The sequence below is a fragment of the Eumetopias jubatus genome, unplaced genomic scaffold, assembly GCF_037043125.1.
Source record: "Eumetopias jubatus isolate StellerSeaLion01/CBP00866 unplaced genomic scaffold, mEumJub1_p1.0 scaffold_5, whole genome shotgun sequence".
Classification (NCBI taxonomy): domain Eukaryota; kingdom Metazoa; phylum Chordata; class Mammalia; order Carnivora; family Otariidae; genus Eumetopias; species Eumetopias jubatus.
In genome coordinates, this window is record NW_028274811.1 from 89,868,984 (window position 1) to 90,157,341 (window position 288,358).

Here is a 288,358-nt window from a genome sequence, read left to right on the forward strand (position 1 = left end):
GGGAGAGGGAAAAGTAGACTCCCCGCCGAGCATGGAGCCTGACATGGGACTCTATCCCAGAACGCTGAGACCATGACCCGAGCCAAAGGAAGTCACCTAACCAACTGAGCCACCCAGGTGTTCTTTTTTCTTTTCTTTTTTTTTCAAGTAGGCTCCATGCCCAGCATGAAGCCCAATGTGGGGCTTGAATTCACGATGATGAAATCAAGACCTGAACTGAGATCAAGAGTTGGACATTCAGCCAACTGGGCCACCCAGGTGCCCCAAGAATCTTTTTACAAAAGTAAATCAGATCCTATCATTTCCCGACTCAAAACCCCTATTGGCTTCCCATTGTCCTTGGAATGGAATCAAGCTCCTTAATGTGGCCTACAAGGCCCTATGTGATCTGGCCCCTAGTGGTTCTCTGACCTCATTACTGGGAACTCATTACTTTCAAACTTCCACCTCTTATTCTCATTTATACCTCAGGGATTTTGCATTTGCAGGGCCCACTGCCTGGAACAGTCTCCTTGAGTCCTCACATGGCTGGCTCCTTTTGACATTCAGATCTCAGCACATGTGTGCTGTATCCCCAATGAAGACCTAAATATATTATGTTTTCTCCAAAGCACTTATCACTAGATGCTATTATCTTGTTTACCTGTTTATTTTTTATTTCCCAGCTCTGCATTCCATGAGGATAACAGAGGCCAAGTTGGCTTGAGCCACCACTGCGTCCTTAGTGCTGAGAACTGCACTGGGTATGGAGTACAAGGTCTGTAAATATTTGGCACAGGCTAGATCCTTAGAGCAGGGCCTCATGGATGTGATGGGGGGGTGCTTATGGGAGTAAAGCCATGGGGACTAAATGGGAAAATTAAGTGACTGTCTGTGAGATATAGCGGGATGGTCTTTAATTAGAGCATCTCAAATCAAAAGATAAAAGAAGGACCACATCAATTTTGGGTGATGGGGGAAAAGAGTGCTGATAACCGGTGACCTTTAAAACAGAGATATATTATTGCCCTTTTTAAACCCCCATGCCCATAAAAAAATTACATGATTTGCGAACTGTGAACAAGTTCAAACAACACTTCAGTTGGCAGAATGGAAAAGGGAAGAAAAGCGGGAGACCTATTTACAGATGGTTTAAATAACCCAGATGCATTTAAATTGTCCCCACAATCTTAGGCTCTGTCTGATTCAGAAAGGAGGATCATGTTTCTCAGGGGACAGAGTGTGAGTTCCACCGAACTGGGCGCTACGATTACCATTTGGACACCTCGGGGTCCTTATGCCTGTGAACTTGGAGACATTGGAGCTACCATACTGGCCAGCGAATGCCCCTGATGACAATGAGGGGCCAGTGTTCCTGGTACACACAATGGAATCAGGAGGAATATGTCTGGAGTCCAAGGGATTCACTGGAACATCTCTGGGTACTCCCATACCCAGTGATAACAGAAAATAAACAATTGTAACAACTATGATTTGACAAGGGAAAGGCAACTAAAGGCTCAGACCCTTCAGAAATGAAAGTCTGGGTTAATACACTGGAAAGCAATCAGGCCAACTGAAGTACTAAGACAAGAGTGAGGGAATCTAGAATGAGTAATGGAGGAAAGAGATGCTATGATTGTCACTTACAGCCTTGGAACCAGCTGTAGCTTCAGAGAACTGTAGTTTATTTCCCTAACTCACCTGCCTTATGTCTTTACAGAGACTGCGGCTGGTTACTACATTAAAGGGACTCTGTAAGTGATTGGACTTGCATAGTCCCTCTTGGAAGGAATGAAGGCATTTTGTCCCCACAGTGGCAGAGAATCTATATTGTAGTATGGGACTGGACATAATGAGGGGAAGGAGCAGCACTGAGCAGTACAAGGAGGGTGACTGTATCTAACACCTCTTAAATGTGACCTCAGATCTTTGCACTCTCAACTGTCTCCAAGGCTCTTGGCCACTTGCTTCACCTCAGCCACTTCTATGGTGACCAACTCTACGTAGATTCTGTCTGGCCACCACCCTGGTGACCAACTTACCCAGACACAATCCAACAGCACCTCACCTCACGCGTGTACCACAAGCCTCCTGCCTCCTATGGCCTGCCTATTTTTACTGAAGCACAAGACATTACAGACCAGCACAATGCCCATACATGCATAACTCAGAAGCACAGGGGAATTAATGTCCCCAGGGAGGAAGACCCTGACAAATAAGAAATGGGATCCACCAAATAAAAGCCCATTTCCCGCCCCATGATGAGCTCTCTTGAGATGCAATCATTCAGATGGTCTCTCTGGGGTGGAGCAATACACTTGCTACGAAGCAGTAGTCAGCCCCTTGTATGTGCGCATCGTCTTTCCCTGCCCTACTCCCCACTTCTGTCATGCCTGATTCCCTGGGATTGCACTCCCCAGGAAAGTTTAAACAAGTAAGCTTTTTATTCAGGCTATGTTATCCACGGGACCCGGGTTGTGACACCGTATATTAAGTTAGTGGCTCGACTACAGAGAAAAATAACAATTTCAGGTGAATTTAAAACACATAATTTGCCTATATATTCGCTATAGGTTGTATTCTTTTTATTTATTTATTTATTTATTTATTTATTTATTTATTTATTTATCTATCTGAGAGAGAGAGAATGAGAGATAGAGAGCATGAGAGGGAAGAGGGTCAGAGGGAGAAGCAGACTCCCTGCTGAGCAGGGAGCCCGATGTGGGACTCGATCCCGGGACTCCAGGATCATGATCTGAGCTGAAGGCAGTCGCCCAACCAACTGAGCCACCCAGGCACCCCTATAGGTTGTATTCTAAGAACAGAAAGAACAGTGAAGAAATCTTAAATGATACTCAGTAATCTAGTGTCAGTAATAATGATATTGTTATTTTAAAACTATATATACATGTAAATATATTTTAAAAGAGTATGTTATGCATTAGAACCAAGATTTTTCAGTGAAAGGGAAAATACATCTAAAAACAAAGAGATTAAGTGTGCCTGGGTGGCTCAGTCAGTTAAGCATCTGTCTGCCTTTGGCTCAGGTCATGATCCCAGGGTCCTGGGATCGAGTCCCATGTCAGGCTTCCTGTTCAGCAGGGAGTCTGCTTCTCTGCCCCTCCCCTGGCTTGTGTGCATTCTCTCTCTCTCTCTCTCACTCTCTTCCTCTCTCAAATAAATAAATAAGAAAAAAATAAAATCAAAGAGATTAAGTGAAAACATTGAAATATTAAATTTGAATTAGAAATATTAGTTGGGGCACCTAGCTGGTTTAGTTGGTAGAACATGCAACTCTTGATCTCAGGGTTGGGGGTTTGAGCCCATTGTTGTGTATAGAGATTACTTAAAACTACAATCTTTTTTTTTTTAAAGAAATAGTAAGAACACAATGCATTTTTCTCTTTCAAAAAAAAAAAATGTATTTCCTAGTTCTGTTGACCAAAGAGGCCTATAAGAAATACTTAACTACTGAGGGGCCCTGACAATAGTTTCCAAATATCATTTCCCACTAAAAGGTTGTAGAACTTTTTGAAGAAATGACTGATTCAGGTCTGCGACAGGAAATGTACAGGATGAGCCAGGAACACCTTGAGTACCAAAAATCAAAAAAGCTATCAGATTGTTACAAGGGGCCAAAGATGGGAAAATTTAAGCATCAAAAAGTCAAGGTATTGGATATGTTTATTATCTTTATTGTGGTGAGGGTTTCCTAAGTCACACATATATCAAAAGTTATCAAATTGGAAACTTTACATATGTGAAGTTTATTGCATGTCAATTATACCTAAATAAAGGTACTTAAAAAGTATAATGCCTACAAAGAATTGAAACACATCAAATATGTACAGGAGTTCATTATAATATCAAAACAAACAAACAAAAAACCAACAACAACCCAAAAACAAACAGCTCATTAATCACTTTTGAAGATTGTCAACATATTAATTCATTTTTCTCTGAAGGCTGGCAAATTAAGAGAAGTAATCAAGCATTTATTCATCCTCTATGAACTCTACCTCTGGGTAACCAAATTGATAATGAGTGAAAGTTCTTCAAAATGTTCTAGCTAATGTCAATGATATATCATCTCACATCTGTCAGAATGAATAAAATAAAATACACAAGAAACAACAAGTGTTGGCAAGGATGTGGAGAAAAAAGAATCGTCTTCCACTGTTGGTGGGAATGCAACCTGGTACAGCCACCATGGAAAACAGTATGCAGTTTCCTAAAAAAGTTAAAAATGCAACTACCCTACAATCCAGTAATTACACTACTGGGTATCTACCCAAAAAATACAAAAACACAGGGGGCCTAGGTAGCACAGTTTGTTGGGCAACCGACTCTTGGTTTCAGCTTAGGTTGTGATCTCAGAGTCTTGGGATTGAGCCCCACGTGGGGCTCCACACTCAGCGCAGAGTGGGCTTGGAGTTTCTCTCTTCCTCTCCCTCTGTCACTCACCACTACATTTTCTCTCCCTCCCTCCCTCTCAAATAAATAAATCAATAAATCTTTACTTTTTAAAAGATTATTTATTTATTTATTTGAGAGAGAGAGAGAGAGAGAGAGAGAGAGAACACGAGCAGGGGGAGGGGCAGAGGGAGAAGCAGGCTTCCCGCGGAGCAGGGAGCCCGATGCAGGGCTCGATCCCAGACCTGGGATCGTGCGCTGAGCCAAAGGCAGCCATTTAACCAACTGAGCCACCCAGGTGTCCCAATAAATAAATCTTAAAAAAAAATACAAAAACACTAATTCAAATGGATACATGCACCCCTACGTTTATAGCAGCATTATTTACAATACCCAAATTATGGGAGCAGTCCAAGTGTCCATTGACAGATGAATGGATAAAGAAGATGTGGTACATATATATATATAATGGAATATTACTCAGCCATAAAAAATGAAATATTGCCATTTGCAATGACATAGATGGAGCTAGAGAGTAAAATGCTAAGCAAAACAAGTCAGTCAGAGACAGAAAATACCACATGATTTCACTCATGTGGAATTTAAGAAACAAAACAAATGAGCAAAGGAAAAAGAAAAGAGAGAGAGAAACCAAGAAATAGACTCTTAATTATAGAGAATAAACTGATGGTTACCAGAGGGGAGGCAGGTAGCGGGATGGGTGAAATAGGTGATGGGGATTAAGGAGTGCACTTGTTACAATGAGCACCAGGTGATGTATGGAATTATTGAATCACTCTATTGTATGCCTGAAACTAATATAACTCTGTATGTGCACTACCCTGGAATTAAAACTGAAACTTAATAAAAAAATTTCTAGCTAAAACAGAGATACTGACAAAAACAGGATCACTCCAATTTTTAAACCTCAAATAAAGTAATTGATTTATTATTTATTTATTTTTTAATTTAATTTAATTTTTTTTATTTTTTAATTTTTAGATTTTATTTATTTATTTGACAGAGAGAGAGAGAGAGACAGTGAGAGGGAACACAAGCAGGGGGAGTGGGAGAGGGAGAAGCAGGCTTCCCACGGAGGAGGGAACCTGATGCGGGGCTTGATCCCAGGACCCTGGGATCATGACCTGAGCTGAAGGCAGACACTTAATGACTGAGCCACCCAGGCGCCCCTATTTTTTTATTTTAAAGATTTATTTAGTTGACAGAGAGAGACACAGCGAGAGAGGGAACACAAGCAGGGGGCAGTGGGAGAGGGAGAAGCAGGCTTCCCGCCAAGCAGGGAGCCCAATGCGGGGCTCGATCCCAGGACCCTGGGATCATGACCTGAGCCGAAGGCAGACACTTAACGACTGAGCCACCCAGGCGCCCCAAAGTAATTGATTTAGATGAAGATCACAAAGGCTGCTAAAACCTGAGGTGAAAAGCTGATCTGGAACTTTATTATTGATGGATCAGGCTGACAGCACCTAAATCTGCTGATCAATCTTAATGTCACTATGAGATAATTAGACAGGACATGATGCAGTTGGATTTCCCAACACTACATATGAAATAGTCTTGCAAAAAAAAAAAAAATCATGTGGAGTCCAGTCAAGTTTCTAAATCAGGGTTTCAACTTGGGTATTACTGACATTTTAAGTTGGGTAATTCTTTTTTTGTGTGAGGGGCTGTTCCATGCAGTGTAAGGTGTCTGGCAGCACCCATGGCCTCTACTCACGAAGTCAGTGGCACTTTGCAAGTTCTGACAATACGGTAAGTCTCTAGATATTGCCATATCATCCCTGGGAGGTGGGGAGAGGTCGGGGGAGAAAGAAGAAATCAAACTCGCTTTAAGTGGGGGGACTATATTTTGGGGCAGTAAAGAAGCTGAAAGTTGGGAGAACAAGAAAGACAGTTGCAGATCTTAGAGAAGAAAATGTCAGGGCGCCTGGGTGGCTCAGTCCTTTAAACATCTGCCTTCAAGAGCTCAGGTCATGATCCCAGGACCCTGGGATCGAGCCCTACATCGGGCTCCCTGCTCAGTGGGGAGCCTGCTTCTCCCTCTCCCTCTGATCCCCTGCTCCTGCTCTCTTTCTCAAATAAGTAAATAAATAATTTTTAAAAAGAAAAGAAAATGTCAACTTAGTGCTCAGGCATAAGGAGAGAGTCCCAGCACAGGCAGATCCTTTAGCTGGATGTCCCGGCAGCCTTCATGTGGCCTGTGAGGGCCTGAATTTCCTGGGCAGAAACAGTTCAGAAACAAAGAAGGATGTCACAGGAAAATTGTGAAATTCCAAGATCAACAACTATGGTGGAGGAATCCTCCTTCCCTGCCCCCCTGGGATCCCGTGCCCCATCCAGAACCAGACAGAATGCACCCAAAATGCCAGGACTTCAGAATGCTGTCTCCTCCATTTTGGGGGATGTGTGCTTCATTGTCAACCAGAAAGTTCTCCTCCAACTCCTTGGAGAAGAAAATTTTGTTCAAAAAAATGTCTCTGTCTAGTTTCAGCAACTCCATTAACTCTCACACATCCTCTAAGGAGAATTAACTCTGCTTTTCATAAGCAATGATGTTAATCCTTTACAGACACATTTTTTTTCAGACTTAAGAGGAGATACCTACTTTTCTACACTGACCATGAAGGAATAACAGGGTTCAAAATACCCTCCCACTGTAAACAACTGAAAAACTGGACAAAGTATGTGCTAGAACTGTTTTTAAGATATTGACAAGAGATAGCACAGAACTGTGATCCCTGCAAGAAGAGAAACAAACAAGATGAGCCCTGTGATTTTTTCAGGCTTTCTCCCTGAAGGAATTTCTAAGCTGTTGAGTAAGAAAGGGGAACTCAAAGAGAGCCCAGTGGTCTCAAGAGTCATGGAGATAAAGATAAGAGCTTGGGAAGGTTGAAGTACCTAGGGTTTACAGGGCAGGGTACTGGAAAGAGGGAGCTAGGCAGAGCAAGTATTCAGGAATATGCATGGAAGGTCCCCATGAATCTTTGGCTAAATAACAATCTGCTTGTGATGATGTGATCTTATATGTAGAAAACCCTAAAGATCACACACACACACACGCACACACACGCACACACACACACTGTTACAACTAATAAATGAATTCAAAAGGTAGAGGGATACAAAGTCAACACACTAGTTTCATTTGTATTTCTTTATACTAACCATGAACAATCTGAAAAAGAAATTAAGAAAACAGTTCCATTTATATTAACATCAAAGAGAATAAAAGGGGTACCTGGGTGGCTCAGTCAGTTAAACATCTGACTCTTGATTTCAGCTCAGGTCGTGATCTCAGAGTTGTGAGATTGAGCCCTGTGTTGGGCTCTGCACTGGGCATGGAGCCTGTTTAAGATTCTCTCTCCCTCTGCCTCTTCTCCCCCTGCCAAAAAAAAAAAAAAAAGAGAGAGAGAGAATAAAATACTTGGGAATTAACTTAACCAAGGAAGAGAAAGACTTGTACGATGAAAAATACAAAACACTGATGGAAGAAATTAAAGAAGTGCTACAGAAATGGAAAGACATCCAGTGTTCACAGATTGGAAACTTAATAGTGTTAAGATGTCAATACCACCGAAAGTGATCTACAGGTTCAAGGTAAATTCAGTACATATCAAAATCCTGATGGTATTTTTGGCACAGATAAAAAAGAACCATGGCAAGAAAAAAATTTCCAAAATTGATATGGACTTTCAAGGGATCTAATATAGCCAAGAGAATCTTAAAAAACTGGAGGACTCACACCTCCTGATTTCAAAACTCACAGCAAAATTACAATAATTAAAATAGAGTGATACCAGCATAAAGACAGACATATAGACAAATGGAATAGAATAGATAACCCAGAAATAAAACTTCTGCATATAGATTCAAATGATTTTTGACAAGGGTGCCAAAGACCATTCCATAGGGAAAAAACAGTCTTTTGACAAATGGTCCTGGGAAAACTGGACATTCCCATGCAAAAGAATAAAGTGTGACCCTTACCTAATACCATATGCAAAAAATTAACTCAAAATGGACCCAATTTAAGACCTAAACAATAAAACTCTTAGAGGAAAATATAGCATAAAAGCTTCCTGACATTGAATTTGGCAATGGTTTCTTGGATATGACACCAAAGGCACAAGCAACAACAAAAAAGGCAGACAAATTGGACTTCATGAAAATTTAAAAAATTTGTGCATCAAAAGACACTGTTGACAGAGTAAAAAGGCAACCCACAGAATGGGAGAAAATATTTGCAAATCATATATCTGATTAATATCCAGAATACAGAAAGAACTCCTAAAATGCAACAACAAAAATAAAAAAACCCAATTCAAAAATGATCAAAGAACTTGAATAGACATTTCTCCAAAGAAGATATACAAATAGCTAATAAGCACATAAGACACTAAACATTAGAGAAATGCAAATCAAGGCAGAATGAGATACCCCTTCACACCCATTATGATGGCTACTATAAAAACAAAACAAAACACACTGTCAAGGACATGAAGAAATTGGAACCCTTGTACAGTGTTGATGAGAATGTAAAATGGTATAGCTGCTGTGGAACTGCATGCTGAGGAACTGCAGATGTTACGGCAATTCCACTTCTGGGTATATACTCAAAAGAATTGAAAGCAGAGTCTTGAAGAGATATTTGCACACCCATATGCATAGCAACATTATTCACAATAGCCAAGAAGTGGAAACAACTCAAGTGCCTATCAACAGATAAATGGATAAACAAAATGTGGTATATACATACAATGGAATACTATTCAGCTTTAAAAAGGGAGGAAATTCCAACATATATACAATATGGATGAATCTTTAGGGCACTATGCTAAATGAAATAAGCCAGTCATAAGAAGATACTTTATGATTCCACTTACACAAAATACTTACAGTATTCAAAATCATGCAGACAGTAGAATGGGGGTTGCCAAGACTTGGGGGAAGGGGAAAATGGGGAATTATTGTTTAATGAGTATAGAGTTTCAATTTTATAAAATGAAAAGAGTTCTAGAGATGAATTGTGGTGATGGTTGCACAACAATATGAGTGTGCTTAATGCCCTGAGACACACACTCAAAAATGGTTAAGATGCTAAATTTTGTTATGTGTATTTAACATAACAAAAAATTAGAGGGGCGCCTGGGTGGTTCAGTCGTTAAGCATCTGCCTTCTGCTTAGGTCATGATCCCAGAGTCCTGGGATCGAGCCCCGCATCAGGCTCCCTGCTCGGTGGAGAGCCTGCTTCTCCCTCTCCCACTCCCCCTGCTTGTGTTCCCTCTCTTGCTGTCTCTCTCTCTGTCAATAAATAAAATCTTTTAAAAAAATTTGAAAAAAGATAAGCTATTTAAATAAAAATGTCAATAATATATTGTATGGTTTAAACTATATGTAGAGTTAAAATGTAGAATAACAATTGCACAAAAAATGGGAGGGAAGAAATGAAACTACACTTCCATTTGTTGTCAAGTTTTTATAAATGAAATATATTACATTATTTAAAGATAAATTCTGATAAGCTAAACATCTGTATCATAAAACCTAGAGCAATCATAGACAAACAAATGAGCAAGCAACAACAGCAACAAAAAATACACAAAGAAGCATAGTTAATAAGCCAATAGTGAAGGTAAAATTGAACCCTAAAAAATAGTCAGGCAATATAAAGGAAACAAAGAACAAAGAGCAAGAGGAAAGAGAGAAAACCAATAGCAAGGGGGTAGATTTAAACCTAGTCAGATTAATAGTTATATGAAATGTAAATGTTTAAATACTTCAATTAAAAGGCAGAGAATATCAGACTTGATAAATAAAGCAAGACTCAACTACAGGCTTTCAAGAAGAAAATAACTTTATTTTATATTTAAAAAATTTTCCAGTTTAGGGGCGCCTGGTTGGCTCAGATGGTTGGGCATCTTGCCTTCTGCTCAGGTCATGATCTCTGGGTCCTGGGATTGAGTCCCACATCGGGCTCCCAGCTCGGTGGGGAGCCTGCTTCTCCCTCTCCCTCTGCTTCTCCCCCTGCTTGTGCTCTCTCTCTCTCTCTCAAATGAGTAAATAAAATCTTTAAAAAATTTTTTTTCCAGTTTATGGGTTTGGCTTTTTTTGGGTGGGGGATTGATTTTTGAGCCTTATTAATGTTGACTGACAATTTTTTAAAAAAAGATTTTATTTTATTTTTATTTATTTCTTTTTTAAAGATTTTATATATTTATTTGACAGAGGGAGAGAACACAAGCAGGGGGAGTGGGTGAGGGAGAAGCAGGCTTCCCACTGAATGGAGAGCCCAATGTGTGGCTCGATCCCAGGATCCTGGGATCATGACCTGAGCCTAAGGCAGATGCTTAATGACTGAACTACCCAGGCTCCCCAAAAAGATTTTATTTTTAAGTAATCTCGGGCTTGAACTCACAACCCCGAGATCAAGAGTCACATGTTCCACCAACAGAGCCAGCCAGCTGCCCCATCAGTGAAATTTTATATAAACGTTTCCTTTGTTTTATATAGAAGTCTAAATTTACAGAATAATAATGGGGGGAAAAACCCACATCAACACATTACCCACATTTGCCCATGTTCCTGCCATAATTTAAGAACTCTGCTTTTTTTCCATCTGGCAGCATGGGCCTAATTTACAGGGCACTAAGCATATAATTGGAAAAGAAAAGAATGAGGGTGCTCTATTTCAAAAGTTAATTCCAAGATCCAAGTCAGACGAAATCAACCCATATTTCTGCTAAGGGTTTATCCCACGAGGCAAACTACTATCTTGTAGCTTGCCAGCCAACTTGGCTGAGTGCCCCTGAGTACTGGACACAGCCTTTGTTTCCCGATTTAGGGTCAGGCTTACTTTCCAATTGTTAGGTATGCCTGTGTGCGTACGAGATTGTGGACTCCAAGGTGTGCCTTTGCCAGATAGCTAAGCCATTCAAACCAGTGCATCTACATTCACCTAATCCTTCCACCTCTGCCTCATCTCAGCAGATGCTCTGAGTTTGCACCAACTCACAGGTCTTGACCTTCCTCCTTTCCTCTCCAGGGTGCCCAGACAACTGCTAGTGGCCACTGCTTCCCAGGAGGGGTGAGGATAAAGTAGGAAAAACTGAACCAGATCTAGAGCAGAGCACCAAAACACACTTGGGAGAGGCTTTAGCACACCGGAGAGGAAAAATCACTCTAAATGCAAAGAAACATTTAATGCATGGGGAAAGATATCATGCAAATGCTAATCATAAAAAGGTGGCTGGAATGTCTATATTAATATTAGACCAAATAGATTTTGGAATAAGGAGTATTACCAAGGATAAAAAAGATCTTATCATCATGGTAAAGGATTAAACTCATCAGGAGATTTTACAGTCCAAAATGTGTATGTCCCTAATAACAGAGTCTCAAAATACTGAGAAGCAAAAACTGATAGAACTGAAAGAAGGAAAAGACAAATCCACAATTACAGGTGGAGATTTGAATACGTCTCTCTTGGGGGTGCCTGGCTGGTTCAGTCAGTCAGAGGAGCATGTGACTCTCGATCTCAGGGTCTTGAGTTCAAGCCCCATGTTGGGTTTAGTACAGATTACTTAAATAAATAAACTTAAAACAAAAACCATGAACACTTCAGTCTCAGTAATCAATAAAACAACTATAAGGCAGAGCAGTAGGTATATGGAAGACAAACAGCACGACCCACTACCTTGACTTAAGTAATATCAGATGCTGCACCCCAAAACTGCAGAATACATATTTTTTTCAAGAGCATATGATAGATTCTATGCTGGGTCATAAAACACGCCTCATAAAATTTCAAATTATTGAAATCATGTGAAATATATTCACTGTAAAACTCCCAAGTCTTTGTAAATTAAACAACACACTTCTAAATGACTAAGTCAAAGGAAAACTCATGCTGGAAATTAAAACTTATTTTCACTAAATTAAAATTAAAATACAATATATCAACATTTGTGAGATGCAGCTACAGTTTTATAGTTTTAGCTTTTATATTTGGGTCTATGATCCCTTTCAAGATAATTTATGTGTATGGTGTGAGATAAGGATTGAGATTCATTTTTTTTCTGTATGATGTCCACCTGTTCAAGCTTCATAACTCATAACCAATAAGAAAACAATCCAGTAATGTAAAAAGGTACAACCACTTTGGAAAACAGTTTGGCTGTTCTTCTTAAAGTCAAACATACCCTGGGCGCCTGGGTGGCTCAGTTGGTTAAGCGACTGCCTTCGGCTCCGGTCATGATCCTGGAGTCCCGGGATCGAGTCCCGCATCGGACTCCCTGCTCAGCGGGGAGTCAGCTTCTCCCTCTGACCCTCTTCCCTCTTGTGCTTTCTATCTCTCATTCTCTCTCTCAAATAAATAAATAAAATCTTTAAAAAAAAAAAGTCAAACATACTCTTTCACACAACTGGCAATTCCATCCCTAGATTTTTATGCAAGAGAATTGAAATTATGTCTACACAAAGATCGTATATGAACTTTCATAGCAGCTTTAAGCATCATAGTAAAAACTTGGAAATAATTCTGATGTCCATCAACAAGTGAAAAGATACACAATTTATGTCATAGTCATACTACAGAATTCCACACAGCAGTGAAATATTGACACATGCAATAACTTGGATGAACTAACAAAAAGTAATCTGTGGTAACAGAAAGTGGTAGTTGCCTGGGGCTAGGGGTTGTGTTTAGCAGGGGGAGTTGACTGAGACGGGGCACCAAAGAACTCCTTAGGGTAATGGATATGTTTCATATCTGGAGTGTGGAGGTAGTTACATCGGTATACATATCTGTCAAAACTCAAAGAATTTTACACTCAACATGGGTGCACTGTATCAATTATAAATTTTACCTCATAAAATGGATTTTTCAAACACACTCAAGAAGCATAAATAAATGCAATGTGGAGACACTGTTTGGATCCTAACAAGCCAACTGCAAAAACATTAATGACAATTATGAAAACTGACTGGTTTTTGCTGATACTGATATTGTTACCATTTTTTGATCAGTGATAATCATATTGTGGTTATATTGAAAAAGAGAAAAAGAAGTCCTTCTCTTTTAGAAAAGTACTCATAGATGAATTGATAGAACATGTGAGATATGCTTTAAAAGAATTAAAGCACAGGGCAGTGGAATGGGTGTGGATGAAATAAGTTTGGCCAAATATCGATAACTATTGAGGCTGGGGGATGGGCACGATGGCATTCATTATATTATGTTATTATAATTAAAATTTCATTATTGTACCAACTTTATTACCATCCCCACATTTGTACATAGTGCTATACCTGTTTGCAATGTGTTGACCTTGTTTGGGTCCTAAATAAGCAAATTCATAATAAAAAGATATTTAAGGGACAATTGGGGAAATTTGAATACCGGCTAGCAAGCAGCTGACATTGAGGAATTTGGGGGAGAAACTTTTTGATGTTATAGTAATTCTGTGGTGTAAAAAAGGAGGTAAAGATGAAGATGGGGGAGGAAGAGAAGAAATTGCAGCAATGATCACACCTGGCATCCAGATCCTGGTTTCTTCATTTTCCGCTCAGAGGTACCAGGAATCCTTGAAGAAATGGCTTATTCTTAAGCCTGGAACATTTTGTTGTGCCAGAAAGTAAGAAAGTGTTCAAAGATGATGAAGACATTAAAACAAACAAACAAACAAACAAAAGAAAAACAAAACCCAGGAGTCAGCTTGAAGGGGCTCCCTCCTGACCCGATCTTGGACAATTTAAACACTAAAAGAAATCATGATAGCAAAGTATTACGGCCCATGGAATAAAACAAGAGTCAGTGAACCCATGGAGACTGAAACAAACAAATGTTTTCCTTGTAGTAGAGAGCCAACTAATAAATGTATAAGGAATGACAGTGCTAGAAAATTACCATTTGGCAACTATCATTGTAATACCTGAATCATGCAAAAATCAAAGATGCGCTAATGAACGAATAGGTGAAAGTCTGAGGAGTGACATAAAATTTACACAGTCTTAATGTACCTCTTCACAGGATATTTGTTAATTATAAAAGGAAAAACAGTGATTTTGCCATGGAGAAACCTGACAGACACCACCTTAACCAAATGATCAATGTTAACATCACCAGTAACTGGACAAATTGACGTGATGTGCTTACCGATACAACACACTGAGAAGTCAGCATCACATCCGGGCTAATCCTGCCAAAAATATTTAAGCTGAATCTAACCACGAGGAAACATAAGACAACTCAAGCTGAGGGACAAAATAACTGGCTGGTAATCTTTGAGACAACAATGGTCATGAAAGACCAAGAGAGGACCTGCTCCAGACTAAAAGAGATCAAGCAGATAACAATGCAATGCGTAATCTGAAGATTTTCTCTTCCTCTATTGGGGCATTTGCTGAAATCTAAGTTATGTCGATTAGATAATGGTTTTGTATCAATATTAATATCTAGATTTTGATCATTGTATAGTGGTTATGTAAGTGAATGTCCTTATTTTTGAGGAAAACTGTGAAATATTTAGGGATAAAGGGGCATCATGTCTGCAAGTTACTCTCCAACAGTATGGGAAAAATAGAAAGAGAGAAGAAAAAAGGATAAAGCCAATGTGATGAAATGTTATCATTTGGGGAATTCGATGAGAGGCAGATGGGAATGCTTCGCAATTTTCTGTAAGTCTAAAATTACGTCAAATTAAAAAGTTGGGAAAAAAGTGAAAAACAAAAACAAAAAACAATAACCCACCAACCCTTGAAAGTAAAATCAACCAATCAAAAACAACACAAAAAGGAAGTTATTAATGGGAATGTAAAATGGTGCAGCCACTAGGGAAACCAGTATGGTAGTTCCTCAAAAAATTAAAATAGGGGTACCTGCCTGGCTCAGTTGGCAGAGCATGTGACTCTTGATCTTCTCTTATGTATGCTTGAAGATTCCCTTAAAAAAGTTTTAAAAACTTCACCACTTTAAACTTCATAAATTGAAATTCAGATTCTGTGAGTTTGCCCCATATGTTTTACTCAAATTTATTTATTGATGTCTTTTGACCATTACTGAGTTTCACAATTAAATGGAGAATTAGAAAACCAGGATTGTCTTTAGAGGTCTACAAAGATGGAGTTGTCAAGGTACTGGGAATCTCCAGCACATAGAAATGCTACATGGTCCAAAATATAACTTTAATAATGATTTTTAATATTAATGTAGAAAAGTGAGGGTAATGTACAATGTAAAGCACAGCTGCAGAATAATCTGGACCAGTCGCTTGTATAACTAAAGCATGGAGTACAATGCTGCTGTTGGCTAAATTAGCTGGGCTCTAGAAGGAAGGAGGAAGTGGGAAGAGGGTCTATGGCGGATTTGCGTGTGGATATGCTGTGTTGTGTTGCCTAAGCTATTGACTGAAATCTCCAAGAATCAGATAAGAACAACCTATGGAGGTCACAGTGGGCACAGAGTTCATAGTCCTTCTGTCTCCACAAAACCTGGAGTTGACACTTAAGGCTGGTTTGTTAAACTAGCAAACTTTCTAGTCTTTCCAGCCCCTGAGCCTGTGGTTGGGGGGAACAAGAGGTGTGTGATGACTGTGGAGTAGTGTGCTTGGACCAGGTTGTGCAGGGGCTTAAGTGTTTTTCTTTTTAAAGATTTTATTTATTTGACAGAGAGAGCCACAGCAAGAGAAGGAACACAAGCAGGGGGAGTGGGAGAGGGAGAAGCAGGCTTCGCGCGGAGCAGGGAGCCCAATGAAGGGCTCAATCCCAGGGCCCCGGGATCATGACCTGAGCTGAAGGCAGACGCTTAATGACTGAGCCACCCAGGCGCCCCAAGTATTTTTCTTTTTTACACTCCTTATAAACAACTATATTCTCATAAGATTAGACCGACATCGAAGTATTACTGAGCAAAAGGGAAATTCCCCTTCACCCCAACTCTGCTTCTACTCCCCACCCGTTAAGAAAACCACTACTCAGGGGCGCCTGGGTGGCTCAGATGGTTAAGCGTCTGCCTTCGGCTCGGGTCATGATCCCGGGGTCATGGGATCGGGCCCCACATTGGGCTCCTGGCTCAGTGAGGAGCCTGCTTCTCCCTCTGCCTCTCTCCCTGCTCATGCTTTCTCTCTCTGTATCTGTGTCTCAAATGAATAAATAAAATCTTTAAAAAAAAGAAAAGAAAAAGAAAACCACTACTCACAGTTTAGGGCGCATCTTTTCCTTCTCTCTTCCAGTTCATAGTTGACCTTCAAGTCTCAAAATCAGAAAGAGAAAAATCCCGACGTCCAAATCTGATGGTTCTCTGGGTCTCCCGGGGAGAGTTTTTTAATGTGTTTAAATGTTTAATGTTTAAATGTCGGAGCACCTCACCCACGATGCTGTGATGGTCCATTTACCATCTATGGGTCTCACAGACTGTAATCTCTCCTTGACCAAGCTAGCTTTACTACTACATTTTGTTGTCCTGGTTTTTGGTGGCGTGCTGGCAGGGAGGAGGCAGAGACTGTTTACTGAGGGTGGCTGGGTGGAGTGGCCGGCTGCCTAGATAAATTAGGTCTGCATTTCTCCAGCAGTTTCATACTTAAGGGATATTTAAGGGACCCAGCCTCTAAGGTAGAGGCCCAGTCAGGTCATCCGAACTCTGGCGGTCTGAGCTGAAGCCACCCTAAATGAAGAGAAATGTGTAAGAAATGTACTTTAGCCACAAGGCCTATTGGGCACAGCCCTGGACTTGCAGGAAGGAGGCAAGAGGCAGTGCGACATAGTGTCACCTCTCCAAGTGTAGTTCTCCTCCTCTTATAGAGGGGGAGGCTCACAATAATAAGATTCATAATATTTGCCCAGCTTAGGCAAGGAAACTTGTAGCATGACTCAGGAGCAAGGTCTGCGCTGCGACCACCCCCTTGATGCTCCACAGGCCAGGGCTGCCTGCCCGCAGTGGATAAATTAGGTCTTTCTCAGGCCACTTAATACTGAAGGGACATTTAAGGGGCCCAGCCTCTCAGTAGGGGCCCAGCCGGCTCATACAAACTCTGGCGGTCTGAACTGTTCGTGCCCCGGCCACTTCGCCCTGGTCCGCTTGCTTCCAGACCCGGCGGGCACTGTGCCTCGTCCTGGTGTCCTGGCAAAGAGCTGCCCCGGCCTCTGGGTCCCCAGGGCTGCGCCGCCGTCCTGCTGCCGCCCTCCTGTGGCCGCTCCGAGGCGACCTCCGGCCGCGCTGCGGGCCCCCTCCCTCCGCCGGTGACATCACCGCATTCCCGTCCCGGCTCCTCCCGCCTGCAGCTGCAGTGACAGGCGAGCCGGGCCCGGTGGCGGAGAGGAAGTGTGGGGCCGCAGCGCCGAGCCCGTCCCAGCCGAGGCCGGCTCCCCGGGCGGCTCGGGTGACAGTGTCGCGGCCGCCGGGCGCAGCACCGGGCACGCGCCGGGCAGAGCCGAGCGCCAGGCGGACGCTTCAGCAGAGACGCGGGGAAAATGGCTGATGACTTTGGCTTCTTCTCGTCGTCGGAGAGCGGGGCCCCCGAGGCGGTCGAGGAGGACCCGGCGGCTGCCTTCCTGGCCCAGCAGGAGAGTGAGATCGCGGGCATAGAGAATGACGAGGGCTTCGGGGCACCTGCCGGCAGCCATGGGGCCCTCGCGCAGCCGGGACCCGCGAGTGGGGGTGAGTCAGTGCAGGGGCCTGGGAACTGGGGGCCTGGGGCTCGCACCCGGGTACCTGGCGGCGCAGACCCGGCCTCGGGGCCCTGCAGGGGAGTGACCAAGGGCCTGGTATGGCGGGTCAGGTGCAGGCCTGGGGCTGTGTGTGTTTGAGAGGGACCTGGTGGAGACCGGGAGGAATCTTCTTGGAGAGCTTCATCTGAGGCCCTGCCCCGGGCTGTGAACCTGGCTCTGCCCACAGGAATTTGTCAGGACATTTCAACCCAGGGCCAGCTCCACCACTGCCTGGCCCTGAAATCCAACACAGTCCAGCCCTCAGAGTCTCTCCTGAGCCTCCCCCTTGCCTGGTCGTCCCAGGCCCCCAGCTAAGCCCTGCAGGCATGGGCAGAACACAGACCTCCCGGCCCCTCAGTCTTAGCTCTTCCGGCCCCTCAGTCTTAGCTCTTCCGGCCCCTCAGTCTTAGCTCTTCCCTACAGCTGGCAAAGCAGGGAACGCTGGGTGCTCCAAGAACTCACAAACCTTCCCTGGGGGACCGACCACCTGCATCCTGCAGCCACTGGACTAGGCACTTTACTTACATTTAGTCATTTCATACGCATTGTCAAACCTATTTCAAAGGTGGCAAAACTGAGACTCAAAAGGTACCCTTCTGAAACAACTAGTATAAGTGGCAGTGAGGATTTAACCCATTTCTGTCAGACTCGAAACTGTCTCCACCTAACCGCACTGTCTTCCATATGTCTGGCTCTGGGTTAGATACCAAGGTGGGGGCAAAGGCACAGAAGGCTTCAGTCAGATGTGGTCCTGCCCTCCTGGGGTTTCCAACTGTCTATTAATGGTTTTCTAAAGGTGGTTCAGGGCTACTGTGGTTAGCTTTAGATCTGGATTCAGGGCCTGGTCCCTGTGATAGCATGTTTATCAAGGATATTCCTGTTCTGGTTCTGGCTTGAAAGGACAGTTTCTTAAAATACTTAGTTAAAGAGTAGATACCTTCATGGGTGCATGCAGAACATGCCATGCTTCTTGTTAATGTTGTTGTGTTTTGGTGGGGGCTTATGGGCCTGTTGGAATAAGTGATAGCTTATATTTTTTAAAAAAAGTTTACAGGTTAGGTTCCTTATAGTCATATTTGTATTTATTCAACCTGTACTGAAGGTCTCCTGTGTGCCAGGACCACTGGGGATTCAGAAATGAATAAGACAATTTCTGTGGCTTGAGGAGCTTGAAGCATCTCTGTACCCCTTGATATAAGAAATGAGCAAGGCTTTTGTAACATCTAAGAAACTGGAGGTCCAGAGAGCCTGAGTGTCTTGCCCAAAGTCACACAGCCATGAGTGGCCGATCTGGGACTTGATCCTAGCTAGCCCTCCACACTCTTTCAAATGCTATAGCAGTCGCCCTAGGAGGTGATGGGCTGGAGGGCTGGCTTTTGCCACCCAAGCAAGCCAGTAGCGGAGGGCTTCTGAAGCAGCAGCTCCTGTCACCTCAGCATGGATCCTCACACATCCCAGGGAATTCGTAGGAAATGCCTCCCTCTATTCATTATTCACTAGTCCACACCGCCTCTGTGAAACCACCAGCTTTCTCAGTCTGGCTTGGCCTGGAGGAGGCCCCGCTGAGAAGAGCTGATGTCAGAACCCCTTGAGAGAGAAGGGCAGGTAGAGCTTAGGTTGAGGGCAGCCAGAGGCCCTGGGAGTTGAGCAGGTTGTGGCCTCTCCCAGGACAGTGGGGCTCCAGGGGCTCACAGCCGGGATGGGAGGTTCCCTCTGTGGCAGGAGTGGGGGCACAGATTGACCCCAGACTGGCGAAGGCAGGGGGAGAAGCAGAGACATGGCCCTCTGAAGGTCTTCCAGACTCATACCTGCTGAAGCTGCAAAAGTTCAGCTGCCCTCCTAAGTGGGGCCTGAGGATCAGGGAGGTATTATAGGATGGTGGCTCAGTAGGTGGCCAGACAGGATGGGATTGATCTGACCTTCCTAGGCCTAGGTGGTGCTGAGCAAGTAATCTTCCCTGACCACTGATGAATACCAGAAGCTCGGATAGGGTGGAGAAAAAGTGCCTTGGCCTGCTGGGAGCTGGGAGAAGCTGGCTTCCGGAGCTGCGGCCAATCAACACCTCTGAGTCTGTTCTCCTAGACGGCGCCCCTGTGCTGAGTGCCCCGTTGTGGGGCTCCCTGCTACCCCAGGGGAAAGAGGTGTCTGGTCTAGGCCTGAGCCGGAGCCCAGCCGCCTTGAGTCTCTCCTCTGGGGCGGGATCTGGGACCAGCCAGGGCAATGGACACTTTGTTTCCATTCATCAGCCTTGGGTAGGGCCTAGCAGGTTTACATTTTCACACCCAGATTTCTGAGCCCCAGCCTGGCTCTGTCCCTGACTTGCCCAGTCAGTTCCTGGCAAGCCTGTTTCCCCTGCTGGGCCTCAGTAAGCTCCCAGGAATGTTCTGGACCCTGTCTGCCCTTGTTCCAAAAGAGGTCAGGAATCTGAGGGAAGCAACGCCCACAGGGTTATCCGTGGGCCTCATATCTGCCGTGCTCCTGTTCTGCAGGCCTCTGACTGCGGACGTAAGATTGTAAATGTGCAATAATTAGAAAGCACTGTGGGAACAGATACTCAGTTCTATGTGTGGGTGGGTGTGGATTCTCCAAGAGGCTGAAATTTCAAATCCAGAGGAATGTTCATGGGACTGAGAAACTGAGGCAGAGAGACTTTCTGAAGACCAGGGTAGGCACCAGGACTGTGGACCAGGGGCCCAAGACTGGTCTGGTCAGAGTGGGATGGGGTGGTGCTCCTTCCACTCCAGAAAGGCCAAACATCCAGCCTGGCATCATCGTGAATGACACTGATAATGTTAGGCCCTGAGGAGGGGCCCCAGGAGAAGAAGCCCCTTTGCAGAAGATGCTGCCACTAAAACCCCATCGCCCCCTCCCCCCGACTTAGGGACCAGGCCACCCATGCAGGAGTAGCCCTAGGGAATGAGTAGGGATGACAGGAGACATAGTCGGTCAGAATCAATCACTGTTTGAAAATTTATATGAACCAGGGATTATTTCCATAAGATTAAGTATCCCTCTCTTCAGTCCCCAGGCTGAAATCAGTGTGGTCCCTGCTTGCAGCCCTATCTGGCTGGTAAAGGGGTACTCGTCCATCTGTGGGAAGTTCGTGTGGCTTCCTGTGGCTTTTTGCTGGGAGGCATCACAGTTTCCGAGAGGCCTTAGGCAGGCCTTGCAGGTCATGGTGGACCCCCAGAGAGCAGTTCATCTTGCATTTAGCCAGTACTCACTGCTCACCTGTTCTGGGCAGGAGCCCTTAAGAACTGAATAGGATACAGAGCCTGGCTTGACAGGGAGTGCATGGCCCTTGGGAGGTCACAGGTAATTGCATAAGAGAGTGGGGAATGCTATACAATATTGTGGGATATCCCAGAGGTGAAACCTTTCTTCAGTGCTTAGAGAAGTAGGGGAAGTAATGGAGGACTTCCCAGAAGAGGTGACTTGTGAACTGGGTCTTGGAGAATGACTGATTCCAAAAGAGTATTCTTTTGAGAGAAAAGGGAGGAAGAAAGGCATGGGTTGCAGACTGGTGTGTTTGAGGAAGGAGGAAACCAGAATAGTTTTTTTAAGGCTTATTTACTTATTAGAGAGAGAGAGAGAGAGAGAGAGAGCACACGCATAGCAGGGAGTGGCAGAGGGAGAGGGAGAGACAGACAGGCTCTGCGCTGAGCACAGAGCCTGATGTGGGTCTTTGTTTTTTTTAAGATATTATTTATTTATTTGAGAGAGAGAATGAGAGAGAGAGAGCGCGCACATGAAAGGGGGGAGGGTCAGAGGGAGAAGCAGACTCCCTGCTGAGCAGGGAGCCCGACGCGGGACTCGATCCTGGGACTCCAGGATCATGACCTGAGCCGAAGGCAGTTGCCTAACCGACTGAGCCACCTAGGCGCCCCTGATGTGGGTCTTGACGTGCTTGATCTCACGATCCCGAGATCACGACCCCAGCCAAAACTAAGAGTCGGATGCTCAATCGACTGCACCCCCCAGGTGTCCCCAGAATATCTGTGAGAGGGACTGGTGGGAAGTGAGGCAGGAAAGTGGGCAAGGCCAGAGTGTAGAGGTTCTCATGTGCTATGGTCTGAGGTTTGAGGTACTCATTCAACAGATATTTATTGAGCCCAATTATGTGCCAGGCACTGTTTTAGATGCTGGGCGCTGGCATTGGGCAAGACAAAGTCCCTGCCCTCACGAGGGGCCATTCAAGTGGGGAAGATAGATAATAAGGACCTACACAAATAAGCGTGTCAGGCTGTGGTAAGTACCATGGGGAAATACTGCAGGGGCAGGAGGGTGGGCTGTCAGAGCAGTAAGTGTCCCGGGGGTCAGGGAAGGCCGCTGCTAGGACAGCGTTTGAGCAGAGGCTGAAGGGAGGGAGGGAACAGCCCACTTGGTATGGGTAGGAAGGCCTTCCAGGCTGAGGGAAAGTCCCTGCCGGTCCCCAAGGCGGGAGCAGACCCTATAGGCCACCATGGTCCATGGGAGGCGGGTTTCTTTTTCGTTTGTTTTTATTATATTTGTAAGCAGAGGAGTGACATAGGTAAGTGTATGCCTTACAGAATGTGAGCCCTTGGCGTTTGGTTTGAAAGAGGGTTGGGAGAGGGTGAAGTCGGAGTCAGGTCAAAGGCCTGCGAGCGGACAAAAGCCATCCGTTCTTTTTCTGATGCTTTTTTTTTTTTTTAAGATTTTATTTATTTATTTATTTATTTATTTGACACAGAGAGAGAGGTAGCGAGAGGAGGAACACAAGCAGGGGACGTGGGAGAGGGAGAAGCAGGCTTCCCGCGGAGCAGGGGAGCCCGATGCGGGACTCGATTCCAGCACCCTGGGATCATGACCTGAGCCGAAGGCAGACGCTTAACGACTGAGCCACCCAGGCGCCCCTTTCTGATGCATTTATTGGTGTTTATCTGACACATAAGTTTCTGAGCTCTTACTAAGTGGCGGATACCGCGGGTACTGTGCACGCGTCTGGGGAAGACAGGGGTGAGGAACAAGGACTCAGGTAGGTCTTCTAGGTGTTTGTCACCAACAGGACCAACAGACTGGACAGGGGACAGAGAGCAGGGGACAACTTTGAGGGTCACCGTTGCAGCAAAAGCCACAGGAATTTGTGACTAATCAGCTGTCAGGGAAAGGGACCGGAAGGAGTCATTGTTGAGGGCAAAAGAAAATCCTTTAGGAGGAGCGGAAGGAGGAAAAATAGGCCAGGTGCTGCCTGGTGGGGGCTGCAGTTCCTGCTCTCCCAGGTGGAGCAGTTGCTCCAGGCACCGCGGGGACAGGCAGTGACGCGCTGGGCCCCTGTTCTTAGTGCTCGCAGACACCGCCCTGAGCCGACAGCGTCTCTGCCTGCTCACCAGGCGCAGGCTCCACACACAGTCAGTCCATTGCTAGCCATGGCCGAGTGTAAACTACATTCAGGTAGGTGAGAGGCTGTCACTGGCTGGGTGGCTGTTGGCAATCACATAGCCTTTCTGAGCCTTAGTTCCAGTATCTGTAAAATGGGTGGATAACTTCATCACAGAGTTGTGGTGAAAAGCACATGTGACAATGGCTGTGAGAAGGCTTTGTGAACAGTCACGGCTTGAGCCCAACTTATTTAGGTATCCAGTATGTCTCCATGGGGAGGGGGTTGTGTCTGGACACAGACAGAGGGTGGCTCAGGGCGCTAATGTAGGACCATCTGTGCTTGCTTTAAGCTGAGCAACGAATAATGCCATTTCTTTGTTCTCTTTCTAGCTGGTTCTGAGGACATGGGGACCACGGTCAATGGAGATGTGTTTCAGGTAAGCAAGATTCTGTCATAACAGCGGTAGGAACTGACAGCCTGGATCTCAATAACTTATGGCCCCATCATCGGTGGGATTAGGGCTCCAAGTTATTCTATTCATTATGTCTGATGCATTGGGATGGGAACATAGACAAGGGTTTTGACATGTTTTCTTCCTTCCTTCCTTCCTCCCTCCCTCCCTCCCTCCCTCCCTCCCTCCCTTCCTTCCTTCCTTCCTCCCTTCCTTCCTTCCTTCCTCTCTTTCTTTCTTTCTCTCTCTCTCTTTCTTTCTTTTCTGTCGTGTGGGGGAAGGGCAGGAAGAATAAGGACCACTATAGACAGGGATTGATGGTGTGCGGCCTCAGGTTGCCCATGGTGATGTCCAGCAAGGAGAGATAAAGTGGCCCACAGTGGCACAGTGCACACTGGGCCCTGCGCGCATCTGTGCCACTGGTGGAAAGCTGGACTGAGTGACTGTGTCCGAGCATTTCTTTTTAAGATTTTTTTAATTTTTAAAAAATATTTTATTTATTTATTCATGAGAGTCAGAGAGAGAGAGAGGCAGAGGCAGAGGGAGAAGCAGGCTCCCTGCCTAGCAGGGAGCCTGATGCGGGGCTCGATCCCAGGACCCCGGGATCATGACCTGAGCCGAAGGCAGACGCTTAACCATCTGAGCCACCCAGGTGCCCCCGTGTCCGAGCATTTTAAGTGCAGGTCTTTGATCCAGAGATTCCACTGCTTTGAATCTTCCCTAAGGAAAGAATTGGACAAGGCCTCCCAGATTTTTGCAGGATTATTTACAAAAGTAGACAAACTATGTGGTGAGCACAGCATAACATAGACGGAAGTTGAGTCACTATGTTGTACACCTACAATTAATGTAACATTGTATGTCAACTGTATTCAAACAGAAAGTTAAAAAAATAACAGACAAACTGAAACGACTTAAGTGTCCAGCATCAAGGGCCTGGATGGGTAAATTGGAAAATCATGCTGTTGTTCAAAAGAGCAGTCAGAGCTTTCTGTATTGACATGAAAAGATGCCCACAATATATCAAGTGGAAAAGCCCCTTGCAGAATAATATGCACAGTGTGATCCAGTTTTTTTTTTATTTTAGAAATATATTTGTGCAGAATATCTGAAAGGATGTGCACCAGCTGTTAACAACGGTTAAGAGTGGTTAGCCCCGAGGTATGGGGGTGAGATAAGAAAAAGAAAAGGCTTTCACTTTCACTGGATTGTTTTAAAATTCCTCATAATGGGGGCACCTGGGTGGCTCAGTAAGGTTAAGCATCTGCCTTCGGCTCAGGTCATGATCCCAGGGTCCTGGGATCGAGCCCCGCATCGGGCTCCCTGCTCTGCGGGAAGCCTGCTTCTCCCTCTCCCACTCCCCCTGCTTGTGTTCCCTCTCTCGCTGTGTCTCTGTCAAATAAATAAATAAAATCTTTAAAAAAATAAAATAAAATAAAATCCTCATAATGATCTTATACCCACCCCACCCCCCACAACACCAGTAAGGATATTTCTGGTTAGACTACTTCTTTCTGTACCCACCTCCTCCTTCCCCACATTTATACACAAATGGGTTTAAGAGTCCTTACACTGGGAGAACTTGGCCCACAGATGGCATCCCCAGGACCCTGCAGATGGAACAGTCCCCCCCACCCATACTTGGGTGGGATAGAGACCCTTGACCCCTGGGGCTGCAGCTTCAGGATCTCCTGAGCCCCACCCTATTGAGGCGCTGGCCTCCCAAGTCCTCAGTGGGGAATAAACAATACTTTCTTATGTAAGAAGGATAGGCTGGTACCTTACGTGGGGAACCTAGCCAAGTCCCGTTTTTGGAAAATTACTCAGCTATCAGCAAGCTAGAAAAGTCAGTCTTTAGGACTTTAGGAACTTTGTGTCTCCTTAGGTCTGAGAGCACCCAGTAAACAGCATTTACTCCTGTACAATTCGGTAGATCATGGAGACCCAGGCTATCCTGGGCCTGCCCCTATCCTGGGCACACTCAAAAGGACTTCACTTGACCCAAAAGGTCTATGTCCTAAAGTGGACCTGGAGCTGGAGATACACTTAGAACTGCAGAAATATCTAGAACACTATGAGCAAGATAATATTTCCCCTTTCTGTAGGTTAGGATCTTGAGGCTTCTCTGTCCTCAACCCCCCAGCCTTACTTTTTATTTGGTGGATATAGGAAATCCCAGGCTTCCTTCCCAGTCTTAGTGGGAACTCTTATTCTCACTGCTACTAATAACCCATGTATGTTTATTTGTAAATCATTTCACTCCATGCCATCCTAGAATCCTTACAGGCAGGGGAGGGGTCATGAGTGAGGTGAGTCGCTCGGGAACTTAGTGGCAAAACTCAGGTTCTCCTAGATCTCCTGCCCCTGATCTGGTGCCCTCTGTCCCATCCCTTGTGCTGGAACTGGCCTGCCACAGTGGCTGGATCTTAGGCAGAAAGCCCCTGTAGACTTTTTTAGGATTGCCCATAGACCAGGGTGTGGTTCATGCTGCAGGAGGAAGGTGGGGGGAAGCCTTGCTTGGACATGCCCAACACTTTCAAGGGTCCTGGCCAGAGCTCTCTGGCTACATTTCTTATTCTTTCCTGGCAACCTCTGGGCCACAAGGGTGTCCAGCTATAAACCTGGTCCTCAAGACGTAAGGATGAGTCTGCCCACACTTATTCCAGTCCCATCTGGCACTGCCAGGGACACGGATAGAAGGCCCCTGCAGACTTCCCCCCTCCTGCACAATCTCTCTCCCCCGCCACGCACTGCCACCATCCCCCTCTGAGCTACTTAGAGGGATCAGCAGCTCAGCTTAGCTCCGCTTTAGCTGGACAATCCCAAAGACGGATATGCCTCATCCTCCTGGCTGTCTCTGGAGTCACAGCGTATCCTTGGCCAGCCTGACCCGTGGAGGCTTTCATGGTCATGTCCAGCAGAGGGGTCCCTCAGCAAAGGGGTGCCAGGGAACTGGACCCAGATAAGCCTGTCCTGACTGTAGCCTTTCGGTCCTGGCCATTTCTGCCCCCTTCCCTGTTGAGCTTGGGTGGGGGGGTGGTGCTCAGAGCATTCCTGCAGCCACTGGGGAGCCCGCCTGGGCTGCCAGCCTGTAGCTGACCCCCAACCTCACTGCTCACTGGCAGGGGCCAGGCCAGGAAAATTAGTCCAGCAGGGCCAGAGAAGAGGAGCCAGCAAACTGCTTCTCAGGACTCAGCGTGCCGGCAACACCGCTGTGCGCTTCCTGGTTGGGCCGCAGCACAGGCCCGTGTCCGCGGGGTCTGCCGGGCTGATTGTGAACCACACAGCCCCGCCGGCCCTCACCTGTGCATATCCTCCACAGCTTACAGGGGGCCCCACTTCACACTCGGAGTGGAGTGGGATGTTGTCTCTCCCATTTAATAGGCGATGAGACCCAAGGAGCCCAGGGAAGGGACTTCTCAGAGGTCACACATCCAATGAGTGGCAGGAGGGGACTTTAAAGCCCAGGCCCTCTGATGCTGTGTGCCGTGGCTTTGCAGACGGCCACTCGTCCCTTCATTCCGCCAGCTCCCATGCCGTGAGTGCCGCGCACTGTGCCCGGGGCGGTGGATGTGACGGCAAATCCGCCACTGTTGTCCTCAAAGAGCTGGCTTCTGACAGAGGACAGAGACCTGGAAAGAAATGATGATAGCGCAGGATGGTAAGGGCTCAGATACACGGGTGGTGTCAGGCGCTAGGAGTCCGAGTTCTTAACAATGTGTCAGGCATCACCCAAGGGCTCTAAGCCTATTAGCTCGCTTCATCCTCCCAACACCCCCGTCATGTAGATTCTGTCTTTATCCCCATTTCACAGACCAAGAGGAAGATGCACAGGGAGCTTTAATAGCTCACTCTAGTTCCACAGCTGGGAAGGGCTGGGACTTGAACCAGGCTCCGGCGCCAGGTGCTGCACTCGTTCAAGGAGTGCGACAGGGAGGGGCTGCTGGAAGTGGGTTTCCAGGCTGCCCAGGGGCACGTGGCTCGTCTTGCCTGATAGGAAAGCATGTGCAAAGGTACAGAGCATAAGGCACTCTCTGTGGGCCTTGCCTGGAGCCTGGGGCCTGCTGCAGACAATGGTGTGCTGGGGGAGCCCAGAGACGCCAAAGCTACAGGGCTGGTGTGATGGGAGGGGAGCACCCCCTGCCCCCACCCCCGGGCACAGCTCCCAGCCAGAGCCTGCTAGTGGGCCGAGCTGTGGATGCACAGGTGGAGGAGGCATGTCTAGCTTGGCCGAACTTCACACCCTGGGCTTCGGGCATGGCCACCCCTGGGCACAGTGTACTTGGAACTACACTGAGCAGTGCTCCTGGATGTGTGGTGCCCTTGGATGTGTGGCGCGGCTGCTCCAGGGCCCATGAGAAGCACCCATGGGAGTCCAAGTGGCTCCTCGAGGCTGCTCCTGCTCCCAGGCTGGGGTGCTGTGATGGGCTGCGGCAGAGGAGTTTGGATGGAATCAGTAAGGCCTGGGCTTCCTTTGTGGCTCTTCCCAACCAGATGGGCTTGGGCTACTCTCTTGACTGCTCTGAGTTGATTTCTCACTTGTCAAAAGGGGATAAGAGTTCCTGCCCTGCTGTCCCACAGGGCTGTTGGGAAAAAGTGCTCTGCAGCCCAGGGAAGCTTCTTGTAAGTTCCTGGCCATGCTACTAAGTGAGCTGAGGGGTGGTAGTGTGTGGGTGTGAGAGATGGGGGATGGGGCAGGGGGCACTTGGAGGAGCGGGCACCGTCTCTGATCTTGGGGAAGTAGACTTAGGGAGACAGAGAGTAAGTGTGTCACAAATCACGTGACGCTGAAGTGACTTTTGTCCCTGCTGAGCTATGTGGCCAGCATGTTTCACACCCAGGAATTCAGCTGGAATCTCAGCTCTGCCAGTTCCCAGCCCGGTGACCTTGGGACTCTGGAGCTAGAGTTTCTCTACCTGTAAAACACAGATGATAAAACCCATCACGTAGGGTTCTAAAGATCAAAGAGATCAGTTTAATTGTGATTCCTCTGCAAGTTTTAAAGCACTAAAACCTGGGACTCTTAATTTTAGGGTAGGCTTTATGGGTATGGTGGGCCTGAAGGACACCAGTGTGACAAAACTCCTGCCTAAGAGACCCTTCTCCAGCCCATATCCCCCACCCCTTCTCCTCCCATGCCTGGAAACATCGCTGTACTCAAGTTTCCCAGAGGCACTGGCCCCACAGTGTCCTTACGCTTCCAGTTCTGGTCTAAAATGGCCTTTCCCTGTCTCTGCCCCCAGACTAGAATGACTGTGTCCGCCCTTGTCTCCGCTCTTTACCTGACTTGTGTTATAGTGCGTACCCCAGCCGTGGTCCTCATTTGTGAGAGATTCGCTCTGCCAAACTCCCAGGGGACAGGTCATCTTTTTCATCGCTATCCCTAAGCCTGAGCATATGCTCATTCATCCAAGAAGTGTTCTAGAGATCCTCCTCCAGCCAGGCCTTCCCTGTTCTAGATGCTATACAGAGACAGTGAGTCTCAGTCCTTATGGGGCTCACTTACTTGGGGCTGGGGGCGGGTGGAGACAGAGAGTAAACATGTAAACATGTCATTTCAGATAGCCGGAAGTGCCGTGAGGATAAGGAAACACAGCACCTTAATAAGCACGTATACACAGAAGTAACTGCAGTTGTCTGCACAGGGCACATCCTATGGGATTGGGTGGGGGAGGCCTGGTGGCCTGGCCTCAGGACAGGGTTGCTCCCGGAAGGGGGCAGGGTGGGGCACACTCAACATTAGTGATCAACTTCTGTTCTCCAGATTAGAGCCCTGGAAGGGCCCCTCGGGTGTGGTGAGAGGCTGTCTAAATTGAAGTGTAATCCTGTGCCAGAAAGAATAGGGCAGTGCTCCAACCGTCCCACCCAAGGGTGGGCCTGACCCCAGGGAGGTGCCAGGCTACACACCCTGCCCTGGGCCCGCCCTTCCCTCTCCCCCCCAGACAGGGGGAGACCGCATTCCTCATGTTCCCGCTGCGTGCTCCTTCACCCGGGCTGCCCACACCCCTTTGGGCAAACATTTACCCAGCACATCTGGCTCCGGGGATATGCATCCATGCAGCCACTGCTTACTGAGCACTGATGTGTGCCAAGGACAGTGGGGAGCACCCCTGGGCAGAGGGCGGCACCGGACATTGTCTTGTGGGGACAGGACATTAAACACCAGTGTTCCTGAGAGGTTTTTTTCCTTTTCTTTTCTTTTCTTTTTTAAGATTTTATTTATTTATTTATTTGAGAGAGAGAGAGAGCATGAGAGGGGGGGAGGGTCAGAGGGAGAAGCAGACTCCCTGCTGAGCAGGAGCCCGATGTGGGACTCGATCCTGGGACTCCAGGATCATGACCTGAGCCGAAGGCAGTCGCCTAACCAACTGAGCCACCCAGGCGCCCAAGTTTTTTTTTTAAGATTTTATTTATTCATTTGAGAGAGAACACAAGTTGGGGGGAGGGGGCAAAGAGAGAGGGAGAGGGAGAAGCAAACTCCCCGTTCAGTGGGGAGCCCGATGCGGGGATCGATCCAAGGACCCCAGGATCATGACCTGAGTCGAAGGCAGCCGCTTAGCTGAGTGAGCCAGCCAGGCGCCCCTGTTGCCGACAGATTTGATGAATGCTTGAAAGACAGGGAGTGATGAAAGGATGGGGCAGGGGTTCAGAGGCTCTACATAAGGTCCTGCTCCTGGTCCAGCAGGGAGACTCGTGCAGAAGGTGAAGGCTGTAACAGAGCACAGAGAAGAAGGGGTGTGAAATCTGCCGAGGGGGTGGCTACTCTAGAGGATGGAAGAAGATTTCATCAGCTGAAGAAGGGAGGAGAGGGCAACAACTGCAGCTAGCCCGGGGTGGAGACAGACGCTCGGGGCAGCAGGAGTGTGTACGGTGTGTGCTGCTGGGAATGTGTAGGTGCCGAGTGTCGGAGGGGGCGTGGCAGGAGATGGGGCTGGACTGGAAAGGGTCTTTGGCTTTGAGAGACCACAGGGGGTCACAGCCTTGCTGGGTTGAGCTCTCAGCCCCCAGCGCTTGGAGTCCCTAGCTCTGGCAGGCCGCCTGGGGAAGTGGGTAGAGCCTCGGCCTGGGAGTCAGAGCCCTGGACGCCCGCCACTACATCATGCCATCGCTCCTGGCCTCAGTTTCCTTCCCTGTAAGATAAGACTGAATAATAATTCTAGCTACCACTCACAGAGCCATCACTCCACACCAGGCCCACTTCTAGATGTCCTACAAAGACTGTCATGTCAAGTCCTCACAACAGCTCTTAGAGGTAGTTTTATTATTATTCTCATTTTTGGATGAGGAAACTGAGGCCCAGCAAGGTTGAGCAACTTGCCTCCACTACACATGCATCCAGTAAGCAGTGCAGGTGGGGTCTGAACCCAGACAGCCCGGGTTCACCACCGTGCAGTCTCAGCCACGGCATCCTGCCCCATCCCAGGGCTGCTAATCCACCTAGCAGATGTTTACTGAATATCTTCTGTGTGCCAAGCACTGTGCTGGGCAAAGGGGACAGAGCGATGAGCAGGCTAGACAAGGACCCTGCTGTCACGAAGACAGACAGAAAGTGAGGTCATTTCGGACTGTGTAAGTGTTAGTGGGTGAATAAGACTGCAGTAGAGACTTTAATAACGGGAACACAAGGGACTCACTGTGTGCCAGGAAGTGTTCAAGGCTCTGTACGTTTTTAAATTCATTTCCTCCTTCCATCAGTGTGAAGGGGTGGCTACTCTTATTGAGCCTGCTTCGTGACCAGGAAGGTGAGGCTCACAGGGGCCGTGTCACTCGCCCAGGTCCCCCATGGGAGAGCGTCGCTGGTGAAGGGCACAGCGAGTATAAAGGCAGGGTATAGTCACGGGAGGCAGCAGGTGGGAGGCTGCTGGGGACAGCTGAGGCAGCCACATGTGGTGGCCGGCGCGGGGGGGGGGGGGGGCCTGGTACTCAGGCAGCAGCAGAGGCAACAGGGCGGGTACGCAGGCTGCGCACACTGCTGTGTGTTTGCGCCCTAGGAGGCTAACGGTCCAGCAGATGGCTATGCGGCGATTGCCCAGGCTGACAGACTGACTCAGGAACCCGAGAGCATCCGCAAGTGGAGAGAGGAGCAGAGGAAACGGCTGCAGGAGCTGGGTGAGGGCAGGGCTGAGGCTGGGAGCGGCTCCCAGCTGGGTTGGCTGTTTGGGACATGTGGGGGTGGGGAAGCCTTAGGGTACAGGACCCCCACTCGCACTGCCTTAATGTGGGTATTGGGTGAGGATGGGCCCTGAGGCTGCCTGCCAGGGGGTGGGGGGAGGAGTAGCCAGGGCAGCTGTGCCCTCACATTCCTACGGCGAAGCTGCCACTTACTCTCCTGTTGGGGTCACAGATGCTGCCTCCAAGGTGACAGAACAGGAGTGGCGGGAGAAAGCCAAGAAGGACCTGGAGGAGTGGAACCAGCGTCAGAGTGAACAAGTCGAGAAAAACAAGATCAATAACCGGTGAGAGGAGCTATGGGGACACGGGGGGAGTTATGGGGACACGGGGGGAGTTATGGGGACACGGGGGGAGTTATGGGGTCATGGGGGGAGTTATGGGGACACGGGGGGAGTTATGGGGACACGGGGGCAGTTATGGGGTCATGGGGGGAGTTATGGGGACATGGGGGGAGTTATGGGGACACGGGGGGAGCTATGGGGACACGGGGGGAGTTATGGGGACACGGGGGCAGTTATGGGGTCATGGGGGGAGTTATGGGGACACGGGGGGAGCTATGGGGACACGGGGGGAGTTATGGGGACACGGGGGGAGTTATGGAGACATGGGGGGAGTTATGGGGTCATGGGGGGAGTTATGGGGACATGAGGGGAGTTATGGGGACAGGAGGCCATGTGGACAGTGAGAGAAGTTAGGGGGTGGGGACTGTCTTGAGGAGGGATGATTTGGTGGCAAGAATGCAGAGGCAGGAGAAGCTGAACCCCTCAGGGCTGCCTCCTCAGTTGCTGGTGGCACTCAGAGCCGTCAGGGCTGGAACACTGTCGTGCTGTCACCTCACCAAGACAGAGAGAAGCAAGTTCTGCGGGCAGCAGAAGAGGTCTCAGGACCCCGGCATGGGAGCCAGACTGCCCGGGGCCCAGCGGTTAGTGTCACAGAAAGCACAGGCCGGGCCGGGAATGAAGAACCAACCTGGGGACAGGATTTTACTGCTTGTAGAAATGGCAACACCTCAGCCCAGAGACGCTAAAGGATAAACGGAAGTTAGTGGCCTGTATAACTGAGAAGGCCAGGGGTGGGACTGTAATACTAGGCCCAGGGGCTCAGACAAAGTCAACTGGCATTCATGTTTACTGTCTCTCGATGCTGCTCTCCCCTCTGGTCCTGGAATGGGGCAGGGGGTGTGGGGAGAGGCGGCCACTGACAGCTCCAGGCTTCTGCTATGGTCTTTCCATAACCTCTGTGAAACTAGCATCCTTCCCAATAGGCTCCAGCTGAAATCCTCGACCTGACCCTTACCGGCCTGGTGTGGGTCCTGTGCCTGGCCCTGGCCCAGTGACTGTACCAGGGGAGGGACTCTCTGATGGACCCAGCCTGGGCAATAGTCCCATTCCTTGGGTTGTACATGGGGTCAGTGTCACCCAAACCACAGGGACTGAAGTGGGGCCAGCCCGATCCTGCCAACAACAATCAGGGTGCCCTTCCTGGGAAGAAGGGGAATGGAGGCTGGACTGGCAGACCCTGGATGCCCACTAGCGAGCACGTTCAGGGATATGGTCTCAGACCACTTCTGAGACTCTGGCCGGCAGCTCTGCCTTTGAGGCTGTGTCCTTCAAGGTACCTGGCCGGCCCGGAAAGGCAAGGCTGGCCCTGGCAAGCTGCCGCACTTCTGTTCAGGAAGCTGCTGTGGGCCAGGCTCCGGGTTGGGCACTGGGGAGACAGAATGGGGAAGGACCCAGTCTGTATCTTTGAAGAGCTCAGAGGAGAGAAGCACACATGTGCAGGTGAACTCACCAGTAGGCTTCTCTAGGGGAAGGCTGTGGAAGCAAGGGGTGTGGGTGGGGGAGGGACCTCTGTGTCTAGGACCTGGACTTTGAAGGATGATTAAAAGTTCATCAGGGCAGGGTTGGGCGAGAGTGTTCTAGACTAGGGAACAGCAAAACATGAAAGGTTGTTATGTCTTGGGCACCAGGGACTGGTAGGGAGAAGGCAGGAAGGAGGGGTCACAGGTGGAGGGTCTCCAATAACAGGGTTGGACAGACGGGGGCGGTGAGGAGCCCTGGAAAGCTCGTGAACAGTAGTATGATCAGGGCAGTTTCAGAAAAGGCACTCAAGCCAGTGAAGGATCCCTGCTCTCCTCTCTGGGCTGTGGATAGTTGCTAAGACTTACAGGACTATGCTTCCTAACGCTCTCCAACTGGAGGTACTAATGCTGTCTCCCTTTCTTTTTAACCCTCTGCCTGTCTGTCTTGCCATCTGTCTTCCCCCACCTAACCCTTTTCCCCTCAAGGATCGCTGACAAAGCATTCTACCAGCAGCCAGATGCTGATATCATCGGCTATGTGTAGGTGTCTTCTTTCCTCCTCTGTCGGGGGAGCGGGAGAGGGCGAGGGCCCCTCTGTATGACTTGGGTGTCCTGCTTGTGGGGTATAAATGAGTGTGGCCAGGCGGGGACCGGGGCTGGGGGTGGCAGGGCAAAGACCAGAGCAGGAGGCAGCGCAGGCACCCACCTTCACCTCTATCCCTGCAGCAAATGTTTGTTGAGCATCTATTCTGCCTGAAGGCAGCTTTGCTAAATCAAAGCAGAACACAGAAAAAGAATGCACTGCCCATCCCAGGTGGGAGGGGCAAATGGCAAAGAGCCCAACTCCGTCCTTCTGAGATGCCTCTTAGGGCTGGGAGGTGGGATGAAGGAGTCTTCTGTTGAACAAAACATTGAGTACCAGAGGCATAAAGAAGAGATGCTTCCCACAAATACCCCCATCCTCTACTCCTGCTCCCAAGCACACTGCTCCTCCTCAAAGCTTCAGCCCGAGTTTGGCCACCAGATCCTGCCTAGAGCACCGTGGGCCTCTCACATGTTCCTGTTTGGGGGCTAGCCAGGACTGTGCCTAATCAGGATTAGAGATGGCAGATGGTGCCCCCGTTGATGGGCAGTTGACAGCCTGGGGGGGGGGTGTTGGCATGGTGAAGGGGAAGGCAAAGCAGCGACGACTGCGTGATGTCTGACACGAGCGTGTGTGCCAGGTATTTGCTGTTCCTCACTCTGGGGTCACCCTCCGCAGGCCTCTGATGCTGTCTAGGCTGGCATTTCTCTCACAGAGCACAGGATCCACCCAAGAAACAGCCTTGTGTTCCTTCCTTCTGTCCACTCTCCCATCTGTCCGGTACTTACTGGGACTTGCCCAATGCCAGTGTCTGTGGGAATAGGAATAAGCCACGGCCTGCCCCACAGGTTGCTCGTGGTCGGGAGAGTGTTGTCCTAAGGGCCATGTGGAAGGGGACACCGAGCCCTGGGAGCCGCTGTCTGCTGGGGGAGCCAGGGCAGGCTTTGGAAAGGCGGGACCTTCAGCTAGACCTTACAGTGTAAGAAGGGATGAGCTTGGTGGCGAGGGCGAGAAGACCAGGGCAGCCTCCGTGAGTGGGGCGCAGGCTCACGGGGATGGCTGGGAGCTGAGGACGGGAGGCCAGCATGGGGCTAGTTGCAGTATTGCCTGTGGGGCCAGGTCTACAAGTTGCGACGTGATCCTGAAAGCAGCAAAGACCCACAGGAGGTTTCAAACAGAAGAGTGGGGATGACAGGAGCATTGGTGCTGGGGAACATACCACGTAGGGGGTTCAGTGCTCTTGTTGCACTTGAGGAAACAGCACTGGGGGGTGTCCTGAAGAGGGGAAGAGTCTACACCAGTTCTTCTCAGACTTTTCTGTGCCTTAAAATCACGGGGGACCTTGTTCAAAGGAGATTCGGATTCAGTAGGGCTGAGGCGAGGCCGTGATTCTGCATTTCCAGCAAGCTCTGTGGCGACGCCGATACTGCTGGACCACACGCCACACACTGAACAGCCACGTTGGAGGACAGCCTCTTGTTGACCTAAAAGGGACGGCTCCGAAGGCAGCACCCCTCAGCCCCACCGGTCGTCCACCTCCACACAGCACCTTATTCTTTCCCAAGCCTGCACACATTTGCCACTTTGTTAGAGTCTCAGGCCGCTGAGACGGATCAGCAAGGTGGAGGCTCTGCTCCTCACTTTATAGGTTAGGAAATGAGTACACAGAGGGAGAGCCAGGTCACCTGACCCAGAGCCAGCTCATCCTTGGCACAGCCTGTGGGGATCACTTGGGGAGCTCCCTGCCTGGCATGTGGCAGAGCTGATCCTGTTTGAGATATGGAAGGGGCCACAAGGAGAAAGGGGCTTTCCAGGGACCCTTGCTGGCCAAATACGACATAGACCCAGCCCTCTCCACTGAAGATCTTTTATTGTTTTGCTCTTAATGAGTCCCACATTTGGGTTTGTCCTCTACACTGTCTTTCTCCATTGTTCCTTAATCAGTGGCTTCTGTAACTGTCCACCAGAACTTCTGATGAAGAAACCACCAGTTTTCAGCCTAACTTGATTCCAGCCAAAAGCAGAGACTCCCATGGAGTATTCCCAGGCTGTGGCTCCATGGAGATAAGTCATTCTGGGCTAAAAAGAGCTCTATAGTCAAATACACTTGGAATGTGGTAGATTCTATCTGCATGTTATAATCCACCTGGGAAGTTCAGGATGCACATTAGCACATTAAAGGCTGTGAAAGTTTTGTTTTGAAGATCCTCCTTAACTGGATTTTCCATGTGTATTTGACCACAACCCTTTGCTGGAGAACACTTTACAGAGTCCACAGAACACTGAGGCAATGCTGAATCAGGTACTTCAGTTAATAAGGTGGTTAGTTAATGTCCTACCTCTGCTAAGTTTTTGGAATAGCTGAGGTACTGCATTAGTTCCTCCAAGGGTCTTTAGGTGTTGCTTGCTGGAAAGGTAATGAACAGAGTGCTAGGCTGGGCAGGGGTAGGGGAGGGGGAAGAGGTTACTTTAGCTAGGGTGGCAAGGGACAACTTTTCTGAGGAGGAAAGACCTACATTCAGACCTGCATGAAAAGAAGTGACAACCTATGAGCAGGTCTGAGGGAAAGTATTCCAGGAAGAGGTGACAGCAAGTGCAAGCGCCCTGAAGCAGGACCAAAGTAGGCTTCCTCCGATGCCAAGGCTGTTCCTGGGGGCCTGAGGTCACAGGGCACAGGGCTAAGAACTCTGGATAGATTACCCCGGAGTAGGTCGGGCAAAGCAGCCTTTCTCAGTGGGAGCAGAGCATCACTGATTCAGGGGAAAGGAAGACAGCAATGAAACCTCTGTCCTGTCTCTACCTGCAGGGCATCTGAGGAGGCTTTCGTGAAGGAATCCAAGGAGGAGACGCCAGGCACAGAGTGGGAGAAGGTAGCTCAGCTGTGTGACTTCAACCCCAAGAGCAGCAAGCAGTGCAAAGACGTGTCCCGCCTGCGCTCGGTGCTCATGTCCCTGAAGCAGACGCCGCTGTCCCGCTAGGTGCCTGTCACAAGCATGGCCACAAAGCATGGGCTGGGCCTGGGCACAGGAGGAGCCGCTGCTTTGGCCAGGATTGGGGCACAGTGCCTCCAGCAGCTGCTACCCACAGCCTGTTCTGTTCCTCCCCATCTCCTGGGGCTGGGAAGAGGAACCCTCCCCCGTCACCCCATTCCCTCCTGGCCCTGTGGCCCAGCCCCTCACACCTCCTCTCGGTCCACAAAATTGTGACTGTCCCTCCTGATGTATTTTTTTTTCTTGGCTTAAAGGGTGTGTTGTTAACTCTTTTTACACTTATTTATTATCATTCTCATTTCTCTGGAAGCCATAACTGGTGTCAGGGCTCAGTTTGTGCTTAGAATTTTCCCAGCTTTGTGGCCCTGGGAGGTGAGGCTATCCTCCTAGAAACCGTCCCAGCTGGAAGGAGGTGTCCCAACCTGTGTATGTCTGCTGCCCCCCACTCCAGGAGGAAAGACAATCTCTAATGGAATGCTTTTGCAACCCTGATCCTTTCTGATCCTTCAATAAGCCTGTGATATAAGGATTCTGTTGTTGTCATCATATAGCCATGGACACCAAGGCTCCCAGAGAGTAAGAAGCTTTAAGTGGGAGAGAAGAGGCAAGACCAGAGGTTCCCAATGGTAGCTCCCTCTAAGTCTGGGTCGAGGCTGGTGAAGGTAGCTGCTGCCAGACTCCTTTCCTTGGGTTTGGCCAGTACCCTCTGGATGTGGAAGGCTCACTGCTCTCCCTCCTTCAGCTGTCCCCCACCCTGTAGATTTGAGATAAATACTCAGTGACCACACCTTCATCTTATTCAGCAGAGGTTGCAAACAGGCTGTGTTTAAGCCACTGTGACCTGCACAATGTTTAAAAAGATTTGAGTAACTGCCAACTGTCTTTATTTTCCTAGAGCTGCCATAACCAAGTACCACAGTGTCTGGCTTAGAACAACAGATATTTATTGTCTCACCATTCTGGAGGTCTGAAGTCCAAAATCAAGGTGTCAGCAGAATCACAGTCCATCTGAAGGCACTAGGGAAGGATCTGTCGTACAGGCTTCTCTCCCAGCTTCTGGCAGCCTCAGGCATTCTTTGACTTGTAGGTGCATCACTACAATCCTGAGCTGATCTTCACATCATCTATGCATTGTCTATCTTTGCGTCCAAATTTCCCCTTTTTATAAGGACACCATCAGAATGGATTAAGGTCTACTCTAATGACCTCATTTTAACTTAATTACCACTGTAAAGACCCTATTTCCAAGTAAGATCACATCCTGAGATATTGGGTTAGGACTTCAACATATCTTTTTTAGGAGAACACAATAACGCCAGCAGCTAAAAATAGTGGCCGTCCTCTTTAGAAGTGCCATAGTCCTCACCACTTCTTATGTTCTTGAATCCATCACCACGAGGTACTGCTTTACATTATAATCCCTGCCTTACAGCTGAGAGACCATGATGGGAGCAAGAAACTTAAGTGGGGCCCTTCTCATACACTCCTCCACTTAGAAAGTTAGACTGTGTTAGGGGGCCCAAAAAGTGGGTGTGTCTTCTTTACTTCCTCTTTCCTTTCTGGCAGCTTGCAGCTGGTGTTGAAATTGATGGAGTCACACATGGAAGGAACCTGGGTCCCACCGAATCAACACTTTAGATCTGACGACAGTCCAGGAATACTTGAGACTTTACACGAATGAGAAACTCAAGGTTGCCCCTTGTAGAGTTCCCTCAAGGTCCCCAGCCTCTTTTCTTCCTTAACCCTGAACACTAGGTACACAGACCCGTGGCAAGCTTTGTGACTATGCTACCACTCCACCAGGCTGCTCCTCTGAGCCTCAGTTTCCTGTTCTGTAAGACGCATCAAGAACCAAGCAGGGATGGTCTACATCAGTGGAGCCCTAGATGCTCTCAGGAGGTGGGAGTGGGGTGAGGAGCAGAAGCAAAGTGGAGGGCAGAGCCCCCCTGCCTCTGACAGGGCTTTGGCCAGCCTCATCTCAAGGAAGGTTTTCCTGTTGAAAGTTTGAAAATTGTTGGAAAGATCAGTTTTTTTCAAATAGCACCACTCTATGGACTCTCTACTTTTAACAAGTTCCCCAGGTGACTGTTACCAGAGAAGTTTGGGAATCATTAGACTCTTAAGATTTCTAAGGGCCCCTACAGTCTTTAGACAATCTCCTCCTAAAACCAAAGACCAAAAACCCTGGGGGGCTACACTGAGAATGAATTCACCAAACTACAAGTGGATCAGTTTATTAAGTAGGAAGTGAAGAAAGTGGGGCACAAATAGAACTATGCAACACCCAAACTGAACCGAATCTGAGATTCCTGAAAAAACATCTGTCAGTTACACAATTGGCCACTTCTTCCCCCGCTGATACAGGGGCTTGTCAGGGGAGTCGCGGGAATGTCAGGTAGCGGAACTGGTGGTTGCTCCTGGGGCTGGGAATGGTCTCTGTGTAACTTTCAAGGCAGGTCTCGGACTCAGGATCGAGACTTCATAGCAGATGCAGCCAGACCCAGCAAGATGGCTGCGACCGTGAAGCCCTGGGCAGCGATCCGGGTGCGCATCATGAGCTGAGAGCGGTGGCTCTGACCCCGATGGAAGCAGTAGAGGCCGTAGGTTAGGGCGGCCGCCGTGCCCAGGCAGCCTGAGGAGGGGACAAAGTGAGGAGTGGCACGTTCCGGCCCCGGAGGCCCCTCCCCGCTGTAGGCCTCCCGTACTCAGAGTCCAGAGCTGGGAACGACGGCTGAGGGAAAGGGAGTAGAGCCTAGTGGGTGGGTTTGGTCGAGGTAGGGTCCTCTCAGTTACAGGGCTCGCCCCATCTCAGCACCCCCCAATCCCGCCCAGCTCCCGCTCCAATCAGGATGACCTCTCACCGCCCGGCCCCATCGCCACAGTTCCGGTCCGCCGTCCCCCTTCGCTTTCCCGGTCCTCCCCTAATTCATTCCGTCAGACCTCACTACCCTATCCGTCTACAGTTCCTGCAGCACCTGCTTACCTATGGGTACCATTGGGTTCTCGCGGGTCTTGCGAAGAAATTTTTCCTTGAAGCTTTCTTGAGTGCTGTAGATACTGGGGCTAAAGCCCTCAATGACTGGGGGCTGTGCTGGTTCAAAGGGTGCCCCGGGAGTCACAGGACCAGGAGCCGCCATGTTCCGGGGAACTGCTTTGGGAGAAAATACGGACGCTAAACTCCGCCTCCTGATGAGGTCATGGAAGGGGCGGGGAAAAGGAATTTGCTGAGCTTGTACGCAGGCGCCAACCGCTCATTGCACTCTGGGAATCGTGGTAATCCGCCTGATGTCGCTGTGGGGAGGACTACATTTCCGCAAATAGCCTGTAAAGCCCTCGCGCGCATCCGCCGGAAGTAGTCTGCGACACGAGGTGCTGCGAGTGCGAGCCACTTTAGTTATAGGTTGCCGGTTCGGTGGTCAAGGCAATGCCCAAGGCCAAGGGGAAGACCAGGAGACAGAAGTTCGGTTACAATGTTAACCGGAAGCGTCTGAACCGGAATGCTCGACGGAAAGCAGCGCCACGAATCGAGTGGTGAGGGGACAAGGGTTTAGGAGACAGGGGACCTCGGCTGAGACAGCCGGCGAGATGACGGTTCCGTGATCTCTCTCTCTCTCTCTTTCCCTGTAGCTCCCACATCCGACATGCCTGGGACCACGCCAAATCCGTGCGGCAGAACCTGGCCGAGATGGGGTTGGCTATGGACCCCAACAAGGCGGTGCCCCTCCGTAAGAGAAAGGTGCTGACATGGCAGGGTCCCGGCCCCTGACCCCTGTTTCCCACCATACTCAGCTGAGTTTCAGAACTTCTTCGTGTCCATTGCCACGCTCACGCTTTTCCTGGGTTTGCGACCTTCCCACAGCAACTCCGGCAGCCTGCACCGACTGTGGTTGAAAGGCTCTTTACCACCACCCTCCTACTCCCCAGCATACAGTGGACCTGGGTTGGAGCTCCCCCCTTTTCTTCTCCACTCATTTCTTTTCCCCTCCGAAATTAACCTGTTTGGGTCCCTTGGCATCTCAATGGTATTTCCCAGAATTTATCTTTTTCTGCCCTTAACTCTCCTAATAAGGACCCCCTCCCCGAATTTGGGATTTTTGCTTATTCTTCCTTACACCTTTCCCTGTCATCTAGTTATCCTTGGTCTGAGGCTTCCTTAGTTTCTTCCAAATAAGTCTTTTTCTGCACCAGACTTTCAAAAATAGCACCTTTTTTTAACTCAGGAATTTCTTCCCTGCTTTAATTCATAGCACTTGTAAATACTTGATGGTATTTTATATATTTATTTGTTTATTGTCTGTGCCTCTTTCCCTCAACATAATCTTGGGGACAAGGATTTTGTGTTTTGTCCAGTGGTGCTTAGGATGTGACTAGTGCTCAATAGTTAACCTAATGAATGGACTAAGATTTTATTTATTTGGGGAGGGCAGACGGAGAAGCAGACTCCCTGCTGAGTAGGGAGCCTCACATGGGGCTCCATCCTAGGACCCTGAGATCATGACCTGGGCTGAAGGCAGATGCTTAACTGACTGAGCCACTTGGCCACCCAGGCACCGCTGTCCCATTGCTTTTAGACAAGTTTCTTTTTATCCCTTCATGCCAGGGGAAAATGGCACTACTGTTTCTTGATCAAATGTGAAGCTGTAGCCAAGCACTGTCAGGTTGCTCCTTTTCATAGAGAAGATATCTAATATCTCCTCATTGTAAACTATAAAGAGGTTTCATGGGCATTGTTTCACTTGATTAGCACACATGGGGTGAGGTAGGCAAGGAGTATTATGCCCATTTTATAGATAGGTACAGAAAGATGAATTGCTTCCTTGAGTCCCTTTTGGAAACTGTAAAGCCTCTGGGGCATTGGTTCTCTCTGTCATCTATTCCTGCCTGCATATGTGTAGGGATTCTCATGGGTAATGCAGTTATGTTGAGATGGGCAGGACCCTCTAGAATTTCCCCACATCCAGGATCCTTCCTTTGTCTTCTGGTCTCATACGCTCTGTTCTCTGCAGGTGAAGGCCATGGAGGTGGACGTAGAGGAGAGGCCTAAGGAGCTTGTGCGGAAGCCCTATGTGCTAAATGGTGGGTGCTGGCCACATTCCTCTAGGTCACCATCCTGCACAGTCAGGGCTAGAAAGGGCCCTCAGATGTCTTCATTTTACAGATGGAAAAAACAGGCTCAGAGGGGAGAAGGGAGCTGGTCTGGGGCTCACAAGGTTAAGACTGTGTCTCTGACTGGGACATTTTCAGTCTACTTACTACACTCAAGCGTTTGAAGTAAGGTCAGAGATGTTCAGGGAGGATGCAGTCAGGTGCTTGAGAGAATAGAAATGACACCAGTGAGACTCAGGCATATGTTCAGCTTGTCATGAATTTAAGGATGAACAGATTTTTATAGAGATTCCATCATCTCATGTAATCTTTTCAGGGACAAATCAATTTCATGTGTATTAATGCTATAGAGACTGAATATTAAAACAGAGCAAATTCTGCAGGGAAGCAGGAATACTCTGAAATTCCCCACCCATCTTCTCTTACCTGTCCAAGATGTTTAGTGGTTCTGAAGTTAAAAGGGTTTTACATGGCCAGACATTTGATAGAGAATTCCTTGTGTTCCTATCAGTGATTCTCGTAAGAATTACTACACAGAATTGCATAAATAAAGTAAGGTGTACTTATTGTCAAATTTTTAAACTGTCATTCTTGAAAGAATTTTTAAAAATTGTGGTAAAAAACATATCACATAAAGTTTACTATCTTAATCATTTTTAACTATATAGCTCAGTAGTGTTAAGTATGTTTATGTTGTCATGCATTAGATGTCCAGAACTTCTTCATCTTCAAAAGTGGAACTCTACCCATTAAACAACTCCCCATTTCCCTGCCTCCCTACCCCCAGCCCCTGGCAACCAAGTCAAAGATAATTTTGACTATAAGCAATTTAGCACTTAACCCCTGGATAACATTTGACCACCTTGTTTCCATGAGCTGTTTTTCTCCTAGTTGAGAAATGGGGAGTATTTGCCTAGGTGATTAATTAATTAATTTTAAAGATTTATTTATTCCAGAGAGCGAGGGAGAGAGCGATAGTGGGGGCAGGAACAGAGGGAGAAGGACAAGCAGACTCCACGCTCAGGGCGGATTCTGACACGGGGCTCGATCTTATGACCCATGAGATGATGACTTGAGCCGAAACCAAGAAGTCGGATGTCTAACTGACTGAGCCACCCAGGCGCCCCTAACTATTTTAACAGTGAAGCCATGACTGGCTCCACAGCTTCGCTTTTGCCCTCACTTGGAGCAGTGGGGCACTGGGGCCCAGCCTCAGGCCCTGGTTCCTATAGCATTCATTCTCATTCATACCTTTCCATTTCACGTTATTATTGTAACATTTCAAGAAAAGAAATTCTCAGGGAGTTTTAGAGATGGAAGGGAGTCCCGACCTGTGGTAGGCAATGTGTCTTCCTCTCTGTCCCCAGGACCCGGTACTAAGTAGAGATTAGTAGTTTGGTGCCTGCACTTTACCCAGCTGAGACCCAAAGAGAGATGGCTTACCTTTTAGGTAGTTGCGACACCCGTAGGTGATTGTGTCATGGCCTGGGACCCCAGGGACTGAAGAGCACTGCATTTGGGGATGGAGAGGCAGAGCCCATCTGATGGCCATGGTTTGGGGTGGGGTAAAAGGATGACTGGGCAACTCAAAAATGCAAGAGGCAAAACCTCATTTTCTGTATCCTGGTTTCTCTCACCCCAGACCTGGAGGCAGAAGCTAGCCTTCCAGAAAAGAAAGGAAACACACTGTCTCGAGACCTCATTGACTATGTGCACTACATGGTGGAGAATCATGGGGAGGACTATAAGGTGAGTGGTTTGGGCCTGGCAGGAAGAACCGCTTGGGTCTGTTGGGAAGGCACCCTTGACCATTTGGGGTCTGATCTGCTTGTCTCTTGCCTGAGGTGAGGAACCTGGACTTCAGGGATACGAAGTGGTTTGCCCAACTCAGGCAGTCCTAGGACTCGAACCTTTGCCTCTGTCCAGCACTCCTCAAGTGGCCTTTCTTCCTTCTTAGGCTATGGCCCGGGATGAGAAGAATTACTATCAGGATACCCCGAAACAGATTCGGAATAAGATCAATGTCTATAAGCGTTTTTACCCAGCGGAGTGGCAAACCTTCATTGATTCTTTGCAGAAGATTAAGATGGAGGTTGAATGATTGGCTTATGCCTGCCTCAGGCCTCAGCCTCCTGGACCAGAGAGGCTCCTTAAGGCAAAGAGGGGCATGTGGCCAGATGGGGCTGGCCAAACCCCATGGAATCAGAAGGTTGCACACACACACTCACACTCCCCTTTCTGGGGAAGGAACTGTCTCCAAGAGGCTTCTGAGGGCCCTGAGAAAAGCCAGAACCTACTGTTTTCAGAGTGGGTGGTTTGTTTACATATAGTCTGTACATAATAAAACAAGATTATTTTACTTCTCTGGTGGTTGTGTGTTCCCTTTGCAACCAAGCCCTGGGACTGCCCCTGGCTGAAAACCCACTCAGCTGGGGCAGAGAGGCCATCCAGCCCCTTATGTGCCACATTCCCACCCGCCCTTAGGTGTGGCCTCCTTCCTCTTGTCCTGTGTTCTGGTTCCATTGCTCTGCCTTGGTTTCCTGCACAGCATTAACCCTTGTACAGAAGCCTGCTGCTAACCCTGCAGTCCTTGGGAGGGCTGTGTCTCACCAACGCTAGCCCCCCTCCTAGGCTGGAGGCTAGAATATTGGCTCGAGGGCCAGAGGGTAAGTAGCTGTACTGCCACCTCCTTATGACTGGCCTTTGCTGCTCATCTTCCGATTGCTTGCCCTTAAAGGAACCTGAGGCCCCCAAATCTGCTGAGACTGTTGGACTGCTGAGTAGCACTCGACTGTGTGCCAGGTACTGTGTGCCACACTGTGGCCATTCTCTGGGGCAGGCCTACCTAATTTGGTGATGTGGGGTGATGACTTACATAGCAGGATCACAGGCACATTGTGGGGTGGGCACTGGGCATTTTCTGCTTTTGATACTTTATCGTCAGCTATTATAATCCAAAACCCCTCTCATTCCTAATGCTTCCCCTAGAAGGGCCCCTCACATCTGGTTCTTCTTACTGCTCTTAAAAAGGACTTGGTGTTTTTACATAGATCACTTCACATAAAACCCTGTAAGGTATGTGGCTTTATTGTTTTACAGGTAAGGAAACTGAGGCTTGAGAGGCCAGTGTGACGTTTGAAGTCAGTCCAACAGCTAAACCTGGACTTTCACTATCCTCCCTTTCAGCTCTTGAAGGCAGCCCATCAGTCCCATACTATCAGGGCAGGCTGAAAACGGACAGGGTCCCAGAAACCCCTCCTATGGGACCCAGCTGGCTTAGCTCCCAGCAGTGACTGGCCCTTGTAAGCAGCGTGCACACAGCCTTTGGAATCTAGACTGAAGCTGGGGACTTCTTTTTTTTTCTTTCAAGTAGGCTCCATGCCCAAAGTGGGGCTTGAACTCATGACCGTGAGATAAAGAATTACATGCTCTACAGACTGAGCCAGCCAGGCGCCCCACTAGTGAGGGTTTTTATTTGGCCTCATAACGTCCCCCACAGCATTCGAAATTCAGGCCTTGACAGCTGTCCCCTTGTTTCTTTACCCAATTCAGGTGCCAATTTTGGAAAGCTTTTCCTGCCACTGTCCCCCATCCTTAGGCTGTGTAAGTCTCCTGTCATCCCTACGTCCCAGACTTCCTGTAGCAATACATAGCAGTCATAACTGCCTTGTAATCTGCTTGACATCCCCTGCTGGACTGGGCTTGAGTGCAGGCACCTTCCCTGGGAATCCAGAGCTGAGCCCAAGGCGGGTGCTGGGGGAATGCTCCATTCTGACTTCTGGTCCTGTCAGCTAGAACTTCCAAGGAATGGCAGCCAGGTTTGGATACTTCCCAAAAGGTATGAAGTTAGGCCAAAGCCCAAGTTCCTTACCACTTCCATGTGGGCTGAAGGGCCAGAGGACTGGGACTTGCTGTTGACAAATGATTGTGTCGCTGGAAGTATTCTGGGATCACCCTCCATACCTGCCCCTTGCTAGAGAACTGTGAGCACCCAGCATATACTCCTCAAATTAGAATTCAAACGAAACCATATCCAAGTTTTGGGCATTTATTGTGTGCCTCATATAGCCACTGGCTCTCCCTTATGTAGTTTGTCCTTGGTAACCCTGTGGGTCTGGATTCGTTGGGCTTGGGCTGGGACAGCAAGGCCTCTTTACTTCCAGATCTCTGATGGGACTTCTCCCCTCATGGACCCACCTCACAGAGGCAGCAAATGAGGAAAGGTTGGAGGTTCTTTTCATAGCTACTAGGAAGGACTGAAGCTGTGTGAGCCAACAAATGTGACAGAAAGACGGCTCAGACTGTTCCAGGTCTGAGGTGTGGGCTGGTACCACAGGTGAGCTTCAGCAGCTAGTTCAAAGTGCTGGCAGCTGCTATTAAACAAGCATAAGAACAAAATTTTTCCCAAGACCAGTGGGAACATTTTTTGCAGTATCTAGTGTTTCATTCAGCCAGATAGGCAAGAGTCCTCAGATTTTCATCAGTACCTCTCTGTGGAGGACTGGGAGTGCTGTGATGGACTGATTTCACCACCCAACCCCCGTCCTTATGGCTGGATACCAGTGTGTCAGTGCAAGAGGTACCAAGAGGTACCCGAGGAGGCTCCTTGGGATTAGCAGCCAGTCAAGTTGGTGGTCTGGGAGCCTTTTTGCTTAGACCATCCACATGACCAAGCTTTGGGCCAAGTTGGCCTCTCCTCACAGGGTTGACAGCAGGTGAGAGAATGGAAAATCAGAAGCCACACTGCATTAAGTAATTCTTAAGATCAGAAGCCGTCAGTGCCAGGGTAAATGATCAGGCATCGGTTCAACAGGCAAAGCAGAAGCTTCCCTTTGATGTGGAGTGCCCACCTGCTCTCTCAGATCCAGAGCCTACCTTCCAGTTGCCTTCATTAGAAAAGGAGAGGGGCTGACATCTGACCCCTATGCCATGCTCAGCTAGTTTGGGAGCTGTAGTGTTGGGGCAGCCTTGGCGGGGGCAGTGTCACCCAGGCTAGCTCAGAAAACTCACTTTGAGATGAACTCCAGATAATGGCTGGTTCCCAGGAGCAGGTGATCTGGGCTGGTGAGTCAGAAAGTCATACTCAGGAGCAACTGGGTAAAAGCACCACAGGCCAGGCCTATGGCTGTTCACAAGAGAGGCCTGTTGCTCTACTTTGCCCAGTCTAGTCCTGGCGGAAACCAGAGCAGATGAGCGCTGTTTGGTGCTCTGCCTGGAGGACAGGACGGTAGTCCCACTAGAGCACAGTGGTCAGCCACAGATGTGATGAGGCACACCCACAGGTCAAGAGATCATCTATGTTCTAGACAAGTATCAGGGGTGGTACTCTGGACCTTCAGCAACCCCCTTCCCCAGTGGTGTGCGTCTTCTGGTGTACCACTGGGACCTGTCAGTTCTGGGAGTGGTCTTCAGAAGTTGCTCAAGTAGGTACAGTTACTATAAAACTATTCAAGTTCACTCCCCTCACTGGGGACTTTGAAAATTGTATTACATAATCATACTCATTAGACCAAAGGCAGATCTTAATTAGAAAAGGGTACCCTACAACAATGCTGGTTCCAGAGGTAAATGTCAAGCACTAGAGAACAAGGTGGGGTTTACAGAACAATCTTTCAATGTCAAAATGAAAAGCTGTCTGCAAAATTTCAAAGGCTACTCTAAAAGCCAAGTCATTCCTTAAATATTTAAAATAAAAGCAGACAAATCTTTCTTCGGCAGGAAGGTAATTAGAATTTCAAAGAACAGTGATTCTGTTGATACACCCACAGCCCAAGAGCACAGCAGGCCACTAACTACAGTCACACTTCTGGACTTAGAGGAGCGTCCCACCCCACCTTCCCTCCCTGTGCCTCTTCTCATGTAGGCCACAGCATGGAACTGAGGCACACTGAGTCAATGTCAAGTGAAATGAAGGCACGTCATCTCTATTCTCAATTAAAAAGCAAACTGAGTTGAGTATCTCCTCAAAAAAAGTCCCTCTGTGGCTACTGATTACTGAACGGCCCCTGGCCGACAAAAGCCTCCTTCCTTTGCACTAAAAAGTGTCAATATATAGATAAACTGGCTGATCACCAGAAACAGGAGAATCATGGAGTGTGCACTGGAGAGAACAGAAATTCTGTCCAACTTTTAGTTGGGGAATCAGCAGGTCCAGAAAGGCTACGGTACACAAAGCCTCCAGGTACCCTGTTGACTGATCAGCTAATTCCCATTTCTTTTTACCTGGATTTACATGATTGACATTTCCCCTCCTAGAGTCACCATCTACACGGAAGGGGGTTGTGTCCTTTTGACATACTGGGCCAAGTGGTGGAGTTTAAGTTTAATGTGGATCAACGTAAAGTAGGATACCGATTATAGCTGTAAATGATGGGGGAGAGCTAGAGCTTTGTCTGCACTGACGTGTGCAGGTTATCACACATCTCACAATCCCAGCTATTTTCGTCAAAGACACAGATTTTCCATGACAGTCATCTGGGGTTTTGATAACAGCACCTAGACACAGAACCTGAAACTTTGGTCTGTTCCTTGTATAAATAAATAAATAAATAAAACGCAGTTCTGAGGCCAACACCCAGCTCCAGTTGACAGTCTTCTCCCCAGGGACACAGGCTCCTTCCCCAGACTTCTGTAAACATGGGCATTGGCACAGTTAATGCAATAGCAGCAGCTTCTGTCTCCACGTGTGGGGGAGAAAAGCCTTTCGTTTTTCTGGCGAGGGGTGAATACCGCTTGATGTCATCATCTGGCGGGCAGGCCTTGGCTTGCAGAAGCAGGGAGGTTTCAGAAAACTCCCTGCTAGGATCTCCAGGTTCGTCCTAGCACTTCTTACCTTCATGGCTGGAAACTCTATCTCCAAATTAGAAAAAAACATGCAAATCACCCCTTTAAAGTGATGGTCCCAGGGCCTCGAGCCAGCTGGCCAGAGCTGGGGCTGCAGGACACTTCGGGCCTTGGAGCCAGGGCTCACTGTGTACTGCCCACAACCGGACTGCATGAGAAGGGCGGGGGGTCACCAGGAGGGACCAGTTCCGGCAGTACTTCTGACACGAGCCTGGTTCTCAATCACCAGGACCGGCAGAGGGAAGAACTGAGCCCGCTGAGCACCTCACTGCACACATCAGAGAAGGAGGGGTGCCTTCAGTGGTGGAAGTTGGATCCACTTCCAGCCTGGAGTGAGCCTCACCTGACTCCCCACTTCGGCCTCACGGCCACCGCACCAGGAAGGCTTCTGTGTGGTTCCTGGCCTTGCCCAGGCCCCGCTCTGGAGGGCGGGTGGAGAGAAAGGACGTGCTGCCACATGGCTTCTGCCTCGGGCCCACGCTGGCAGCGGGAAGCAGGAGCGGCAGGACTGGGGTCTCCAGGGTTGGCTGGCGAGTGAGGGGGTGGGAGCGGCCTAGGAGAGAAGCTCCAAGAGCAGTCTCCAGATATGCACGGTGCCGGGGTCTTCAAAGCCGGGTCCTGCAGGGGCGATGCTGGCTGCCAAGAGGAAAACCTCCCGCTGGCTATCGACAGCCTGCAGGCCCAGCTCCTCCTGCAGCTCCACCATACTCATGGACTCACTCAGGTCCTGGGATGAGACGGAGAAGCCAGTTGGAACAGAGCTCCCAGTTTCCCAGCACCCACACTGTCCTCCATGCAAAGAACTGTTTTTGGCTATCCTGGGGAACACTGGGGCCTAAGTTCCCAGAAGTGCCCTCTGGGCCCCTTGGTCGAAATTCTCTTCCTCATCTCTGACTTTCCTTTGTTACCAACCTCTTTTCATACCACCATTAACCACTGTGGTGAGAAAACAGCACCTTCTATAAGCCAGGCATTGTGAGAGGCACTCAGACTTATTATTATAGTTTATAAATAGAATGATGATGTAATTCATCATCCAACCCAGAGTACTTCTGAGACTTAAAGTGGGCACTATTAATCATTATACCAGAACAACAGGCATAAATGGGGACCATCCCAGGCAGACCAGGACATATGGTTACATATTTATAAGTGATTGTCAAGGATTTCCCGATAGGGGAAACTGGGGCAAAGACGTATAGTTTCTCTACCAGTCAGGTTGGAAACAAGTGCCATGGTGCTCAGGGACGTGGGCCAGGCCACAGGAAAAATGACAGAACTCCATACTGTGGCAAGGTTTTACCTGGTATTTATTGAAAATGGCACCTTGAGCCTGTGATGCCGAGGGTTGCTGGGCCAAAGGCCCAGGAGAAGTATAGTGTGGTTAAGAGCCGGATCTTTGAGGAAGATCTGAGTTCAAGTCCCGACTTTGCCACACAGCAGTCTTAACTTTGGGCATGGAGGGGTAATAACAAGGCCTGTCATGGGGTTTTGTAGGATTTAAGTGAGGTCATGATTGTCAGGTGCTTAGCCTGGCACGCTATAAGCACACTTATAAATGTTATTTATTATTGTTATTTCAACCTGCTCAACTTATCACTTCCCAGCTTTAGCTCTCTGCTCTAGACCTGGAAGTCACAAGGACATGGCAAAGTAGAAAAGGCACAAGTTTTGGAGTCAGACATCCCAATTCCACTGTTTTCAAGGTGTACAACCTTGGGGAGATTACAAAACCTCTCTGAGCTTCAGATTTCCAGTCTGTAAAATGGGAATAGTATCCCATACCTGGTAGGGTCAATTAGAAGCATAATATGAAATGTTATTTCATACCTCACATGTAGTGGATACTTAATCATTATTTTTCTCATTTCTCCAGGATGATGGGTAACAGGGAGACAAAGGGGAAGGCAGACAGGATGAGGATCAGGGATGAGGAAAAAGCACAGGTAGAAGAGTGGGGGACAGTATCTCAGCCAAGTGCTCCAGATCACAGGCCTGGGCCTGCATCTCTCTCCTGTGCTCCCTGCCCCTGCCCCTGCCCAGGGATCAGTGGATCAAGTCCAACTGGTCTAAGCCAGCCTCCCATGGCCCTCACCTGCTTGTTGGCCACCACAACGACAGGCAGGTCAGGGTCCTTGTCCAGTAGCTTGTGCAGTTCCTGCCGGGCCCAGGGCAGCCGCAGCCGGTCAGCCGAGTCCACCATGAACACCAGCACGTCTACTTCATTCACAAACTCCTTCCAGTAGAAGCGTAGGTTCTGGCTGCCACCGACTGAGGAGAGGCCAGAGGCCAGCTCAGAGCCTCCCTGGGCCCTGGCTCTCTACATATATCCCCAAGACCACCCCACTTCCAGTTTCCCAAGGTTCCACCAGCCAGGGGCAAGGAAGACCACAGGTTCTGGAGCCAATCTGGTTTAGCTTTGGCTCTGACAGCTGGGGCTCCCTGGGCAAGTCACTACCTTCGAGCAGCAGCGTTCTCCCTCTCACTGAACTTACCCACTAACAGGTTGCAGCAAAACCCAAAGGTACCATGTGCAACACACCTTTCACAGACTGGCATACAAGGTGCTCATTTCCTGGGCTACTTCCTGCCAATTCCTAGCTTTCTCCCCAGACAGTGATGGTGTGGTCAGAAGCCAGGACTCCCTGCCCAGCCTGTGCACAGCCATTCTCCATTCAGTGTCTCTTGTTCAGTTTGGTCATCCCATTTTCTTTCCTTGCAAATACCATACTCAGTCCTACCACCACATGGCCGCCCACGTAGTACCCCCAACTTGGGTTGCCTTCTTGTCCCTCTGCACAGTCCCCATTAGCCACACTGCATCCTAGTGTTTCTGGATATACTTCTGACACTTGTGGACTCTATGCTCTTTAAGGAGCTGTTTACATCTGGATCCCCCCCAAAGCCCTCAGCACAATGCCTGGCACATAGCAGGCACTCAACAAATATTTACTGAGTGCTTACTAGGTGCCAAGCGCTGATCTGGGTGCTGGGGATACAGAGGTGAGCAAGGCAGACAGGGCCCTGATCTCAAGGAGCTCCCTCTGTAACCAAGACAGACAGAGCAATAGCAGGTAAGCACATTTCAGAAAGGAAATAAAAGAGAAAAAGTGAAAACGACTGGGGGTGGCTTTGGACTGGGTGGTCTGAGAAGGTCTCCCTGAGGAGACAGCATGGGACTGGAGTCTGGGATAATGAGAAGGAGCTAGCTAAGGGAAGAGGCAGAGGAAAGCATTACAGGCAGAGGGAAGAGGAAGCTCAATGTGTTTGAGAAACAGAAGGCAGCCAGTGTGGCCAAGGCAGTGCCAGCGGGAGAGGGGAAAAAGCCACAGCCGGCGAGGTCGGCCAGGGCTTGACAACACAGGGGCTGTCAGGCTACAGTGAGGCCGTTGGGGAGCCCCTTAAAGGTTTTACGCAAGAGCAACATGGGTTTCTGAAAGACACTGCTGGCTGACAGTAGGGGACAGAAGTGAAAACAGGAAGACCAGCAAGGAGGCTATTATAGTACTGAGATGATGGTGGTTCAGACCAAACAGGCAGTGGTGAAAGTGGGGAGAAGTGGACAGATGCAAAATCTATTGGAAAATAAAGCTGAAAGAACTAGCTAATAAAATGGACAGGATATGGGAAGTGGGGGAAGGGGGGAGAAGGGAAGAGTCATCAAAGATACACAAAGGGCTCATCTCGGCTGGGCTCCAGGTGTAGACCATAGCCAAGTGAGTGTTGTGGGAAGGGAGAGTTCCAGTTCCAGGACTTGAATGGGAGTTCTGGGTTTGAATCCAGGAGCAAACCTACTGAACCTGAGACTCTTGGGTAATATGAAAACACCAAACCCCTTCTCCCAGGGTTCGAGGTTGGGGGGTACTCTCTCTGCCAGAGTGGGAGTCAAGTGCAGAATCCCACTTGAGCCTTTTGCATCCCTGGCACAAGAAAGGGAGACGGGGAAAATATTGTTTAAAGGACCAATTTCCAGGTGAATATCAATGTTTGCCACAATCAGGGAGGAAAGATATAGCCAGGCCCTCAGAGTCTGATCCCACCACCTAGTGCATAACCAGTCTTTATCGTCTGAGCCCTTTGGCTGGCAGGAAGTCCACTAATCTCTCCCACCAAGTCTGTAGTTGGGACACAGGTGGCTAAGTACTGCTGTCTTCTCAACAGCCCCTCTGCCAACCTCTCCTGGAATCCCCCTGAGGACAGGGGCTGCCCAGACCCTCTCTTATCACTCACTCAACAAGCTCTCCCAGTTACCTGCTTGAGGCTGGGCCCTAGGGGCCAAAGCTGGATCAGACTCATCTGTGCCCCAGATGCCTAGTCAGAAACATAGGCTGGTATGTGCCAAATACCAGCTCAGAGGAAGAGCCCTTAACCTAGCTTAGGAGTCAGATAAGGTTTCATAAGGATATCATGTTTGACCTAAATCTTTTAAGAGAGGCATTCTTCATTTTTTTTATTTTTTAGTAGGCTTCACACCCAAAGTGGGGCATGAACTCATGACCCTGAGATCAAGGAGATGCTCTACAGACTGGGCCACCCACATGCTCCTGACCTAAATCTTGAAGGAGGTGTAGCAGTTTATTGAGGGAAGAAGGGCTTTCCAGACTGAGGGAACAGTGCAAGCACAGGACAGAAGAAAGAAAACAGCAAGTACCCTTCAGAAACAAGCAATGTAACATGGTGCTTAACATTGAGAGCCTCCAGGGGCACCTGGGTGGCTCAGTTGGTTAAGCGTCTGCCTTTGGCTCAGGTCAGGATCCTGGGGTCCTGGGATCGAGTCCCACATCGGGCTCCCTGCTCAGCAGGGACCCTGCTTCTCTCTCTGCCTCTCTCTCTCTCTCATGAATAAATAAAATCTTAAAACATTAAGAGCCTCCAGTCAGAGAGTGTGCATTAGCAGACTGGCAAGGTGGGTGAGCCAGGATAAATTATTTAACTTGCTGGGCCTCCCTTTCCTCATGTATGTAACAAGGGTAATAACTGTTTCCAGTTTTTCCGAGTTGTTGGGAGGATTTTATTAAGTAATGCCTGTCAGATGCTTGGCACAGAGGTAACTTTAGCTTTTGGTATCGCAGTATTAGGCATGTGAGCTTCAGTTGGGGTGAGGGACAGGCAGTGACCAAGCTGGAACTGCCCAATCATGAATGGCCCATCATGTCAGAATACAGAGCTTGGACTGTATCCTGTGCCCCAGAAAGGCAGGGGAAGAATGTCATAGAGGGACGTGTCCTGCTTAGATATACATGCTGGAGCCACCCCCAAGCAAAGATTCCCGGCTTGGGTCCAACTGAGGTGATGGGAAGACGGTGTGTGTGTGTGTGGGGGGGGTCTGCTCACTCTCTAGCAGGTCCACCTCGAAGTCCTTGGTGGGCAGCCGCACAGAGTTGAAGCCCCAGGTGGGGATGTGGCCTTCCAGCGGAGGCTTCCCGGACAGCACGCGCAGGAACGTGCTCTTCCCCGAGCCATCCAGCCCCAGCACCAGCACCTCGCGCTGCTCCAACTCCTCCAGCGCTGGCTCTTCGTCGTCCTCGTCTTCAGGCTGTGGGGCACAGGTCAGGTTGGGGCCGGCACCCTCCCGCCGGAGCCTTCCCAAGGGAAGACCGAAGACACCAAAGCGCCCATCCCCGCCCTCCACCCGTCAACCGGAAGGCAGGCAGTCCCGGTCTGGTACAGTGGGACCAGCGCTGCCTCTGGAGTCCTGAATCTCAAACCCCATTCTTCTGGCTTTTCCTGAGTAAGCTCGGTGAAATTTCTTCCCCTCGCGAAGCCTCAGCCTCCTTAGACTGACAATCTCCACGTCCCAGGGTCCACCGAAGGCGAAAAATTCGCAACCCGCCCGGGGGCCGGGGAAGGGGGCGGAGGCCTCTCCCGGCATGCCCCGGGACGCGGGCTGTGCGCACCGCACGGGCGCCGGCCGAGCGCGGGCTGGACCCGGCGCGGTCCCGACGGCGCTCCAGGGCCGCGCCCTCGGAGCTCCAGCGCCCACGAGGAAGCCCGGGTCTCGCGGCCGCGCAGGGCGGTGCCACACACACCCTGAAACGCCCACCCATCCTTCAGTTCTGGGACTCATGACTCCTCCCTTTCGCCAGGGGCCTGCGGGCTGCGGCACCAGGGCCCCTACCCAGGCGCTTCTGCCCTCGCGGGGCGTCACACCCCTCAGCTGCACGTGCGGAGGTCCAGACCCCGGCCCGGCACTCACGTCCCATTCGTCCCACTCAGGGAGGCAGGCAGGCTCCGCGCCCCACCAGGCCTCGCCCCGGTCCCAGCGCCGCTCCCGTCCGCGCCCGAAGTAGGCCTTCCAGAGGATGAAGAGTACTGAGCCCAGCACGGCCGCGGCGCCGCCCAGCGCCAGCACCAAGGGGCTCAGCGGCCGCGGAGCCATCAGGCCGGGCGAGGGGCACGGGTGCGGGCTGCACGGGCCGAACCACCGGGCCCGCGGAAGATGGCCCCGCTGTGACTGCGGTGGCCGCGCCCACCCACCCAAGCCCAACCCCGCACTACAAGCCCCACAATGCACCGTTGCTGTCGCGACAGGCGGCCCACGCCCCGGCGGCGGGAGCGGGGGCGCTGGCCCGAGCGCCGGGACATCCCGCTCCCGCTGCTACGTGCGGTGGGGAATTGGAGGCTGTGCCTGGGCAGGACGGGAGCCGGTGATATTGGCAACTCCCGAGCACTTGCTGTATGCTTAGTGGAGAGCTGATCAGTGTTCTCGGTTACTCCGTAAAACAGTGTTTCCTAGAATGGAAAGCGGAGGCCCAGGTCGCACTGTAGTGCATTGGTACAGTCGGCACTCAAACCCCAAGCGATGTTTCCTGGGCATCTCAGGACCTCGGGGAACAAATTGAGGCAAGTCACACGGCAATGGGGTGGCAGGTTATGGAATGGCAGAGGTGGAACTGGAACCCGGGTCCCTGACTTTTAGTACTCTACCCTCCCTTGGCTGCTTCCCAGATCGTGCTAATGAAGCAGGCAGGATTAGGGGTCCGTGTTTAGATCGCCTGATCACCTAGTCCTCCGCGACTTCCAGTGGCTGCCAGGGTTTCCAGGTGTAGCAGGAGAAACAGCCTGAGGTACTTTAAAAGAGGACTCCATGAGGGTCTGCAGAATGAATAGGTGTTTTTATTGTAAGCAACCCCAAGCCATCTTGTTGACCAGGAGCGTCTCGGGGTTCTTTTCTGGTCATCTGCGGGTAATGATCAGATCTCTCGTTTCAGGAAACTGCCCTCCCTCCCTGGTTACTACCTCTCCTTTTCATTGCAGTCCTACTTCTGGGTAATGTGCGTTTCCTATTTTTCACCCAACCCACCCAAGGAGACTTTCACCCGGGTCTCTAACAAATGCTTCCTTGTTAAATCCGTTGGTAACATCTTAGTTCTTATTTTGCTTGACCTCCTTGCACCATTTAACACTGTTAAATGGGGTCTTAGCAGGTCAAAACCTGGCCAGGGTGCCCGCTCACTCCTTGAGGGATCACCTCCCTGGTGAGACAGGCGTGCAAGATTCCCAAAGAGAAAAATAAGCACCAGTGAGTTTATCCAGAACTTTGCAGTCAGAACATTGAAAAAAAATTTTTTTTAAGGGATTTATTCTTGGCATTCATGTAAGGTTTATGTCATTTCAAAAGAGAGCACCTTAATCCCTTGAGAGCTAAAGGCTCCTGGAGGTCTAATTTGGCCTTACCTTACCTTACCTTTCCTGCCTCCTGACACACAGTGGGTGATCATCCTCTTGTCTCTCAGCTGGAGTTCAGTCACCCTGGGTGGTGTCTCTGCCTGAAACTATCTGTCATTCCACTTGAGGATGTTGACTGGGCCTTTGTCATCTTGGAGTCTGATGTGCTCAGTATAAGAATGAGGCCCAGAGAGATGCCCGGGTGGCTCAGTCAGTTAAGCGTCTGCCTTTGGTCCAGGTCATGATCCCAGGGTCCTAGCATGGGGCTCTCTGCTCAGTGGAGAGCCTGCTTCCCCCTCTGTCTGCCGCTCCCCCTGCTTGTGCTCGCTTTCTAGCTCTCTCTCTTTCTCTGACAAATAAATACATAAATAAAATCTTTTAAAAAGTCCCTTTAAAAAGAATGAGGCCCAGAGTTCACACTTAAATATTTGGAGAATTGGCTCAGTTGCACGTGCTCCTCCCTTAGCCTCTATGACACATTCTTTTCTTGATCTTCTCCCTCCTCTCTAACCAATCCTTTTCACTCTCCTTTTGCCTGGCATTGGCTGCCATTAGCTGAAACTAACTGGACCGTTTGGCAAGGCAACTTTGGAAATGGAATTGTCAGGAGTTAGCCCCCTGTCATACAGAGCAGAGCAGGTAAAGGGTGAGGGATGGAGCCATGAGTCAACAGGCACATGACCAGCGTAGTCCACCCCTTTGCATCCAGTTTTACTCTTATACCCGTTTTTAACTTTGTGCTTCCACATACCATGATGCAATATCCATCAGAAAAATAGTCACTCTCCACCTTCTGAAAAAAGAGAAGGCAAAGTCCCATCTGTCAATATATCCATCTCTGGGTGATGTTAATTCCTCTTCAGTCATAACCCCATCTGGATATTCTACAATTAAAGATTAAATTATAGCGGCACCTGGGTGGCTCAGTTGGTTAAGTGTCTGCCTTCGGCTCAGGTCATGATCCCAGGGTCCTGGGATCGAGCCCCACATCGGGCTCCCTGCTCAGCGGGGAGCCTGCTTCTCCCTCTCCCTCTGCCTGCTGCTTCCCCTGCTTATGCTTTCTCTCTCTCTCTGTCAAATAAATAAATATAATCTTTTTAAAAAAAGATTAAATTATAAAGATAACCACTGCCACCTTTACTTATACAGTCCAGCTTCCATATTGCTACACAGCAGTCTTTACAAAAGAAAAGCTGGCAATGTCATTTTCAGGTTAAAATTCCTTAGTGGCTTCCCATCTCCACCAGGATAAGTACTACGTGTCTCTGGTGATGGAGCAAGAAGGGAAGCAAGGAACTGGCATTTAATGATCATCTACTATACATCAGGCTTTGTTCTGGTGTAAAATGTACTGCTGTGCAAACATTTGTCTGTCTTCATCTCCTGGGAATTGTTTTCCTAATGACTGCGTTAACTGAAAACCTGCCATGTTTATATGACACTTGGCATGAATAATTAGTCCAAGGGTAATGACTTGGATCAGGCTGGACCAAGGAGACCCTTCCATGGGATTCTTAAATTTGGTACCCAACGTCTTGAGATCAATCTGTCTTGGGTGGATTAAGATGTAAAACTTACCACCTATAGGCAGCCATTTTCCCCACCTTTAAAGAAGAAGGTTTGAGGTCAAAGAGGCTGAGGTAGAGCAGGAAAGGCAAAGACAGAAGGCAGAGCTGGAATCCTGGTGCCATTTGCATCCGTGGGTACTAGTTATTCCTAAAGTCCAGGGTATATTTGTGTTCAACCCTTTTGTAACTAACTTATTTACTTCCTCCCTCTCCTTCCTTCCTTCCTTCCTTCCTTCCTTCTTGTTTCTTTCATCACTATCTGGGAATCACAATATGCCCAATCCATAGGATGCAGCCGCAAACAACATAGCATCCAATGAGGGGATCCGCTTTACAGTGAGAGGTGCAGGAGTGGCTCCTTGACCAAGGGGTCCACTGGTTAAATCGTGCACTGTACTATCCAGGGGTAGCCAGCTTCAGAGAACACTGGCTTATAAGTAAGGCTAAAAGCCTTCTGCATTTCAGTTATTTATACCTTTGTCATGCCTTTTAGGGAATTTTCTGAACCTGATCTTCATACTTGCTTATTTGGTCCTTGGCTATATCCACTCTGCTATTCACCACAGCCTTTGAGGGCTTTATTTCATATCTGGTTCTATAGTTGGTTCTTTATGATTTCTTGTTTCCCCCTTCCAAAATCCTCTCTTTTCTTTTTTAGAGTAATATTGAAAATGCTTATTTTCAAATAAAAAAAATAAAATGCTTATTTTCATTCATTGTCCTGACAAGTCCATTAACTCTGATGTGTCTGGATAAGGTAGTCCTGTATGTTGTCTGTTCTCTCGTTGGGTGTGCGTCCCTCAGGCATTTATCTGCCCCTGTGAGTTCCTCTTTCCTTGGGGCCAGGACTAAGTGCCTGGGGGCGGTGGCATAGCCCAAGTGTGGTGTATTCCTGGTGAGTTGGGAAGGAGGAGACGCTGGTGTACAGTCTGCACCTCTAGTTGGTGCTGTCCTGAGCAGCCAGCTGCATCCCTGGAGAACCCCTCTGTTCCTCTCTCTGCCCGGGTAAGACTTAGAAGCCACCCCCCCATCCCCCGTTGCTATAACTTGGTGCTTAGGGTCCAGGGAGAAGGAAAAGGAGCCATGGAAGAGGCTGCTAAGGTGCCTGCCGGTTCACCCCCCACCCAGGTGACCGCCTCCCCCCCCCCCCCCCCCCCCGCCAGTGCCTTCTCAGCCTGTGGTAACAGTGATAGGACTGGCCAAGGTCTGCCCAGGGCAAGGCGTGGAAGAAGAAAGACTACCTCTGTCCGAAACCTGACAGAGCCTGATTTCCTTCTTGGAGCTCAGTCATCTGCTCTGGGTTTTGCCATTGTCCACACCAAAGCTGACGGTCACGGGGCTGGTCTCTCTGATTTGCCAGCTTCCCTTTGATTCTCAGGTATCCCCCGATCTGGAGCTGGCTTGTGCTCTCTGCCATCTGGTCAGCTTATCTCCGTCTCATAAAAGAGAAAATAAACTTGAGAGAGGAGGTGGTTTCTCCAAAATCATATAGTGAATAAATGAGGCAGCTACTATTTGAACCAGGTCTGTGTGTCTTGAAAACCATGCTCTTAGTATCTTGTATCTCCCTGTACCGACCCTGGAATCTAGGTCCACTCATTTTATCAAACTTTTCTTCTGAAAAAGAAGGGAAACTCAAGGGATTGGCTTTGAAGTCTCTCACATGTGCCCTCAGTTGGATTTTAGGAGGTTTCCTTTTCACAGACGTAGACGAGCTCTTGAGTTGTTCATCATTTAAATTAATCGGCTCTTAATGTTTTTAAATTTAAAATTATTAAATATGTCGGGGTTCCTGGGTGGCTCAGTCATTAAGCGTCTGCCTTCGGCTCAAGTCATGATCCCAGGGTCCTGGGATCAAGCCCCGCATCGGGCTCCCTGCTCAGCGGGAAGTCTGCTTGCTTCTCCCTCTCCCACTCCCCCTGCTTGTGTTCCCTCTCTCTCTGTGTCTGTCTCTGTCAAATAAATAAAATAAAATCTTTACGATTACTAAATATGTCAAACATGTTCAGATATCCATGTATTGACCAAAACTTGAGAATTAGCATTTTGCCATATTCTTTTTTATTAGAAAAATTTCAAGCATAACTAAGATGCTATTCCTATCTCCAGAGATAACCATTATCCTCAAGTTGATGTGTATCATTCCCATTCATACATCTCAAAACTTTGTTTTGGTTTAATAATATACATAAATGATAATGTGGCACATTCTGATCAGATGCGGCCGGTGCAGGCAGTGAAAGAATACACCCAAGGCAGAACAAAAGAGATAAAAGTTTACTGAATACACAGCAAGCGAGCAGCATACAGGACAGCAAAGGAGAGACTGCCAGGAGGCAGTCATGAAGGGCTAGAGTTACAGGGAGGAGTGAAGAAGTAAGGGACTGTATGGAATTTTCCCTTTTTTGGTAATCTTTGGGACTGTGCCTGGTTGTAATTGGTCAGTTAGGGCCTATGGTTATTTTGAGGTGGGTCGCTTGATGAGCCTGTTTGTGTCAGCTTGGTGATCACTGTGGGCCCTTCTGCCTTGTTCATGTTCCCATTGCTCAAACCTGTTGCCTAAAAGTGGCCTCTACAGGGGTGTCTGGGTGGCTCAGTAGGTTGAGTGACTGACTCTTGATTTTGGCTCAGGTCATGATCTAAGCGTCATGGGATTGGCCCCACAGAGGGCTCCATGCTCAGTGCAGAATCTGCTTGAGATTCTCTCTCTCCCTCTGACCCTCACCCAGCACTCGGGCTTGTGTGCTCTCAATCTCTCAAAATAAATAAATAAATAAAATCTTTAAAAAAAAAAAGTGGCCAATACAGGTAACATACTGTTGTTATCTTTTTTTATTTTTATTTTTTAGATTTTATTTATTCATTTGACAGAGAAAGAGAGAGCACAAGCAGGGGGAGCGGCAGGCAGAGGGAGAGGGAGAAGCAGGTTCCCTGCTGAGCAGGGAGCCCGACGCGGGGCTCGATCCCAGGACCCTGGGATTATGACCTGAGCTGAAGGCAGACGCTTAACTAACTGAGCCACCCAAGCGCTCCTTTTTTTTTTTTTTTTTTTAAGATTTTATTTATTTGACACAGAGAGACACACAGGGAGAGAGGGAACACAAGCAGGGGGAGTGGGAGAGGGAGAAGCAGGCTTCCCAGTGAGCAGGGAGCCCGATACGGGGCTCGATCCCAGGACCCTGGGATCATGACCTGAGCCGAAGGCAGACGCTTAATGACTGAGCCACCCAGGCACTCCCCCTTTTTTTGAATAAATACTTTATTTTATTTATTTGAGAAATTGAGAGAGAGAGAGAGAGAGAGCACAAGAGGGGGTCGGGTCAGAGGGAGAAGCAGACTCCTCACTGAGCAGGGAGCCTGATGCGGGACTCGATCCCAGGACTCCAGGATCGTGACCTGAGCCGAAGGCAGACTCTTAACCGACTGAGTTAATCTTTTTTTAACCCAATGTGATGTTTTTGAACCATATTGATACGTGGAGACCTAATTCATTCATTTCTAATGTTGTGTAGTATTCCCTTGGGTGAATATATCACACTTTACTTTTTTATTCTTCTGTTGTTGAAATGTTTAGGCTGACCACATTTTGCTCTCACAATGATGCAGTGAAGGTTGTTAGAGGCATCTCCTTGAGCACATTTGTGAGAACTTTTCTAAAGTACATCCTGGGGAGGGGTGCCTGGGTGGCTCAGTTGGTTAAGCATCTGCCTTTGTCTCATGATCCCTGGGTCCTGGGATGGAGCCCTGTGCTGGGCTTCCTGCTCAGCAGGGAGTCTGCTTCTCCCTCTTCCTCTACCTTTCCCCTGCTCATTCTCTCTCTCTCTCTCTCTCTCTCTCCAATAAATAAATAAAATCTTTTTAAAAAGTCTTTAAACAAAATAAAATAAAGTATATCCTGAGGAGTGGAATTGTTGAGTCATTCTATTTGTGCATCTTCAAAGTTAATATTACCAATTTGCTCTCCAAAATGGTTGTCCTAATTTATAATCCATTCTAAAAACATATCGAGTCTCTATTTCCCCCTATTTTTGCCAACATATAGTATTATCAAACTTAAAATCTTTTGTAAATCTGACAGAAATGAACTTATATCTCTTTTTTTTTTTAAGATTTTATTTATTTATTTGAGAGAGAGAAAGAGCACACAAGGGGGAAGGGTCAGAGGGAGAGGCAGACTCCCCGCTGAGCAGGGAGCCCGATGCGGGACTCAATCCTGGGACCCAGGATCATGACCTGAGCCGAAGGCAGTCGCTCAACCAACTGAGCCACCCAGGCGCCCTGAACTTATATCTCTTTGTTTGTTGGTATTTTTCCCGTTTGGAGTGAGGATGAGGAACTTTTTATACGTTTTATATAGTCACCATTCAGTTTTCTTTTTCTGTGATTGGTCATATCCTTTTCCCATTTGTTTAGTTAGCAATTTGGATGAGTATTAGTTATTGGCTGTCTCCTCTGTCCCTGAGGGCAGGGACTGAGTGATTGCTGTGCCTCCAGCACCTAGCACAATTCCTGTCCCTTCAATATTCATCAATCCTTGTTGCGTGGGTACTGATTGCATCTACTGTGTGCGGACATCTACTGTTCTTTCTGTCACCTCCCCTTTTTCCTATGGGATGCTTTTTCCATCCCAATCATGAGATTCCCAGAGAAGCTGACATTTTCTAACGTAACATGCCCCTGGGCACAGATGACTGATTGCAGTGGGAGGGAGCACTGACCTAAGCCAGGGCAAGCGTGTGAGGCTTTCAAGATTTGAGAAAGAGCCATACTCTTCTTGGCGGATGTAAAGCTGGAGAGCTATCAGCGTTCATGTTCCCTACAGACACAAAGAATGAAGATAATGTGAAAGACGAGAAAATTTGAGCTTCTGGTTTCAGGTATTCAAGAAGGATTCTGTGAGCTAAGCTGGTGGAGTTGAGTTCTCTCTCCTTTTAACCTAATGAATTCTGACTGAAGCACTTTACATTTGGATTTTTCCCAATTTTTTTCTTTCAAAAAATTTCAAACTTAAGAAGAAAATTGAAGTATAGTTTAGTGAACACTTGTAAACCCTTCATCTAGATTCACGAACTGTTAACATTTTGCCTTATTGGCTTATCTATCTCTTTCTTCGTATGTATATTCAGATACACCCACATACATAAACACACAGATAACACACAGTCTTTGAAAATTAGTTGCAAACATCACGGCATTTTAGCTCCAAATATGTCAGAAGTTCCCTAATAAGAACATGCTCCTACATAACCACAGTACCACTATCACACACGGGAATTTTAATGTTGATATAATACAATTGTCTAATATACAGCCAATATTCAAATTTCCTCAATACTGTCCTTTATAACTTTTTTTTTAAACAAAGATTTTATTTATTTATTTTAGAGAGCGAAGGAGAGTGTGTGCATGTACACCTATGCGGGGTGGGGTGCGGCGGGGAGCAGGGAGAGGGACAAGCAGACCCTGAGCTGAGTGCAGACCCTGTCCTGGGGCTAGATCACATGACTCTGAGACAGGACCCGGGCTGAAACCAAGAGTCTGCACTCAACTGACTGAGCCACCCAGGTACCCCATATAGCTTTTCTTAAACAGAAAATCTGTGATTCAATCAAATACCACGTGTGGTTTTAGCTGCTATGACACTTTAGTATACCTGAAATTAGAACAGTTTTAGTCTTTTTTGGGGGAGTGGGTCTTTTACGACATTGACATTTTGGAAGAGTCTGGGTTAGTCATTTGTGTCATTTGTGGACAGTTCATAATTTGGATTTGCCTGATTGTTTCCTTATGATTAGACTTGTGTTAAAATGTTTTTGGCAGGGGGGGTGGGGGGGTGGGTTAGCCTGATGATGGGTATTAAAGAGGGCACATTCTGCGTGGAGCACTGGGTGTTATGCACAAACAATGAATCATGGAACACTACATCAAAAACTAATGATGTAATGTATGGTGATTAACATAACAATACAAATTATTAAAAAAATTAAATAAAATAAATGTTTTTGGCAGGGATGTTACTTGAGTGAGGTGTGTAAGGGCATCACACCAAGGGCACATAAATATCAGCCTGTTTTAGTATTGATGATGCTAATGTGATCACTTGGTTAAAAGTGGTGTCCACCAGATTGCTCCATTTGCAAGATACCCTTTCCCCTTTCTGACCGATAAGTAGTCTATGAGATGATACTTGAGATTGCTTGAATAGCCTGTTTCCCAAGTTAGCAACTATTGATCGTTCTTGCTTGGCTTATGTTTGGATTCTTAATATTAAATTCAGTTTGGGAACTGTTTCTGTGGTCTCATTAGGAACATGTGACTTCTGTAAAGTTCCTGGAGATAGGTGAATACCCAGGAGGTTCCCTCCTCTCCCTACTCCCACCTCTTTACTGTCTCCAGGGACCCCTCATGTCCTCAAATCCTGGTTGGGAACCATTGTTATATGCAAAGAAAACTGGTCTTGGAGTCAGCATAGTGGTATTGGAAAGATCTGGGCTCAGATTCTGGACCCACCGCTTATTAGGTCTATGACCTTTATCATGTTACATAACCTTCCTGAACCTCTTTCTTCAACTGTAAAATGGAAGATAATGGTTGTGGCGGACACTGTTGGTGGCCTACCCAACACACATTTCTCTGTTTTTCTTGTTAACAGAACCCCCGTTGTATTTGTTTGGCATGTGCCAAGCCCCCAGGAGGAGTCATAATTTAAAACTAAGCTAGGGGCACCTGGCTGGCTCAGTCGGAAAGAGCATGCAACTCTTGATCTTGGGGTCATGAGTTCAAGCCCCACGTGGGGTGTAGAGATTACTTAAATAAATAAAACTTTAAAAAATAAATAGCTAACTGAGGCCTTCCAGTTCCCCTTGGTCAGTGTTAGTTTAGGTGTAAGCATCTGGCTCCGTTCTGGCCCAGGAGATATAGGTAGAGGACTGCCAGTTTTCTGGGAAAGATTTTTCTCCCTTCTTATAGTGAGTGCTGTCATCAAGGAAGCCATGCTTTGTGAGCTGGGGTGGCCACAGTGCAAACCTGAGGTGCAAGCCTGCAAGGAATCCTAACTTGCTGACAGAGGGCAGAGTGGGGGAAGGAAAGACTCTGGATCCTTGATATCATGGAACTTCCCAGCCAATCCTAAGTATACTTTCCTCCAGACTCTCTGGTAAGCAAACAGATATCCTTATGCCATTGTCGAGTTTTTCTCTTGCTTGTAGTTAAATGCATCCTAACTGATACAATGATCCTTATGATTGAGGTAAGGCGAGTGAAAGTGTCTATCCCTGTGCGTGGTGTAGGCACTCAAAAGATGTCAACTTCCTCCCACACTTTGACCCTTCATCCTGCTCACTCTGTTGAACCCCACCCCTGGGTGAATCCAACAAGCCCCTCTCTCGGGGCCTGCTTCCAGATTGCCAAACTGAGTTTCAGGAGACACACAACAAGGCAGATCAGCACAAACATTGACTTTTGGTGACCATCCTCAACTGGGTCGTCCGCACTTTCCAGGTAGTTTCTACTCTTCCACTCTCTGAAACAGCAATTTCAAAGCTTCTTCATGCTCCTCTCTCTTTGCCCGCCACCGTGCCTCCCCCTCTCAGCTCACAGACAGAAGAAACAACCTCATCTCCTACTTCACAGACCACAAAAAAGCCATCAGAGCGGGGCTTGCCAATCTTCTTCCACCAAATGTCCTGAGAACTTCTTCCTCTTCTGGGCCAGTCCCTCGTATGTCACACAATCTGCCCCCCACCCCCATGGTGGTTTTTAGATCTCTTCTGGCCCTAGTCTGTCTTTAGAAGGCTCCACCATGTACCATACCAAACATATTCAGATGTACTCACTTCCTATATTGAATAATATATTTTTACTGTAAAAATCTTAAATAATTTTTTTTAAATTGCTTTAATTATTTAGCTGTGGGTAGTTTGCCTAATTTGTGATTGGCTATGGGTTTTTTTTTTTTTTTAGGAGCACTAAGGTGCTACGTGGGATTTATTTATTTTTTTTAAAGGATTTTATTTATTTACTTGAGAGAGGGAGTGCAAGCTAGAGAGAGAGAAAGAGAGCGAGCGCACGGGGCAGAGCGAGAGAGAGTAGCAGACTCCCCGTTGAGCAGGGAGCCTGACTGAGGTGGGGCTTGACATGAGGCTCGATTCCCAGGACCCTGGGATTATGACCCGAGCTAAAGGCAGAAGCCTGAGCCACCTACTTGGGATTTATTTTAAGGTAAGAGAAATCTAACTCCCAAATTGTTTTCAAATGTAACTGCCATTTTGAACATTAAATAGCGTCATAAAGGAAGTTGACATAATAATCTGTTGTGCTGGCACTTAATTAAACATTAATTTTGATTATTCACGGTCTAAAAAAATTTTTGGAGGCAATGATTTTACTTTTAGCGCTCAGATTTTTTTATAGGTCCCTGAAAAGCTCCTAGGCCTTAGGTAGCTTACTGAATGCCAGGTGCCCCTTCCTGCCCCTCGGGGCTCTTAGCCCCTCCCTCACTCACATCTTCCACACCTCCATCTCTGCTTGATTCTTCCCAGCTGCATTTAGATGCACTGATTTCTGCCATCCAGATAAACCATTCTAGCCTAACAAAACCTAGCCCAGCAAAATCACACCAGGGCCCATTGCAACTAACCTTTCTAACTGTCCCTTCCCTTTGTCACCAAAGGCTGACGTCAGAGTCATTTACACTATATCTACTTTGAGATGGCCCCTTACCCTCTTGGCTTTCAGGGCAAAGACCAAACTCTGTACCTTGGCCTGTAAAGCCCAACCAAATGGGGGCTCTGCCAACCTTAAAGATACCTCCCCCAGCTCTACTTCCTCGCAATTCTTCAGGCACAAGCTTTCTCCTACCTTTGGGTCTTGCTCTTACCTTGGTGTCCCACTCAGAGCACCCTCTCCCACCTACTTATTTGCCGCCATAACTTGTACTTCTCTGGGCAACCTCCCCTGACTTTCCAGAGTCAGTCCTTCTATTACATAGCACCTGGTGCTATTGCTTCATGACATTTGATTTGTACTTATTCATAATCAGTCATTGTCTCCTCATGTTAGTTTGCTAGAGTTGCCATAAAAAGCAGCATAGACTGGGTGGTTTAAACAGCAGAAATGTATTTTTTCCCAGTTCTGGAGGCTAGTAGTCTAAGATCAAGATGGTGGTAGGTTTGGTTTCTTTTGAGTCCTCTCTCTCAGGCTTGCAGTTAATTGCCTTCTCACTGTGTCCTCACAGGGCCTTTCATCTATGTGTGTGTGCCACCCTGGGGTTTCTTCCTCTCCTTATAAGGATACCAGCCTTATTTTAATGTAATTATCCTTTAAAGACTTTAGCCCCAAGTACTGTTCTGTTCTGAGTCACTGGGGTTTGGGACTTCAACATACGACTTTTGGGAGGGCACAATTCAGCTCATAACTATCAGGGACTGTGGCCTCCTTCCCAGTGTATCCCTTGTGCAGGGGCCATGCTAATCTCTCCCGTATCGTTCCAATTTTAATATATGTGCTGCCAAAGGGAGCACATCCTCCCCAGTGTGTCCCAAGCCCTGAGCATCATGCCAAGACACAAGAACACATTTAATTTCTATTTCTATTTCTATAGAAATAGAAATAGAAATTAATTAACTGCCCCAAGACTAACTGTGTGACATTGGCCTGGTTCCTTCTATTCTCTGTACCTAGTTGTGCCACCTGTAATATCAGGCTGGAGAAGCTGGTCTCTAAGGACCGACGGACAGTTGACCCAACATCCTTTAATTAATCTCTTCAGTGAAATCTTTCCCCCTCACCACTAGAGGGAGATGTTACTTCTAGTTTTTTTCTCTGCCGGACTGTGCCTTCAACTCTCTTGCCCCTGGGACATTAAAAGTGGAGGAGCTGAGGCCAAGGACAGCCGGCAGCCAAACTATCAGCAGGGCATTCAGCCCTGGGCTTGAATTTCAACTCTGCCTTTTCCTGGCTGAGGTATCTTTGCCAGGGTCCCCTTGAGAGTGTTAGTTTTCTCTGCTGCTGAGTGGGCGATGAGAATGCCTCATCCATGATGCTATGTGGGGCAGGCTTCCAGATTGAGCTCCCAGTCTAGAAACCCCAGAAATGCAAATGCCCCATTTGCTCCCTTCTCAGTAAACAAGTTCCTGTCTGCTGATGGGTCATTGAGAATGTTGGCAAGTCTGTCTAAGGAGTGGGCCTTTCTGACGGCTTGGATTGGCCACAGAGGGCAGATGTCCAAAGGCAGGCAGGCAGGCAGGCAGAATTCCGTCCTGCTGCCTGCCTCCTCCCCCATGAAGTAGGAATGTAGGATGCTTTGGGGCATCCAAGGTGGATACAAGAGAGAGAGATCCTGGTCAATTCCAATTTTTGAGGCTCCAAATTTGTTAAAGTATGAAATGCCTAAGTTAAGTGCAAAAAGGCAATTTGGAGACAAAAGCACTTAGAATATTAGTTTCATAGTAACTGTATGTTATAAACATACATTAAAAGGCAACCAGATTCGGTCACATACAGGGACCCTTGACTATTGTCTGCTCCCAGACACTTAACTATACAGTCAGACCTCAAGGACCAACTTCCCACTGATGCTGCCACCCCTGGGGAAATAAAGTGGCTGTGCATAGAACTGGAAGCAGGCTTGGCTGTGAACCAAAACTAGAGTCAGAAAAAAGCACAAGGAAAAAAAGCTACAAGAAATCCACCCCAGGAGCTGCAAAAGATGGCCTGAGTTCAAACAGTTCAAAACGTACCCTTCCTGGGCCTTCTGGATTCAGTTTTGACTGAATCCTCGGCTATGCAACCAGACCCTTTCAAAAAGTGGTTTACTTGCAAAGAAGCCTTCTAAGGGGCACCAGGCTTTAAAATAATTTGCTCCTCAGTAAAAAATACAACACCTATTTAAAGGGGAAAACCCCATAAGATCGTGAAGGTTAAAAGGTTAGTCTGTTTTTTGTGGGAAACAGCAATTTTCTTACCTGATGATCAACATAATGCCATAGGTTCAGAAATTTGTACTATTAAAGTCAGAGATAAAGTTGTTTTAGTCAGAGAGTCAGGAAAGACTTTAGTTTTATTTGGTGATAAAAACAAGCTGCTGTTTATCATTTATATAAGGGTACAAAGTCCTGTTTCTCCCCCTTGACTGAAATGTGCGGGGTAGCCTATCCTTTTGTGGAGGAGGGCAAGGTGTCAGCAAGGGGGTGGGAGGAACAGAGGGAGACAGACAAGCAGACTCTGTGCTCAGGGCGGAGCAGATATGATGCTCCATCCCACGACCCTGAGATCAGAACCTGATCCAAATCCAGACTCGGCTGCTTAACCCACTGAGCCACGCAGGCGCCCCCAAAGTAACACTTTTTTCCCCCAAAGTAACACTTTTAACACACAAAAATCACACTGCAGTGTAATTGTGCTTTTCAGAAGCTAATTCTAGAATTCATAAAAGATTTGAATTCGTGGCGCGCTCAAGCACCGAGGTTTGGTAATGGCACACGAAGTTTAAAGTTGCAGGAGTGAAGCCTGTGGGGCCTGCCAGTAGGCCCAGCACATGTCACATGCAGAATCTAAATGTGAGATCAGTCCTCAGAGCCCCCTGAGATGAGCCTTGATGGCAAGCTTTGGACGTGGGGTAGAAATGGGGATAGATTTCTTTTTTCATCTTCTTTTACTTCCTCAACTTTGCTGTTTTGTCATATTTCTAAACCCATTAGGGGGAAAAAAAAGAAGTCTTCCTTCAGGATGTGACATTTGAGCTGGCACCTTTCCAAGTGTCACTTTCCTTAGTGTAAAAGGGAAATGATATTAGGACCGAGGGGAGAGCAGGTGCTCCTCGGTTGTGCTGTTAGTATGAACCCTTCCTAACAGCTGTTTCTGGAAGGGGGTGCCTGCTCACTTCACCTCTTAATGAGTCAAGTGATTTCTCATCTCTCTGGGCCCCAACTTCACCTCCGCGAAACGAGTTTGAAGGTGTCACTTTGCAGTGCTATCTCCATCTTCCTCAGCCTGTCACAGACCAAGGCACAGGATGGTGGTAAAGGGGGGCTCTTCCTCAGGGAGATGGCTAGTTCTACACTCGGAACTGTGGTCCCCCAACTCACCCTGCGGGTAAAGTCCTGGAGCCTTCCCGACCTTGGACTACAGTTCCCAGCATGCCCCGAGGGCCTCTCGGGCCAAGTCTCGCGTGCTGTGACGAGACCTCGGAAGGCTGTACGGGAAGGCTGCCGGCCGACCCGGCGTCCAGTGTTCCCTGGTTGGTGCCTGGGGCCTTCGGTGTCGCCACGGGCATAACGCCGCTCACACCATGGCTTGGGTCCCTACTGCGTCACAGCGCCTCCTGAGACGTGGGTCCTCAGAGCCTCTTTAGTGCCGGAGCTCGGGCCGCAGGCAGCCCCGCGGGGGCGAAAGAACAGGTAACCAGACTGACCGAGCCTGGACCTCCTTGGGGCTGCGTCCTTCGCGCATCCGAAGGGGCGCGCCCCTGGCCCCTCCACCGAGGCGCTGACCCGGGGCCTCTGGGTCCCTCTCCCTTCTCCCCTCCCCAGGCGCAGAGCTCGGCCCGACCGCCCCTTGCCTCTCTTGCCGCACCATCTGGGGTCTCCCAGTGGGACTTCTCTCTGATGGTCCCCCTGCAACCCCCGCACCGGGCCTCGCCTCGGCTTCCTCAGACTGGCCTAGGCCGTGACCCCCATTCCACGCCCTCAATCTCATGCCTCCGGCTTGCCCGGCCCTCGGAGGACCTTCGGCTTGTGCCAGGCCCCGGCCTTAATCTCCTTTTTCTTAGTCTCGCGGGGTGGGAGGGGGGTTGGGTCAGACCTGACCTTTCAAATCCTGGTGGCTTTGTTCCGTATCCTGTGAAGGAGCTGCGTGAGCTCTGCGGGGAGTGGGAACAGGGAAAGGGAAGGGGAAGTGGAAAGGATGTATGTGGGTCTGAATGCTTCCTGGACCCGGAGGATGGCTGAACTTTGGTTTCTTCGATGCTCTTTAATGAAGAACTAACTAGTTTGTCCCCTGAACTTAATCAGGTAGAGGGGCAGTGTAGCAAGTTGAAAAGCAAATAACTTGGCCTTTTCAGGGTTTTGTTTTAATTCCCCTGAAAATGGGGGTGAAACTACCTGCCTTGCAGATCCGGCCACTTACCTGTGACCTTGGACAAATCACATAAATACATCTCCTGATTTTTAGTTTCCTTCTTTTAAAATTTTAGGGGATAAATGAGTGCTTTGCAGAGTTGCTGCAGGGTTAAAACGCAAGATAAGTGTTGTATAAAAACCCTTAGGAGTATTAGTGTTAGCAACAAAGAATGAGTTTATCCATTATGGTAAATAGCCCCTTGCTGTTGGTTAAGTAAGTCCTAACTTACTTAAAAATGATATGTATAATCACTCTTGCAAGGTTGTGGAGAATACATGAAGGTACAGGGAGGTGTTTGGCAGACTCTGAAGGGCTATACCAATGCTGGTTGTTTGTTATTCTTAGAACCTCTGAAATGGATGGACTCTTCCCAAGCAGATTTGCTAATTTGCAGCAGCTGGACAATGTTCCTCATTAATACCTGTCTGTCAGCATAATCGTCACATCATTTCACTCGGGTAAGGTGACCTTTTCACCACATATAGTGCCTTTGTCATATCACAGGTGTTAAGATCAGCCACAGGTGAGACCTTTGACTTTCTCCTTTAAAAAAATTTTTTTTAAACCTCCTTTGGCATGTTTGTCACCCATTGGCTCTTTTATGTGTGCTTCAGCCTTGTAAACAAGCCATAAAACTCTGTGTGCCTGTCAGAAGAACAGCACTGGAGCAATTCTTTGGTGTTCACTGTAAGAAAATGCCCTTTGTTATTTTTATTAGGTGGCAGGGACTCATCTCCGAATTCTATATAGAAAAAGCATCTGGATCCCAGTCTTTCAATGGCTTCGAGACAACCAGAAGTGCCTGGTAAACTTAATTCTTTTTGATAAAGTCTTGCTTTGCCCTTAATGTTTTAAGCTAAATAGAAACCACTTTTTTTCTCAACCATATATTAATGGTTACTTTCTGCCACCAGGCAAGTATTTAAACTTAATAGATTGGCATCATTTAAATATTACCTTATTAACCACCCAGCCAGGGTATGAACCCAAACCCTAAATTGAGAGAGAACAGTCATTTCATACTTAAAGGTATGCCAAATTTGTCACTTTCCTACAGATACCAAATAAGAATTCAGAATAAGTTGTTTGGTTCTTGTAATATGTACCAAACGATTGTACTAATTCCCCTTTTTGGAGGGGATTGAGGGTGGGCAGAATGGAGGTCTGGGCAAAAAGGCACCGGCCTGATTTAAAGGTAGATTAAACTTGGGCAGTTAGGAAAATGCTCACAGCAACATTTAATGAATCCTGGGCCTGTGTAGGGCAGTACTTTCTGGGTTACTAAAGTCATTGATCCCTCCCAGGACTGTTTTAGTGGGAAGGGCCCGTGATTTTTAATCAAATCTGACTCACTCAGATTTTGATTCTCAGTCAGATAGTGCCTCTCTCTCAAGGTTGCTGTGAAGATTAAGCATAACATATGTGAAAATGTGAGTTAAAAGTTAGTGATGAATATATATTTACTGCGCAGACAATTTTTTGGTCTCTATCTGTAGGAGTATATTTCCTACTGAATTTTAGCTGACTTTATTATTTTTAGGAGGGCTATCGGGATGGCTGCTGGGAGGAATCTTTAAGATGTTTTGAAGTTGCTCCCAAATTAAGTTGATTAATAGAGGAGTTTCCCCCATGTCTCCTGATGTGTATCCATCTGTGGTCTCTAACATCATCAGTTTGTGTTTTAGTTTGTGTTTCACTGTTGCTGAGATTACCATAAACTCCCTGTAACCATCTGGGTCATAGGGTTGTGCTCATAAGGTTAAAGCTTTGTAGTGTGGGGAGCATGGAGTGTTGCATGTAGAGTGTGAACACTGGCTTAGATCTGTTATGCAGTCCCCACTTTGCTAGCTGGGTGTCACTTAAGACCTATGCCTCAGTTTCCTGAGCTGGAAAATGGGAAGAATATCTGCCTAATGAGGATCAGGTAAGATGAGGGATGTAGCTGCCCAGCAAGGAAGGGTATTTGGTAATCATTATTTGCTTATATGTTTGTTTGTTTTTTTAATTTTTATTTATTATTATTATTTTTTATTTACTTAGTGCAAGCACAAATAGGGGGAGCAGTAGAGGGGGAGGGGAGAAGCAGGCTCCCCACAGAGCAGGGAGCCCGACGTGGGGCTCGATCCTAGGACCCTGAGATCATGACCTGAGCCCAAGGCGGACGGTTAACTATATTTGTTTTAATTGAGAGAATACACATACCATAAAACTCCCATTTAAAGTGAACCATTTAGTGGTGTTTAGTATATTCACATGGTGGTACAGCCATCACCACCATCTAATTCCAGAACGTTGCATCACCCCAAAAGGAAAACCTTGTACCCATTAGCAGTGACTCCTCCTCTGTCCCATCCCAGTCTCTGGCAACCACCAATTCTTTATTTCTGTGGATTTGTTAGTAACTATTAATAGTAATAAAAATGGTAGCTGCTTGTTCTCCTTTCTGTTTAAATGAAGTCTCTTTGCTGGTTTGGGATTTATTGCCATTGAAGTTGATGTCTTAGAGAGTTACGATATAATTTTAAGCAGGAAAACGTCCTGCTGAAGGCAGGATCTGGGCATCAGTTCTGCTGTGAAAGGATTAGCCGACAAACTAAAATGAACTTTGCTCCCTGGTCTGGCAGAACTGAGAGTGCCCTTGAAATAGGGTGCCTGCGTCACAGTGGGCCATTCCGCCAGTCCGTTCCAGTGAACAGGAATGGCAGGATCGCCTGGCAGTGTTCTATGAGTGGTTGTCAGCAATTTCCGTGATGGAAATTGGCTCTGCTGTTTAAGTCATATAGAGTGCTCGAAACTAGAGGTGACACTGGATAGCAAATTGTTTTAAATATTTCTTGTAATAGCACTCTTGGTTTTCTTTTGGTAAAGTTAGGTAGGAAGGCAGAAGATTTGCAGTTGAGCCCCAGCTGGCTACTTTCTGAATGAGCTTTGGCAAATCACTTTACCTCTAGGCCTTAGTTTCCTTATCTATAAAATGGGAGCAAGAACTTCGTATCTTCAGTCCTGCATGAGTTGAGAGCCGTGGCATCACTGTGGGGTGGCTTCTGTGGCACAAAGAACATAAGCTTTGAAATCAGATAGGTTTGGATTTTGACTCCGAACTGTACTTTGAAGTTGTTTGAGCTTGCTCAAGTAAATTTAAATTGAACTGTGTTTTTCTACTCCATAAAAGTGGATTAAGGCTCTGAATGGGTAAAATGGAGAATTCAAAGTGTCAGGCATAAAGAAAGGACTAAGTACTATTACTTTTCCTTGAGTGGATTAGCTATTAAGTTGATTAACTTAATAATGAGCTATTGCTCTGACCCAGAATAAGAATGTTTGAGAGCTTTCCTGCCTAAAGATGAATTTAAAGATACTAGCATGTTCAACTGCTGAACCCATCCTGACAGGTATCTCTGTTCTTAGCTCTTGAGCCTAGTGGGCCTCTAGGCAAGATGTCCCTGCCCATCGGGATGTACCGCCGGGCATTCAGCTATGATGATGCCCTCGAGGACCCTACACCCATGACTCCTCCTCCATCGGACATGGGCAGCATCCCCTGGAAGCCAGTGATTCCAGAGCGCAAGTATCAGCACCTCGCCAAGGTATCTGACTCCACTGACTGCTTCTGGCAAGCCCAACCTCTTCGTTTTCCTTCCTCTGCTCCAAAAGCCTTCAGTGGCTCCTGGCCTGTAGAATTGGGCAGTCACCAGTCCCTGTATGTTTTCAGTGCCTCAGCTGGAGTTGGTGGGCCTTTTTTTTCTTGTGAATTCAAACTAGAATGGCTGTGTCTTTTTTTTTTTTAAGATTTTATTTATTTATTTGACAGAGAGAGAGAGCACAAGTAGGTAGAGCAGCAGGGAGAGGGAGAAGCGGGCTCTCCGCTGAGCAGGGAGCCTGATGCAAGGCTTGATCCTGGGACCCTGGGATCATGACCTGAGCTGAAGGCAGATGCTTAACCGACTGAGCCACCCAGGCGCCCCATAGAATGGCTGTGTCTTCTACCTGAGACTCTTCTGTGTCATCCCCCTGCCCCGTGATCCAACCATGGGAATTAAATTTAAGATTTCATGCACTTACTGAGTATCTTATGCCTCTAAGTCTTTGTGTCACACTGCTCATTGCCTGGAATGTTTATAGTCCCCATCCTGTTCTCTCACCCCTCTCCCCACTCCTGATAAATGGTATCCTTTAAATCTTAGATCGGACATCTCTTCTGTGAGGATTTTCCTCCATCCTCTCGATAAGACTACTACCTTTCCCTTTGAGCTCTCCCCTGTATCATGGGCCCTTGTCATAATCCCTACGTTATTTTATCACTTCCCATTAGCTTTTTGAGGTCAGGGGCCATGGCCAATTTTGTACTCCCATCTGCAGTATCTAGCAGAGGACCTGGCATAAAGTAGATTCCAAAAGAAAAAATGTTCATTGGGTGATTGGGGGAAAAATTGGCTCTTTTTTGAACACATACTGTGCTTTTCCTCATGCTGTTTCTCCTGCCTCAAATGCCTCTTCCCACTGCCATCCTATGTAAAAGCTTCTCTTTCGGGCGCCTGGGTGGCTCAGTCAGTTAAGAGTCTGCCTTTGACTCAGGTCATGATCCCAGGGTCCTGGGATGGAGCCCCGCATCAGGCTCCTTGCTCAGTGAGGAGCCTGCTTCTCCCTCTGCTTGCCGCTCCTCTGCTTATGTTCTCTGTCTCTCAAAAATAAATAAGTAAAATATTAAAAAAAAAAAAAAAGCTGCCTCTTTCCTAAGTCCCACCTGACAGAGACACAGACAGGTGCGTGCATTCGCATGCGCGCGCACACGCACCCACCCACCCACCAACACCTTCCCCCAGTTGCACCTTGATCTACTCTCCAGCCCTTTTGTGCAGTTTGGCTTCAGAGGTTCTCACATGCTTGGAGCAGATATGCTTCCTGACTGCAGGGGCTGTGTCTCCCTTGCCTCTGACTCTCCAGCTGCCAAGCATGCCCAAATAAACTAGGCCTGCCAAGTTTGGGTGAGGCCATTTAACCTGCAGCTAGTTTCACTGAACTTGAGCCCTGTGACAGCCTAGGGTGGGGCAGGAAGTGCACTGCAAGCAGCTGCTGAAGCAGACCTGGGTGTGAATCCCCTAAGGGACTATGTACTAGCAATGACCTTGGGGACACAGCTTCACTTCTGAGTCACAGTGTCTCCCATCTGAGAGATGAGAATATTTTATATCATGGAGGTGTTTTGGGGATTACATAAAAGAGCATTAAAAGGCTTGACACATTGGGTGTGTAGCTGATAGTGTGACTCCTGGCTCCTTGCTTAACTTTCACTTGGTAGAACTATATTCCTTTCTTTTCAGTGAGCCCCCCCCCCCCCCCCCATGAAGCTCTCAAATAGGGAGCTTCTTTTATGAAAGCATCCTCTCCAGCTCTGGGCGGGGGGAGTTCCCTGGTCAGTTATCTCCTGAAATCTGACCCAGTCATTTGTTGAAGAGAATACATACAGTGTAGAAAGTATAGGCAGTGCTAGGGAGAAAGGGCCCAGCAGCCTGGCTGCGAGGCCAGAGCAGCGGACTCCAGGGACAAAAGCAGAAAATAAGCATGGCTTCTTTTTTTTAAAGATTTTATTTTAGAGGCGGGGGGGGGGGGTGAGGGGGGCTCAAGTGGGGGGAGGGGCAGAGGGAGAGCGTCTTCAAGCAGACTCAGTGCTGATGGAGCTCGACTTGGGGTTCAGTCTCACGACCCTGAGATCATGACCTGAGCCAAAACTAGGAGTCGCATGAGTCGGCTACCCGGCGCCCCAAGCACGGCTTCTGATAGTGCTTTGAAGGGGCACACCCATTTCATCATAAAGGCTGCTGCTTACTCCACTGGGCAGGGGACGAGCTTCCAGTTTTCTCTCGCTCCCCAGCTGGAGCAGTTGACAGTCTGGGACAGCTGCTCTCTCAAAGGAAAGCTTGGCTTGACTCCCTGCATGCATTCTCCTGTTTGTCCTATTGGGTCCAGACTGTCAGCCGCGCTCCAAGTAAGAAATCAGAGGTCCCTTTTACTGGAGCGGGTTATAGCTACAAGATGTAAACCCTGTTTTGTAACAGGGGTGCGGCATTTCAGTACTTACTTCTCTCCTCCTTTTGGACCATCTTTTTCCTCAGTTCCTTTGGAGAAGCAGAGAACAGAATGAACACAGTTCTCTTCTCCCAAGGTGCTGTGTTTCAGCTCTCTCATGTGAAAGATTGGAAGCTACTTGGATTTTTTTTTTTTTTAATACCATTATTTGAACCTGTAGAGTAATGGGCATCACAGTGTGGTTTTGGGCACTGGCAGCATTAGCATCACCTGGGAATTCGTTAGAAACATGAATTCTTGAGCCGCCACCCCCCCACCCACCCCCATCCCGCCCAAATTAGCTCTGGGGTGCATCCTGCAATGTGTTTAACAAGTCCTGTGGGATTCTGATGCTCAGCAAAGTTCGAGAAACACTGAACAAATGCAGTGATGAAGCAAAAGCCAGCATAGTGCCTGGTACATGGTCGGGGCTTAGTAATAAGTGTTTCTTCTGCATTCTTAGGGACACAGTAGTATGGGATATTGGACAGACAGGGGCTGGGAAGGTAGTGGAGACAACCAACCCGCCTTCAGATATTTCCTTACGTATCAGATGAAAGGTATTTCAGTAACTTCTCCCCTAAAGGAGTAAATCTGGTTGTGTGACTCCCCTGCCCTGCTCAAGCGCCTCCTTACTTCTCTTGAACAGACGGAGGAAGGGGAGGCCAGTGTCTCCTCCCCTGCCATGACCCTGTCATCGGCCACTGACAGTGTGGACAAAGCCCCTGTGGTGAAGGCTAAAGCGACTCATGTCATCATGAATTCTCTGATCACAAGTAAGCACTTTGCATCCTCAGAATAGAATGCAGAAGGGGTGGGAAAGGTTTGGGCTTCCTGCAAGCTGGCTGTGTGGGATTCTGCAGCCTCCCATGCCTTAGCATGGCATGGCCTGACTGCCTGGCACTTGTCAGTGTGGTTGCTGACGCTCCGGTGTCAAAGATCCGTTTAGGTGGAAGATTTGCCAAATATGAAGCATCTCATTTAATTTAAGTTCATTCTTGCTGCTTTGTTGATGACAGTCTTATTTTCCCATGTGTGTCAGTGTGGCATCGGGCAGGTGACTTAACTCTTGAGGCTGTTTCCCTGTCCATGAAATGAGGAATCTGGCTGGTAGGCTGAGGGGAGGTTTAGATGGCCCCAGTGCTCAGGGGCTGGGAGCCGCTGCTGTGACTGTCTCAGGCTCTCCTGGAGAAGGTGACACACTGAGGCATCTCCCACCTGCCCTGCACTTCTTCTTTCCTTCTTCTTCTTCTTTTTTTTTAAATTGAAGTTTAAATTGAAGCTCAAAGTTGTTTCTCTTCCTGGACCTGAGGCAAGTTTGGTGTCTCAAGCATCTTTAGCCTTAAGGGTGTGGTTTGCGGTTCTAATGAGACCAGAAAACAAGAGCTGGCTTTTCTTTTTCCTTTTTTTCCTCTCTTTTAAAACCTTGTAACAAGTTAAATGAGCTTGTCAGTTCTGGAGGGCCCTTCAGGATGCTGTGGGGAGTCACCACCTATTAGATACAGAGCTCTGCAGAGCACAGAGAGGTTCTTTGGTTGGCTCAGTTTTGAAGTCGGTAGCTCTTGTTTATCTGCTCCGGGAGGGCATCAGCCTGTCTTGGGCAGTTCCTGGAAAATTCACCTAAGAACCAAAAGTCCAAACTCTTACTTGGACTCTGTTTTTATTCACACATAAAGGCACCGTTTGAATCAGCAAATACCGCTTGTAGTTTGCCAGCTTGAGAACATACTGTGGCGGTGTTCGAGAGCTTAGCAGTGCTCTCTTAGCCCAGCATTAACTTGTCCATGGAGAAGACTGTTCATCAGCAGTACGGAATGTTGTAACAGCCCTAGTGTGCCGCATCACTCACATCCGTATCTGGTCTAGTCACTTCCACTTTTGAGCATATTTTTATATAATCACAGGTAGAGTAGACATACCGTTCTATTTTTCTTAACTAATACTGCCACGAACTTTGTTGCTCTAGTCTTAAATTAAACAAACAAACAAACAATAACTGCATTTAAAATCCTGGTATTCATTAAATCCTTTCCTGCTTTTTACATTTTCAGGTGGCTACCTGGTAAGACTGGAAAACATCTTTATGCATTTTTTTTCTTTGCTTTTATATCTAATGATAATAAAATCATTCCTTAGAAGGGGAACGAATAAGTCATAAAGGACATCTGGTGTCTAGGCTTTTGGTCCACAGGTGCCACATTCCTGGATGAAGGGGTGTAGTATGTAGTGGGGGTGCAGTTGAAGCTGTCAGTCATTCCACAGTATAACTGACTGGCCAGGTCAGACTGACCTACCATTGAGTTCGGCCCATCTGTTACTCCAGGCACCGTGATGGCAGATCTTATACATGGGAAACACGGGGTCTGTAGGCCTTGGCTAGTTCAAGGCATGTTCTCTGTGGTTTGGGTCTAATTGGTACGTTGGTGCCATCCAGCCTAAAAGTGGCCTGTTTCTCTTTGGTGGAAGTCTGTGCGTGGATGATGAGGGTGGTGAGTCTGTCTGAGGAACCTTTACGCTTGGAGAACTTGCACTTTTCTGAATGTCAGCTGCCTCCTCCATGTTGCGTTTCTAAATACAAAAAAAAGTTCCCTGGAGGTTATCTGACACTCCCTTTGGGAGTAACCTGTTCTTAGCTCGGTGTGAGGGAAGGCTTCCTTCTTGTTAGAGAACTTTTGTACAAGTAATGTTTGTTTGGGGGACCCCTCTTCCTGAGATGGTCAGTGTGGTCTCTTACTTCTGGGGAGAAGAGCGGATGTCCGTGTTGAACCCCCCCCCCCCAGTTTGCGGGGGGAGAGGGGGATGGGCATGACTGTCATCTCCTCTGTTCCCAGAACAGACCCAGGAGAGCATTCAGCGTTTTGAGCAACAGGCAGGGCTGAGCGATGCTGGCTACACACCCCACAAGGGCCTTACCACCGAGGAGACCAAGTACCTTCGAGTGGCAGAAGCGCTCCACGTAAGCTTGTTTCTTAGGAACTTTAAAAAAGCCCTCTCCATTCATAGCTTGAGATGTGGCTGTGGCTTAGATGTTACCGGCGCATTTAGCTGGGCGTCGTGGAGAGCGGTGGAGAGAACCGGGCGAGCAGTTCAGTACTGGGTTAGTCCCACCCTGGTGGTGCTTTCTGGTTGAAAGCTCCAGAGCTGTTAGCCTGGTGGTTTCTGCTTATCCATCTATAAAGTGGGGGTATCCGCCTTGTTTCCATGTGGTTTGGAGGAGCAGCTGAGACTCTGAGCTTACACATGTGATGTGTGTGAGCACATTATGAACAACGAAGCGGGTACTCTGTGTACCAGAGTGACCAACTTTGAGGGAGAGGAGAATAGGGCAGTCTTAACAGAGGTAACACTTTAGCAGGAAAGGAACATCGTGCTCTGTGTTTCCTTTTTACAAAATTAAAATCAAATGTAGAATTGACCTTTTCATTTCTAAAATTGTAAACAAGTGAAGACTAATTTTTGATAAGGTTAATGACGACTAAACAGTCGTATGAATGACAGTTTCAAGGGATTTTCTGTTGGGGAATACCAGCTGGTACTTAATAGTGCCTTATGACCTATGAGGCACTTGCATTCACTTAATCTTTGTACTAATCCTTGGCGGGAGATACTATTTTTTATATTTTATAAATGCAGAGACAGGTCCAAGGTTGTATAGTTAACCAGTCACAGTACTAGAACTCAAGTCTCCTGATTCCCTATTTCCTGGTGTTTTTTTTCCTCCATATGCGAAAGTTGTCTGAGAATCTGGCTCCTGAAGGGGCTCACGAGGGGGATCATGATACACAATATATAGAAGGATATACAATAATATAGATCTGGTGGCCCGTGGGCAAGGATATGAGAAATTGTGGAGTGTTTGCATTTCACAGTGAGCATCCCAGATGATGATTCTTTGCATCCTAAGTGTAAAAACCACTGCTGTAGGGGATCAAGGTTGGGTTGGTGACCAGCTTAATCTCTCAGACAAGACAGATACTTCCAGAGAGGGGCACTGTCAGTCTTTGGGAACTTCTCAGGATAGGTGTGAGTCAGAATTCCTCAATTGAGCAGTTCACTCTGTATAATGGTAGAGTTGACTTTGGCCCATTTTCTGCATCTTGGCCACATGAGTAGAATTGAGGATGGCTGAAATGCCAGCTTACATAAATTGATACGGTGAGTGTTTGAGAACATTTAGACATGCTCATTTGTTTGAAATGTAGCTTGGGCTTACTACACATGGAGCACAGAGACAGTGGAGGGGCCTTGACCTAGAAGAACTGAGAAGTAGACTTGTCTCTCCCCTCCTAGACAGCTAGTCTGTATGTTAGAGGTGTGTTTACAATGCCCAGGGCACCCAGAATGACTGGCCATGGGAGGGAAAAGGGAGAGAAGGGGACAGGTGCCACAGAGAAAGCATTTAGCTGGAGAGGAATAGCATGCCTAAGTCTTGGCTTTGAGACACTGGGAAGGGCAGGGCTTGTAGCTGGTGGGAGAAGCAGCCTAAGAGTTCAAGGCCCTACTTAAAAGGCCTACAAGGCCTCCAGCTTGAGTTCTGGTTCTTCCACTTACTGGGCAAGTGTGGGAAAATTACTTCTCCGAAAGTAAAAGCTCTAGTGTGGTATTTAGTACAGAGCTGTTTGAGATATGTTGTAGAATGGATAGATTTTCTTAAAGATGGGAATTTTGTCTAGTACGGCAAAATCAAAGGAATATCTGTTCTATAATCCAAAATTATTCTACCTACTAATGTGTTTCCCTTTGCCTGTTGTTAAAGTGTCAATCAAGTTATTTATACCCAACTAGCTGTTTTATATTTGCTCTCGTTTTAAAGAAGTTTCTCTTCTTACTCATCTGCACAGAAACTAAAGCTACAGAGTGGAGAGAGAACTAGAGAAGAGAAGCAGCCGGCCTCAGCCCAGTCCACCCCAAGCAGCACCCCCCACTCCTCCCCTAAGCAAAAGTCCAGGTGAGCTCTTCCGGTGAGCCTCCCGAGCTGCAGTGTGCTTCTAGAAAAGTTAGTGCTGCATACAGAATTGGGACTTTAAGCCTGTGGTTTCAGAGGGAGCCAGGAAAGTTGACAGTTCCCAGTCTCTTGGCATGAGATACTTCTAGAGGCATAGGAAGGGGGTATAAGGATATGCTTTATTCTTTCCCTTCCAGAGGCTGGTTCACTTCTGGTCCTTCCACAGCCTTGCCTGGCCCAAATCCTGGGACCATGGATTCTGCAAGTGGGGACAAGGACAGAAACTTGGCAGATAAATGGAGCCTCTTTGGACCAAGATCCCTCCAGAAGTCTGATTCAGGTAAGACCGCGCCTTCAAAAAAAAACAAAAAACAAACGCATGTGGGTGGCATTTTACCATGTCTATTGGGGACTGCCTACTAATTTTGAAATAATTTGCTTTTTGGTTTACTTCTATAGGAGGTTTTGCCACCCAGGCTTACAGAGGAGCCCAGAAACCTTCTCCAATGGAACTGATCCGTGTTCAGGCCACCCGAATAGCTGAAGATCCAGCAACCTTCAAGCCACCCAAGATGGACATCCCAGTGATGGAAGGGAAGAAACCACCACCACGGACCCATAATCTCAAACCCCGTGACTTAAATGTGCTCACACCCACTGGCTTCTAGAGCTCTTTGTATTCCAGGGGCTCTGGATAGAGGGTATCTTGTACCCAGCTCCCCTTTTACCTTGGCTTTGACATAGGAAAGGTTTTTTTTTTTTTTTTAAACTTCTTAAACTGAGGCTAGAGCTGGAGATGTAATTGGTTTTTGAGAAATGTTAGTGCAAAGCTTGTCCTTGTGTGGAAGAAGCCATTTTGTATGGTTTAGTTTAAATAATCCCAGCAGTCAGGTATGGGGGACCTCATTATTCATTTTGTATCATTTACGTTAGACAAGATCTTTGATCATTGCTTACTAGGTAAATAACGTTTGTGTTGTTCCAGAACTGAGGCTTCGTGATTTCTTTACCACTATAAACATGTGCATGGACAAATCATGGAGTAGAGGTGTGCCCAACTAGTTGAGACTTTGACCCTCTTGACTGTGCTCCAGTCTTGTCAACTGGGGGACCTGAGATCTGTTTGGCAGCCGGACTTGGCAGGGACCCCCCTACTTCCTGTGCTGAAACTGGAGTGTCCTTGTGTTTGGTAGGCCTTATAGGTCACTTTGTCCTGCAGCCACTTCTTACCAGAGCACCTCTGGGCCAGTGCTGTTGGAGGGATGCTTTTATGTGTCACAGAACATCTTGCATATCCTATTTTGCTCTTTTAAAATGAAATTAATTTACCTCCAATTTGGTTGAAAACTTCCCAAGGGAGAAAATTCAGTCTACTGGTTTGGTATAGATAAATGGATGTTACACTTTTTTCAAGTACAGAAGGTGGTACCTACATTTAGATCATAGTCTTGAGGTTCATGTGAAACTAGTGTTAACCCTATTTTGATTTTTTTTTTTCTCTTTTGATTTTCTCGTTCAGGCCAGGCATAAGACTTTTTTTCTGGGAAGTGGAAGAATTTAAAATTTTTCTACATGAAACATTGCTCCCCAGAAAGAGCTGTATACTTTTATAAATGTATGTTACTGAGGAAAGGAACTAAGGAAGCCACTTTATTTCTCCTCACCATGTATGTGTTCAGTCATTGTCTTAAACGCTGTCTCAAATTCCCACTGTTTCTTTGTTTTGGATACTATCATGTCTACATAAGGAGCTGAGCTGACTTTTCCATCGAGAAGCCCTGGAGTCTAAAATGATCAGAATAATTAATTTATTTGTGTCTTCTGTTATGCTTGTATCTCTTATTTGTTTTGACAATAAACAAACTTCTTAAACTGCTTTCTCAAATGTGGATAGCCTTTGTGTGTGTGTGTGTATGTAAGAGTTGTTCTTACATTCTGCCTACTCACGGTCATAGAACCTAAGCATGGTAAACTTGGTATTTTGAAAAACCATTGCCTTTTTATTGTATCCTTTTAACATCAAATTATTTGTAACACGCTCAATCTTTTTGTTTCTACCCTCCACCCCCATTACATTAGATCTTAACGGACTGGCCACAAAGTCAAATTCATAGGCAATATAACAACTCTAATATAGGATGTTTGAGATCCATCAGGGAGAAGTGAGTATATCTTTCTCTTCTGAAACAGGTTGTCAGTACCTTGAATGACATACATCGATGTCCAGAATTTGTTCAGAGGGCTTAATGGAAATGTTAAACGTACAGTTCATATGGTATTACCTGCTTCAAAAAAAGTATAGATAAATAATTTATTAAAAAATATATACACCTTGTATATTTAAGCCATATTTGAGAACAGGCTAGGATAGAATATCAAAAAAATTTACTAAAGAGAAAGTCGTCATAACCTACAGATAAATAAGATAGGTTTGGTCCTATAAGATTTTTAACTACTTCAGATACTTTCAGAACTTCCAAGTAGTTGGAGATAGAGTTCAGGAGGTATTTTTGGTGTTCAGTGCTTAGAAGGACCTCAGGGGCTGCTCCAGTTCTTCGGAGAAGGCTCTGTGTCAGGGTTCAAGTCCGCGGCATAGAAGAGCAGGAGCTTCAACAAGTGCACTTTGTCTTGGAGTTGGGGCGCCAGCGGCTCCCCCAGCATCTGGGTCAGGCGGCTGCGGAAGGCCTCAATCTGCCTCTCCACATCCAGTGCCGTGATGTCATCCCCTTGCTGGGGCTTGGGCTTAATCCTCTTGATGATTAAGTCTTTCCGATCAATCACTGAACTCCGCAAGTGCTCTGCAAGAGGGAAAAAGTCAGCTGAACTCTTCTGAATGGCTTTTTATTCCTTTATGACTTAAGAAGTCCAATTTTAGTAGGTAGAGCCTGGGCAAAGACTTGACTGGTGATTACAGGAGTACAAGTCAAAGGTCATTTGAGTATCTGTGGTCACTCAAATTTCTAAAAGGTCCTTTGTTCTTGGTTCTCTCTGGTCCTCAGGTTTTGCATATTAAAATTGTCCAAATTAAAATTGTCTTAGTTTTTTCCCTTTGTTGATTTAAGCAATGAGCCTAGATCAAACAATGCAACTACAAGTTAATATAACACTTGCAAAAGACCCATGTGAATTTTTAATATCTTCTGGGAGACTGATTTCTAGTATAAAAAGAATTGCAAAGAAATACTGAATTAGTATCTTAGTTTGTTGTAGTGTTGGTCTGTTGTAGTAATTCTGTTGAAAAGAAACAATTTCGTGTATGTTGTATGATAGACCAAATAAATATATCCATGTTCAGAATAAGGGTTCTTGCTGTGGGAGAAGAGTGATTCAGTTATGGAACAGGAGGAGAGGAAGAATTCTGAGGGATTGGAAATTGAGGTATTGCTATGAACTCGTATTTCTAAAAAAAAATTATGTAATTTTCTAGCTCTGTTGTCAGAGGGCCTAGAAGCAGGTACCCCAGTAGTAATCAGCATATTAACACCCAGATCTTGATTTATTAATGCTTTTCCCCACTCCCTACCGAGAGAAACCAGAATTTTTTTGGAGGAAAGGCCGATTCTAGGACCATGGCAAGGAAATTACAAGGTGAACCTGGAACATCTTTTATAAGAAAGTAAGGGAATGCTTAAAAACAGAGTGGGGGAAAACGCGCGTGCACACACACACGGGAACACGTCAAAAGGACACAGAAGCCAGCGTGAAGAGTCCTCTTATTGGCTACGTTTTGGACATGATCATTAAAAAAAAATGACAAAAATGGGTTATATGTATGACATTTTAAAAAGTGCAGAGTCCATAGTAAATAAAGGAGGGGAGGAAGAAGGGAAAGGTCCTTTTTGCAGAAGAAGGCCAGTTAAGAAATGTAGAGGCAACGTATAACTAGAAAGCAACCACTTTTCAATCTACTATTGTAAAGCCTGATTCAGGTAAGAACCATCAGTGGGTGCTAAAACCCTTGAGTGGAAGGCTGAATAGGATATTCACAGTCTCAAAGTTTTACTCTCTGGATTACTTAGCTAATAACAGAGCAATGGGGAAATCTGATAGATACTACCTTAACCAAATGATCACACTTAACATCACCAATAATGGAACCAAACTGACATTACTGCCTCTTGCTATCATGTGCTGGGAAGGAGTGTACATCTTCATCTAGTCAGTGTTCTTGCCAGTAGGATTTAACAGAACTCTGATCGTGAGGAAATAATTAGACAACCCCAATTATGGGATATTCTACACAATAACTGGTCTGGGCTCTTCAAAAATGTCTGTATTATGAAAGTCAAGGAAAGGGTGGGAACTGTGTAAAAGGAGACCAAAGAGTATACAACAACCAAACACAATGATATTTGGAGCCTGGCTCAAAACAGACCCAGCCACCTATAAAGGATACTACTGGGACATGTTAGAGAATATTCTATTAAGGATAAATTTGTTGAGTGTGATAATGAATTGTGGTATGTACGGGAATATCCTTATTCTTAGGCCAAAGTATTTTTAGGCATGAAGGATTATGATGGTGCAACTTACTCTCAACTCTCAAAAAAAAAAAGTATTCAGGTGGATCAGTAGATAAACCAATATGTGGCAAAATGTTAACAGCCAGTAAATCAACATAAAAGGTAAATGGATGTTCATTGTACCACTCTTTCAACCCTCCCAAAATAAAAATATTGAGGAAAAGTAAAAGAAGTTATAAAGGTCTCTCATCCAAATCCACAGATTAGCCCCAACAGGATTCGGGAAATATATGGAGTTCAGGCAAAGGACCATGGCTGTGGCGAGCTTGGAGGACTTGCGGACTCCCAGATGCACCAGCATTCACTAGGGCATCACTTCCTCCATCTCCTCATTTAGAAGATGGGGATAACCGCACCTCTTCTAGCAGGGTGTTTAGAACTGCGCTACATTGTAGCCAGAAATTTGGGAAACAGAATAAACTTGTTTTTAAGCAATGTACTAGGTTACACTTTCAAATAATATGCTCAATATGTTTTTCTTCAACCTTCAGGTATCTTTTCAGCTAAAGTCCCTCTAAATTTATAGCACCGGGCCTAACTGTAAAGTGAAAAAAGTACAACAAACACTACAGAGTGTCTAAAAAGGAAACAGGAAGCAAAGCTGCCTTGAGATGTCCTATCAGGGCCCTTTCAACATTCAATCAACACAAATTCCAGTGAGCACCTATTATGCATCTGGAAGTGGGCTGCTTTCTGGGGATACAGTGCAATTAGAGACGTGGGCCCAGCCCCCATGAACTGACATTCTAGTTGCAGGAAGCCTAACAGTAAACCAGCCAACAAAAACAATTATAGTTTTGGTGAGTACAATTACAGAAATAAATCGGATGCTGTGAGAAACAGTGGCATTGGGGGGATGAGGGAAGCAGCCCACTCTACTCAGGGCCTCTTAGCTGAGTCCTGAAGAATGAGAAGGAGGCAACTGTGCAAAGGTCTAGGGGAAAAGCAGTTCAGGTAGTGAGAACAGTAAGTGTAAATGCCCTGAGGCATTTACAAGCTTTTGCTTGTTTTGAGAACTAGAGGTAAAATGTGGGTGGTAAGGGAAAGCGATAGTAGAGGAGACTGGAAGGTAGGCTGGGCCACAGAACAATGTGGAGTTTGGCCTTTGAGAGCAAATGGAAGCATCTGGAGGGTTTTAAGCCAGGGAATGTGCTCTATTTTACTCTGCTACTGGTGGAGAATGGTTGTAGGGGGACAAAAGTCTTTTAGTAAAATGTAGTTTTTGTAAGGCATATGCTACTCTGAAAAATATGAAAATGATTTTGAAGGAATGGAAAGAACTGGCTGAACAGAGGGGAATAGGGATGACTTGGAGTGGGAGCAAGAAGAATTTGGAGTTTATTAAAGTAATACCAGACATTCAAAGAGGTAAATGTTGGCAGCTCCTATCCAAGCACTGTCCAAGGGAGAGGAACTCTTGGCCAGTGGACTTCAGCCATTCTGGTCCAGTTGGCAAGGCCTTGGATTTTATGCTTCGGTAGGCATGGGAGGTCTTATATCAGAGGCTGTTGGGAATACTGTGTGAGGCGATTTATGTAAAGAGTTTAGCACAATGCCTTATGCAAGATGTTCTGGCTCATAGTATTATTATTAGGTTCCTGGATCAGGTTACTAAGGGTAACTACTATTATTATTATATTAAAATTTATTTATTTATTTATTTATTTATTTATTTATTTATTTATTTATTTATTTATTTATTTATTTAGAGCAGGGGGAGAGGGGCAGAGGGAGAAGGAGAGAAACTCAAGCAGACTCCATGCTGAGGACAGAGCCCAACGTGGGGCTTGATCTCACAACTCTGAGATCATGACCTGAGCAGAAACCAAGAGTCAGATGCTCAACTGACTGAGCCACCCAGGCTCCCCCTAAGGTAACTATTATTATTTTTATCATCATCTTCCTCCTCCTCCTCCTCATCATCATCACCATAGGAATCTCCAACTCAACAGTCACACTGCGCTTTTTATCTTCTCTGCAGATCTTTCTCCATTTATGTCCGTGTCAGCAATGGCAGAACCCTGGAGCCTTACTTGCGACTCAGTTACCCAAGCCCTGACAAACTGATCTTCAAAGTGCTTCTGTTCTATCCACGGCCTTCCCCGTTGCACAACCCACACCCTCGCCACCATGACCCCTCCTGGGACCTCTCTGGTCCTCCGCCAAACTACTTGCCACACCTCAGGCAGAGCAACCTTATGCAAAACCACTTTGATGGCTTCTCTTCACTCTTGGAATCAAGCTGACATTTCTTAACAGGGCCCAGAAGTCCCTTCATGCCCTATCCATCTACTATTCTAGTCTCATCTTGTGCTAGTCTCCCCTTGCTCTCTACATTCCAGTCTTACTAGCTTGTTCTATGTTCCTTGGACTTGATAAACAACTTCTTGCCTCAGGGCCCTTGGACATGCCATTTTTTTAAAAAGATTTTATTTATTTAATTGACAGAGAGAGAGACAGTGGAGAGAGGAATTCACAAGCAGGGGGAATGGGAGAGGGAGAAGCAGGCAGCCCGATGCGGGGCTTGATCCCAGGATCCTGGGATCATGACCTGAGCTGAAGGCAGTCGGTTCACCGACTGAGCCACCCAGGCGCTCCGGACATGCCATTTTTAATTTTTTCTGGAAAAGTTTGCCCTATTTGCCTGGCTTAATACCAGTCCTGTTTTTTTGTTTGTTTTAAGGATTTTATTTATTTATTTGAGAGAGAGAGCATGAGTGGGAGGTGGGGGGTAGGGGCAGAGGGAGAGGGAGAAGCAGACTCTGCTGAGCAGGGAGCCCGATGTGGAGCTCGATCCCAGGACCCTGGGAATCATGACCTGAGCCGAAGGCAGATGCTTAACGGACTGAGCCACCCAGGCGCCCCACCAGTACTTATCTCAGCTGAAGTATCACTTCTTCAGGGAGGTCTTTGTGGGTCCCTCCAAAAATAGAATAGGTGCTCCTATTTTGTGCACTTCTCCTTTCCTTCAGAGCATTTATTTTAATTGTGATTAGATGTTATTTATGTGATTATTTGTTCAGGGTCAATCTCTTCACAGTAAGCTCTATGAGTGCAGGGGCCACATTGGTCTTATTCACTGAAGTTTTCCCAATGAGCCAGGCACACAGAAGGCATTTTGTAAATATTTGTTGCCTGGATGAATATATGACTTGAGTTGATCTTGCCAGCATCTGCTTTTCTCCCGTCTCTGGACAGGCTCCTTGTAGGAAGGCTGTGTGTATCTCTCCTCAGAAGGAACTGAGGTCTGACTTCCGTGGGCCATCCTGCCTAAGTTGTCTAGCCAAGTGGAATTCAGGAAAACAGGTGTCTTTCTTCCTTTAAATACTGTATGTTTAAATTCCTAGCATTCATAGTTTCAAAATAAGAGGTATTAACAATTCACAAGTATCAGGAAAACTCATGGCATAAAGCAAGTTGCTGTTTGGCTGAGGCTCAAACTTGAGCTGCATGGCTATGGAACTGGGGTGTGGTGGGATTGATTCTCTTAGCCAGAGAATGTGAGCTTACCTGGCAGCCCAGCATCTATGCCTCCATGGGGCTGCTCTGCCTTTTTGGAAATATTTACAAAGTATGGGGCTTCAGGATATACTTTTCCCCAAGGTCAAGGGTTTGTACAAAAGTAATTTAACCATGTACCGAGAGTTTAGAAAACAGGGAGTTGGAAATTCCTTAGAGTCTCACCTAATCTCACCCAGTGATTTCATAGAACAATAATTCCTTCCAGTGTGTTTTCACTGCACATAGACTTTGGCAACAGACCTAAGTTTGAATCCTGGCTCCTCACTTACTTTTCTCTCAGCCTTTGTTTCCCTGTCTATAAAAAGGGGATGATACTCACCTTCCCCAGGTTATTGGATTATATATGCGAGGGTGTGTGAATTTACCTAGTCTTTCTTCTTCTCTTCCCCCATGCTAAGATGTTTCCCTAAACAGAGGACAAGCTTGGGCTCCCCAACCTCTTCCCTTCTTCTCCTATCCGTGGAGCTGGACAACTCAGGCTGACCCCAAATGCCTTCCACAATGTCCTCAGATCACTTGCAGAGGGCAGAGATGACTAAGGAGCCCTCACAGTAAAAAGCCTACTGACAAGGATACTGACCATGTCAGGGTGCCATTTAGCTGCCTTCTTTGGAAGACATTGTTCCAAACTATTGGTTCTAAATATTTTTTCTCCTTCTTAACTCTTGGTCTCCAAAGAAAGTGGAGAAAATGTTAAGGATAAAATAGCACTGGAACACATCTCATTTATTCTTGGTCAATATACACTGGTCTAAGTTTTTCCCCTCCCTTGTTAGAAGCATAAAAATATTCTGGAATGAAAGTGGATCCCATGTCCATCTTAAGTCACTATTGCCCCCAAGGCCCAGCTGCTTTAATATTAAACTTTCTGCTTGATCTCCAAAAGAACAATTATGTAAACCTTGATGAGGCTAAGTACAACATGGAATTTGCCTCTGAGGCTTTGTTCTGAGAAGGACATGTACCCTTCTTTGAGGGGGCTAAAAAATGCACAAACTCTACAACCACAAATGTCATGGCCTTGACAATGCACTTTTAAGTTTTAGTTACAAGAGGCTGAAACATAAAGATCTCGTAGCCTACTCCTGGCTGTGCAAATAGGCAGGCTGAGATTCAACTAACATTGAGTGCTCACTATTTTTTCTCACATCTTTTAACAATCAGTCTTGAAAAGGTGTATATTACCATCTCCATTCCATAGAAGAAAATGAGGTTTAGAGACATAAAGTTAGCAGAGTAAGTGGTGGAGTTGGGATTCAAACCCAGACCTTCTATTTTGTTTTTGTTTTTTTTTAAAGATTTTATTTATTTGACAGAGAGAGACAAAGCGAGAGAGGGAACACAAGCAGGGGGAGTGGGAGAGAGAGAAGCAGGCTTTTCGCAGAGCAGGGAGTCCGATGCCGGGCTTGATCCCGGGATCCTGGGATCATGACCTGAGCCGCAGGCAGACGCTTAACAACTGAGCCACCTAGGCGCCCCTCCAAACCTTCTATTGTAAATTCAGTGCTGTTCTTTTATTTCTCTACAATAGCTTCCCCAATTCCAGGCCTGAGAGGGTATAAGGGCCATTATACCTTCCCCAGTGACATTACTGAGCTAAAATCAACCTCAACATGATCATGGCAAGTAAATATAAAATGTATATTATATATAAATGTATATATTTACATATAGTTACACATAAATATGTACTGTCCCTCCTCACTGTTTGAGGATAAGTTGAACATTGTGCCCTTCTACCCCTCAATACTTCAATCTGGACTTCATAAGACTGAGGACAATTATTTTCATAAGCCAGGATCGTTATCAAAAATAGGAAATTTAATATTAGTATAATACTATTATTTTATCTATTTAAATTTCACCGATCATCCCAATAACATATTTCATAGCTTCTTTTCCCTGGTTCAGGAGCCCATCCAGGATCATGTCTTGCATTTAGTATTAATGTGCTTTAGTTTCTTTCTAATCTGGAACAGTTTCTTGGTCTTTGTTTTTAAGACATTGGCACTTTTGAAGAGTACAAGTCAATTATTTTGTGAAAGGTCTCTCCGTGGGAATTTGTCTGATGCTCCCTTGTGATTAGATTCAGGTCATGGATTTTTGGCAAGAACACTACCTAAGTGATGACGTGTCCTTCTCAGGGCATCACATTAAGAGGAATGTGTTTTCTCCCCTAAAAAGTTACTATCTTTTGGGGCACCTGGGTGGCTCAGTTGGTTAAGCACATGACTCTTGGTTTCAGCCCAGCTCATGATCTCAGGGTGTGGGATGGAGTCCCACTTTGGCTCTGTGCTCAGCAGGGAGTCTGCTGAAGATTCTCTCTCTCTCTCTCTCTTTCCCTCTCCCGCTGCCCCTCCCCCCCGCTCATGTGCACACTCTCTCCCTCTCAAATAAATAAATAAATAAATACATCTGTAAAAAAAAGTTACTATCTTTCCTTTTGGAATTAATAATTACGTCACTAATTGGGAACAAGGGCCTTATTAATATTTGGCTAATAAAATCATTCTCACTTGAGGGGCGCCTGGGTGGCTCAGTTGTTAAGCGTCTGCCTTCGGCTCAGGTCATGATCCCAGGGTCCTGGGATGGAGCCCCGCATCAGGCTCCCTGCTCTGCGGGAAGCCTGCTTCTCCTTCTCCCACTCCCCCTGCTTGTGTTCCCTCTCTCACTGTGTGTGTTTCTCTCTCTCTGTCAAATAAATAAATAAATCTTTAAAAAAAAAATCATTCTCACTTGAAGCAGCTATTCCATTATTACCCTCGTCAATATTCACTTCCTGAGTGTTAATTAGTTTAACTCTCCTGGATCCTCCTTGATCACTGGGTTTGCCTGGGACTTGAGCAAAGTCACTTTCACAGACTATAGAGCATCTTACAACTTCTGCAAGATGTATGCTTTTACCTTGCCACTGATTTGCTCTGGCTTTGTATCCTACTGACAGATGTTTACAGTGTCCACAGTCAATGAGCAAGTGATCCAGCAAAGACTTGCAGTGACGGGCAGGGTAAGATGCCAGGGCTAATCAGGTCATTACAGAATACTTCTCCTGGTATGACGACTGCTGCTTACCTGTCAACGTAATAACTGCAAGGACCACCGTATTATCTGCCATAACGGAAATATGTGAATTCTTCTGATTTATAGCAGTGATTCCAAAGATGTCATTCCTTGTTCCTTGTAGTTATAACCAAGGAACGATGCTGTACTTAGGCTAACAAATTAGAATCCCCCATGTAACTTCAATTCATAACAATGGCGATTGTGAGACTCCCATACAATCATCTTTGTGAACAAATGCTGCTTACCTCTTAACACATGCTGATAACTGGATAACAGGAACTGCAGGTGCTCAACCAGTTCGTCCCATGTCTGCCACTGGGTTTTATCTGACTGCAGAGAAGTGAAAGCAGTTGGTAGGAGGTGCCTTCTTCAGTTACATGCTCAAGGGTGAGGGGAAAGGTATTCTAGGTCTGACCGAGGCAGGGAAGCATGTACCTGACACTTGAGCAGTGATGTAGAATTGTTCAGAAAGTAGAGGGCCTGGGCCAGAGACAAGGGCAGGCGGGTGGGCGTCTCGCAGCTGTGGAGGAATATGATTTCTAACACTTTGCAGCGCAGAAGGTGGCTTTCCATGGTAGTAAAGAACATCTCCCTGCATGGAGAAGAGAGAGGGTTAACCATCACCACTATCACTTCAAGGAATGTATACCACAATTCCCTCTGAAAGCTCTAACCTTTGCCCTAAAACAGAGGTGGCTAAGAAGGAATATGATAGAGGCCTACAAATGCACAAAGCTTGTGAATGAGGCAGAGGTGGGGTTGTTCATGAATTAACAACTGCCAGAAGGAGGGAAAAGTCTTTGATATTTGGAAAAGAAAAGTTTAGGACACGTTAAAAAGATTAACTTCATATTGTAAGAGAATTAATACTGGGAATAAATATTTCTAAATGCCCACAATGTGCCAGACACTGTTTGGCAGAGCAAAGAATATTAAGATAAATAAAAGAAGGCATTTCTCTCAAAAAGCTGACTGATGACCAGAGGCAAAAGGTATGCAATGGGAACCAAAATAAAGTGTGTGGCCAGTGCACGTGTACGTGGGCTGCCTGTGGTGCTCCAGGGATACACACGGGAGAGAGCACACTTGGTCAGGGGACTAGAAGGGGCCTTCCTAACGGAGGAAGAGGCACGGGAAAGTAGTCTAAGAAGAGCAAAAAAGGCTCAAGGCAGGAGTCATTCCACCAGTGGGGAAAATCCTGGACGAAAAGAAGGAAGTAAAAAATACACAGCTGTGGGCATTGCAGCTTCTTAAACTTCAAGTCTAGAACTTGAGAGTCCCTCTGGGGGGACTTGCCCTGGACTTTGTCACTTTACCCAGTGCAGGACTTGACTAGCAAAGGTGGGCTGCAGCATATTCAGAATCTGAGAGAGGGAGAGCTACAAAACAGCTGTGCTTCGGGAAGGTTAATCATTGTTCTAGGGTCTTTTAATTTTTTTTTCTTGAAGTAGGCTCCATGCCCAGCTTGGAGATTGAGCCCCTGACCCCAAGATCAACACCAGAGCTGAGATCAAGAGTCAGATGCCTAACCGACTGAGCCACCCAGGTGGCCCTCAGGCTCATTGTTCTAAAAGCAATGTCAGCTTCCAAAAGAGTGTTATAAATCTCAGATGCACAGGGTGCATCTCTGGACTGCCTGAGGGTGTTAGCTTAAAGGTCTGTTTGTCAGTCCTTGTCAGGTCTGCTGGTCATAGCAGTTCCGGAAGCAGACACCTTGTGAGCACATAAGGAGGTACAGCAATGAGGAACACAGCTAGCCCTGATCCAAGAGGCTTTTCTCCTACATCTTGCCCCTTTGTAGTTTTGCAACATCTGGAAAAATAGGGGGTTCTTTGTGCCACTGCCATTTATAAAAATGATAAATCATAAAGTATCTATTCATTTTTATTTTCCCTTTCCCTTTGCTTTTGCACCAGGCACATATATTATTTGTAGAAAAGCAAAGTTTATAAAGCAAAATGAATATTTTTAACCTTTCCCTCTTACTATTCAAAAGTTTTAAAAGGTCTAAAATATTTATGAAAATCCATTTTATTTCTTTAATGAGTTGAAAATCATTGTATACCTTCTCTGACAAATTTTCTTTTTCTTTCTTTTTAAGTAGGCTCCATGCCCAGTGTGGAGCCCAACACAGGGCTTGAACTCACAACCCCAAGATTAAGCCCTGGACTGAGATCAAGAGTCAGATGCTTAACCGACTGAGCCACACAGGCACCCCACAAATTTTCTTCTTTGATGCAAGGAACTCCGAAGGATTACATTTGCACGATATTCCCCAAATTCTTTTTAAAGTCCAATTTCTAGGGGCACATGGGTGGCTCAGTCAGTTAAGCATCTGACTCTTGGTTTCAGCTCAGGTCACGATCTCGTGGGTTGTGGGATCGAGCCCCGCATCTGGCTCCATGCTCAGTGAGGAGTCTGCTTGAGATTCTCTCCCTCTCTCCCTACTTGTGCGCTCTTGCTCTCTTTCTCTCTCCCAAATAAATAAAATCTTTTGAAAAAAGTCCAATTTCAGGGATGCCTGGGTGGCTCAGTCAGTTAAGTGTCTACCTTTGGCTCAGGTCATGATCCCGGGGTCCTGGGATCTAATCCCACATTGGGCTCCCTGCTCACTGGGGAGTCTGCTTCTCCCTCTCCCCCTCCCCGCTGTTTGTGCTCTCTCTCTCAAATGAATAAATAAAATCTTAAAAAAAAAGTCCAATTTCTACTCTGTATTTGGCCTATTTCTCTCACAAGACAGTTTTTCTATTCAATAACCTTCTATTTCAAACTGTATTTTCTCTTCTAATTTTGTTTCCAGGGCCTGTGTTTGTCTTGGTTTTATAATCCACAGGTGGCATACTCAGAGATATAAAAAGGACAAAAAGGTAATTTTAATGCATTGGCCATAGCGGGAAATGGAGGTACAAAATCTATAGCAATTCAAATTTGAATTTCAAAAACAAGATATAGAGGAAGGCCAACATCCAGATTCATAGAATACCTGGTATTGGACTTACCCTCCTGTCATAAACAATTATAAAACTGGAGAAACATATGCAATAATCATTTTCAGGCACTGGACAAGCTGCTTCAAAGTACTGTTATTCTTAAAAGAAGGGAAACAAAAGTGACAAACCCCACATTTATCCCAAATTTCTTATGGGCGGTACTTTCTAAGGCAGAGGAAAGTGTGGGTCCCAAACACAAAGCAGTGGGCTTGCTGGGCAGAGCAAAAAGAGGCTGATGGTTGAGACAGCTGAAGTGGCTGGAATTTGTGTTGGAGGAGGAGGAGCTCAAGAAATGTGTGTAAAGGGGCCCCTGGCACATGTGCAGGAAGAAGCTCAAAAGCCTGAGAGAGAAAACCAACTGGAGGGCTATGAGCTGAGCAGAGATTCTGGAGATCTTCCAGCGCTGAGAGATACTGGGGTTTCAATGAGCCACAGTGGAGAGACCTCACTGAACATCCTGGACCTTCAGTTGAGACCCCAAAAGGACTAAGCCTCAAGACTCAAGCCCTTTAATAAGGGCTGCTTTAGAACCACCCTTATAAGTCCTAGAAACAAGCCTCAACAGGAGAAAGCTAATCTGCCAGTAAATTAATCGCCTGCCAGAATAAAACTCAATACTCTTTAAAAAAACAGGCAGCAGACCAGACCTTCAACAACACAGCATTTATAACGTCCAGCATACAACAAAAAATTATTAGTCAAGGGAAAAAGCAGGAAAATATGACCCACAGCCAGGAGCAAAATGTCCAGAGAAACAAACAACATCCAGAGATGTTGGAATTAGTAGACAAGGCCTTTAGAACAGCTATTATAAATATGTTCATGATTAACCAACCAACCAACAGACCAAGATGTATATAATGAGTGACTAGGTGGGGACTATTAGCAAAGAGAAACGGAAACTATAAAAATGAACCATATGGAAACCCCAGATCTGAAAAATACAATATCTGAAATGGAAAAAAAAAAAAAAGACCACTTGATAGGCTTAACAGCACCTTGGGCGCTCTGAAAGAAAACGTCAGGAATCTTGAAGACTATCCACACTGAAGCAGAGAAAAAAAAAATCAAGACAAAACAAAGCAAAACAACAATAGAAAACATCAGAACCTTAGTGATCTGTGGAACAGTGTCAAGCAATCCAACATACATGTAACTTGATTCCCCAGAATAAGAGTTTGTGGCAAAAAAACTCCGGCCAAAATTTGATGAAAAATATCAACTCACAGATTTAAGAAACTCAATAAACCCCAAGCAGGATAAATGTACAGAAAATTACATGTCGGTATCATAATCAAATTGCTAAAAATAAAAAATAAAGCAGCCAGAGAAAAAAGACATATGACGTATAGGGGAACAACAGTAAGATATTCTAATAACTTCTCATTAGCAAGTCAGGAGAAAATGGAACATCTTTAAAATAAATAAAGAAAAAAATCCCTATCAACCTAGAATTTACATCAAGTAAAAACACCATTCCTAAATGAAGGTGACACAAAAACATTTCCAGATAAAAGCTGAGAGAATTTATTACAAGTAGACCTGCACTACAAAAAATACTTTAAAAAGTAAGTTCTTTGGGTGGACAAGAAATGACACCAAATGGAACTTGAATCTTCAGGAAAGAAGGAACACCAGAAATGGTAACTATGTGGGTCCCACGTATTTTTTTTTTTTTTAAGATTTTATTTATTTGACAGAGAGAGATAGCGAGAGCAGGAACACAAGCAGGGGGAGTGGGAGAGGGAGAAGCAGGCTCCCCACTGAGCAGGGAGCCTGACGCGGGGCTCAATCCCAGGACTCCAGGATCATGACCCAAGCCGAAGGCAGACGCTTGACGACTGAGCCACCTGGGCGCCCCACCCCGCGTATGTTTTTTTGTGATACCACCAGGCAATTAACTCAATTCTGGAACTCTCCACCTGAAGATTGCATCAGATCCCACAGGTTATGGGCTTGGTCCTATGAGACTCCCTCCACCCTCACTTCAGATGCCACTCTCATGTCCAGATTGTCACCTGTGTTTCTGGATGACTGGCTGTAGATCAGAGGTTCCCAGGTCTCCCTCCTCAGGTTCAATTAATTTGCTAGAGCGGCTCACAAAACTCAAAAACAAATTTTACTTACTAGTTTACCAGTTTCTTATAAAGGGATATAACTCAGGGACAGCCAGATGGAAGAGATGCATAAGGTAAGGTATGTGGGAAAGGGTGAAAAGCTTCCAAGGTCTCTGGGGCTGTCATTCTCCTGGTATCTTTCTGTGTTCACCATCCTGTAAGCTTTCTGAGCCCTGTCCTCTTGGGTTTTTATGGAGGCTTCATTAGATAGGTGTGATGGATTAAATCACTGACCATTTGTAATTAAACTCAATCCCCTGCCCCTCTCCCCATCCTGTAGCTGAAGATGGGGTGGGGGGAATGGTTGGGGGGTTGGGACACAGTTCCGATTCTTACCCTAGGGGCATTCCAAAAGTCACTTCATTAACGTGATAAAAGACACCTTTATCTTTCCTCACTTAGGAAATTCCAAGGGTTTGGGATGAAGACCAAATATATATTTCTTATTATAAATCACAGTATCCCGGTGTGTAAATATAAAAGACCCTCTCCACATCATCTCTTAAATTTATTTTAAAAACAACTAAGTGTTTAAAACAAAAATATGACTTCATTCTGGAATTTACACCTATGTAAAAGTAAAATGTATGACGATAAAGCACAAAGGATGAAAGCAGAGTAAATGGAAATATAGTTTTAAGATTCTGACATTATATGTTAAGCGATATAATATTAATTCAAGGCAGACTGTGGTAAGTTAAGGATGCATATTGTAATTCTAAGAACAACCATTAAAAATAAAACATTTACTGAAGAGTATTTGATAAAATTCAATACCCACTCATAATGAAAACTAGGAGTAAAAGGGAACTTCTTCAACTTGTGAATGAACATCCACAAAAAGCCTGCCAGCCAGCGTCATGATTAATGATGAACTTATATTTTAATCAATAATTAATTAATGAACTGAATGCTTTCCCATAAATCATTAACAAATGCAAAGATGTCTGCTTTTACCACTGCTATTCAACATAGTTGTGGAAGTTCTAGCCAGTGCAGTAAGGCAAGAAAAGGAAATAAAAGGCATAAAGATTGGGAGAAATAAAACTGTCCCTATTTGCAGATGACATGGTGACACACATCTATGTAAACAATCCCAAGGAATCTTGGCACAAAAGTATTATCCATAAAAGGAAAAGTTGATAAGTTGTATTTATCAACATTTAAAACTTTTGCTCTGTGAAAGACCTTGTTTAGAGGATGAAAAGGCAAACTACAAAGTGGGAGAAAATACTTGCAAACCACAGAAAAGTAGTATCTAGAATACAGAAAGATTCTCAAAACTCAACAGTAAAAAAGCAAACAATCCATTTAGAAAATGAAAAAAAGAGACATTTCAGTAAAGAGATATACAGATGGCAATAAACACATGAGAAGATGTTCAAATTCAATAGCCATTAGAGAAATGAAAATGAAAATCATGAGATATTACCACACACCTATTAGAATGGTTAGAATAAAAAACAGTGGCAACACCAAATGCTGGTCAGGATGCGGAGAAACCAGATCACACATATGTTGTTGGTGGGAATATAAAATAGTACAGCCAGTTTGGTAGTTTCTTAAAAACTAAACATGCAACTAACATATGATGCAAAAATTATACTCCTTGGTATTATTCCAGCGACATGAAGACTTATGTTCACATGAAAATTTGTATATGAATATTTATAGCAGCTTTATTCATAATAGTCCCAAACCGTAATATCTTCTGGGTAAATGGTTAAAAAAAATCCATGGTACACTCACACCATGGAATACTATTCACTAATAAAAAGGGATTAACTATTGATACACATAACAACCTGAATGAATCTCTAAAGAATTATACTGAATGAAAAAAGTCAGCCCCAAAAGGTTATGTACTGTATAATCCCATCCATAAAATAGTCTTTTTTTTTTTAAAAGACTTTATTTATTTATTTGACAGAGAGAGACACAGCGAGAGAGGGAACACAAGCACGGGGAGTGGGAGAGGGAGAAGCAGGCTTCCCGCTGAGCAGGGAGCCCGATGCAGGGCTTGATCCCAGGACCCTGGGATCATGACCTGAGCCGAAGGCAGACGCTTAATGACTGAGCCACCCAGGCACCCCTTGTCTGATATTTCTGCACAATTAGATTGAGGTTATACATTTTGGGGCAAGGGTACTGCAAGAATTGTATTTTGTTTTTCTCAGTGCATCATATCAAAAGGCATATGATGCCAACTGTCTCATTGTTGGTGTTAACTTTGAACACTTAGTGACTAAGGTAGTGCCTTCACCATAAAGTTATTATTTTTCCCACTATAATTAATGAGTATCCTGTGGCAATATATTTTGAAATTATGAAAATACCTTGGTACTCCACAAACTTTCACCATTTTAATATCCATTCATATCTGAATTAACTATTATGATGGTTATCAAATGGCATTTTTTTCCCAACTCATTGTTTCTTCTTACATTTATTAATTGGCTTTCAACAGTAAAGAAGAACATCCCTTCTCTTCCTTCCTTCTTGTCAGTATTAGAATCGTAGATTCTTATTTTATTTACTAGTTTATAGTGTTTTATTGTCAATATTTATTTTGATGCTCAAATTATCCCAGATTTGGTCAGCAGAAGCCCTTTGACTTGACATGTTCTGAACGTTCTTTGAACATTTCCTTACTTTCTGGCGCAAGATGTTCCAGGTTCATCTTGTACTTTTCCCTACCTCAGTTCTGTAATTATCCTTTTCTTCAAGGAACCCTGGTTCCTTTTAGTGTAAACTGGTATTCTAAGATCTGGGTCAAAGGTGAGCTTATTGCTACTAAGGGGTAATTATTTCTACACTCAGTGGGTAGTGGTAGGAAAAGATGTATGAATACACACATACATGCCACCTTCACACATCTATATCTATTCCTTTATCTATCTATATTTATTAGAAACCACAAGTTTATATTGATACCTCCAATTCCAATTCAGCACCACAGGGTTCCTTCTATCCTTTCCCCTTTTCATATGTGTAACTCTCTTCTCTGACAGTGAGAAACTTGGCTCTCATTATCCACAATACATTTATTTGTTTAATCCTAGAATACACATAAGATAGTTTTTGAATTGTTAACTCATACCTCTGTGAAAAAGAAATTTACTAACTAGAGTTTAATATTTATTCACAGTTCATTTTCTCTTTAGCCTGAGAATACTTAGTCCAAATACTGTGTTTTAAGTTACTTGGACAGATTAGTGGTTGCCAGGGATTGGGGAAGATAGATGGTGTGGCCATAAAAGGAGAGGGATCCTTGTGGTGATGGAACAGTTCTGTATATCTGGATTGTGCTGGTAGTTATATGAATCTACACATGTGCTCACACTGCACACAAATGAATGCATATAAAATGGGTGAAATCTGTATATGTTCTATGGATTGTACCAATGTTAATTTCCTGTTAGCGATATTGTACTATAGTTATATATAAGATGTAATCACTGGGGGAAAACAGGGTGAAGGGTACATAGGACCTCCCTGTATTAGTTTTGACAGCCTCCTGTGAATCCATAATTACTTAAAATAAAAACTGAAAAAAAAGTTACTTGGGCTTGTTCCCCCTCAAACCCCTTCTCTCACCCCAGTTATGTTATTTATTAAAACACAGGTTAATTTGTGTCTGTATTCCATGTTAGGCCCTCTCTTGTTGATATATCTTTCAACTCACTTCTTGATTTATTTTCCTTTTAGAATATAAACACTAATATGGTTCCCAAAGCCTAAAAGTTATAACTATACAAAGAAGCAAACTTAGAAGTATTATGCCACCAACACCACCACTTTGGCTTAATACCTTTTCTCCTTTCCAGCCCATTCCTATCCACCCCTTGTACATAAGCAATTTGATTAGTCTGCCATTTATCTTTGTTTCTTTTTTGACAAATGATCATAATTATGTACATTTTTAAATTTCTCCTTTCTTACAAAAAGATACATATATTTACTATGCATACTCTTTTGTATTTTGCTTTTTTAACTTAACAATATATTTTGTAAATCAGCTCAGAAATTGTGCTCCTATTTTTAATTTTAATTTTTTTTACAGCTGCATAATACTCCATTGTGTACTATAGATATTCAACCACTGCCCTATGTATGGGCATCTGGGTTGTTTCTAATATTTTACAATTATAAACAATGGTGTAGTGAATATCCTACATATTGTATATTGATACTGTTAGAAGGCTGTCTTCAGGGTAAATTCCTAGAAGTAAGATTGTTGGGTCAAGAGGTAAATGTACATTTAGTTTTGTTACATATTGCAAAATTCCTGATAGGTTTGTACCATTTGCATTCCCACCAGCAATGTGTATCTGCTTTCTTAAAACCTCTCTAATGGAATGTATTTATTGTACTTCAAAATTCTTACTATGGCATCTTACTGTAGTTTTAATCTACATTTCTTTAAATATGGGTGAAGTTGAACATTGTAAGAAAATGAAATTACAGATCAATATTTCTGTAAACACAGATGTGAAAGCCCTTAACAAAATATTAGTAAACGGAATCTAACCAAGTACAGTTTTTTTATTCCAGGAATGGAAGGTTGGTTTAACATTAGGAAATTAATCAATGTAATTCATCACATCAATGGAAAAAGGAGAAAAATTATGATTATCTCAATAGGTGCAGAAAATATATTTCACAAATTTCAATACCTATTCTTCATAAAAACACTCCACTCAATAAACTAGAAATAGAAGGAAGCTTCCTCAATCCGACAGAGGACCCCTATGAAACGTCTACAGACTGAATGTTTCCTCCCTAAGATCAGGAATAAGGTAAGGATGTTTGCTCTTATCACTTCTCCAACATTCTCTTGGATTACTAGTCCATATAATAAGGCAGGAAAAAGAAGCAAAAGGCATATAGATTGGAAAGGAAGATGTTAAACTGTTTTTATTTGCAGACAATATGATTGTGTATGTAGAAAATCCTACGAAAACCACAAAAAAATTCCTAGTAGATACAATAAGTGAATTTAGTAAAGTTGCAGGATTTCTATATACTATCAATGAGCCATTGGAAAATGATAGGTCACATGGGTTATGCATTTGTCAAAATCCATGGAATATTTATATAAATTAGTCATACAATTTAATTGCATGTAAATTATACCTAAACTTTTTTTAAAAATTAAATAAACCAACGTAAAGGCTATATAAAGTATATTCTAGTACAATTTGGGTGCTTGCCGATTTGCCCCTTCTGAGTTGTAAAATAGGGTCAGGATTTATTTAAATTATTTTTGTCAATGTTAAGTCTAAATGTGTTTATAGTTACCCATTCCATAGATTTCCCACCTTTCATAAGAATCTGGGCTTGAATGAATGGTATGGGATTTGGACCCAAATGAAATACTCCTGACAAGGTGACAGAGCAAGCATGACATTTATGTACACTTCTTTTGGTCTGACCACTGTAACATATTGCCTCCTTTGAATACTGAATTTGGGATTAAAAAGTCCTGGCTTTAAATTTGGGTTCTGAATTGAATTAGCTGTGCAAACTTGGATTATTTCACTATTCTGAGTATTTTTCTCATTTGTTAAACAGGAATAACATCATAGTTTCATGAAAATATGAGAGAGTTAATGTGACAATGACAGGCACATTGCAGGGGCCCAATAAATGGTTTTCTTAATCTTAGTGGGGGTATTTTCATTAAATCTCTATTACAGTACTATTTGATTTGACATTTTCTTCTAATAGAGGAACCTAAACTGTATAATAGCCTTGGCTGCCAACTGGGAGTTTAGGGGATGGTTATGAGAAGTTAGACATAGAGCCAATGGAGATAATTTCCCCAAGGATCACTATTGTATGATGGTTCTCTCATAGTTATTTCTTGTGCTAGCAACTATTCATGAATTCATATTCATTCATTTATTTTTTCCTCTAGATTCTAAAATTACTGGTTAAAAGGAGGAATCATTGGTCCCAGCCAAGAACTCTATTTCTTTATCTCCTAAGGGAATACTTTACTAATTCATGCTTAGAGAAACTGAGTTCCTTATTTTTACCGTAGGGGCTTATTCTACAGCTCCAACGGTTTTCATTCTTGGCTCACCTCTTCTTCCCCTAATATCGGACATGCCTATTTCATTCACCCATCAGGCCTTTAGCGAACATTTATATCAGGCTCTATGGTTGAGAATCAGGGAATAGCTGAAACTTGAGGGATGACAAAGTTTTCAGCCAAATGAATAAAGTAAGAAACTGTAGGCTCCAGTTATGGTATCCTGCCTGTTTCAAGAAATTATGCCTTAGTTGCAAATAATTTGTTGAGAACCTCTTTTTTTCAAAAGGTTAAAGAGACAGGAACTCTCTCTCCACCTCTTTTTTTCCCAATTTAACTACTGTTTGGAATTTTCTTTTGAAATTCTGTTCCCAGGGGCACCCGGGTGGTGCAGTCGGTTGGGTATCCGACTCCTGGTTTAGGCTTAGGTTGTGATCCTCGGGTCATGGGATCAAGCCAAGCCCCAGGTTGGGCTCTGCGCTTAGCATGGAGTCTGCTTGAGACTCCCTCTCACTCTGCCCCCACCCACCCACCCTGCTCGATCTCTAAAATAAATAAATCTTAAAAAAACAAAACAAAACAGAAATTCTGTTCCCAGAACATAAAACAGAAACAAAACCGAGACTCACCTCTGACTCCTCTCAGGAATGTCCAGCACAAACCCAAACATCATCTCGGCAATTTTATTGGAGCTGCACGTGGGGGTCCGGTCTACCTCTACAGCTATGGACAGCATCCTTTGCAGCTGACACACAATCCTGTGTCCAGAACATAGAACACAAGTGAGTGGGAGAATCTAGCCAGGAGCCACCCGGCTAGCTGGGAGATCCCCACCCATGTAAAGGATCTTGTAAAGCACATACTAGGTCAGAGAGAACTACTCAAGCTCTCAGCATGCTTTTATTTAGCAATTTCACCTACCTGAATCCCTCTTGCCAGATCATACTATCTGAACCTCTCAGAACCTGTGGTTGAGCTGTAAAAGCAAGCTACTTTTAAATTCAAAATAGAAACATCTGATCTTAAGGATCTAGAGAACTTTGAGGATCATCTAACCCATAACTTTTCTATTTTCCAGATGAAGAAACAGGTCCAGAATATCAGTTATTCAAATTTCTTTGATATAGGAGAAAATACATATTTACCATATGGTTTTCCCGTCACTGGTTTCTTTACAATTATCTTTTACTAAGTTCAATTTCAGAACTTCAACTGGTGGACTGTGACCCTCTGTCCTATCAGACCTGAATGTGGGAGAAAGCCAGGCTGATGTGGCAGAAAGAATCTAGGCTACCCCTCAGAAAGGTGGGCCTGGCCTGAAGTCAGCCTTTTTTAACAAGCATTATTATTTGTGAAGGAAGAAAGCGCTCTGTTTTCAGAAAATCTGCAGTCAGTAACATAATAGGTGGCCTAGGGGCTTTGGCATCAGATTCTGGCTCTGCAATGACAAGCTGGTCAACTTTTGACAAATTACTAAATTGCTCTGAGCCCAAGTCTTCTCATCTCTAAAAAAGGGGGAATAATACCAGCTACTTCATAAAGTTTTGAGTGCTGTGTAAGATATTTGGTAGATACGCACTCATTCATGGTAAATGGTAGTGCCTATTGTTGTTAACATCGTGATAAATTGACTTTTAGAGGGCCTTATTTTTATTTATAGTAATATTTAATTATAATAAATAACAATAATAATTTAGATTATAGTATTTTCTTCCATTGAAGGAAGAGTGTCTGCCCCTCTCTTAGGTCTATATACTGGGGTTCTAGGATAACCATACTTTACAGCCTCCCCCACTCTGTTAAGCAAATACTTTTTTGTTCTAAACCTTCTCCCTTTAGATACAAGATTGTCTCTTAAATTAGTTAAAACCCTTAGGCCTTATATGAAAATCAGATTGGTGCAACTAGATTATAAAATAGTGTTGTAAATTTAGGCACAAATGCTGTATTTGAAGTGTCAAGTGTGACGGGCTTTTAACAATATGACTGACATGGAATAGGTTACTTGTGCAAGGACAGTTCTGGATCCTAAAACCCTGGCATTCCTCAAAAAATACCAAAACCACTCTCAACCCCATAAAAGAAATGCTAGGAATCTCTTTTCAGTGTGGTTTGAAGTAATGGGACCCTCCCTGGTCTGAGCCATTGCTGTTATAACCTGTTAGAATCTGCAGGTTAAACTGCTATTCTTCTCCCAGGACTGGAGGGGAGACATGAAGGTCCTTGAGGACTAGAGGCTGCTGGAACACCCACTATCCATGACTCCTTCTCTTCCATCAGTGGTCAGCTGAAGTGATGAGTAGCTGTGACCCTGTACTGTCCCTTGGAATCCAGGAAATGGATCCCTTAGCTTTTGTTTCACTTCAATTTTGTGAACTTATGTTCACTTAGTGAAGTCCTATTCATCTGAGAGAGAAAGCATCTGCTTTTGTTTAACTTTGGCATTAGAATTTAGCCTGTAGCCAAACTAAGATAGTCTTTAGTAAGAATCAGCCTATGTTACAAGAGCTTGTTAATTCTGTGGAAACCTCTTTTAGGAATGCTGCTGTTCTCTAAAGCAATAAATCCTGACAGCCCTGGGAAAGACAACTTGTGCCTGCCCCTTACAGCTGATTGGTGTTCTTTGTCAGGTTGGGCTGGGGAGAAGGATGGCTACTGTTGGCCTTCAAGATTCCTGTTCCTGAAGAGGTTTGATTCCCATTTGGGGGCTGAGTTAATCCTTCTTCAGTTACTACTTTGACCAACCACTTGATGACATCCCTGCAATGGAAAAAAGATAAAAAAAAGTTTAAACTTCTGTTTTATTGTATGGTGCTCAAAACCACAGCCTTAACTTGGGCTCTGAGGCCCCTAGATTTCCCCAAAGGTTACAAAGAGGGTTCTTAGGTGATTTTCAATATTTAAACAAGTCTAATGGAAACCCCACATTTAATTGCAGTAAGGTTACAAAAGCTAATGAAATATCGACATTTTTCTGAGTTGTTATTGAAAGGTACCTCTGGGGTCAAAGAGTACTATCCGTGGCTTCCTGATTAGGAACATGCATTGAGCAGATGGAAAGTTTGACTGGATGACCACAGAGATCCTTGCTGGCTTTCTATGATTAGGTGTCATCTACTAATACTAATAATTGAGGTTTAGAGTATGTGCAATGGAGTCATACTTTATGCAGGGTGAAGGCTTTAAAAGTTAGTAAGGTAAAAACATCTCATATAGTCAAAATTACTTTTGATGATCACTTAGGTAACCCAGGTAAAAATGGTGGATTTAATACACACTTCTAATTTTGTTCCCTCCTAAATCCCACTAATGCTAGAGTAAATAATTCTTTTAAAAATCCACAAGGAAGAGGAGAAAAGGAAGGGAGACAATAACAGTGAAATTTTAGAAGATGGAAGGGAAATGAAGTATAATCACAAAATAGAATATTACATAGTAGTGAAAATGAGTAAGCTACAGTGGTAAGTGACAGTATGGACAAACCTTAGTACTCTATAATATAAAGTGAAAAATAAAAGTTCCAAGAGATTATGTATAGCATGATATTCTTTAATATACAGTAGAAAGGAACTAAAATATAAACATACACTTTATAGGAACACATTTAGATATAATAAAATTACATAAAAACGGGAAGGAAATGATGAACATACAGAATGCTGATCACTTTGGGTGCAGGAAGGTGCAAAGTAGGTGATAGGGGGATGGATGTATGGTTAGATGCAGGTAATTGTCAAGGTCCCAGCCTTTGATTTGGGGGGTGGATTAAGAGATGCTGATTATAAAATCAAAAGTAACCAATTAACTAGATAAGGCAAGTATGTCATGCTTTAAGGATTTTTTTTTTTTTTTTTTAAGAGAGGGAGAGAGGTGGGGCGGGGGCAGAAGGAGAGGGAGAGAAAGAATCTTAAGTGGGCTCCACACCCAGCATGGAGCCCTAGGTGGGGCTCAATCTCACAACCCTGAGATCATGACCTGAGATGAAAATCAAGAGTCAGACGCTTAACTGACCTGGCCACCCAGGCGCCCCTTTAAGGATGATTTTTTTTTTAATTAACATATAATGTATTATTTGTTTCAGGGGTACAGGTCTGTGATTCATCAGTCTTACACAACACCCAGTGCTCACCACAACACATACCCTCCCCAATGTTTTTTTTTTTTTAAGATTTTATTTATTTTTGACAGAGAGAGAGAGTGTACAAGCAGGGGAAGAAGCAGGCAGAGGGAGAGGGAGAAGCAGGCTCCCCACCGAGCAGGGAGCCCGATGCGGGGCTCGATCCCAGGACCCTGGGATCATGACCCGAGCCGAAGGCAGACGCCCAACCGTCTGAGCCACCCAGGCGCCCCACCCTCCCCAATGTTTAAGGATGATTCTTAATTTAAGTCTATGACTTTAGCCAAGGGGTGGATTTTAACTGACTTAGCAGAATTGAGAAAGCCGAATCCTAAGCCAGCAATAAAGAGTAATCCTATTTAATCCTATTTGCCAAAAAAGAAAAAAAAAACTTCAATAAGTTGTGCAAATGGCAGTGCAAAGCTTCTCTGAAGCAGAATGAAAGGATATAAGGGAAAGTAAGCATAATGGTTTATAAGCTCTTTTAAGAATTTTTTTTTTTTTTTGACAGAGAGAGGGAACACAAGCAGGGGGAGTGGGAGAGGGAGAAGCAGACCTCCTGCCAAGCAGGGAGCCCGACGCGGGGCTCGATGCCAGGACCCTGGGATCATGACCCGAGCCGAAGGCAGACACTTAACAACTGAGCCACCAGGTGCCCTGGTTTGAAAGCTCTTTAAGAAAGTTTTAGACTCTTAACTACAAGTTAACATTGTGGAGAGATAAAACTGAGGGTCTTTGGACTAGGATACCAGGCACAGCTGGGAGGCAAGGGTATCAAAGCATAACAGCGGCACGAAGTGAACATATGCATGCTGAACGCAGAGATCCTTGCTATTTTCCCACACTTGTCTTCCAAAAACCTGGCATTCCAGTCTTTACCCTTTATGTAGGAAATCGGAAGTCTTCTTTCAAAAACCCATCCAGCCCAACCAAGAGGAAAGACCTGAAGACACTGACAAGGTATTTTCTAAAAAATGGGCAGTCATTTCCACCTACAGGGAAGTACAGAAATGACAAGTCCTCCCATGTACTTTGAGCGTTCATCAGCAGTCAAGTCTGTCACCCTTAAACTTGGATAGACTACCAAGGTTTACTAGACATTTATGGAAATGTTCCACTATGAAAGATAAGACCAAAATAACCAAAACCAATGCTCCCCCCTCCCTGCTAAAAAAGTAACTTGGGAGAAAATAAGACTATGCGGAGATTAAACAAAAACAAAAGCCATCATCAGTATCACCAAAGATATGAGAATGTATGGATCCATGAAAGAAGAAAACAAGAACAAATACTATTTATTAATTTTAAAAAGGAACATTTAGAGACAAAGTAAAAAAAGCCCTTGGAAATTAAAAACATAATAACAAATGAAAACTCTCTTTTCAGGAATGAAGGATGTTTCTAGACTGAATGCCCAGAACAATGGATGAATGCAGACCTACAACAAGCATACTGGGCAAAAAGAGGACTCTAAAAATTTTCAGAGGAAAAACTTAGGGCATATACAAAGAATCAGTAATCAAAGTAACTTACGACTTCTTAACAGCAATTGTGGAAGCTAGAAGAAAATGGAAAATTTCCTTCGGGGACCACCTGGGTGGTTCAGTCGTTAAGCGTCTGCCTTCGGCTCAGGTCATGGTCCCAGGGTGCTGGGATCGAGCCCCAATCGGGCTCCCTGCTCAGCGGGAAGCCTGCTTCTCCCTCTCCCACTCCTCCTGCTTATGTTCCTGCTCTCGCTATCTCTGTCAAATAAATAAAATCTTTAAAAAAAAAAAAAGAAAATTTCCTTCGAATGTTTTGTAGAAAAGCTATTTGTAACCTAAATATCTATACTGCTATCAATCAACATATGGGAAGATAATTTTCAGATATTGAAGATTTCAAAAATTTTACTTCCCACATCCATTTCTAAGAAGCTACTGGAGACTAATCTATTAAAATGAGGGAGTAAACCAAGAGAAGATTTAGGGCAAACAAACACACAAAAGATCTAACTTTGGAAACAGGTAAAGGAAATCCTCACATTTATGATAAAAACTGGCAAAGAAGACAACCAATCCAGACTGAAGGAGGTCTTTAAGAAGACTACCCAGTGTAAATAAACATCTTGAGGGGAGATTTAGAGCAAATAGAGAATTTGGGGTTGACTTCCAGTATGCACAAATAATACAAGGGAACTAAAAATAAGGCAATTATTAACTCTAAGGAAACACAAAGGTATGAATGAAAGGAGAAGTAATCATAGTTTAGTACTTGGCTCAACTCCGACTAGCACACATCATCCTAGTAATAGAAACATTGAATACTGATCTGAAAAAAATTATGATATAAATAAATTAATAGTATGGGGGCTGGGAAATGTGTGTGTCAGGAAGGAGGGAGGAAGGAAAAAAGAGCTAACTTCTTATCCTTCATGTAGAAAGTCAACAAATAATAGCTAATAAAGAAAAATCAAGAATTAGCAATACAAGGTATTGCAATTTAGTCATACAGAGGTAAATATCCAAAAAATCACATAAAAGAATAAAGTGATTACCCTTGTGGGAAAGGAAAATGCAGGTGAAGGGACTTGGGAACTAGTGTATTTTTTAACTCTTATAGAACTAGTTTATTCTTTGTATGAAGAGTTTAAAAAGAAAAGAAAGCCCCATAAGAAAGGGTAATATAGAGAATGACTTGCTGTCTCTCCCTCTTTTTAAAAATTCCCATCTTTGAGACAAGAAATAACAAATGCTGGTGAGGATGTGGAGAAAAAGGAATCCTCATGCACTGTTGGGAATGTAAATTGGTACACCCACTAGGGTAACAGAACAGAGGTTCCTCAAAACTTAAAAATAGAAATACCATTATGATCCAGTAATCCCACTACTGGGTATTTAAAGAAAATGAAAACGCTAATTCAAAAAGATATATGCACCTGTTCTGTATGGATAGATGTTTTTGTGATTTGTCCCGCATAACCGACCACCTGGACCTGCATGTACACAGGCAGGCTAAGGAATGTTGTTTGTGAGACTCATGCTGTGTGAATAACCTTGGGAGCCTGGTTGTTTGAAATACATTATCTGGCCTCCAGGTCAGAACTGGCCCTTCTGTTCTGGATGCCAAGGGCTACAAATCTTGTCGCTCATCCCCTCCTGCTCCATGCTGGGCTGGCTCCCTGAAATGGAATCCTGGAGGGGAGGCAGACACACAAAGCCCTTGAAAATATAGAAACATGATAACATGGAAATACAGCTTGTTCCAAACTGCATGTAGGCAAACAAATGTTTAATTTCAAACCTTATTATTTGCCCTATAAATATGGCCCTTATGGGAATGATCAGTTGGAAGTCTCGCCTGAGGGGAGGATGCTCTGCCAGGGCTTCTCAGTTGGGGCTCCAGCCTTGCTGAAGTTTCCATGGGGCTTCCCCAGCTGATGAGGTTGGATGTTGTAAGTACCTGGTTTGATGTGACTTTGCCTTATTCTCATTTATTGCCTATTGTTACCTTCATCTATATGTAGATCCTTTTCCTCTTCTGTTTCTATTAGGTTTCTATAATAATAATAAACCTTTCTTTCCTTTTCGAAATGGAAACATGGCTGCTGAGAATCTTTTGTTCAGAACAGCAACCCTATGTTTATTGCAGCATTATTTACAACAGCTAAGACATGGAAGCAACCTAAGTGTCCATCAGTAGATAAATGGATAAAGAAGATGTGCTATATTTACACACACACACACACACACACACACACACACAATGGAATAATACTCAGCCACAAGAAAGAATGAAATCTTGGGGCGCCTGGGTGGCTCAGCTGGTTAAGCGGCTGCCTTTGGCTCAGGTCATGATCCCAGGGTCCTGGGATCGAGCCCCGCATCGGGCTCCCTGCTCCGTGGGGAGCCTGCTTCTCCCTCTCCCTCTGCCTGCCTCTCTGCCTACTTGTTCTCTCTCTCTCTCTCTGTCAAATAAATAAATAAAATCTTTAAAAAAAAAAAAGAAAGAAAGAATGAAATCTTGCTATTTGTGAGAACATGAATGGACCAAGACAGTATTATGATAGATGAAGTAAGTCAGAGAAAGACAAATACCACATGATTTCACTTATTTGTGGAATCTAAAAAACAAACAAAGAAAACAGAAACAGACTCATAAATACAGAAAACAAATTGGTGGTTGCCAGAGCACAAGGGGTAGAAGGATGAGTAAAATAGGTGGAGGGGGTTGGGGGGTATAGGCTACTAGTTATGGAATGAATAAGTCACATGGATGAAAGGTACAGCACAGAAAATGTAATCAATGATATTATAGAAGTGTAGTGTGGTGACAGATGGTAGCCACACTTGTGGTGAGCACAGCATGATATACAGACTTGTCAAATCACTGTGTTGTACACCTGAAACTAAGGTAACATCATTCCGCCCCATAAATGCCTATCTTTAAACCTTAAACCCAAGATCACACTCCGCATGGTACAAAGGAGAAATGAAAGCAACTGACATGACTGGATCAAGTAGGTCTGTTTCTCTGAAGAGAGAAGTGGGAAAGGACTCAATCCAATCCTATGCTCACAAAGCAGAATGGTTGCTAGAGCTGCTCTCATTAATTAAATTGTTATTTTTCTATTTAAAACCCAACTATGCTATCCTGTGCTCTTTGTAGATTCTCTACTTACTGATTTTCTAATCATTAACATTTAAACTACATAAAATGGGGGTGCCTGGGTGGCTCAGATGGTTAAGCATCTGCCTTAGGCTCAGTTCGTGATCCCAGGGTCCTGGGATCGAGCCCCGCATCAGGCTCCTGGCTCAGCAGGGAGCCTGCTTCTCCCTCTGCCTCTCCCCCTGCTCATGCTCTCTCTCTCTCTCTCTCTCTCTGTATCTCTGTCTCAAATGAATAAATAAAAAAAGTAAACTACATAAAATGCCACATCTAGGAAAATGAATATGGCCATGCAAACTAAGCAGGGAAGCTGGCTAATGCTCAAAACAATATGAAGCTTCTTTTTTTTTATTAAAGTAGTTAAAATAGTCAGTAGCCCATATTGGCCCATAGAAAACTATTTTTAACAAACATGCAAGAACATATGGGAACATAAATATGAATGGAAGAGTTTCAATGATGCTGGTAAAAAAAAGGATGCTGGTACTTTAGTCTGGTGAGAACCATTTCCAAAAAAAGCAGGGGTTGTAGTTTCAGGAGGAAAATTCCAGCCTGAAATCACCACCCTAGAAATCACATTTTCTCCCACTGATAGAAGGATATGGTATCTCCCTGCTCTGAAGCTTCCAGAAGCTCTCTCTTGCCCTGATTCTACAAAAAAGAACACATGCTTGCTAGCTACCATTTTTGTACTCTATTGTTAGCCACATGATCTATTATCCTATATTAGTTTACAGAAACTAGTAGTGACAAATTAGAGTTCTTGAGTTATTCAGGGAGATGGAAATAAACCGAGGTTTATAAAAGCTGTGAAAAGTTTTACATAAGTTAAGGTCTCCCCGCCTACGTCTCCTGAGGCTGTCTGGACAATTCTGAAATACACCAAAGGACATCTGATGGTCTTGAGAAAAACCACGAAGGCTGTGGTGCCTGACACATAGCTGGTACAGACAGATTTTCTTTTGGGATCTATAGTTTTAATAGCTATCCCTGTTATACTATCGAGTGACTATAGTCTCATCCACCCAGTGTTCTTGAGCCTTGAGGAGCTGCCAACTTACGGCCCTGACCTCTCTTCACCCCCAGGCTCAGGCGCTGGTTACCTGACATTGTGGGGCTGCTTGTCACAGGACAGCACAGTGCTTGCAATGGACTGCTGCAGGTGCTGTCGCTGCCTCCTCAGGATCTGCTGGAAGTCATCTTCCAGAGTCTGTACCACATAACGCATAAAAAGGACTCGCCCAGGCAGATTCTGTCCCTGTGGGAGAAAAAAATGAGAAGTATTTCCTTTCAATTTCCTGATGACAGTGAGTATTGGGCTCTCATAAATATGAAGTCCAAGGGAAGGCCACGTGTCAACAAGTGTGTCTGTACCTAAAAGCAGCTCCTGAGAGAGAGCAGGCAGCGTAGGTCATTACAAAAGAGGGGAAATAGGGCAGTCTCGGAGTCTGGAGGCTCAGGACTATAGACTTCCTAATTTTAAGAGATAGATAACCGAGAAGTCAGTCTCAGGATAAACCCCAAACTGTGGATATCAAAAGAGACAAAAACTGGCTCCTAAATGACCCTGTTGAGCTGCTGGATCAAGCAACCATGATGTCCATACCACTGCTAAACTTCTAGTAACATGAGCTGATGCATATCCTTATTGTTTTTGCAAGTCTGCGTTGGGTTGTTACAGGTGAAATGATCCTAACAGAAAGCCCAACAGATGCAGTAAAGAATGTGGGCTTTGATGGCACACAGACCTTATGTATTTATTTTTGTTTGATGTTTTAAACTCAGATCCACACCTTATTCAACTTGCCCTTCTGAGTCTCAGTGTCTTTGTGATTTACGTGGTGATAACCGTAACGGTACCAAAACCAGAGTAAGCACCTGTGACACACCAGGCAGACATGTACCATTTGTTTGTCTCCCTTTACTGGGAGACAAGTGCTGGGACCCAGGCCCAGGAGCTCAGGCTTTGAAAATTCGAAGAATAAGGCCCCAAAACATTTCTGGACTCTTTAGGAAACACTAGGGGGTAGGCATATACTCTGAGAATATACACTCATGGACTAGGGTATGGTTTAGTCAGCAGGAAAAAGAATGACCATTGCAAGCACAAACAGTTTCTTTCTTTTTAAAGAGGAGGTGGGGATGGATAATTTTCTCTTCCAAATGTGTATATTTTTTTCTCTAATCCTCGTTAATTGGTGCAAATGATTTTTTAAAAACCAAGTACTTGTGCTAGATTTATGACGGAAGTCTTCCACTAACACCACTCTCCTCTACTGCTTGCCCCAAGTACCCTAGAGGGAAATTTTAAACTCTTTCTTCTGAAAGTTACCCTAAACATCTTTAAAAAGCTGCTCTTATCACTATTTCTTGATTTATTAACTTTAGACATTACCTATTGGCTTTGCTGTGCTAGATAAGGATTAACTCACTTGTGCCATTTCCCTGCTTCTCTTCCTAAAATAACTATCTCAATTTATGTTCCATCATCTATAGATAGTATCTCTTGACTCCCCACTTGGGATAAAGATAAAGATGTTACAGCAACCCTACTATTCTCAGAGATCCTATCCCTTTTCATCTCCTAATCTTTATCTTCTACGCTTTTCTGTTTTCCACTGTCAAGGCTAATACACTTGTCTTCTGTGCTTTGTATATAAACTGATTCTAAATATTATAACTAAATAGTGTTTACAGTATGAGGACTATGTTAAAATTATTTACTATGGCACAGGAGAGAGATTCTGCTGGCTATGCTTTTGAGAGAGAGAAACAGCTGGGTTACAAGGCCTTTTCTGTGGGGACTAGCAGCCTTCCTTGGACTGATGGTGGAAATCCACACAGTAGTATACTAAGAAAATCATTCCTTTCTTGTGAAGCTTTATGATTTTCCTGAAGTTTCTTTTTTTACCCTCCCTACATTGCCTACAGTGAACACTTTACTTCTTTCAACTCAAGAATGGTGTTGAATCTTGAGAATACCCTTCTTTTCCAATTTTTTTCATTTTTATTATTGAAAAACCTTAAAAATTCACCCATTTTAAATGTACAGTTCAATGATTTGTTGTAAATTTATTGAGTTTGGCAACTATGACCATCAATTTTTAGAACATCTTCATAGGGGTGCCTGGGTGACTCAGTTGGTTAAGTGTCCAACACTTGGTTTCAGCTTAGGTCATGATCTCATGGGTCATGAGACTGAGCCTCATGATGGGCTTCACGCTCAGTGCAGAGTGTGTTTGAAAAGTCTCTCCCTCTCCCTCTCCCCCTACTCATGAGCACTATCTCATTCTAAAATAGATAAATCTTAAAAAAAAAAAGAACATCTTCATAACTGAAATAAGATCGCTCATGCCTGTTTACAGTTAATTCCTGTCCCCACCTCTAGCTCCAGGCAAACACTCCTCTACTTTCTGGCCTTACCGATTTGCCCTTCTGGACATTTCATATATGCAGAATTATACAATATGTGATCTTGTGTATGTGGCTTCCTTTTACTTAGCTTAATATTTTTTTGAGGTTTGTCCATGTCTTAGCATGTATCAAGAGCTCTTTCTTTTTTAATAGTATTCCCACATATAAATATAGCACATTTTGCTTATCCATTCAACTGCTGATGGTCATTTGGTCTGTTTCCACTTTTTGGCTATTATGAATAATGCTGCTATGAACATTCACATGTAAGCCTTTATTAGACATATATTTTCATTTTGGGGGAGTCAGTACCTGGAAGTGGAACAGCTGGGTCATATGATAAGTTTATGTTTAATTTTTTAAAGAAACTGCCAAACTGTTTTCCAAAGTGGTTGTACCATTTACATTCCCACCAGCAATGTATGAAACTTCCTGTATCTCTACTTTCTTGGCAACATTTGTTATAGCCTGTTTTCTTTTTAAAATTTTTAAAAATTGTGGTAAAAAACATGTAACAGAGTTTATTATTTTAACCATTTTTAAGTGTACAGTTTAGTATTATTAAGTATATATCCATAGTTGCAAACAGATCTTTTCCATCTTGCAATATGAGACTCTATACACATTGAACAATAACACCCAATTTCCCCCTCCCCCAACCCCTGGTAACCAACATTCTATTTGTTTAAAAAAAAAATTTTTTTTTTTTAATTTAAGTAGGCTCCACGCCCAGCGCAGAGCCCAATGTGGGGCCCAACAGGGGGCCTGAACCCACGACCCAGAGATCAAGACCTGAACTGAAATCAAGAGTTGGAGGCCCAACTGACTGAGCCACCCAGGTGCTCCCATTTGTTTTTTATATTAATATGACTACTATAGATACTTTGGGTGCATCAAATTATATACTGTCTTTTTTTGTGACTGGTTTATTTCACATAGTATCTTGTCTTCATTATGCTACCATCCATGTTGTAGCATATGGGATGATTTCCTTCCTCTTTAAAGCAGAATTAATATTTCATCTTATCTGTATATACCACATTTTGTTTACCTAGTTATCTGTTGATGGACAGTTCAGTTACTTCCACTCCTTGGTTATTGTGAATATGCTGCTATGAACATGGGTGTGCAAATATCTTTTCAAGACCCTTCTTTCAATTCTTTTACATATATACCCCTGTGGGAGTATATGAAGTGGGATTGATGGATCATATGGTAATTCTATTTTTAATTTTTTGAAGAACCACCATATAATCTTCATAGCGACTATACTATTTTATAATCCTACCCACAGTGGGCAAGTGATCTAATTTCTCTATATCCTTGCCACTACTTATTTTCTGTTAAAAATTTTTCTTTTAATAGTACCCATCCTGATGGGTGTGAAATGATATCTCATTGTGATTTTGATTTGCATTTCTCTGTGATTAATGATGTTGAGCATTCTTTCATATGCTTACTGGCCATTTGTATATCATCTTTGGAAAAATGTCTATTCAAGTCCTTTGCCCTTTTAAAAATTGGGTTATTTTGTTGTTCAATTTTTCCTTTAATTCTGTCAGTTTTGTAGTAAAATGTTTAAATGTTGTTGAATTATAGTTCTTTATATATTCTGGATATTAACCCCTTATCAGATATGTGATTTTTTAAAAAGATTTTATTTATCTATTTGACACAGAGAGAGAGAGAGAGAGCACAATCAGGGGGAACAGCAGGCAGAGGGAGAGAGAGAAGCAGGCTCCCCACTGTCCAAGGAGACTGATGCAGGGCTGGATTCCAGGACCCTGGGATCATGACCTGAGCTGAAGGCAGATGCTTAACCAACTGAGCCACTCAGGTGCCCCCAGATAAGTGATTTTAAAAATATTTTCTCCCATTCTATAGACTGCCTTTTCACTCCTGTGTTCTCTGATGCACAGAAGTTTTAAACAACTTTGATATAGTTCCATTTGTCTATTTTTGCTTTATTTGCTCATGTCTTTGGTGTCATATCAGAGAAAACAATGCCAAATTCAATGTCATGAAGTTTTCCCCTATATTTTCTCCTAAGAGTTTTATAGTTTTTGGTCTGATGTCAGAGATCTTTGTTCCATTTAGAGTTAATTTTTGTATATGGTATTAGATAAGGGTCCAACTTCATTCTTTTGCATATGGCTATCCAGTTTTCCCAAAACTATTTGTTGAAGAGACTATCTTTTCCCCATTGAATGGTCTTGGCACCCTTGATGAACATCACTTGACCATACTCACAAAATTTTGCGGGGGGGTTCTCCATTTTATTGCACATGTCTATATGTCTGTTTTTATGAGATTACCACACTGTTTTGATGACTGTAGCTTTATAATATATTTAAAACCAACAAGTATGAATAGTCCAAATTTGTTCTTTTTCAAGATTGTTTTGGCTATTCAGGGTCCTCTGAAATTCCATATGAATTTTAGGACAGATTTTTCTATTTCTGCAAAAAGAGCTGCTGGGATTTTGATAGGGATTGTGCTGACTCTGTGGATTACTTTGGGTACTAATATCTACTAATATCTTAACAATATTAATTCTTTCAATCTATGAGCATGAGATATCTTTTTTTAAAGATTTTATTTATTTGACAGAGACAGAGAGAACAGGAACACAAGCAGGGCTTGGAGTGGGAGAGGGAGAAGCAGGATTCCTGCCAAGCAGGGAGCCTGAGGTGGGACTGGATTCCAAGACCCTGGGATCATGACCTGAGCCGAAGGCAGACGCTTAACCATCTGAGCCACCCAGGTGCCCTGAGCAGGAGATATCTTACCATTTATTTATGTCTTCTTTATTTTCTTTCAGTAATGTTTTGTAGTTTTCAGTGTACAAATTGTTCATCTCCTTAGTTAGGTTTACCCCTAAGTATTTTATTGTTTTTGATACTTTTGTTAATAGAATTGTTTTCCTAATTTTCTTTTCAGATTGTTTGTATACAGAAATGCAACTGATTTTTGTGTCTTGATTTTGTATCCTGCAACTTTGCTGAACTTGTTTATTAGCTCTAACAATTTTTCTGTGTAGAATCTTTAGGGTTTTCTTCATATAAGATCATGTTATCTATGAACAGAGATAATTCTGCTTCTTGCTTTTCAATGTGGATGTCTTTTATTTCCCTTCCTTGCCTAACTGCTTTGGTTAGAACTTCTAATACTATGTTGAATAGAAGAGACAAGAGTAGGTATCCTTACCTTATTCCTGATCTTAGAGGAAAAGCTTCAGTATTTCACCACTGAATATGATGTTTGCTGTGGGTTTTTCCATATAGTGCTTTTATAAGATAGTTTCTTTCTCTTCCTAGTTTGTTGAGAGTTTTTATGATGAAATGTGTTGAATTTTGTCAAATGCATTTTTTTTGCATCAATTGAGATGATCATGTGGTTTTTGTCCTTCATTCTGTTAATGTAGTATATTTCATTGATTGATTTTTGTATATTGAAACATCCTTGTATTCCCAGATAAATCCCACTTGATTATGATGTATAATCCACATGATATGGTGTTGAATTTTGTTTGCTAGTATTTTGCTGGGGATTTTGCATCAGTGTTCATAAGGGATATTGGTCTGCAGTTTTCTTCTAGTGTCTGTATCTGGCTTTAATATCAGGGTGATGCTGGTTTCATAGAATAAAGATACTTTATTTGATATCTATCTTTTAAAATCTAGTGGGACTTAATTAGTGGCCTAACATATGGTTTTATCCTGGAATATGCACCATGTGCACTAAGAAGAAGGTGCATGCTGTTGGGGGTAGAATATTCTGCATATAACTGTTAGATCTGGTTGGTTTATTACATTGTTTAATTTTTTCTCTTTCCTTACCTATCTTCTATTCTGGCTATTCTATTCATTATTGAGAGTGGGGTATTGAAGTCTCCAATTATTAACATAGAACTGTGTATTTTTCCCTTTAATTCTGTCAGTTTTTCCTTCGTATCTTGATGGTCTATCATTAGGTACATAAATATCTATGATTGTTATATCTTACAGCTGTATTGAACATTTTAATTAATATATAATGTCCTCCTTTGTCTCTTGTAACATTTTCTGATTTAAAGTTTATTTTGTCTCATATTAATACAGCCACCTGTGCTGTTTTGGTTACTATTTTCATGGAATATCTGTTCCCATTCTTTCACTTTCAATCTACTTGTGTCTTTGGATGTAAAGTTGAGTTTCTTGTAAATAGCATGTAGTTGGATCATGTGTTTTTATCTATTCTGCCAATCTATGTCTTTTGATTGGAGAGTTTAATCCATTTACATTTACAGCAATTACTGATAAGGAAGGATGCACTTCTGTCATTGTGCTATTTGTTTTCTAAATGCCTTACAGCTTTTTTGTTCTTTATTTCCTGCATCATTGTCTTTTGTCTTTAGTTGACTTTTTAGAGTGAAAGTTTAAATTCTTTTGTCATTTCCTTTTGTGTATTTCTATAGCTGTTGTCTTTGTGGTTACCATGTGATTGCATTTAATATTCTAAAGTTATAATACTCTAATTTGAATTCATATAAGCTTAACCTCAATAACATATAAAAACTGTTCCTTTACAGCTCTGTCACCCTTTTGGTTGTTGATGTCACATAACCACATCTTCATACAAAAGAAATTAATAGTTCTTTTAAATGCATTAGTATCTTAAATTATATAGAAAGCAAAATGTGGAGTTTCAACGTTATAATAACACTAGCTTTTAGACTAGTATTAGAATTAGTCACTTAACCATATACAAAATCAAATGTTATAAAATGTTGTTAAAAATAATAGTAGTTTTTATAATTGCCCATGTATTTACCTTTACTGACATCTTTATTTCTTCATATGGCTTCAAGTTACTATTCAGTGCTTCATTTTACTCTGCAGGACTCCCTTTAGGTTTTCTCGCTGGGCAGGGCTGGTGGAAATGAGCTCCTTCAGCTTTTGTTTATCTGGGGATGTCTTTATTTCTGTCTCATTTTTGAAAAATAATTTTGTTGAATAAAGGAATCTTGGTTGAGTTTTATTCTTTAGCACTTTGAATATATCAGCCCACTACCTTCTGGCCTCCAAAATTCCTGATGAGAAATCTGCTGATTATCTTACTGAGATCCTGTATGTGATGTGTTGTTTCTCTCCTGCTGCTCTCCCTCATTTTTGAAGGATGGTTTTGCCGGATATAGTATTTTTGGTTAATAGCTTTTTTTTCCTTCAGCACTTTGAATATATCAACCTACTGCCTTCTGACTTGCAAGGTTCTGCTGAGAATCTGCTAAAAATCTTATACAAGCTCTCTTGTATATGGTGAGTCATTTTTTTCTTGCTGTTTTCAAGATTCCGTCTTTAACTTTTGACACTTTGAGTATAATATGTCTTGGTGTGGGTCTCTGGTTTAACTTCATTGGAGTTGAGCTTCATAAAATTGTATGTCCATTTTTTTCCACAGATTTGGGAAGTTCAGGGTCATTATTTTTTCAAATAAGCTCTCTGCCCCTTTCTCTCTTCTCTTTGGACTCCCATACTGCATATATGGTCCACTTAATGATGTCCCATAGTCCTTTAGGCTCTCTTCAATTTTCTTCATTATGTTTTCTTTTTGTTCCTCTGTCTCAATGACTTCAAATGACCTTTCTTCAGGTTCATAGACCGTTTTCTTCTGCCTGTCAAGTCTGCTGTTGAATCCCTCTAGTGAATTTTTCAATTCAGTTATTATACTTTTCAGCTCCAGAATATGTTTGATTCTTCCTAATAGTTTTTTAATATTCTCATTTTGTTCATGCATCATTTTCATGCTTCAGTTAGTCATTTCTCTCTCTGTTCTCTTATAGCTCCTTGTGCATTTTTTAAAAAAGATTTATTTATTTATTTTAGAGAGCATGTGTGTGCACACCTATGCACACATGAACAGGAGGGAGGTGCAAGAGCAGAGGGAGAGAGAGAATCCCAAGCCAACTCTGTGCTGAGCACAGAACCTGTTGCAGGGCTCGATCTCATGACAACCTGAGCAAAAATCCAGAGCTGGATGCTTAACTGACTGAGCCACCCTGGCACTTCTCCTTGTGCATTTTTAAGATAGTTTAAAAACATTCTTTGTTAGGAAATTGAGAAATCTGTTTTTCTTTATGGTTAGTTTCTGGAGCTTTATTCTATTCCTTTGACTGGGACATATTTCCCAGTTTCTTCATATGCCTTGTAATCTTTTGTTGAGGCTTAAGCATTTGAAAAAACAAACACCCTTCCCAGTCTATCCACTGAGTTCATGCAGGGTAAGATCTTCACCAATTAGCCTGGATAAAGGTTCTGGACTCTCTCAGAACTTTTCAGGGGTTGTGTTTTCTCTGGGCTTGTATCTGTGCTTTTATCTGTCTTAATTTTCCAAATGGCTTGCCTTTGTTTCTTCTCAGGAGTGCAATTTCTTGCTCCCCTGGTACCTGCCCGTGGAACTACAAAATCGCTGAAGCTCTAACATGTGGCAGTGCTCATCTCTCTTTTCAGCAGCTTCCAAATTATACCAATATTCCCATCAGTGGTCTGAGTCAGGTGAGACAAAAACTATCCTTTGGGCAGCTCCCTAACAAGCCAGGGCACTGGACTCAAAGTTCACTCTTTTGTTTCCACCCTGAGGGAGGAGCTGAGGCATGTGAGGTTTCCTCCCAGTTGCACCATGCTATGTTGGGTAGGCGAGGGGCATGGACACACAAAATAACCCCAAATTTCCTATTCCTTTCATTGAGTCCTTTCTTGATTATGCATTCTCTTGGGTACTGAAACTTCTCAATTGATCTCCAGAGTTTTCACAAAAGTATTCTGGTCCATATGTTTTTCTTAACTTGGCATCTCCATGGGAGAACAATAGCCTGGAGCTTCCTTGTCTATCATTTTGGTGATGTTTCCCAGATCATTCTTTTTTTTTTTTTAAGATTTTATTTATTTATTTGACAGAGAGAGACACAGCGAGAGAGGGAACACAAGCAGGGGGGAGTGGGAGAGGGAGAAGCAGACTTCCCGTGGAGTAGGGAGCCCAATGTGGGTCTCAATCCCAGGACCCTGGGATCATGACCTGAGCCGAAGGCAGACACTTAATGACTGAGCCACACAGGCGCCCCTCCCAGATCATTCTTAAAGCCCTAAATTATTTTGCTCCAATTTGGATTGAATGCTCTCTAGGTCTACTATTCACCATGATTTTAAGAATTCTCTTTATTATTCTCTTGGATTAGATCTAGTGTTCCCTGGATCCTGTGCCTCCCTCTTTATTATCCCCCATTCTTTTGACATATACCTTTAGCCAAAGAAATGGGGTGTAGGGATATTTTTTCAAGTTCCTATATGTCTTTATGTTACACTCACACTTGAATAATAGTTTGGCTGAGTTTAGAATTCTAAGTTGAAAATAATTTGTTCCATCCAAGTGCTTTGGGTGAGCAGACAGAAAGCTGGCAATTTAATTTAGGGATCCCTAAAAGTCGGAATGCAAAAGACTTTTTCTGGAATACTAACTCTATACTAGGTGCCTTTGTGTATGACAGATGGTTCATTCAATGTTTTTACACAATAAATCCTCTGACTTTTTGCCTGAAATTAGGTAGTCTGATGACTGAACTTTCTGTACTCAAGAATGGAGAGGTTGTCAGTTCTATCTACAGACTTTCAACAAATTTACAGCCTATGTCTGACTCCAACCCTCTTATATATATTGTGTTTCTGAGTTGAAAACTCTCTGCTCTAAAGGGTACATTTCCTTGCTCCTTGGCTGCATGTATTATAGCCTGTGGCTTTCTCTGCCTAGCCTCACCAGTAACAATCCTACATTTCCTTTAGTTCTTCTAGTTTTCATTCAGATCTATTGCCCTTCCCCTTATTTTCACTGCCATGGATTTATATCTTTCTCTGTTCATTTACTATTCTTTTTAATGGGATCTCAAGAAGGACAGGGATAAGCGAATATACTTAATTTTGAATTGGAAGACAGCACACACCATTTCAATAGGAATTTTTTGGTGGGGGTGGGAGTATAAGGAGGGAATAAGGGCAAAGACTTTACTATCAGATTTGCTGTCACTTTTGTTTCTAATTAAAACTTGTGCAAAAGATACACCCTCATAATTGTTATGTTACCTCTTCCTCCATGACATAAGTGAGCAGCTTCCAGTCCCACTCCACTGTCTTGGCATTAGCTGGATGTAGCCTGAAAGTCAAGTGACATCAGTTAGAATTCTGGAGAGTTCAGTCGAAGAGGGGATGTGATGTGGAAAATGACAGAAACAAGAAACCTCCTCTTATCCTCACTGCTCTTGCCCATCCTTTGACATGATACCGTGTCATCTGAGGGTAGTGGAACTTTCACTATTCACTTCTCTTTTGGAAGGCATTAGTACCCCAATTTTGCCTTGAAGAAATCAATTATTTATTTCTCTAGCCCATTAGCTTCATCTACCACATTCCTGGGATGAAGCCTGTGAAGCAGTTAGCCAATCATGATATTCTATCCTTCAGTTCACAGTGATTGGTTCAAAAATGAGCTCATGTCCTATGTTATACCAATTAAAACCTACAAGACTCAATTCAGAACTCTTGTGTAATTATAAAGGAAGTGGACTCTCTCATAAAAGCTGGAGCCTGAGAAGACTACTGTGTAGATCCTGAAAAGAGGAGCAAAGCAGGGCTGAAAAATGGATCCTGGTAACCATTTTGAACTGAATTAAGTCTTATTCCTAGGTTTCTAGTAACATGAATAATTAAATTCTCTGTTATCAGCTGTTAAAGCTAGTTTGGATTGGGTTTCTTGTCACTAGCAACCCAAATAACACTGACATACTAATCACCCTCTCTAATGGTTAGCTGAAGCAAGCTTAGGCAAGAGAAAGCTGTGCCCTGAGTCCAGGTTCCCTAGGAGATTCACCAACATCTAAGGTTCATACTGTTGAATTTTCATGAGAAGCATATAGGCCTCCTTTAGGACATCCACGGTCTCAGAGCCACTGAGCAGGATTTTCTGGATGATGTGAGCCACAATTTCTCTGGGTGGGTAATGCTGCGGTGACACAAAGTCCATCAAAAACTGCACTGTCCCCAGGGGAAAATTTTCTTCAATGGTGTTTGTTACCATTCTTAGTCTTCGATGAGGAATGGGTTCTAATTTTTGACCCTTACTCTGTAGAGATAAAAAGAAAGAAATTAAGATAGGTTTCTACAGACATAAAAACAAGAGGTTCTGAAATAGGTTGAAGACAGCAAAATTTTCCATGCATTTGAAATATTCATAATTAAACAATAAAAGGACTGAAAAGCCTTATCTAAAAAACTTTTAAGGACATGGGAAAATACTTATATTATGTTAAAAAATAAGAATTCAAGGTTGTACACATAATATGACTGCATCTGTGCTAAAATATAGTACAGAAAAGAAACTACAAAAGAGTCAAGAGCTAGCTTAAGTTGATTTGAGTGAAGGTGAGAAGATAGGGGTAGTTATGATACTATATCAGATTCTGAAATAAAGAGATGAAGAAATATGTTTTAAATATGTTTTATTGTTGGGGCGCTTGGGTGGTACAGTTGTTAAGCGTCTGCCTTTGGCTCGGGTTGTGATCCCAGGGTCCTGGAATCGAGCCCCACATTGGGCTCCCTGCTCGGCGGGAAGCCTGCTTCTCCCTCTCCCACTCCCCTTGCTTGTGTTCCCTCTCTTGTTGTGTCTCTCTCTGTCAAATAAATAAATAGAATCTTAAAAAAAAAAAGAATCCCATGTAGCTGATTTACTGTCAACCGTAAATGTTAAGTTGCCTCCCCTACACCCCCTAAAAGTATGTACATAAAAAGACTGGGAGAGAATACGTGAAAAGTGGTTTTCTATTATTCAGGTGGTGGACGGAATTGTGTATGATTTTCTTCTATATGCTCTTTTGTATTTTTCCACAATAGATATATATTACTTTCATAATCAGAAGAAAAAACATGAATTTTTTGATATTGTAATATAACAACAAGAATAATTTTTGAACATTTATCTTATCCTCACTTTAATTCTCACAACAATCTATAGATACATACTATTATTATTCCTATTTTATAGATAAGGAAACAGATTTAGAGAGAAAGCATTTGGCATGTAACAAATGGCAGAAGCTGATTTCCCACATGGGGTGGTATAGCCCCAGATCTACCCTCTAAATTCACACTACTTCTAAACACTAAAACCAACAATAAATATATTTTTGTTAAAAAAGGCAGACGCTTAACCATCTGAGCCACCCAGAAGCCCCGAGGGCAGCACTTTTACTCTGCCGGTACCAGGTGTTGGATTGCAGAGGCAAACAGATCTTCCCTAATGGAACTTACAGGGTATGTGTGTATACAAGAGGAGAACCATCAGATATTAAATTATAAATTTAAAAATTCAGTGTTGTGAAGAAGTACAAAGTGCTGTTCAGTATCCCTAGTGCAATATCACTTAACAGTACCCTCTATGGTCATGGTCTCCTTACTGCCTTTCTCTGAGCCTCTTTTACTGTGTCTCTCTGCCAGTCTTTTTCTATTTTTCTCTCTTTCCTCCTCTCGCTCTCTCTGGATGAGACTGAGGCTGGGTGGCTCAGTCGTTAAGCGTCTGCCTTCAGCTCAGGTCATGGTCCCAGGGTCCTGGGATCGAGCCCCCTGCTCCGCGGGAAGCTTGCTTCTCCCTTTCCTAGTCCCCTTGCTTGTGTTCCCTCTCTTACTGTCTCTCTCTCTCTGTCTCTATTAAAAAAAAAAATCTGAGAATAAGTATTAAATTTAAAACATCAACCAAAGATTTGACAGCTTATGTATAACAGTAAAACAATGATGACTAGAACTGTCCTTTCAGAAAATCTTCTGGAGAAGTCCAGTGAGCTTTCCTTACGTCTCAAATCACCTGAGGGTAACCCTTGATCTTACTGATCAAAGACCAATACTATACCTGGCATGTAATGAAAATTAAGAGCCAGCAACGAGAAGGACAAAATATCTTGCTTTGGTGACTATTTTACTTGTGAGACACTTTACCTATATTTGAACCTATATTATTCATTTCTTGCCTACAAATGGGGACATCTACAAATAGATAAAGTTTACAAATTCTTTTGATGCCCATCTATTTAAGCGGAACTAATAGTTAATAAAACATTTCTTTAGGCCTTGAAAGGTGGCTCTGTGCTTTATGTGTTTACTTTTAAGTCAAACAACTTCATGATATGGTTATTATGACTTATTTTAGAGCTAAATCAAGAGAGACTCAGAAGACTTAAGGCCTATGGCTGGTAAGTGGCAGCATGGGGACTGGCTAAGAAGTTCTGGGAGGAAAATGACCTAGTGAAGAAGTACTTATTAAAAGCCCAAAAGAAATCACAGAAGAGACAGAAAAGATTTACAGATGAACTCTAGATGGCCAAGGTTCTTTAAAGTAAGAAATTAAGAAGAAAAATCCCTTTTGTTTGGCCTAACTGCCATCTTTGAACCTCAGCTATGTTTACACAGGAAGGCAATGTGGTATCTGCATTTGCATCTACTGGTGCTTCTCTAGTTGTGCGGCACCTACAAAGCACTACAGTCTTGACCAGGGAAACACAGACTCTCTCTCGTCTCCCAAAGGCTCTTTATGATGGCTGTATCACCAGGCAAACCCATAGGAAAAAAGAGAATGGGCTAGTGGTTGGAGAGAGTCATTCAGAAGGAGAAGAGATAAAACATACCAGAAGCTATAACAACAATAAAAATGAGAGAAAAAAATGCACTCTTCAAGGCCAAATCAATGTGAATGCCTGATACATACTACGCTGGATTGCTGATTGCTCCAAAAATGCACCTTTTGAATTCCTGGCCTACCTCAAGCCAGTCTTCTTTTTTTTTTTTTTTAAAGATTTTATTTATTTATTTGAGAGGGAGAGAATGAGAGATACAGAGCACGAGACGGAAGAGGGCCAGAAGGAGAAGCAGACTCCCTGCTGAGCAGGGAGCCCGATGTGGGACTCGATCCCGGGACTCCAGGATCATGACCTGAGCCAAAGGCAGTCGCTTAACCAACTGAGCCACCAAGGCGCCCTCAAGCCAGTCTTCTTAATGTTGAGAATATGGTTATGGATAATGAAAAAATAGCTTCCTATTGTAGGACTCAGCCACAGATTTTTTTCCTTACATCTGCTAAGAAAAGCATCTGGTTTAGTTCGCATAACTAAAAAAGACCAATGGGAAGTAGCAGTCCCATTAAAATCTTAAAATTGAATTTCCTCCCCAAAAGTCAGAAAGTAATAATTTTGGAGGCACAGAAGTGTCCAGAGTATCACTATCTCTGTGCTATGGGAGCGATAATAAGGGCATCACGAAGGGAAAGGCATAGGAATTGACGAGAAGTATTTGATGAAGGCCTATAATGAGCCAGACACTCTAATAGGCACTTTACATATGTCATTTAATGATCCTGTGAGGTATGTTCTTATCTCCATTTTACATCTAGGAAAGCAGGGCTCAGAAAGGTATAGTGAGTTCTACAGTGCCAGCTGCTAACTGTGGGGCTGAAATCTGAACCCAGGTCTGACTCTACACTAGATGATTTCACAAGAGGAGGAAAGATAAAAATATCGAATTCATCCTGGGCCTGTTCTCTCATGCATGGACTCCTTACAGCATAGTAACTTCATGCAAGGCCTATACAGAGGACACCTAATCTGTAGGGGAAGATACGTTAGCTCACCTCTCTTGTGTCTTTATCTGGTATTAGTGTCTGGAAGAAGAGGTGATGCACCGGAGGTCGTAAGAAGTACTTCAGTCTATGCAGGCATGGTCTGTTGTATAACCCACCTTGTGGTGTTCGTGCTTGTACCTGGGCAGACCCGGGGTTAGCAGGCTCTGACAGTGATCTCTCTTTTCTGGCTGGAGTTTCTGTGACAGAGAACCAAGGAACCTTCTCTAAGGAAGTTTCAGACTGGGGAGACCGTGTGCTGGGAGAGAACCTTGGAGAGGATGGAGCTGAGACTTCCATAGGAGTGTCACGGTTATGTATATCATTTTGGAGAGAGTAAGCCCTGTCTCGTGGTAAGTGAGGCAAGTCTCCAAGTGAGTGTGGCATGTCTCCTGGCAAGCATGGCATGTTTCCAGGTGAACGGAGAATATCTCCTGGTAAGTCTGGAACTTCTCCAGGGGAATGTGGCACACTTCCTGGTGACTGTGGTGCATCTCTTGGTGACTGTGGCACGTCTGCTGGTGACTGTGGCATGTGTCTTGGTGACTGTGGCACGTGTCGTGGTGACTGTGGCACATCTCCTGATGACTGAGGCATATCTTGTAAGTGTGCCACATCTTGTGGATATGATATGTTTTGAGGTGGGCCTGGTACATCTTGAGGTAGGCCCAGAGAGTCTTGAGGTGGGCACAGTGAGTCTTGAGGTGGGTTGGGTAAGTGCTGAGGCTGCCACGATGAGTCTGGAGGTGGGCTTGGCACATTCTGCTGAGGGCATGGCATATCTTGAGGAGGGCATGGAACTTCTTGAGGAAGGGGAGGCAAAACTTGTACTTGGCACTGCACAGTTTGTGATGGGCATGACAAGGCTCGTGGTGGGCACGAGGAGGCTCGTGGTGGACATGGTGAGGCTCGCAGTGGGCACGGCAAGGTTCGCAGTGGGCATGGCAAGGCTTGTGGTGGGCAAGGCACAGACACATCTTGCTGTGGGCATGGCAAGGGTGCCCTCTGATTGCTGCTGCTACCATTATTGCTTGTTGGGGAGAGGGAGCGAATATCTGAAGATAGCTGGAGGCTTGCCAAGAAGCCAAGGTCACCTTTGAATGCAGTTGAGCTACAATTTGGCTCTGCTGGATAAACAGAGTCCCCCCTGATGGATGTAGGGGGTTGCGGACCTTCAAATGTGGTTTCTTCCAAAAGGTCCAAATCCACAGGATCGCTGTTAATGATTCTCCGTGCTGCAGGCCAAGAGCTTCTGTCTACCCGCCCTTCCGTCACCTCTTTGCTGCAGAGGCTGGCACAAGTCTGAAGACTGGTTGGCTCTTTCTGGGAAGGAGCGACAGGTTCTAGAGTCAAGTCCAGAGTGGCAATAGGTCTATTTTCTTCCTCAGTTCTTGTCAGGTCAATCACACAGAGTCCATTGCGGTCCTTTGCCCTTGGTCTGGTTTCTCTAGTTAAGTCAATGAAGTCCTGTTAAAGGATTACGAGAATATAAGAGGTCAAGTAGGGAGTCTGTTTTACCTAAGAAGATAGAAGATATCTAAGAAGTTTTAAGGATAATCATATTTTACACTTTTTCGCTTCACTGATAATTTATACATTTTATATAACATAAGCATTAATTTATTTTCTTTGGTCAAAATTTTGCTACTGTCAATACTGTCAATTTCTATACCTTCTTAAATTATCCAAATGCCACATGCATATAACTGAGGGCATAGTGGGAAGTTTTTTCTGATCCAAAGTAAACAGGGGAGTAGAAGGGAAGATTTCAACTTTAAGTCACAAGGGAAAAAGCAACCTTTGTTTCGAAAAGCAAATACACAGGATAATTTACAACAGAAACTAAAGAAGGGGATAAGCTAACATAAGAGAATCTACTATATACTAAGAACATATTGAGTGCTTTCACGTATCTTTAATTTTCACAATATCCCTACCAGATAGGCATTATAATCTCCATTATACAGATGGGGAAAATGGAGTTCAGAGGAGTTGGTCATTATCTAAGGATTATACAATTAAGTCACAGAGACAGACATTCAAATCCAGGTCTGTTTCCTTCTTTCTCTGTACAACTTCATTCAATATATAATCAGCTTATAGTCAGATATATAGAGTAATACAATAACAGTTATAAAACCAACAGGGTAAGTCTGAGCCCTAACTAGATTAATTACTGGAAAACCTATCTTTACCTCCATTCCTTGACAAAATGATTAGGCAGTTCATAAATCCTGATGATGCCAGCGAATGGTACTATAATCAGTCTCTATGCCATATGCCTGGAAAAATATTGTACTCCCTTTTACTCTCAAAACTTCCTCAGTGTGGATGACAAATAATATCATCCTAATTATTGATCAGTCTCACTGATGAATATGAATGTAAATATACTCTATAAAGTATTAGCAAACTGATTCCAGTATTCAAAAAAAAAGTTCCATTTCTGATCAGAAGGGCTAGCTAGATACTCTGATTAACCAACCTAATAAAAGCTAGAATTGATACATAAATGTAAGAACATGGGAGGAGATATAACAAGAAAAAACAACCAAAAGAAAGCCAGTATAGCTATATTAATATCAGACAAAATAGATTTCAATGAAAATAGCATTACTAGAGATAAAGAGGTCACTATACAACAAGACTTATTTCATCGAGATTTAATAATTTCAAAACTGTATGCCTAGGGGCGCCTGGATGGCCCAGTCAGTTAAGCATCTGCCTTTGGCTCAGGTCATGATCCCAGGGTCCTGGGATCGAGCCTTTTGTAGGGCTCTCTGTTCAGCAGGGAAGCTGCTTCTCCCTCTCCCTCTGCCTGTCGCTCCCCCCTGCTCGTGCTTGCTCTCTCTGTCAAATAAATAAATAAAAAATCTTTAAAACTGAATGCCTAATAACATAATCTTCATAAAGCAAAAATAGATACAGGTACAAGGAGAAAAAGGAATATTCACAGTCATCGTGAGAAATTTCTGCATGTCTTTCTTGACTGATAGATCATGCAAACAAAAAAATTATTATGGATACAGAAGATTTGAACACATTTAACAAGTTTCATCTAAAGGACTTAGAATAGTAATTCATAATTACATGAAATATTCACAAAATTTACCACAGACCAGGAGTCAAAGTACATCTTAGTCAATGTCAAAAGATTATCACTCAGACCAAAATACTATTAAGTTAGGAAGCAATACAAAAAAGTAACTAGGACAAACTCCATATTGAAAATTAAGAGGTATGACCATATAAGATATAGGTCAAAGAAGAAATCATAGAAACTAGAAAAATTTTAGAACTGAATAATAACAAAATACTAGGTGTTAAAATGTGACATGCAGCAAAATAACTGTGTAGAAAAAATTACACTTAGACATTTAATTAGAAAAGGAAAATGGAAGAAAATTAATGTGCTGAGCACACACCTTTAGATAGCAGAAAAAGGACAGAATATGCCCAAAGAAAGCAGAACAGAGGAAATAATAACAAGAGCAGAAATGAATGAAACAGAGAACAAACACAGAAGAGAAGTGCAACAATGTCAGAGGTTTGTTCTTTTATTTTTATTTATTTATTTATTTTAAAGATTTTATTTATTTATTTGACAGGGAGAGACACAGTGAGAGAGGAAACACAATCAGGGGAGTGGGGAGTGGTGGAGCAGGGAGCCCGATGCGGGGCTCAATCCCAGGACCCTGGGATCATGACCTGAGCCGAAGGCAGATGCTTAACGACTGAACCACCCAGGCACCCCCAGGTTGTTCTTTTAAAAGATTATTAAAATTAGGAGTGCCTGGATGGCTCAGTCTTCTGCTTTTGGCTCAGGGCATGATCCCAGGGTCCTAGAATAGAGTTCCTTGTTCAGGGGGAAGCCCACTCCTCCTGCTTGTGTTCCCTCTCTCGCTGTGTCTCTCTCTGTCAAATAAATAAATAAAATCTAAAAAAATAAAAAAAATAAAAGATTATTAAAATTAGCAAACATGATAAGGAAATTAAGACAACAAAGGCAATGGGCACCTGGGTGGCTCAGTTGTTAAGTTTCTGCCTTTGGCTTAGGTCATGATCCCAGGGTCCTGGGATGGAGCCCCACATTGGGCTCCCTGCTTGGCGGGAGGCCGGCTTCTCCCTCTCCCACTCCCCCTGCTTGTGTTCCCTCTCTCGTTGTGTTTCTCTTTGTCAAATAAATAAATAAAATCTTAAAAAAAAAAGACAATAAAGGCACAAATAACCAATATTAAGAATGAAAAAGGGAGAAAATTACAGATGTTTTTAAGATAAAAAAGATGAGAGGATCTTATGAACAATTCTATGTCAAAAAAACTTGGGATCTTGGATGAAATAGATAAATCCCTGGAAAAATAAAGCTTAGCCAAACTGACTCAAGAAACTGGGTGATGGGTATGTGGGGGATCATTATACAGTTTGCTCTATTTTTCATGTTTGAAATTTTCCATAATGAAAAGATATTTTTTAAGTTGACTTAAGAAAAAAGAAAAAATCAAAATAGTCCTTTAACCAATAAAGAAATGAAATCAGTAGTTGCAATTTTTTCCTTCAAAAAATTCCAGACCAAGGTGATTTTAAAAGGAGAGTTCTGCTAAAAATTCAAAGAAAGAAATGATTCTACTTTATATAAGCTATTTAGAAGAATTAAAAAATGAAGGGATACCTCCAACTCATATTATGACTTAGCATAAACTTGATCCAAAATCTGAAAGTACAAGAAGGAAATATTATAAGTCAATATCACTTCTGTACACAGACATAAACATCTTAAACAAAATACTATAAACTAGGGTGCCTGGGTGGCTCAGTTGGTTGGGCAACTGCCTTCGGCTCGGGTCATGATCCTGGAGTCCCGGGATCGAGTCCCACATCGGGCTCCCTGCTCAGCAGGGAGTCTGCTTCTCCCTCTGACCCTCTTCCCTCTCGTGCTTTCTCTCTCTCATTCACTCTCTCTCAAAATAAATAAAATCTTTACAAAAAAAAAAATACCATAAACTAAGTCCAGCACAACCAAGGTGAGTCTACCTAGGAACCACACTTAGTTTAGCATTAAAAAAATTAATAGAACTGGCCACATAAAGGAGAAAATCATATGATCATGTAAAGATGCCAAAAAGCATTTGATAACAAATTCCACATCCAGTCTTAAGAAGAAAAAATAAGTTCTTGGGGTGCCTGGGGTCCCACTCCCCCTGCTTGTGTTCCCTCTCTGTGTCTTTCTCTGTCAAATAAATAAATAAAATCTAAAAAAAAAAAAAAGATTTTACTTATTCATTTGCCAGAGAGTGAGAAAGCACAAGCAGGGGGAGTAGCAGAAAGAGAGGGAGAAGCAGGCTCCCCACCGAGCAGGAAGCCCGATGCAGGACCCTGGGATCATGACCTGAGCGGAAGGCAGACACTTAACTATCTGAGCCACCCAGGCGCCCCTCTTTTTAAAGATTTTATTTATTTATTCATGAGAGACAGAGAGACAGAGGTAGAGAGGCAGAGGCAGAGGGAGAAGTAGGCTCCCCGCTGAGCAGGGAGCCCAATGTGGGGCTTGATCCCAGGACCCTGGGATCATGACCTGAGCCAAAGGCAGACACTTAACCATCTGAGGCACCCAGGCATCCCATATATTTGTTTCTTTTTTAAAGATTTATTTATTTGTTTTAGGAGAGAGAGAGAGAGAGTGGGAAGGAGGGGCAGAGAGAGAGAGAGTCTTAAGCAAACTCCATGCTATGCATGGAGCCTGACATGGGACTTGATCTCACAACCCTGAGATCACCACCTGAGCCAAAATCAAGAGTCAGTTGTGTAACCTACTAAGCCACCCAGGTGCCCCAACATGTATACTATATATATATTTATAAATGTGTATGTATATATATGTATGTATACACACACACACTACATGTGATAGTTATTTTTGTGGGCTGCCAAACATTTCCAGTTATTTCCTTAATGGTACATGGTAGACTGTACTTCCTGAATCCTATGATTATGTCGGGTAATGTGATTAATTCTGCCCAATAAATTATGAGTGGAAGTAACGTGTATTACTTCTGGGCTGGGCCCTTTAATTTCTGGATGCAGACACTGCAAAAACTTTCTTTTCCCTCTGATGTGTCTCCTGGCCATGTTTAAGATAGTGGCAGCTCTGTCAGCCTGTGTCCCCCTATGACTATGATATGCAGACATCCCTCTTCCTCTATCCAACCTGTAATGGACATGTGGTAGTGTAAATGAAAATAAACCTTGTTTGAAGCCACAGTATAACCTAGCTTATCCTGACGAACACAGTGCCTGGGAATAAATTTAACAAGATATGTGCAGGACCTGTGTGAAAAAGTATTATAGAAGTGTACTGAAGAACACTAAAGTAAGCCTAAATAAATGAAAGTATATATCATTGTTTATCAATTAGAAGACTCAGTGTCATAAATATTCCAATTCTCTCCAAATTGATATATGAATACAATACAATTTCAAAGTCTAAACAGGTTTTATTGAGGAACTTGAGAAGTTAACTCTAAAATTTGAATGGAAAAACAGAAGACCAAAAATAGCCAAGACACTTCTTTTTTTTTTTCAAGATTTTATTTATTTATTTATTTGAGAGAGAGAGAATGAGAGAGAGAGAGAGCATGAGAGGGGGGAGGGTCAGAGGGAGAAGCAGACTCCCCGCTGAGCAGGGAGCCTGATGCGGGACTCGATCCCAGGACTCCAGGATCATGACCTGAGCCAAAGGCAGTCGCTTAACCAACTGAGCCACCCAGGCACCCAGCCAAGACACTTCTGAAAAAGACAGTGTGGTACTGGTACTAGACAAACAGATAATTCGCACAGAAGAGCAAGTTCACAAATGGACCCATACATATAGGAAAATTTGATTTACATCAGAGGTGGTATTAAAGATTAGGAGGAAAAGATGGAACTTTCCCAATTAATGGTACTGGTTACCCATTTGGGGGGAAAAATGAAATCAGATCTTAACTTCATGCCAAAATCATAAATCAATTTCAGATTTATTAAAGACTTAAAATGAAAAACCCAACTAAATTTTTTTTAGAAAAAAAAAACTGAGAGAATATCTTTATAATCTTTGTGTAAGGAAGGATTTGTTTTTCTTTTTTTTTTAATAATTTTTTTAAAAGATTTTATTTTTATTTTTTGACAGAGAGAGATAGCAAGAGAGGGAACACAAGCAGGGGGAGTGGGAGAGGGAGAAGCAGGCTTCCAGCCGAGCGGGGCCCGATGTGGAACTCAATCCCAGGACCCTGGGATCAAGACCTGAGCCAAAGGCAGATGCTTAACGACTGAGCCACCCAGGCGCCCAGAATTTCTTTTTTTTTTTTAAAGATTTTATTTATTTGAGAGAGAGAGAGAGAGAGAGAGCACAAGCAGGGGGAAGGGACAAAGGAGAAGGAGAAGCAGACTCCCCATCCAGCAGGGAGCCTGATGCGGGGCTTGATCCCAGGACCCTGAGATCATGACCTCAGTGGAAGGCAGACGCTTAACCGACTGAGCCACCCAGGTGCCCCTAAAGAAGAATTTCTTAAGATACAAAGTGTAAACCATAAAAGAATATGTGACTACATTAAAATTAGGAATTTCTGTTTATCAAAAACACCATAAAGTTGTAAAACAAGCCACAAACTAGAAGGTTCTTGGTAGTCTGATTTGGGAATACTATACAGAGATGAAAATAATTAAAGCCACATGCAATAACATTGATTAATTTTATAAACATAATATTGAGGCCAAAAGAAAAAAGAGAATAACATACAATATGATTCTGTGATATTGTGATATAAAGTAGTCCCCCCACCTTGTCTGCAGGGGATACATTACAAGACCCCCAGTAAATGTCTAAAACCACAGATGGTAATGAATCCTATAAATACTGTTTTTTCTATACATACATACCTATGATAAAATTTAATTTATAAATTAGGCAATGTAAGCGATCAACAACCATAACTAATAATAAAATGAAACAATTATAACAATATGTTATAATAAAAGTTATGTGAATGTGGTTTCTCTCTCAAAATATCTTCTTGTACTATACTCATCCTTCTTGTGATGGTGTGAGAGGATAAAATGCCTGTGATGAAGATGAAGGGAGGTGAATGACAGACATAGGCATTGTGATGGGAGGGTTAGGCTACTGTCAACCTTCTAATGATATGTCAGAAGGGGGTCATCTGCTTAGAAACTGCAGTTGACTCTAGGTCACTGAAACCTCGGAAACTGAAACCGCAGATTAAGAGGGGACTACTGTCTTGCTCTTCATCCTTGGCTCCAGGCAGAACTCCAGTAAACCCCTGTAATTTGCTGGGTGATAGGGTAAGAGGAGCGTCTTTTGTTATTCATAAACCCCTTTCAACCATACCTTAGTTTGCTAATGACTTGATTGATGACCGAAAGCCCCTGTGTACCCTCAGGATTGGGGCTAGTTGCTACAGTAACTAACCATGTTTTAGAGGGTTAGAATTTTCAGGTCCACTCCTTCAGTCTCTGGGGAGGGGAGAGGAGCTGGAGATTGAGGTAATCACCAACAGCTAATGATTTTAATCAATCTGATGCATGTCATGGAGCATTCATAAAAATCCTAAACAACAGTTTGGAAAGCTTCCAGGTTGGTGCATACATCTATGTACCAGTAGGGAGGTGTACCCGAAACTCCAGGGGGACAGAAGCTCCTGCACTCAGCACCCCTCTGGACCTTGCCCTATGTATCTCTTCATCTGGCTGTTCATTTGCATCCTTTATAATAAAGTGGTAATAGTAAGTAAAGTGTTTCCCTGAGTTCTGTGAGCCGTTATTATCAAAACATAGGAAGGGAGTTATGGGAACCCCCAATTTATAGCCAAGTTGGACAGAATGGTGGGTAACCAGGACCCACCTACTTGCAATTGCCATCTACAGTGGTGGGGGCAGTCATGTGGGACTGAGCCCTTAACCGGTGGTTCTGCACTAACTCCAGGTAGTATCAGAATTGAGTTAAATTGTAGGACACCCAGTTGGATGTCAAGAGAGCTGGAGAATTAGGTGGTGTAAGGAAAAACTCCCCACACATTTGGTGTCAGAAGTGACGTGAACAGAGAAAGTGTTTTCATTTAGATTCCATTCATATAAAGTTCAAAAACAAGCAAAAGTAAACTGTATTGTTTAGATACACACATACAGATAGTAAAACTGTAGAGAAAAGCAAGTGATCACCATAAAAATCAGAAGTAGTTGGGAGAAGGAGGGTTAGCAAGGCATGGAGGTAGAATATACATTGAACCAAGAAACATATCTACGACTTTTATAATACTGGCAATATGACTGCATGGTATTTAACTTAGTTTGTTCTACTGTATGTTTGCTTTATACATCCCCCCCGTGTGTGTATATGTATGTGTGTGTGAGTGATATTTATCTCTATACATATATTTTAACAAAATAAAGAGGTCTGTGTAATAAACTTACCGAGAAATTTGAAGACCTACATGAAGAAAACTTTAAAAGCCCATTTAAGTAAGGATCCCAAAAGTCTAAATACATGAAAGTACTATTCTACCATTATTGACTAGAAGATGCAGCATTGTAGGATAGTGAACATTCTACATTTTACATTAAACTCTTCATTTAAAATGCTGAGGATTTTTAGAAAATGTGACAAAGTGACACTAAAGTTCATTTATAATGTGTGAAATTTTGATTAATAGAATAAAAGTTTTGCTAATTAACTAGATGGAGGGAGGCCTTTCACAATACATCTGTATATCAAATCACCACAATGTATACTTTAAGTATCTTACAATTTTGTCAGTTATACCTCAATAAAGCTAAAATTAAAAATAAATAACTTAAAAAAAGAAACATGTGACAAAAGCCAGAAAAACTGGAAAATAATGAGTTGGAGGGGTGCCTGGGTGGTTCAGTCAGTTGGGGGCCCAACTCTTGGTTTTGGCTCAGGTCGTGATCTCTGGGTCATGGGACTGAGCCCTGTATCAGGCTGTGTGCTCAGCGGGGAATCTGCTTGAGATTCTCTCTCTCCCTCTGTCCCTCCTCACTCTGTGCTCTCAAATAAATAAATAAATAAATAAATCTTTAAAAAAACAATGAGTTGGGGACTAACAGTACCTTAAAAGTATTTGAATTTCTTGGACTGGCACATATAACTTTCATATAAATTAATAAAATTTACTTTTTAGGGCAGTTTTAAGTTCACAGCAAAATTGAGAATCTTCAGAACATTCCCATATACTCCTCTCCCCACATACAATCTCCCTCATTATAAGCATCCAGCACCACCACGGCACATTTATTACAACTGATGAATCTACACTGACACACTATTATCACCCAAAGTCCATAGTTTACATTACGGTTCACTCTTGGTGTTATACATTCCCTGGGGTTTGACAAATGTATGATGACATGGATCTACTGAATACAGAATAGTTTCACTGCCTGAAAAATCTGCTATGCTCCGCCTATTCAGCTATCCCTTCTCACTAACCTCCAACAATCACTGATCATATATTATCCCAAAAATATGATCCATATTGTTGGAATCATAGAGTATGTAATCTTTTCAGATTGGCTTCTTTCACTTTGAAATAAGCATTTAAGTTTCCTCCATGTCTTTTCAAGACTTGATAGCTCATTTCTTTTTCGCAATGAATAATATTCCAATGTCTGGATGTACCACAGTTTACTTATCCATTCACTTACTGATAAACATCTTTTTTAGTTGCTTCCAAGTTTTGGCAATTATAAATAAAGCTGCTATAAACATCTGGGTACAGGTTTCTTGTTTCAAATGTTTTCAATTCATTTGGTACTTAGTACATAAATACTAAGGAGCATGATCACTGGATTGAACGGTAAGAATGTGTTTAGTTTTGTAAGAAACTGCTGAACTGTCTTCCAAAGTGACTGTACCATTTTGCATTCCCACCAGTAATTAATGAGAGTTCCTATTAGTCTACATCTTCACCAGCATTTGGTATAATCAGTATTCTGGATTTTGGCTATTCTAAAATCCAAATGTAGTAATATCTCATTGTTGTTTTAACTTACAATCCCTAATGACATATGATGTTGAACATCTTTTCATATGCTAACTTGCCATCTGTATACCTTCTTGGGTGAGGTGTTGTTTAGGCATTTTGTCCATTTTAAAATTGGGTTGTTCATTTTCTTATTGTTGAGTTTTAAGAGTTCTTTGTATATTTTTGATAACAGTCTTTTCTCTTATGTGTCTCTTGCAAATATTTTCTCCCAGTCTGTGGCTTGTCTTCTCATTCTCTTGATACTGTCTTTTGCAGAGCAGAAGTTTTTAATTTTGATGAAGTCCAGTTTAGCAATTATCTATTTCATGGATCATGTCTTTGGTGTTGTATCTAAAAAGTCATTGCCCAAAGTCATGTAGATTTTCTATACTTTATCTTCTAGGAGTTTTATAGTTTCACATTTTACACTCAGGTTTATGATCCATTTTGAGTTAATTTTTGTTAAGGGTGTAAGATCTGTGTCTAGGTTAATTTCTTTGCATGTGAATGTCCAGTTGTTCCAGCACCATTTGTTGAAAAGACTATCTTTGCTCCATTGTCAAAAATCACTTAACTATATAATGTGAGTCTATTTCTGGGCTTTCAATTTTGTTCCATCAACTTATTTGTCTATTCTTTCTACACTGTCTTGACTACTGTAGTTTGTATCAAGTCTTGAAGTTAGGTAGTAGGAGTTCCTCTGTTCTTTTCCTTCGATATTGACTTGGCTATTTACAGTCTTTTGCCTCTTCATATAAGTTTCAATCGTGTTATTAATATCTACAAAATAACTTGCTAGGATTTTGAGATTATTTCGAATCTACAGGTCAAGTTCATAAGAACTAACATCTTAACAATATTGAGTCTTCCTATCCACAAACATGGAATATCCCTCCATTTATTTAGTTCTTCTTTGATGCCTTTCATCAGTTTTGTAGTTTTCCACATATAGATCTTATACAAATTTTGTTAGATTTATTATTTTAAAAGATTATTTATTTATTTATTTGAGACAGAGAGGGAGAGAGAGAACGAGTGGTGGCGAGGGACGGAGGGAGAGGTAGAAGCAGACTCCCTGCTGAGCAAGGAGCCTGATGTGGGGCTCAATCCCAGGACCCTGAAATCATGACCTGAGCTGAAGGCAGATGCTTAACTTAATGAGCCACCCAGTTACCCCCCTTTTTGTTAGATTTACACTAAGTATTTCATTTTTTAATGTTCTCATGTAAATGGTAATATGTTTTAAATTTCAAATTCCACTTGTTCATTGTTCATAGGATGGTGACTGGCTTTTGTAAATTGACCTTGCATTGACAATCTCGCTATTATCACTTATTAGTTGCAGGAATTTTTTTGTTGATTCTTTGGAGTTTTTTTCTACATAGAGGATTATGACATCTGTGAACAAAGACGATTTTATTTATTCTTTCCTAATCTATATACCTTTTATTTCTTCTCCTTCTCCTCCTCCTCCTCCTTCTTCTTCCTTCTTCTCCTTCTGCTTCTTCTCTTATTGCATTAGCTAGGACTTTCACTATGATACTGAAAAGCAGTGGTGAGAGGGGACCCACTTTGTTCCTAATCTTGGTGGGATGTTTCAAGTTTCTTACCACGGAGTATGACATCATCTGTAGGATTTTTATAGATTTTTTTTTATCAAATTGAGGAAGTTCACCCTCTATTTGTAGTATGATGAGAGTTTTTACCATGAATGGATGTTAATGTATGTTTATTTATTTAAAAAAATTTTAGATATAAATGTTTTTATTTTTTTGGCTTTTTCAGTTTTTATTTTAATACCAGTTAGTTAACATACAGTTATATTAGTTTCAGGTGTACAATATAGTAATTCAACAATTCCATATACACCCAGTCCTCATAACAAGTGCACTCCTTAATCCCCATCACCTATTTAACCCAACCCCCCACCCCCACCCCTTTGGTAACCATCAGTTTGTTCTCTATTAAGAGTCTGTTTCTTGATTTGTCTCTCTCTTTTTTCCCCTTTTGCTCATTTGTTTCTTAAATTCCACATATGAGTGAAATCATATAGTTTTTGTCTTTCTCTGAATTATTTCACTTAGCATTATACTCTCTAGCTCCATCCATATCATTGCAAAGTGAAAGATTCCATTCTTTTTTATATCCATTCATCTATCAATGGACACTTGGGCTCCTTCAATAATTTGGCTATTGTAAACAATGCTGCTATAAACATCAGGGTGCATGCATACCTTTGAATTAATGTTTCTGTATTCTTTGGGTAAATACCCAGTAGTACAATTGCTGGAGCATAGGCTAGTTCCATTTTTAACTTTCTGAGAAATCTCCATACTGTTTTCCACAATGGCTGTACTTCTTTGTATTCCCACCAACAGTGCATGAGTATTCCCCTTTCTCCACAACGTTGCCAACACCTGTTTGTGTTGTTGATTTTAGCTATTCTCACAGGTATGAGGTCATATCTCATTGAAGTTTTGATTTGTATTTCCCTGATAGTAAGTGATGATGAGCCTCTTTTCATGTGTCTGTTGGCCATCTGGATTGTCAGCTTTGGAGAAATGTCTGTTAATGTTTTCTGCAAAGTTTTAAATTATATTATTTGGCTTTTAGGTGTTGAGTTTTAGAAGTTCTTTATATATTTTGGATACAAACTCTTTTTCAGATATGTCATTTACAAATATATTCTCCCATTCAGTAGGTTACCTTTTAGTTTTGGTGATTGTTTTCTTTGCTGTGCAAAAGTTTTTATTTTGATGTAGTCCCAGTGTTTTTGCTTTTGTTTCCCTTGCCTCAGGAGACATATCTAGAAAAAGTTGCTTTAGCCAATGTCAAAGTTGCTACTGCCTGTGTTCTCTTCTAGGATTTTTATGATTTCAGGTCTCATATTTAGGTCCTCAATCCATTTTGAGTTTATTTTAGTGTATGGTGTAAGAAAGTGGTCCAATTTCTTTCTTTTGCATGTTGCTGTTCAGTTTTCCCAACACCATTTGTTGAAGAGACTTTTTCCCTATGCATATTCTTTCCTGCTTTGTCAAAGATTAATTGACCATATCATGATCTCAGGGTCCTGGGACTGAGCCCCACATTGGGCTCCTGATGCAGCAGGGAGTCTGCTGGACATTCTCTCTCCCTTTGCCCCTTCCCATGCTTGCATGCACGTGCGCTCTCTCTAAAATAAATAAATAAATCTTTAAAAAAGAGATTGACCATATAGTTGTGGATTTATTTCTGGGTTTTCTATTTTGTTCCATTGATCAATGTGTCTTTTTTTCTGCCAGTACCACACCGTTTAGATTACTAGAGCTTTGTAATATAACTTGGAGTCCGGAATTGTGATGCCTCCAACTTTGCTTTTCTTTCTTAAGATTTCTCTGGCTATTCAGGGTTTTTGGTGGTTCCATACAAATTTTAGAATTGTTTGTTCCCGTTCTGTGTAAAAAGCTATTAGTATTTTGATAGGGATTGCATTAAATGTGTAGACTGCTTTGAGTAGTATAGACATTTTAACAATGTCTGTTCTTCCAATCCATGAGCATGGACTGTCTTTCCATTTCTTTGTTTCACCTTCAATTTTTTTTCATTAGTATTTTATAGTTTCTAGAGAGGTCTTTCACCTCTTTGGTTAGGTATATTCCTAGGTATCTTATTATTTTTGGTGCAACTGTAAATGGGATTGTTTTTTCTTTTTTCTTTTACGTGGGGCTTGAACTCATGACTGCAATATCAAGACTGGGATGGTTTCCCAAATGAGCCAGCCAGGCACCCCATAAATGGGACTGTTTTCTTAACAGTTTCCTCCTGCTGCTCCATTTTTGGTATATAGACACACAACAGATTTCTGTACATGAATTTTGTATCCTGCAACTTTACTGGATTTATCACTTCTAGCAGTTTTTTTGGTGGAGTAATTTTTGGGTTCTCTATATATAGTATAATGTCATCTGCAAATAGTGAAAATTTTACTTCTTCCTTACTGATTTGGATGCATTTCCTTCCTCACTCCCACCTCTCTTTCTCCCCTCTCCTTCCTTCCTTTTTTTCTTTTTTCCTTTCCCCTTCCTTCCCTTCCCTTCCCCTCCCCTCCCTTCCCTTCCCTCCTTCCCCCCTCCCTCCCTCCCTTTCCCATTCCTTTTGTCTGTCTGTCTGATTGTGGTTAGGACTTCCAGTACTATGATGAATAAAAGTGGTGAGAGTGGACATCCTTTTCTTGTTCCTTACCTTAGGGGAAAGGCTCTCAGTTTTCTCCCATTAAGGATGATGTTAGCTGTGGGTTTTTCATACATGGCCTTATTATGTTGAGCTATGTTCCCTCTAAACCTACTTTGTTGAGGGTTTTTATCACGAATGAACGCTGTGATGTATCATGTTGATTTGCAAATTTTGAACCACTCTTGCAACCCAGGAATTAATCCCACTTGACTGTGAAGTGATTTTTTTTTTACTGTATTGTTGAATTCAGTTTGCTAGTATTTTGTGGAGGATTTTTGCATCTATGTTCATCAGGGATACTGGACTGTAGTTCCCTTTTTTAGTGGTGTCTTTATCTGGTTTTGGTATCAGGGTAATGCTAACCTCATAGGATGAATTTGGGTTTTCCATCCTTTTCTGTTCATTGGAATAATTTGAGAAGAACAGGTATTAACTTGTCTTTAAATGTTTGGTAGATTTGGCCTGTGAAGCCATCTGGTCCTGAACTTTTGTTTGTTGGGAGTTTTTTGATTACTGATTCAATTTCTTTGCTGGTTATCAAGTCTGTTCAAATTTTCTATTTCTTTCTGCTTCAGTTTTGGTAGGTTATATGTTTCTAGGAATTTATCCATTTCTTCTAGGTTGTCTAATTTGTTGGCATATAGTTCTTCATAATATTCTCTTGTAATTCTGTGGTGTTGGTTGCTACTTCTCTCTGATGTGATTTTGAGTCATTTCTCTTCTTTTCTTGATAAGCTGGCACTAGAGGTCTATCAATTTTAATTTTTTTTAAAGAACCAGCTACTGGTTTCATTGATCTGTTCTATTGGTTGTATTTTATTTTGTTTATTTTAGTTTCTGTATCACTTATTTCTGCTCTAAACTTTATTATTTCTTTCCTTCTGCTGGTTTTGGATTTTGTTTGTTCTTTTTCTAGCTCCTATAGGTATAAAGTTGGGTTATTTATTTTTTTCTTGCTTCTTGATGTAGTCCTGTATTGCTATAAACTTCCCTCTTAGAACCACTTTTGCTGCATCCGGAAGGTTTTGGACCACTGTGTTTTCACTTTCATTTGTTTCCATATATTTTTTATTTCTCCTTTGATTTCCTGGTTGACCCATTCATTGTTTAGTAGCATGTTATTTAACCTCCATGTATTTGTGGTCTTTCCAGATTTTTTTCTTGTGGTTGACTCCTAGTTTCATACTGTTGTGGTGAGAAAAGATGCATAGTATAACTTCAGTCTTCTTGAATTTGTTGAGGTTTGTTTTGTGGGCTAATATGTGATCTATTCTGGAGAATGTTCTGTGTGCACTTGAAAAGAATGTGTATTCTGCTGTTTTAGGATGGAATGTTCTGAATATACCTGTTAAATGCATCTGTTCAGGTATGTCATTCAAAGCCATTGTTTCCTTGTTGATTTTCCATCTAGATGATCTGCCCAATGATCTAAGTGGGGTGTTAAAGTCCCCTACTATTACTGTATTATTACTGACTAGTTCCTTTATGTTTGTTGTTAACTGTTTTATGTATTTGGATGCTCCTATGTTGGGTGAGTTTTGTCATTTTTTACAGAAATGTTCATTTTTACTGCTTTTGTGTTTTTACACTGTCACTTTTGGTCCCTCCTTTCTACTCAAAGAGTCTCCTTTATATTTCTTGCAGGGCTGGCTTAGTGGTCATGAACTCCTTTAGTTTTTATTTGTCTGGGAAATGATTTAACTCTCCTTCTATTCTGATTGATAGCCTTTCTAGATAAGAGTATTCTTGACTGCACATTTTTCCCATTCAGCACTTTGAATATTATCATGCCACACCTTTCTTGCTTGGAAAGTTTCTGCTGAAAAATCCCCTACTAGCCTTATGGGTTTTCCCCCTGTAAGTTACTGTCTTCTTTTGTCTTGCTGCTTTAAAATTTTTTTACCACTATATTTTGCCAATTTAATTACAATTTGTCTTGCTGTGATTCTGCTTTTGTTGATTCTGATGGGAGTTCTCTATGCCTCCTGGATCTGGTATCTGTTTCCTTTCTCAGATTAAGGAAGTTTTCAGCTATTATTTCTTCAAAAAATTTCCTGTCCCCTTTCCTCTCTCTTCTTCTAGGACTCCTATAATATGAATGTTATTATGTTTGATGAAGTCACTGAGTTTCCTAAGTCTATTCTCGTTTTGCATAATTCTTTCTTCTCTTTTTTGTTCAGCTTGATTATTTTCCATTACTCTATCTTCTAGGTCATTAGTTCGTTCCTCTGCTTCTTCCAGCCTGCTGCTCATTCCATCATGCATGTTTCTCATTTCAATTATTGAGCCCTTTATCTCTGCTATGTTATTCTTTATCTCTGTGTTAAGCGTCTCAGTCACATCTTCCACTCTTCTCAAGTCCAGTGAGTATCCTTATGATCATTACTTTAAATTCTCTATTAGGCATGTTACTCATATCTGTTTCACTTAGATCTCTGGCCATGGCCTTGTCCTGTTCTTTCATTTGGGATGAATGTCTTCTCATTTTGTCTAAGTCTCTGTGCCTGTGTCTCTGAGTTAGATAAGGCAGCTATCTCTCCTGTTTTTGAGGATAATGGGCTTATGAAGAAGTGCTGGAGTGCCCTGCCATGTAGTGTCCCTTGTTCCCCAGGGCCTGGTGCTTCTGGGAGTGTCTCCAATGTGTGCTGTACATGCTCTTCTGTTTTATCCTGGTACTTTATCCTTCAGGCCAGTTATCTGCAGAGGGTCTCTTTGCCTACTGTGGGCAGTGTTTGGTCTGTGGCCTGAATATGGCTCTTTTTAGCTAGGTTTGCTCTGTTGTTTCCTGTTTGTGAAATAAGACCGTCACCACTGGCACCAGGACTGATCCTCTTCAAAACTCCTGAGTTGGGAGACACAGTGTGAGCAGAGGTTTGGGCCAGTCTTCTCGGGAAGGGAGCCCACTGTGCTGGGAGTGAGGCAAGCGTGACTGGAAGGGGTGGTTCCACTGGTGTGTGTGTGTGGGGGGGTGGGGCTTGGTGTAAGCAAGTTAGGTAGTGAGTGCTGACACTGCTCTGGTTCTTGCATGTGGCTCTTTATGTTAAGGGGCAGGGCAGGTAAATGGTACCAGCCAGTTCCGTTGTTTCTGGAGGGGTCTCTCCACTGACACTGTCTCTCTGGGATGCACTCTAAGATGAGCTAATAACTCCCCACTGCATGCCCCAGGCACTCTTCTGATGGCTGTTTCCATGCTGTCCGTGGGTTGTTTGCCAGCCTTCTCTCCAACAGCAGAGCAATGCCCTCTGGGTTCTATCCCAGCCAAGCCTGCTGACCTTTAAAACTCCAGGCTTTAAGCCCAGCTGGTTGCAAGAACTCATGAAATTTGGACCCTCTTACTTTCTAAGTCAATTGCTAGCTATGGGATTTGTTTTCCCTCTGGGCTCCCCGGTGTCCTAGTCAGTTGCTCACCCTTCTCTGTGACCATGGCTCCCTCCCCACTATAGCAGCCACTATCTGTTTCTGTCCCAACCATGTCTCTGTACTTCCTACCTTCTTCGATGTGGCCTCTTCTCTACTTTCAGTTGTGGAGTTTGTTCTGCCAGTCTTCAGGTCAGTTTCTGAGGTATTTAGAATCATTTGATAGTTATCTAATTGTATTTATGGGATGAAGTGAGCCTAGGGTCCTTCTACTCTGCTGCCATCTTCCCCACCCCACATTTTTTTTTCTTCCAAGATTTTATTTAAGTTAGTTACAATATGGTGTAGTAGTTTCAGGTGTAGAATTTAGTGATTCATCACTTACATATAATACCCAGTGCTCATCACAAGTGCCCTCCTTAATGACCATCACCCATTTAGCTCATGCCCCCCCACCTTCCCTCCAGCACCCTTCAGTTTGTTCTCTAGAGTTAAGAGTCTCTTATGGTTTGCCTCCCTGTTTTTATCTTATTTTATTTTTCTTTCCCTTCCCCTATGTTCATTTCTTTTGTTTCATAAATTCCACATATGATGAAATCATATGGTATTTGTCTTTCTCCAACTGACTTTTCTCACTTAACATAATACATTCTAGTTCCATCCATGTTGTTACAAATGACAAATTTCATTTTTTGATGGCTGAGTAATATTCCATTGAATATATACCACATCTTCTTTGTTCATTCATCAGTTGATGGACATTTGGGCTCTTTCCAAAATTTGGCTATTGTTGATAATGCAACTATAAACACTGGTGTGCATGTGCCCCTTCAAATCTATATTTTTGTATCCCTTGGACAGATACCTAGTAGTGCAATTGCTAGGTCATGAGATAATTCTATTTTTAACTTTTTTTAAAAAAAGATTTTACTTATTTATTTGACACAGAGAGACACAGCAAGAGAGGGAACACAAGCAGAGGGAGTGGGAGAGGGAGAAGCAGGCTTCCCGCAGAGCAGGGAGCCCGATGCGGGGCTCGATCCCAGGACCCTGGGATCATGACTTGAGCCAAAGGCAGACATTTAATGACTGAGCCACCCAGGCGACCCTATTTTTAACTTTTTTTGAGGAACCTCCATACTGTTTTCCAGAGTGGCTGCACCAGTTTGCATTCCCACCAACAGTGTAGGAGGGTTCCCCTTTCTCCACATCCTTGCCAACATCTGTTGTTTCCTGTGTTAATTTTAGCGATTCTGACAGGTGTGAGGTGATGAGTGATATTAAGCATCTTTTCATATATGTTAGCCATTTGTACATTTTCTTTGGAAAAATGTCTATTCATGTCCTCTGCCCATTTCTTAAACTGGATTATTTGGTTTTTGGGTGTTGAGTGTGATAAAGTCCTTATAGATTTTGGATTCTAGCCCTTTATCTGATATGTCAATTGCAAATCTCTTCTCCCATTCCATAGGTTGCCTTTCAGTTTTGTTGACTGTTTCCTTCTCTGTGCAGAAGCTTTTTATATTGATGAAGTCCCAATGGTTCATTTTTGCTTATGTTTCCCTTGCCTCCAGAGACGTGTCTTGTAAGAAGCTGCTACAGCCAAGGTCAAGGAGGTTGCTGCCTGTGTTCTCTTCTAGGATTTTGATGGATTCCTGTCTCACATTTAGGTCTTTCATCCACTTTGAATTTATTTTTGTGTATGGCGTAAGAAAGTAGTCCAGTTTCATTCTTCTGCATGTTGCTGTCCAACTTTCCCAACACCATTTGTTGAAGAGACTGTCTTTTTTTCCATTGGATATTCTTTCCTGCTATGTTGAAGATTAGTTGACCATATAGTTATGGGTCCATTTCTGGGTTCTCTATTCTGTTCCATTGATTAAGGTGTCTATTTTTGTGTCAGTACCATACTGTCTTGATGACTACAACTTTGTAATATAGCTTGAAGTTCAGAATTGTGATGCATCCAGCTTTGGTTTTCTTTTAACATTACTTTAGCTATTTGGGGTCTTTTGTGGTTCCATACAAATTTTAGACTTGTTTGTTCTAGCTGTGTGAAAAATGCTCACATTATTTTGATGGGGATTGCATTGAATTTGTATATTGCTTTGGGTAGTGTAGACATTTTAACAATATTTGTTCCTCTAATCCATGAGTATGGAATGTTTTTCTATTTCTTTGCATCTTCTTCAATTTCTTTCATAACTGTTCTATAGTTTTCAGAGTACAGATCTTTATTTCTTTTATTAGGTTTATTCCTAGGTATTCTATAGTTTTGGTGTAATTGTAAATGGGATGGATTCCTCAATTTCTCCCTTTCTGTTGCTTCATTATTGGTGTATACAAATGCAACAGATTTCTATACATTGATTTTATATTTTGCTGATTTCACGTATCAGTTCTAGCAATCTTTTGGTGGTGTTTTCCAGGTTTTCCACATAGAGTATCATGTTGTCTGTGAAGAGTGAAAGTTTGACTTCTTCCTTGCCACTTTGGATGCCTTTTATTTCTTTTTGTTGTCTGATTGCTGAGGCTAAGACTTTCAGTAGGATGTTGAACAACAGTGGTGAGAGTGGACATCTCTGTCATGTTCCTGACCTTAGGGGAAAAGCTCAGTTTTTCCCCACTGTGAGTCTTTCGTATATTGGCCTTATGACGTTGAGGTATGTTCCTTCTCTCCCTACTTTCTTGAGAGTTTTTATCAAGAAAGGATGCTATATTTTGTCAAATGCTTTTTCTGCATCTGAGAGGATCATATGGTTCTTATCCTTTCTTTTATTAATGTGGTGTAACACCTTGATTGATTTGCAGATATTGAACCACTCCTGTAGTCCAGGAATAAATCACACTTGATTGTGGTGAATAATCCTTTTAATGTACTGTTGGGATTTGATTAGCTAGTATCTTCTTGGGAATTTCTGCACTGAAGTTCATCAGGGATATTGGTCTGTAATTCTCATTTTTAGTGGGGTCTTTGGTTTTGGAATCAAGGTAATGCTGGTCTCATGGAATGAGTTTGGAAGTTTTCCTTCCACTTCTATTTTTTGGGAACAGTTTCAGAAGAATAGGTATTAATTCTTCTTTAAATGTTTGGTAGAATTCCCCTGGGAAGCTGTTTAGCCCTGGACTCTTGTTTGTTGGGTGATTTTTGGTTCCTGATTCAATTTCTTTGCTGGTTATGGGTCTGTTCAAATTTTCTATTTCTTCCTGTTTCAGTTTTGGTGGTTTATATGTTTCTAGGAATTTATCCATTTCTTCCAGATTGTCCGATTTATTGGCATATAATTGTTCATAATATTTTCTTATAATTGTATTTCTGTGGTGTTGGTTGTGATTTCTCCTCTTTCATTCATGATTTTATTTATTTGGGTCCTTTCTGTTTTCTTTTTGGTAAGTCTGGCTAGGGGTTTATCAATTTTAATTCTTTCAAAGAACCAACTCCTAGTTTCGTTGATCTGTTCTACTGTGGTTTTTATTTGTTTGTTTTTGGTTTCTATATCATTTATTTCTACTCTAATCTCTATTACATCCCTTCCTCTGCTGGTTTTAGGGTTTATTTGCTGTTTCTTTCCCAGCCCCTATAGGTGTAAGGTTAGGTTGTGTGCTTGAGACTTTTCTTGCTTCTTGAGGAAGGCCTGTATTGCTATACACTTCCCTCTTATAACTGCCTTTGCTGCATTCCCAAAAGTTTTGGACTGTCGTGTTTTCACATTCATTTGTTTCATGTATTTTTTTTTAATTTATTTTTAGAGATATTTATTTATTTATTTATTTGACAGACAGAGAGAGAGAGAGAACAAGCAGAGGGAGCAGCCCGAGGGAGAGGGAGAAGCAGGCTTCCCTCTGGGCAGGGAGCCCAATGTGGGACTTGATCCCAGGACCCCAGGATCATAACCTGAGTTGAAGGCAGACGCTTAACCGACTGAGCCACTCAGGTGCCCCTCAAGTATTTTTTAATTTCTTCTTTAATTTCTTGGCTAACCCATTCATTCTTTAGTAGAATGTTCTTTAACCTTCATGTATTTGTGGTCTTTCCAAATTTTTTTATGGTTGACTTCAAGTTTCATAGCATTGTGGTTCTGAAAATATGCATGCTTTGACCTCAATATTTTTGTACCAGTTGAAGCCTGATTTGTGACCCAGTATGTGATCTATTTGGAGAATGTTCCATGTGCACTCAAAAAGAATGTGTAGTCTGCTGTTTTAAAATGAAATGCTCTGAATATATCTGTTAAGTCCCTCTGGTCCAGTGTGTCATTCAAAGACACTGTTTCCTTGTTGATCTTCTGCTTTGATAATCTGTCCATTGTCGTGAGTGGGTTATTAAAGTCCCCTACTATTATTGTATTATTATCAATGAGTTTCTTTAAGTTTGTTATTAATTGATTTATATATTTGGCTGCTCCCAAGTTGGGGGCATAAATATTTCCAATTGTTGGATCTTTTTGTTGGATAGACCCCTTTATATAATATAGTACCCTTCTTATTTCTTATTACAGTCTTTGGTTTAAAATCTAGTTTGTCTAATCTAAGTATGGCTAATCCAGGTTTCTTTTGATGTCCATTAGCATGATAAATGGTTTTCCACTCCCTCACTTTAAATCTGGAGGTGTCTTTAGGTCTAAAATGAGTCTCAGGCACCTGGGTGGCTCAGTCTTGGGCATCTGCCTTCGACTTGGGTCATGATCCCAGGGTCCTGGGATCAAGCCCTGTGTCGGGCTCCCTGCTCTGCGGGAAGCCTGCTTGTGTTCCCTCTCTTGCTGTGTCTCTCTCTGTCAAATAAATAAATAAAATCTTTAAAAAAATAAATAAAATGAGTCTCTTGTAATCAGCATATTGATGGGTCTTTTTTTTTTTTTAATCCATTCTGATACCCTATGTCTTTTGATTGGCGCATTTAGTCCATTTACATTCAGAGTAATTATTGACAGATATGAATTTAGTGCCACTGTATTACCTGTAAAGTTGCTGTTCCTGTAGATTGTCTCTGTTCTTTTCCAGTCTTTGTTGCTTTTGGTCTCTCTCTCCTGCTCAAAGGGTCCCCTTTAGTATTTCTTGCAGAGCTGGTTCAGTGTTCACAAACTCCTTTAGTTTTTGTCTTGGAAACTCTTTATCTCTCCTATTCTGGATGACAGCCTTGCTGGATAAAGTATTCTTGGCTGCACATTTTTTCCAATTAACCACTCCTTTCTGGCCTGGCAAGTTTCTGTGCACAAATCTGCTGCTATAACCTTGTGTGTCTACACTTGTAGGTTAAGGACCTTATGTCCCCAGCTGCTTTCAGAATTCTCTCTTTATCTTTGTATTTTGCAAGTTTCACTATGATATGTCTTGGTGTTGACCTGTTTTTGTTGATTTTGAGGGGAGTTCTCTGTGCCTCTCTTGAATGCCTGTTTCCTTCCCCAGATTAGGGAAGTTCTCAGCTATAATTTGTTTAAATAAACCTTCTGCCCCTTCCCCTCCCCCCACTCTTCCTCTGGAACTTCTATCATATGGATATTGTTGCACTTTTTGCAATGAGTTTCCTAAGTCTATATTCTATATTAATATTCATGATCTAATAGTTTTCTTTCCTTCTTTTGAGCTTATTTTCCATAATTTTATCTTCTATATCACTTATTCATTCCTCTGATTCTTCCATCTTCTTTGTGATTAGATCAGTTAGTTTTGCATTTCAGTTATACTTTTTTTTTTTTTTTTTTAATTTTGGCCTGACTAGTTTTTAGGTCTTTTATCTCTGTAGCAAGGGTTTCTCTGGTGTCTATGCTTTTCTCAAGCCCAGCTAGTATTCTTATGACTTTTGACAAACAAGAATTTAGAAATTCTTGTTCAGATATATTGCTTATATCTGTTTTGAGCAAGTCCCTGGCTGTGATTTTTTTTTTTTTTTGATCCTTCTTTTGGGGGAGAATTCCTTCATACTGTCATTTTGGTTAAGTTTCTGTCTTTTGCATGTTATGAAAGCTTGCTATGTATTGATACTCCTCCTGTGAGTAATGCTATATTTAAAAGGGGTCATACACAGTCCAGGGCCTGGCTCTTCAGGAAGTGTTTCTGGTGTATGTTGTATGAACTCTGCTGTTGTGTTTGGCTTCTCTTTCCCACAGGTCAGTCATCTGCAGAGTTCTTCCTTGCTTGTAGTGGGGAGTGTTTGGGCCTTTAACTAGGTGTGCTTTGATTTGTTAAGATAAGCCTGATTAAGAAAAAAAAAAAGAAAAGAAAACGAACAAACCTGGTCCAAAAAATAAAAGAAAGAAAAGCAAAAGGAATAAAACAAGCAAACAAACAAAAAACCATGAGCCTGATCCCAAAGAAAAAGAAAGGAGGGAGGGAGGGAAGGAGGGAGGGAAGGGGGAAGGGGAGAGAGGGAGAGAGAGAGAGAGAAAGACGACTGATCCAAAAAATGAAAAATGGGAATAAACAAACAAACACAATATTCTAAGTCTGATTCCAAAGAAAAAAGAAAAAAAGGTGGGGGGGCACCTGGGTGGCTCAGTTGGTTAAGTGTCTGCCTTTGGCTCAGGTCGTGATCCTAGGGTCCTGCGATCAAGCCCTATGTAGGGCTCCCTGCTTGGTGGGGAGCCTGCTTCTCCCTCTCCCTCTGCAGCTCCCCCTGGTTGTGCTTGCTCTCTCTCTCTTTCTCTCAAATGAATAAATAAAATCTTAAAAAAAAAAAAAAAGGAAAAGCTTGGTCCTGTTTCCACCAGAACTAAAGTCTACTCTTTGGAGCACTCTGTGATCAGTAGACTTGGTACATGCGGGGCACATTCTAGTATTCTGGGGGAGAGGTCTGCTGTGCTGGCTCACAGTCAGACCTGCCCTAGTAAAGATGTCCCTGCAGGGCACAGAAGGGCAGGGTTTGGTGGGTTTGATGTAAGCAGCTCCAGCTTCCACTAGGGGCGCTGTGTTGCTCACTGAAGACCAACTGTGCTGGTGGAAGAGAGGATGGAAGATAGTCTCACCCCATCCTCTCAGCTGGGGAGGAGAACTCGAGGCTGCTGCTGCTCAGGAAGCCCTCACAGAAAAGTGAACAATCTCTCCTCCTGTGGCCCAAGCCTCTGATCCCTGCCCTCCACCTGTCTGTGATGGGGCACTGGCATGCCTGGTGCCACAATTCTCCTGTATTTTATCTCTGGCACATGGCTGGGATTCAAAATTCCAAATCTTAAAGGACCTGGCAAAGGTGCAAACCCACTCCCCTCCCTGGGAGGAGACCCTCCCAGCAATGCACCCAGCACCGTCCCAGAAAAGCAGTTGCAAAGCCATGCAGGTGCCTGGAGTCTATGGTGAAGCACAGCAAAAAGCTGTGACCAGGTTATCTGCCCTCAGCACGTGCCTCTGTCCCTTACTGTTGAATGGCTGCTCAATGGCACCCGCTGGATCCCTTGTACTAGGAGAGGCAATATACCCTCTTCCAAATGTACTCCAGGAAGGGGAACATTCTCTCCCAGTGTGACCCAGGAGATCCCCAAACAAAACTATCTGCTGTCTGCTCTTGGGCCTCTGTTCTTCCTCTCCCCAGGAGCACCACTGCCTGCCCAACTTGACTCCAGTGAATGGCACAGATTTCTTAAACCTCTGAATTTGAGCTCTACTGTTTGCAAAAAACTTGTCATAGTCAGTTTCTCTCGATTCCCCAGTTAATGGTCCTAGAGGAGTGTTTTTCTTCTGCGAACCTGACGGGCTGCTCTCTCTCTCCCCCTCTCTCCCTGTCCTCTGTGAAAAGGGCTCCCATATCCTCTGTGGCACCTCGGCTTTTCTCTCCCCCAATTCACATCTCTGAACCTCGCAGCCACCACATTCTCTTTCTCTAATTGTGCAGATTGTTCTCTTAATCCTCAGATCGACTTCCTAGTTGTTCAAGATATTTTGAAGCTAATCTGTGTTCAAGGGATGAGGCAAGCCCAGGGTCCCCTCCACTACTCTGCCATCTTAACTCCTCCCACTCTTAATTGATTTTTAGATATTGAACCAGTCTTGTGTACTTAGGATATATTCCTCTTGATCATGATGTAAATTCTTTTTAGGCATTATTGGCTTCAGTTTGTTAATACTTTGTTGAGTTTTATTTTTAATTTTTTAAGATTTTTATTTATTTATGTCAGAGAGAGAGAGAGCACAAGCAGGGGGAGCGGCAGGCAGAGGAAGAAGCAGGCTCCCCGCTCGGCAAGGAGCCCAATACGGGACTCAATCCCAGGATCCTGGGATCATGACCTGACCCAAAGGCAGACGCCCAACTGACTGAGCCACCCAGTCATCCTCTTTGTTGAGGTTTTTTGCATATGTTCAGTGAGAGATATAGTTTTCTTGTAATGTCTATCTGGTTTTAGGGTAATGCTGGCCTCACAGAATGAGTTAGGAAGTATATTTTCTGCTTCTAACTTCTATGGAGAATTGGTATAATTTCTTCCTTAAATGTTTAGTACAATATACCAATGAACCCATCTGGGCCTGGTGCTTTCTGACTTGGAAGGTTATTAATCACTGATTCAATTTAATAGATACAGGTCTACTCAGATTGTCTGCTCATGTAACTTTTGTAACAAAAATTTTAAAGTTTATTTTGTTTAAAGATTTTATTTATTTATTTGACAGAGAGAGAGACAGTGAGAGAGGGAACACAAGCAGGAGGAGTGGGAGAGGAAGAAGCAGGCTTCCCGTTGAGCAGGAACCCAATGTGGGGTTTGATCCCAGGACCCTGGGATCATGACCTGAGCTGAAGGCAGATGCTTAACGATTGAGCCACCCAGGCGCCCCTAAAAATTTTAAAGTTTAAAAAAAGTGTTTGTTCTCCCCAAATTAATCTATAAATTCAATAAATACCAAGCAAAATTCCAATGGTATTTTTAAAAGGAATGGATGAGATGACTCAAAAGTTCATCTGAGAGAGAAAAGGGTCAAGAATAACACAAAAAACTATAAGGGAAAACAAAAGATAAGTGAGGAGGTGGAAAGGGTTCCTGGATCCAATTCTACTGCATTCTGTAAAGTCTTCCCCACACCAACAAGCAATTATCAGACAATTCAACTCAACTCTGACGCTATTTACCTGGAGACAGAATCAGATTCCACAGGTATAGGGCTCAGTTCCACAAATTTCCAAACCCTCTCCAGGTGTGCCATTCTTCCAGCACTTCTATGAGTTCACCAACCAAGAAGCTTTCAAAACCTTATCCTTTGGGTCTTTATGAAGGCTTCATTGTATAGTCACAAGTGATTAAATCATTGGTCATTGGTGATTGATGTCAATCTCTAGGCCCTCTCTATTCTCTGGAGGTCTGGGGGTGGGACTGAAAGTTCCAATCCTCTAATCACATGGTTGGCTTCACTGGTAACCAGCCCCATCCTTAGGTGTTTTCCAAATGTCATCTCATTAACAACAAAGAACACCTTTAAGCTCTCATCACTTAAGGAGTTCCAAGGGTTTTGAGAGCCTTGAGCCAAGAACCATGGATGAAGACCAAATATATATGAGAAATACATATTTTGTCACCTGAATAATCAAACATATATATATCTTACAAATCACAATATCACAGGAGGCTTTGCCCTACCAAATATCAAGATAAAATACAGAGCTAGAGTAAATAAAATATACAGAGAATAGGTCCAAATTATCTGAAAACTTAATTTATGACACAAGTAGTTTTTCATATAATTGGGTAGATAATTCGACAGTATTAAATGAACTAACTAACCATTCAAGGAGACTTTTTCCTTTCTGCAAAATTCTAGACAATTGAAATGTTAAACTATTAGATCTGGCACAAATCTAAAAAATTTGGTAATATCCAGGTTGGCCACAGTATAAGAAAACAGGTATTCTCATATACAGTTTGCTTAGAATATATGTTATAACCTTTTGGAAGTATAATCTGGTGGCTGTATATCAATCAGTGATTTTAGCTGCAAGCATAAAACAAAACAAACCCCCCCAAAACCCCTTCTAATTTAACCACAAAAGGAACTTATTAAAGGATAATGGATAGTTCCTAGAATCCAGACAAAAGCCTAAAAACCAAGCTTGGAATCTACACAGCCAAAATCTGGTGCTCCAAACCATGTTGCACAACTGAATAACCCAGTATCATGGTCATTGGGCATAAACACCCCAGCTTGTATGGCCAGCAGCACCAGTGTTATGCCCTGCCACCAGAACCTTTTAATGGCCACATGTCATTCATTGCTGATGCCATCTCACCAAAATGGAGCGCACCGACTCTGCTTCTTCCCGTGACCAGTTTCCAATTTAAAATTTGGAGTAAGTATATCTGACTGGTGTCTGAGACTGAAGACTGAGAATGTATCTGGCATTTCAGCTTCTTTAGGAAGAAACAGATTGTATCTCCAAAGGTGGGAGTTCTGCAAACATAGTTGTGGGGTTCCAATACGAATTCTTTATGGGATTCTCGTGTCCCATAAAGAATGACACTATGTCCACAAAAATGATATATATTAAAATTATAAATACGTATTACTCTTTTTTTTTTTAGTGTTCCATGATTCATTGTTTGTGCATAACACCCAGTGCTCCATGCAGAATGTGCCCTCTTTAATACCCATCACCAGGCTAACCCATCCCCCCACCCCCCTCCCCTCTAGAACCCTCAGTTTGTTTTTCAGAGTCCATTGTCTCTCAATACATATTACTCTTTAACTCCAAAATTCCACTATAAGGAACTTGTCCTACAAACATGTAGAGAGCGCATCACGTCATAGTCTGTAATAGCAAAAAAATTAAAATCAGTAAGGGGCTGGTCCAATAAATTATGTAATTTTTTAGACTATTAGAATAACATGCAGCTGATAATATATTTATTGAATGAATACTATGTGTCAGGAATCATGCTATGCACTAGGAATAACATTGTAGGCAAAATGGGCAATAGTCTGAGTGAGGTACTAATATATTTTTTTAAGTTTTATTTATTTATTAAAGATTTTATTTATTTATTTGTCAGAGAAAGAGAGACAGCACAAGCAGGGGGAGCTACAGGCAGAGGGAGAAGCAGGCTCCTGCTGAGCAAGGAGCCCAATGCAGGACTTGATCCCATGACTCTGGGATCATGACCTGAGCCAAAGGCAGACGCTTAATGACTGAGCCACCCAGGCGTCCCTTTATTTTATTTTTTAAAAAATTTTATTTATTTATTTACTTATTTGAGAGAGAGAGAGTGAGCACAAGCAGGGCGGGGGGCAGAGAGAGAGGGATAAGTAGACTCCCTGCTCAGCAGGGAGCCTGATATGCGGCTGGATCCCAAGACTCTGGGATCATGATCTGCACCTAAGGCAGCCACTTTACCAACTGAGCCACCTAGGTGCACCCCCACTTAAAGATTTTTTTTTTTATTATGTTATGTTAATCACCATACATCATTAGTTTTTGATGTAGTTCCATGTTCCATGTTCATGTTCCATGATTCATTGTTTGCGTATAACACCCAGTGCTCCATGCAGAACATCCCTCTTTAATACCCATCACCAGGCTAACCCATCCCCCAGCCCCTCCCCTCTAGAACCCTCAGTTTGTTTTTCAGAGTCCTTAGTCTCTCATGGATCGTCTCCCCCTCCGATTTCCCCCCCTTCATTCTTCCCCTCCTGCTATCATCTTCTTTTTTTTTAAAAAATTTTATTTATTTGAGAGAGAAAGAGTACGAACAGGGGGAAGAGCAGAGGGATAGGGACTAGCAGACTCCCTGCCCAGCAGGGAGCCCAATGCGGGGCTCTATCCCGGGACGCTGAGATCATGACTTGAGCCGGTCAGATGCTTAACTGACTGAGCCACCCAGGTGCCCCAAGGTACTAAAAAATATATATATTTATGTATTTAATGCCTAAAATATATTTACTGGTTAAAAAAATTAGTTTAACTCCATTAGACATTTATGTATTTTTGTGTATACACAGAGGAAACTTCTGGAAAAATACACAAAAACTGTTAGTTATCTCTAGAGTAGCAATGGACAGGGGTGGGTTATTTTTCTGATGCCCTGAATTTTTTTTTACCTCTATTTAAAACTTTAAAATACTTTTTATAATTTAAAATGAGGAAATTTTATTTTTGAAATGATATGATTGAGTACCTTAAAACAAACAAAAAACAAAGAGAACCCATTGGAGAGTATAGGGTTTCTCTCTGGAGTAAGGAAAATGTTCTAAAATTAGATAGTGGTAAGGCTTAAACAACTCAGGGAATTTCATGGGTGAATTTTATGTAAGGTATGGAATTATATCTTAATAAAGCTGTTAATGGAGGCTTACATGGGAGCTGACCTTGATTTAAGATTCGAATTAGTTTGGCATTTGATGTTTTAAATTCAAAATGTAGGTGAATTTTCCCTTTTACTCTAGACATAGACATATTTTTCATTCCAAAAATCTTTACTAGTCTGGAAAAAAAAATTTAGCCTGGGATAGGTGCCATATTTATCCCTTGGCTCTCCCATTACAGAAGGTTATTTTGACATAACCGTAACAAAACTTACCAGGAGAAAAAGATTCCTTAGAAAACCAGTAATAAGAATTCTGTTTCTCCTTGAATAAATAGCTACTGAGCACCTAATTCTGTTCAAGGCATTAAGCTACTTGCTGGGGATATGGCTGTGTCCAAAAGTGAACTTATATTTGGGGGAAGGGACTGAGAAAGGGAAGATGATTTTTAAAAAAATATTTTAAAGTACATGATAGAGTTTTAAAAAATAATTTTTGGATTAAAAAACCCCAATGGGTCTATTCTTACAAAATGACACATTTAAAGAATAGAATTATGTTTTGTAACTTGCTTTTTTCAACTTATCCATTTATTTCCAGCATCTCCAGAGGATGTGCCCTTGGAAACCTGGTAAGAGGTTAGCAAGTTCACCCCAGGATTTTCAAGACTGAGACTAGTGGTGGTAAACTTGCTCTACCAGTTAGCACCTGGTTGACCCTACCTCAGATTCTTCATCTATCAAACAGGGATAATAACAGTATCAACCTTATGGGGCTGCAGTGAAGATTACATGAGTTAATCCATGCAAAGTACTTAATTAACATGCTGCCTGGCATAAATGCCAGCTATTCTTACTCTGTGAGGCTCACCATGATTAATATGCTCAACCCTATGTGGCAACCAGTTATTCAGAATCAAAACACTAGCTCCAGGATAAGAAAGGCACAGGATTCAAAGAAAGTTTTACTGATTGCCAAAAAGTAAACCCCATAAAATGAAAGTTAAACCATGCTTCTAATTAGGAAGACGGTATTATAAAGATATTAATTCTTTTTAAATTAACTTATAAATCTAATGTAGTGGTTCTGAACCAGTGGCAATTTTACCCTCCAGGAGACATTTGGCATTGTCTGGAGACATTTTTGGTTGTCACAAGTCACGGGAGAGGAGAAGTGCTGCTACTGGCTGGCATCTAGTGGGCAGAGACCAAAGATGCTACTAAACACTCCACAGTGCACAGGACAACCTCCCACAGAAAATAATTATCCGACCCAAAGAAACCCTGATCTAATGTAATCCTTGACAAAATGATTCTGAAATTCTTTTGGAGGACTAAATGGACACAATCACCAAGAAAATAAGGAGAGGTAATTGCTCTATTAGATACCAACAATTATTATCAAACTGCAAAAAATAAAACAGTAAAATTCTGTCACTGAGAATAGACAAATCAATGCAACACAAAAGAAAACCCAAAAACAGACATAAGTGTGTAAAATAATTTGGTGTTAAAAATGTGTTTCAAGGGGTGCCTCGGTGGTGCAGTTGGTTGAGCGGCTGACTCTTGGTTTCAGCTCAGATTATGATCTCAGGGTCCTGGGATGAGCCCCGAGTTAGGCTCCACGCCCAGCACTGAGTCTGCTTCAGGATTCTCTCTCTCCCTCTAACCGGCCCCTGCACACCCGATCCCCTGCTTGGTTGCATGCTCTCTCTCTCTCTAAAATAAATAAATCTTTTTTTAAAAATGTGTTTCAAATAGTGGAGAAAAGATAATTATTTGAGAAATTATTCCCAGACAATTGATTAACATCATATATTACAAACTCTAACATCTAGAATCAGGGTGCATCTAATAGTTGGTCTCACATTTCATGTGTTAGTTTCTTTTTTCCTGAAAAGCTGTTTATCTTAAGTTGACAGCAAATATAGGGCGCCTGGGTGGCTCAGTCAGTTAAGCATCTGCCTTTGGCTCATGATCCCAGGGTCCTGGGATCGAGCCCCACATGGGGCTCCCAGCTCCGTGGGAAGCCTGCTTCTCCCTCTCCCACTCCCCCTGCTTGTGTTCCCTCTCTCGCTGTGTCTCTCTCTGTCAAATAAATAAAATCTTATTAAAAAAAAAGTTGACAGCAAATCTTAGATTTGATGCTTAGAAATATGCCAATATGGTATATGGAAAATGGTGAGTTTACTTCACACCATATAAAACATTTTAGATGAATTAAAGACCTAAATGTTAAGAATGAGATGGTAAAGGAACAATAAGGAAATAAAAGGAGAGTAATCTCAGGACAGCAAATATCTCTCTAAACATAAAACAAAGAAAAAACCCATAAAGATAAAAGATGTACAAATACATATATAAAAGTATAAAACTTCATTAAGTAAAATACCACAAACTATAGATTTCTAAATTTAGTGTAATCCCAATTTTAGAAGTAGAAATTGCTTGGAAGTTGACAAAATGATTTTAAAATTATCTGACAGAATAAATATACAAAAACTAGTCAAAATATTCTAATAAGAGGGGCGCCTGGGTGGCTTAGTTGGTTAAGTGGCTGTCTTTGGCTCAGGTCATGATCCCGGGGTCCTGGGATTGAGTCCCACTGAGGAAGGAGCCTGCTTTTCCCCTGCCTGCCATTCCCCCTGCTTGTGCTTGCTCTCTGTCTCTCTCTCGCTTCTCGGTGTCAAATAAATAAATAAATAAAATCTTAAAAAAAAAAAATCTAAAAAGAGCAATGAGGAGTTTCTTTTTATTATCATTATTATTTATTTTTATTTTTAAAGTAGGCTCCATGCCCAATATGGGGCTTGAACTCATGACCCTGAGATCAAGGGTCATGTGCTCTATCAATTGAGCTAGCCAGGCTCTTCTAAGCTCCTCTTCTGCTTATTATTAAAGTAGCATGTACCAAGGCCATAAGTGAAGGTCCACAATAGACATAAAAATATATAAAATTTACCATTTGATAAAGGTAATATTTCAAACCACTGGGTAGAAAGAGTAAAAAATTCAATAAACAATGTTGGGACAAATAGCTAACCATCTGGAAAGAAAAATATTAGATTACTGTTTTATCCCTTTTTTGGAACTAATTCCAGGTGGATTAATAAATTAAATGTAAAAATATTTTTATAATCTTAAGAGGAAAGCCTTTCTAAGGAAAAAAGTGATAGGACTGACTACATAAGAATTTAAAACTTCCGTAAAGGGATGCCTGGGTGGCTCGGTCTGTTAAGTGTCTGCCTTCAGCTCAGGTCATGATCCCAGGGTCCTGGGATGGAGTCCGTATTGGGCTCCTTGTTCAGCAGGGAGCCTGCTTCTCCCTCTGCCTGCCACTCTCCCTGCTTGTGCTCACTCTCTCTCTCTGACAAATAAATAAATAAAATCTTAAAAAGAAAATAAAACTTCTGTAAGGAACCAAAATAAGTCAAAAGTGGGGGAAAAAAAGTAATGTGTATGGCACAGGGGGCTCTATTAGTTTCCTAGCACAAATTACTGCAAACTAGCTTAAAACAACAGAAATTTTTCCTCTCACAGTTCTGGAGGCTTAAAAGTCAAAATCAAGCTGTCTGTAGTGCCATGCTCCTTCGAAGTCTCTAGGGGAGAATCTGTTCCAAGCCTTTCTCTTAACTTCTGGTGTCACCAGCAATCCTTGGCATCCCTTGATTTGCAGCTGCAACTCCCATCTTTGTTTCCACTGTCACATGGTGTTCTTCCTCTGTCTTCATGTCTTCTTATAGGGGCAGCAGTCATATTGGATTAAGGGCCCACCCTACTCTGTATGACCTCATCTTGAATTATAACATCTGCAACGACCTCATTTCCAAATAAGGTTACATTTCTGTAGTGCTGGTTAGAACTTCAACATATCTTTTTGGAGGACCCAGTTCGACCCATAAAGTCTTTACTATGTAAGGAAAATTTACAAATAACACCTCAATAGAAGAATAGGTAATTTTTACAGGCATGCACACAGTATCTCTCTCTCTCTCTCTGTATATATATATATAAATATATATATCTCCAACATATCTATTGGTGATAGAGATGTCCAGCTCACACTCTGATCTCCGACCTCACTAGTTGCTCCTCCTTCCCTTGCCTGAGGTAGACACTGTAGTGTGCCCTATCCCTGGGTTCAGGATGGTCTTCCTCTTGTAGATTCTTAGCCTAGATGATCTCATCCCGATCAATGATTTTAATACAATCTATGTGCCAATGACACCAAATCTGTGTCCCTAGTCAGAACTTCTCCCCTGGCCTCCAACTCAATATAAACAATATACCTTGCATCTCCAGTTGGCTATTCCATGAGCATCTTAACTTAAAACACCTTCAGAACAGAACTCTTGAATCTTTCTTCCAATCCCATTCCTCCTCAAGTCTTCTTCATTTCAATGAATGACAACAACATGCATCCAGTGGCTCAGGCCAAAACGAGGGCATCATTCTTGATTCCTCCCTTTCCCTCACTATCCCCATCCAAGTTCTCAGGACTTGATTTTACTTCCTAAATATCTACCAAATCCTTCCAGTATCCCAGCCCACTCTATTCCAAGCTACAATTATTTTTGGTCTGGACTACTGCAGCAACCTCAAAAAATGATCTCCCTGATTCTACTTTGGTCCTCTTACAGGAAGGTGGCTATACTTCTGGTTTGTTTGGGACAGTTCCAGTTTTTACCTGTTGCTTGACATCCCCTCCAGTCAGCGCCTCATTTCATTTGCAAAAGGATTCCCATTTGGATACTGAATTATATGGTCATCTTCCTTACAGTCCTATCTTCTCACAGTAGCTAAAGTCACCTTTTAAAATATAAATCAGATTATGTCATTCCACTGCCTGAAACCCTTCAAAGATTTATTACATAAGGATGAAATCTGAACTCCTTATTGTGGTCTACAAGACCCTATATGATGTAGCCCACCTATTTCTAATCTTTTAGGACTCTGTTGTCCACTCATTACATTCCAGCCCCACTGGCCTTTTGATTCCTCCAATTAGTCATGCCATTTCTACTACCAAGTCTTTGCTTTTGCTGCACCCTTTGCTACCTAATTCCCTTAGATCTTCTCATAACAAATCTGTTCTGTCATTTTGTTCTCAAATATTAACTCTTCAGAAAGAGGCCTTCTTTGAAAACACATCTAATGTTCCCAACTCCACTCAAGTTACTATTACATTGTTCACTTATTTAATAGTTGTTTATTAGTTTTATTCCCCCCTAGAATGTAGGTCCGTTGTTACCTTGTTTACCTCTGGTCCCCAGGGTCAGAGCATGTGCTCAATAAGTATTTACTGAAAGAATGACTCACAACCAAAGAAAAAAATTAAAACCGGGACAGCTCACAGAATTTGACTAACATATCAGCAAAGATTAAAAGAACAAAAATGCCTATTTTTCTTTCTAACACTCTGTATATTGTCTGACATTACATTTATGTGATTGTTTACTGTTTGTCTCCCCGACCAAAACAGAACCTCCATAAGGGCAGGGACTTGGTTTTATTCACAGCTGTATTCTTAGCACCTACAAGTGCCTGGCATATAGTAATGTTCAGTAAATATTTACCAAAAAAAATTGACAATATCTGGGAGTGACTAGGTAGTGGAGAAAAGAGTATGGTAAGAATATAATTGGCGCACAATTTCTGTAGGAAGTTTGGCAATATATATCAAAAGCAATCAAAGGGGGCATACCTCTTGACTTCACACTCTCACTTCTAAGAGGAACTTATCTTAAACAAGAAAATGAACAAGGGTACAAAGATTACTTATGAGGGACTTTATACTGTGTTGTTTATGACAAAGAAAATTTAGAAATGTCAGCATGATATCCTTTAATAGGAAGTTATAAATATAATTATAAATCTGTTCAATGAAATATATTAAAAATATTTTGGAGGAGGGGCACCTGGGTGGCTCAGGTTATGATCTCAGGGTCCTGGGATCAAGCCCCCGTTCCAGGGAGCCTACTTGTCCCTCTGCCCCTCCTCCCTGCTCATGCTCTTTCTCTCTCTCTCAAATAAATAAGTAAAATCTTTAAAAAAAAAAAAGTTCCTCCTTATTAAAAAAAATATTGGGGGGCGACTGGGTGACTCAGTCGTTAAGCATCTGCCTTTGGCTCAGGTCATGATCCCAGGGTCCTGGGATCAAGTTCCACATTGGGCTCTCTGCTCGGCGGGAAGCCTGCTTCTCCCTCTCCCACTCCCCCTGTTTGTGTTCCTGCTCTCGCTATCTCTCTCCCTCTGTCAAATAAATAAATAAAATCTTTAAAAAAAATATTGGGGAGGCATGTATTTATTGGTGCAGCAAGAGATAAAAAGTGTATTAAAGGCAAGCTAAAAAATCCCACATGCAGGGGCACCTGGGTGGCTCAGTTGGTTAAGCAACCGTCTCTTGATTTCGGCTCAGGTCATGGTCTCAGGGTCCCAAGATCGAGCCCTGTGTTGGGCTCCTAGTTCAACATGGAGTCTGCTTGGGATTCTCTCCCTCTCCCTTCTGCTCCTTCCCCAGCTCTCTCTCTCTCTCTAAAAATAAATAAATAAAATCTTAGACATACTTCAAAATGTCAACACTGGTTGGTGTTTTTTGGATGGTGAGATTAATGGGAATTTTAATTTTCTTCTACACATATTTCTAAACTTTTTTGTAATTAGGTCAACAAAAACTATCTGAACATGTTCGGCTTCTATAAATGGGAAACAAAAAGCAATTAAGTATTATGAAAAACACAGACACACCTCATAAACTTAATGAAGACTAGAGCCTAGGTTTAAAATCAGGAGTTCAGAAATGTTAACTACAGTATTGTAGATGGTTTTCTGATTTCTTGAATTAAGCAAGTTGTTTTCTCAGTCAATATTTGTAAAAAAGAAAAAAAAATAAATAGAACTTGTTTCTTTTATTTCATTGCCTGCCAAGCTTGAGAAGGTCAGGCTTTATTGAAAAATAACACAAAGTGTAGCAAAAGCTATCATTGATACTAGGCATTCTCCTTGCGTTGCCTCATTAAAAACCTTCTAATGGTCCTGCCAGGTATCAACATTCTCAAGTGCAAAAGCTGAGAGAGGTGACAGAACTTGTCAAAGCTCTTGCAGCTGCTATGCGGGAGATCCTGATTTGAAGAGGCCTCCCTGACCGCAGGGTCTTCAGGGAAAGCTAGACAAAGGAGCTTTAGGCTTTAACCTTGCAAGTCTCTTAATGCCTCTGATCTTTTACATGGTTATCCTACTGCCCTATTTAATTTGCAAGAATGATAAAAGGAGAACGAGCCTGGAGTTTTTAAGAAAATTGGAGTAAATATATGGAAAAGCAAGATTTACACTGGGTACTATCAAAAGGCTCAAGATGAAAATGCTTGGTTGGGTAGTCATAGGGGAGGGGAGCAGTTTGAGCACACACCTGTATGTGTGTGAAGGGCCACAAGAGACACCACAGACTGGGATAAGGATGACATTTATGCACTTGAAGAAGTGAGCCGGGCCAGGATGAGGGAAGTTGGACAGTACCTGGGAGGAAAAGGAGCTGGTAGATGGACAAAGTTTAAGGAGGATTGAAGAGAAGAAGTAATAGGAAAGAGGACGAACTAGGAGGAAAGGCAGTTGTTAGTTATTCTGCAGTATGTTTTCCTTCCACCTTTTTTCTCCCTTTAGTCTTTTCCTTGCTGATCTCAGTCACAATTCGGCCCTCAGCGCTCTGTTCTACTTGGATAATTACCAAATCTCTCCAGTCCTGACTTTTCTCCAGAGTCCCAGAGTCCTCTCCTCTGAGGTCCAAACTGAATGCAGCATCCCTTCTGCCTCAAGCTTGCTCCTACTCTTGTACTTGCTCTCACTTAATCAAACATCCATTTGAACTGTTCTCTCTCCTCTCTTCCTTCTTTCTTTCATCCAACAAACACTTACTGTGGGTCTATTATGTCTTACACACTGCTATTCACTTACCAAGTTGGCTCACTTCTACTTTGAAAATCTCTTCTGTCCATCTCATCTAAATTCTTAACTGAGATTTACTGAGAATCCTTCATGCTTGAACCATGGCTACACAGGACTATAAGTTAATTGGTTTTGCATGCCATTCATTTTGTAATGACCACCTAGCATTTAGCATTATACCTGGGACACAGAAGGGGCTCACAGTGGAGACTCAGGGACTGCAAACTAGCTGGGATTGGAGGAGCAGAAGCTAGATTTGTCTTGAAGGAGTATTTGCATATGAAGAAAGGTGTCTTCCTTAAATTCTTGGTTACAGATCTATACAAATAACACCAGCATGAGAATGCTTTTATTTCTGGGGTGTGGCCATAGGAGGCTGGGAAGACCGCTGAAGTCTGATGTTGAGAGTCTTCTGATAAGAGAGAAAGCCTGTCCACCTCCCACCCCTTGAATATTCAATAGTCACTTGTTGAATATATCACCTTCCATGAGAGGGACCACGGATGTTGTGTTCTCCTTAGTATCCCCAGGGCCTAGCACATTTAGCCCACATTAGGGGTTCAGTAAATATCTGTGGAGGATTCTAGAAAGGCAGGGACAATAGATATTTCATTCACCATCTCAGGAAGAAGGACAAAGACTAAGGGGCTCGAGGGAAAAAGAAACAGAGCAAGATATTTCCCTTCCTATTCCTTTAGAGCTTGGTAAATGTTTGCTAAGTGAAATAAATCGCCCTCCTGCACAACTCCAAAATCGGGCCCCTCGCTCGGCTGCCAGGCCCTGGAGCGCGGCCACCATCTGGCTCAGGCTCAGGCCCGCGCTTCCCTCTTTCCCAGCCCAGGCTCCTGTTACCTCCCCGCACACATCTGTACCCACCACAGGCCAAACAATTACACGCTCCCGCGGCCCTGCCTCGAGATCCGGGACAGCCCCCAGGACCGCGTCCCTGCAGTCCCCCGCCCCCTACCCCGGGTCCAAGGGAGCCCGCGGCCGGGCCTGAGGCCGCCGCCTGCAGCGGGCTCCCGCACCCCCCGCCGCAGGCGCGCCAGACGCCGTCCATGTGCTCGGCCGCAGTCGCCAGCCCCGGCCAGCTGAGGCTGGAGCGGGGAGCCCGGGAGGCCCGGCGGCCGTGGCCCGGGCCAGCGGCGCTCCTCAGGGCCGGAGAGGCCGGCGGACGGCGAGGCGGGAAGCGGCTGCAGCTGTGAGGCGCCAAGGGGCGGGAGGCGGGGGCGCAGGGGACAGCGGGCCAAGCCGGGGCGGGGCGGGGGGGGGGGAAGCGCGCGAAGATGCGGGCGGCACTCCCGTCGCGGCGGGGCTTGGCGAGCGGCGGCTCGCTCACTCACCACAGTCCGGCGGGGCAGCGCTCCGGGGGTCCGGGACAGGGCCCGGCGGAGCCTTCGCGCCCTGCCCGAGCGGGCCCCCCCGGAACTCTCGGAGCCGCTGTCGTCCGAGATCACGATGAAGTCCTCCATGGCTGCGGGCCCCGGCCGAGGCAGCGCGCGGGCGGCCGGCGACCCAGGCGGCGGCGGCGGCGGTAGCGGCGGCGACTTCGGTTCCTGCTGCTGAGGCGGCGCCGGCGACGGTGGCGGCGGCGGCGGCGACAACCGGAGCCATCACCCCGCCGGCCCCGCCCCTTCCCGCCCCGAGCCCCGCCCCCTCCAGCCGGCCCCGCCCCGCCCCGCCTCGCTCCTCCTGAGCCTGCCCCCCGGCGGCGGGCGGCGGGCCGCAGGCAGCGGGCGGCCGGGTCAGGGCCGCGGGCACTGTGCTAGGCGGGGCCAGGGGGCACTCGTCCTCCCTTCCTAGGGAGGAAAAAAGGAGAGGGAAAAATCAAGTCGCAGCCGGCTTGGGCCTGTGTTGCGGGCGTGTTTGTGTGACGCTGAGACTGCGAGGGCTTCCCCACCTGTTTCCAACCGACCCAAGTGTGAAGTGAGGTGTGAACAGGCCTCTGACTGAGCCCGCGTCCACTAACTGCCCTTGAGGGGAGGGACCTGGCCTCCGACAGACGGGGTGGAGGAGCCCCCGACTGACTGAGGGTAGGTGGCCTGGCCTGTGGCCAAGTGGGGCACAGAGGCCCCACTTCCTTGTGCACATGTGCAGTACGTCTGTAGGATAAATTCCTAGAAGTGGAATTACTGGGTCAAAGGTGATGTTTCTGCTGTTTCGATAAATGATGCCAAATTACTCCTAAGTTGTACCAATTGGCAGTTTCACCAACAATCTGTGTCACTCAGGAATTTACACTGTGAGATTTAGACACTTGTACAGTTGGTAGCAGGATCAGAAACTTGAAAAAATGCACAATGAGAAGCCATGAGGTAGCACACGCCAGAAATAATTAGATGTTATGAATGAGCAAAGCTATAAAGGTAAACAGAAAGATATACCCCATAGAGGGAGAAGTGGTAGGTGTAGTTGGCTGGTTGTAGTGTAGGAACATTAAAATCAAGATAGAATCTGTGTTACGATAAGTGTGGGTTATTGACAAAAATCCTGTTGCTCATGCTCCAGCAACTTGGTATATGTGTTGACAGGTCCAATGGGAAATTGTATTAATCCGAAGAGGGATTGTTTCCCAAAGGAATGGTTGTCAGGTGCTACCTAAGCAGGGTCTAGTGCAGTGATTCTCAAACTTTAGAGAGCATCACAATCACCAAGAAGACTTGTTCAAACACCGATTGCTGGGCCCCACCCCAGAGTTTCTAAATCTGGGGTAGGTCTGTATGAGGCTCTGAATTTGTATTTCTGAAATTTCCGAGGTAATGTTGATGCTGCTATTCTGGGGACCATGCATTGAAAACCACTGGTCTGGTGGGCGAGGAGTCTACGGCCAATGGATTTCAGAAGTTCTGGTCAAACTGCTAAAATCATCCCTGTTGTGAAGGGATTCATTAAGTTGTCTTCACCAAATGCCATTAGGCATTTGGTTTATTTAACTCCCTGTTTCTTTTTTTTTTTTTTCTCAAGGTTTTATTTATTTGAGAGAGAGAGAGTGAGAGACAGCATGAGAGGGGGAGAGGGTCAGAGGGAGAAGCAGACTCCCCGCCAAGCGGGGAGCCTGACTCGGGACTTGATTCTGGGACTCCGGGATCATGACCTGAGCTGAAGGCAGCCGCTCAACCAACTGAGCCACACAGGTGCCCCTAACTCCCTGTTTCTGGAAACACCGTCTTCTCAAGGCTTCTGTGACTCCGCACCTCTCTTACTTTTCAGTCTTCTTAGATGACTCCTGATCCTCTACTCACTCCTTAAATCTTGATGTTCCTCAGAGATCTGACATAGGCCACCTTCACACACCTCTTCCTACACAATGTCAACTATTCCCGTGGCTTTAAATGATATTTTTCATGCCGATGACTCCCTAGGTTTATCTCTAGCCCTGTCCTCAAAGCTCCAGATATATGTATCCAAATGTGTATCAAACCTCAGAGGCATCTCAAGTTGAATACGTCTAAAACCAAATCCCTGTCCCCTCAAATAAAAGCCTGTTTCTTCTTCTCTGTTTCTTATCTCAATGAATGGTGGTACTACCAGCCAGCAAATGCTCAAGTGAGAAATCTGAGCATGATGCTTGATTTCTACTTCTTTCTCACCAACAAGTCCTGTCTCTTTTTATCTCCTAAATATTTTTTGCACCCCTTCACTTATTTTGGCCTCTACTGTTATGACTTTAGGCAAGCTAAGACCACCTCTGGCCCAGCCTACTATAGCAGCCTCCTATCTCATCTTCCTGCATCTATTCTTGCCCTCTTTCCTTCCTTTTCCCACATTCAGCCAAAGTGATTTTTAAGAGAATATGTAATCAAACCGCCTTTAGTGGCTTCCTAATAACACTATGTCTTAGTTGGCTTAGGCTGCCATAACAAAATGACACAGTCGGGTTAGTTAAACAATAGAAATTTATTTTCCCACAGTTCTGGAGGCTGGGAAGTCCAAGATCAAGGTGCTGGCCAATTTGGTTCCTCTCTCTTTAGGTTGCAGATTTCTTGTTATATCCTCACATGGTCTTTCCCCAGTGGGTGCATGCAGGGAGAAAGAGGGGAGGGAGGGAGGGAGAGAGGGGGAGAAAGAGAGAGAGCTCTCTTCTTTATAAGGCCACTAATCCCAGCATGAGGGCCCCATCTACATGTCTAATCTAACCTTAATTACCTCTTGAAGACCCCATCTCCAAATACTATCACATTGGGGGTTAGAATTTTAGGGGAACACAAACATAACACTATAAACTTTTAAATATAAAGATTATATATATACATATATATATATAAGTTAAGTGTTATATTTATATATAGTAAATATATGATTTCACTGTAAGTAAGTTTTACCCTAAAAAAAAAGAGGGAAAAAATTTTGAACTCTATCATATGTATGCTATAGTGAAGGGATGAAGTATACTGATGTTTTTAAGTTACTTTGAAATGCATCAAAAATAAGATAGGTGAATGTGTGGGTTGGATAGATATAGATAAAGCAAATATAATGTTAACATTGTCAGATCTACACGGTAGTATATAGATGTTTAACTTTAATGTGAATTTGAATGTTTTCACATTATGTTGAGAAAAAATTTAAAATTAAGAGAGTGAATTATGATTTTCCCACAATTTAAAAAAGTTTTTTAACAAAAAGGGAGAGAGAAGGGGCATCTGGCTGGCTCAGTTGGTTAAGCATCTGCCTTCGGCTCAGGTCATGATCCCGGGGTCCTGCCTGGGATTGAGCCCCGCATCAGGCTCCCTGCACAGTGGAGAGCCTGCTTCTCCCTCTCCCTCTGCTGCTTGCTCTGCTTGTTCTCCCCTCCCCCCATCAAATAAATAAAATATTTTTAAAAAAAGAGAGAGAAGATTATAATGAAACCTGTGTGCCCATCGTCCAGCTTCAAGAATGATCAATCTTATTCCACTTATATTCTCACCCACTCTCTCACCCCGACCTTCCTGAATTATTTTAAAGTAAATCCAAGACATTACACTGTTTATTCTAGAGATATTTCAGTTTGGGTCTTTAAAAGATAAGTAATTTTGGGGCGCCTGCGTGGCTCAGTCGTTAAGTGTCTGCCTTCGGCTCAGGTCATGATCCCAGGGTCCTGGGATGGAGCCCCGCATCCGGCTCCCTGCTCCGTGGGAGGCCTGCTTCTCCCTCTCCCACTCCCCCTGCTTGTGTTCCCTCTCTTGCTGTGTCTCTGTCAGATGAACAAGTGAAATTAAAAAAAAAAAAAGATAAGGAATCTTCATTTAACGATTTGTCAAGCACATATGCTGTACTCAAGGGGTACAGTAGTGAACAAGGTAGACATAGTCTCTGGTTTATGGTGATTATAGTTTATAAGGAAGACAAACAATAAACTAATAAATAATTATAAATTATGACAATAATCAGTTTGAGAAATCTTAACTTGTGAGATATAAATATGAAACAATTTTATTGTTTCTCCAATAACCATTACCACTGTCTCTAGAAATCCTCTTGGTCTCTGACAGTAAATTCCCTTAAGAATATCCTACTCTATGGGGCGCCTGGGTGGCTCAGTCGTTAAGTGTCTGCCTTTGGCTCAGGTCATGATCCCAGGGTCCTGGGATCGAGCCCCGCATCGAGCCCCGCATCGAGCCCCGCATCGAGCCCCGCATCGAGCCCCGCATCGGGCTCCCTGCTCGGCGGGAAGCCTGCTTCTCCCTCTCCCCACTCCCCCTGCTTGTGTCCCCTCTCTCTCTGTGTCTCTCTCTGTCAAATAAAATAAAATCTTTAAAAAAAAAAAAAGAATATCCAACTCTAGGGGCACCTGGGTGGCTCAGTTGGTTAAGCATCCATCTCTTGATTTTGGCTTAGGTCATGATCTCAGGGTCATGGGATCTAACCCCACGTGGGGCTCTGCACTCAGTTCAGGGTCTGCTTATCCCTCTCCCTCCCCTTCTGCCCCACCCCTGTAGTCTCTCTCTCAAATAAATAAAATCTTAAACAAAAAAAAAAAGAATATCCTACTTTGGTCCCATAACTATGAAGTCACTTTCAGTAACTAATACAGACTCTTTCCAAGTATTATGTTTTAGGCTTGCCCATTTAAAATCTTTAATCTCATATTCAATTCACAGCTCTTCCTATTCTTCTGTGCAGGTAGACTTGTGGTTATAATAGCCCTTAGTGGAGGGGGTAGTAATGTCCCCTTCTCTCCCCTTGGCTCTTGTTTCCTCCCAAGTAGGGATGAGGAGGAGGAGAGAGAATGTTCTCTGCAAGACTGTCCAGGAAGAGTTGTTTGTTCTCTTTCTGCTGGTTGTTGCTACTTCAGTAACAGTTCTCTCAGTGTGTCAGGAGCCCAGATGCCAGCAGTCTTACTTGGACTGGGAACAGTTGCTCTCTGGGGCCTCCCCTATGCACTTCCCAACCTAGAAAAAGTCAGTATCAACCTCTTTCTCCCAGGTCCCCACCAGTCCCTGCCAGCGGCAATCTAATATATAGCTTTTTGTTTTGGGGGGATCCTTGCCTGGAAGGGCTTCTTGGGGAGTGCCAGCAAGAGCCTCAAGCCTCAGGGATCTTCTGCGCTGTCTAGTTGACTCACATGGTGAATTTACACGCTTAATGCAAGAAGGAAGGAAATGCAGGTAGCTCTCATCCTTATGGCCCCTATCTCAGCACCAACTAGCTCTTTTCTCCCTTCCTTCATGCCCAAGGACAATAGGGGCTCATTCAAGTCAGTGGTTCAGAGATTTTCAGACAAGTTTTCAGCTTGGGGAATGGGAAGAGGTAGTTTGCTGCACTTTCAAATTGTGGGAAGGGAATGGGGGAACGAATTGAATGCCCTGTCTTCTTCAGCTAGGGAGAAGTAATGGGTGGTTGCCATCTATAAAAAGTAATATTCATCCATGGATATATGAACTAATTGGAAAAAATTTTTAGTTCTTTTTGTTACAGAATTTATGGTAAGTGATTAATATTAGTAACTAACTTTCGATCATAAAAATAGTGATTAGGACTGGGGCACTTGGGTGTCTCAGTTAGTTATGCCTCCAACTCTTGATGTTGGCTCAGGTCATGATCTTAGGGGTGTGAGATCAAGCCCTGCATCGGGCTCTGCACTGAACATGGAGTCTGCTTAAGATTCTCTCTCTCCCTCCCTCTGCCCTTCCCTTCCAGCTTGAGTGCACATGCTTTCTCTCTCTCTAAAAAAAAAAAAAAAAAAAAAAAGTGATAGGACTTTAGGGGTACAACAGTGTTCTGATTGTATATATCTCTCTCCTCAGCCATCCTGTCTGAAACTCAGGAAACACAGAGTCCCTGGTTGTGTAATAAGAGTATACTTGAAAAGTACCCTGTCCTTATCTGACAACCCAGATGAAGAATCCTGGCCCTGAAGCTGCTTTTCTTAAAACTGTAAGTAGTGTTGCTTGGTCATCCTGGATCTGTCTTGAAATATTTTGTTTACCCAAGGCTTCCAAAATGATGGTGTCTTTTTCAAAAACTAGTATGTGTGTGTATTTTTCTTTTCTTTTTTTCTGGGTGATTTGTCTTATTTTTTCCAGATTTATTGAGATATAGGTGACGTATAACATTGTTTAAGTTTAAGATGTATAATGTGATATTTTGGGGCACCTGGGTGGCTCAGCCAGTTAAGCTTCTGACTTCAGTTCAGGTCAAGATCCCAGGGTGCTGGGATGGAGGCCTGCATCAGGCTCCCTGCTCAGCAGGGAGTCTGCTTCTCCCTCTCCCTCTGCTCCTCCCCCCTGTTTGGGCTTTCTCTCTCTCTCTCAAATGAATAAATAAAATTTTTTTAAAGTTTTTTTTTATTTATTCATTCGAGACACAGAGATACAGAAAGAGAGAGAATATGAGCAGGGGGAGAAGCAGAGGGAGGGGGAGAAGCAGGCCCCCTGCTGAGCAGGAAGCCTGATGCGGGGCTGATGCCAGGACCCTGGGATCATGACCTGAGCCGAAGGCAGACGCTTAACCATCTGAGCCACCCAGGCGCCCCAATAAATAAAATCTTTTTAAAAAAGATGTATAATGTGGTATTTTGATAGATACATATATTGTGAAATGTTTACCATAATAAAGTTAGTTAACACGTCCTTTACCTCACATAATTATCATTTTGTTGTTGTTGTTATAGTGAGAACAGTAGAGCTCTCCTGTCATAGCAACTTTCAAGCACAATACAGTATTAACTGTTGTCATCATGCTGTACATTAGATGCCCAGAACTTACTCATCTTAAAACTGAAATTTTGTTCCATTTGATTAATAGCTTCCCATTTCCACACACCCCCAAACCTGGCAACCACTACTCTACTTTTTGTTTCTATAAGTTTAATGTTTTAGATTCCACACATAAGTGAGATCATAGAGTATTTGTCTTTCCCTTAATTACTTTACGTAGCATAATGCTCTCAAGGTCCATCCATGTTGTTGCAAATGGTAGGATTTCCTTCTTTTTTTATGGCTGAATAGTATTTGTGTGTGTTTTTCAAGGTGATACTTCTTCATAGACTTATTCCCCTTAACTCATACATCAATCCCATATACATTGAGAGGCTAATGCAGTCACTTATTCATCCAATGAATAGTCCCACGTTTTGGAAGTTTCACATTATACCACTTTGCTTTTATGGAAGACCTACATTAGTATCTGTTTTCGCTAACCAAAAGAAATCTGAAGAGGATTTTCATTCTTATGAAAAAAGGCAAAAAGCAAACAGTGTTCGGTATTTGTTTTGCCACCAGCCATGATAGAGGCAGCATGCTCCCCCAGCAGTGAGAGTTGCCCTGCCAAGCTCCATCCCCAGCAACTAGGCTCAGTATCTCAGCATCAAGCCACTGTAGCTTTGAACTGTATCTGTGAGCATCTGTGCTTTCTCTCAATTTGTTTTGTTAACTCTTAGTGAGATGTGTCCTATGGTAATGGAAAAGCCTAAGAGAGGTTATTTTTTGGGTCTGGGAACACTCAAAAAATTTCGTATGAATTAATGGTAATTGCTTCTTTGCTTTATGCCACTTCAGCTTATGAAAGGTTTTACAAGAGCACTCCAGTTTTGGATGGCAGGAGAAACTCGTAGTCCTGAGTGCCTACTGGGTGCCAGGCACCTTGTTAGGGGCTGGGGCTGAAACTGAGCAAGCTAGGCATTGCTTCTTTCTCAGAGAGCTTAGCAGCCCTAGTTTGTGAATGCAGAAAACAAATCTCAATCCCTCTCTTTTTAAAAATAATTTTTAATTAAAAACTTACATATGAAAAAATACATGAAAATGTAAATCAAAACCATTTCACACCCATTATGATGGCGATTATTTAAAAAAAATGGAAAACAAGTTTTGGCAAGGATGTGGAGAAATTGGAACAGTTGCTCATTGGTGGTGGGGATGTAAAATGGTGCAGCTGCTGTGGAAAACAGTTTGGCAGTTCCCCAAAAAGTTAGACATAGAATTACCATATGATCCAGCAATTCTACTCCTGGGTATTTACCCCAAAGCTTTAAAAGTGGGGATGCAAACAGATACTTACCCACCTATCTTCATAGCAATGTTATTTGTAATAGCCAAGAGGTGGAAATAACCTGTGAAGGGATAAACAATTTAGAATTCTATTCAGCCTTAATGGAAATTATGACCCATGCTACAACATGGAGGAAACTTGAGGACATCATGCTAAATGAAAAAAGCCAGTCACAAAAGGATAAGTATTGTATGATTCTACTTACATGAGCTAACGGGAAAAGGCAAATTCATAGAAATAGAAAATAGAATAGAGTTATCAGGGGCTAGGGGAAGGGAGAATGGGACGTTATTTAATAGGTGCAGAGTTTCTGTTGGGAAGATGAGAAAGTTCAGGAAATGGATAGTGGTGATGGTTGCACAATATTGTTACTATATCCTAATGCCATTGTATTTTACACTTAAAAATGGTTTAAGGGGTGCCTGGGTGCCTCAGTTAAGCGTCCGACTCTGAATCTCAGCTCAGGTCTTGATCTCAGGGTTGTAAGTTTAAGTCCTGCGTTGGGCTCCATGCTGGGTGTGAAGCCTACCTAAAAAAAAGAAAAAAAATGCTTAGGATAGTACATTTTAGTTATATGTTATTACAATAAAAATATGTGAATATTTTCCTTTTATCAAAAAATTAAAACATTGTGGACTATGTTAAAAGCTCCTTTGACCACCTCCTCCATCCTGATCCCAGTTCCCCTTCTTTGTTGGTTCTGTTTCCTTCTCTAGAGCTTTTCTGTATATTTGCTTATATTCATATGTCCTTAGCAAAATGACATATATTTTTAGCTTTATCCAGAGAGCACGTCTGCTTTAGCATGGAGATTTGAAACCATCATTTGCAGTAAAAATGTTCTAAGCAGTAGGGCTTTCTGCCTTATTAATGGGGACTTTTTTTTTTTTGGTGGATGTACACTTTTCAAAGGTGGTCATTTTCTGTCATTTTTCTTTTTTTCATTATATGGCAGGGTCAGTGCCTATGGACCACTTTTGTTTATGCTACAGCTAGCCAGCTCAGGTTTCTCCCATGCCTTAGCGAACACTCTGTCCTTCCTGCTGGATTCCAGGTATAATCTCCCAGTTTCGGATCACTCTTAGCTTTTCCACTGGACTGCTTTAGTAGGCAGCCTCTTGTTGTACATAACTTAAATAATTTTCTTATCCTTTCCCCGTTCCCATCCTTGTTTCTAATTTGCCGAGATAATCAAGTAGATGTCAAAATCTTCATAAAAATTTTGTTTTATCCTCTCTGTTCAAAGATGATACATCCTCATTTTGAGAAAATTAAAGCAATTTAGAATGGTTATAAAACAGAATGTGTAACCACATCACCACTTGGATAACATCTTTCTAGACATCTCTGAATGGTGAATACTCACAGGTGCACACAATTTTACACAAACAGGATCATACTATGCACATTGTATGGCAATTGGCTTTCTTAGTTCAAAAAATATATCCTTACAGTTGGCTGTGTCAGTGAATATAGATCTACAGTATCCATTTTATTGACTCATAATAATATTTTTAAAATAGTATGACGTGTTTCTTCTTATTTAATAGAAAAGCACAAAGAAGCAAACAAAAAAGTGTATCATATTCTCTCAACCTTGATATCCTACATTGAACAGTTTGTAAAATTAAAAGAAACATATCTATGAGATTAGCAAATTCATGCTACAAAAAGTTACAAAATAAAGAGTGCAAGTTGAGAGCCACCCTCCCTTTTCTAGTTCAGTCTTCCCAAGGCCAAATGCCTTTATTAGTTTCTTGTGAATCCTTCAAAACATACAAAATTACTTACATATCTGTATTTCTTTCTCTTTTTTGTTTTTTAACACAAAAAAGATCACATTATTATATAGAGTTATTTACTTTGCTTTTTTCATTTGATACATTTTGGGGATCATTTCTTAACTGTAAGGTAAATATATCTTAACACCTGCATAAAAAAAGTCATTTGTTAGGATATGCCACAATTTATTTAACCAGTTCCCCATGGTGGATATTTTGGTTGTTTTCAGGGTTTTGTTTGTTTATTATGCAGTTTTGATTTTACTATTACCAGTAATGTTGCAAGAACATCTTTGTACTTACCTTAACAAGGCTTGCCAGCATATCCATAGAGAAAGTCTTAAGCACTGGGGACTGGGTTAAAGGGTGTATGTGTTTTACGTGTAGGTAGAAACTGCCAAATCATCATCCAGAAAGGTTGCACCAAAGAACATTATGACAGAAGTGTTCGAGAGTGCTTGTTTCCTAAAATTCCACAAGCATTAGTTATCAAACTTTTTAGTTGTTGCCAATCAAATGAGTTAAAATTGTTATTTTGTTCTGATTTGCATTTATTATGCATGAAGTTGAGATACTTTTCAAATGTTCATTGACTGTTTGTAGTTTTTTCCTTGAAAATGTTCATACATCTTCACTATTTTTTTCCCCTAGCCTGTTCATCTTTTTAATAGCTATCAGTAGAATTTGTGTGAATAGATAAGGTATTATTGAGCAAGGTAATATTACATTGCTTGGATAATGTATTCAACTAGTTACCCAATAATGAACAGTTAGGATGTTTACAACATCATGCTACAGTTTCCAACTTCTGTACTTGCATCTTTGTGCTCTGAATCAATTATCTCTTTGAGTTAGATTCTAGAAGTAGAATTGCTGATTGAAAGCCAAATTCTTTGTTAAAAATTTCAAAATAGCATTGTTTGATGGGGAAGTGGTCCAATTTGGGGAGTGGGAGAAAAGAAAAAGAAACCAGGAGCTCCTGATTGCAAGGCTACTCTGCTCTAAATTAGAATTGAACTAAAAGGCTAATTGGTGATGTTATCATCCTAGCCGCTTTCATCAATAAGCTTCTTAAAATCCTAAATCTCCTTCTCCATTTGGTGCCTGGATCTCCTGGGAGTCTGCAAATTCTCTGAAGGGAAAAAAGGAAAAAATTGTAATTTTCAAGTGAGTAATAGTATTAAAACATAATTATAAGCACATTTTGAATCCTTGTATGGCCATGCAATTTTGATGTTAGCTTTACATTTCTGTTTACAATTATTTGAGTGGTGCATACTGTTTGAAGGAACATTTGGCATTATGGTAATTCATTAATTTAAATTGAATGGGGGGAAGTAGTGGGAGACTTGAGTCAGCTTACCTATAGGACTGGTGGCCTCCTGCGGAAGCTGAGTTCAAAAGAACTTGTGCAACAAAGCAATCCATTAAATTAGAATAACGTAGGAAGTGATTTGGGGGAGGATGAATTGCATAAATCTTGTCTTTGTACCTAACAACTTGTTCATTAACAGTTAGTGTAGTAGAAAATACAGAGTGAAGAAATGTACATTTCTGATTAGAGTAATAATTGGATTAGTACACCAAGTCAGGCCAAATTGCATTCATGACCACAATGCCAACCTTAGTTTTATGGGTTTATTAGGTGACACTGCATTAAACTAGGCATTCCAGGATTGCTTGGGCAATTTTGACCAAATATGAGGCCTGCCTTGGTATCTGAAAAGTTAAGAAGGAAATGAAGTGAGTCACACTGATGAGGGAGCCGAAGGCAAGCTGAGGACAAAGCACAAGCTGACACCCTGCAACCTCCTCCCCCAAGAGTGGGATATGTTTAACATTCCTCAGGCACTCCTGGCTGCCCTAAAGCTAAGGGAAGGAAAAACGAATGGTGAACTGATAGAGACCACAGTCCTGCAAGGCATGAGTCTCTATCAGTTTACCAAAGTCTTAGCGATTTACAAGGAAAAAGCATTCTTATCATTAGCCTAACTTCCAGAGACCCATAACTCAATTTTCTGGAGCCCTAACATCACCCTCCCTTCCATGGGTATTGTGGGAAACAGAGGCAGAAGGGAAAGTAAACAAAATTAAGTTTCTTTACGACTTGCAGCCTATTAACAAGGACTTGTAATAGAAGGAGTATAACATTCCTCCAGAAAGCTCTCAACTATCTTAATGTTAGTGCCTTACTAGAAGGAAAAACAACCTTAGCTTAACAATAGCAAGGCCTCCAGTATCCTGTAAATCTTCTTTAGCATATCAAAGTCCTTTTGTACACCTCCCTTTTCCTTACCTCCCCCAACTCCCAAGTATATAATCAGCCACCCCTCATAACCCTGGGGCAGCAGTCTCTTTCTGCCCACGGGTCCTGTTCCCATGCTTTAATTAAAATCACCTTTTTTTGCACCAAAGACGTCTCAAGAATTCTTTCTTGGCCGTTGGCTCCGGACCTCACCAACATTCCAAAACTACATCAACACCACTTTGTACAACATAATTATATGAACAGAACTTTTCTGCATTAGTATTTTTTTAAAGATTTTATTTATTTATTTGCTAGAGAGAGTGAAAGTACAAGCGGGGGGAGCGGCAGGCAGAGGGAGAAGCAGGCTCCCTGCTGAGCAAGGAGCCTGATGCGGGACTGAATCCCAGGACTCTGGGATCATGACCTGAGCCGAAGGCAGCCGCTTAACTGACTGAGCTACCCAGGCGTCCCTGCATTAGTATTTTTGACAGACAAATTAAATAGACAAAAATTGGTTTGCTCTCATTTTTTTGTTCTAACATGCATTTATTTGATTATTATGAATATATATGCACACACATATAATGTTAATAATGTTAATGGTTTTTTCCTAATGTTACTTTCTTGTGAAAAAAAAATCCTAGATAAAAATCTACCATTTAAATTAAGTTTTCTTTTATCTTTGTTAACATATACCATACCATAAATATTTTCCCATTTTGCTAATCTGTTTTTATTCTTTTCTTTTTTAAAGATTTTATTTTTATTTATTTATCGGAGAGAGAGCGAGCACGCACAAGCAGGGGGAGCAGCAGAAGGAGAGGGAGAGGGAGAAGCAGGCTCCCCGCTGAGCAGGGAGCCCGATGCGGGGCTCGATTCCAGGACCCTGGGATCATGACCCGAGCCGAAGGCAGACGCTTAACCGACTGAGCCACCCAGGCACCCCTAATCTGTTTTTATTGTTTTTCCTTGCTTCAAGCTCTTTCCTTGCCCACCACCATGTACCCAATGTTCGTGCAAGTATGTGAGCCCACACATTTTTCTCCATAACCATGTAAGCCTAGTGGAAAAGATCTACAGATACATATATACACATAGAAATAACTGTATAAAATACACATCAAAGGTTGTGAGTTGTCATTTGTTTTTACAAAAGCAAGATCATAAACTATATATATTTCTCAGTTACATCCTTTCTTCTTTAATTCATCAGGGCAGCCTGCTGGATCATTAACTACAGATCCAAGTTGATTTTTTTTTTAATTTTTATTTATTTATTCATGAGAGACAGAGAGAGAGAGAGGCAGAGGGAGAAGCAGGCGCCCAAGGAGCAGGGAGCCCGATGCGGGACTCGATCCCAGGACCCTGGGATCATGACCGGAGGTGAAGGCAGACGCTTAACCATCTGAGCCACCCAGGTGCCCGATCCAAGTTGATTTTTTAACAGCAACATAGTTACGCATACTACAGACACCCACATTATTCATCAATAGAGAATTCTTCCCCTGGTGGACTTTTAAGTTGTTCTCAAGTTTTTTGTTATTGCGAACAAGGCCACAATAAATACTCTCATAGATTTGTTCTTTGATTGTTGGGACTGGGATCACTAGATCAGAGGGTATGTGTGTGTGTACATATATATATTTTAAATTTTTATTTATTTTTTATTTTTTTGAGAGAGAGAGAGGTAACGGGGTGGGAGGAAGGGCAGAGGGAAAGGAAAAGAGAGAATCTTAAGCAGGCTCCACACCCAGCAGAGAGCCTGACACAGGGCTTTATCTCACCATCCTGAGATCATGACCTGAGCTGAAATCAAGAGTCAGACACTTAACTGACTGAGCCACCCAGGCGCCCCTATATTTTTTGTTTTAAATGTATTATGCCATGTTACTTTAAAAAGCTGCGTGTGGACCTTATTTGGATCTTGATTCAAGTAAACTATAAAATTAAGAAGTATATTTATAAAACAATCGGATATTTGAACACTGACTAGGTATTTCATTAAATTAAGGAGTGGGGTTTTTTTTTAGATGTGATAATGGTAGATTTCATACTGAAATATTTGTGGATGAAGTAACTGGGTTCAGAAAAGTACTGGAGGGAGAGAAGTGGATTGAAGCTGATATAATGGGAATTCATTATACCATTGTCTTCTTTTATATGCGTTTGAAATTCTCCGTAATAATAATAATAATAAAAGCTATAAAAATTCACACTATATATAATGTATGAGAAAACCTATTTCCTTACATTTCCTAGCACTGGGTATTACTACTTTTTTATTTTTGTCAATCTGATGTATGAAAAAAGATATTTGTTGATAGTTCGTATTTGCTTTACTACTAGGGAGGTTGATTTTCTTGAGAAAGTGTAAAGCTCCCTTGCTGGCAGCTAGCAGCCAGGCCATGATGTTACCAAATGAACATAAGTTATACTAAGGGGCCCTGGGTGTCTCAATCAGTTAAGTGTTTGCTTTCTGCTGAGGTCATGATCCCTGGGAGTTGGGCTGCCTGCTCAGTGCGGCACCTGCTTCTCCCTCTGCCCCTCTGCCCCTCTGCCCCTCCCCCCTCCCCCCACACCCCCCCCCGCCCAGCTTTCATGCTCTGTCTCTCACATGCTATCTCTCTCTCTCTCTCAAATAAAAAAATAAAATCTTTTTAAAAAAACCCAATACTTAGAATATAAATAAAATGTACACAAGGCTACTCTGTGACCATTTCTGGAACAAGACAGAGAAAGACCACTTTGCAACCATAAAAACAATAAAACATCCCCCACTTCTGACTAAACTGAGTCACAGCTGCTCCTTTACCAATGACAGCTTTTGCCTTGCTTTAATCCTCATACTTCCTAGATAAAAATTATTCAGATATCCAGCCACTAAATTGCCCCAACTTTTTGACAACCTTCAATCCATAACTGGTCCCTACTTCTTTAACTTTTCTGGGACTAATCCAGCACAGGTCCCAATGCTGTGAGAAGCCCCTTCCAAGGTCCTCTTGCTGAGGCCTCTACAGTTCCTCTGGAGTACTTTGTCCCTTGCTATAGGAGGGTAAATCTAACTTTTTTTTTTAAATTTTTTATTGTTATGTTAATCACCATATATTACATCATTAGTTTTTGGTGCAGTGTTCCATGATTCATTGTTTGTTCATAACACCCAGTGCTCCATGCAGAACGTGCCCTCCTCAATACCCATCACCAGGCTAACCCATCCCCCTCCCCCCCTCCCCTCTAGAACCCTCAGTTTGTTTTTCAGAGTCCATCATCTCCCATGGTTCGTCTCTCCCTCTGACATACTCCCCTTTTCTTCCTCTCCTGTTATCTTCTTCTTTTTCTTTTTTCTTAAAATATGTTGCGTTATTTGTTTCAGAAGTACAGAACTGTGATTCAACAGTCTTGCACAATTCACAGCACTCACCGTAGCACATACCCTCCCCAATGTCTATCACCCAACCACCCCATCCCTCCCACCCCCAACCACTCCAGTAACACTCAGTTTCTTTCCTGAGATTAAGAATTCCTCATATCAGTGAGGTCATGTTAAATCTAACTTTTTTATATGGATATTTTCCTAGAGGCCTTTGGTCAGTGGGCTTTAAACAATCTTTTCAATGTTTATTGTCTATTTCTTCTTTGGGACATTCTTCCAGTTCAGTGGGTAGTTCTGAAATTTTCCCTTTTGTTTAAGAGTCAGTCCCATTGTTTACCTTCCTCATTCTTCTCCAGGAGCCATATGTACTACTTTCTTAGTCAGAAGAGGTAAAAGAGGGGTGCCTAGGTGGCTCAGTCGGTTAAGCATCTGCTCAGGTCATGATCCCAGGCTTCTGGGTTAGAGCCCCACTTTGGGCTCCCTGTGCAGCAGAGAGCCTGCTTCTCCCTCTCCCTCTGCCCCCACCCCTGCTCATGTACATGTGCTCTCTCTCAAATGAATAAATTTTTTTTTTTAAAGAAGAGGTAAAATATCTTACTTGAGTTGGATCACTCCAGTTTTGATGCCATTAGCAAGAATCTTCAGGATCTTATTAATTCACCAGTAATTCTACTGGGAGCCAAGTGAAGGTGGACCTCTCCATTTGCTCCAGACTCTTCTGGTTATTTTCTTGGCCACCAGTCCAGTTTGGCTAATGTTGACAACATGTGTGTACTATTTATTGCTCATTTCATTAGGTATTAAGAGAGAAAATTCATCCTCTTAACTCAGAAGTCTGACATTTATATTAGATTTTGGTCTATTTACTTAAAAGCTCTGATGTGAGATACATAAAAATTCAGTACTTGGTTGTTAATTGTTCTTTTACTGATATGAAATATCACTGTTCCTTTTAGTGCTTTCCATCTTGAATTCTACTGTTTGTTACATTAACATTGTAACATATATAACATAATCTTTTGTTTGGTGTGTTGGGAAAATATTTTGATATTTAAACCCATGTGTTTTTATCCAGTATGTAACTCTCTATTCAGATGATTAGACTCTGAGTCATCCTTTGCCTTAAGGAAGATTGTCACAATAGAACCAGAATACAAAAGAGGCAAATACTTGACTTGTGAATTTTGAAGCTGGGTTTCAGGTGTAAGACACCCTGAGCCAGTTTCTTCCCCCTGGCTCATAGAAGAGAAGAACTAAGTCATGTTCTGTTTGGTCTACTCTGTTTCCTTAGGTGTTACTTCTCTCTTTTGTGGGGTGTGGTGTTTCTCATTTTTTTTTTTTTTTAAGATTTCTATTCATTTGACAGAGATAGATAGAGCGAGAGAGGGGACACAAGCAGGGGGAGTGGGAGAAGGAGAAGCAGACTCCCCACGGAGCAGGGAGCCCGATGCAGGGCTAGATCCCAGGACCCCGGGGTCATGACCTGAGCCGAAGGCAGATGCTTAACGATTGAGCCACCCAGGCGTCCACCCATTTTTGATCTTAAAACATTCCTCAAATGTTTTGTCATTCTTGGTTGGGTGCTCATCTTAATTTTTGAAGTTCCCTATTAGCCCACATGTGAGTGCTGCATCTATTTATCACATCTTGTTGCCAGTAATTTTGGGAAAGAATTTGGACTTGATGCTGGGTGGGGAATATTCTTTAATATCTAGAACTGGAACTGGGGACAACCACATTATTATCATGGGCATGGCAATGCCTTGCCTCTTTGGCTTAGGTTCTTATACGGACACTCACTTCTCTTACTGCCAGTTGCTTGACAAAAGCTGGGAAGAATTACCTTATTAGTTGACCATGTCTCATTCGTATTTCTGCACATCCCCTGCCTCTTAGGCTGGAGAAACTCTAAGTTGCTCTCACCTTTTGTTTCAGTTTTTTTCCTCTGGAAATTTGAGGTTATGATTTTCTCTTTTTTAACAAATTTATTATTTATTTATTTATTTATTTATTTATTTATTTATTTATTTATTTTTATTCATTACTTTTTTTTAGTTAGCTCCATGCCCAACATGGGGCTTGAACTCATGACCCTGAGATCAAGAGTGGTATATTCTACAGACTGAGCCAGCCGGGTGCCACATGATTTTCTCTTTTAATCTGATACCATTTGCTCTCCCTTTTAAGAGATTTCCTTGTAATTCCAGCAGACTAATATGATTAGCAACATTGTATCAGCCCTCAACACTTCTGCGTGATTCTCCACTTTTCTAATCAATTTGATTTCCCACTCTTTACAGTTATTTATGTCACATTTACTACTCTCCTTAACCTTCTGACTATTCTAGCCCCCTTCATACCCCCCTTCAATAGCAAGGTCAGAAGACCTTGCTATTTTTCACACAAAGAAAATTGAAACCATCAGATGGGAACTCCCTCATCCTCCCCAAGCCAAACTCCAGTGCACCCACAACTACATCCATCCTCTCCTTCTGCCCTCCTGAGGCATTAGATGTGCTGTTTCTTTTCTTATCTTTTTTTTTTTTTTTAGATTTTATTTATTTATTTGACAGAGAGAGAGAGAGAGACAGCGAGAGCAGGAACACAAGCAGGGGGAGTGGGAGAGGGAGAAGCAGGCTTCCTGCCAAGCAGGGAGCCCGATGTGGGGCTCAATCCCAGGACCCCAAGATCATGACCTGAGCCAAAGGCAGACGCTTAACCAACTGAGCCGCCCAGGTGCCCCAGATGTGCTGTTTCTCATCACATCTAAGGCTGAGCTCTACAGCTATGCTCTGCATGCAGTTCCCTCCCATCGTCCTCAAACCTTACACTCTCACATGTTCTTTCCCTTACCTGTGTATCCCGCTACTCCTTTCCATCTCTGTCCTTCCCATGCTCTTAAACATGAGTAAGTCTGTCCCACCTTAAAAACAGCCACAACCTGAACTTTCTTTTCACTCTACTCACTGTTTCCTCTAGCTTCCATCCCATTTCTTTTGTCTCCTTCATAAACTTCCAGAGAGAGTCATCTACATTAGCAGCTTCCATTTCCTGGCTTCACATTGACTTCTCAACCCACTCCAATCTGTCCCTCAATACTCCACAGATAAAGTGCTCACTCAGGTCACCCGACATCTGTGGTAGTTTTAAAATATGGCCACGAATTCTTTATTCCTCATTTACAAGGTAGAGTCTAATCCTCCTCTCCTTAAGTGTGGATTGTACTTGCTTCCGGTGCATCAAATATGCTGGAAGTGATGATGTGTGACTTCTGGGGCTGAGTCACATTGTAGCTTCAACCTCTCTCTCTTGGACTGTTTGCTCTGAGGAAGCCAGCTCTGAGTGGGCCATCCTAGAAGAGTATCCTCCAGCCCCATTAGCCCCTCAGATGACTGCAGTCCTGCCTGACATCTTGACTGCAGCCTTGTGAGAAACTCTGAGCCAAAACCATCCAGCTAAGCAGCTCCTGGTTTCCTGGCTTTCAGAAATAGTATGAGTTAATAAACATTTGTTGTTGTAAGCTGCTGAAGTTTAGGGTATTGTTACACAGCAATAGATAACTCATATAACCTCCATTTGTTAAGTCTAAAGAATGCTTTGACTTCTCAGCAGCATTTGACACTGTTGACCTCTCCCTCTCTGGAACATCTTCCCTTTGATTTCCAAAGTCTCCTACCTAACTTCCCAGAATCCTTTGCAGGCTCTTTCTCCTCTACAAGCAATTAAACACTGTGCTCTTTAAAATCCAGTCCTAGGCTCTCTTCTCTTTTTAATCTTCTCTTTTTGCAAGGGTTTTCACCCAGCCTTTCAGTAAATATGCCGTTGACACCTAAATTTCTTCATCCAGCCCAGACGTTTCCACAGAACTGTTCACCTATATATCCAACTATTTGCTCGTCATTGTTCTTGATTATCCCCAAAGCACCTCAATCTCTGCACTCCAAGAACAAACTATTTTTCCTCTCAAAACTGGGTTTTCTTTTCGTGTTTCCTATTTCAGTGAAGAGCACTATAACTATCATGTCCACTTGCTTTTGGCCATCTAGGTACCTCCCTCTCCCTACTCATACTTATCAATTACCAAGACTGTTTATTTTTAACTTCTGAATATCTTGTAAATCTCTGCCATCCAAGTCATTCTTTCTTGCTAGGATTATTACAGTAGCTTCCAAACCCATTTCGTTACTTGTACTGTAGGCCTGTCTCTAGTCTGTTCTCCACATTATTGCCTGAGAGGTATTTTCAGTATTTTTAAAAACATGACACAAATCCGGTCATGTTTCCTTTCTGCTTAAAAGTCTTTAATGGTCTCCTATCAATCTTTGAATGAAGACCTCAAATTCTTTTTTTTTTAAGTTTTTATTTAAATTCCAGTTATTTAACATAGTGTTATATTAGTTTCAGGTGTATAATATAGTGTTTCATCACTTTTGTACATCACCTGGTGCTCATCACAACAAGTGCCCTCCTTAATCCCCATCACCTATCTCACCCATCCCCCCACTCCCTCCCCTCTGGTAACCATCAGTTTGTTCTCTATAGTTAAGAGTCTGTTTCTCAGCTCATCTCTCTTTTTCTTCTTTGTTCATTTGTTTTGTTTCTTAAATTCACATATGAGTGAAATCATATGGTATTTGTCTTTCTCTGACTGACTTATTTTGCTTAGCATAATACTCTCTAGCTCCATCCATGTGGTTGCAAATGGCAAGATTTCATTCTTTTTTATGGCTGAGTAATATTCCACTGTGTATGTATGTATGTGTGTGTGTGCGTGCGTGCGTGCGTGTGTGTGTGTGTGTACATACATATATTTAATTTCACTTCTTTATCCATTCATCAATTGATGGATACTTGATGAAGCCCTCAAGTTCTTAGTATGACCTACCAGTCGCTGCATCCACTTATCACAGTATACATCTTTAGTCTCATTGTGCCCACTCCCTACTTGCTGAAATTCAGCCATAATGACCTTTCAGCCCTTCTAATGGGCCACATTCCCTCTTGCCCCACAGTCTTTATAGGAGTCTTTCTGAAATGCTTTCCTTGATGGTAGATCTCAGCACAAGTATCCCTGGGTCAGGGAAGTTCCCCCCGCCATACTTCCAGGCTACATCAAGTTCTTTTTCATACCCTCCTGAAGAATTAAAATAAATTTAAAATAAATAAATAAATAAATAGTGTCTTTTTTTTAAAGGTTTTATTTATTTATTTGACAGAGAGAGACAGCGAGAGAGGGAACACAAGCAGGGAGAGTGGGAGAGGGAGAAGCAGGCTTCCCGCTGAGCAGGGAGCCTGATGAGGAGCTCCATCCCAGGACCCTGGGATCATGACCTGAGCCGAAGGCCAACTCTCAAGGACTGAACCACCCAGGCACTCCTAAATAATATCTTCTTAAGCAAAAAAAAAAAAAAAAAAAAAAAAGTTGTAATGTTGATGCAGTTTATCAGTTTATAAAATTTTTCTTTTCCATGGATTGTGCTTTTTGTGTTGTATCTATGGACTTGTCTAGTCCGAGGTCATAAGGATTTTCTCCTATGTTTTCTTCTAAAAATCTTGTAGTTTTAGCTCTTACATTGAGAACTATGATTCATTTTGAGTTATTTTTTGTGAATGGTGGGACATAAGGACCTAAATTCATCTTTTTGCATGTGGATATTCTAGTGCCCCAGCATTATTGTTGAAAATAAAATTCTTCCCCTATTGAATTTTTCTGGCACCTTTGTTGAAAATCAACTGAGCATAAATGTAAGAGTTTATTTTTGGACTCTCAACTCTGTTCCACTTACCTATATGTTTATCTTTTTGACAGTACATGATCTCGACTTCCACAGATTTAGAATTCATTTTGAAATTGGGAACTGTAAACCCTTCAACTTTGTTCTTTTTCAAAATTGTTTTGACTATGCTAGGTCTTTTGAATTTTTATATCAATTTTAGGATCATCTTGTCAGCTTCTGCAAAAACAGCAGCTGAGATTTTGATAGGATTGTATCAAATGTATATATCAATCTGAGGGAGAATTGCCATTTTAGGAAGATTGGGTCTTCCAATCCATGAACATGGAATGTCTCTCCATTTATTTAAATCTTCTTTAATTTCTCTTAGCAATATTTTGTAGTTTCCAGTGTACAAATCTTACATTTCTTTTGCTAAATTTATTCCCTAAGCATTTTATCTTATTGATACTATTGTGAATGGAATTCTTTTCTTTTTAAACATTTTTTTTAAGATTTTATTATTTTTATATATTTGTCAGAGAGTCAGAGAGAGAGAGCACAAGCAGGGGGAGTGGCAGAGGGAGAATCAGGCTCCCCGCTGAGCAAGGAGCCTGACATGGGACTTGATCTCCAGACCCTGGGATCATGACCTGAGCTGAAAGCAGATGCTTAACTGACTGAGCCACCCAGGTGTCCCTGGAATTATTTTCTTTATTTCATTTTCAGATTGTTCATTGTTACTAAGTAGAAAAACCATTGATTCTTACATATCGATCTTATAACCTGTGACCTTGCTGAAATTATTTGTATCACACTATTTGTTTATTTAACTGAGTCTTGTTGTTAGTGCTGGTATTACTAGTTCATGAAAAGCCCATCTGCTCTTGTCCTGACAAATTCCAGTGCCATTTCTATTGTCAGTAATGAACCTCCAGTTGTTTGCGGACCACTCAGCCTAATCAGGAGCCAGTGCAGAGTTCATTAGGGGGTATAGCTCCCCATCTCCCCGCTTTTAATCCTGCTTTTCATCAGGGTTGGAAATGCAGTCTGGGATGCCTCCTACCAGGGAAAGGACTAAGATGCTGAAAGAGTCAGTGGTTAAAACTGAACCGGAACCCCTCTGGCCCAATTCCATACTTGAGCAGTCCCAGGATCTGGATCCCCTGGGGATCTGAGGGTTCTTGGATTTTGTTCCAAATCCCTACTCCAGCTCCCTGGGGTCTGGGGGACTCTACCTAGTACTCCAAGTGTGCAGAATGTGGCTTGTTTTGGTAAGATATGTTTTCCTCGGGGAAGATGAGGGCTGGGCACTTTTCCTGCCTTGTCCCTGGCTATTTCTTCAGATGGATCTCTGCAACTGGTGGGCAGACATGACTCCCATCTAAGTTGATGCCAGCCCACAGTGGTTGCTTTTCTTTTTGGGGGACCTTTGCTTTTTGGTTACCGGGAACTGTTGCTGACACTCGGGCAGTTTTGGTTTGGGAAGTTAGAAATTTTAAATAGGCCAGATGGGTAACTGTGGGCCTTCCCCAGGGCCAGGTATTAGCATTGCAAATATGATTCTTCAGTTCTAGTTAGTAAGGTAATGCCCAGGGAGAGAAAGAATTGTGCCAACTAAGGAAAGGTTCTTTCTTATTTATAATTTTCCCCCACAGCGGGAGGTTTTCAAAACACAGCATCTGTTGTAGAAGGCTCCATGCTCTCTAATTATCATAATAATTATTATAATTATAATGTTAATTTAAATTTCAGTCACAATCTCAGGTGTGCATAAAGTGTAATTTTATTTATTTTTAATACCTCTTTAATTTCTGACTCTGCACCCTCATTCTGTATAATGGTAGACAACTCCTTGCTAGTCCAAGTTGGACCCCAGACCTCTTGGTCAGTCTCTGCTGACAAACTTGGGCAGTGTCACTCCCCCAGATTCAGTGATGGCTTTTACTGAAGCCTGCTTCAAGCTTTGCTCACTGCCCTATAAAAGAATTTCGAACATCTAAGTAACTCCTTGCCCAATTTTTAGTTGACATTTAACCTTTTTCGTCATAAGTTTAAATGGTTATAAAAGATATATTAACATACTGCATATATTGATATTTAAAAATAAAACTATTATACCATACTTCTAAATATATCCAAAGAAGTCTAAATACTCTAGCAGTTTAATTTCGTTAAAAATATCTTAATATTTCAAGATGAACAAACTAGGGATGTCTGCTTTCACCACTTTTATTTTTTATTTTTTTAAATTTATTTATTTATTTATTCATGAGAGACAGAGAAAGAGAGAGAGGCAGAGGGAGAAGCAGGCTCCCAAGGAGCAGGGAGCCTGATGCGGGACTCAATCCCAGGACCCTGGGATCATGACCTGAGCCGAAGGCAGACGCTTAACCAACTGAGCCACCCAGGCGCTCTCACCACTTTTATTAAGCATTATACTTGAGGTCCTATCCAGGGTAATAAAGTGAGGCAAAGAATAAAAGGGTCACAAATTGGAAAGAAAGAAGTAAAACTGTCTTTATTCACAAATAAAGAGCACCCAAGTGAAAATAGGCGGTTTATTCAGAGTTTGTTATAGCTGACAGCCACTAACACTTGCCTTTGGCAGAGGCTCAAAGTCAGGTAGGGGGGCATGAAGGCCTATAGTTAAAAGGGAAAGCTTCAAGTCTGTACTGATTGAAGGCATTATCATAGGGAAGCTAGAGGTGGGTTAACTAGAAGTGGCATCTTATGTGATGGTTTGGGGAGCATGTTTGTATTTTTCTGATTGGTCTTGAGTTGGAAACAGTGTCAAAAAATAGGGATGCTGGCAGTCACTGATCAAGTTCTGACTATTCTGGGTTGATTGCTTCAGAGGTTGTAATTTGGCTTTGTTTGGAGTTGTTGCTGCAGGGGTTGTGGGTCAGAGTTCTGTTGTTATATATGGTCTGGCTGTTGTCTGTATATTCAGTCACTCAGACAACATGAACATATATGTAGAAAATCCAGAGAAATCTACAAAAACTCTAGAAATAATAAATGAGTTTAGCAAGGTCTTGTGATATAAAGTCAATACATAAAAATTAATACTACAGATAAATCCATAGAAATAGAAACAGACTAGTGGTTGCCAGGGGCTGGGAGAGGGGGAAATGGGGAACAACTGCTAATGGGTGGAGCTTCTCTTTGGGGTGATGAAGATGTTATGGAATTAGATAGTGGTGATGATTACACAACCTTGTGAATATACTAAAAGCACTGAGCTATATTCTATTAAAACGGCAAATTTTATTGTATGTGAATTATATCTCAAGAGCATTTAATTGTATTTTTATATAGTAGCAATAAATGATTGAAATTGAAAAAGTAAAAAAATCATGTGTAGTAACATCAATAGATATGAAATACTAAGGGATAAATTTAACAAAATATGTGCAAGACCTGTATACTGAAAACACTGTTTACAGTGTAAAATTTCAGAGAAATTAAAGAAGACATAAATAAATGGAGAAATACACTATATTCATGAATTCAAAGATTCAATACTATTACGATGTCAATTCTCTTCAAATCGATTTATAGAATCAATGCAACCCTAATCCTGGCAGGCTTTTTTTTTTTTTTTTCAGAATGACAAGCTGATTCTAATATGATTTAGAATAGCAAAAACAATTTTGAAAAGAAAAGTTGGAGGATAGAGGGATCTGCATACACGCAGCCAAGTTTTACCAGTTATTAGCTATACATCCTTGATCAAATTTCTTTGCCATCCTGGCCTTGCTTTCTTGATCAGTAAAAAGGGAATAATAATAGTATCTACTTACATAGGATTTCTGAGAGGATTAACTGAGATACATACATATAAAGCCCTTAGAAAAGTACTTGGAACATAGGAAGCCTTCAAATGTTTTGTTACTGTTGTTGTCATCTCTGCCTTGACCAGTCTGGGAGCCTCTAGAGACCCGATCAGTCTCCCTGACTCCATGCCCACCTCCCTGACTGCATGCCCCTGTCCACTGGTACAGGGGGCATCTGTACGGTACTACTCTCAAATGCCAGACAGGAGGTGGTACATGTATCTTATTCTTGGGTCCCCCAGATTTCAGTTGGCACTTCATTGCCTTCTCCCTCTGCCATAAACCTAGATATAGGGAAGCTGGTGTGGAGCTTGAAGCTACTACATTGCTTCTAATTTTCTTTGTTTTCTGCAGCTCTCCCATCTGTGGGACTTTGTAGTCTTAGGCCAGGAAGAAAAACCAGTTTTCCGTTTGCATGGCCTCAAAAATAATTTCTCTTACCTGCTAAACACTAAGAAGTGGTGCCTTTGTTCCCACAATAAGGCAGTCATTAACTTAAGATGCTAATTTTTAAAAATTGAATTGAAAGTTTACATGCAGTGAAATGTGTTAATCTTAAGGGTATAATTCAATGAAATTTGACAACCAACACCCCAATAAAGATACAGATTTCCATTGCCCCAGAAAGTTCTTTCATGCCTCATTATAGTCAGTCTTCAACCCCCTTCTCTCAATAGGAAACCCCTATTCTGATTTTTATTGAAACTGGTGGTTTTAGCTCCTAGATAAAGTAGCTATATCAGGTCTGAGGGAGCAATAATCCAACTAATGTTTTGAAATAAACCACAACAAAACTACCACTACTGTTACTGTGAGCCTTTCTTGGTTATTTATTCTTTTTTTTTTATCACTTCAAAAAGCACTTTATGTGAATTATCTCATGTAATTCTCAGGAGAGCTCCATGAACCAAATCCTATTATATCATCCCCATTTCCCAATGAGAAAACAGGCTTTGGGAGGTTAAGTTGCTTGCCGGGTGTCTCACAGCTATTAAGACCCAGACCAGAGATGAAAATTTCAAAGGAATTTCAAGGCCAGTTCTTTTTATGAGGGGGACATAGATCTAAAACTTTTACATAATTCAAAACTTGTCCATTTCTAAATTAATAACTGATGTCACTTGTTTTTGTTTTAATGCTGATTTCTAAAAATTTCTTAGCATGATTTACGTTCTTTAGCAGAGTGTACTCTTCTAAATTGTCAGTATAGTATATTATGATGATTGGTCTTCCTCTTAAGGTTTTTTTTATCATCTCTCACATTTGGGGGCCGCCTTTCATAGCTCTGTAATCAGAATTATTACCTAACAAAGTATTTAAAGGACACTGTTATGGAACATAGAGATGATATTACATTATAGTAACAAGTGAATGTAAAGTAGACAAGTGAAAATTCAACTTGGGGAAATTTTCCAAAGCACATAAAAGCTATAGTTTTTCTTTTTGCCAGCTGGAAGGATGCCCAATTTGGCAACTATGTAAGCGCAGTATGCAATTGACCTGGCCTGCTAGTTTTGAAATTATGTAATTCGTGGCAAATGTTTTAAATTGGAGGTGAGGTGGGGATTGTATTGCTTCTATTTTCTGCCTATAGTGAGACTTTATTAATATTTTAACTATGGTACCATTTCAATGTGTATCATTTTAATTCAAACATAAAGTAATTGCCTTCTTTATGAAATGAGAATAGGAACAAATTGCTTAGAGAACAGCATGGAGAAATTGACCAACTTTCCATCTTCAGCCAAGTCTGTGAATATTGAACACCTTTAGAAATGATTCCTACAAGTGAATGGGTTGTGAAATGTATACATTTGCAGGACCAAGAGATTTTTCTGGATGGGACAGTCTCAAATCATATAAGGATGACTTGCAGGAATAGCTTAAAAGAGTATCGGAGGGCAGAAAAATAGGGCAAGGTTGCCTGGGTGGCTCAGTTGGTAAGTGTCAGCTCAGATCATGATCCTAGGGTCTTGGGATCGAGCCCCACATTGGGCTTCCTGCTCAGCGGGGAAACTGCTTCTCCCTCTCTGTCTGCCTGCCGCTCCCCCTGCTTGTGCTCTCTGTCTCTCTGTCAAATAAATATATACAATCTTAAAAAAAAAAGAAAAATAGGGCAATTTCATGATATCAGAGAAAAATAATCCAAACTCTACTTACAAGATGTTGAATATCTGATATCTGTTATGAGAGTTTGTTGAATGAAGTGAAAAAGATTTTTATAGTGTATTCATGTTTTGTGATACTATGCATCCATTAAAAACAGGAAGCAGATCTATATGTGGTGAAAGGAAACAACTTCCAGGATTTATTATACTGTGAAAAAAGTGAGGTAGAGCACAAGGTGTACAGTATGCCACCATCTGTATGTGTGTGAGTGTGTGCGTGAGTGTGTGCATGCATGCACCACACATATGTGACCATGTAGTAAAAGAATTTCTTGGGAAGGTTGCCAGAAGCTTGGTGGCAATGTTGTCTCTGGGAAAAACTGATGAACTGGGTAACAGGAGAGGAAGGGAGACTACTTTTTCATTTAGTCATTCAAATAGATGTGCAATGAAACATCATGGTTTTAAATCATGTTTCCCTTAATGGCATATAATGTTGAGTATTTTTTCATGTGTTTATTTTCTATTTGTGTATCCTATTTAGTGAAGTGTGTGTTCAAGTCTTTTGCCCATGTTTAAATAGAGTTGTTTTCTTTTTGCTTTGTCTTGGGAGTTCTTTATATATTCTGGGGATAAGCCCATCCTTTTTGAGTATGTTATTTGCAAATACTTTCTCTGAGTCTGTAGCTTGTCTTTTAATTTTTAAACAGTATTTTTACAAAACAAATGCTTTTAATTTAATTTAATTTAGTTTAATTTTTTTAAAAAAGATTTTATTTATTTGATGGAGAGAGAGACAGTGAGAGAGGGAACACAGCAGGGGGAGTGGGAGAGGGAGAAGCAGGCTTCCCGCGGGGCAGGGAGCCCGACGCAGGGCTTGATCCCAGGACTTTGGGATCATGACCTGAGCTGAAGGCAGACGCTTAATGACTGAGCCACCCAGGCGCCCCAATGCTTTTAATTTTAATAAGTCCAATTTGTCAACTTTTTCTTTTGTGAATTGTGTTTTTGGAGTCATCACCAAGAATTATGTGTTTAATTCCACATCATGAAGATTTTCTCCTATGTTTTATTCTGAAAGTTGTATGGTTTTAGGTCTATGATCCATTTTGAATTAGTTTAGTATAAGGTGTAAGATGTAGGTTGATATTCTTTTTTTTTATATGGATGTCCAATTGTTCTAATGCCATTTGTTGAAAAAAAACTATCATTTCATTGTTAATAGCTTTTGTGTCTTTGTCAAAAATCAGCTGGCCATATTTGTGTCAGTCTACTTCTGAAAATATGCTGCATGAAAGGCCATATATTGGATGATTCTATATGTGTGTACTCCTTTGCCAGTACAATTCTGTCTTGATTACAGTAGCTATATCATCAGTCTTAAAATTGGATAATATGATTCTTCCAACTTTATACTTGTTTTTTAAAATTATTTTGTTCTTTTTCTAGTTCCTTTGCCTTTCCATTTAAATTTTAGGATCACTTGTCTATATCTACAGAAAAAATTCCTGCTGGGATTTTAATTGGAATTCTGTTAAATTTATAGGTCAATTTGGGAGAATTGATATCTTTATTATGTTCAGTTTTGCAATTCATGAACATGGTATGCCTCTCCATTTATGTAAGCCTTTTAATTTTTTTATCAGCATTTTGTAGTTTTATCTTGAACATGTTTTGTTAGTTCATACTTAATTATTTCATGTCAGTGAGCTTTTGTAATGATATTTAAAAATTTTTATTTTCCAGTTCTTTATTGCCAATATATAAGATATAACTGATTTTATTTATTTTTTTAAAGTAACCTCTACACCCAACATGGGGCTCAAACTCACAACCCTGAGATGAAGAGTTGCATGCTCTACTGAATAAGCCAGCCAGATGCCCCAAGATGTAACTGATTTTAATGTGTTTACCAGATATTCACATGCAAAAGAATGGATTTGGACCCCTATCTCACACCATACACAAAAATTAACTCAAAATGGATCAAAGACCTAGATATAATAGCTAACACTATATAACTCTTAGAAGAAAATATCTTCATGACCTTGGATTAGGCTTATTAGGTATGACACTAAAAGCACAAACAACTAAAGAAAACTAGATATGTTGGACTTCATTTATATCTGATAAGGGTATAACATCCAGAAAAACCAATTGCAGCAACATTGGTGTTTCAGAAGACACAAGTAAGAAAATGAAAAGAGGGGCGCCTGGATCGCTCAGTCAGTTGTTAAGCATCTGCCTTTGGCTCAGGTCATGATCCCAGGCTCCTGGGATCGAATCCCGCATTGGGCTCCCTCCTCAGTGGGAGGCCTGCTTCTCCCTCTCACACTCCCTCTGCTTTTTGTGTTCCCTCTCTCGCTGTCTCTCTCTGTCAAATAAATAAATAAAATCTTTAATAATAATAATAATAATTACTTAAAACAAAAAGAAAATGAAAAGAAAACCTGTAGAATGGAAGAAAATATTTACAAATATGCAACTGAACATATGTTCCCAGAAAAATGAATGCTCATAGTAGCATTATTTATGATAGTCAAAAAGTGAAAACAGCTCAAATGTCCATCAACTGATGATTAGATAAACAAAATGTGGACTATCCATGGAATACAATGGAATATAACTTAGCCATAAAAGGGAACAAGTACTGATACCTGCTATAACATTGATGAAATCTTGAAAACATTATGTTAGGTGAAGGAAGGCTACATATTATGTGATTCCATCTATATGAAATGTCCAGATAAGGCAAATCCACAGAGATAGAAAGTAGATTAGTAGTTGCTGGGAGGAGGGAATGAGGAGTGACTGTATAGGTAAACGGTTACCAGGGCTGATTTCTGAAAGTGTTCTGAAATTAGGTAGTCATGATGGTTGTACAACTTTTTGAACATATTAAAAGCCCTGAATTATATACTTTAGAGGGTGAATTTTATGTTATATGAATTATATCTAAATAAAAGAAATTAGGCCACTTTTTTCTTGAATAGATGAGTGATTTATTTATTTATTTCCAAATTTTTATTTAAATTCTAGTTACTTAACATGTAGTGTAATATTGGTTTCAGGAGTAGAGGTCAGTGATTCATCACTATAACACCCAGTGCTCATCATAACAAGTGCCATCCCCCATCTAGGCCATCCCCCACCCACCCCACTCCATCAACCCTCAGTTTGTTCTCTATTGTTAAGAGTCTCTTATGGTTTGCTTCCCTCTGTCTTTCAAAAAAAATTTTTTAGGGCAAAATCATTGTTTGAAAGGACAAAGATGAACATGTGCTGCATGCTGGGATTTTCAGTGTGTTGGGGACGCAGTGTGGCTTTGTAGTCCTCTGCCTCACTTCTGGGCACATGCATTCACATGGAGGCAGCCAGAGAACAGGCCATGGTCCACAGTGATTTTGTTGACGAGGTGCTCCTTGTGGTGGTCCTGGCAGCAGTGGGATCCTATCTCTGGGCCAGAGCAGTCCAGATTCACTGGTCCCCTGGAACTCAGTGATCTCAAGCCTGTCCTGCTAAGTGCTCAAGATTTGAGCTGTTCTGCATCCACAGCGAGACATGAGAGTTCCTGGCATAGGGTGTATGCTGCCACTGACCCTGCCTTGCCTTGGAGTCCTTGAACAAAATGGTCTGTGTCTTCTTGGGGGACAATGACCTTTTGGGGGAGCTGTCAGGGCTCAGCCTAGGCCAGGGAGAAGGGTGATGGAGAAGTGTAGTGTGGTGATGAGGAGAGAATGGTGGTGCAGAAGAGGGTGGGGTGAGGAGGGGGTGGGAATGAGGAGGGGGGAGTAGGAGGAGTAAGGAGAGAGAGGGTGTAGGGATGGGGAGAGGGGAGGGGTAGAGACTGTGGTGAGGAGAAGGTTGGGGTGAATAAGAGGGTAGGACTGAGAAGAGATAGAGGAGTGTGTGACAAATGCTGTTAGATTGGGGGTATATTTTCAAGGTTACTAAAAAACATATACCCAAGTCATTGAATTTATTACTTAAGATTAGCTAAATTTATTTAAGTAAAAGAAATGAGTCCATTTAAAAATTATTGAATGAAGAGGGGTGCCTGGCTGGCTTAGTTGTAGAGCATGTGACTCTTGATCTCGGGGTCGTAAGTTCAAGGCCCATGTTGGTTGTAGAGCCTACTTTAAAAAAAATTATAGAGTGGGGCGCCTGGGTGGCTCAGTGGTTAAGCGTCTGCCTTCAGCTCAGGTCATGATCCTAGGGTCCTGGGATCAAGCCCCGCATTAGGCTCCTTGCTCAGTGGGAAGCCTGCTTCTCCCTCTCCCACTCCCCCTGCTTTTGTTCCCTCTCTCTCTGTATCTCTCTCTGTCAAATAAATAAACAAAATCTTTAAAAAAAATTATTGAATAAAGAAAAGTATAGCTCATGGTGGATAGAAAAAAATTCTGAATACGATGTGTGAATGATTAATGCCTGTGTAAAAGATTAAGCGGTTTTGGGGTCAAACTGCATGACATATTTTTGCTCTTCCACTTAAAAGCTTTGAAACTTTGACTAGTCCCTCTTATCTTCCATTTCTCTATCTGTAAAATGGGGTTAAAAATGTATCTGACAGTTATTGTAAGGACTAAAGGGGAAATTTGTAGGTGAATGTGCTGAACTCATACTTGTGATCCATAAATGGTAGTTCCCTTCTACTGATTAAAGACCATCTTTTTTTAAAGATATTACTTATTTATTTGAGAGAGAGAGAGCGCAAGTGAGCACAGAGGGAGAGAGAAAGAGAAGCTCACTCCCCACTGAGCAAGGAGCCTGATGTGGAACTCGATTCCAGTACCCTGGGATCATGACCTGAGCCAAAGGCAGACGCTTAACCAACTGAGCCACTCAGGCGTCCCTGACTAGGACTATCTTGAATGAATCTTTGAAGGCGATAGCTCTGGCCTTTTCTCTAGGATAGCAAAGTCAACTTCTTTTACTCTACAAGCTTCTCCTCTGTCACTTTATTTTCCTTATAATTTACGTTTGGAAAAACCCAGACCATTTGACCTGTAGAGAGTCGATACTTCTGGTGTGGTCGGACATGCTCCTCTCTCCTAGATGCTTTCTGAACACTGGCAGCTATATCTAGAGGCTTGATCAGGCTTAGTTTTAATCCCCTTGGCAAACTATAGATGATGTTATCTACTTTTATCAGAGGCTTGTTATGTCCGGTTGTCTCTTTTTGTGTGTGTGATGCTTGCAATTGTTAGTGCTCACTGCCTAGATCATTAATTTGGGGTTGCAAAATAATGACATGCTATATCTATATTTTTTAATATATAATCTATATATTTTTATTTATTATATTTATTATAATAAATATATAGATATTTATTATATCTATAATTTTTAAATTTCTTTTTAATTTATTTGTAGGAATGCTTCTATAAACAGATGTTTCCTCCTATTTGGTTACTCAGTGGTGCATTTTGTTTCGAAAGGTTAGATAAATGTTTGATTCTTTCTCTTTATCAGTTCTCAAGGTAAGAAATTTTCTCTCTCTCACCTCCGAATATGATTGGGTAGTTTTTAAAAAACGTATTATGGGGCGCCTGGGTGGCTCAGTTGGTTAAGCGACTGCCTTCGGCTCAGGTCATGATCCTGGAGTCCCGGGATCGAGTCCTGCATCGGGCTCCCTGCTCAGCAGGGAGTCTGCTTCTCCCTCTGACCCTCTTCCCTCTTGTGCTTTCTACTCTCATTCTCTCTCTCTCAAATAAATAAATAAAATCTTAAAAAAAATGTATTATGAACACACATCTTTAAGCATATTTAATATGTTTTATTCTATTTTATCTTTTTAAAAAGATTTTATTTATTTATTTGAGAAAGAGAGTGTGAGCGAGAGAGACCACGAACTGGGTGAGGGGCAGAGGGAGAAGCAGACTCCCCCATGGGAAGGGAGCCCAACATGGTACTCAATCCCGGGACCTCAGGATCATGACCTGAGCCGAAGGCAGACACTTAATGGACTGAACTACCCAGGCGCCCCATGTTTTATTCTATTTTAATTATTAATCTTATTGAGGCTCAAATTAAGTTCCAGATAAGATTCCTCAGGAAGGCCTCATGGGGATCATAGTCCCTGACTTCTTCCTCATTATTTTTTTTTAAGATTTTATTTATTTATTTGACAGAGAGAGACACAGCGAGAGAGGGAACACAAGCAAGGGGAGTGTGAGAGGGAGAAGCAGACTCCCCGCTGAGCAGGGAGCCTGATGCGGGGCTCTATCCCAGGACCCTGGGATCATGACCTGAGCTGAAGGCAGATGCTTAACAGCTGAGCCACCCAGGCGCCCTGACTTCTTCCTTATTGCTAATAAAGTTCATTTGTGCCCTTTACACTTGAAAGTAAGTTTTGCAGCATATAGAAGTCCTTGACTCACATTTTTCGCCTTGTGTATCTTAAACATGTTTCTCAATTTTTTTCCTGCATAGATATGGGGCATAAAGTGTTGCTGTCAAAAATTCTGGTGGTAGTTTAATACCGTCCCTCAAAAACATCTGCTCTTTTTGCCTAGATGCTAAAAGGCCTTTCCTTTAAAGTTTAGTAAATGTTTTTTTGAGAGAGAGAACATGAACAGGGGGAGGGGCAGAAGGAGAGGGAGAGAATCTTGGGCAGGTTCCACGCCCAGTGTGAAGCCCCACACAGGGCTCAACATGGGAATTGATCTCACAACACTGAGATCATGACCTGAGCTGACGTCAAGTCAGTCGCTAAACTGACTGAGCCACCCAGGAGCCCCTAAAGTTTAGTAATTTTTTTAAATTTATTTTTATTTTTTTTTTAAAGATTTTATTTATTTGTTTGAGAGAGAGAGAATGAGAGAGAGAGAGCACGAGAGGGAGGAGGGTGAGAGGGAGAGGCAGACTCCCTGCCAAGCAGGGACCCCGATGTGGGACTCGATCCCGGGACTCCAGGATCATGACCTGAGCCAAAGGCAGTTGCTTAACCAACTGAGCCACCCAGGCGCCCTAAAGTTTAGTCATTTTATTAGTTTATGCCTTGATGTTGGTTGTTTTGGGTTCACATTCTCAGGTAAGTGGTGTGCTCTTTCAATATGTAGCTTGAAATCTTTTTTTTTTTTTTTTTTGGTAAAGCTTTCTTGAATTATGGTTTTTGGTATTTGTTCTATTTACTTTGGTTTTCTTCAGGGGTTCTTATTATCTTCTTAGTGTCACAGCCCTTTTACTGCTGTCTGTCTTGTTTTTCAGCTACATAGCACCAAAGCCTGTGCAGTCCATTAATGCCCTTCCTATGTGGTTTGACCCATGGAGAAGTATTTCGCTACAGGAAGTGCAGATACTTTGGTCAGCCTCTGGGATGTGGATGAGTCAGTGTGGTACAAAGCATTTCTAGGTAAGCAAATCTGCTAGTACTTTATTTATTGGATAATTAGTTTTATTCTATCCTGGATGCCTTCTTCTAATTCTTTATGCCTTAGGAATTCTAATGTGTCCTTTTTGTACCCTGTATTATGGGCCGGATTGGTCTGTGAGGACCATCAATTTTAGCCATGATGGGAAAATTCAGGCATCAACATCAGAAGATCATTTTATTGATGTTGCTGGAATAGAGACAGGTGACTGAAACCCCCACTACCCTAAGGAGAACTTTGTATCTTTCATCCTTGGTCATCAGGACTTACCAAGTGTCATATGTTTTCATCTCTGCACATTGCTACTTCAGCAGCATTAGCATGAAAGAATTTGTCTCCTTAAGACAGGTTTATGTTATGACAGTCACTGCTAGTAATAAGGGAGCAAAGAGTTTGAAAAGTATCAGGTATCAAGGAAAGTTATTTATGAAAAATATTTTATATTTTAATAACTGAATTCTTCCATTATAAAGACATTTTTTAAATACAGAGGAGTAGGAGAAATGAAGACTTACCTGTGGTATCATCACCTATAGACCATCTCTAGTAATGTGTATTTTGTTTGATTTTTTTCCTATATATAAACCTAAACAAATATATTCCTCACATAATTTAGGGAATTATCAAAATACTTATGCTTTGCTTAAAAAAAACAACTCTAAAACAAAACAGAACTTGAAAATGGAAAATTGAGAGAAGAGTATTCATTTTACAAAAGAATTCCCTCAGACTTTTATTTTTCAATATGGCTTTATTGTTTTAGGGAATGTTATACTCTTAAAAAATTTCAAACTATATTTAAAAATTTTTAATAATAAAAAACTTGAAATTCTTATATTTAAGGTTAATTACTGTTGGGATACAGCTAATGCATTGCTTAGAGACAAATCTATAGCTGTAAATATCTATATTGAAAAGAAGAACAATCTCAAGTCAATAACTTAATCTACTTTAAAAAACTGGAAAAGAGCAAAGTAAACCCAAAGTAAGCAGAAGGAAGGACATATTAATGAGTAATAGGAGTAAATGAAATAGAGAATAGAAAAACAATAAAGAAAACAAGGAAAACAGAAGTCTGTTCTTCAAAACAAAGTTGACAAAGTTTTAGCTAGAATGACCAAGCATAAATGAGAGAAGATCAAGTTACTAAAATCAGAAATGAAATTCCGGACATTACTACTGACAGTATAGAAATAAAAAGAATTACAAGGGGGCGCCTGGGTGGCTCAGTTGGTTAAGGGACTGCCTTCGGCTCAGGTCATGATCCTGGAGTCCCTGGATCGAGTCCCACATCGGGCTTCCTGCTCAGCAGGGAGTCTGCTTCTCCCTCTGACCCTCTTCCCTCTAGTGCTTTCTATCTCTCATTCTCTCTCTCTCTCAAATAAATAAATAAAATCTTAAAAAAAAATTACAAGGAATACTATGAAACAACTGTATGCCAACAAATTAACTAACGTAGATGACAAGTTCTTAGAAACATGCAAACTACTGAAATTGATTCAAGAAAAAATAGGAACCTTGAATAGACGTATAACAACAAAAACATTGAATTAATAATCAAAACCTTCCATAAAGAGAAGCCTACTTCCAAATGGCCTCACTGGTGAGTTCTACCAAACATTTAGGAATTAACATCAATTTTTCCCAAACTCTTCTGAAAAATAGAAGCAAAGGGAATATTTCCCAACTCTTTCTATGAGGCCAGTATTACATGATACCAAAGCCAGAGAAAAACACCACAAGAAAGGAAAACTATTGACCAATTTCTCCTGTGAATCTAGATGCAAAAATCCTCAACAAAATACTAGCAAACTGAAAATAGCAATGTATAAAAGGATTATATCCATGACTAAATGGGATTTATCCCAGGAATGCAAGGTTTGTTCAACATATGAAAATCAATCACTGTAATACCATATTAATAAAATCAAGGTCAAAACCCACATGATCATCTCAGTAGTTTCAGATAAAGCATTTTTCTTGTATCAATCTTGTGCAGTGAGCATGTCTTCATATGTTATTTTAAGTAGTAGAAATTATATTTGCAAAAAAAATTATATTTGCTCATTGTAGCACATTTAGATATGCTGATAGATATAAAGAAGAAATTAACAATTACCCACAGCTCTATAACTCAGAATTGAGATAGGGAAACTGAAGGGACTCCATTTTGGAAAGGCTCCATCTCTACTGTTTCTCTGCTAGGCCCCATTTACTTATGTTCTATATTTCATCTTGCATCTGAGTAAACCAAAGAAGCTATGTTCCCACTCTGAGGTGGATGCAAGAAAGTTAATCATTCTCTGAGTTTTCTCATAGGCCCCCATACACCTGATAACTTCTAAGAAGAATCAGGTCCTGAGCATGTTCCAGGACATTAGCTTTGAACAAACCTCAGTTGACATGGGTGTCAATACCCCCTAACTTCGGTGATTTATGGAATAACAACTATTGTTCACCTGACATTTGCCTTTGATTGGACCCTACCCTGGATTCCTGAAGGAACACATACCCTGGATCCTTTTCCAATATAAACCCCTAACCCCAAGTGACAGGGAGACTCACTTCTCCCTTTCTGAGTCTCCCAGCCACTTTGTCTGCTGTATTCTATCACTTAGCTATTCAATAAACTCTGCTCTCACTTCCTCCTGGCTTGCATTTGATTCTATCCTATGGGAAACCAAGTATCCTCTTGGCTGGTTCTGTGGGACCTGCTCTGGATCCTTCGACCTGGCCTGCCTATGTCAGAAGCATTAAACATTTTAATATATTTTAATTTTTTTCTGTATATGTATTTTTGATGTAGTTGGGATCATATAGTAGATAAAATTTTATATCCTGCATTTTTTAACTTAACAGCATACTATAAACATTTTTCTATTTTAATTTTAATCATAAACCTGATATAAAAAACAGCTGAAGGAGTAATAGCTTGGGGAAAAATCATATATTATTTCAATGAACCAAAGAAATAAAATATTGGTAAAAAACAATCTATTTGCAAGGCAGTGTGGTTTAGTGGAAAGAAGTATGTCCTTGGAGGCAGATGGAACTTATTTCAGAATGCTGGCTCCACTACAAAGTATGACCTTAGTTAAATCACCTATTTATTTATATAGTGAGATTGAAATTAAAACCTTACCAAACACTAATTAAAGAAAGCCTGAACAAATATGGAAACATATTGTGTTCATGAATTGGAAGACTCAATATTGTTAATTCTCCCTAAACTCACCTAAAGATTTATTTATTTATTTATTTATTTATTTATTTATTTTAAAAGATTTTATTTATTTATTTGAGAGAGAGCAAAAGTGAGAGAGATTACAGAGGGAGAGGGAGAAGCAGACTTGTTGCTGAGCAGAGAGCCCCAATGGCTTGATCCCAGGACCCTGAGATCATGACCTGAGCCAAAGGCAGACGCTTAACGACTGAGCCACCCAGGCGCCCCTGACCTAAGGATTTAAAGCAATCCCAATCAAAGTCCCAGAAAGCTTCTTCTATATAATGAATATTTATGCTCCCAACTCTCCCACAATTCATATGTTGAAACCTAATCCTCAGTGTGATGGTATTTGGAGGTGGGGCCTTTGGGAAGGGATTAGGTCATTAGTGTGGAGCCCTCATGAATGGGATTAGTGCCCTTACAAGACACTCCAGAGAGCTCGTTTGCCTCTTCTGCCACGTGAGGACACGGCAAAGAGACAGCCGTCTATGAAACTGGAAGCAGCTTTCACCAGACGCTGAATCTACAGGTTCTTGATATTGGACTTCCCAGCCTCCAGAGCTGAGAGAAATATATTTTTGTTGTTTGTAAGTCACCCGGTCTGTGATATTCTGTTAAAGCAGCCTGAAAGGACTAAGACAGCTTCTTTGTAGATATAGCTGCTTCTAAAATTTATATGGAAAGGAACTAGAAAGCCAAAAGAGTTTTGAAAAACAAACAGTTGGAGGATTTCACTACCTGTTTTTAAGATATACTGTAAAGCAACGTTGTCAACACAGCATGATATTAGTAAAAGGAAAGTCATATAGACAAGTGAAATATATATACAATATAAAATCATAGAATCAACAGATTTTTGACAAAAGTGCAATGGCAGTCCAATGGACAAAGGACAGTCTTTAGCAAATGGTGCTGGACTATCCACATGCAAAAAAGTGAGCCTTGACCTACACCTCTGTTGCCTACAAAAATTAACTCCAAATGGATGATAGACATAAGTGTAGGACAGAAAACTATGAAGCTCTTAGAAATATAGCAGAAAATCTTTTTCCTGTTGAGTTAGGTAAATATTTCTTAGATAGGGTAACACAATTATTGATCCATAAAGTAAGAGTTGATATATTGGACCTAGTGAAAATGAAAAACTCTTGCTGTGCAATAACACTGTTAAGAGAGTAGAAAACCAGCCCCATATTGCGAGAAAATATTTGCAAACACACATAAGAAAAATCATTTGTGTTTAAAGTACATAAAGAACTCTCAAAAGTCAGGGTGCTTGGGTGGCTCAGTCATTAAGTGTCTGCTTTCGTCTCAGGTCATGATCCCAGAGTCCTGGGATTGAGCCCCGCATTGGGCTCCCTGCTTAGTGGGAAGCCTGCTTCTCCCTCTCCCACTCCCCCTGCTTGTGTTCCCTCTCTTGCTTTGTCTCTCTCTGTTAAATAAATAAATAAAATCTTAAAAAAAAAACAACTCTCAGACTCAATAAAACTTTACCAAACCAATTTAAAAAGTGGGCAAAAGATTTGAACAGACTTTTCAGGATAGAGGATATAAAGATGGCAAATAAGCAACTGAAAGGTGCTCAACATCATTAGTAATGTTTAAAACTACAATGAAATATTACATACTCATTAGAATGGCTAAATTAAAAAATACTGACAACACGAAGTGCTGATGCTGAGTAACTGGGACACATTTCTCGTAGGAATGCAAGAGGGTACTGCCATTTTGGAAAACAGCTTGGCAGTTGTTTCAACAAGTTAAACATATATTTATCGTGTGACCTAGAAATTCTACTTCTAGGGATTTATCCCAGAGAAATGAAAACTTATGTTTACACAAACATCTCTGTGTGCGCGCGCGTGCACGCGTGTGTGCGTGTTTATAGCAGAGTAACTCTACAATTGTCAAAAACTGGAAACCACCCAAATGTCTGTCAGTGGATGGATAAACTAACTGTGGTATATTCACACAGTGGAATACTACTTAGCAATGAAGAGGAATGAACTATCGAGGCACACAATGACATGGATGAATCTTTGGTGTGTTAGTTAAGTGAAAAAACCTTGTCTCAAAAGGTTACATAATATTTTGTGAGTATGACATTCTGGAAGAGGAAAAAATACAGGCACAGGGACCAGATGAGTGGTTACCAGGTGTTAGGGTTGGGGGTTTGACTACAAAGGGTTATCTGCAAGGGAGTTCTTTCCTTGGTTGAGATTATTCTATATCCTATCTGTGGCAGTGGTTATAAAAATACATGCATGTTTAAAATCTCATAGAACTATACATGAAAAAAAGCTAATTCTACTGTTTGCAGTTAGAAATTTAAAAAGAAAACTGCCTTTCTGGGTTGTCATTGGCATTCAATAAAATAGAATTAATGTGATTCATAAGGGGTGCTTCACAAACATCAGCTGCTCTTACTGTTTTCCCAGGAAATAGAGAATCGGGGTTCAGAGCATAAGCTCTTAAGTTAACTGGCCTACATTCAGGTCTTGCTCTGTCACCTACTGGCTTGTGCTCTCTCTGTGCCTCAGTGTTCTCTGTAAAATAAAGTAATGTTGTCTCTATCTTATAGAGTTATTAAGCAGGTTAAATCAGTTAATGTAGGCAAATACTTAATGCACATTTTTATTATTAACATAATTTATTGGTTTTTCTGTGTTGATTTCCATAGAGACAAGCTGAGAAATGTAGTGTGGGTCTCTGACCATGGTGCCCATTGGCACCCCAAAAGGCCTCTGCTGGTGTTTGCCAGTGATGACAAAGATAGTAAATATGGCAGCATTCGGGCAGCAGGGACTGTGAAGCTGTTTGGGCTTCCTATTGACTCCTGATGGGAGGCCCTGATGTAGAGAGAAAAGGTGCTTGTAGAGGCCTTCCTTTGTGTTATTTGATCTGTTCTCTTGGAGTTGGTGGGCATCTTAAGTATTTATAAATTAGCTGCCTGAATATCTTTTCCAGGAGTAGGAAATTGCCAACTTCCTCTTTCCCCAGCCTGAGGGAGGCCCCCTCGCTTGAGAACGGTGGCATAAAGTTACTGTGGGATGATTGGCCGGCTGCAGCATTAGGTTCTGATTGAGGACCACTTGAAATTCTATTCCAGGGTTTTGAGAGAGTGGTTTTATTAGTGCCTCTGACGTCTTTCCTCAGAAGTGATTTTGTTGGGCTTGCTACTGCTTGCATGTATCAAAGTTTAGTAGAGTGGGTAGGTAAGGGGAGGCATAAGTGTGGAGTTTTTAAAATTAAAAAAGATATACTCAAAATTGTATATGTTATAAAATATATACTATATATAAATTTAATAATTATAGAAATATAAAATATATAATATATATAATTTTGAGAATTGAGCATTTAATAAAATTGACCCAATTCTTTTTTAAAAAATTTTTTATTGTTATGTTAATCACCATACATTACATCATTAGCTTTTGATGTAGTGTTCCATGATTCATTGTTTGTGCATAACACCCAGTGCTCCACGCAGAATGTGCCCTCTTTAATACCCATCACCAGGCTAACCCATCCCCCCACCCCCTCCCCTCTAGAACCCTCAGTTTATTTTTCAGAGTCCATCGTCTCTCATGGTTCGTCTCCCCCTCCAACTTACTCCGCTTCATTCTTCCCCTCCTGCTATCTTCTTCTTTTTTTTTCTTAACATATATTGCATTATTTGTTTCAGAGGTACAGATCTGTGATTCAACAGTCTTGCACAATTCACAGCGCTCACCATAGCACATACCCTCCCCAATGTCTATCACCCAGCCACTCCCTCCCTCCCACCCCGCACCACTCCAGCAACCCTCAGTTTGTTTCCTGAGATTAAGAATTCCTCATATCAGTGAGGAAAATTGACCCAATTCTAAGGCTTTTTAAAATTTTGTCATTACAGGGAGATTTTGTGGTTTTGCATTTTTTTAATTTTTTATTTTTTTTAAAGATTTTATTTGTTTATTTGAGAGAGAATGAGAGAGAGAGCACATGAGAGGAGGGAGGGTCAGAGGGAGAAGCAGACTCCCTGCTGAGCAGGGAGCCTGATGTGGGACTCGATCCTGGAACTCCAAGATCATGACCTGAACCGAAGGCAGTCGCCCAACCAACTGAGCCACCCAGGCGCCCGTGGTTTTGCATTTTTTAAAAAATTTTTATATTTATTTATTTACTGAGAGAGAGGGGCAAGGGGGAAGGGCAGAGGCAGAGAGAGAGAGAATCTTAAGTGGGCTCCATGCAGGGCTCAGTCTCACGATCCTGAGATCATGACCTGGGCCAAAGTCAGATATTTAACCAACTAAGCCATGCGGATGCCCCTACATTTTTTTTTATATCAGAAATAGAGTTTAAAGATTACTATAATTCTGTCATTAATGTTGTAACCAAGAACTCTGTGGAATGCATGAAATGTGAAATGAAGTACATGGGCTATAGCAATCCTTAAAGTTATCAGTTGTTTATGTGTGTGTATATATACCAGGACTCATTCTATAAGGGGTTTATGGTGGCTTATGACAAACACTGAGAAAAGTAGTAAAATATAAATAAGAAATATAAAATCAAGGTAAGATAAATACAAGTTAGAATAGAAAGTCAAGACTGGGGCAGGCAGAGAAACTGAAGAGAAGTATACAAAGAGTTAAGGACCTAATTGAATGATTGAATTAAAAAATTGGCTCTGAAAAAAAAATAAATAAAAATTTGGCTTTGAGTTCCTCTGGCAAAGCAAAGAGGGTATAAGCCAGTTAGCTAACTCTTACTATTAAAAAGAAAAATACAGGGTGCCTGGCTGGCTCAGTCAGTGGAACATGCAACTCTTGATCTTGGAGCTGTGAGTTTGAGCCCCATGTTGGGTGTAGAGATTACTTAAGAATAAAATCTTTAAAATAAATAAATAAATAAAAAGAAAAACACATACCAGTTCCTAAGAGAAAGCAAAGCTTTTGTTATCTCTTACCTCCAAAAGAAATGGTCATGTAGGTTTGTTTATTTTTTAGCATTTTGGCATATAAAAGAAACCAAAACCAAAATATGCATAAGTGAAGCTTGAGAAAAGTTTGAAAAGGAAGGTAAGCAAAAATAAGACAAAAATCATAGCTCTATGAGATAACCACTACATTTTAGTGTATATCCTTTTAGGACTTTTCCTGTGCTCATATTTGCATATAAAAATATATATTGGTTTGTTTTATCTTCATAAAAATCTTTTGAGGGGTAGACAAAGCAAGTATGATAAGATAAATCATGGGAAGTATTCAATACAATTGTAAGCAATTATTGTAGCCAAAATATAAGCAAAATCCAGTAACTGTTAATAGATCATTTTCATTTATTGGGCATGTCTTATGTGCTCAGACTGTAATAAGCACTTTATATAAGCTGCTACCCATTTGTCCCAACAGATCTCTCTCAAACTCAATTATTATCACCATTTTATGGCTTTGGAGAAATTCAGTAACTCAAGGTTACACTGTAAGTGACAGTATTCAGAATCAGGTTTCTCTAAAATAATTTTCTTCTTTTTTAAAAAAAAAAGATTTATTTTGGGGCACCTGGGTGGCTCAGTTGGTTAAGTGGCTGCCTTCGGCTCAGGTCATGATCCCAGGGTTCTGGAATCGAGTCCCGCATAGGGCTCCCTGCTCTGTGGGAAGCCTGTTTCTCCCTCTCCCACTCCCCTTGCTTGTGTTCCCTTTCTCGCTGTCTCTCTCTCTCTGTCAATTAAATAAATAAAATCTTAAAAAAAAGATTTATTTTTTTTTGAGAGAGAGAGAGCATGGAGGGGAGGGGCAGAGGTAGAGGGAAAGAGTCTCAAGCAGACTCCCCACTGAGCATGGAGCCCAACACTGAGCTTGATGCAGGGCTCAACGTGGGGCTCAACATGGGGTTTGATCCCATGACCCTGAGATCATGACCTTAGCCAAAATCAAGAGTTGGACACTTAACTGACTGAGCTACACAGGTGCCCCCAAATGTCTGTATTCTTCTATTGCAATGCGCTAAGCTGTCTCTGCAAGTATGGCCATTCTCATTTTACAGATGAGTAAACCATGGCTCTGAGAAGTTGACTATTGGCCCAGGTTAGTGAGCTCTGGAGCCATGTCTCCAGGCTGAGTACTGACTTTGCTCCTGCCCTGAGAACAGCTCCTTCCCACCTTTCCTGAAGAATGTTGTAAACTAGCTCACTACCACTTTATGTTGGCAGGATATTGCTGTTCAGATGTTGGGGGAGCACTTATTCTCATGTTTCTGTGAAAGGTCAATGAAAGGAAACTGAGATGTTTTGGTTCTTGCTTTTTTTTTTTTTTTTAAAGATTTTATTTATTTATTTGACAGGAGAGAGGGAACACGTACAAGCAGGGGGAGCAGCAGGCAGAGGGAGAAGCAGGCGGGGAGCCAGATGTGGGGCTTGACCCTTGGACCCTGGGACCATGACCTGAGCCTAAGGCAGACGCTTAATGACTGAGCCACCCAGGCGCCCCTTTGTTCTTGCTTTTGCAGTTATCCACCATTCTGATGCCTGCTGTTGCTGCATTTCTGTGTATATCCCCTTGGCACTGGGAGATGCAAAGGGTGTAACCAAACCAAAGGAGAGTTTGTCTTGCTGATGAGCAGCAAGCCAATTTAAAAAACAACAACAACAAACTGACACTGAGCTTTTGCAGTACACAAAGATAGGCTTATTTATTGGTGTGGCACCTCCCAGAACAGTCCCAAACTCCCCAATGGCTTGCAAGTGAGGATTTTTAAGGGCAAAAGTCAAGGGTAAGGGCTTGGGGTCATGGGTTCTTCTGATTGGCCAGAGATTGGGTAAACTTCAAGATTGATTGACTTGTCTTTCTGGTGCTATTGTATTTTATTTCATCAAGATTGTGGTCGGGTGGTGAGTGGTTCCTTTCCCTGGTGGGTTGGCAAAACATCTCAGCAATGTGTGCTATTTTTGTTAGCAAGCACAGAGGCCCTTCACCTTTGTGACTATGATGACTGTGCAGCCTATTTTATTTCTTATTCCCTTGGGCTACATTGTCATTCTCTTAAGCAAAGCATCCTGTGTTTTTTCCCAATAATCTTTAACTATGGGCTATGTGGCTTTCTGCAGACTTAAGTCTGTTGGTGGTTTCAAGGGTTTGGTCCAGGTATTATTTGATCTATTAACAGCAATTTCCCATCAATATGGATTCTTTTATTTTCTTTTTCTGGATGTGTAATTGGCAAAAGTAGCAAACCTTGTCCCTTGTCACGTAAGAAGAGATCCATCACCTTTAACTAAAGGAGCAATTATAGCAACAGGAAAAAACATTTTTAAAAAGATTTTATTTATTTATTTGAGAGAGAGAGAGAGAGAGAGAGAGAGAGAGCATGAGAGGGGAGAGGGTCAGAGGGAGAAGCAGACTCCCCCCTGAGCCGGGAACCCGAGGTGGGACTCAATCCTGGGACTCCAGGATCACAACCTGAGCCGAAGGCAGTTGCTTAACCAACTGAGCCACCCAGGCATCCACCAACAGGAAAGTTATTAATACACACATCAGTGAAGAAAGCCTCAGCTTGTGGCTGTCAGGGTCAGGGTCCACCACCTCTTTCTTTGCCTACACAATCCTAGGTGGCTTGATATGCAGCCCTAGAGAGCAGCCAAGAAAGAGTTTGGAGCTTGAGGCTCTGCCAGAGAAATGCTATACAGTGACTCAGACTCAGAACTCTACAGTTTGGTCAGTTGTCCAATTTCTTTACAGTCACATATTGCTATTTATTCATTTATTTTATTTTTAGAGAGAGAGTGTGCAGTGGGGGGGGGGTGGGGGTGGAGGAGGGAGGAGCAGAGGGAAAGAGCCCAGGAAGGGGGTGGATGAGAGATTCTTAAGCAGGCTCCCTGCTGAACATGGAGTCCGACAAGGGCTCAATCCCATGATCCTGAGATCACAACCTGAGCTGAAATCAAGAGTCAGACGCTTAACCACCCAGGTACCCCACATCTGGCTATTTATTGATTGGTCACCCTAGGCATATCCTATCATTTCTCCTCTAAATTTTTAGCTAGTAAGCTAGGAGGGATGGCATTTTGTTTTGTTTTATTTTGCTTTGTTTTTTGGTGTTATTCCTAGTCTTTTGCTGAGACCCAAGTATCTTTGTAGCCTAAAATCCAGGGAAGGATGAACCCATTTATCATGACAAATATTAGATGTAAGGGGGCACCTGGGTGGCTCAGTTGGTTAAGCATCTGCCTTTGGCTCAGGTCATGATCCCAGGGTACTGGGATTGAGCCCCACATTGGGTTCCCTGCTCAGTGGGGAGTCTGCTTCTCTCTCTCCCTCTGTGTGTGTGTCCTCTCTTGCTCTCACTCTCTCTCAAATAAATGAATAAAACCTCAAATATTAGGTGTGAGATATATGCCTGTGCCTTGTGGATTAGTTCCTTCATGCTAACCTGTGTGGGGATGAAGCTGAGTCACTGGGATCCTGGCAGAGGGCCTGGTGTGGGCAATTGGGAGACCAGAGCAGAGAGGCAGAGTCCTAGCCAGAGGCAGTGACATTCAGTGAGCCTGAAGCAGTAAGTTCCAAGGAGAGCAGGTTAAGCTCTCCTCAGTAGAAGAGTGCAGTGTGGAATACCAGCAGAAGAAGCAGGAGAGACCAGTTCTGGGTGGTACTAGAGGAGTGTGTGTGTGTGTGTGTGTGTGTGTGTGTGTGTGTATTATGAGCTGGTTGGGTGTGATGTGTCAGTGGCCTTTTATTTAAGCCCTTACTCCCTTTCCTGTTTCAAAGATGTATTTTACTCCCTAAGGGTTTTAATCACAAAAGGGACCTCGAAATGTCTTCCTTCTTCGGAAGGGAAAAAGCCCATGCACAGGGTTAAAAGGTAAGTCCTATCTTTCAGAAGGGGAGTAGAGATCGCACACCTCGAAGTGCCTTGCACACTCAGAAACACCTATGTGTGGGTAAGTATTGCCTTCTTTGCTCCCTCTGACCCTGCAATAGAGTGAAAAGAAGGCTGGCTTCGTGGGTGAGCGGAATGGGCTTTGAATCCGGCTCCAGCAGTGATGGTTCAGAGTCCACTTTCCTCATCCATAACGTGCGGATGGCAAATCCTCCTCTCCTTGGGTTGTTTGGAGAATCAAAGGACATGACATGTTTGTAAAGGGTCCAGCACAGCCCCTGGCGTGCAGGAGATGCTTCGCACATCCCTTCTCCTCAAGGAGGAGCAGCTTCTAAGGAGAACACGGGCTGGCCGCGGAGACGTGGCAGTGGTCTGTCAGCTTTCTTGGCTCTAAATGCCGGAGCTGAGCGAGCCCCGTTCATCATGGACTCTGCAATGATGGGAATGAAGAGAGGAGACTTCTCTGTCACACTCAGGCGTGGTGGGGGGTTCAGAGGAGAAATACTGCATCTGCTTTCTGTTGCAGTCTGTTCGGGGCCGTGATGGCTATGTGTGCACATGGACGCGTGGAGCCTCAGAGCCGTGCACACCAGCGGGGGAAGTAAGAGTAGGAGGAAGGTAAAGCTCCTGTTAGCAGAGAAGCCTGGGAAAGGATTGAAGGGAGAGGAGGTGGACTCAGTGCAAGTCTTGAATACAGAGGGGGTGATTGTGGCGGGGAGGACTTGTGAGAAGGGGTGCTGCAGCTTGGAACAAAGCAGAGGTGGTGGCCATGTTCTGGGCTGTGGAGAAGGTGGTCAGGTGGAATGTGAGGTGGGGTTTAAGTGACACACAGAAGATACAGGAAGAGGCCAATTGCCAAGGAGTACAGGCAGCCTCAATAAGATGGAAAAGGCAAGGAAATAGATGCTTCACTGGGCTTCCAGGAGGAACACAGACCTGCCAACACCTTGATTTTAGACTTTTGGCCTTCAGACTATGAATGAATAAATTGGTGTTGTTTGAAGCCGCTGAGGTGTCATTTGTTACAGCCGCAATAGGAAGCTAACACATGCAATACAATTCAGTGGGTTTTTGTATTTTCACAGAGCTGCACAATCATCACCACAATCAATTTCAGAATGTTTTATCACTCTCTTCCTCAAAAAACTCAACCCATCAGTGGTCAGTACTCTTTTCCACTTGTAGGTACCATGTGGCATTTGATAAGTTTCCTAACTCGTGTGAGCCTCTGTGTGTTTCCTCATCTCTAGGCGGGACACTGCCCACCTCCAGAGAGTGTTGTAAGAATTCAGAGATAATGTGTGTAAGCGCTCAGCACAGCATTCGCTAGGCTGTTTATTATTTTTATCAAAACCAGTGAGGAGAGGTTGTTGCAGAGGTGCCAGGGAGAGGTGAAGGAGAGGCTGAACGAGGCCAATGGCTGAGGGATGGAGAGGACGGGATCTGGTTTCTTTGGGAGGCTTCAAGCCCTGTGATCCTCCCTCACAGGAGCCCCTTTTTACCTCACTGGAGCCCCCCCTTTACCTCCTTCCTGCCCTGGGAACTCGGTTTAAACCCGCGGGCGTGTCCCTGTCTGGCCACTAGAGGGCAGTGGAGGCAAGGCCGCAGGGAAGTGGGAGGTGGGCGTCCAGAAGGTTGGCGCTGGTCTGTGTGTTCAGCCTTTATTCATGCTCTGAAGCCTGATTGTGTATTTGCAGTGTGCTCTCCCCTCCCTCCTTGCTCTGTGTATTTGCTGACGTTTTTGGAAAACACTTTGCATCGCAGGGCACCTCTGAGTTCCTGCTTGTCTTGTGGCTGAGGATTAGCCATAGCTGAAGCGTCCTGTTTTCTGGCAGCTGTGTGTATTTCTCAAGGGCACAGGCAGAGCAGAACATGGGGACCTGGGCCCTGCAGCTGAGGAGAGCCTAGGGTGAACCACAGTTGTTCTTCTGCCAGTTCAAAATAGGGGGACTATTCCATTTTGCGTTCCTCCCCTGTACCCCACCCCCGCCAGGCCTATCAGTACCACCCAAATCACGTGGACTGAGGTGGCGGGTGGTGGAGTGTGCTGGATGTGATTCCTCAAGAAAATTCAGATGCTGTTACCAGAGGTAGGTAGAATGTATGTTTAGGCAAAATCCACAGATGTCCATTCCAGCTACCTCATGGGAATAGATTAATTCACTAGTTAGGAGCCCTGGCCCTCACTCCAGTTCTCCGAGAGGGAATCCCAGATTCACCCTTCACAAGTGGTGTGACCGTGGCTGGCTCACTCACCTGTCAGTCTGAGTCTCAGGGTCCCCACCTACACAATGGGAGTGCTGGATCACACTGTAGGCTTGAATGAGTGTGAAAGCACACTGCAGAGGGATCAGGCAAGCTCCAGCAGGTGTCACTGCAATCTGGTGTGGCATGAAGTCTGAAGTCTCTGCATTGTTACCTGACCAGTTCCAGGGCGGCTGTCCACAGACAGGCAGCCAACGTCCTCTGGGTTCAGGTTCTCCACCTGCCACTTACTGGCCACGCTGTCCTCCTCCATGAGGTGAGGATCATCGCTCTTGCCCCCCCGCCCTGGGTTGTTGGGAGAAGTGATGAGGTGATACATAGACAGTGCCTGGCACAGACCAGTCTGTAACTAATGATGGATGTGCTCTTGGCACAATTAGTACTCCAGAGCATGTTAGGAGTCCAGGTGTGACTCTGGCAGGACAGGCCACGTGCTCTGTGAACGAACAACCATCCTTCTGGATAGAGTGCATTTGGCCATCAGCCAAGGGCCTTGGGAGGCCTTGTGAGGTCTGGCCCTTCCCTCCTTCCTTTCAACTTGGGGAGGGTACACCCTCACAGTAACCTTCTTAATTACCCCTCAGGCTCTACTATCAGCCTGTCTTTCATTTCCATCACAAGGCTCCCAGCCAGACAGTTTGCACAGAATCTGATCTGGAGTGTGTTAACTTTTCTCCCCCATTGTTGGCAGGGATCTGGAATTGGCTCTGCATTAGGATGAGTTGTAAATAAACACACATTTGCTTCACTGTGACTCCTCCTCCTATCCCATAGCCTTGTCTTAGATTTGGGCAGCTTCAAATCAGGGAACACAGAGTGATTGGAAAAGACCTTGGAAATCATTTAATCCAGTCTACCCATTTTACAGAAGAGTAGATTGAAGGTGTTTAGTTAAGTTGCTCGTGTTTACATAGACAACTGGAGGATACAGAGATGGAAATCAGATCTTCTGACTCTTAGTTCAAAACTTTTTCCATAATAATCCAGTACCTCATTCATTCATTCATTCATTCATTCAAAAAATGTGTACTGGGTATCTAACTACTTATGCGTTGTCCTTTTGTGGGCTCTGGAAAAACATAAACAAGGAACAGTCTGCCCTTGAAGTGCTTATGAACTGTTTGTCCATTGGTCCATCCATCCATCTAATGCATATGTCTCTCCATTCATCCAATGCATATGTCTCTTCATTCATCCATTCATCTTTCCATGTTTCCATCTACCTTTCTCTTGTCCATCTTTTTGTCCACCCATTAATCTTCATCCTTTTGTACATTTGTTCTGTCCATTCATTACTCCATTCAACTCACCATTGTTTGTCCACAAATTTATTCATCTTTCTGTTTATTTTTCTGCCTACCCATCATGTGTCCCTGATTCCATCCAGTCTACTTCTCTCCCTCTCTCTTTTAAATATTTATTTATTTTAGAGAGAGAGAGAGTGAACACACATGAGCCAGGGAGACGCAAAGGGAGAGGGAGAGAATCCTCAAGCAGACTCCCCATTGAGTGTGGAGCCTGATGTGGGGCTTTATTCCACAACCCTGAGATTATGACCAGTGCCAAAACTAAGAGCTGGACACTCAACCGACAGTGCCACCCAGGCACCCCCAGTCTACTTCTCTTTTGATCCATCCATTGGTCTCTTTATTTATCCAGATTTTCTTGAGTATAGGCTCCAGGTTTTTGGTTGGTGCTCAGGACTGAGAGAAGTAATAAGCGTTTGTATTCGAGTCTTTGTATGAATACTTACTTGTCTTTTTATTAAACACCATGGAGTAGAATGGCTGGATCGTATAGTAGATATTTGTTTAACTTTTTAGGAAACTGCTAAAATGTTTTCCAATGAGTTTTTACCCTTTTATATTTCTACTAGTTTCTCCACAGTCTTTCAAACTTTTTGCATGATCATTCTTTTTATTTTTTTTTAAAGATTTTATTTATTTATTTGACAGAGAGAGATACAGCGACAGCAGGAACATAAGCAGGGGGAGTGAGAGAGGGAGAAGCAGGCTTCCCACGGAGCAGGGAGCCCGATGTGGGACTTGATCCCAGGACTCTGGGATCATGACCTGAGCCGAAGGCAGACACTTAACAACTGAGCCACCCAGGTGCCCCATGATCATTCTTTTTAATTTTTTCCATTCTAATAGGTCTGGCTTTAATTTGTTGTTCCCCTATGACAAATGCTGGCGAGCATCTTCCGTGTGCTCATTTGTTATCGATATAACCTTCTGGGAAGATGTGTGCAAATCTTTTGTCCATTTAAGAAATTGAATTATTTTCTTATTCGGTTTTAAGAGTTAAATATAAATTCTGGATTAAAGTTTTTTTAATCAGATAAACACTTTGTCAGGTAAACATTTTTCCTCCATATGTGGCTTGTCTCTTCATTCGTTTAATAGTGTTTTCCAAAGAACAGTGCATGAAATTTGATGAAGTCCAACTGGTTAATCTGTTCTGTTATGGATCTTTCTTTATAATAAATTTGTGCCTGGTGTAGACTCAAGCCTGCCCTTCCTTCCTCCCTCCCTCCCTTCCTTCCTTCCTTCTCTTTCTTTTCTTTTCCTTTCTTTCTTTTTCTCTTTTCCTTTCTTTCTTTTTCTCTTTTCTTTTCTTTCTTCTTTCTTTCTTTCTCTTTCTTTCTTTCTTTCTTTCTTTCTTTCTTTCTTTCTTTCTTTCTTTCTTTCTTTCTTTCTTTCTTCCTTCCTTTCTTTCCTTCCTTCCTTCCTTCCTTCCTTCCTTCCTTCCTTCCTTCCTTCCTCTTTCTTTTCCTTCTCTTCTTTTCTTTTTCCTTCCTTCCTTCCTTCCTTCCTTCCTTCCTTCCTTCCTTCCTTCCTTCCTTCCTTCCTTCCTTCCTTCCTTCCTATATGGAAAGTTGTTTTAACATCATTTGTTGAAAAGACTGCTTTCTCTACTGCATTGCCAGCCCCTGCACCTTTGTTAAAACCAAATATTTACTCCATTAGCAATGAATGCACACCTAATGCCCAGATCTTGTTTTTTAGTACCATTTGTCAATAAAAAGATTCAGGGCTCCTTGGAGAAGTGGATGATTTTAGGACTGGGGCAGGAAATATACATGATGGACCCAGAGCATTTTGTAGCCCCAGAAATGAAGGAAGTGCTGAAAAAGAAAATCCTATACTGGTGGGATTTTGTCAAAAGAACACAGCAGCCAACTAAATGAGCTCCCAATGGCCAATTTGAGCAACAGTATATAAATAAAGTAGTATTGGATTATAAGGTATAAAATAAATATCCATGAGTCTATACTGATATAAATTATTGAATAAATAATGAGGGAGAAGAGAAAAATCTCTCTTGCAAAAGAATTTCAAATAATTTATGTAGATATTCCACCCTTAAGGAAGTGGAGCATCACTCTCCACTCCTCAGGTGTGGGCTGTGTGTAGTGACTTCCTTTTGAAGAGTTTGGTAAAGGAAAGTGGGGAGGGGAAGAGTACTTTTATAGTGGAGGTGGTCTAGGCCAGGTGATGGTTAGCTTCATCAGATAAATCATGTTGCTAGTATATAACATTGATACAACATAAGCACTTTATCTTTAAAGTATTCCTTCTCAAAACACATACTCTAGCCTAATGAAAATAACATCAAACAAATCCCAATAGAGGGACATTCTACAAAATACTTGTCCAATACTCTTCAAAGCTGTCAAGGTCATCAAAAACAAGGAAAGTCTGAGAAACTGTCGGAGCTAAGAGGAGCCTAGAGAGATGTAATTTGGGTAGAATCCTGGAACAGAAAAAGATGTTAGTTAAAACCAAGGGAATTTGAATAAATGATGGACTTCAGTTAATAGTGATGTATCGATATTGGTTCATTAATTATAACAAATGTATTATATTAATATAGGATATTAATAGTGGGGGAACTTGGTGAGAGGCATATAGGAACATTGTGTGCTATCTTCTCAATTTTTCTGTAAATTTAAAACTATTCTAATGAAGTCTATATTTTAAAAATCCATTGTTTATGTATATATATTGTTTATGTGTGTGTATATATAAATACACACTATATATATATATTCTGCTTCACTGATCTAGTTGCTTTTTTTTATGCCAACACCACACTGTTTTTGTTACTAAAACTTTATAACAAGTCTTGAAATCAGGTGGTATTAGCTTTCCAATTTTTTTTTTCAAAGTTATTTTGGCCATTCTAGTATTTGCCCATTTCACATCAACTTTAGAATCAGTTTGTCAGTTTTTACACACACACAAACACAAAGCCTGCTGCATCGTGGTTGGGATTACATTGATCAAACTGGGGAGAATTGATATCTTCTCGATACTGGCCTTTTCAATCCATGGACTATCTCTCCATTTGTTGAGATCATCTGTGATTTTTTTTCTCAGCAGTATTTTGTAGTTTTTAGAGATCTTTCACAGCTTTTGTCAAGATTTATCCTTAAGTATTTCATATTTTTTGATGCTATGTAAAGAGTATTTTTATTTCAATTTCTGGTTGTTCATTGCTAATATATAGAAATGCAATTGAGCTTTGCATACTGATCTTTATAATAGAAGGAGAGACAGATTGGTTGTAGAGACACTTGGAGAGGAAGGCCATGTGAAGATGGAGGCAGAGATTGGAGTTACACTGCCACAAGCCAAGGGACACCAGAAGCTACAAGACACTGGAAGAGGCAAGGAAAGATTCTCTCCTGGAGACTTTGGAGGGGATGTGGCCCTGCTGACACCTTGATTTTGTTTTGTTTCATTTTTAAGTTAAATTTAAAAAATTTTTAAATTTTAATTCCAGTATAGTTAACATCCAGTGTTATATTGGTTTCAGGTGTATAATATAGTGATTCTATTCTGTACATTACTCAGTGCTCATTGTGATGAGTGTACTCTTCTCAATCCCTTTCGCCTATTTCACCCCCCCCACCCCCCCCGCCATGCCTCCTTTCTGGTAACCATCAGTTTGTTCTCTATAGTTAAGATTCTGTTTTTGGTTTGTCTCTTTTTTCTCTGTTTTGTTTCTTAAATTCCACATATGAATGAAATCATGGTATTTGTCTTTCTCTGATTTTTTTGCTTATATTCTCTAGATCCATCTGTGTTGTTGCAAATGGCAAGATTTCATTCTTGTTTATGGTTGAATAATTCTCCATTGTGTGTGTGTGTGTGTGTGTGTGTGTGTGTGTGTGTGTGTGTGTGTGTGTGTGTGTGTATCTTTATCCACTCATCTAGCAATGGACACTTTGGATGCTTCCATAAATTGGCTATTGTAAGTAATACTGCAATAAACATAGGGGTGCATATATCTTTTCAAATTAGTGTTTTCATATTCTCTGGGTAAATATCCACTAGAGGAATTACTGGATCTTATGGTAGCTCTATTTTTAATTTTTTGAGGAACCTCCATACTGTTTTCCACAGTATGGAGGTTGTACCATGGGTACCAATTTGTGGCTGTACCAATTTGTATTCCCACCAACACTGCACGAAGGTTCCTTTTTCTCCACATCCTTGTCAACACTTGTTGTTTCTTGTGTTCTTGATTTTAGCTATTCTGACAGGTGTGAGGTGATTTCTCATTGTGGTTTTGATTTGCATTTTCCTGATTATGGGTGATGTTGAGCTTTTTGTCATGTGTCTGTTGGCCATCTGGATGTCTTCCTTGGAGAAATGTCTGTTCATGACTTCTGCCCATTTTTAAATTAGATTATTTGTTTTTTGGGCATTGAGTTGTATAAGCTCTTTGTATATTTTGGATACTAACCCTTTATTGGATATGTCATTTGCAAATTTCTTCCATTCAGTAGGTTGTCTTTTAGTTTTGTTGATTATTTTCTTTGCTGTGCAGAAGGCTTTTATTTTGATATAGTCTCAATAGTTTATTTTTGCTTTTGTTTCCCTTGCCTTAGGAGACATATCTAGAAAAAAGTTGCAATGGCTGATGTCAGGGAAATTACCCCCTGTGTTCTTTTCTAGGATTTTTATGGTTTCAGGTGTCACACTTAAGTCCTTAATCCATTTTGAGTTTATTTTATGTATGGTATAAGAATGTGGTCCAGTTTCTTTCTTTTGTGTGTAGCTGTTCATATTTCCCAGCACGATTTGTTGAAGAGATTGTCTTTTTCCCATTGGATATTCTTTCCCACTTTGTCAAATATTAATTGACCATGTAATCATGGGTTTATTTCTGAGCTCTCAATTCTGTTCCATTGATCTATGTGTCTATTTTTGTGCCAGTACCATACTATTTTGATTACTATAGCTTTTTTAAAAATTTTATTTTATTATGTTATGTTAATCACCATACATTACATCATTAGTTTTTGATGTAGTGTTCCATGATTTATTGTTTGCATATAACACCCAGTACTCCATTCAATACGTGCCCCCTTTAATACCCATCACCAGGCTAACCCATCCCCCCATCCCCTCCCCTCTAGAACCCTCAGTTTGTTTCTCAGAGTCCATAGTCTCTCATGATTCATCTCCCCCTCCGAATTCCCCCCCTTCATTTTTCCCTTTCTACTATTTTTTTATCATATAATGTATTATTTGTTTCAGAGGTACAGGTCTGTGATTCATCAGTCTTACACAATTCACAGCGCTCACCATAGCACATACCCTTCCCAATGACGATCACCCAGCCACTCCATTCCTCCCACCCCATAGCTTTGCAGTGTATCTTGAAATCTGAGATTTTGATACATACAGTTTGTTCTTTTTCAAGATTGCTTTGGCTATTTGGGGTCTTTTGTGATTCCATACACATTTTAGGGTTTTTCTAGTTCTGTGAAAAATGCTGTTGATATTTTGATAGAGATTGCATTAAATCTGTAGATTGCTTTGGGTAGTGTGGACTTTTTAACAGTATTTGTTCTTCCAACCCATGAGCATGGAATATCTTTCCATTTGTTTGCTTTGTCTTCAATTTCTTTCTTCAGTGTTTTATGGTTTTCAAAGTACAAGTCTTCCCCCTCCTTGGTTAAGTTTACTTCTAGGTGTTTTATTATTTTAGGTGCAATTGTAAGTGGGATTGTTTTCTTAATTTCTCTTTCTGCTACTTCATTATTAGTGTATAGAAATGCAATGGATTTCTATATATTGATCTTGTATCCTGCAACTTTACTGAATTCATTTATCACTTCTAGTAGTTTTTTGGTGGAATCTTTAGGGTTTTCTATATATAGTATGGCTGACATCTTGATTTTGAACTCTGGCCTCTAGAACAGTGACAGAATAATTTTGTTGTTTTAAGCCACAAAGTTTGTGGTAATTTGTTATGGCAGATCTCAGAAATTAATAGAAGTGTCCTAGATATTATCATGGAACACAGCTTGAGGAGGCTGCATAATCACTTCCTCAGAGAGTAGATACGACAATATTCATGCAGACATTGACTTTGTGCTCAAAGATAAACCCTAAGCATGCTTCTTATGGGGATGGCTCCAGGGCTGTCAGCTGCCACAAAGAGGTGGGCCTGGGTCTGGTTGTGCGTGCGTGTGTGCGTGTGTTTGTATCTGGTGGGGTGGGTATGATGGAAATGATGAACATTCTCATTCCTCCCACTTCTGGTTCATTCTGATTTCCCTTCAGTCATTTTCCTTGTTTCCCACTCACTGTGCTACTGTTTTCCTCATATTGGCCACCACTGACATCTGGGTCATCCTTTTGCCCTCACATGAAATATTTTATGTGAGTATATATAAAACAGGTCATTATGAGTTTAACATTTGCTCTAAGATGTATTAACACTGCAGACATTAAAGATCCTTAAGTAGCGAGTACCCTTTTACTGTGTCTTGTTTTGACCATCTCAGATTTTACTGTAGCAATACCCTAAACATGTACTATGACACAAAACCCCCTCAGCTCTGTGTGACACGCAATAATATTTCAAAAATGCAAAAAAGTCACTGTTTTTAGGTTGGGAAGTGGGGAGAGCTGACTCAAGACTGCAGTGAATACCCATGATTCTACAGGCCAGAAAGGACTGGCATGATATATTCAGAACACTAAATGAGAAAAATATGCAGCCAAGAATACTATATCCAGCTAGACTGTCATTGAAAATTGAAGGAGAGATAAAAAGCTTCCAGGACAAACAAAAAGTAAAAGAATTTGCAAACACCAAACCAGCCCTACAAGAAATATTGAAAGGGGTCCTCTAAGCAAAGAAAGAGCTTAAAAGTAACATAGACCAGAAAGGAACAGAGACAACATACAATAACAGTCACCTTACAGGCAATACAATGGCACTAAATTCATATCTTTCAATAGTTACCCTGAATGTAAATGGGCTAAATGCCACAATCAAAAGACACAGGGTATCAGATTGGATAAAAAAACAAGACCCATCGATATGCTGTCTGCAAGAGACTCATTTTAGTTTTTTTAGACTATTTTTAGTTTTTTGAGGAACCTCCATACTGTTCTCCAGAGTGGCTGTACCAGTTTTCATTCCCACCAACAGTGTAAGAGGGTTCTCCTTTCTCTGCATCCTCACCAACACCTGTCATTTCTTGTGTTGCTCATTTTAGTCATTCTGACAGGTGTGAGGTGGTATCTCATTGTGGTTTTGATTTGTATTTTCCTGATGATGAGTGATGTTGAGCATCTTTTCATGTGTCTGTTATCCATCCTGATGTCTTCTTTGGAAAAGTGTCTGTTTATGTCTTCTGCCCATTTCTTAACTGGGTTATTTGTTTTTTGGGTGTTGAGTTTGATAAGTTCTTTGTAGATTTTGGATACTAACCCTTTTTTCAGATATGTCATTTGCAAATATCTTCTTCCACCTTGTAGGCTGCCTTTTAGTTTTGTTGATTGTTTCTTTTGCCGTGCAGAACCTTTTTATCTTGATGAAATTCCAACAGTTCATTTTTGCTTTTGTTTCCCTTGCCTCTGGTGACTGGTAAGAAGTTGCTATGACCAAGGTCAAAGAGATTGCTGCCTGCATTCTCCTCTAGGATTTTGATGGATTCCTGTCTCACATTTAGGTCTTTCATCCATTTTGAATTTATTTTGTGTATGGTGTAAGAAAGTGGTTCAGTTTCATTCTTCTGCTTGTTGCTGTCCAGTTTTTCCAACACCATTTGTTGACAAACAATTATACGAGAATACTATGAAAAATTATATGCTAACAAATTGGACAATCTGGAAGAAATGGACAAATTCTGAACTTCTTAATTATCTAATTCAAGACCTCGGAATCCAGAGATTTTCCCCTGAAGCCCCTATACAGCCACCTAGATTTGACCGTGAGCTTTGAATAGAAGCCTTAGTTGCCACTCTAACCTCTGCCCAGTCTGTGCTGTTACCCTAGAAGGATGATGTTCTAATATTTTGCAAGAATTCCCATCTCAGCTATCTTACTTTGCAAATGGTTTAGTAAAGTGGGAAGGAGAACAGATAAAACAAGAGTCAGTGTGTTCTGGAGTTTAGGTCTAAGGATCTCTTACTTGATTTATATCTTTATTTTTCACAGATATTTATAAAATGATTTCAGTTTTGGTGGTCTGTCATTAGGGGCATAAATGTTTGTAACTGTTATATCTTTTAGCTGTATTGAAACTTTTATTAATACATAATGTCCTTTGACTCTTGTAAACTTTTTTTGATTTAAAGTCCATTTTGTTTGATATTGATAAAGCCAACTTGCTCCCTTTTGATTATGATTTTCCTGGAATATCTTTCTCCATCCTTTGAATGTATTTATGTTTTTGGATCTAAAGTGAGTTCTTATAGACAGCATATAGTTGGTTCATATATTTTTATCCATTCTGCCAATCTCTGTCTTTTGATTGGAGAGTTTAATCTACTTATACTTAAAGTAATTACTTAAAAGGAGGGAGGAGCACCTGGGTGGCTCAGTTGGTTAAGTGTCCTAACTCTTGATCTCAGCTCAGGTCTTGATTTCAGGGTCGTGAGTTCAAGCCCTGTGTTGGGCTCCACACTGGGCATGGATCCTATTAAAAAAAAAAAAAAGTAATTACTTATAAGGAGAGATTACTTCTGTCATTCTCCTGTTTGTTTTCTACATGCTCTATGGCTTTTTTCTTGGTCCCTGATTTCCTACATTACTCTCTTCTTTTGTGTTTGATTTTTATCTCCAAATATCTAAATTCCTTTCGTATATATTCTATAGCTATTTTCGTTGTAGTTACTCTGGGGATTCCATTTAACATCCCAAAGTTGTAACACTCTAGCTTAATTTCAACAACATATAACACTCTGCTCCATTAATAGCTCTGTCTTTGTCATTTTTAGTTGTTGATGTTATGGAATTGTGTGTCCCCAAACATGACCTAGTAATTCTTTTAAGTGCTTTATTTTCTTAATTTATGTAGGAAACTAAATGTGGAGTTACAAAAAAGTTACAATAACCCTAGTTTTTAGACTCATAACTTTTAAAAATGCATTAGTCTCTTAAATCAGGTAGAAAACAAAACATGGAGTTACAAACCATTGTTACAAAAATACTAGCTTTTATAATTGTCCGTATACTTACCTTTATTGAGATCTTTATTTCTTCATGTTGTTTTGAGTTATTTTTTATTGTTTCTTCTTTTCATCCTGTAGGATTCGTGAGCATTTCTTACAGGGAAGCTGTAGTGGTAACAAACTCCTTAGCTTTTGTTTATCTAGGAATGTCTTAATTATGCTCTCAATTTTCTTTTTATTTTTTTTAAGAATCTTTTTTTTTTAAAGATTTTATTTATTTATTTGACAGAGAGAAAGAGCACAAGCAAGGGGAGAGTAGGTAGAGGGAGAAGCAGGCTCCACGCTGAACAGGGAGCTGATATGGGACTCGATCCCAGGACCCTGAGATCATGACCTGAGCCAAAGGCAGACACTTAACTGACTGAGCCACCCAGCTGTCCCTATGCTCTCAATTTTCAAAGACAGTTTTGTTTGATGTAGGATTCTTGGCCTGTAAAACTTCTTTTTTTTTTTAAGATTTTATTTATTCTTTTGACAGAGAGAGATAGCAAGAGCAGGAACACAAGCTGGGGAGTGGGAGAGAGAAACAGGCTTCCCGCGGAGCAGGGAGCCCAATGTTGGGCTGAATCCCAGGACCCTGGGATCATGACCTGAACCAAAGGCAGACGCTTAACAACTGAGCCACCCAGGTGCCCTGGCCTGTAAAACTTCTGATGGGAAATCTGCTCATGATCTTATTGAGGATCCTTTGTATGTGATAAGTTGTTTCTCTCTTGCTGTTTCATGAGTCTCTGTTTGTTTGTATCCATTCTGGCTTTTGAAAGTTTAATTATAATCTGTCTTGGTGTGGTTCTTTTTGAGTTCATGTTACTTGGAGTTTGTTGAGCTTCTTGGATGTTTGTATTTGTCGTTCATCAAACCTGGGAAGTTTTAAGCCACTATTTCTTCAAGTGCTTTCTCAGCCCCTTTATCTCTCTTTTCCCTCTTGGACCCCTGTAATATGTATGCTGGTTTACTTGATAGTATCCCACAGGTTCCTTACACTCTGTTCACTTTTCTTCAATCTTTTCCTGTTTCTTGGATTCAATAATGGCCATGATCTTATCTTCAGGTTCATTGTTTCCTTCTTCTGCCTGCTCAAATCTGCCTTTGAATACCTGTAGGGAATTTTTCATTTCAGTTATTGTACTTTTCATCTCCAGAATACCTTCTTGGTTTCTTTTTAAGTTTTCTATTTATTTGTATTTCCATTTTGTTCACACATGTTTTTTTCTTGACTTTCTCCATATCTTCCTTTAATTCTTTGAGCATCTTTAACACAGTTGTTTGAAGGCTTTGTGTAGTATATCTGACATCAGGTCTTTTTTCATGGAAATTTTCTGTTTATTTATTACTTATTTTCTTTGAATGGGACTTACTTTTCTGTTTTTCTGTATGGCTTCTGATTTTTTTTTTTTAAACTGGACATTTGATTGTGGTAACTCTGGAAATAAAACTCTCCCAATTTCCCAGGGTTAGCTGTTTTTGTTGTTGTTGTTGTTACTGTTGTTACTGTTATTGTTCCTGTTTCTGATTGTTGTAGGTTCTCCCTCTATGACGATCAGCCCGAAGTATAAACTTAAGTTTTCTCAGGTCTTTTCTGAGCCTTTCCCTGGACGTGTTTTCACTTTCTAATTTTCCCCATATATGCAGTTATTCTGGAATGTCCTGGTCTTTAATGCCTGGCTTCTAAAAGGAGAAAGAGAGAAAAACAAAAGAAGGGAGTAAAAAGGCACTGACCTTTAAGTCCCTTGGATGTCACTTCAGCCAGAAGAGAGCCTTGCAGCAAGGGGGAGGGAGGTATAACAGTGGCTGCCTGCCTCTTGGCACCTCTGTGATCAGAAATAGACATCAGCAATCGGAGCACAGATCCCTGATATCTGGAGGACAGGGCCTTTGTTGCTCACCCTGGCTCCAGCAAGCTGTGTGCAGGTTTTTCCAGGAACATGTGTGTACCTGCCTGCCATGGTGCTAGAGATGGGAGACAGGTAGCTGTTCCTGTTCTAAGAGCTGAAATTGACTTAAATTAACTGTAATTTACTGTTGAAATCTTCTTCTAGAAATCCTCTGTGTATGTAGGCCAAAAAAAAAAAAGAAAAAATGCTAGCATATGAAGACAATACCTGAAAATAAAAGTTTAAGGAAAGAAAACTAGACACCAAATAGTCTCCTACCCTAAGATTTTTAGTGAGCTTCATTGATATTCTTTGAAGTCTAAAATGCTTTGAAGAATTTGTGGTTGTAGTGGGGTAGAGAAGGGAAATGGGGAAAGGGAAGGGCCTCATTTACTAAGGCCTTTCTCAGAGCTATGTGCTTTACATGTGGCCTCATTTAGTATTTAGGATCTTAAGACACTCTCCTATGTTGCTGTTGGAAATGGAGATTGTTATAATGTCTTCATACATATTTTGGCAATATCTGTTCAAATAAAAAAGTGCATATGTGCACAATGAAATTTGTATAGGCATATTTACTGCAGTATTGTTCTAAAAGCAAATTCATGGACACTAAATATCCATTAAGGGGATCAGTTGAATAAACTATTATACATGCATGTCATTAAAGACTACATCCATTAAGAAGAATGAGACATTTGCATATACTGATAAATTATTTATGTGTGTTTACCATAGAAAACAAGTGATGTAAGGAAGGCTACCATTTTTTCCGGGGAGGGGGTGGTGGTGTAGGAAGGATATACACAGACCTATCTACCTCTCCAAAGGTGCTTATTTACACTTAAACTATCTCTGCAAGACCACACAAAAAAGTTAATATTTTTCAGAAGGGAATTTTGGGGGCACAGGCAGTAAACTTACTTTTTACTCTATTCCCTTTTGTATTTTTTATACTTGTTACCCAAGTGCTCATATTACCTTTAAAAAAAATTTTTTTTTTAAGATTTATTTATTTATTTTGAGAGAGTGAGAATGAGAGAGAGACAGAGACAGAGAGAGCACACGAGAGGGGGGAGGGTCAGAGGGAGATGCAGACTCCCCGCTGAGCAGGGAGCCCGATGTGGGACTCGATCCCGGGACTCCAGGATCATGACCTGAGCCGAAGGCAGTCGCCCAACCAACTGAGCCACCCAGGCGCCCTAAAAAAAATTTTTTTTAAGTATGCTTCACACCCAGCATGGAGCCCAGTGAGGGGCTTGAACTCAAGACCCTAAGATCAAGACCTGAGCTGAGATCAAGAGTTGGATGCTTAACTGACTGAGCCACCCAGGTGCTCCCCCCAAAATCTGTTTTTAAACAAATTTCCAAGCCGCCTTCTTACCACCAAAACCCTCCTCCAGCCCACAGTCCTTCTCTAGGGCCTTGGTTGATGCTGGCAGCTCATCGGTGGTTTCTTCAGCAAGAAACTGCTGGACTTGTGGTGTAAGGTAGGTGTGAGAAAGGTGGGAATAATCCAGTTATTATTGGGGGGGGACACAGGTGGACATTTACTTTTTACCCTGTATCTTTTATGTTTTTGCATATCTAATCATGTGCATGTAGTGTTGTGGGATCATTGAGCATGATGATCAAGAAAGAATTCTTGAGATTTTTTTACAGTGCAACTTAGTAGGTTTATTTTAGTGGCATGGGGGATAGGGTCTGTGGGCGGAAAGATCTGCACTTTTGCTGTATGAAGCTGGTGGTTATATGGTTTTACTGTTCAAGGGGGTCAGGATGTGCAGGGAGTATTAGATCATAAATGTTTTCTTCAAATTTCTACTCATAAAACTATTTTTGAAAGATTTCTCTGGTGCTTATCATTCAGCTTGATATTAACTATTGGTGAGATATACAGGCAGTCATGAGACCCTTTAAGAATGTAGCTACCAGGGGGCAGCTGGGTGGCTCAGTCGGTTAAGCGGCTGTTTTCCGCTCAGATCATGATCCCAGGGTCCTGGGACCAAGCCCCAGGTCGGGATCGAGCCCCACGTGGGGGACTCCCTGCTCAGCGGGGAGCCTGCTTCTCCCTCTCCCTCTGCCTCCCTCTCTGCCTGCTTATGCAACTCTGTCAAATAAATAAAATCTTAAAAAAAAAAAAAAAGAATGTAGCAACGAGTACGCTTTTCATCCGTATTGGAACTATGCAGGCTATAGGTCAGCCTTCTGGACTAAAGGTGAACATTTTTCTGCCTCTGACCCTCCCCGGAGAATTTGTTTATTTAAAGACATCCCCAGACCCCTTCTCAATCCCTCCCCTCCCCACTCTGGACCCCCACACACCTCTAGTTCACCAGAGTCACCAGAGTCGAGGGCCTTCAGTTCTAAGGGAGGGGACTGAAAGATGGGATCAACCCTGGGGAAAAAAAGTCTGTTGATGGGGAACTGAGGTTTGGAAGGATAGCGTTGGCTTTCTTTTTTAATTAAACTGGGGTACAAATATATCTGCCAAGCAGTAGGTAAGGGGGAAATAGGCCCTAAAAACCTCAGAATCACTAACTGTGAAGGCAACTTAAATCGTAATCATTCCTATTTGAAAAGAGAGCGCGTGCGCGCTGGATGCCGGGATTTGTAGTCCCCTCCCGGATGGCCTGCACTGCGGCTGTGCAGGGGAAAGCTGCTCTTCTAGGCGCATGCGTGCGGCGGCGGCGGCGGCAGGCCTGACTGCGCCAAAGCGGCGGTAGCAACGCGAGTCCCTGGGAGCTCGCCATGGCGGTGGCTGCGGCGGCCATGGGGCCCTCGGCGCTGGGCCAGAGCGGGCCTGGTTCAATGGCTCCCTGGTGCTCAGTGACCAGCGGCCCAACACGCTACGTCCTGGGAATGCAGGAGCTGTTCCGCGGACACAGCAAGACGCGCGAGTTCCCGGCACACAGCGCCAAGGTGCACTCGGTGGCCTGGAGCTGCGACGGGCGTCGCCTGGCCTCAGGGTCTTTCGACAAGACGGCCAGCGTATTTCTGCTGGAGAAGGACCGGTTGGTAAGCTGACAGGGACCGGCCCAGGCCAGAGAGAGGGGCTGTGGTAAAGCGAGGTGTGGTATTGAGGGAGAGAATGGGGGTGGAGGCTGGGTGGAGGCGAGGAAAAGAGAGGGGTGTGGGGATAAGGGGCTTGTGCTAGAGGAGTGCGGGAGTGACAAGGGTGGTAGGGATCTGGAGGGGGTGTAGTGGAGAGGAAGATGGTGGTGAAATAGAGGGAGGTGGGGGTGCGAGGGAGTGTAGCAGTAAAGTGTGAAGATGAGCGGGGAGTGGAGGCGAGGAGAGGATGAAGACTGCTGGTGAGGAGGGTAGATGGGACTGGAGTGAGGTGGGGGTGTTATGAGTGGTAGGAAGGAGTCATGTGGTGGTGAGGAATGGCTGTGGTGGTGGTGGGGTCCCTGTGGTGGTGAGGAGGGTCTCTTTGAAAATAATAGGACTTCCTGTGGGAGTGAGCAAGAAGATTGGGAACCTTGGCGGTAGAGTTAAGTGTGGAGAACCAGAAATAAGGAGGAAGGCCAAGGAGGACAAAAGAGTAAGGGCATTGGTGTGGGAATCCAAACCTCAGAACAGTTCAGAGTGATTGGAGAGGAAGGGGGGAGGGTATTGGGAAGAGTTTTGGGGAAGGGGTGTGGAAGGACTGGTTTATTTTAAATTGTCTGGATCTTTGTTGGTCACAAGCTACCTTGGTTTGAATAAGGTTAAGAAGTTATATGTGGAGGCAGGTACTTATGTGTGAAGTGACATTTAGATTCTGTTCTTGCAGGTAAAAGAAAACAATTATCGGGGACATGGGGATAGTGTGGACCAGCTTTGTTGGCATCCAAGTAATCCTGACCTCTTTGTCACAGCGTCTGGAGACAAAACCATTCGCATCTGGGATGTGAGGACTACAAAGTGCATTGCCACCGTGAACACTAAAGGTGACTCTTCGGAGAGAGGGCAATAGGGAGATGAGCTACTTACAGTCATTCGAAAAGCATTTCCTGAATATCTTCTCCAAGTGTGGCCTTGTGTTAGGTATGGGACATCCTGGGCTGAATAAGACAATCTCCAGCTCCCAGGACCTGTACTGGGTTTAGTGCAGGGAGAGAGACGTGTGTGTTAAAAAAAAAACCCAACATCATATGATATGGTTCATCTTATACTGGAGAGGTCTACAAGATGGATACCTAGAATGGAAATGCTTAAGTCTGCCTGTGCAGACAGGCAAGACCTCACAGAATTTGAGCAAAATAGTTAATAGGGATTTAGTGGTCATGGCACAGTGGGTGGATGAGGGGTGGGGGGAAGCTCTAGGAGGGAGCTGCATGTGCAGGTGTATGGAGAATTTGGGAAATTGCTGATAGGCTAGAATGGCTGATCTTGGGAATGAATGGTCTTGGTGGTCTGGGGGAAAGTGACCTGGAAGTTGTGCAGTACATTTGTAGAATCTGTTCTTCACCAGGTATTGTCCTATAAACCTTGAGGCCATTTATTATATTCTGTTGACTAACATGTCATTGATTATAAGATGTACCAATATTTTATATGTTGTTAGGAAAGAAAGTTTCTAGATAACCATGATAAACCAAAAATTTTGAGATGCATCCTGATGCATTTTAAGATATGTTGTAGAGAATAAAGTGTGAAAATATGTGCAGCATAGAATTGATAAAGTTGATGAAATTTTTAATTGATGTTTTCACTGTGGGCCACTGGACTTTGTTGACAAGACTTGTCCCTGGAGGTGGAATGCTGTAGTGCTTTCTCCAAGTAGACAACTGAGTGATGTGTGAGTGATTTAGGTGGTACATGGATGAACATTAAAAACCAGCTGTTTATATATTTTAATGCCTACCAGAAAAAAAGAACTAGCCCATAGAATTTATTGCTAAATGGAAGCTAAACTTATTTAACTAAAATTGTTTTGAGTCAATTTTAAGAAAAGTCTTGAATAAAGAAATATAGCCGTTAACATGGATTGGACAAAAATTGTGAGAACGGCATGTGAATGACTGGAGTTTGGGAAGTGCTGGTGTAAGACTAAGAGGCTTTGGAGTCAAATCCGGTTTAGATCTTGGCTCTATTACTTCATCTTCCATGTCTTCATATGTAAAATGGGGATAATAAAGTGTTCCTTAGAGAATTATTGTGAGGACCCACAGGGGGAAGTTTGTAGATGAAAGTGCTGGACTCATAATTGGTGAGTAAGTAGTCATTCCCTTCTGTCGACTAGGACCTTAGTGAATGAGGTTTGGAGATAGCTCTGGTCTTTGTAGAATTAAAAGAAAAAAAAACTTCTGCAGGATTATGGGCAAACAGTATCTTGCTGATTATATCTGGGTTTCCAGGGGAGAACATTAATATCTGCTGGAGTCCTGATGGGCAGACCATTGCTGTAGGCAACAAAGATGATGTGGTGACCTTTATTGATGCCAAGACACACCGTTCCAAAGCAGAGGAGCAGTTCAAGTTTGAAGTCAACGAAATCTCCTGGAATAATGACAACAACATGTTCTTCCTGACAAATGGCAATGGTTGTATCAACATCCTCAGGTGAGGGGATTCTAGCTTAGGGACTGTCATATCTTTGCTCTGGGTGCTGTGGTGGATACAGAGATGAATTAGATGCAAGTCTGTCCTGAAGGAGCTTAAAGGACAAATGGTTATAAAGAATCCTAACCTCTGTTGAGCACCTTTTGAACCAGGCACCTTATATTTACTGAGTCCTCACAAAAATTCTGTGGGGTTGTTATTTGAGTCTTATTTAACAGATGAGGATCTGGGATTCAGAGAGTTTAAATCACTAGTCAGCTGGTGAGCACTAGAACTAGATGCACCTTGAATTATGGCAAATTTGTACCTGTAAAGTCTCTGCTTAAATATCACTTTCCCTCCAGGGAAGCCATCTTCATTACTTTCCTGTCTCCCTAGGTTAGAAGCTTATTTTATGTATTTCCTGTTGGAAGCATTTCTCATTCTATATTATAATTATGTTTGTTTATTTTTTTAAAGATTTTATTTATTTATTTGACAGAAAGAGAGAGAGTACAAGCAGGGGGAGCAGCAGAGGGAGAGGGAGAAGCAGGCTCCCCACTGAGCAGGGACCCCGATGTGGGGCTTGATCCCAGGACCTGGGATCATGACCTGAGCCAAAGGCAGACGCTTAAAGACTGAGCCACCTAGGTGCCCCTATAATAAATGTTTACTATCTATATCTTCCATTAGACTCTAAATTCCATGAAGGTAGGGACCATGTGTAACTTGTTTACTGTTGAATCCCTAGTGCCTACCTTAATACTTGCTACACAGAGTTAGGATCTCTGTAAATATTTATTCTGTAAATGAATGAAGTGTTGGAATTGAAATTCAGGTCTGTTGACTCTATTCTTTCTGCTATTCTGGGTGGGCAGTGCAAAGCAGTGTGAAATAGATTCTTTTAGAGAGGCTCAGAGTTTGGAATCCCAGGGAAGGAAACTTGTTGACTGTGGGAGTTGGGGATTGAAGGATGCAGCTTTGGAGCTTGACCTTGAAAGCTGAGTAGAATTTTAAGAATCAGCAAAAAGGACAAAATGGTGTCAAATGGACAAATGGACAAAACAGGTGTCAGTGAGCATGGCCTATATGGAGAGTAGTCGGTAGGTCAGAGTTGCTGGGAATGGTGGCAGATAAGGTATCTGAAGAGAGGGAAGATAAAGTTGAAATATAATCTGGGACCAGATTACATAAAAGGCTGGAAATCTGTGCGTTGGGATTCTATAGCTTTTTTTTTTTTTAAAGCCTTCTTATTAGAAAATAAAACACATATACAGAAAACTGCTTAAAACAGCATATAGCTTAATGAACTATTATCTGTGTAACCCCACCCAGGTCAAGAAATAGTAATTTGCTGGCCATCCCAGAAGTCCATCCATGTACTTTGTCCTAGTCATAAATCCCTCTCCTCAAAAGGAAACACTATCTTGATTTTTATAATATTTCTTTATAGTTTTAGCTACCAAGTATGCATTTCTAGATACTCTAGTTTAGTCTACTTAAAAAAACTTGATGTCTTTTAAGTGTGTTAAACTACTAGTTTGCTCTTCATCCTTCTTTTACTTAAAATATACCTGTTGGAAAACCAGACTGTTAACCTGCAGAGATTCTCCTAGTCTGGATTTTGCTGATTTTGTATGCTTATTTATTTGTTGGAATATAAGATACTTGCTCTCATTTACTGTTTGGTTACTGAAGAATATAGTTCACTTAGAAAAGGAAGGATAAATGCTTTTTTCCCTTTTTCATCAAATAATGAATTAGTTCTCTGTCGCCTCCAAAGATCAGCTAGGTTTTATTTTTAAGACTTATTATAAACTCATGTATTTAAGCATGGTAGATGTGTTTCAGTCTATTGGAGTAATTATCCTTATGGAAGCTCAAATTATCCCATCCTTAGCTAATGGGAGCCTCTTCAAGTTGTTCCTGAGTCATTTTTTTTGACATAATCCTAGTAGTCTTCAGTTTGTTGCTCTCTGGTATGACAGATATCCCAAGTTCATCTTGTATGTTTCCTGCCTCAGACCTTTAATCAGAAGCTTCTCTGAGAATCCCTGGATTCTTTTTCTGAGAAATGATATTGGCGCTACGGATGTCCATATTGCTGGTTTGGTCATTATTTCTAGACCTTTCCAGTGGACAGAGGAAGGATGTATATGTGTATATTTTTAAAGATAAAATATGTGAATTGTGAATTTATATTGATAACTTCCAATTAAAATTCAGGACTAGTGGAATTTTCTAAACATCTTCTATATTATAAATAACTCTTTCCTTCAAAACTGAGTACTTGAGTATTCTGGTTCTCAAGGACACAAGGGATTATAGAATTAGAATATCCCACAGTTACTTACTACCTTTTTCCATGTTACCCATAGAGATATCTCAGAATAACAGTATTACCACTACCACCACCGATGTGATTACTTAAAATAGTAAATTTTGCTTTTTGCATTGCTTTCCTCATTTTTCTTCCATTAAAAAAAATTAATACTATATATTATCAGAGTGTAGAGCTGCTATGTACTATGCCTTTCTTTTACATCTACAATTTCTCTAAGAAGCTGTGTTATGTAATGCTCATAACCAGTCCCATGCTGATAAATCTCTAGTCATTTTGATTGTTAAAGTTCATTCTTTAGGTTCCTCAGGAAGGGTTCATGGAACAGTATTCTCTATTATAACTTATATACTTATAAAACTTACAGATATTTAATTGTGCTTAGTATTTGAGCTCTTTATAATTGATAGTCAATTTTGCTAGTTAGAAAAATCCTTGATTCCTATTTTTTTGCTTGTATATCTTAAATATATTACCCCATTTTCTTTTCGCATAAAGTCTTACTGTCAGAAAGGTCTGATGATTATCTAATTTTGTTTGTGGTTTTTTTTTTTTTTTGGGAAGTCCAGGAAAATTTGTTTGAATTACAGTCTGATGTTTGTTCTGTTGTCTTTGATTTTCTTCTTCAGTATCTCCTGTTGTCGTCTTAGTACCATAGTCCTCTTCCCATAGTTTAATTGCTTTCTGTCTTGTTTCTCAGCTACCCAGAGCTGAAGCCTGTGCAGTCCATCAATGCCCATCCTTCCAACTGCATTTGTATCAAGTTTGACCCCATGGGGAAGTACTTTGCCACAGGAAGTGCAGATGCTTTGGTCAGCCTCTGGGATGTGGATGAGTTGGTTTGTGTTCGGTGCTTTTCCAGGTAAGCAGCTCTGCCAGCACTTTCCTTGTTGGATAAATTAATTTAATTTTATTTTGGGTAAAATTGTGCCCTACTCTTACTGGGTTATTCTAACGTGTCCTCTGTCCACTCTGTTCCAGACTGGATTGGCCTGTGAGGACCCTCAGTTTTAGCCACGATGGAAAAATGCTGGCATCAGCCTCAGAAGATCATTTTATTGACATTGCTGAAGTAGAGACAGGTAACTGAAACCCTCAGTACTGTAATGAGTCTTCTGTCTGTCACCTGTGGCCATCAGGACTTTTCCTGTCAGTGTTTTCATCGTCACATTACTACTTCACCTTCATTAGCATAAATGAATTTTCTTTTTAAGATTGCTTTGTTTATTATGACCATTATAGTCAGGTCATGAGGGAGCAAAGAGTTCAGAAAGGGGCAGGTCTGAAAGAGAGTGATTTAGGAAAATATTTTGCATTTTATTAACTTTTAATTCTTCTATCATGAAACTTTTAAAATATGGAAAATAGGAGAAAGAAAAAAGTGTTACCTTTGGTCCCACCTCTAAATACAATCTCTTAGTGTTGTGGTATACTTTTTTTCTATATTTTGCTTGTATGTGAACTTAAAAAATGTGTATTTTTTTATAATTTTAGGAATTATCAAAATACATGTGATTTGCTTTAAAAACAACCAATAGAATTTGAAAATAGAAAAATAGAGTATTCATTTTACAAAGAACTTCCTCAGCTTTACTTATTTATTTTTAATGAATAATTTTTTTATTATCAAAGTATAGTTGACATATAATGTATATTAGTTTCATGTATGACATAGTGATTTGACAGATATGCATTAGTCATTGATCATAATAAATGTAGTCACCATTTGTCACCATACAACATTATTACAATATTATTGACTATATTCCCATTGCTGTACTTTATATCTTCATGACGTATTTTATAATTGGAAATTTGTACCTCTTAATCACTTCACCTGTTTCACCCATCACCCTAACCTTCTCTCTGGCACCCAACAGTTTTCTTTATTTATGAATCTGTTTCTGTTGTTTATTTATTTACTTGTTTCGTTTTTTAGATTTCATGTATAAGTGAAGTCATATGGTATTTGTCTTTTCTTGATTTATTTCACTTAGCTTAATACCCCTTAGGTCCACCAGTGTTCTCACAAATGGCAAAATCTCATTCCTTTTTTATGACTGATTAATATTCCATTGTGTGTGTGTGTGTGTGTGTGTGTATGTATGTGTATCATATCTTCTTTATGCATTCATCTATCCATGGACACTTAGGTTGCTTCCATATCTTGGCTATTGTAAATAATGGTGCAGTAAACATAGGGTGCATGTATCTTTTTGAATTAGTGTTTTTGTTTTCTTTGGGTAATTACCCAGTAGTGGAATTACTGGATCATATAGTATTTCTATTTCTAATTTCTTTAGAAAGCTCCATACTGTTTTCTACAGTGGCTACACCAATTTACATTCCCACCAACAGTGTATGAGGATTCCTTCTTCTTTACATCCTCACCGATATTTGTTTTTTGTTCTTTTTGATACTAGCTATTCTGATGGGTGTGGGGTTATATCTCATTGTATGTGCATTTCCCTGATGATCAGTGATGTGAACACCTTTTCATGTTTGTTGGTCATCTATATGTCTTTTTTGGAAAAATGTCTATTCAGGTTTTCTGTCCCCCCTCCTTTTTAAAAGATTCATTCACCCATTTGAGAGAGAGCACGAGCAAGTGTGGGGGAAGGGGGAGAGGCAAAGAATCTCAGGCAGACTCCCTGCTGAGTGTGGAGCCTGCTGTGGGGCTCAGTCTCTGGACCCTGAGATCATGACCTGAGCTGAAATCTAAGAGTTGGACGCTCAATTGACTAAGCCACCCAGGCACCCCATTCTTTGTTTTATTTATTTTTTTTATAAAATCCTTATCTCTCTCTTTTTTTAATATTTTATTTATTTATTTCACAGAGAGATAGCGAGAGCAGGAACACAAGCAGGGGGAGTGGGAGAGGGAGAAGCAGGTTTCCCACCGAGCAGGGAGCCCAATGTGGGGCTCGATCCCAGGACTCTGGGATCATGACCTGAGCCAAAGGCAGCTGCTTAACGACTGAGCCACCCAGGCGCTCCAGGCACCCCATTCTTTAATCAGCTTACTTTTTTTTTTCTTGGTGTTGAGCGTATAAGTGTCTTACATATTTTGGATATTAACCCCTTATTGGATTTATTATTTGGAAGTATCTTCTCCCATTCAGTAGGTTGCCTTTTTGTTTTGTTGATGGTTTCCTTTACTATGCAAAAGCTTTTTATTTTGGTGTAGTCCCAGTAGTTTATTTTTGCTTTTGTTTCTCTTTGCTTGAGGAGACATATCCATAAATGTGTTGCTAAGGCTGATGTCCAAGAGATTGCTGCCTTGCCTATGTTTTCTTTTAGGAGTTTTATGGTTTCATATCTCACACTTAGGTCTTTAATTCATTTTGAGTTTATTTTTGTGTCTGGTGTAAGAAAGTCGTCCAGTTTCATTTTTTTCGCGTGTAGCTGTCTTGTTTTCCCAGCACCATTTTTTTTTTTTTTAAGATTTTATTTATTTGAGAGAGAGAGAGAGCACAAGAGGGGGGAGGGTCAGAGGGAGAAGCAGACTCCCTGCTAAGCAGGGAGCCCGATGTGGGACTCGATCCCGGGACTCCAGGATCATGACCTGAGCCGAAGGCAGTCGCTTAACCAACTGAGCCAGCCAGGCACCCCTCCCAGCACCGTTTGTTGAAGAGACTGTCTTTTTTCCATTGCATATTCTTGCCTCCTTTGTTGTAGATTAATTGATCATATAAGTGTGGGTTTATTTTTGGGCTCTCTATCCTGTTCCATTGATCTGTCATGTGTCTATTTTTGTGCCAGTGCCATACTGTTTTGATTACTATAGCTTTGTAGTATATCTTGAAATCTGGGCTTGTGATACCTTCAGCTTTGTTCTTCTTTCTTAAGATTGCTTTGGCTATTCAGAGTCTTTTGTGGTTTCATCCAAATTTTAGGATATTTGTTTTTCTGTGAAAAATGTTGTTGGTATTTTGATAGGGATTGCATTGAATCTGAGGATTGCTTTGGGTGGTGTGGACATTTTAACAATATTAATTCTTCCAGTCCCTGAGCATGGTATATTTTTCTATTTGTGTCGTCTTCAATTTCTTTCTTCAATGTCTGATAGTTTTTAGAGTATAGGTCTTTTCCCTCCGTGGTTAAATGTATTCCCAGGTATTTTACTCTTTTAGGTGCAGTTGTAAATGGGATCGTTCTCTTAATTTTTTCTTTCTACTACATTATTACTAGTGTATAGAAATGCAGCAGATTTCTGTATAATAATTTTGTTTCCTGCAACTTTACTGAATTCATTTATTCTAATAGTTTTTGTGGAGTCTTTATGGTTTTCTATATATAGTATCATGTCATCTGCAAATACTGACAGTTTTACTTCTTTTTTACCAATTTGGGTGCTTTTTTTTTTTTTTTTTTCTTTTTCTTTTTCTTGTCTGATTGCTGTGGCCAGGACTTCCAGGACTGTGTTGAATAAAGATGGTGAGAGTGGACATCCTTGTCTTGTTCCTAATCTTAGGGGAAAAGCTTTTAGTTTTTTAGCATTGAGTATGATGTTATCTATGGGTTTTTCATATAGGGTCTTTATTATGTTGAAGTTCGTTTCCTTTAAATCCATTTTGTTGAATTTTTATCAAGAATGGATGTTTATTTTATCAAATGCCTTTTGTGTGTCTATTGAGATGATCATATGATTTTTATCCTTCCTCTTACTGATGTGATGTATCACATTGATTTATTTGCAAATATTGAACCATCCTTGCATCCTTGGAATAAATCCCACTTGATCATGGTGTATGATATTTTTAATGTATTGTTGAATTTGGTTTGCTAATATAGTTTGTTGAGGATTCTTGCATCTATGTTCTTCAGGGATATTGGCCTGCAGTTTTTTTTTTTTTGGTAGTGTCTGCCTGGTTTTTGGTATCAGAGTAAGGCTGGCCTCATAGAATGAATTTGGAAGTTTTTCTTCCTTGCCTATTTTCTGGAATAGTTTGAGAAGAATAGGTATTAACTCTCTTTAAATGTTTGATAGAATGCACCCGTGAATCCATCTGGTCCTGGACTTTTGTTTATTTGGAGTTTTTTGATTGCCAGTTCAATTTCATTACTAGTAATTGGTCTGTTCAAATTTTCTCTTTCTTCTTGATTCAATTTTGGCAAATTTATCCATTTTTTTAGGTTGTCCAATTTGTTGGCATATAATTTTTCATAGTATTCTCATAGAACCCTTTGTATTTTTGTGGTGTCAGTTATTATTTCTTCTTTTTCATTTCTGAATTCATTTATTTGAGTTCTCTCTCTTCTCGATGAGTCTGGTAAAGGTTTATCAAATTTGTTTATGTTTTCGAAGAACCAGCTCTTGGTTTCATGGATCTTTTCCGATGTTTTTTTAGTATCTGTTTCATTTATTTCTGCTCTTATCTTTTTTATTTCCTTCCTTCTGCTAACTTCGGGCTTTGTTCTTTTTGTAGCTCCTTTAGATATAAGGTTGATTTGTTTATTTGGGATTTTTCTTGTTTCTTGAGGTAGGCCTGTACTGCTATAAAGTTTCCTGTTAGAACTGCTTTTGCGTCATCCCAAAGATTTTGGATTGTTGTGTTTCCATTTTCATTTGTCTCCATGTATTTTTTAATTTCCTCTTTGGTTTATTCATTGACGCATTGATTGTTTAGTGACATGTTGTTTAGCTTCTGTATGTTTGTGTTTTTTCCAGTTTTTTTCTTTTTCTTGTAATTGATTTCTAGTTTCATATCATTGTGGGTCAGAAAAGATGCTTGATAAAATTTCAGTCTTCTTAAATTCATTGTAACTTGTTTTGTGGCCTACGATATATGATCCATCCTGGAGAATATTCCATGTGCACTTGAAAATGTGTATTTTGTTTTTGGATGAAGTGTTCTGTATATCTCTGTAAAGTCCAACTGGTCTAATGTGTCATTCAGAGCTACTGTTTTTTTGTTGATTTCTGTCTGGATGATCTATCCATTGATGTAAGTGTGGTGTTAAAAGTCTCCTGCTATTGTATTACTGTCAATTTCTCCTTTTATGTTTGTTAATATTTATGTATTTAGGTGCTCCTATCTCCTATGTTAGGTACACAGATACTTATAATTGTTACATCCTCTTGTTGGATTGATTTGTTTATCATTATTTAATGCTTTTCTTTGTCTCTTGCCACAGTCTTTGTTGCAAAGTGTGTTTTGTGTGATAATTTTTTTTCCCTCTGGTGGGCAGCAAAGCAAAGTTTATTGGGTGATAGCAAAGTGATAGTACAAAGTTCCTCAGGAGGGAGGGGACCCGAGAGGGTTGCCTTTGTCTGATAAAAATATTACTACCCCAGCTTTTTTTTTTACTTCCATTTGCATGGAGTATCTTTTACCACCCCCTCATTTTCAGTCTGTATGTGTCTTTTTTTTTTTTTTTTAAAGATTTTATTTATTTATTTGAGACAGAGAGAATGAGAGAGAGAGAGAGAGAGAGCACATGAGAGGGGGGAGGGTCAGAGGGAGAAGCAGACTCCCTGCTGAGCAGGGAACCTGATGCGGGGCTCGATCCCGGGATTCCAGGATCATGACCTGAGCTGAAGGCAGTTGCTTAACCAACTGAGCCCCCCAGGCGCCCCATATGTGTCCTTAGGTTTGAAGTGAGTCTTGTAGGCAGCATATAGTTGGGTCTTGTTTTTTCAGCCATTCAGTCACCCTGTGTCTCTTGATTGGACCATTTAGTCAATTTACATTTAAGTAATTATTCGTAAGTATGTATTTATTGCCATTTTGTTCATTGTTTTCTGTTGTTTTTGTAGTTCTTCTTTGTTCCTTTCTTGTCTTCCTCTCTTCCCTTGTGGTTTGATGGCTTTTTTTTATGTTGTGTTAATCATGATACATTACATCATTAGTTTTTTTTTTTTAAAGATTTTATTTATTTGAGAGAGAGAGAATGAGAGATAGAGACCACGAGAGGGAAGAGGGTCAGAGGGAGAAGCAGACTCCCTGCTGAGCAGGGAGCCTGATGTGGGACTTGATCCCAGGACTCCAGGATCATGACCTGAGCTGAAGGCAGTCGCTTAACCAACTGAGCCACCCGGGCGCCCTACGTCATTAGTTTTTGATGTGTGTTCCATGATTCATTGTTTGCATATAACACCCAGTGCTCCATGCAGTACATGCCCTCTTTAATACCCATCACCAGGCTAACCCATCCTCCCACCCCCTTCCCCTCCAGAACCCTCAGTTTGTTTCTCACAGTCCGTAGTCTCTCATGGTTCATCTCACCCTCTGATTTCCCCCCCTTTATTCTTCCCTTCTTGCTATCTTCCTTTTTTTTTTCTTAACATATAATGTATTGTTTGTTTCAGAGGTACAGGTCTGTGATTCAACAGTCTTACACAATTCACAGCGCTCACCATAGCACATACCCTCCCCAGTGTCTGTCACCCAGCCACACTTGATGGCTTTTTTTTTTTTTTAAGATTTTATTTATTTATTTGACAGAAAGAGACACAGTGAGAGAGGGAACACAAGCAGGGGGAGTAGGAGAGGGAGAAGCAGGCTTCCTGCGGAGCAGGGAGCCCGATGCGGGCTTCGATCCCAGGACCCTGGGGTCATGACCTGAGCTGAAGGCAGATGCTTAACGACTGAGCCACCCAGGTGCCCCTTGATGGCTTTTTTTAATGTTATGTTTGGATTACTTTCTCTTTATTTTTTGTATCTGTTACAGGTTTTTGATTTGTGGTTACCATGGGGTTCATAAATAACATCCTATGTATGTAGCAGTCTATATTGTTAGTTGCTTAAGCTTGAACACATTCTAAAAAGCACTGGTTTTACTACCCCTTTATGTGTCATATATCTTTTTATTTTGTGTATCCCTTCAGTGATTTTTGTAGATGTAATTGATTTTACTGCTTTGTATTTTAACCTTCATAATGGCTTTATAAGTGATTAGTTCGCTACCTTTAATCATATGTTTGCTTTTGCCAGTGAAATTTTTTCCTTTCATAATTTTCTTCTAATTATGGCCTTTTCTTTTCACTTAAAGAATTCCCTTAAATACTTCTTGTAAGGCTGGTTTAGTGGTGATGAACTCCCTTCTGTTTGGGAAACTCTTTGTCTCCTTCAATTCTGAATGATAGCCTTGCCAGGTAGAGTATTCTTGGTTGTAGGTTTTTTTTCTTCCAGCCCTTGGAATATATCATGCCACTCCCTCCTGGCCTGCAGAGTTTTTGCTGAGATCAGCCTATAGCCTTATGTGTTTTCCCTTGTATGTGACTATTTTTCTCTTGTTGCTTTTAAGATTCTCTCTTTATCTTTAATTTTTGCTGTTTTAATGATTATGTGTCTTGGTGTGAACCTTTTTGGGTTCATCTTGTTTGGAGCTTTCTTTGTTTCCTGGATCTGGATGTGTGTTTCCTGCCTCAGATCCAGGAGGTTTTCAGCTATTATCTCCAAATAAATTTTCTGCCCCCTTTCCTCTCTCTTCTCCTTCTTGCACTCCTATAATGCAAATGTTATCATGCTTGATGATTTTGCAGAGGTTTCTTCACCTCTTCTCACGTTACTTATTCTTTTGTCTTTTTGCTGTTCATCTTAGTTGCTTTCTATTACCCTGTCTTCAAGATCTCTGATCCGTTCTTCTACATCTCCTAGTCTGCTGTTGATTTCCTCTAGTGTATTTTTTTCATTTCAGTTACTGTATTCAGCTCTGACTGGCTCTTTTTTACATTTTCGGTCTCTTTGTTGAAATTCTCACAGAGTTCATCCACTGTTTTCTCAAGTCCAGTTGAGTATCTTTAGGATCATTACTTTGAACTCTTTATCAGGTATATCACATATCTCCATTTTGTTTAGTCCTTTCTCTGTGATTTTTGTCTTGTTTTTTCATTTGGGACATATCGCTTAGTCTCCTCATTTTGGCTAACTGTCCGTGTTTCTTTCTATGTGTTAGGTAGGTCAGCTACATCTCCTGGCCTTGAAAGTAGTGACTTTTATGTAGAAGTGGTGCCCTGTATGCTATCTGCCTTGGTCACCGGAACCAGGCATACTAGGGCTGTCCCCTTTGTGGGCTGTATGTGTCCTCCTGCTGTGGTTGAGCTGTGATTACTGTGGGCATGCTGATGGGTGGGGCTGGCTCTCAGCCCAGCTGGCTGCAGTGACCCGCTTTGCCTGCTGCAGACGCACTGGGCAGGGTTTGCTTCCCGTGCTGTTGAGAGGTCTGGCTGCAGCTGCCATGGACTCAATGGTGGGTGGGGCTGGCACTCAGTCTAGCTGTGTGTAATTGGCCTGTGTGACAGCTGCAGGTACACAGAAGGGCAGGGTTTGTTCTTTGTGCAGCCAGCTAAGAGGCCCAGCTGTAGGAACTGTGGGCAAGCTGGTATGTAGGGTTATCTCCCTGTCTCCCAGGGCAGGAATCACTTTGGAGGGGTGCTGGTCCCATGTGGGGCTGCCTGCTGGATATGGCAGGGGAGGAGCTGCTTTGGAGGGGTGCCTGTGAAGGCCAGTGGGTTGGGTAGGGTGGGTGGTAGGGTAATGCTGGGACAGGGCGTGTGTTGTTAACAAGGTAGACGGAGGTGTTAGAATTGGCTTCTGCAAGCATCTAGCTATCTAGGCTCACGGACAACAAGAAAAATGGCACCTGCCAGCACTTTTTTATTCCTGGAGAAATCTGTAGACATTTGCCCTTCCTGTACACACCCTAAAATTAGTAAATCTCCTTCATGTGTACCCTAGGTGCTTTTTAAGCTGCTGCTTCAGTGCTGTCTCCACCTGAGATACTTAGTAGTGTGCTGGCTCTTTTGCCCTCCAGTTCAACTGGAGTTAAGCCCTGCTGATTTTCAAAGCCAGACATTATGGGCACTTGTCTTCCCAGCATAGGTCCTTATGGCCAGGATTGCCCTGTGTGGGATCTGTTCCCCTCACTCCATCCTTGTGATGGCTCTCCTGTTTGTGGTCATATGCACCAGGGGTTTGGTTCCTGGCCCTGTCTCCACCCCTCCTACCCTTTCAACGTGGCCTTCTCTCAGGATTAGCTGTGGAAGATCTCTTCTGCCGGTCCTCAGATCATTTTCAGAGTTAATTGCAGTAGATACACTTGTTGCCTCAGTGTGTCTGCGGGAGGGGGTGAGCTCAGGAACCTCCTGAACTCTGCCATCTTCTGTCATTTCCTCAGATTTATTTTGTAATGGAGCTTTATTGTTTTGGGGAATACATGATACTTTAGTAAAAGAATTTAAACTGTATAGAAGACTTCAAAGAGTAAAGTTAAAAAATTGGAATTCCACAATGTAAAAATGCCACTGTTGATGACAATGTGGTAAATGTTGTCCAGCCATTCAGCAGCCATACGCAGCTCCTTTGTGTCACCCTTGTTTGTGTGATGTGTGGGTATTCTCCTGCTCCAGGCAGTGCCTGCCTCACCTCAGGATGTTATAGCTTCTTAACATGGCGATGGCTACTGAGCTCTGCTGCTGCTTTTCATGCAGTCTAGAATTCCATTGAATATGTTCATATATTCTTAAACTGCCAGTATATACTTGCACATGCCTGTAGGTATTTCAGTTGCCCAGCTCTTTGGTGGTTTCTCGTCTTTGCACCATTATAAGTAATGCTTGTGAGAAATATTCCTTATGGACTTCATTTTAGGTCATCCTTTTGGGTAAACCAGTGAAGTGGGATTGCTGACTGAGTCCAAAGTATTCACATTTTGTGAAGGACCAAATCACTTACAGAAAGGTTATTGCAGTGTTTTTTCTTAACAGTGCATGCATGTGCATGTTTTTCCTGTGTCATCTTTGCGTAAGTTTGTCTGCCTCACCTAATATGTGTGAAATATGATTTATTTATTTAATTTTTATTTTTTAAATGATTTTATTTACTAGAGAGAGTGTGAGTGAGAGCATGAGTGAAGGGTGGGGAGCAGCAGAGGCAGAGGGGGGAAACAGATGTCCTGCTGAGCAAGGAGCCTGACATGGGGTTCAGTCCCAGCACCCCAGGATCATGACCTGAGCCAAAGGCAGATGCTTTACCAACTGAGCCACCCAGGCACTTTAGAGAGAGAGTGCACAAGCATGAGGCGGGGCAGAGGGACCGGGGAGAGAGAATCCCCAGGCAGACTCCCTGCTGAGTGCAGAGCCCACCACGGGGCTTGATCCCAGGATCCTGAGATCATGACCTGAGCTGAAATCAAGAGCCGGCTGCTTAACTGTCAGAGCCACCCCGGTGCCCCTAAAATATATAGTTCACATAAAATCTTTCAGGAATATATCAAATATGACTGTATTAATTTTTCTAAGTAGTTCAGACAAATACTTTTAACATTTTTTTTTAATTTTCTCTATAACCTAGGCTAAAAATTAAAAATCAGATGATTATCAAAGGGAAGCACAATTATATTTATAGCATTGTTTTATACATAAAAGGGAAATAGTCTAAATTTTCATTATGAAGGAATAATTAAATAAGTTGTGATACATCCATATTACAGTGTGCCAAGAGAAAAACATAGCTCTGTATGTGCTGAATTGCAAGATTGGCAAGGCATTTTACTGAATGAGCAAAGCAAGTAGCCAGTCAGTGCATATGATGTGTTCCTATTTAGGTAAAGAAACTAAAGCTAAATTAGTAGGACTTTTGAAAGAATTTGTTTCAGACTTAGAAGATTGGGAGAAGATAAAATTTACTTTAAATTATAATTTAAGTATTATTACTGAAACCAATTAAATAAAATGAAAAATTCAGTTCCTCAGTTACCCTAGGCACATTTTAAGGACTTCAATAGCCACATGTGGCTGGTGGTTTCTGTATTGGATAGTGCAGATGTAGAATGTTCCAATCACAGAAGTTTGTTTCCCAGTGCTGCTCTTTACCCTGGTACTGTTGGAATTTTATGCAGCAAGCATGTCTTTGTATATTAGTTTGTAAAATAAGAGTAATATATGCTCAGTATAGAATATTTGAAAATGTTGACAAATATAAAAAAGAAATTAACAGTCACACATAGGTCCATAATTTGGAGGTAGTGAATTCCTAACGTATTAGTATATTTCCTTCCAATCTTTTTTTCATGTGTATATATTTATGTATCTATATAGATATTTTATATATAGACATCTGTACATCTGTGTGTGTATATACACACACTATACTATGTATAGTTGGAGTCATATTCCTTTTTTTTAAAGATTTTATTTATTTATTTGACAGAGTGAGAGAGGGAATACAAGTGGGGGGAGTAGGAGAGAGAGAAGCAGGCTTCCCGCGGAGCAGGGAGCCCGATATGGGGCTTGATCCCAGGACCCTGGGATCATGACCTGAGCCGAAGGCAGACGCTTAACGACTGAGCCACCCAGGTGCCCCTATAGTTGGAGTCATATTAAATAAGATTTTGTGTTTTACATATTTTTAATGGTTAAATGTAAAATAAGGAATTTTATTTCTGATAGCATGTATTTTAACAGTCCACTTACTTTCAGCTTTTTAGACACACCATACATATCGCACTGGCGTTTTTAGAACTTCAGTGGCCTGGAGTAGTAATGTCAGTCTCACCCAGATAGCACCTTATTTATCATTCAGAGATTAAAATTTCCAATAAAACTGTCAAGATGTTAAAGTTTATGAAGCCACATGGTTATTTAGGGAACGTTTTAGAAGGCCTCTTCATGTCTACTCTGGTTTTCTTGATCTGTATAAATTTCTTCATCCTAACCAATTCCAAATGACTGACAAATGATGGAGTAGAGGCCTAAAGAGAAGTAAAATGGGGGTAGCAGCCTCTGAAACTATTCTTTATGTTTGTGTAATACAGAAATTTGCTCAGACGTATAGCTAGACTGCCAGATACTAGCATCATGAAGAGTGGTTAACTGTCCCTGAAATAGGATTACTTAACAAAAAGAATCTTTCTTTCTGTCTCTCTCTACACACACATGTGTTCATGTGTGTATAAAAAATATATATTAAACAGCTTTATTGAAATATTTACTTACCATATAGTTGACCAGTTTGAAGCATATAATTTAATGTATCCTGCAACTTTAAATTAACACCACATTGTTTATGTTTTATAACATTAATCTTAACCCTAAGGTTGAAAAAAAGTAAAGTGGGAGTAAAGGAATAATGGCTTTAGAAAAATCATGTTTAATTTCAAGTAGGAAGAATGACATTTTGGGGGAAAAAATCTATTTGCAAAGCATTGTGATTTAGCAGAAAGACCTGTGACTTTGGAAACCGACTCACTTCATGTGCTGACTCTGCTGCTTCCTTGAGGTATGACTTAACTGTTCAGTCACCTGTTCCTTTATAAAATGGGGTTTAAAATCATTACTTGCCTTGCTGCATTGTCATTATACTTTATTAAACTAGAGTATAATCCATCTGATTCCTAAGGTGTGCTCAGTAAATATTAACTGCTGTTACTGTTTTCCTAGGGTGTACAGAATAGGTTTAGATCATAGGCTCTGCATTCAGATCTTGCTCTGCCACCTACTGGCTTGTGCTCTCCCTGTGCCTCGGTGTTCTCTGTAAGATGGGGTAATGATTGTACCTGTCCTGTAGGGTTAATAAGTGGATTAAATGAGGGGTGCCTGAGTGGCTCAGTCGGTTAAGCGTCTGCCTTCAGCTCAGGTCATGATCTCAGGGTCCTGGGATCGAGCCCCATGTTGGGTTCCCTGCTCAGCGGGGAGTCTGCTTCACCCTCTCCCTCTGCCCCTGCCACCCCCCCCCCCCCGGGCTCGTGTTCTCTCAAATAAATAAATAAAATCTTTTTTTAAAAAGTGGATTAAATGAGTTAATGTAGGCAAGTACTTAATGTGGTTTCTTATTATTAACGTATTGATTGGTTTCTCTATGTTGATTTTTATAGGAGACAAGCTATGGGAGGTGCAGTGTGAGTCCCCGACTTTCACCGTGGCTTGGCACCCCAAAAGGCCTCTGCTGGCATTTGCCTGTGATGACAAAGATGGCAAATATGACAGCAGTCGGGAAGCAGGAACTGTGAAGCTGTTTGGGCTTCCTAATGACTCCTGATGGGAGGCCCTCAGAGAGATGAGACGCTGGCAGAGGCCTTCCTTTGTGTATTAGTCTGGTCTCTTCTCTTGGAGTTGGTGGGCACCTCAAGCATTTGTAATTGGTATAAATTATACAAGTCTTTGTCAGTCTGCCTATTCCAGTTCCCTTCTTGTTTTGTGAGCTCTTCCCGTTCTTTCTCCCCTTTGCAGGAGGGTTCTGCATGATAACACCCGCATAGCTTGTCCTCTGGGGACCTCCTGTCTTCCCTGCTTTGGGTGTATGGTAGACTTTGTTGGGTTTGCTTCTGTTTGGACAGTACCTACCTTGGGGCGGGGTGAGTGAAGAAGGGTGAGATGGGATGGAGATTTTTTTACAGTAAAAAGAAATGTATATAATTTTGAGAATTGAGCATTTAATAAAACTGACTAATTATGGGACTTTTGAGACTTTAAAAGTTGTGGTATTTTTGTTATTGTTGCAGGTATTGGGAGATGTTGCAGTTTTGCATTTAAAAAAAAAAAAATCTCAGATTGCATTTAGAGGTGGTAATTCTATCATTTAATGTCCTAACCAAGAATTCTGTGAAATGCAGGGACCCAGCAGGAAGTGTATGGGCAATAGCAATCCTTAAAGTCTTCAGCTTAAGTGTATGTATACCTTGCCTTAATCTACAAAGGATTTGTAGACAATAAATTTATGATAAACATTGAGAAAAGCAGTAAAATATAAACAAATCCAAAATCAGGATAAGACATATAGATTAGAATAGAAAGTTGAAACTGGGGAAATTAAAATAGAAATATGCAAAGAACGAGGACCTGACTGAATGATTGAACTAAAATTTTGGCTGTGCCCCCTGGTGGCAAAGTGAAGAAGGGAGAAGTCAGTTAATTCTTAATGAAAAGCAGAGCACGTGCCAGTTCTTCAGGGAAAGCAGAACTTTTGTTAGCTCTTACCTCCGAAAGAAGTGGCTCACGTAGGAGATTACCTGTGAGCAATGTCTTGATTTTCATTGTATTTTAATGTATTTTGGCATTAAAAATATAGAAATATACCTCAATAAATGATGTTTGTAGAAAATTTTGGAAAAAGCAAGTAAGCAAAAAGAAAAAAATCGTATTTCTCCTCCCAAGAGATGCTCACTATTAGCATTTTTGTGTGTATCCTTTTAGTTTTCCTATGCTCATATTTATGTATAGAAACATGTTTATACAAATCTTGCAGAGTAGACAAAACAAGTATGACAAGGTAAAGCATGCAAAGTGCTCAACACCATGTCAGGCAGTATTATAAACATTCAGTAAGTCTTACTAGAAATTTTTAGTAATTAGACATTCCTTAGGCTTGGTACAGTAATGAGCACTTTACTCAGTTTTTGCCACAGCCTTCTGCAGTTGGGTGTTATCATTTTACTACTTTAGGGAGTTTAACTCAGTGTTATTCATTAAGTGACAGTATTCAGATCTAGATTTGCTTAAAGGTCCATATGTCTTCCATTTGCAGTGGCTATTCTATCTCCACTTGCCATTCCCATTTTACAGATGAGTAAACCTTGGCTCTGAGAAGTTGACTCTTGGCCCAAGTTATTGAGTGATTGCTTGAGTCTAGTATTCAGGCTCAGTAGTGTTTCCTTCAGCCTCCAGAATAGCCTCTGCCTGCATCCTTCCCTGAAGATGGTCTTTTAGTTGCAAACCAGCATGCCACCTCATTATGTCAGAAGTTCAGTGTTGCTATGTCACTGGAAGTAAACTGTGGCACACTGATTCTTATTTTTATGGTTGTCTGCCATCTCTATATATCCCCCTTAGCATTGGAATCAGACATCAAAGTTTAGTCTAGATCTTAGTATTTGATCAGTTCCCTCCTCTTTGATCCATGTGGATTTTTTCCCTCTGGGTTTGTGTAAAGTAGTGATCCACGCAACTTTTCACTAAGAGATTTGTTGCTTTCAGCTAGCTTTTTCACTTTTAGCAACAGGAGAACCCTTATTATCTGTGAGGAAAGAGCTCAAGCTTGTGGCAGCTTTTGTTGACTGTCAGGGCTTTGCTGACATTTCTGTGCTTTGACTTCAGAGTCCTGGGGAGGCTTAGAAGTTGGGACCCTCTTGTTGAAATGCATAATTTGTCCCAGACCTGATGCCCCTATGGTTTGAGTGAGTTGTCTAATTCAGAGCAGGAAGGGAACCATTCATAGTCACCCAGCAACTGACGTATTCAGTCAGTCCAGCCATGTCATACAGTTACTGCTCCAAACACTAGCAAGTCAAAAGAGGGTGGTGAGTTCTGCTCTGAGCTAGGCTGTAGTTGGTAAAGAAAGTTTGGGATTTGCTATGCCAATGACCCATTGCTGTGTAGTTACAAGTCAGGCTGAGAAATGGGTAGTGAAGATTATAGTATGTTTTGTGCTAGGATTCTGGTTTCTCTATGGCATGAGATATAGGGAAGGATGAAACCTGCCAGATGTTAAGCTCGAGTGAGGTGTATGTGTGTGCCTTGAGGATTATTCCCCCCTACCCCACCCCACCCCACCCCCGCCCCTAAGCTATGGGAGGTGGTGTCCTGATAGAGTGGATTGGGAGGCTAGTGCAGGGAGTTTTGACCAGGGGCAATTAGATCCAAAAAAGGGACTCAGGAAGAGGTCCATCCTATGAGGTCCAGAGTGAAGACTGTGTGTGTGTGTGTGTGTGTGTGTGTGTGTGTGTGTGTATTATGAACTGGTTGGGTGTGTTGTGTCAGTGACCTTCTATTTTAGAATGACCAGGAATGGGGTACATAAGCCCTTACTCCCTTTCCTGTTTCAAAGATGTATTTTACTCCCTAAGGGTTTTAATCACAAAAGGGACCATGAAATGTCTTCCTTCTTCGGAAGGGAAAAAGCCCATGCACAGGGTTAAAAGGTAAGTCCTATCTTTCAGAAGGGGAGTAGAGATCGCACACCTCGAAGTGCCTTGCACACTCAGAAACACCTATGTGTGGGTAAGTATTGCCTTCTTTGCTCCCTCTGACCCTGCAATAGAGTGAAAAGAAGGCTGGCTTCGTGGGTGAGCAGAACGGGCTTTGAATCCGGCTCCAGCAGTGATGGTTCAGAGCCCACTTTCCTCATCCATAACGTGCGGATGGCAAATCCTCCTCTCCTTGGGTTGTTTGGAGAATCAAAGGACATGACATGTTTGTAAAGGGTCCAGCACAGCCCCTGGCGCGCAGGAGATGCTTCGCACATCCCTTCTCCTCGAGGAGGAGCAGCTTCTAAGGAGAGGAGAACACCGGCTGGCTGCAGAGACGTGGCAGTGGTCTGTCAGCTTTCTTGGCTCTAAATGCCGGAGCTGAGCGAGCCCCGTTCATCATGGACTCTGCAATGGTGGGAATGAAGAGAGGAGACTTCTCTGTCACACTCGGGCATGGTGGGGGGTTCAGAGGAGAAATACTGCATCTGCTTTCTGTTGCAGTCTGTTCGGGGCCGTGATGGCTATGTGTGCACGTGGACACGTGGAGCCTCAGAGCCGTGCACACCAGCGGGGGAAGTAAGAGTAGGAGGAGGGTAAAGCTCCTGTTAGCAGAGAAGCCTGGGAAAGGATTGAAGGGAGAGGAGGTGGACTCAGTGCAAGTCTTGAATACAGAGGGGGTGATTGTGGGGGGGAGGACCTGTGAGAAGGGGTGCTGCAGCTTGGAACAAAGCAGAGGTGGTGGCTGTGTTCTGGGCTGTGGAGAAGGTGGTCAGGTGGAATGTGAGGTGGAGTTGAAAAGGAGAGGGTGTCAGGCTCTGGTGATGTCAGTTTGTACTGGTTAGTAGTGCGGCCTGCTGAGTAGGGCAGACTTGGATAGACCTGAGTCCAGATCCTTGTTCTGCTGTCACTAACTGGGAAACTTAGGCTAAATTACTTCCCTTCCATGAGCTGCAGTTTGTTTATAATGGCCATAGTAACAATAACCTTATGAGGGTTAAATGACTTGATACGTGTCATACCTGGTGCATCATGGATGTTGAATAAAATGCTATTATTGTTATGTAGGTGTTAACATCAAATCTCTGTGCAATATAAACCTTTGTTTTTTTAAAGATTTTATTTATTTATTAGAGAGAGAGAGAGCACGAGAGGGAAGAGGGTCAGAGGGAGAAGCAGACTCCCTGCCGAGCAGGGAGCCCGATGTGGGACTCGATCCCAGGACTCCAGGATCATGACCTGAGCCGAAGGCAGTTGCTTAACCAACTGAGCAACCCAGGCGCCCCAATATAAACCTTCTTACCTTATGAAGCTTCACTGTCTCCTAAGCTCGTCACATGCTGTGCATTAAAAGGTGGGGATGGGGTGGGGTTTAGAGAAGATGAATATTTAAGAGCTATTTATTATTATTTTTTAAGCAGGCTCCACACCCAGTGTGGAGCCCAATGTGGGTCTTGAACTCACGACCCTGAGATACAGACCTGAGCTAAGATCAAGAGTTGGATGCTTAACTGACTGAGCCACCCAGGCACCCCTTTAATAGTTATTTTTAAATACCCATTCACAGAGCTAAGGACCTGTGGCATTTAGGGATATTAAATTGAGAACTATTCAGCCAATATTTGCAAATTTACTAGCAGTTTACATGTTTGAAATTGTTGCTACACGGAGCCATGAGCTGATGAACTTCAAGGCATCCAGCATCTCCCTCTGGCAAAGCAGGCAGAGTATGAAGACATGCCTATGCAACCAGCAGTGTCATAGCACACTGGGTGTAACTTGCAATGGCTGGAATGTCATTGGGGACCACAGGGACCACCATGGATTTGCCAAGAACAAGTCACTAAACTGACCTTGTTTCCTTTTACCTTCTTGGTAAGGCTGCTAGGATACAGGTCAGGCAGTGGTGCAGGTAGGGCAAGGGATCTGTCAAAACACCTCAGGATGTCCTTGAGGACCAAAGGAGATCTGGGCTAGGCACAAGCCCATTCGTACCTGGTCATCACCTGTACCCAGGTGATTGGGGATTAAAGTTAACTTGGAGAAACGTTTCTCTCCTGAAATGAGATAGCACCATGGAGTTCAGGTTGAAGGTGATCAGGCGTATGCTTATTTATTGAACATTTATGATGGACTGCATCTCCATGATGGTGGCTGAAGTGCTTTGTTCAACACATGGTAGAGTTCCTGCCCTCTTACCCTATTTGTAGAAAGGAATCTTTGTTGGATTGACCAAACATCTCAGCTTTCTGTGAGTGCTGGGCATAGTACAAGAGAAAGGGGAAAATCAGACTACCATACCTTGGACCCATTTTACAGATGAAAGCTGAGGTTCAGGGAGGTTGGGGAACTTGCCCGGGGTCACCTGGTCAGTGCATTCTTTTGAAGCCCAGAACATGGGTCCAAAATTCCACCTGTTTAAATTCAGTCCAATCTAGATGTTGCTTACCACCCGCACAGATAGAAAGGCTTGGGAGTCTTAGAAGATTGTCCACTATCAACATTGGATTTCATGTAGTTCTTTGTGGCAAAGCTGCCGTGATGCCGACGGGTAGAAACTAGATGAAAGTTTGGCTTGGTGAACCTAAGGGGAATAACATGAGGGGCAAGGAGTTTAACCAGCCACTCCGCACCTAAACCTCTGGCAGGCCTGGGCCGAGTGCTGAGGGTACAGATGTGAAGATCAGCCAGTCTCTGCCCCCGGGAACCCACAGCCTGGTGTGGTGATGGTGACAATTCAGTGTGACAGTGGTTTTGTAGAAGAGAAGTCAGATCTTGTCTCTCCCTTGCTGAAAATACTGCAGTGGCTTCCCTTTGAACTTTACCCAGATCCAATAATTTCAGGCTGTGTTCCCTTCTGTATCTAGGTCTTAATTTACCTCTTTTTTAAGGTAGACTTGCTTTGTCCCATTGCTCAGTCTCTTCTCACTTGTTATACATTAATTCAGAGTACTTCTTATCAGAAGTCATTCATTTGCTTGTTTTGTGACTGTCTCCTCAGCTCAACTGTCAGTGTCTTGGGACCTTTTCAGACACATTCACGGGTGCTGAATCCTCAGTCTCTGGCATGGTGCCGGTACTACCAAGCAGGTGCTCAGTAAATTTTTATTAAATAAACAACTGCTGGGAAAGTAGTTTGGGCAGAATGACAACCAGGCTGTTAATACTTGCTTTTGTGAAGGGTGGGGCCTGTGGGGAGAGCTAGGAGGGAAAGCACCAGGCTCCTGGGGCGCTAAGAAAGCTAAGTCCTCATTTAGCCCTCACAGTGACCCAGAGAGGTGGGTGGTACAACCCCCAATTCACAGCATATGAAACAGGTTTGGAAGGGTTGGTTTCCTTGCTCAAATGGTATAGCTCTCAGGTGGAGGAGCAGGATTAAAACCTCTGTGTGGAACTCCAACGCTCGGGTCCTTCCCAGTAGGTCAGTTTGTCTGGTCCCTGGCTATACTCTAGAAACCACCTGATGTTCAGGCCACGCCCCCAACCAGACTCCCCAGGGAACTCTAACATCCTGCTTGGTTGAGAACCACAATGCCCTAGGCCCTGCAGGCCTTTTGGACTATAGAAAGGTAGGTGGTGTCACAGGAATGGCACAGTGTGGAGAAAGTGTCTGGAAGTGTGGAGGAAGAACGCTTCCTGAAAAAGGTACTTGAGTTTGGTCCTAGAGGAGTGGGTAGCACTGGCCAGGCAGCCCTTGGACAGGGTTTGAGGCAGCAGGCCTCTATAGGCAAAGGCATGGAGACATGGACCATTCTGGCTTGGTGTGGCTGACAAGGAGCCTGGGCAGCAGTGGGGACCGTGGTGGGATGGGCTTTCCTTCAACAGTCCTTGTGCCGAGGAGAAAGGGTTCACCTAACCTTTGGACTGTTGTGCTTTGTCATGATCTAACTCATCTGCTCTGGGTCTGGTTACATGAGGGTGCTATCAGGGCTCTGACCTCTCCAAGCTCCTGTCCCACTATTACTAGAGTCACAGAGAAGGAAGTCAAGACTGGGATTTTCCCATGAAGGGTTTTTGGGTAGAATGAAGTGGACTTTGGCCTAGTAGCTCCATTAAATAAAGACCAGAACCTGTATGAGAAGCCTATACCCATTCAGACGTCAGAGCCTCCAGCATGGGGCCGCAGCCCAGTTTCCTAACCACTTTGGTCCCATCTGGCTTGGAAGTGCTGGGTCTGTGGTGTCAGATAGTCTTGGGCTCTTATCTGGGCCTTGCCACTTGCTGGCTGCATGAACAAAGGCACGTCTTGACACTTCTCTGAGCTTCAGCTTCCCCGTTTTGGGCACTTTGATTTTCCTACAGGTGAAGAGTAAGTATCATTCTGTATGCTCAGTACTAGGGGAGAGCTTGCACACAACACAGAGGGTGCTTGATCAGAGTTAGGCCCTCTACCCTGTTCCCCTTCTCTGTATTTAAGGAAAGAGTGACAAGAATGGGGTTAGAGAGGTAGATTGGGGCCAGCTGTGAAGGGGCCTAACTACTGTGTAAGGAGAGACCTAAAGCCTGCCAGCGTGGCTTTAAGGGCTTCAAGCAGCTGAGAGTTGTGTTTCAGGAAGACCTCCTGGGGTGACGTGGAGACTTGATTCAGGGAGAGTTCCGTAAAGCATCATGGCGTAATGAAGAAGAGTCCCCTGGAGGGCCTGTTAAAGCAAATGTTGCTAGGTCCCACCTCCAGAGTTTTAGTCCCCTGCAGTGTGGTTGGGGGCATGAGAACTTGAAGCTCTAAGATTCCTGGGGCCTGCTGCTACTGCTGGTGAAACTGTGTTAGCTGGGCCCAACCCAGGGTGCTGCTGGGTTTGAAGCCCAGATCTTCCCCTTTGTAGTTTGCCATCAAACTCGTGTGAGCCTCTGTGTGTTTCCTCACCTCTAGGAGGGACACTGCCCACCTCCAAAGGGTGTTGTAAGAATTCAGGGAGATAATGTGTGTAAGCGCTCAGCACAGCATTCGCTAGGCTGTTTATTATTTTTATCAAAACCAGTGAGGAGAGGTTGTTGCAGAGGTGCCAGGGAGAGGTGAAGGAGAGGCTGAACGAGGCCAGTGGCTGAGGGATGGAGAGGACGGGATCTGGTTTCTTTGGGAGGCTCCAAGCCCTGTGATCCTCCCTCACAGGAGCCCCCCTTTACCTCACTGGAGCCCCCCCCTTTACCTCCTTCCTGCCCTGGGAACTCGGTTTAAACCCGCGGGCGTGTCCCTGTCTGGCCACTAGAGGGCAGTGGAGGCAAGGCCGCAGGGAAGTGGGAGGTGGGCGTCCAGAAGGTTGGCGCTGGTCTGTGTGTTCAGCCTTTATTCATGCTCTGAAGCCTGATTGTGTATTTGCAGTGTGCTCTCCCCTCCCTCCTTGCTCTGTGTATTTGCTGACGTTTTTGGAAAACACTTTGCATCGCAGGGCATCTCTGAGTTCCTGCTTGTCTTGTGGCTGAGGATTAGCCATAGCTGAAGCGTCCTGTTTTCTGGCAGCTGTGTTTATTTCTCAAGGGCACAGGCAGAGCAGAACATGGGGACCTGGGCCCTGCAGCTGAGGAGAGCCTAGGGTGAACCACAGTTGTTCTTCTGCCAGTTCAAAATGGGGGGACTTTTCCATTTTGCATTCCTCCCCCGCTCCCCAGCCCTTGCCTGCACCCTTTGATCCTGTGGGTGGAGAAATAAAGGGAATTCCAAATCCTTAATCCATTTTGAAGGCTGGCTGGAAGCAGGGGCTTTCTAGCGCCCTGGTAAACAACACTGGTTGAATCATTTCAGAGAAGTGTGGATGCTCTTTCAAGGTCATAGTGTGTGGTGAGGGAAGGAAAAAAATTAGAAGCACATTTATAATATTTGATGGTATACCTTGTGCCAAGCCCTTGTACATTGATGAGTTGCTTTATTCTACAAGAATAATAAAAGGTACCAGTAACAGCAGTCTGCTCTTACTGATTGTGCTAAGTGATATTCACATATTTTCTCTTTTAACCCTCAGAACAGCCCATGAGGTATTGTTAATCCTGAAGAAACTGAGACTTAGAGACGTTACAGTGGGATACACTGGGCCAAAGAATGGTGCTATTAGAAATTCAGACTGTCTCACTCCAGAATCCAAGTCTTTCTGTCAGCATTGTTGGGTATGGTCCGTTCTACTTTTAGCTCTTTCCAGAAGTAGGGTATATAGACATTAGGAAGGAGAAGGCCAGGCTTATGACAAAACAGCCTACTAAGTACTCATGATCCCACAGCATAGTGGACCAGCAAAAGTAGGGATTTGTAACGAAATTACCTGGGTTCAAATCCTGGCTTTGCCACTTACTATCTCTGTGACCTTGGGCAAATTCTTTGACATCTGAGCCTTACATTCCTCACTTGTAAAATGGGGAATAATAATATTAGTTAACTCGCTAGAGTGCTCTGAGGGTTAAATGAGTTAGTACATACAAAATGCTTAGACCAGTGCCTGGCACAAAGTAATAAATAACTCAGTAAATGTTAGCTCTTATTATTGTCATTATTTTTAACCATCATTCTGTATTCACCTCTGTATTCTCAGTGCCTGGCATACACTAGAGGTTGGTATATGCTTATTGAATGAGATGAGCCCTTGGATTCAGGAAATATTTTCTGAGCTGTGGAGGGTGCCAAGTACTAGCTTGGTATATAAATGATTCCATTTTAGACTCTACTCAGGACTTCTCAGTTGGGTGGAGAGGTCAGTCATGGGCACTCATTACTGCATAAGGTAGAAACATTCCATGGAGTTCCTGATGTGGGTAAGAGTACTTTTGGAGTGGGATAGGGCTGTGGGCCAATTTCAGAGGAGACAGCCTTTGAATTAGGCCTTAAACGATGGGTGGAGGAGGAGGGAAGATTGGGCCAGGCCAGAGAAGTCAGTCTTCTTGGGCCCAGAATGCCTCCAGCTTCACAAAGGATCATCAGGCCAAGCTGGGTTTTTATTCATTCAACAAATATTCATCAGGCTTGCTTGGAGTCAGGCACTGAGACATAGTGGTGGTCTTGATCCAGTCTCTGCCCTCAAGTGACCTGGGTCTAACTGGTCAACAGCCAAGGATACAAGTGATGATAATTCGGTGTGATGAAGGGGCTGTATTGACTCAGGACCTCTTAGGTGTGTGTGAGAGATACTTGACTCCAACTGGCTTAAGTAGAAAGGCGATTTATTGGCTCATGTACCTGGGATATATCAAGGTGTGGCTGGATCCAGGTCTCCAGATAGGTCCTTAGAAAACTGTGTCTCCCCATCTCTTATCCCTGTTTTTCTCTGTGTTGGCTTCACTCTCTGGTGGGCTGTCCCTTTGTGATGTCTCAGGTGGCCTTTGGCAGCTTCTGGCTTTCCTTTTACCAGCTCAGAAATCCCAGTAGAAAGAGGGTGCTGCTTTCTCAATGGTTTGCTCTAATGTCATGGGACTTAGTCTCATTGGACATCTTTGGTCACATGCATTCATTGGGACCAAGGGGATCATCTGCCCACCTCGCATGGGGTTGGGAAAGTTCAGGACATATAGTTCTGCCCAAATGACATGGATTGAGTTAGTAGCTGGTGCGGTGTGGGTGTGAATCCCCAAAGAAATTCAGATGCTGTTACCAGAGGTAGGTAGAATGTATGTTTAGGCAAAATCCACAGATGTCCATTCCAGCTACCTCATGGGAATAGATTAATTCACTAGTTAGGAGCCCTGGCCCTCACTCCAGTTCTCCGAGAGGGAATCCCAGATTCACCCTTCACAAGTGGTGTGACCGTGGCTGGCTCACTCACCTGTCAGTCTGAGTCTCAGGGTCCCCACCTACACAATGGGAGTGCTGGATCACACTGTAGGCTTGAATGAGTGTGAAAGCACACTGCAGAGGGATCAGGCAAGCTCCAGCAGGTGTCACTGCAATCTGGTGTGGCATGAAGTCTGAAGTCTCTGCATTGTTACCTGACCAGTTCCAGGGCGGCTGTCCACAGACAGGCAGCCAACGTCCTCTGGGTTCAGGTTCTCCACCTGCCACTTACTGGCCACGCTGTCCTCCTCCATGAGGTGAGGATCATCGCTCTTGCCCCCCCGCCCTGGGTTGTTGGGAGAAGTGATGAGGTGATACATAGACAGTGCCTGGCACAGACCAGTCTGTAACTAATGATGGATGTGCTCTTGGCACAATTAGTACTCCAGAGCATGTTAGGAGTCCAGGTGTGACTCTGGCAGGACAGGCCACGTGCTCTGTGAACAAACAACCATCCTTCTGGATAGAGTGCATTTGGCCATCAGCCAAGGGCCTTGGGAGGCCTTGTGAGGTCTGGCCCTTCCCTCCTTCCTTTCAACTTGTGGAGGGTACACCCTCACAAAGGTTAATGTTTCCCTCTTTTTTCTTTTCTTTCTTTCTTTTTTTTTTTAAGATTTTATTTATTTATTTGAGAGAGAGAGGAGAGACAGTGAGACAGTACAAGCGGGGAGGAGAGGGAGAAGCACGCTCCCCGCTGAGCAAGGAGCCCGATGCGGGGCTCAATTCCAAGACCCTGGGATCATGACCTGAGCTGAAGGCATTCGCTTAATGACTGAGCCACCCAGGCGCCCCTCATGTTTCCCTCTTAATTACCCCTCAGGCTCTACTATCAGCCTGTCTTTCATTTCCATCACAAGGCTCCCGGCCAGACAGTTTGCACAGAATCTGATCTGGAGTGTGTTAACTTTTCTCCCCCATCGTTGGCAGGGATCTGGAATCGGCTCTGCATTAGGATGAGTTGTAAATAAACACGCATTTGCTTCACTGTGACTCCTCCTCCTATCCCATAGCCTTGTCTTAGATTTGGGCAGCTTCAAATCAGGGAACACAGAGTGATTGGACAAGACCTTGGAAATCATTTCATCCAGCCTACCCATTTTACAGAAGTTAAGTCGCTCATGTTCATACAGATAGCTTGATACAGATAGACCTAGAGATCAGGTCTTCTGACTCTTGGTCCAAAACTTTACCACAATAACCTGGTGCTTCAATCATTCACCCACTCTTTCAGCAACCTAAGTTGAACGTCTGGCCCTATTCTAGGCACCGTGCAAATGAGTTGGATAAGAAACAGTCTCCACCCTTGAAATGTTACGATCTCTTCATCTATCCATCCGTCCAGCCATCCATTATCTGTTCATCTTTCTGTCAGTCTCCTTTTCTCTCAACCCGTCTATGAATAATACATCTGCTTATCTCTCTATCCATTCGTGTGGCCATCGATGTGTCTGTACAATCCCCAGTCCTGTGCTGTGCTAGGGATCGAGATAAGTAGAAATCAGATGAGTAAAAATCTGTGGGCTTTCACATATTGTGGAGGAGGACACAGAAAGCTGCCTCTAAAGTATGTGTGATGGGCTCTGGTTGTATACAAAAGGGGACTTGCAGTTCTTCCTGTTCCTTCCGAGAAGGCTCATTCTAAGGCTAAAAATAGGGTTGCACCTTGGGTAGAAGTTTCCTAGTAGGGAAGATGGGAAAAAACCTTCTAGACTGAGGGAACAACAGGGGCAAAAGTGTGAGGGATGCCTGGTGGGTTTTGGACAGGGAGGACTTCCCTTTGATTTGATGGCTCCTTCAAGGAGTGAACCAGCTGGCTAATAGCCTGTGGGCATTTGGGAACCACTGTAGTTTTTAGGAAAGAGGAAGTAACTTAGGGCACTGGGCAGTTTAGAAAAATCATCCTAGGCAGTAGGGTCAGGGGGAGAGACTGGAAGTACAGGAGCGTTTAAGGTCTGTTCTGACAGCCCTAGGAGAGTTGACATCAGGGCCTGAATAAAGATGTGGACAGTGGAGGTGGAGCCTAAGGGGTGGGGTTTGAATGACACGAGGCGGAAGAGTTAGCAGAACTTGAATGGTCCCTTACTGTTTGTGGACCCTAAGAGAGAGAGGAGTCAGAGAAGACTCTGAGATGTCTGATGCGTGATGGGTGACAATGCCATTTGTTAAGTTCAAGACAACAGGAAGAAGAGGATTTTTTGGGGGGTGCATGGACAATTACACATTCATTTTTTAAAAAATATGTTTCTTTTTCTTCCTTTTTTTTTTTTTTAAAGATTTTATTTATTTGACAGAGAGAGACACAACGAGAGAGGGAACACAAGCAGGGAGAGTGGGAGAGGGAGAAGCAGGCTTCGCGCGGAGCAGGGAGCCCGATGTGGGGCTCGATCCCAAGAGTCTGGGATCATGACCTGAGATGAAGGCAGACACTTAATGACTGAGCCACCCAGGCGCCCCTATGCATTCATTTTTAGTCATGCTGCTTTCGAGGCACCTGTGAGATAGCTGGGAAGACATGTCGGATGCAGTTAGCTGTAGGATCTGGAGCTAATGAGAGATGTGCGTGGACATGGTGAGCTGTCCGGAATGTGGAGTGTTGATTGCATACAGAGCAGGATAAAGCTGGAGGCCAGGGCCTAGACCTTCTTACCGGGGAAGACTCATCTGTTGGACTGCAGCATGCTGCCCAGAGAGGGAGAGGGAGTGGTGAAATTATGTGCATTTTGATAACGGTACCATGCTTATGTAAGTTGTTAACATCAGCGGGGTTGGGTGAATAATATTTGGAAACTATCTGTGCCATCTCTGCAACTTTTCTGTAAGTGTAAAATTATTTAAAAATTAAAATTAAAATAAAAAAGACCTGAAGTGAATTGTACTGGGTGTAGCAGTGATCCTTTATATATGCATTATTTTTTTTACAGCTTTTTTGATGTACATATTGCCATACAATAAGCTACACGTATTTGAAGTGTGTAGTTTGCTAAATTTTGGCCTATGCATTCTCTCATGAAACCCATCACCACAATCAAAGTAGTGGACATACTCCTCACCCACAAACAATTTTTCATGACTATCTCTTTTCTCCAACTCCCTACCAAGTAACCACTGATCAACTTTGTGGCATTAGAGATTAATTTGCATTTTCTTTTTCTTTTTTTTGAAGATATTTATTTATTTGAGAGAGAGAGAGAGACAGAGTGCATGAGCAGGGGGGAGGGGCGGAGGAGAGTGAGAGGCCAACTCCCAGGGAGCCCAACACAGCGCTCGATCCCAGGACCCTGGGATCAGGACCTGAGCTGAAGTCAGACACTTAACTGACTGAGCCACCCAGGTGCCCCATAGTTTGCATTTTCTAAATTTGTATGTAAGTAGCATTGTATAGCTCTTTTGTTTTGCTTCATTCAAGCAGCATAGTTACTTTGAGACTTAGCCATGGTGTTCTTTGTATAAACAACGTTCCTTTTTGTTGCTAAATAGTATTCCATTGGATACATGTAGCAGACTTTGTTTATCCATTCACTTATTGATGGCCATTTGCTTTGTTTCCAGTTTTTGGCTATTACAAGCAAAGCTGCTATGAACATTTGTGTATAACTCTTTGTATGGATATATATTTCCTTTTCTCTCAGGTAAACACTTAAGAGTAGAGCGACTGGATCATATGCTCAGTATATGTTTAACTTCACCAGCATGAGAGTTCCGGTTCTTCCACTTCGCCACCAACAGTTGCCATGGTCAGTCTTTTTAATTTAAGCCATTTTAATGGGCATGTAGTGATATCTCATTGTGATTTTAATTAGCATTTCTCTAATGACTAATGATGTAGAGCATCTCTTCAAGTGCTTATTTGCCATCTGTATATCTTCTTTAGTTAAGAGTCTGTTCAAATGTTTTGCTCATATTTTTAAAGATTGGGTTGTTTGTTTTCTTACTGTTGAGTTTTGAGAGTTCTTTATTTATTCTGGATAACAGACATATGCTTCACAAGTATTTTCTCTTGGTGTGTGGCTTATTTTCTTAAAAGTGTCTTTCAAAGAACAGAAGTGTTTAATTTTGATGGAGTCCAATTTATCTATTTGATCTTAATGATCATGCTTCTGGTGTTAGATGTAAGAACTCTTTGATATGCTATGTTACCCAAGGCCACGAAGATTTTTTCCTATGTTTTTCTATGTTTTCTTCTAGATGCTGTGTAGTTTTACCTTTCACATTTAGATTAAAAAATGATCCATTTTTTAAAAATTGAGATATAACTGACATACAACATTACATTAGCCCCATGTGTACAACATAATGACTTGATATCTGTATGCATTGTGAAATGTTCACCGCAATAAGTCTAGTTAACATCCCTCACCAGACATAGTTACAAATTTTTTTTCTTGTGATGAAAACTTTTAAGATTTACTCTCTTAGCAACTTTCACATATGCAATACAAAATTTTTAAGTATGCTCACCATGCTGTATATTACATTCCCATGACTTATGTATCTTATAACTGGAAGTTTGTGTCTTTTGACTCCCTTTGCACATTTTGCCCACCCCACCCTGTTTCTGGCAACCACCAATCTGTTCTCTGTATCTATGAGCTTGTGTGTGTGTGTGTTTAATTTTTTAAAAAAACTTTTATTTATTTATTAGGGAGAGAGAGAGCACAAGCGGGGGGGGGGAGGGTAGAGGGAGAGGGAGAAGCAGGCTTCCTACTGAGCAGGGAGCCTGACGTGGGACTAGATCCCAGGACCCTGGGATCATGACCTGAGCTGAAGGCAGACACTTAACCGACTGAGCCACCCAGGTGCCCCTGTTTCTTTGTTTTGTTTGAGATTCCACATACAAGTGAGATCATACACTGTTTGTTTTTCTCTGTGTGATCCATTTATGAGGTATTTTTGTAGATGGTAACACATATGGATCGACACTTGTGTTTTTGTGTATGAATATCTAGTTGTTCCAGTATCATTTGTTGAGAAGGTTATCTTTTCTTTACTGCATTCCCTTTGTACCTTTGTCAAAAACCCATATATGTGTGGGTCTATTTCTTGACTCTTTTCTGTTCCACTCATCTATGTGGCTACTTTCATGCCAATACCATGCTATCTTGATTAATGTAATAATTCTTGAAATCAGGTGGTCTTAGCCCTTCAACTTTCTTCTTTTTCAGAGTTGTGTGTGTGCATGTGTGTGTGTGTGTGTATTCTAGCTCCTTTGCAATTCCAGATGATTTTTAGAATTACCTTGTCAATTTATAAAAAAACTTCCTGATATTTTGATTTGGTTTGTGTTGACTATATGCATCCATTTGGGGAGAATTGACAGTTAATAATATTGAGTATTCCAACGCAGGAACAAGGTGGTATATCCCTAGGTTTACGTTTTTTTTCCTTTAGTACTTTAAATATGTTATCCATTGTCTGTCTTCTTGATTGCATTGTCTCTGATGAAGTCTGTGTTCTTCTTATCTTTGTTTTCCTCTATGTGATGTGCTTTTTTCTGTTTTCAGATTTTTTCACTTACTGTTTTTTTTTTAAGATTTTATTTATTTATTTGACACACACAGAGAGAAATAGAGATAGAGAGAGAGCACAATCAGGGGGAGAGGGAGAAGCGGGCTCCCTGTGCGAGGCTCGATCCCAGGACCTCGGAATTATTACTTAGTTGAGTTGAAGGCAGACACTTAACTCACTGAGCCACCCAGGCACCCCTCACTTACTGGTTTTGAACAATTTTATTATGATGTCCTGGTATAGTTTTTTTGATGTTTCTTGTACTTGGAGTTTGTTGAGCTTCTTGAGTCTGTGTGTTTTCATCAAATTTAGAATATTTTGGTTGTCATTTCTTCAAATAGTTTTCTGTTCATCCCTGTCTTCTTCAGGAATTCCAGTTGCACATATAAATATAAATGTGTATATATATACACACATGAATATACACATGTATATCAATATATAGTCATTTAAAGTTGTTCCAAGTTTACTGACACTCTTTTCATTATTTAAAATTGGTTCTTTGGGGTGCCTGGCTGGCTCAGTCAGAGGAGCATGCGACTCCTGATCTTGATGTTGTGAGTTTGAGTGCCATGTTGGGTGTAGAGATTACTTAAAAACAAAATCCTTAAGAAAATTATTTTTTCTTTGTATATTTTATTTTGGATAGTTTCTATTGCTTTGTCCTTAAGTTCACTAATATTTGCTTCTGTAATGACTGATTTGCTGTTAATCCCATTCAGTATATTTTTCATTAGATATTGTAATTTCCATTTTTAAAAATTAGGGTCTTTTAAAAATATATTTTCCATGTCTCTAGTTAACTTTTTGAAAATATGGAATATTAAAAAAGTTATTATATATTATATCAGATACATCATAATATGTTATATATATTTTACAATTATATTACATATAAATATATAAGTATAAATTATAAGGATAACATATTTTAACATTATTATATTTTAACATAATTATTGAATATTATAAAGCATTAATATAATATACATAGTGTTATGATAAATTAAAATATAATAATTGTTTTAATGTCCTTCTTTGCTTATTCTGACATTTGTGTCAGTTCTAGGTTGACTTTGATTGATTTTTCTCCTCGTTGTGGGTCATATTTTCCTGCTTCTTTCCATGCCTATAAATCTTTTATTGGATGCCAAACATTGTGAATTTTAATTTGTTGGTTGCTGGTTTCTACAAAAACTCTTGAGCTTTACTTTGGAAGGCAGTTTAATTACTTGAAAACAGTTTATTTTTTGCATCCTGCTTTCAAGAGTACTACATGGGACCAGAGCACTTATTAGTGAAGGGCTAATTGTGCCTTGTTATGAAGGCAGGACTGTGAGTGTTCTACCCAAACTCTGTGAAGCTTGAGGCTCTACAGACTGAATAGTAGGAACAGCCACTGTTCCCAGCCCGTGCTGGGACCCACAGCTGTCCCTCTCACGTTGTCAGAGGACGGGTCTTTCCTGGCCTCAGCTAGGTTCCTCACACACTCCCATGCACTGCTCAGTGCTCTGCTAAAGGCTCCAGGGGCCCCCAGAATTTTCCCCGCATGCTCACTCCTCCTTGGCATTCTGCGCTTCCTCCTGTGGACACCTAGTGTCTCCCAGCTCTCAGCTTTGTCTTCTCGACTCAAGTTGTCTGCCGGCCTATGTCTCCCTGCTCCCTGAACCACAGCCTGGACCCTCACTTCAGGCAGTGAGGTGAGGCAACTGTAGGGCCCACTTCATTGGTTTTCTCACTCACAGGTGTCATTATCCTTTGTTGCCTTATGTCCACTGTCTTGAAAATGGTTGTTTCATATTTTCACTGTTTTGTTGTTGTTGTTGTCAGATGGGAGGTTAAATCTGTTCCATTATTCCAACTTGCTGGAAGCAGAGGTGTTCATTACCTTTTTATTCCATTATTTTGTTTTCAAAATCCATCTTAGAAGAAACCTTCCTCTGTGACACCCGACAGCTTGACAAAGTGTGCTCCTATCTTCCTGTGATTGTTTTGCTTCTCAAAGCAAGCCTGTGAGGCAGGTGTCAGATCATTCCATTTTACAGATGAAGGCATCTAGCCACAGAGAGGCAAAGGGACTTGTCCAACATCACACAGTCTAGAAGGATTAAGTCTTGTCCCTACTCCCTGTGCTGCCCTCGTACTTCCCAGGAGGGGAAACAGAGTCACATGAAGTAAGAGTGGGCATTATTGTATTTTTAGAAGTATTTACTGGGGGAGGCTAAATAGGTGGGCTCAAAAAGTAATATTTCTAAGGTCACAGGGCTAGTGAGCCTGGAGCTTGCAGAGGGTCAGGAATCTCAGTGAGCGGTCTTCCTATTACACTTCCCCTCAACCCACTTCAGAGTGTCTTCTAGCTAATGACTCCTGCCAGACAGGAAAATGGGGCTTTTTGCCAGAGCTGTGGACCTGGGGCTCTGGAACTTGGCCTGGTTTTGTGAGCCATCTTGGGCAGAGGGGGAGGGGAAAGAGGTGGGGACTAGGAAGCACTGGTTGCTCAGTGTGGGAGTGATGGGAGAGGGGTGGGGAGACAAAGGGGGGCACCAGAAGGCCAGAGGTGGGCTTGTGGGAGCTGTGGATGGGGACATGGCACCAGGGGGGCAGGGGCTGCGTCCACCTGGCTCTCAGGGTCTCCTGCCTTGTGTGATTCTCCCTGCTCCCACCTTTCTCTGAGTGGGAAAAGTGGGGAAATAAAATAATGAGGTAGGTGAGGTGTTAAAGAGACAGACAGCTTGCCGGGTTGGGCAGCACAGATGACTGGAGGGTGGGGAGGGAGGTGTGGGAGGGGAATGTGCAGATCTGAACTCTCAGAAACTGGGGTGGAGGGGACTCAGCCTGGGTGTGCAGAATTGCAGGTGGGGGTACTGGAGGGTGATACCAAGGGACAGGTGTTCCCTGGGAAGAAGGTGATGGGGTCTTTTCTTGGCCGTTGGGGAGGCTTTGAAATGTTCTCGGACAATTATTTTTAGTGCGATTGTCTTTTGACTGGGCTTTTAAAAGTATAGAATGGAATGGAACATAATAGTTACCATTCACTACGTAGCTACTGTATATTCAGAGCCCATTTCACATATGTCAATTCAGTTCATATCACAAGGACTTTCTGAGGTGGGGACTGTGACTAACTCCACCTGACAGCTCAAGAATCTGAATCTCAGGGACATGGTGGCTCACTCAAGCACCTCCTGCCTTGGTTTACTTATTTTAAATGAGAGCGCTGTGCACAGGGGAGCCAGAGCCTGCTTAGACAGAACTCACCTGTGGGTTTTTTGTTGTTTTGTTTTCCCAGGACCTGCTCTTCAGCTTGGCAAATTTGGAGCTGGAAGGCTGGGTGAGAGTGGGAATGGGTTGTGGGTGGGGGGGCGGAAAGGAACTGAAGACATATTGGCTGCCAGAGAAAGAAGGAAACTTCAGGTACATTCTTGCACCAACCCTGCCTTATAGATATGTTCGAGAGGATTCCTGTTATTTTGTCTACACACCCCAGTACCTGCCGCTAGCCGGGGTGGGGTGGGGGGGTTCGTGTTTGGCCCTCGCTGTGGTAGGCGGGTATTCCATCTCCCTGGCCACAGTGACTGGGCCATGGGGGAGCATGTGACCTAAACCAGGCCAATCACATCCTTTCGTAGGATTTTTTTTTTTTTTAAGTAGCGCTGACAACCCTGTTGTTTACCCCCTTAGCACAGCACAGCACAGTACAGCTGTCATTTGACAGACACGTTCTTTACCCCGTGGAGACACTGACTTGAAAGAATTAAGCAGACATGTAGATAGAAGCAAAGGGAGATAGGAAGTTCTAATGACATTTCTCTTTCTCCCTTCTGAAAGCCTGATTTCTGCTTAGAGGGGGATGTGGCTCTGAATACATTGACTCCACTCAGCCCTCTGACTCCAGAAGGGCCACTTGCCCTGGGCGAGGCTGTGCAGCACATTCCCCTCCCCCACCACAGAAATTGCCAGAGATGGGCAGTACCAAAGCTTGTCCAGTCATTTTACCTTAATCACCTCTTTAAAGGCCCTGTCTCCAAATACAGTCCCATTTCGAGGTCCTGAGGGTTAAGGCTTCAACATATGAATTTTGGGAGATCACAATTCAGCATGAAGCAACCTCCCCAATGGAATTTTTTGATACTCTCTAAAACACTTCATAATGATTCTCCATGGCTTATTTACTGCATAATTCTAGGAAAGGGGAGGCCTCAGATTCAGATGTCAGCCTTCCAGTCAGTGTAGAGGGCTACTACTTTCCACTCCTGTTGGACAAAATGTATTGACTTCTGATTTTTGTTAGACATGTGTGTAAATGTTTGGCCACTAGGATTCACTTCCTCCAAATTTTATTTATTTAAGATTATTTATTTATTTATTTGAGAGAGAGAGAATGAGAGATAGAGAGCACGAGAGGGAAGAGGGTCAGAGGGAGAAGCAGACTCTGTGCCGAGCAGGGAGCCCGATGTGGGACTCGATCCTGGGACTCCAGGATCATGACCTGAGCTGAAAGCAGTCGCTTAACCAACTGAGCCACCCAGGTGCCCCTCCTCCAAATTTTATTAACTTTTGATCTACTGAAAGGTCTTATTGCTAGACACAGTAGGACTGGGTGAAGGGAAGGAGAAGGTCTTGGGGAAGAACACTGGCTGTGGAGTCAGGCAGAGAACCAATCTTGACATCACTCCCAATGCTAGTCCCAATGTGTGCCTTTGGGCCTATAAATTGCCCTCTCCGGGTCTCAGATTCTTCATCTTTTACAAAGGGAAATAGTAACTGTATTGGTCACAACTCTAGTTACAAGTGACAGAATCCTGAACTAACGAGCTTGAGCAAAGATGAACTTCTGGTCTGACCTGGTGGGTTGAGCAGGTGCACATTCCTCTGCTCCCTCACCAAGGGCCCCTGTAGTGACAAAGAGAGCTTTAAGGGGTATTCACTCACAATGACTAAGAGAATGGGAGAGGATATAACAGCAACAAAATTATGGGTGCTGGAAAGAAACTGTTGGATGATAACTGTCTTAGCAGACCAGAAGGAACAGAAAGCTAGGCCATCTGTGGGGGAAACCCAGAAGCTGGCCAGACAGCACCATCCATCTCCAGAGAGGCGCTGGGATTAAAGGCACCAAGTACCTCCGTGGCTTCATGTTGTCTGCCTGCTCTGCAGCTAGCAGAGTAGTGGACACTGCGTGCCTTTCTTGAATCCAGTTCTTCTGCCCACTTTCTGAGTGGAGCTTCAGCCTCTAGCTGGGGATCGGCGGCCGGCTGAACTGCCCACAGCAGAGGCCAGCCCACTGCAGCAGCCATGTGTTTCCCCTCTTTGTCACCATGTGCTCTGTGCCGCTCCGCGGACAAGCACATTACAGCAGTATAGCACTTTCGGAGCGTCCTGGTCCTCACACGGCCATGTGCAGGCATCTGACCTATGGGCCACCCCTCCACACATGCGGGCTGATAACCAACTCAGGACTTCCCTTGTGGATGCCTCTTTCTCCAAATCTTTCTCTTGGGATTGTGGATGCAAAGTTTTGGGTAATGGAGTGCCTACAGTGTGCCAGGCTCCGTGCTAGGCCAGTGGGAGGCAGAGGCAAGTCCACCTGGCTGTAATCCCATGGCAAGAGGAGCTTTCTACACAGGAAAGTGGCACTATGAGAGGATTTGGCATAATGGGATTTGACCGGAATTATCCTTGAACTCCTTAGGCCTGGGTCTGTAGAATGCTTTTTGTAGCTGAAATTGAAACAGTAAAACAATTTGTGGCACTCGGTGGGGATGTCTTGGGAAAGGTTTCCAGGACTTTAGCGTTTCCTGAGGGCTTTCACTATTTCATTTGATCCAGTCTGTTAAATGAGCAATAATCTCATTTTCCTGGTGGGCACAACTAAGGCTCATAGAAAATAAGGATCTCAGAGTTACACAGGCTGGGACAAGTTCTCTTGAGTCTAGTCTGTTTCCCCTGCTTGTCACACAGTGGCTCAGGTAGGTTAGGGGCAGTGCACACAGACAGTACTTGATCACCAGATGATCATGCTGATGTCCTCGGGTCTGCCATCAACCCCGTGAGGTCAGTCTCACCATCCCCACCTCAGTACAGTGACTGAGGCTTAGAGGGCTGAGAGGACTTGTCCAGAGACACAAGCCAGGAAGCTCAGGAAAGCTACCAAAGAGTATCCAAGAGCTCCTTGTGGTCATCTGCAAAATGGTTTACATTTGCACTTCTGTCCCTTTTTCAGAGTGAAGGGCCTAAAACTTTCAACAGATTCTCAAAGGCCAGTGCTTCCAAAATGGTAAAGAAACACTAACTTAACCTGAGGTCTTTCTGATTCCAAAGCCTGTGCTCTGAGGCCTCCTCCACTTGATCCTGGTGAAAAGTACATCCTTTAAAGTCAAACTGATGAGCTTGGGACTTCTTCCTGGCTCTGCCACCTACTAATTGTGGGACTTCATTTCCTTGTTTGTAAAATTGGGATTCATTTATTCAACAAATATTTTATCAAGCTCTTGCTTTGACTCAGAAACTGTTATGGGCACCAGGGACACAATAGTGAATAAGATACAATGTCCCTGCTGTCACTGATCTATTGTAGTGAACAAATAAATTGGGAGGAGGTGGTAAGTGCTATGGAGAAAAATGAAGTGGGGTACAGGGCAGTGTGCTAGGGGGCGGGGTGGAGCTACTGTTTTATATAGGAGGTTCAGGGAGGCTCCTCTGATGACCATTAAGCCCTGACCTGAATGGAGGGGAGCATCACATGGCCATCAGGAGGGAGAGCCTTCCAGGAAAAGGGAGAAAAAGTGTATGCCATAAATTCACTCATTTAAAGTACACAATTCAGTGATTTTTAGTATATCCAAAGAGTTATACAACCATCTCCACAGTCAATTTTAAAACATTTTCATTACCTCAAACTCTGTATACCCTTTAGCTTTCACCTCACAACTCCCCATAACATCCCCCTTCTCCCTGTCCTAAGCAAACACTAATTTACTTTCTGACTCTATGGATTTGCCTATTCTGGACATTTCCTATAAATGGAATCATATAATATGTGGCCTTAAAGACTTGAGGGTTCTCTATATGGTCTGGATACAAATTGTTCTAAGTCAGATATATGATTTGCAAACATACTCTCCCAAGTATGTGATTTTATATTCTCTTAGCAATGTCTTTTGAAGAGCAGAAATTCTTAATTTTCATGATGTCTAATTTACCAACTTTACTCAACTCATTGTTTTAGTGTTATATCTAAGAAATCTTTGCCTAACCCACGATTGTAGAGATTTTCTCCTATGTTTGCTCATAGAGATATTTTTTTTTCTAAAGAGAGACCAGAAATCTGTTTTTCACATGAAAAATCTCAGTTTGTGTTTGTAAAATAAAACATGTCTATGGGCTAGAAAAGGACCACAGGCGACCAGTGTTCATACATTAGTTTATATTATATGCAAAATTATATTGAAAATAGATGCTTATATTTGGCTGTTTTTGATCTGTTAAAAACAGGAATTTCATATGTTTCAACTGAATGCTCTTTGCACATTGCTAAATTATAGGCAACCAACTGAGTCCCAGATGTCTGTGTGGTACAGTGGCACACCTTGGTCTGTCCTTTTTTTAAAAGATTTTGTTTATTTGAGAGAGAGAGAGTGACTGAGAGAGAGAGCACAAGCTGAGGAGACGGGCAGAGGGACAGGGAGAAGCAGACTCCCCACTGGGCGGGGAGCCCGGCGTGGGACTTGATCCCAGGACCCTGAGATCACGGCCTGTGCCGAAGGCAGACACTTAACCGACTAGCCACCCAGGCGTCCCTGTCCTTTTTTTTAAATTTTTATTTCTCTGGTTAGGTCCCTTGAGTTTGCTAAGCCATCCCTATGACAGATGAGCAAACCAGCACCTAATGAAGTAAAGCATCTTGCCTGGGGACACCCAGCCATGCACCACTCAGGCAGACTGACTGTAAAGCTCAGAGGTCACCCATCACTGTGCTCTCCAAAGCAGAGGCCCCCCACAAATACACTTGAACTTCACATTTTAAATATGTTTAACTGTTTAAACATTGTAATAAATACAACAAGAACCTCAGATATGTGGCATGCTAAATATTAACATTTTGGAGACGACCAGCACAGTTTCTTAAGCTATCTGTTAACTCAGGTATGTGTAGGCTTGACCCTAAAGTTTCTCCTTTTATTTCTATTTGTGTAATTGAAAAGAATACTGAAATTGCAAAGCAAACTTTCAAATACCACTAACATGTCTGACTCCTTTGCATTGCAACCAGGGATTATCTTCATATTCACCATTTTAAAGAGAGTAGAGCTCTGAAAAGTCATTGCTGAGGTTGAAACATGACTGTGTCTGTCATCATGATACCTAATTTCCTACTTTTTTAAAAAAAAACTTCCTATTCTTGGGCACCTGGGTGGCTCAGTTGGTTAAGCAACTGCCTTCGGCTCAGGTCATGATCCCGGAGTCCTGGGATCGAGTCTCTCATCGGGCTCCCTGCTCGGTGGGGAGTCTGCTTCTCCCTCTGACCCTACTCCCTCTTGGGCTCTCTCTCTCTCTCGAATAAATAAATAAAATCTTTAAAAAAAAAACCTTCCTATTCTTTTTGATCCATTGAAAAAATCTTATTGTTCTCAGTGACTGACCTTATAATAAGTAAATGTTATAGAGTTCGTGGCAGAGATACTAAAAGTTGTGTCTTTTACTGCAGAGGAAGACTACATTTCCCAGATACCCTTGCATTTGAATGGAGGCACATGACTGGGTGCTGAGGGCTACCAGGATGTGGGCAGAAGTGGTGTATGCTCTTTTTTCCTTCTATAGAGGTGAGGGCTTTATCACTGCAGAATCACAAGATAGTGGGATGGTGGGTCACTGACAGGGGGAACTGGGGATCTGCCACAAAGAGCTTCCTGAACTTCATGGAACTGTGACATGAGTAAGAAGCAAGCCTTTGTGTGTTAAGCCACTGAGCTGTTGGGGGTTGTTATTACAACAAATCCTGGTCTACCCTAATACAGGATTAAACAAATAAGGTTTCTAAGAAAACATAGCTCTTATCTCTTCTATATTGTGTTCTGTATATTAGCAATTGAAAAGTAAAAATTTCTGCTGCTATAATAGATATAAAAGTCAGTGATTGAGTTTGATGTCTGAATCTTACAGATGAGTCAGAAAGGCACAGTGACTTGTCCAACATCACATAGATGAGGTAGGGCTAGAATCCAGTGTAGGGATATCTGTAATTTTAGCCTGCCCTTTTAGTAATGGGTGTTGAATTTCCCCATCATACTCAGGCCATATGCTTCATGTGGGACTCATCCTCATCTCTAATCAGGGCTAATCTATGTAATCTACTCAGGCCTCATTGATTAGCTTGATGATGGACATATGACCCAGTTGGGATCAATCAAAACTAATCCCTGGATTTTTGCTGGAGCTACTGGAAAATAGTCACTCTTCATGGGTTGTTGAACCAATAGGTTATGTCTCAGGTTGCTGAGGAACATCTTAGTACATCTAGGTTGAGAATGAACCTAACACAGGGGAAAGCAGAGTTAAAAGATGGAGAGAGACAGATGATATTTGATAATGTTGTTTGAGCACCTGGATCCAGCCATACCTGAAGCCTGAGCTTTCAGTCACATGAGCCAATACATTTCCTTTTTTCTGTTTATGCCACTTTTGATTGATTTTCTGTCACTTGCACCTGAAATTACTCTGACTTATACAAACTGTTTTGTGCTTTTTTTTCATTAACAGACAGGAATTACTGTATCTTTCTATTTTACTGGTGAGGAATATCCAAGGCTTGCTGACTGTCTTTTGTCTTGGGAATGACCCATATGGGAACTCTTCATTGCCTCCATTGCCCACTCAAGTGTGGACAGACTTTATCCTAAGTTTCACGAAGGGTTGTTGAACATAATATCCACCACAGAGTAGGTGCTCAAACATTGTTGAAATGAAGCAAAGAAAGAACACCCCTACAGGAAAGTGTACAAAGTGTATGAAGAGGCAGTTCACAGAAAAAGAAATCCAGACAATAAATGCACACCTGAAAGATGTCCAACCTCACTAATAATTAAGAAACACAAATAAAAATGAGATCTGTTTTACACTCATGAGTTTGTCAAAGAGCTAAATGTTGCCTAACACCTGGGGATTGGGAAACAGACAGTTTCATGAGCTGGTACATGCCTCTTCGGAGGGTAATTTGGCAATGTCTGTTGAATGTGAAAATGCACGTGCTTCCTGCTTGAAATTTTTTCTACAGGTAAACACCAACAAATATGCAAAGATGCAAATAAAAAACTGTTCAGTATTCTAACAGCAAAAACTGAAATCAAATACACATTAAAAAGGAGACTGTCTAGGGGCACCTGGGTGGCTCAGTCAGTTAAGCGTCTGACTCTTGGTTTCCACTCAGGTCATGTTCTGAGTGTTGTGGGACTGAGCCCCGCATCAGGCTCTGTGCTCAGCACAGTGTGCTTGAGATTCTCTGTCTCCCTCTCCTTCTGCCCCTCCCCTGCTAGCACGCACTCTCTCTCTCTACATAAATAAATAAAATCTTAAAAAAGGGGGACTGTCTAAATGAATCACAGTACATCCAAACTATGGAATAAATTTCAGCTGCTGCTAAGAAGAATGAGGTGGCCCTGGGCGTGTGGGTGTGGAAAGGTGTCTGGGGTAGACCATATTGGCAGGGGAGAACAGGATGTGTGGCACGATGCTGTTTGTGTTGAAACAAAAATGAAATCTTACCAAAATTAAGATGAAGTTAAGTTGGAAAGTAGGAATAAAGGATCAGGGGACTTTTATTTTCAATGTATTAACTCTTCTTTACAATTAGATTTTTAAAAATTATGAACATATATTACTTTACAATTTTGTTTACTTATTTGGCTACCTTTAATTTGACTACCATTAATAATAATGCACAAGGTGGGGCGCCTGGGTGGCTCAGTCGGTTAAGCAGCTGCCTTCAGCTCAGGTCATGATCCCAGGGCCTTGGGATCGAGCCCTTCATCGGGCTCCCTGCTCAGCGGAGAGTCTGCTTCTCCCTCTCCCTCTGCCTGCTGCTCTGCCTACCTGTGCTCTCTCGCTATCTCTGTTAAATAAATAAATAAATAAAAATCTTTAAAAAAAATAATGCACGAGGTAAAAACATTCAAAAGGCACAAGGGGAGGTATACAGTTACTCTCTCCAGCTACCTGATAGAGAAGAAATGTATTCTTAGCATGTATTTATTATATTTGGATGGAGGAGGGGGAAGGGGATGAACTGGAAGGGTGGAGGGCATTGGCTGCTACTCTGTGGCCAAGTCTAGGGCTGCCCTTCTCATGGTCACTCACTTTCTTTGGCTTCCAGGCATCAGGCCCCCCGGAAATCCCACTGACAAGCTGGTGAAGACCTTCAGGGATGCCTTGGCTGTGGGCCTTCCAGGTCTGGGTCCTGCCCTGCAGGGCCCGAGGGAGTGAGGTGCTGGGGTCCCCCAGGGCTGGCCCCCTCCCTGCCAGGTCCCCTTGGGCCAGGCCTGCCTAGTGTATGCCCAAACACTCATTAGGCGAGATGGGGCTGTTGGCAAATATTTATCCCTGTGCAGCTGCGGGCTGAGTGGAGGCCGCCGGTGCTGGGCAGAGTCCTGTTTACCCAGCATTGAGCCAGGCAGGCACTGCCTATTTGCTGAGCTCTATTCCTGGCCTGGCTTAGGTGCCCCAGAGGAAGCTGGGGCAGCAGACGATGTGGTAGGTGGGGAGTCGGGAGTGCCTCCTTGGCAGCCAAGCCCTGCACAGGCCTCAGTATAAAGTCTTACCTAACTGGGCCCCCAGGGTCGTGTGAGACCTGCTTCTTCCTCTGTCCTCTAGCAGACTTCCTATGTGCTGCTCACTGGGGGGCCGGGGGGTGGATCTTTCTTTTCCACACCTCTGCCCTGGGCTGGCTTCTGGTCATTCTTGGGTCTCCCTGACCACCTCCTCCTCCAGGCTGGGTAGGTGCCCTGTTAGCTATAGCCATGGCCCCACAGCTCATGGAAATCACCTACTCATGTCCCCACACTTTCCTGGTTAGTGTTTGTCTTCTCTGCTAGATGCTGGAAGAGCAGGGACAGAGACAGTTTTGATCCCCCACAGTTTTCCCAGCACCTCCATAGTGCCCAGCACCTGGTAGGTACTCATCGAGTATTTAAGTGTTGGCCTGAGTGAAGCCGGGGGTGGGGGGGAACTCCATGGGAAAAGGCACAGAGGTGTGAGAGAGGGTTGAGAGGTGGGGCAGGGAATGAAGAGACTGGAGGCTGGAACGTTATGTGGGGGCTGAGACTCTGAAAGGCCTTGAATGCCATGCCAAGGAGTTTGGTTTTATCTAGTCAGAAATGGGAAATTGTTTGAAGGTAAAGGACATGCAAATAATAACAAGTGAGAAAGTGATATGCTAGACTCTTCTGGTTGAAGAGTATAAATTCTGAGGTTCTTACAATGGCCTGCAAGGCTTGTTTCTGTTTGCCTACTGTCTGTTTCCTCCGTGGTGATGTCAGCTGCAGGAAGGCAGGGTATTATCTCTTTTGTTCACCTCTGTGTCTTCTAAGCCTAGAACTTGTACCTTTAGGCTCTAGGAATGCTGAGTGAGTGAATGAATGAATGACTGTTTAATGTTAAGTGAAGCCACCCAAGTCCCTTAATACTCCCATGGGCCAGCCCTTTCCTGTTCCCAAAGCCCTCATGCAGCCATTAGTTCCTTTGATCTGCCCATCAGCCATGTGGGGAGCACAGGACAGGCATTATATCTGCCTTAAAAAGTGATTATCTGTGGCAGAAGAACATCATGATCACATGGACAGAAATCAGAGTGAAATGCCTGCAGGCTCAAGACTTTAATAAATCAATTTTTTAAATTCGATGTGCAGGAATTGTAGCAAAGAGGAAAGAGTCTGCATTCTGAGGCAGATCTTCCTTGTATTCAGTTCCCAGCGTGGCTGTTTACTTCCTGTGACCTGGGACAAATCCAGCCCCTTCTCTGAGGCTTGGCCACCCCTTCTCTAAATTGGAGATAAGATTCCCTCAAGGAGGTATGGTGCAGAGGCTTTTTTAACACAGGCATTTCCTGGGCCACACCGTCTTACGGGCATCTTTTTTGGAGGCTGTGTGGTATTCCATAGGCTTAACCAGTTGACTGTTGCTGGACGTGGTGATAGTATCTACCATTTATTGAGTGCTTCATCCTGCTGGGTGCTAGGCCAAGCAGTGCATCTTCATTAGCTCATTCAGTCCTTAACTGCTACAGGTAGGTGTGTTCACTCTCCTGTTTTGCAGATGAGGTTAAGTGGCTTGCCCAAGGCCACATAGCCTCTAAGTGGAGTTGGAATTGGAAGCCAATTGAGAACTTTAAACTCTCGTGCTCTAGTGGGGTTTTTGTCCCCATTTTACAGACGAGGAAAGTGAGGCTCAGGGAGGTCAACAACTTGCCCTGGGCAGCCCTGGGCAGAGCTGGGGTGAGACAGAAGCCACGTCTTCCAATTCCTGACCTGTATTCTCCAGCCCACCCCTATGTACGCTGGGGCAGTGTCCATGTGTCTCATTCCTCCTGAACTGGGGACCAAGTGACTGATGAAGGAGTATTTCTGTCCCATAACCAGCTGAAAACTTAAGGATGGGGTGAAGGTGAGGGGAGGAATCACTGGTAAGCTGAGGAAACTTGTTTCTACACTGGAAACCACTCTTCTCTCCCTTCCCCCCCCACTCCCTTCCCCTCCCTCCAAGAGCTCTGTGCCAATTAATCAGCAGACATCCGAGGCTCCAGCTGGGACCAAGTGGGCTGCACTCATTAGCGCAGAATGACACTAATATCCCAAAAATTTTGAGACAAATGCAGTGCTTCAGGGCAGGCGCCTGTGTAGGGATGGCTCAGAAATTGGTGTGGGCAAGGGAACCGTGGTCAGAGGCAGAGAGGGAACAGTGCCCATGTGGCAGGAGGAGAGCCAGGCCAGGTCCCCAGGATGCCCGATCTGTCCTCTGGTGCAGTCTGACTCCTTCCCTGGACTGTCCAACAAAGAATCCAGGGAATATAATGCCTCTTCCCCATTGGGCCATCGTAACTGCAGGCCAGTTGGAGAGGCAGCGCTGTGTGGTGGCCGGGTCCCAGCTGCATCTCTCACCTCTCACGGTGTGGCGTTCTGTAAATCGCTCCATCTTTTTGGGCCTGTCTCCTCATCTGGACCAGGAGGTAGTAATAGCAGTCCTTCAGGGCTGGTTAGAGGCTCGTGGATGTGGATGTGCTTTGTGGAGTGTGAACCAGAGGGAAGGGATGGCATATTCATCTTCTCCTTTTGCTTCTCTTTTGAGATTGTTCTTTAGCAATGCTAAACAGCAGTACCCTGTGCCCTGTGGGGACAGTGGAAGTCAAACCAGCCTCTACAGGGAGCCTTAGAAATAGAACTGTTTCCTAAGTTATTCATTTCTTCACTCCATTCATTCACCCACTCACACATTTACCGAGCATTTCCCATGGACCGCTATTGACTAGGCACTGGGAATAAAATGGTAAATGGGACATGATTCCCACCTTGGCGGGGGGGCCCTGACTGAATGGGGATGCCAGTAAAGGGAGAGACCATTGCCATGAATTTGGGTAGGGAAGGCTGTTGATTTCAGGGACTCTGCAGTCTGGATTTTGTCCAGACATTCTGATTGCAAATCTACTGTCTCATGGTCCTCATTAACACATCGTTAATCTCCATCACTGTTTTTTTTTTTTTAATTAAAAATATTCTTTTTATTTAGGAAATGTGGCAATACACCTTCAGTTCTTCGGTGCTGTGGGAGTGGTATCAGCTGGGACAGTCTAGGTTATCCTGTTGCAATAGGCAACCCAACCCCTGGGAGCTCCAGTGAGGGGTGACATCCTCTGCCTGGGCCACATGTGTGTCTTCAAGGAGAGCCTTTCAGAGGAGGGGATGTGGAGCTGTCCCTGCAGTTAGAGAAGAAGTTGCCAGGTAGCCTGGGGGTGGGACAGCGGGGATGTCATTAATTAAAAAAATATTTATTGACACCTACTAAGTGCCAGGCAGTGTTCTAAGCGTGGGGATACAGTTGTGAACAAAACAGACACATCTCTGCTTTCAAGGAAGTGACTTTGTGGTGGGGGGTGACAGTGCTGTTGGGAAAGGCAAAGCAGAGCAGGGATGGTGCTTGCTGTTTTGTATCGGGTGCTCAGGTTAGGGATTGGTGATGGGTGCCACTTGAGTAGAAGCCTGGAGGAGGCAAGGGAGTGAGCAGATGGAGGTTTGGGAGAAACTGTAGGCAGAGGGAACACGGCGCACAGTCCCTGAGATGGAAGAACCTTGCCGGGCCCCGGGAGAAGCCAGGAGACCAGAGCTGCTGGGAGGGTGGTGGGAGTGCAGGTAGGGGGGAGCAGGGGCGGGCCTGTGGGTTTGACTGCTGGACAAATGCAGAATGCCCAGTTAAATTTGAATTTCATATAAACAAATAATTTTTTTAGTAGAAGTATGAACCATGCAAAACTGCCTTCCTCTGAAATTCAAATTTAACTGGGTGTCCTGTATTTTCATTTGCTAAATTTAGCCACCCTAGTGTTGTGCTCTCTCTGTAAGACTTTGGCTTGACTCTGAGATAGAAGCCACTGGAGGATTTGGAGCAGAGGAGGAACAGGATGTGACCAGTTTTAAAGGGATCCTCTGGGTGCTGTGTTGTGATCAGACTGCAGTAGGCAGGCGCAGAAGCTGGGGGATCCATGGGAGGTGAGAGATGGGGGCCAGTGTGGAAGTGCTGAGTGTGCACCAGACATGTTTGGAAGATGGAGGGAACCCCATTTGCTAATTGGTTGGTTGCTGGGTGGCAGAGAAAGAGAGGAGTCAAAGAAGACTCAATGGCTTTTGACCTGAGCAACTGGAAATACTGAGACAATGGCAGGAGATGTGTGTGCATGCATGTGTATGTGTGTCCATGCATGTGCGTGTGTGAGCGCGTGTGTCCATGCATGCATGTGTGTGTGTGCGTGTGCGTGTGTGTGTTTGGACACATTGTTAAGATACCTACTCTGCAACCAGGAGGAGACATCCAGTACGTGGTTGGACACATGGGCCTGGGCTCCTGGGAGAAGACCTTGGTTTGTCACTAGTCTAGATGTCATTGAAAGCTGTGTGCCTGGCTGAGAGTACCGAGGTGGAGTATAGATGGAAACGGCCCTAATCCAGGCATCTGCAAAGGCCTGAGGCTTGGGAGTTCAGGGTATGCTCAGGGTGCCAGGATGGTTGAGTGCCGATGGCTAAGCCAAGTTAGTGTGGAAAATGAGGTTGGCCCAGCCTTGAGGACCGGAGGCCACGGAGGGTTCTAAGCAGGGGAGTTCTGTGCCAGGTCTGTGAGTTAAATCTGGGGCAGGGCGGAGCTGGGAGGGCAGTGAGGACACTGGGGTGCCAGTCTTGGCAAGAAGTAGGGAGGCCTGACCCCAGGACGGCAGCTGGGGGCTGGAGCCAGGGCCCCAGAAGAGAGGGCAGGCCTGTGTGGGACTGATGGGGCTGGGTGACAGGCTGGATATGGGGAGTCAGAAGATGCATGTCCAGAGCCTTTGGGCTCTCACAGGGCTGTGGGGGCAGGGAAAGGAGTGCAGAGCCTGCTCCCCCCACTCCCCAGCACCCCACGGCCACTGTGCTTGTTAGCAAGGAACACTCCTTAGAGGGAACATATGTGCTGTTATTTTTAGGTGATTAGCCGCACGTCGTGGAGCGTTTGTTTGCCAGTCGTGGGTAAACAAAAGCCATTTGTCAAAATGAGATGTTCTAGCCTCTTCCTCCCCTCACAGGCCAGTTGCCGGCTGTGAATTCCTGTTGCATCAGCAGCGAGGCTAATTAGCTCTGCTGCTCCTGAATAATAATGGCCGCATTCACGGAGAGGCGTCTGCGTGCCAGGAGCCTTGCAAACATGCACACTTTGAAGCTGCATGGCAGGTAGAAAAACCCCTGTCATCTACCACTGTTGTACTGGCACAGGTGCACCTTTATTGGTCCCATTTCAGAGTTGGGGAAACTGAGGCCGAACATCTGCCCTCCCCCATCCCAGGATGGGGACTCAGGAATGCCACCAGTCACTCTGGAACAGCTTAGGTAATTGGACTAGTGCTGGGAATTCCATCAGGAGGCTTGCTCTGTGTCTCCCCTTCTGGGTGCTGACTTTTGGGACCTCTCAGTAAAGGGGCCAGAGAAGCTCTAGAGGAAGGAGCATGGCTGGGCTTTGGACGAGGACAACAGTGGGCTCTCAGCTTGTCTTTGCCACTCAAGGGCAATGTATGATCTTGGCCTGGTCTCTGCGGTACTACATGTAGGGAGTTTATTAGGGAATGATCTTAAGATCAGTATCTTTGGAACGGAGGGGACAGATACAGGATTGGGCAGAAGAAGAAGCCAACCTACAATGCTGTCCTCATGGAAGCTCAGCTGGCCCTGCACGGAGTTCTGAGGATGGGATGGCACTTCAGGGCTGTTTTGAGTTGAGGCAAAAGTACTGGACCTTTGCACCCCGTGTTGATCCATCATCGTATGTAGGCCACTCTGGGAATGGAGTGTGAGGGGCTGGCAACCATCTGCCAGCAGCACACCCAGCAGTGGGGGGAATAAGTCCTTTATTCTGCAGGGGGACCTGGGTGGTGCCTCACAGAGCCCACCACGGGCTACTCCTTGGGCTGCTTCTGGGAGAGGTTCCTCTTGGGGGGAACTTGAAAAAGAAGGCTAGTAAATGAACTACAGCACCCTTCACCCTTCCCGCTGAAGATTTTGTGGTATCAGGGCTGCGACCAACATTCTTCAGCTTCCTCCTCCATTAGCTGTAAGAGAGCCCTATCACTTTCTGTGGGGACTGAGAGACTCTGGTCACTATGCCCATTTCAGGCCTGGTTTCTGCACTTGTCAATTTATCATCAAAATGAGCAGGGGAACACCAAGAGGCACCCAAGGGAATCACCTGTGTGCCACTGTACTCTTCCCTGTCCCCAAGTGTGACTTCCTCCTAATGACCAGGGTTAATTGCTCTGACCAAGATGGCGACTCTTCTTGTTCGCTGGTTTCCTGACACAAGGATCCCCAAGTGCCGAGGAGGCAGCTGTAGCCTAGAGTTTAAGGGACTTTTCCTTTGTCCACTGGCAAAAATACCCTTCCTTTGGGAACAAGGCATGCACAGAACCCAGAGTTGAGGGATGGAGAGCACAGATTCCTACGTGGGTCACTGGGAGTGATGGTAAGCTGGGCCCACATCAGCTTCCTCCCCTTGTTTTTAGGCCCGTGTATCCCACCTGCTGGGAACATGGTACCATATAAGGTATTTGATTTAAAGTGATACTGCATTTTGGAGGATGATAGGCAAACCTCATGACATATGGTTCCTGAGGTGGTTTTTCAGCTGTATCTCAGTAGGCTGTTACACTGCTCCATCCAGCCGGCAGCTTTTGGGTAATTTTGGTGCACGATGGCAGCCCACTCCCCCACCTCCTGGGTTATTGCCTTAAATGGGTTGTTTGGTCTGACGTGATGTTATATGGGATCAAGTGCTTGTGGATCCAACTCTTTGTATGCCCTTGAGTTGAAAGCTGTGGGCAAGGAAGGGTAATCTCTGTCTGGAACATGTCTCTATTCCTGGTCTTTCCAGGGTGGAAGGGTCCAAGGTAGTCATCTGCCACATAATAACCCAAACCAATCTAAGGTTTTGTCCCCCTCTGCAGCTGGTGGCACAGGATCCCTGGTGGGGCCATTTGTGTGAGCTAAGGGGGCCAGTACAACAGTGGTGGATGACAGGAGTCTTTCTCCCTGCTCTACAGCTTGCTGGTGAACTTAAGTCCTGCTCATGTTCAGTTCAGGATGTACCCACTTTCTGACTTCGTGGGTCTGCCAGACCCAGCTCATGATGGGCAGTTCTGGGCATGTGATCACTTGGTGTCTCATGATTGGGCAGTCTGTCTCTGCCAGAGCCAGGAGCATGCCACAGCCTGTTTCTCAGCACCCTGGTTGGCTGCCCATCTGTGTTGCTCCTAGGGATGCCATGTTCTAGTAACTCCATGACCCTCTGCAGGTC

General features: G+C 42.9%; 7 protein-coding genes and 1 non-coding gene across 9 annotated transcripts; 4 read left to right on the forward strand and 4 right to left on the reverse strand.

Annotated features, from left to right (window-relative positions):
- The first annotated feature begins 17,676 nt into the window (after positions 1-17,676).
- CLTB (clathrin light chain B) lies at positions 17,677-37,722 on the forward strand. The gene is made up of 5 exons (XM_028102703.2): positions 17,677-18,067; positions 23,848-23,894; positions 31,901-32,018; positions 32,254-32,365; positions 37,272-37,722. The coding sequence occupies exons 1-5, from the start codon at positions 17,881-17,883 to the stop codon at positions 37,441-37,443; spliced, it is 636 nt and encodes a 211-aa protein (XP_027958504.1). The 5' UTR covers positions 17,677-17,880; the 3' UTR covers positions 37,444-37,722.
- Positions 37,723-39,673: 1,951 nt separating this feature from the next.
- HIGD2A (HIG1 hypoxia inducible domain family member 2A) lies at positions 39,674-40,633 on the reverse strand. The gene is made up of 2 exons (XM_028102704.1): positions 40,439-40,633; positions 39,674-40,087 (listed from the first exon to the last, which is right to left on the reverse strand). The coding sequence occupies exons 1-2, from the start codon at positions 40,590-40,592 to the stop codon at positions 39,921-39,923; spliced, it is 321 nt and encodes a 106-aa protein (XP_027958505.1). The 5' UTR covers positions 40,593-40,633; the 3' UTR covers positions 39,674-39,920.
- A 135-nt stretch (positions 40,634-40,768) lies between these two features.
- NOP16 (NOP16 nucleolar protein) lies at positions 40,769-44,751 on the forward strand. The gene is made up of 5 exons (XM_028102702.2): positions 40,769-40,986; positions 41,083-41,191; positions 42,462-42,531; positions 44,204-44,310; positions 44,519-44,751. The coding sequence occupies exons 1-5, from the start codon at positions 40,880-40,882 to the stop codon at positions 44,660-44,662; spliced, it is 537 nt and encodes a 178-aa protein (XP_027958503.1). The 5' UTR covers positions 40,769-40,879; the 3' UTR covers positions 44,663-44,751.
- Positions 44,752-48,871: 4,120 nt separating this feature from the next.
- On the reverse strand, positions 48,872-55,843 carry ARL10 (ARF like GTPase 10). Its single transcript, XM_028102788.2, has 4 exons — positions 55,601-55,843; positions 54,739-54,940; positions 51,500-51,675; positions 48,872-50,131 (listed from the first exon to the last, which is right to left on the reverse strand). The coding sequence occupies exons 1-4, from the start codon at positions 55,781-55,783 to the stop codon at positions 49,958-49,960; spliced, it is 735 nt and encodes a 244-aa protein (XP_027958589.1). The 5' UTR covers positions 55,784-55,843; the 3' UTR covers positions 48,872-49,957.
- A 12,210-nt stretch (positions 55,844-68,053) lies between these two features.
- On the reverse strand, positions 68,054-68,161 carry LOC114208765 (U6 spliceosomal RNA). Its single transcript, XR_003609131.1, has one exon. It is a non-coding gene; the product is annotated as a U6 spliceosomal RNA (small nuclear RNA).
- A 2,667-nt stretch (positions 68,162-70,828) lies between these two features.
- KIAA1191 (KIAA1191 ortholog) lies at positions 70,829-84,655 on the forward strand. 2 transcript variants are annotated; one of them, XM_028102678.2, is made up of 9 exons: positions 70,829-71,038; positions 72,105-72,217; positions 72,478-72,564; positions 75,168-75,346; positions 78,475-78,601; positions 80,657-80,781; positions 82,667-82,773; positions 82,968-83,110; positions 83,230-84,655. In XM_028102678.2, exons 3-9 carry the CDS (start codon positions 72,537-72,539, stop codon positions 83,436-83,438), a joined length of 918 nt encoding a protein of 305 aa, XP_027958479.2. In that variant the 5' UTR covers positions 70,829-71,038; positions 72,105-72,217; positions 72,478-72,536; the 3' UTR covers positions 83,439-84,655. The 2 variants fall into 2 exon arrangements, with proteins under 2 accessions (XP_027958479.2, XP_027958480.2); XM_028102679.2 differs by lacking the exon at positions 72,478-72,564.
- Positions 84,656-84,749: 94 nt separating this feature from the next.
- Positions 84,750-216,939, reverse strand: SIMC1 (SUMO interacting motifs containing 1). Its single transcript, XM_028102675.2, has 12 exons — positions 216,726-216,939; positions 170,338-170,438; positions 169,983-170,201; positions 129,897-131,351; positions 126,115-126,347; positions 125,312-125,381; positions 114,890-115,044; positions 107,630-107,782; positions 105,652-105,780; positions 94,314-94,470; positions 94,124-94,208; positions 84,750-85,568 (listed from the first exon to the last, which is right to left on the reverse strand). Exons 1-12 carry the CDS (start codon positions 216,937-216,939, stop codon positions 85,306-85,308), a joined length of 3,234 nt encoding a protein of 1,077 aa, XP_027958476.2. The 3' UTR covers positions 84,750-85,305.
- A 17,021-nt stretch (positions 216,940-233,960) lies between these two features.
- THOC3 (THO complex subunit 3) lies at positions 233,961-253,548 on the forward strand. The gene is made up of 6 exons (XM_028102793.2): positions 233,961-234,278; positions 235,039-235,195; positions 236,606-236,810; positions 239,831-239,992; positions 240,112-240,212; positions 252,949-253,548. Exons 1-6 carry the CDS (start codon positions 234,012-234,014, stop codon positions 253,110-253,112), a joined length of 1,056 nt encoding a protein of 351 aa, XP_027958594.1. The 5' UTR covers positions 233,961-234,011; the 3' UTR covers positions 253,113-253,548.
- Positions 253,549-288,358: the final 34,810 nt, after the last annotated feature.

Coding starts and splice junctions, on each gene's coding strand:
- CLTB (XM_028102703.2), top strand. CDS start 17,881: ATGGCTGATGACTTTGGCTTCTTCTCGTCGTCGGAGAGCGGGGCCCCC. Junction 18,068..23,847: donor GCCGGGACCCGCGAGTGGGG/GTGAGTCAGTGC, acceptor TTCTCTTTCTAG/CTGGTTCTGAGGACATGGGG. Junction 32,019..32,253: donor GAAACGGCTGCAGGAGCTGG/GTGAGGGCAGGG, acceptor TTGGGGTCACAG/ATGCTGCCTCCAAGGTGACA.
- HIGD2A (XM_028102704.1), bottom strand. CDS start 40,592: ATGGCGGCTCCTGGTCCTGTGACTCCCGGGGCACCCTTTGAACCAGCA. Junction 40,088..40,438: donor GAACCCAATGGTACCCATAG/GTAAGCAGGTGC, acceptor TCCCCTCCTCAG/GCTGCCTGGGCACGGCGGCC.
- NOP16 (XM_028102702.2), top strand. CDS start 40,880: ATGCCCAAGGCCAAGGGGAAGACCAGGAGACAGAAGTTCGGTTACAAT. Junction 40,987..41,082: donor GCAGCGCCACGAATCGAGTG/GTGAGGGGACAA, acceptor CTTTCCCTGTAG/CTCCCACATCCGACATGCCT. Junction 44,311..44,518: donor ATCATGGGGAGGACTATAAG/GTGAGTGGTTTG, acceptor CTTCCTTCTTAG/GCTATGGCCCGGGATGAGAA.
- ARL10 (XM_028102788.2), bottom strand. CDS start 55,783: ATGGCTCCGCGGCCGCTGAGCCCCTTGGTGCTGGCGCTGGGCGGCGCC. Junction 54,941..55,600: donor CTGAGTGGGACGAATGGGAC/GTGAGTGCCGGG, acceptor TGTGCCCCACAG/CCTGAAGACGAGGACGACGA. Junction 51,676..54,738: donor CGAGGTGGACCTGCTAGAGA/GTGAGCAGACCC, acceptor GCCTCTCCTCAG/TCGGTGGCAGCCAGAACCTA.
- KIAA1191 (XM_028102678.2), top strand. CDS start 72,537: ATGGCTTCGAGACAACCAGAAGTGCCTG. Junction 80,782..82,666: donor GAGTGGCAGAAGCGCTCCAC/GTAAGCTTGTTT, acceptor TCATCTGCACAG/AAACTAAAGCTACAGAGTGG. Junction 82,774..82,967: donor TCCCCTAAGCAAAAGTCCAG/GTGAGCTCTTCC, acceptor TTTCCCTTCCAG/AGGCTGGTTCACTTCTGGTC.
- SIMC1 (XM_028102675.2), bottom strand. CDS start 216,939: ATGTGCGAAGCATCTCCTGCACGCCAGGGGCTGTGCTGGACCCTTTAC. Junction 170,439..216,725: donor TCTTTTCACTCTATTGCAGG/GTCAGAGGGAGC, acceptor TTTCCTCCCTAG/GAAGGGAGGACGAGTGCCCC. Junction 107,783..114,889: donor AAGCAGCCCCACAATGTCAG/GTAACCAGCGCC, acceptor TTTCCATTGCAG/GGATGTCATCAAGTGGTTGG.
- THOC3 (XM_028102793.2), top strand. CDS start 234,012: ATGGCGGTGGCTGCGGCGGCCATGGGGCCCTCGGCGCTGGGCCAGAGC. Junction 235,196..236,605: donor TGCCACCGTGAACACTAAAG/GTGACTCTTCGG, acceptor CTGGGTTTCCAG/GGGAGAACATTAATATCTGC. Junction 239,993..240,111: donor TGTGTTCGGTGCTTTTCCAG/GTAAGCAGCTCT, acceptor ACTCTGTTCCAG/ACTGGATTGGCCTGTGAGGA.